A 272,131-nucleotide genomic window follows, 5' to 3' on the forward strand; every position below is an offset into this window, starting at 1 on the left:
GTTTAAAAGTTAAATCATAATTAAAGTATTAGGTGAATGAATATTTAGTTTACATGAAAAGGAATAACAATAATTAAAATTATATTATTAATTTTATTTTATTTAAATAAATTTGAAATTTTAAGAAAAACACATTTATATTTATAATTATTTTTCTTTTAAAAATTAAATTATAATTCAAGTATTAGGAAAATAAATATTTGTTTTTGCATAAAAAAATGAGTAACATATTGATTAAAACTATGCATAAATTCTTAAATTGATTGAAATAATTTTGAATTTCTGTTTTAAAAAAACGTATTTAAGTTTGTATTTTTTTTTCTTTTAAAAACTAAATTGTAATAATTCAAATAAGAGAATAATTTATTTTTGCATAAAAAAATAGGAACACTTTAATTAAAATTATAGATAATTTGTTAATTTAATTTATATAATTTCAAGTTTAAAAATTCATTTATAGTTTTCATTATTTTTCTTTTAAAAATTTAATTATGATTCAAGTATTAGGAAAATAAATATTTATTTTCGTATAAAAATGAGTAACATAGTGATTAAAACTATATGCAATTATTAATTTGATGATTGAAAAAATTTTATTTTTTTAAATATATTTAAATTTGTAATTATTTTTCTTTTAAAAATTAAATAAATTTAGAATTAATTTAATAAATTTAAATTTTTTTTAAAAAATATATTTAAATTTGTAATTATTTTTCTTTTAAAAATTAAATCATAATTTAGATATTAGGAGAATAAACATTTATTTCGGTTTAAAAAATGAAAAAACATTAATTAAAACTATTCGTAAAATTTTAATTTAATTTGAATAATTTCGAAAAAAAAATTAAAGTAATGAAAGAAAGAAAGATTCACAGAGGATCAATCTGTCACTTCCCAAGTTATTGCCTTGACAATCATACCGTTGGGCTGCTTAGAGCGGAGATAAGTTACTACTCAATATATTACACATAAAGTTCCCAACTCGTGTCCTCCCCTTTTGAGTCTTTGGGAATGTAACCTTTCTGTATGTAGAGGACACATCTTTCAAAACTTTATAATAAATCAAGTTACCTTTATTACTTATTCTGCCAAACTTCAACTTCTTTAGGAATTGTAATACTCATTTAGTACTTAAGTAATTTTAGTTAATGTTACTAGTTATTTTTATTATTATTATTTTATTTTCGGAGTGCAACGTTTTTAATCAAAAGATTCAAAAAGTCAGACTTTGCCTACTCAGTTATGTTTCAAGCCTTCATAATTTAAATAATAAGAATTGATTAATGAAACAGGTAAAATTTTGAAAGCAAAATTTCATCTTTGGCGTTTTATTATGTTCCATGTATATCTATTTTAAATAGCTAACAAATTTTCATGAATTTTTATTTTAAGCTATTTTTTAAATTTATATGTTCAGCATTTAACACTTCAAAACATTCCATTTAAAGGAAATGATTTCTAAATGTCCCATGAATTTAACTTGACACAGCACAAAAGAGTAATACAGACATAATTTTATTTTTAATCTCTCAAAATTTCCATTAATAGTAAATTAAGGTTCAGGTACGAACTGATTTTTCTTGTCTAATAGTGTAATCGCATGAATTATTAAAGATTACTTCACAAAAATATGAAACGTATTAAATGAAGAAAAATATGAAATCGCTATTATATTAAACTTTTTTTTTTTTTTTTTTTTTGTTCTCGATGTATAAACTCCTTGTGTGCGCCAACAAGTATACCACAAGCCTTACAGATGTAAGTCAGTACGCAATTGACAGTAGAATAAATTTCAAATATAAGGACGCAGGCACAAATGCAAATAAAGTAGAAAGAAAATGGGGGGGGAGGAAACAAGTAGATACACAAAAAAAAGCAAAAATGAAACAAAATTGCTCACATAGTAACAAAAACATAATGTAGATGATATAAAACAATTGAAGAATCATGATCAAATAATACAAATACAAAATTATATATGCAAATATATTTAGGCAAACACACTGAAGTAAAGTTTACATAATACGGGGGAAAACACTATTAATATATGTACAAAAGGAAATAAAAGATGATTTACTTTCTTACAGATGATTACATCTGTAAGCCTTGTGGTATACTTGTTGGCACACAAGGAGTTTATACATCGAGAAAAAAAAATAGTTTAATATAATAGGGATTTCATATTTTTCTTCATTTAATACGTTTGAGATTTTTGTGAAGTAATCTTTAATAATTCATGCGTTTCAAGAAATTTAGAGGATAATAATAAACTAAACATTACATCGAGTTAATAATTAATTCTTATCAATACTATGATTAACAGAAATGTTATGCTTTTTGTAAGAAATTACAAAATAAAAAATCTCCAAATGCTTTATTTTTATTTGAAAGGGATAGAAAGTACTAATCTTATTGTAGAGGTTGCAATTTTATTGCAATGAAGATGATAAAACATATATAGTTACGGTGTATGGAACTTCTACCAGAGCCTCCGAAAACGAAAAAAGCAAAAACTCTTTCTCGGGGACCCCCTCCCCTCTAGCCATTAACAGATCAGCAAATTAGAACTTTTAAACTATGGGGGGGGGGGGAGAGACAGTAATAGCAATACTGTAAGTCCATTTGATGGAGACCGCTTATACATTTGTTTGAAAAATTAAATATTTGTAGAAATTTTTTAAGAAAAAATTTTCTGCATGCAAATTTTAGATGAAGCAAAATTTACTAATGTATAAAATGATAGCAGAAGCCAGTCTTAGTCAGAAGCTTATTGTTATGGGCTAGGGTCATTAAGACAAAGCTGCGTCGGTAAACGTTTTGTTATCTGTTTGGGGAAGGGCTCTCCTTGTAATCAATGGATACCATTGCAACTACTTGAGAGATTTTTTTCCTGGAAGATGGGTCATTAAGAGCTCTGTGTTGGAAAAGATATCGTGGCTCTTGCATACGATTCATAAAATCATCCATATTTGTTTTTAATCTAAAAATTAGCAAACTTTTAATTCTCTTTCAAAATACACGGCTAAGTATATCAAAGATATGTGCAAGTCAGAATCTCGAGGAATCATTCATTCACAGTCAAAGTATTCCAAACATAATTCAAAACTTAAAATCTGTTATCTTTTTTTAAAAAATCTAAAATGTTGAAATTCTATTCTAAAAAATACAACTGACCCTTACTATTACGGCCATTGACAATTTTAATGGTTTTACGATAATTGGACCATTTCCAGCTAATTAATAGAATATAAACCAATAATAGAATTTAATTCTTAATAAATTTCATATTGAAAGACTATTTAATTGCATCCATGACTTTGGAATTTCCGATAACATAATAATTAATTCATATACACGTAAAATAAGTCTCATGACAAACCTAATATAATTATAAAAATTCATAAAACCTCATACAGTACACTCCCGATTATCCGCGGAATTGGGTGGCGCGGCCGCCGCGGATAACAAAAATCGCGGATAATCCGAAAAAAGCTAAAAACGGGTATTGCAAAACAGAAAACAGTCATTCCAACTTTGAAAAATCGTTTTATGTACAATAAAACGTAAAATAAACAGCAGGAAATGTTTAACTAACGCTTAATATTTTAGTATATCACTCAAAACTAACCTAAAATGAATTTTGTCAATGAAAACAGAAAAGTGCTTTGTACTTACGAGAGGCGTCAAGGATACACAGAAAAATTAATATATATGTACTGTTTTAATACTGTAATATATTATGTAATTACAAAAGCATAACTGTAAAACTACACCTTTTTGAAGAAATCAGTCATTTGTGTTTGCTTCTTGCTTTGGAAGCATTTTCTCTTTGCTTGAAAACAAACAAACAAACAAAAAATACTTAGTGCGACAGGCGCGGATAATCCGCTCCGCGGATAAACCGCCCGCGGATAATCGGGAGTCTACTGTACTTAAAAATCTAGCATTAACGTTTACATTTATGCATGAAAACTTTATATTGTAGCGAAAACTGCTCCTTTCGACCAAGCGCCGCTGGCTCAGTTGGCTGAACGACGCATCTCCTAGCGGAGCGGAAGGCTGCGGGTTCAAATACAAGCGAAGCGAACAGTAAAAAAATTGACTTTTTAATTTCAATTTGCTTTATGTCAAACTTATGTTAGTTATCCAAAGCTATGCAAATTTATGTTAATTATTCTAATATGCTATTTATGTAAATTCCTAATTTTCTGCGAGCCTTCAAATTCTAGAAGGTTCTTGAACTGTATATAAGTAGTTTCCCAATCGGTGATATTGGTATTAAAACTCTTCAGTTGATCTTGTGTGTGTGTGTGTGTGTGTGTGTGTGTGTGTGTGTGTGTGTGTGTGTGTGTGTGTGTGTGTGTGTGTGTGTGTGTGTGTGTGTGTGTGTGTGTGTGTGTGTGTGTGTGTGTGTGTGTGTGTGTGTGTGTGTGTGTGTGTGTGTGTGTGTGTGTGTGTGTGTGTGTGTGTGTGTGTGTGTGTGTGTGTGTGTGTGTGTGTGTGTGTGTGTGTGTGTGTGTGTGTGTGTGTGTGTGTGTGTGTGTGTGTGTGTGTGTGTGTGTGTGTGTGTGTGTGTGTGTGTGTGTGTGTGTGTGTGTGTGTGTGTGTGTGTGTGTGTGTGTGTGTGTGTGTGTGTGTGTGTGTGTGTGTGTGTGTGTGTGTGTGTGTGTGTGTGTGTGTGTGTGTGTGTGTGTGTGTGTGTGTGTGTGTGTGTGTGTGTGTGTGTGTGTGTGTGTGTGTGTGTGTGTGTGTGTGTGTGTGTGTGTGTGTGTGTGTGTGTGTGTGTGTGTGTGTGTGTGTGTGTGTGTGTGTGTGTGTGTGTGTGTGTGTGTGTGTGTGTGTGTGTGTGTGTGTGTGTGTGTGTGTGTGTGTGTGTGTGTGTGTGTGTGTGTGTGTGTGTGTGTGTGTGTGTGTGTGTGTGTGTGTGTGTGTGTGTGTGTGTGTGTGTGTGTGTGTGTGTGTGTGTGTGTGTGTGTGTGTGTGTGTGTGTGTGTGTGTGTGTGTGTGTGTGTGTGTGTGTGTGTGTGTGTGTGTGTGTGTGTGTGTGTGTGTGTGTGTGTGTGTGTGTGTGTGTGTGTGTGTGTGTGTGTGTGTGTGTGTGTGTGTGTGTGTGTGTGTGTGTGTGTGTGTGTGTGTGTGTGTGTGTGTGTGTGTGTGTGTGTGTGTGTGTGTGTGTGTGTGTGTGTGTGTGTGTGTGTGTGTGTGTGTGTGTGTGTGTGTGTGTGTGTGTGCTTACTACATTCACTTCATCTACGTGACAGTTTGGTGGAGGCGCCGGGTACGGCAACGGAAGAGTTACGCCAAAGCCGACGTATTCAAGAACTCGATCCTGAATTCGGTCTCCTACCGGATCCAACTAGACAACTAAGGAAAATGGTTGAAGGAGGAGAAACCGATCAGAAATTCTCAGCTGGGGCCAGTTCTGCTCCGAGCAACATTGCACCAGTTCCAGTTTTGACCTACCAGCTCCTCAGAAGCCCTTGTATTTTCTCTGGAGACAACCAGGAAGACGTTAACCAGTGGCTCAAGGATTTTGATAGAATACAGGTTTCACAATATTGTTAAATGTAGAATTTTTAATATTGTTCTTACAATATTATATAACATCATAAAATTTCCATCTTCTAATGAAAAAGAATTCAATATTTTGGAATAAAATCTCAAATCAAATTATCAAGCAATAGTAATATTTTTGTTCCAGAATTTTACTGTATCAATGCTTTTAAAAATTTCACGCCCTTTTAAATACTATTACATGTTGCACAATATTTTTTATGAGGTTATCGGTATTCCTCCGTATTCACAATATTGTTTATGAACTTCTCAAGTATAATACAATATTGTGGTGCTACTGGACAGTAAATGATCAATTAAGGAAATATTATTTCTGTATCCTTAGGTTCTTATTTGTTATGTACTCTGTATTTAGTATATTCCATATAAAAAGTGATAACTTAAACAACAAGCAAATAATATATCGCTATCTGAGTACAAATTTTAATAACTACTGCATAATTGAATTTAAATCTATAAAAAAAACTTGAAAGGTTGTGATAACACACTGTTCCACAAATCGAGATTTTGAAACTGCATACAACTTCTATCCAGTAAAAGTATAATATCCGTGCTAACTCTAATTACTTATTGCATCTCAAGAATATTATTTTAGCAATTACCTCCTCTTTATAAGTTATTTCAACACCTGAAACATAACTTAACTGTTCATCAAGCTTAAGAAACAATTACTTCTTAAGATCTTTTAAGTTCTAAGTGACCATAATAAAATACCATAAATTTTTGTGCTCGAAATTATTGAATTGAACGAATGAGTCAAGATAAAATATGGTAATAACTGACGAACCAAATAAATTTCTATTAATGAAAGTCGTTATATTTCAGAAATAACGTAGTAGAAATGACTTAAATTGTAGCTATCTAAAATATAGAAGAAATGCTTATTTTTATACGTAAGTGCCTTATTTACAGGGGAAGAAATATCAATTAAGGAAAATTATCCGTCCTTGATTATCTTCATGTATATTTTTTATAAATTCATTGAAAAACAATTCATCTCTCATAAAGCACAACTGATCTGAATTAATCAGTTCAAATTTCATTAAAAAGCATGACAAATTTCGTCAAATAACATACTTATAGATAACATTTAATGCTGTAACTTCTTCCAGAACTGATTCTTATCTGTAGCACAGCCAGCTGTTAAAAGACTGAGTTTTATGATCGATACGCATACGTGATTTTTTGATACTGTTTGCAAAATAGTAGTTCAAAATAAATAAAAGTTCATCATGAACTGCAAGAAATCAGCCAAACTTATTTAACCAAATTATCCCATTACGCACAATAATTCGGAAACGATATTTTTACTGTATTTAATTTTTTTACAGATTTTGTTTTATGTAATTCCTGCTACTTGAATGTTGTACAAAATTGTGTAGACATCGCAGCAATATTTCAGAGTATCTGCTATTTGGGATAAATAGTTCGATTAAAATAAACCAACAAAATGTAAATTATGAAAACAATCACATCAAATTTACACCAGTAATGATATTGAAGAATAATATAAATGTAAAGTCAGTAAAAAGCTTGCAAACTCACCAAAAATGAAATCTTAATATAAACTCTAATATATGGAATATATGGATTTCTTCCTCTGTAAAATAATATGAAGTAACCATTTTGATCAACAATTTCACGGTGTGTCGAAAATTTGAAGTAATGCGGACGAACCTAAACTTTGTTACCATTTACTACCGAATCAAATTCCTAAGCATCAAGCAATCAATCAACATCACATAGTAGTTCTGAAACTGAGTTGAAAAAAAAAAAAAAAAAAAAATTGTTATTTCTCTTTACTACTAGTATGTATAAGCAAGTTGAAATCGTGTAAAAGTATGCTCTCTTTTCTTTTATCGCGAAATTAAATTTTTTGCATGCACTTTATTTATCATAATAAATTTTAAAAAACGCGATTTCTCCTGTATTATTATTGCGTAAGCATTGCTTTTCATTTCTATTATAAACTGATTTTGACAATCTCGAGGAAAATGTGTTTACATATTGAATTGTTTGGAATTGATTTTATCTTTATGCGTCTTAAACGTAATTCCTGTATCAGGACTTTTACTGAATTTTTTTGTGATGAATATTAATTAAATATTCTATAAATGCTTTTATTTTAAAAGACCTCTAATTTATTTCAGGTAGTATATGGTAGATGTTAAAAAAATGAAAAAGTTTTTATCTTTTAACTAATTTATTTTTTGTGTAATACTTTATGGGGTTTATTAAGTTGTGTTTTCTAAATGTAGTTGTAAACATTTGAGCTTTTATAGACATATGTATTTAAGAATGCATTAATGGCATGTGTATTTTATGGGTTAGTTTAGTTTTTAAATATGCTTGGTTTAGTTGGAAAAGGGATCTAATAGATTTTCTGTATTTTCAGCAAATAATATGTGGTGTCTGAAAGTGAAAACAATTAGTTTCCATATCTTCTGCATTTTGTTGATGGGATTTAGTGCTGCTCTTTCTGGTAATGTGTTGGATTCATCATAAAGTTTTGATTTTTTGCTGTTGACTATATCTTAAATTTTTATATTTTAATTCCACTGATAACTCTTTTAATATTCCATGTAACTTATAGAACATACAAAATCTTCTTACTGTAGGACTTCTGGTAAATCCTTATTTGCAAGAAGTCCTGCAGTTTTTGCGATATTAATATAACTGATTTATTTTACTTTATTATCTGTTCTTTTTCAATTTTATTTGTTATCATAAAATTAATAAATGCAGAGTTTTATGTGTTGTATCTCATAAATTTAAAATTTGCCCTCAAGAAATTTTTATTTGATAAAAAATTATATTAAGTTTCATTAAATTTTTGTTGTGTTAAAAATTATATTCTTTGAAGAATATTTATTAATATATAATACACATTCAAATCCTTAACAAAATAGCTTTTTTTAATTTTATATTGATCCATTTTTCATATGGTAAATTAAATATGTAATACAATGTTCATATAGATAGCAGATATGTTAGCGAGTTCTATGTCTTGAGTAATTCATGAATAATTTCACTATGTCATATTGTAGATTTATTGCTTGTAACATTATTATTTCTTTAGAAATAAGGTATAAAGCTGTTTTTGTGTTAAATGGATCACATCTTTTAGATTTTTTTAAAAACATCTATGAATTATTTTTAAGTATATCATTTAATATTTTGAATAATTAAATATTTAAATATATTTGATAAGGCTGAGAATCATTGTAATGGTTAAAAAAATAATTCAATTAATATTGGCAGAGGTAAAATTGCTTACTGAAATTTTGTTAAATATTTTAGAGCAGAACATATTGAATATAATGTGAATTTTCCTTTCTTTTTTAGTTAAAATTGAATTCACTCTGCATCGTTTCAATAATAAATAGATAAAAAAATTTTTTTGAACTATATTACCTCAATGTAAATTATCAGGAAAATAAATTAGCTGCCGGATCGGACATTTTCCTCAGCGATTCTGCCAAAATAATTGTAAATTCATGCAATTTATACCAAAGTCCCATTTTAGTTTAAAAATCAATCAATGATAAATTTAAAAAATCTATATCAGAATTGTTTTATGGTTTGTTTGTTTTTTATTATTATTAGAAGGAACATTTTTAAGTAAAATAATTCATTGAATTCAGCCAAGATTATATGTATAATACTTTCTGAAAAAATGGATGGGGGAATGAATTTCATTCTGTTTTATCTTTATTTATTTAATATGATTGTCTTTTTTAATTTCCTTGGTACTATATCTTTGCTAGTAGTGTTGCTATTAATTTGCTTGATGTCAGATTTTTTTCTTTCTTCTTTCCATTGTATTGGTTTGCTTATATATGCATGTAAATTAATTCTTGGTTAGAAATTTATCCATTTATTCAAAATAATTTTTTCTTATTCCTATGTATTTCATTACTTTCTTTTAAATTATATATGTGTAAAAATTCATGCAATTATACTTTTAAACCCTAAAACTTACTGAGGTTGGAATAAATCTGTGCTATGAAAATATAAATTGTTTTGCATTTGTTGAACTAAGCTAAATACGAATTGTGTAATTCAACCGCATTTACATCAAGTATATGTCCATCTTTTAGTTTTTACAAATTAAGTGATGAATGCTTTAGCTATATTTAAAATTATCAAAAAACTTAAGTAATTAATGTCTTCCTTTTCTGAAATTTTTAACCTAAGTAATATAATAGGTTTTTTTTAGCCGTCATCATATGATTGAATAATATTTTGGTCCTGTATTAGAATTTTAATTTACCTATTAGATTAACATTTCTGCATCTGGAAAATTGTCTTCATTTTAATTGTAAAGATTCTAAAGGAATCTGTGATCATATAGCCTGTTTTTCAAATTAAATGATTCATTTTCATTTAATATTTTTTTGAAAAAGTAATATATTGAAACTTCCACATATTAGAAACCTTTTATTATATTGAACAAAATTTGTTTTCATAAATTATGTAAACCTAATGCAAATATAATTTAAATATAAATTAAATAATAAAAATTAAATAAGAAACAAAGAAGAAGGAAAAAAAAAAAAAAAAAAAAACCTTCAAGGATTCTTACTGCAGTAAAAATTTTCAAAGATTAGAAATCATGTATTAAAAAACAGAAAACTCTTGCTAGTGAGTTTTGTTGTTTTCTGTTCTGCAAACTTCTTTCTGTAATTTGGAGTGATGTTTTTAAATTTAAATTCAGTTTTGACTTTTCTAGTAGGTTTGATCACAACCACCAGTAGACACGGTCAGAATACTTGCACCGCAAAAAGTCATGACACTGCACGGAGTGGTGACACAAGTGAGTGTGAATTTGGAAACCAAGGGGAAGAATTTCAACCTCATCTTGCTTACTGATAAGAAATGAATTCTCCCCTTTGCATATTATTTTTTAACCAGTGGTTAGTCTTGTGTTTGAGGAGATAAGAAGCTGTTTTGTTTTTTGCAAAAAATAATTCGTTTGGAGTTTTCTAAAAATAAGGAATAGAAATGCGTTTAATCTGCTGTGTTCCAAATTGTAATTGAAATCATAAGGATGGCCCATGAGTTAAATGACATACATCGTGATAGATTTTATCCAATGAAAAAAACATTTCTCACTTTAGGAATTTAATATCTCGATAATATCCTTTATTCAGGATTTCAATCCTATGCATTATAAAACATTACATTAATCCTATGCATTATAAAACTGGTATTTATTGTATAACATAACAATAAATACCTCCGAATAAACAAAATAAAAACAAGCTGCACTTATGATTATGTATTGTTTCATGTTGTATATATATTACTGTATTTAAATGAAACACAAAAGGAAGTCAATATTTACGAATAATTTCCTTAACTATAGGTCTGTGAATTACATTTTAAACTAAATGATATTTAAAAAGAAATAGCCTATTTGATTCAAAGTCAGAAAAATGATTAAGTGCCCCTCTTAAATAACCCAGATTAGTCACTAGAGCAATTTCATCTGAGATGCCAAATTTTTCCTCTTACATGTCATCTTCATTATTTCTCAGGGAAAATCCAGAAATAAAAAAGATAAAAGTTATGTACTTTCCAGGAAAGTGCATAACAGAAAGAAAACAAACAAATAAAAAAAAAAATACAATGAGATAAGAGAATTTAAAAATCTTGAAGAACTGAGGCAGTGTATTTCGCTAGTAAATTTGAAAATTTTCTGGAATATTATTCATAAATAAAGTAAAATTTTATTTGTGAATATGGAATTAAGTTCTGGTCCTGAAATTGCATTATCTATCATAATAAATGATTTATTAGAGGTGTCAGCTTTTGCTGGAAAAACAAGCCTCTAATATTTCAAATATTTCTTCTTTGCCAATAAAAGTTAACATCAACAATTTAAATGAAATATTAGAGCATCTGCCAGAAATGAAGACAAATAATTCATTGCTGAATTCAGATATTATTTCCCAGATACCATATTTGAAGAATTTTTGAAATTTCCCAGTCAAAAATATTTAGCAAAAGAGATAATTTCTAATAATTTATTGAATGAAGAACAATGCATGATTATGACAAATCGACACCACTACTAATATTCATAAAATCATTTTTATATACAGTTGATTTTAAATTCAATTTTTTTTTATTCATTTTTTTTTTCTAAATAAATTGTTTTAAATCGAAGGGAGATACACCTACTGAAAAACCTGCATTGTAAATAATGCATAAAAGGTAATACATACCAGGAGCCCCACCCCCTTGGTGATGTGGAAAATGGCTACATTTTAACTATAAATGAATTCTACAATATATGTGTATTGATTGCTATATATAGATTTATATGAAATGATATTAACAAATGAAAAGTAATTTCACCTGACTGTTGTGTGCATACAGACTTAATTTTAAAATAATTGAGTGTAACTTCTCATTGTTACATCATGGAAACCCTCAGAGGCCTTGTCTTTTGGTGGTTGTAATATGTTGCCTAGACAAATATCTTCAAATGTGAAGTGTAAAAGAGTAGTTCAGCTTAATAAAAGGTAGGAAGGTATTTAAAAAAAATTATTTTAATTTGTAAGGCATCAGCAATTTCGGAAAATCATTTATTTGTACATTTTTTAAAATGATTTTCTTTGGTTTTGAGCACAAAAATGATGAAAATTTGCTATATTTACTTCAGTGTTGAGAAATTTCTATTAATGAGGAACCCTCCCCCCCCCCCAGGAATCTTCAAGTTTAAAATATCAAGGTTTTATTCAGAGTTTTCAAGCTATTCATAGAAATAACTAACTGCTGAAGTTACTTGAAAATAGGATCACACAGAGTGAATGCATTATTGACTTCATATTGGAAGCATGCATTTCTGTCTCAATGCTATATTACAAATTTATTGAATTGCTTGAAAGCTCTTTTAACAACAGAAAAACTCATTCTAAGCATACATATATATTCTGTTGTTTAAATGTTATAAGAGTCACACATTTGGTAAAAAAAGGTTAATATTTAATGGAAAATTCTAAGAAAACTCGATAATCTATTTTTCTGATATAGTCTCTGCAAGAAAGATGAAATAATACATCTATAGTCCTTAAATTTTAAGAGTAATAATCATCTCTAGTTTAAATAGTGGATAGTTATTAAGAAACAGAATGATTAGGAATACTTTTACTTGATATTGTAAGATGCACATTCATTTAAATAATAGTGTTTCACTTACTTTATCAAACTGAAAATGAAATAAGATATTTTTGAGAACCTTCTTTAAACTGTTCTATAATATTGATTAAACATGAACCAAAAGTTGCTTATGTTTTTGCTCTCATCACAGAATTTGTAATTGAATTATACATTTATATCTTGCGTACATAATTCCTGAATATCATGTGATTTCAAAACTTTGAGCATTTTGATAATCATTATTGACATTATGTATAATGGATGGCAAAAATAGTTATTTTATATTTTAAGCAGAGTAATTTTGTATAAAAGTTATATATTTTCGACTAGGACAAAGTTGTAAATGCATTTTAGAAGGTTGATAGTGTGAAGAGTTTCACCTTTAGCTGTCCTTTTTGAATTGTTTCACCTTTTGAGTGTCATTATTAACTATTTAAGTCATTGAAATTTCATTTTCTTGAATATATCTCAATTATTAATTTAGCATTGAGCATTCAAATCAATGCCCATAAAGGGGTCTTTTTCCTGATTTGTAACAAAATTTTGCTAGCACAATTAATTTCATATACATAAACATATAATACAATATACCAGGTTGATATTTAAATGATTTTTTTTATCCAACTTTTCAAAATTGAAATATATGGTGGTAGAAGAGTATCTATTAAAAATTTCTAACATCTTAGAGTAATGGCTCTCTATATATCAGTTTCTCCCTCTCTCTCTCTCTCTCTCTCTCTCTCTCTCTATATATATATATATATATATATATATATATATATATATATATATATATATATATAATCAGTTATCCATTTCAATTTTTTATCCATTTTCCATATATTTTTTTTTCTCATTTAATAAGTATTTTAATTCTAAAAAAAAAGCTCTTTTCCAAAAATTCTATTGATATCATTTGAATCTATTTGTTGAATTGATCTTTTGATATTTTTATCTTTTTTTTTTAAGTATTCAATAATTTTAATCTTGTATTTCTTTCTTCAATGAAACAATCTATTTCTTCTTTTTTATAAAATAGACTGAGATTTAAATATCACACTCTGATCCTGGAATTTCTGTTTCAATAGTGATAGTTTATTCAGAGTTCCTAAAGCATGTATTTATTTGCTTTTTATAAGACATCAGTCATTTACTTTTTTCACATGATGTGTTCTTTATTTTAATGTTCAGTTTAATGCTAGCGCTTTTTTTCTTTTTTCATGGGAATACTAAACAATCCAATTTTCAGACATTAACAAGAATAATCACTCTTGCTGAAGTGCCAAGAACAAATTCAATCATTTGCAATAGTGAAAATAGTTTTCCTTCTGTATTTGAAAATCCAAATATTTCTGTCATCAAATTTTTTTTGGAATGAATTTAAAGAAATGTTTTTAATTTCTTGACTACATTAAACATCTGACAATAACACAACCACATCTTAACTTATTTTTTTCCCTGTAAAATTATAACATTTTACTCTGATTTTTTTTTTTTAAATCTTGAATTTGCAAATCAGAAAACAGGTACTCAGAAACCTCTTCAGCACTGAATCAAAGAAGAAATATTAGTAATAAAATTAAATATCCCAAATTTTAATTTGGAATGTAAGGAAGAAAAAGAAATAAGTCCGGGGGGGGGACAACTATACTCTAGATTTAAAGTCCAAAAAATCATTTATTTTCATCCATGAAAATTCCTATTATGCAGAAAAATGCAAATAATATTCACAGGAAGAAAATTGATTATATCAAATTGCTATAAAGTTAAAAAAATATATTTTCATTAAAAATAAAAGTACATTATGTAAAATTTATAAGCAATTAAAAGTAATCTCATGATATAATAAGATGAGGAAGGATATCACATGAACCATGAGTTGGGTATTTTTACCATTTCTTACTGATGAAATAAATTTAATTCAAAACAGCGTGACAGAGTAGAGAATTTTGGAATATGTACGAGTGCAATGCATTGCAAGATTTCTATACATTGCATTTGTGGATCTTCCTTGCGTAACATTTTTAGGGATGCTTTGTCTAAACAAATTTTTTAAAAATATTCATGAATTCTTTTTCATATTTTTGTTTTATGATATTTTTCATAATATTTTTATCATGATATTTTTATTTTAGACATAATTTTAATTTTGGATCTTGAATTAATAATGTAGAATATTGCTGGAAAAAAAATGTTAAATTTTTGATTATTAAAAAATGAATTTGATTAAGATGAAAAAAGATTTGAATTTAGTAACATTTAATAGATGAATTAAAACATAAATTATATATTGTATCATTGTGATTAAATAAAAACATCTTCAAAATTTTAATTATTTTTAAATAGTATCAGACATTATTTCTTTGATTTTTGATCTTGCAAAGGCAAAAGTTGTTCTTATTTTAATGTTGTAGAGGTAAAAAATTATTCATAATTTTTTAATATATTTTTATGAGCTAGTACTATATTTTCCATTTCATCTATGAATTTATTTTATTTGTAATTATTACTGTTTTATATATTTTGCTTATTGAAAATTATATGTTTCATGAAAGATCTGGCAGTACTTCAATATATTTTAAATTTTATGAAAGTGCTACATGGATGCAGTAAGAAATTAAGCACATTTTGGGGGGATTTTAGTTCGACTATTGTAAACTCTTCCCAAATCAGAGTAGTTTCCTATGAAAAATTTTGCAAACTGCAATGTGCTCAATTAATTTGTGGCTGACCATACTACCTTCTGGAGTATCCAAAAACTGGAATTTGTTCTTTGGAGCCATCTGAGGCACTCATATGAACAAAATATCTGAAATTTTGTGTACAAAATAGTTTTCCAAGAAAGGGTTGCAATAGTTCATTATTCAATATTTTTTATATGAAATTTCTTAAATGTAACATTGTCTAGAACCATATACATTTTTTATTGTGTTCTGCATAAAATATTGATAGTATTAACAGTTAAGGTTACTATACTGTTTTGTTATAGTGAACTAATGTGAAGTGACAGTTCATTGTTACCCAAGGAAAATTTTAACATAGTGTAATTGTTGTGAATATAAATGTCTCAAGATAATTTAGCATAATTCTTACTATCTTAGTAATATATTTTCTGTCATTTAATGGGGAAATGTCTCTTTGTGCTGTAGCGTTAAACTATATAGACTTGACATCAATTCAAATGCACATAATCTTTTTCAATTATTGTTGCTAATATCGATTGATTTTAGTGCACTGACCGAAAGCACTTATAATGTTTAAGAGTTTTTTTTATTTACTTCGCTTATTTTTATTGTTCTTGGAGTAAAAGTTAATAATAAGTATTTTCAAATATTTATATGTATAATATACATATACTTGATGCTAACTCGGTGCCACCTGGTATTAAAACCCTTTCATATGTATATTTTTTAATATAAAAACCGTTTTTGTATAAAACATTATAATAAGCAAAATCCTTTATTGTCTGAAATATTTTTAAATTAAAATATCAGTTGAAGTAAATGATTTCAAATCCCCTGAAAGGATTTTCTACACGAGTTATTGATATTTATCATTAGTACTGCAAATTTTTTTCACCAATGCTGAAGTATAAGAAAGGTTTAAAGACAATTAATTAAATAATTGATTTTTTCATCAATAAAAAAAGTACAAAACTAAACTGAATCGATAGCTCTTCTGATAAAATTTAATTTTCTGCTTTCAAAGTTTGCTTTTAGAATTTTACTCATATGCTTTGGCAACAACTATTTTTGTATTCTTATTCGTCACCAGTAAGAAATATTTATTTGCTCATGAAAGATCATTCCAGCTTTCTTTTGAATTTGAGTGGCACACTTGTTATATCTTTTAGTCATTGTTAAATCACTTCATTAAAACAAAGAAAAAAAACATTGCCTGTAATTATGTATTAATATAAAAGAGAAATTCTAAAAAATAGCAGTAGAATATCTCAAAGTCTTAATGGTGCCTACCAAAGGAGTGCTTATATATTTTCTTATTTCAAAATCAACTGCGTTAATTTTTTAAGAAAATTAATGACAGTGGAAAGAAAAATTGTACAGAAATGAAATTAGTACCATTGTACAGGAAATTTTGAATTTTAAGTTGGTGTAAAAATATTTTTCTGGAAATTTTTTTCTCTGAATTCATTGTAGAAGGGCAAAATTTTGGGTCAATTTTTAATGGAATATTTAATTAATTTTTGTACTTTAAAAAGTTGACGGTATTTTTTTTTTTCGTCTTAAATAATGAGTGTTGAATATTTAGTTGAATTTGGCCCAATTGTTTAGAAGGAGATATAAGAAGATGTGTACATATATAGTTACAATGATTTTTATCTATATTAATATATACATTCCCCAAAATATCCTTTCCACAAAATCCTGAAAAGTAGGCACCATTTACTAATATCAGAATATGCAATAAACCATGCAGAATTATATTCAATTTAAACCCTCTATGTCATGCGGAATTATAATATATAGATCTTAAAAAATTGAAATAATGTAACCAGTTATTTGTGATACAGTTATTAAGTTTTCAAACAGTGCAAAAGTAGAGTTTTTTGGTAAAATTTTTCAAATGCAGCTATAATAAAAAGCATGAATTTTGAATTGTTCCTTCATTGTGTAGGTGCTTCTATATGTAGCTACATTCACAAAAGTTTTTAGTGTTTCATAAGTTTAAAGAAACTGTTTTGCTTACTGTGCTTAGTTTTTTGCCTAATGGTTTCATTATTAAGTTTTTAGTGATTCTTTATGGTGATTCCTTTTTTTGGGGGGGGAATTAATAAAAACTCTAAAAGGATATTTAGATATATTTTTCAGATAGACTTTTGATTAGATAAAATTTTAAATTACTTAAATTTATAATATTGTAATAATAAATTTTCCTTTGTTAACCTTCCAGCAATAGACAGTTTTCATAATTTTGCTGTCATCCTTATTTTAAAAATGCCTGAAAATGGGAAAACTCTTGTCTGTGAACTTTCAAATTAAATGATAACAGAAAGTAAGAGGTGATGGAAATATTTCTACTAAATATTTTGAATACTAACCTTGAAAGTTTATGGAGAAGTTTGTATTTTTAAAGGTCAAAATTTTAGGTATTTATGAAAGAAAGTCTTATATGGAATTTCTGATTGAGTGAATATTCAGTCTTTGTAAATCGCAATAACCACAAAAAAAGTCATAATTTCCATCTAACATCTTGCATTTAATTTTATTTTCACTTGATTTTCCCAATAAAAAAATATATTCTATTTTTTTTTTTTTTACTACACTTATAAAATGGTTTTTAAAAGATCTTTATTTATGTTATTTCCTGTTTTTATTGTCTTACATTTTTCATACTTAATGATAACAGAAACCATACTATCTAAAAATTAATATTTCTCAAATTAATTTCTATCTATTGCCACCTTTGTGAAAAATTATTTTAGTCTAATTATTAAAATATTTTGTCATTGAATACTAATAACTGTACAAAATTCCATCCTTACAACATGGAGCATGCGAAGTTAAATAAAGGAGTTTTAAAAAGATATTACTTTAGTTTAAGAAGCTTATCTTATTTCCGATAAAGATTAATTTTTATTTTCTTGGATGCAAAGTGAAAATTTGCTATTGTCAAAAAAATTTAAACTTAAGATGTTGGCGACATTTCCCGTTTCAGATGTCCCCGAGTACAAAAAGCATATTTTTGGAATCATATCTGCCAGTGAACACAATTACTCAAATACCCTGAGCTAAATAGATAAAATTTGGTGGGGGTGAGGTTTGTACTTTTGACCAACTGATGACAAAATTTTGAAATTAGTGTGTGTAATACAAAGATAATCTACAAAATGCTTACAATTAGGTTTTCTTTTTGCCATTTGGAAAAAATGCTTATTGCATTGAATAAAAGTATTTATTTTGTTTCATTACAAAAACAGGGTTGCCACGCCTCTGGGAGAACAGGGAAATCCGGGAAAACATATGAAATTTAAAAATCGTCTAAAAAAGTGGGAAAATGCAGGGGAATTTGAAAATTTTTATAAAAACAGATAATTTTAAGTTTTTTTAGTTATTTTCCCATTAAAAAAAAATACCGATCTCTATAGACTGCAAGAATAAAAGATCGTAGTCATAACTTCCAGAATGAAACAATACCATTCGCGACTGTGTAATGTGGAAACTCGCCCCTTTTCTCTCTCCCCCTTTCTTTTTCTGTATAGATTATACTAGTTTCGATTTAAGAGACAGTTGTTCTTTTTCCAAGAGATTCCCAAATTGCAGCTAATGAGATTTCTGCAACCACGCGAAAGAATAGAATACATTTCTCTGGCGGGATTAGCAAAATTCAATATACGGAAGCAGTGCGGTGGGTTTAGGCTACCATACTTAAGTTTATTTAATGGTCCATGAGTTAATTTAATATGCTTGAGTTTATTATTTGAGAAACTGTGAGCTTATTTAAGGTGGATTAGAGAATATTTTTAAATCAATGAGCTGCTGAAAATCCTTATGCAATACGAATTGAACAGATAAAAAAAAAAATTAATCCTGATTTTGCTGAATGGGTTCGAGAAGTCCCACAAAATCAATTCGTTGTGTACTGCTCGCGTTGTAAGAAGATAATAAACCTGAGTAATATGGGAAAACTTTCCTTGCTTTTTCTACTCCTTAAAACCGTATTCTATTATAATTAACACATGAGTGCTATTTGTTTATTTTCTCATGTCTTACACGTACAGAGAAAACACGGAGAATTTTTTCACAGATTTGAGTGGCAACCCTGTGAAAAGAAAATATTACAAAAATTACTCCATAGATTTTTTTTTGATATTATTAAGAAACGATGTTAGTGTGTGCATAGTACTTTTAGATTAATAAGATTTTTAATGCGAACCCAGGTTTTTCTGTTCTCAACCAAAAAGGAGTTATAGAAGTTTAAATGTGAAATTGTGCTATGCTGTTTATTATTATTATTATTATTATTATTTTACGGCTTTGTTGTTCCTTTGACTACAGAGATAATTTGCTTTTTATTTAAAGGAAATTAGAGATACTTGATCCAAGAGGATTTTCTCAAATTATGAGATAGTTGGTAATTTGCGAGTGCCATTTCTAATTTTTTGGTAATGATAAGTACATAGATATGTTTTGGGAGCCCCTAATACTCCTTTGCAATTAGACATGATTTGAGGCAAAATTGATGGTCAAATATTCCTTTGACCTTTAGAAACTGAAAACCGAAAAGTTGTCACCTCTGAGTGGTGGAACTCCCCACCCTAGTCCCTTCCTAAAGATTCATAAAAATTAAACCCTAAAACCGTTATATCTTGCTTATAAAGCAAGTTACAATTACGAGTTTTCATAAATATAAGTAATTAGTTATTCTATACGATATTACAAGAAATTAAAATTTATATTTGGCATGGTTTTCTTGTAATAATATATTTCACATACAAATACCGGTAAAATATAAAATTCTTTCCATGATGATTTTTTTTTTAATTTAAGTGCGTCAAATAAAGATTTAATTGAATTGTGAAACTTGAAATGTAAAAATATAATTGCTTTTTAAGTATTCGAAATACCATACTGCTTTATGCTTTGCTTTATCAGTAATGTTCTTAAAAATCTATGTGGCTTAGCCTTTTTTTAAAATAATTCTGTGCATTTCATTCTGGACGAAGAAACAGGAAAGAAAGTTTAAAATCTATGTTTTGTAAATAGTAAGTAAACCAGAATCTTCTGTAAATGTAAAATTTGGAAAGCCCTTTTAAATTACGAATTCATAACGTGAAAAAAACGTTTATATTGCATTTCAATATAAATTTTTTTATTTAAAAATCCTGTATTCAACATTTTTTATATAAATATTTTGAATAATGTAATTGTTTTGACTTTATTGTGCAATATCATTTTCTTGTAAGACGCATATTGCTACGGTACTGGAGACTATAATTTTTGCATTGGCAGTTTTGAGGTTTTCGACTGCCGGAGCTACTACCTTGTACTTTGAATCGATCGTAATTGTAATAAAGAATAGTGGAGTTTCTGTATTATGGAAAAATGCACAGCCTAATAATCAATCTTCTAGGGCACGCATATGGAAGAACTATCCGAGAATACAACATTTATTTTAGTTATAATCATAAACAAAATGTATATTTCAAACGTAATTGAATATCTGCCATGCAGTTTTGACGCCAATTCACCGTTATTAATTGAATAAAAAGATCAAGTTGCTGCAAACATGGAAAAAAAGTTTTTCAACAAATTGCTACAAACATGAAAAAAAAAAGTTTTCCAACAAATTGCTACAAACATTGGAAAAAAAGTTTTTCGCCAAATTGCTACAAACATGGAAAAAAGTTTTTCAACAAATTATACTCAAAGAACAAGGGAAACCATTACAACCATGGCTACAGTACTTTAAAATAGTAACTTTGACATTACATCTTATTCAAATAAGAGGTAGAAAAATGCTTCACATGTTTCTTGTAACAGGATATTTACTTTAGCTAAGTCTTCTCAGTTATTCTTCCAAGATATGGGTGTACTTGAAAAGAACAGTTGATTCATTCGTAAATCACACTTTATAGCTTCTTCAAATTTGCCGTATAAGCATGAACTGCGTGGTGATGAAACGCAAATGAAAACCTTAAATGTGTTAGAGGCATCGTACAAGGGAGAAATTTTTACGGTAGCTTTCTGAACACATTGTTGACCGGAAACTTCATATGATTTATTTTGATAACCATACATTGTTAACCGGGAACGTCATATGACGCCTTTTGATAACCATACATTGGCCGAGAACGTCATACGATGTCCTTCGATGACCGAATGTATTTGATCGGCCTTTCGAAAAAATCGCCAATCACACATATTAGTTCTTACAAAAACCCATTCGATCAACTATGTACCAATAGGTGGTATTGTGGCCTATATCTGACATGCTTGTGGGGCAAATAAGAATGCACCTAAATGTTTGTAATTAGTAGCAATACACTTGTTGAATTAAGAAGAGCTTAAAACTTAGTGAAATATACTGCAAGAAATTCAAAGTAATATCGCAACTACTTTTTTTATTGACATGCAAGATCTGTCCTCAATGACATCTGGATTAGTTGCATAAGATGTAACTATTACGAAGCTGTGTCTGTAGAAGTCTTTGCAAAGAAATGTTACTGATATAATGTAAGTTGGCTTTCTCTAGCTAAAAAGAGGTGGCATGGCTAAGATAATACCTTTCTTAATCAATAAAATATTTCGTACAACGCAGCTTTTCTTAGAAATAATGTGTACTGTTTATTCACATGACAATTTACAAGATGACATATTCGAGCTTGCTACAGTACCCATTGCTTTATTTAAGAGTTGTGGCGTTACAAGAAAGTCTAAGAACCGTTTTATGACGTTATTGAGCACAGCTCTAGAACTATTTGGGAGCACTGAGAACTTGCATTTTGTTCTTACTGGCGATGTACTCATTCTTCCAGTAGAATATCCAAAGCAAACGACCACTGATTGTGTTAACAATATTTGTATACATCTTACATCGATAATCCGTAGGAAGATGAAGTAGCAGTTGTTTTTGATGATTGAATCATGCAGCAATCATTCTTAAAATTGGAAAGGAATCGGATGCAGCGTACATCAAGAGAAAAAAAAAATTGGTATTTCCCTACTCTCGTTGATTTATAGGAAACTTTCAGGCAATCCTGCCTATAAGGAGCATTTCATTTTGCAGCTTGCTAGCTACTTGGTTATTACATGTATACAGTAACAGAAAATGCTGATATGTGTACTGTCTGTGTTGCGATAGAAACATATGACAAGAATATGAAGAAGGTTGCGATTGGCAAGGATACTGTTCTATTTTACCTTCTGCTGTTACTCCGGGAGACAGATATTTTCATGCGCAGAAAGACATTTGCCATCAATATTAATTTTTTAAACTCCGAAAGTCGGAAGAATTCTAGTGCTCTGAGCGATTGCCAAAATTTCGTTTCTGTGTTTTCATGGTGTTAGTTCTTATGACACAATTTGAAGATTCTTCTTGAAGGGAAAATAGTAGGCGGTACATTTGTTCGGCCGGAATACCTGTGAGATTTTCAGTAACCAAAATGTTACTTATTATGACATCGAACTAGAAGAATAGGCTTATCATTTCAATGCATAATACTTCGAAGAAAGAAAACTTGAATATAATGAAATATGACTGCTTTAATAAACTGATCTTGACAAACATGAAAAAATCTGTTATTTTTCAAAAAATCAAACTTTTGATTAAACATTTTTTCTGAAACTAATTTAGGTATCCAAAATCGGATGCTTGATTCCATAAAAAAAATTTGGTCACCAAGTAATGGAAATTGAATAAGAAGAAACATTTTAATAAAAACTTAATTTTTAAAGAAAATTTTTAAAATGTTAAATTTTAAATTTCAAAATTGGTAAAATATTTCAAAAATTTAAATTTCTGAACAATTTACATTTAATTACAGCAAAACAAAGCAGATATTATGGAAATTGTAAAAAAAAATTGGAGGGCGGGGCGGTGCCAGGGTGTATAAGTCCCCTTAATGCTAGGAATAGAACACCTGCTAATTTATAATATGAATCACTTACATTAAAAAAAAATAATTTATTCTTTTATATCTCTCTGTGGGTGTGCTGTGATGCTCTTAAATGTTAATACAAGATATAATATTTAAAAATTTGTGTATCAATTTTTTTATTGTGAGTTCTTTTATATTATGGGTCACAACTCCAAAAATATTACAGAATAAAATTGGTGTCATTGATATCTTTTAGACATTTTGAGAGAAAAAAAGACATTCAAATTTAGTTATATAAAATATTTATTTAAATTTTTAAATTTATCATTGATTAGTCCTTTATTTTTATATTTTAAAATTTCGGTTTGCAAAATATTATTCCTTGAAGACATGTGAAGAATTAAGACCCTTGTTAACACTTGCGGGATTAAGACAAGGAAATGCTTTGAAAACAGTGGCGGTCTTCAGTTTAAGTTTTTAGTTGAGAAAACAAACCTGCATTTTGTTGTATCTGCCTAATATAAAGAAATCATCTGTAAAGGAAAAAAAAAAAAAAAAAAAAAAAACAGCTACTTCTTGAACTTGAATTCTTCTAGAAAGAGTGAACGAAAGAAAGGGGGCGGGACCCTTAGTTTTTTCCTGAATTTTTTCCTATCCAGTGCCTCAAGAAGGATTTTTTTATTAGTTATTGAAATTCTAGAACAATGGAGAGAGAATATCATTATATTGGTTAAAGGTGGATTTCAATATTATGTGTAAAATTATATTCGTTAGTGATTAAATTTAAGGTTTGGCACCTAAGCATAAGATGGCCTTGACTTTGTAAATTGCAAGTAATGGCTTAAAAATCAGTAAGATCAGCTTACCTTTGCTTATTTCATGTCCTAATATGTTGTATATCTAAATGCAAGGTGGGCAAAAAGTCCGTAAAAACTTTAAAAATACATAAAATCCTAGAAAATAACCAAAATAAAAAACGGTTTGTAGGTTTAGCATTGACGAGTCACGGGATTTTTTTTTAAGATAAGAAAAAAAATCAAAAAACAGCCGACAAATGGCACTGATACGAATGACTTAGCTGGAAATATGCAAATGAGAACAGGCGATTATAAATACTTGCACTCTTTTTACATTTTCATTACATTTTTACCGTCAGATACCGTAGAGAGAGGCATTTGGCTCTCTCCAAAACTGAACTAGATCCCTAATGGGTCTTGAACATCTTGTGGACAGATAAAGCTCATTTTTCACTCCATAGCGACGTTAGTACACATAACTGTCGCTTCTGAGCGACACGTAAAATCCGCGAATGTACTCTGAGAAACCATTGCATTCCCCCAAAGTCGTTCTGTGTTATTGCTTCACAGGTTCCTTCATCATAGGACCCATTTTCTTTGAAACACAGTGACCAGTAAATGAGTGGAAAACGGTGACAGTAGTTTCTCAGCGTTATTTAACGTTACTGCTCGAAAAGGTTGTTACATGTTTGCGTGAAAAAAGGAAAAAGATACGCCTTCTATTGTTACGTTTATGCAAGATGGAGCAACAAGTCACACTGCTATTCCAGTTAAGGAATTCCTGCTACAGACTTTCGGGGACGAGAGAATCATTAGCGGACTTTGCAAGTTTCCATGGCCTCTTCGGTCTAAAGATCTGACACCAGGAGACTTTTGGCTATGGGGAAATTTAAAATTCCGGGTGTATCGATCCCGTCCATCCAATTTGCTGGAATTGAAAGATGCAATCCCCCGAGAGCTGTCATATATACATACTGCACTCTACTATTGCTGGATTTGTGACATGCCTGCAATATATTATCACCCGTGGCGGTGGTCATGTGGAACAAAGTATGATAAAAGAAAGCTTTAGTACATGATTTGGTAACATTATTTTTGTTATTTGAATGTCTTTTCTTTCACTTATATACGTAACGCCACCTGTCGGATGTTTTTGTTTTTTTTCCCTTAAAAAAAATTCCACGACTTATCGATGCTACACCTGCAAACCGTTTTTTATTTTGCTTAATTGTCCTGGTTTTATAAATTTTTTAAGTTTTTACGGACTTTTTGCCCACTCTGTATATCTGTATTCGTGATGAAATTTATATATTTCTTTCTTTTCATTAAATTACAAGGAAATGCCAAGCCACTTAGAATGTTATTTGAATCATTTATAGCAATTATAAAACTTAGTGTTTATTGTTACATAATTATATCATTTGAATATTTACTAAAATCATACATTTTAAAAAATAGTATAATGAGTCCTGAAGTGAGTAGACATTTTAGCACAATTTTTGTCCTCACACACACTAAGTACAGTTCTTTTACATGATATGAACTAGTAAATTTTTCTTTGTACTAATTTATCAAGAACTGTGAAGTTTCAGAACATTTTTTTTTCTTCTTAATTATTGCATTTTAGAATATTATCATTAAGCATCTTGATAGCTTTTGTAAGTTTTGTTCTCTGTTTATTTATGTGCATTTTTGCAACTTTTATTTATTTATTTATTATTTTTTTTAGACTTGCACCCTGCATGCATAGATTCCAGCTCTACTAGTAATATATATCCTCAATCAACTCCATATGGTAATTTAAGTGCAGGCACATATAAGAAAATAAGTGATGCTGTAACTTTCTCTGACTGTGTGCAAGCATGTTGTGAAGATAATAATTGCAATATAGCTTTTCTTTTCCATGCTGTTTGCTATACAATTCGTTGTCATAGTTACAAGCAATGCAAACCACTTAAGAGAAAAGGAAAGAAATTTCAAAACTCTCTTATGGTGATTGTTCGTATGCCAGGTATGTAATTTACTTCTGCCATTGTTGTACATTTAATACATCACAGTAGTATATTGGTTACACATAGCATTTAAATAAAGTTTTTTTGTGTACATTTTTGTTACCAAATTATAATTGATGGTGTACATTTCACAATGCTTTTATAATACTCAAATTCTAAAATCATTTCCTAGTCATAGTTATTTTATTATTCTAACTTCCTTACTCATACATGCCTAATTTCAGATGTTATGTTAACAGAACTTTATCATGGATATTTTAATTGTTTTAATTTCGAAATACAAATGAATTAAAATTTTAAAACATGAAATTCTTGATTTAAGTGTGTAATACTGAATTCGTCGTAATATTTCATTAATTTTAATTCAGTTTATGAATATATAATTTTGATTTATCACATCTAGAAATGAATACTTGTATTTTTTTTAACTGAAAGAATAATTTGTTAATAATTATCATTATAAAATATGTTTTTAGCATTTTTTGTTTCAATTTCTGTTGTTTCTTTTATTTTTTTAAGAACCTGGAGGTTTTATCACTATATATAAATGGGAAAAAATTGTTTGTCTCAGAAACTGAAATTATTCATAAGGTTTTTTTCCGTAATATGGCATATCTACTTTCTACTAGTTGCCTTTGGCGACCAGCTGGTTCGCCAATCTTAAGGCTCGTTAAAATTTTAATAATTAAATATTTTATGTAATTCTTATTTTAGTAGCTTCTTCGTCAAAATATTTTTAAATTTCAAGTTTTGATAATCTTATAATTCACTCATAATATTATAAAGGCCTTCAGTCATAGCGTAATATGTATCTACCTAATTTTCTGTTATCTCCCGTAGAATATATAATTTAAATTAAAGTGGAAATGATTATTCTACAATTAATATAATAATATTTTTTACTGAAACAAAACATTTTTTTTTTATAATCTGATTACTGAAAACAGAGTCACTGAGCATTTAAACCTTATGGGCACTAAAGAATATCTTCCTTAATTTATTTAATGCCTCAAGAATTTGTCAACAAAATTTTCTCAGATTCATAATGAGCAGATCGATTAGTTAACAATGTTTAATTTTAAATACATCAAACACTAATAAAATAAACAGAATCGTTTAAAATAGGCGGTCGGAAACAGGTTAAAAAAAACTACTTAAAAAACGATGTACTTAAAACTATAAGCATATATAAAAAATATATAACTAACATAAATACAATTTAATTACAAAAGTATACAACTAACCTAAAAATAATTTAAATGAAGTCCGCATCCGTTGAAAATAGTTGTCAACAATCAGAACACATTGCGCATGCGTGGATTTTCAACGCCAGTTATGATAACGCAAATGCGTGAATTTTTCTACGCCAGTTAGGGGAACGCTATGCAGATTAGAAATTTTTAATTTCCATTATTCTGTTTTATTTTAATTCAAAAGTACTTCAGAATGAATCTGAAAGATCGATTAGTTAACAATGTTTAATTTTAAATGCATCAAACATTAAGAAAATAAACAGAATCGTTTGAAATAATCGGTCGAAAAATGTTAAGCCTAACCTCATTAGTGTGGGGAAAAAACAAGCCTTACTCATTTGGCGGTGGGGAAATGAAGATTTTTTTTGGCAGGAAAGTTAGTTTTTAATTAATAATTAAAATTCTCATTAAAAATACAAAAAAAAGTGACCCCAGGTGCACATTCCCGACCTCCAGGTATACATATACCAAACGATCTGGCCTGTAGAACGCCAACACACACACACACACACACACAGTGAGCTTTATTATAAGTATATAGATTGCCAACGAATGCCAGCAAACGATGATTTTTAATGGAATTTTTACAGGAACTTAATTCTGTAATGAATTACAAACCCACCACTGCAGTAAACTTATATTATTAATTTATTTTACATTGTATTGGTTTTATCATCAATTATTTATCTCGGTATTAAATCAGTTCCTTTCACTTTTTATGTAAAAATGCATAATGTGTTAATTACTCACCCATTAAAAATTAATCTCGCAGTCAAAGGCAAGTATTCATTTAAAGCTGTTTAGATTATTGCATTTGTTTTTAGTAACTATAAAGTAAAATATATCTTTTCGATTTCACGTATTATTACTTTTTCTTACAAAAATTATATCCTTGTCATTTTAAGTAATGAAGTAAATTTTAAAAATCTTCGTTGCTATGTCTGAACAGTGTTGATGAAACTAATTGGGAACATGAAATTTGGGAAGTTATTTTTGGGAAATTAGAAGCCGCTTAAATACGGAATTTTCAAAATTTTAATGCAGAATTTAATTAAAAAATAAAAACAGAATTTTAATGCATTTTTACCATAACATCAAAGCAAATTATCGCGAAAAAATTATTTTAACGCCGTTTTAGCTTTTCAAGGATAAAAATTTGAATAAAGGCATTTTTTCTTTTGTTTTAGTAATTTTTGGAAAATTAGTTTTGGACACAATGATTTTTATTATAATGAAATTCAAAACAATGTAATTGCTTTTTCGAATCGTCACTTCGTGCTATTTTACAACTGTTAAAGTCATGATAAATGGAAAAAAAAAAAAAATAGTTTCTTTGCTTTTATTTAAACTTTAAAAATTCTAAAGCAGTTCATTGAATGTGATTCTTCATTTGGTGAGTTTTGATAAATTTTGAAACAAGGCAATTTATTGTCTCGTTCTAAATTAAAAAAATACTTTTAAAAAATGCTACGACATTTTTTGCTTCCGTTATTTGTGGAAACAGTGCATTATACTTTCTAATTATAACAAGTTAGTACAGGAGATTTACACTTTTCATTCCAACTAAGTCGAACCCTATTTGCTGTTACATATATAAAAATCAAATACAAACTATTTGGCCATGCTATGCTTCTGCATCAATGCTGACATTTTCAGAAATGAGTATCCATCTAAATCAACTTGTAGTTTGTTAATTTTAAGAAATATAAAAAAAAAACCTCGGATTTTTATTGTTAATCTTATAAAAGTTGACTTAATTTTTTGTTAAAGACCAAAGAAGAATTGTTTTATTATAGAATCAAATACAGAAACAAATATTAAAATTTAAGGAATGCACATTTGATTTTTTTAATTCAATAAAAACTGTGCATTATTATAAAATAGAAAATATCATATGCTTAAAAAATATGCAGATTTACATATGTGTATATGTATAAAGGTGCTTTATTTTATGTATTTATTTATTATAGTTATTTTGGCTAAGGTGCTTAAAAGTACTTAATTTAGGCAGTAGTTTACTTCTAGCATTACAATAGCAGCAGTACTACCCACCCTGTAAAATTAGTTTTTGAGAGAATAGGAGATGATCCTCTCCTAAGTTGTTAGCTAAAGATATTAAATCTTCTTTCCTAGTCCATTTCAAAAACGACATTTTGGTATTTGTAATTGCGTAAGTACTGAATCAAGAAAAATTTAATTTTAAAAAAATAAAGGGGGAGGGCGCTTGTCGAGCATGTATACTTTCAGAAAGAAGGTGCTATATTAAAAAAATTACAATACTTATTAAAATACCTATTAATAGTAATTATTTAAATGTTTCTCAATTAGTATTGACCACATGATTTAATTAAAATGAAATATATTGCTCTATACAGTGGTACATTAATTTAACACAACACAAATAGTTTCTATTTTAAATAATTAACTTGCTCTTTAAAAAAGAAAAAGCTAAACAAATCAAGTACACCATAAACTTTTTACCCCATTTACTGAAATGAGTTTGCTGCAACAGTAAGTTCAATAGAATACTTCTGAAAAAATGCACCGTATTATTAAAACTTATATTTTTCTTTTAAATATCTGTACTAGCGCGAATACAATACCGTTCAACAAACATTTTGTTTTGCTATATACAGTGTGCACCAATTATTCAATAAATCACTTTCTTTTCAGAAATAGCAATAATAAAACGTTATTTAGCAAGGTGCTTCCGTTTTTGTTTCTAATTGCATTGATGCAAAAAATTATTCAACAAAAACACTTTCGTTTTAACTATTTGCAATAATCATATATTATTCACCGAAATATTTTCGTTTTATTAAATAGCATTGAGATAACCACAAATAATTCAAGCCTTACAAATAATTTTCATTGTATTGAGATGTAAACAAACTTTCACGAGAAAGAGAACAGGATAATATAGAGCTCTTAACTCCAAAACTACTGATTTTTTGTTAGTTTGGTGATTCTACAGATTGCATCAGTGATAATTTGTTTCCCCATCACAATTTATTGTATTTCTTTAATTTACTTCAATACATTTTTTTCCCTTTATTAAAAGAAAAGAAATTTTAAAGAACAAACTGAACTCACGAAGCGTTGCTAAGATACTACTTAATTTTATTAACAAGAATGATATTTAAAAGGAAGAATAGAAAAAATAGTATTCGACATGTTGTGCACATCGTGCAAAACGGACAGATAAAAACTATTAAAAAATTATTAAATATTATTCACCGTCGATCTCGGCAGCCGTTATAGCGGCATAATGCGTTGTGTCCGCGACATTTATATTTGGCGATGCACCCCGAAACTCTTAACTATATTGTAACACTTGGCCTGTATAACAATTTTTTTTTTTTTTAAATTTTACGATCAAGATAATACAAATACTGAATTTAAAGATATTTTTTTTCCAGGTGAAAAGTATGTATTTGGAAGTGATTTTGCTGATGATGATAATGAAAAGTAAGTAAATGAATTGGTTCTTAAACATTGTCCATGAATTTCATAGCATTCACCAAATGTAAAGCACAGAAAAAAACACTATTTGACGGACTTTTTCAAAAATTAGCGAAAGAAAAAAAAATCCATAATTACATTAAACACTTATTTTAAATATTCTGTTTTATTTTTAAAACCAAATAAAAAGAATTTGTGTAAATAGCTGTTAATTTCGTAATGCTGTCATCTTGAATGGATGACTATAATAAGTAGCACTAGTAAACAGTAGTTACTTATGCATGTACAGTTAATTTTTTTATTAAACTGTAAAATATAATTTTTACTAAGCAAATTATTTCTCTATTGCTATACAATTATTTGTTATTGACGGTTTTTGATTTTATTTAAAATATATCCTTTTTGGAGTTATTAATTATTTTTTAAGATGGAACATTAAATACCTTACTTGTGTATTTGCAAAACGGAGGTAAATATGAAAAGAGTTTCTGAAGTAATGAATATATTTTTAATAAATTACTCTAACAATACCTTCAGGTCCATAATCTAAAAAAGATACAAAAAAAGGTGTAAACATGAATTCTCTTTTAATATAAAGAAGACACAGAACAAAAATTAAGGAACTGTAAGTTCCTTACTAAACCACTAAACTGCTGTTTGGAGTAAGAAAAGAATGCATATCTTTTCTAGGAAAACTGCTCTTTGATTTTTGTGGAAATTAATAGGTTGTGTGCTTGGCAACTCCAGTTGTAAGTTTCTCTGTGCTACGCCTGGACATGCGAACATGTGATTTTCGATTGTTCTTATAAAAGCCATCCCACTTTTGAAACATTGTTGTCCAATATTTTGGAATTTTCCTCGGGAGTGGATGACATGCTAAAATTTGTTGGCTAATTATGTCCCATCTCAAGCGACTGGTTTAAAATCAAGGGAAAACTCGGGAAGTAGTCGTCAACACCAGTGGCATTATAATTATAACATATACAAAAGAAAAAAAACCATCAGTCATGAGTTTTTAACAATAATGGTTGGTGGGCTTTTCGTTAAAATTCAAGAATCTAGAATCTGTAATTTAAACTTCAAAAGTAACATTTCTCTGATGTTGGAGTTCATCTTATTTCTTCTTCCAAAGTGCACAATCTAGCAGAATCCGCCTGCTCTCTCTAAATTCATTTCTGAACTGACATGGAATAGATTTACCAAAGAATTTCTATTGAATAAATTCTGAAGATCCATGTCCTAAAATAGATTTGATTAATTGAAAATCAGATTTTATACATTGAAGGTTTACCTTTTCAAAGAACTCTTTAAAGACCATATATAAAAAAATTTTTAAATTAATCTGTAAAAATTACTCTATTGTTTAAATTTTGATTTTAAAAAAATAGTAAAAATGAAGTTACTTTGATGGGTCTCCTAACTTCTAAATATTTCAATAAGGCGTACGATTCAGTTTTTTAATTTATTTTCTTTATTTCTTCGTCATTACTGCATTCAATACTCATTCTTTACTCATTTTTTTAACGCCTTCTTTTACTTTTACTGAATCTGTTACTCCATAAAGTTAAAAATAAACTTTGCTGTTGTCTTCATCTTTTTAAAGTAAACTTAATTTACTTTATTACCATTTTATTCGATTACATCGATATCTAAATCTCATATCCTTAGCAGCTTCAACATATATTGAACTCGGGTTTACCTGAGTGAAATCTAATCCGAGATGCGCTATATGACATTGCCAGCATGAAAGCAGATAGAAAAAGGTTCTAATAGTTAGTTATAAAAAAGTTGAATATACTTATTCTAATAGTTATAAAAAATGTTTTTATTGTGTAAAATCGCGTTTTTTCAGGAAAGACACATATATAGGTAAACTTAAAAAGCAAAACTTTATTTAAATATAAAATGTCATCGAAATCGTTAGAGCCGGTTCCAAGATGCACGAAATGAATTTATATTTATGCAAGAATCGCTCGTTTAAAGTTATAAGATTTTAAGCGGAAGTATTTATTAAAATTTATATAAATGTGTGCAGTAACCTTTTTTTTTTTTCCAACATTATTATGCTAGTAACTGTTTGAAACTAGGTGCTTAATTATATGTGTGATATTTCTTAATTTAAAAGTGTTGTGTTTTTCTTATTTCAAATGTATCTAATCTGTGTCAGGATGAAACTAAATTCTTGATGCAAGTTCAAAATTAATTGGAAAGGCTTTGAACGGCATATTTTATCAACTTGAAAAGTGAAAAAAATTCTCTGAACTTGTAACTTCTACATACGCGCTGTTGCTTTATTTTAGAATAAAATATTTCTTTATTTTACGACTGTTTTCTTGGCTGAAAAGCAAATTATTTTGGACTGGTTACTGAAATTGAAAATCTCTTTGTAAACATCTATCCAACATTCATGTGAATACCATGAGTCTGTGAATATTCATTTCAAACTGACAAAAATATTTTTTTAATAGAATTTCTTGTGTATAGATTAGTTAATACAGGGTAATTGAATTTTATGAGAAAATAAAACCATACATGCATACAGAATGAGTAGCAAATATGAATCACTGCATCATAAGCACTGAGGATTATTTTATGATAGATTGACTGAACCTTTTAAATTGAATAACCAATTAAGCTTTATTTAGAAATAACAAGCATTTGAATTGAAGTTATTCACATTTGTTTTTAAATATTTTCCCCAATACAGTTGCATAGACTGATATCTCTAAATAATTAATATCCAGATTTCCTATGAATGCATATTTGAGATATATATTTTAGTGATTTGTTCTTGTGAGAGCAAATAATTTTTTTGTCTGTGTTTAAAATGCCTGAGATTGTAAATATATGAATATATAAATTACTTTGTTGATTCATTGTAAATGAAAGTTTAAAGAAAATAACCAGCTTCAAGCTTTGCTTGGTTTTCATTTTTAATGCAACCAGATTAATACATTTTTTACCTCAAATATAATAAAATTTTTACCTCAAAAGCAAATGGCTGCTCTAGAAAATTAACTGAAATTGATTGTGATAGATGCTGGATTCATTTAAATAAGACAGGCTTTATTATCTTGTGGAGTACACAAATATGTTTGCGTATACATTATATTGATTTTTCTGTTAAAATCTCTTTCCTAAAATGCAAGAGATAAAGGAAGTTTGTTTTCATCCAACCATATTTTATAGATATGTGAATATCCACATTCACTTAGTAATTATTTTTTACTATCAGATCATTAAAACTTTTAAAAAAGCAATAGATTATTGGCATTTCCCATTCTTTCTTTCTAATAAAGTTAGCTAACCGTTTCTTTCATTTATATAGTGTATATATTTAGCTGATTCTTTATTAGCTACTAACTAAAAATAATTGTTTTCAATCCTTTTGTTTCGATTGCTCAACAATAACCTTAAAGGATTGATTTTGAAGCATGAAACTTGTGCAGTCCCTTTATTATGTTACTCCTAGCATTCTAAAAAGTATTTTTTGGTATTTAAATTATTTATTAATAGTTTAATTGTACAACAATAAGAAGTCTAACGTTGCCACAAATTCAGTAGTTTCAAGAAATTACTAAGCCATTTTTGTTTTACTTTATATTTCTAAATCAAATTAAATTTGAAAGAAAATGGAAATGCATGTTCTAAAATCATTAGCATTATTGAATTGGTGTATGTATATATATATATATATATAATATATATAATATTTCAAATTTTGTCTAAGCATATATTAATGAAAAAAGAGTCACTAAGTTAGCAAATAAAGACTTTGTTACATTGCTTATCTACTGATATTTTATATACTGAATGTGATGTATTTCTGTAAAATAATAATAGTTTCTTTCATTCGACAACATAAAATTGCAATGTTTTTTAGATCGTTATTCCAAGAGGATTATGGCGATTTTGTTGCGGATGATGATCTTAAAGAAACTGGACAGTCGTTACTAGATGCAAGTGCTGCTGAGTTTTTCACACCTCCACCCAAAGCTTGTCTTTATGGAGTCCCGAATGAATGTTTGCAACATGAAGAATGTGTTCCAAAAAACAACCGAGCTCGTAGTGGGATTTGTCATTGTGAAGAAGGTTATGAACGTGATATACAAGGCATTTGTAAAAGAAGACATGCAATTACAAGCTTCTCGGTTTCTCCACCTACTGTTTTAAATCAAGTAATTCTGGTTTTTCTGAGTTATTTGTATATTACTTCTGTACTATCTATAAATAAAAACCAGTCAAACTGAAAAGCACAAAAAGCTACAAAAGATGGCGTTATACTCGCGAGACATTGTATTTATGCCTACCCACCTCTGGGTTGCGATTTTAACAACAGCCAGAGATAAAATTTTACAGCTTTTATTTTGCCAGATGTATTATGTAAAAAAAAAAAAAAAAAAAGAGAGAGAGAGACCCGTTGTCATGAGAATGTGAGGATGTTTTTCCTTTTATATTTGATGGATATAAAGCGTAGTGAGTGAAAAGTGGAGGATTTTTTTTAAAAAAATATTTTCATGTGAGATTTTCAGGTAAAAAGAAGATCATGGTACCGTATTCAACGTGTTTTTCAAAAAAATTAAAGGAGATAGCTGTATAATATTAATTAAAAGCATAATATGGCTCAAATTTTTGTGAAAAAGATAATTTTCATTGACTACAACAATTTATTCTTTCATAACTGACATTTTTATAAAAAGGGGAAGTCAAATTTTCAAATAATTAATTTGAAAATATAATACATGTTATTAAATACTATGAATGTAATCTAAATATGTTGACCGATGATAAAAAAAATTATTTTCTATATATGAAATATAAAGTAAAAAGAGTGATGAATATAAAATTACAAAATGATAAATTTAAAATTATGCATTGTAAAAAACAAAACAATATTGTTGAAGCATAGTATTTTATTTTGTATTTTGACTTGTTTATTTTCTTGTAGTGATATCTTTGATTGTAATTGTTTGTTTGCATTCAGAAGAACAGGAAATAAAAGTTCGAAATAAAAAATACAAAAAATGAATCATAATTTTCAGAAAACCCCATGATCAAATTTTTAATAATTTCGTCATCTAAAAAATAGCGAACCCTTAAGAAATTAAGCAATACTAATTTTAAAATTTCTTAATTCATTAATTTACTGAATTTAATTAATTAATTTAAAATTCCTTAGTATCATATTCAAAATTATTGATCTGGGCATAAAAATAACCTTATATTTTTTTCCATGTGCTGCTATCAACGTGAGTTGTTACTGACTGCAGGAAAGTGTTTCTTTATTGAAAATATGTATTTAAAACCTACATCTATACGTAACTTTTTTGATATTGTTCATGCGCTGAATTCGCATTAATTTTTCGAGATACTATTACAAATTTTTAAGCCTTAATGTTAGGAATCGTTGTACAAATTTACGTAAGTCATTAATTTGTTAAATAATCGTGTGCAATTTATATACCAAAAATATAATGCATTTTTCAAAAAATTTCAGGCTTCTCCTTTGGGAAAAAACCTTACTGAAAAATTACTATCTACAACATCCTCTCCTTTTCATCAACTTGTTGTTTCTGCTGGCGATAATGTTACATTACAGTTACCAGAGAATGAAGTCACGCTTTCAGCATATGCCTTAAAGCAACCTGAAGGTAATGATGGTTTTCAGGACACATTCTGTATGTAGCCTTTGAATGTTTCTTGTTATCGTATACCTTTACATGCAGTTAAAGAAATTTATGTAATTTGCTGCTGAGAAACCGTTAAATAAAATATTATTTTGCATAAAAAATAGAAATATCAAGTTATATTCATATAAACTATAAACTAAAACGATTTTAGACTAGGTACATCCACACAGTACCTTCACCAACTGAACAGTTTAATCGGATTGTTCGCGTCGAGCGAATTCAGTCCGACTAAACTGTTTAGTTGGCTAGGGGAGCGCATATATGCGATTTTTTATTCATTCGAATAATAAGCAGCGGAATGCGCTCGCTACTTACTGTTGCTTTAGTAGATGGAGGATGGATCCAAAAAACTCTTACAACGGTAATGAAAAATTATTTATTAACGGTGCACTGAAAATACAGAATGGAATTAATAGGCTTACTTTCCGATTACTTTTCGTCATAATCGCTAAATATATTCAGGTAGTTATCGAAACGCAGGGCAAACTTGTTCAACCAATTTTAGTAGAAATAATTTCGCTGTCCATTGAACCAGTGTTTCCACAACGCTTTCTGAAGATAGTCTTATTCTATATAAGTTTTCTTTCAATTTCGGAAACAGGAAATAATACACTGGATGCCGCCTCCGAGCTATATGGCGTGGAAGAGGGGGAAACTGAAATTTTACTGCAATCTTTCAGTTTTTACGAACATTATGGGGTCTGGTATTTTCATGCCAGAGAATGACACCCTCACTCAACATGGCAGGGCATTTGTGTGGGATTGCTTCACATAATTTCGTCAAAGTTGCACATTACTGATTGGCTGTAACGGTATGAGTATGCTCTATATTTGATCAAGATAGTACCGCATGCATCCTAGATTATGGTTGCCATTACTTTGCTGGTAGAAGGTGTAACCTTCAGCTTATTTCTCTTTGGTGGCTCAGGGTGTTTCCACTTTATAGTGCCTCTTTTAGTTGTTAGAACTAAATAATTAAACCATGTTTGGTCCCCAGTAACAATGTAATCAATGAAGTGCTGGCTCTCGGAATAGTAACTCTAAAGAAACTTGAGACTGCACATCATTCATGTGATTTTCTGCTCCTCAAATAATGAACAGAGTACACATTAGGCATAAAGTTTGGAGTATTAGCAGCACAATAGAAACAATACGTTGCATAGTATCCTAGCTCAGATCTGGCATTGACGCGTCAATCATTTTGAATCATTTCTTCAACTCTTACACTGTTGATGTCTGTCGTTGAAGGAAATGGATGCAACTCACTGCCCTATTCTGGTTTTTCACATTCTTTCTTCCGGACTGAAAAATGCGATATCTTTTCACTACATTTTGTCTACTCGCTGAAATTTCGCTATAAACAAGTGAATTTTAAATGCGGGCACATTTTTTATCAGAAGAAATAATTGATACTCGTTTTTCCACGCGAAACCACTTTTCTAGACGTCTTGCCATCTCAGTGATTCTGACGCATCTTCGAACTGGCAATCTACACAACCCCTGTCAGACTAGAGCCATCTGTTTCCGTTTTGGGGAAATATATTCGTTCCATAATATTATTTTTAAAATATCACATACTTTTAACAGTACGTTTAACAGTACTTTAACACACACTTTACACATACTTTAATACACACTATACACATACTTTTGAACAGTATTCATCATTATTAATTTTTTATGATACAATTCAATTTTTCTTGAAATTCATTTCCATTTGACACTTTCTTACAAAATCCTTTCAATAATGCGAATGAATGATGAGTTTTCATTTTCAGGGTCAGTTCAGCATATAAACTTTATCTATTTCCTACATTTATTTGTCTGTTTCAGTCAGTTGTCACTCACTTTGAATATACATTCCTTTTTCCTTAGCACTATGGTGAAGCTTTATAAGCCAGATAACAGCTAAGGGACACGAGTAATTACTTTTATCTTGTGGTCTTGTTACTCGGCCACGAACCCAAACGTTACGAGTTCGGTCCTCGCTATTACCAAATCGCTACAACATCCTTGTTTAGTTTGTTAGGTATCGTTTGATACCATTATCTCCGTTGTTCCCAATGCGTTTTGAATTGGATCATCATTGGGCTGAACCATTATGAAATATTAAGGGGAAAAGTATAAAATCTTAAATGAGAAGCTAAAGCAGCGGATAAAAATCTTAAATGAGAAATTAGGAACACAGTGTATAAAAATCACTGCAAAAAGAAATCTTCCATAATATTTGTTTGAAAATAAATTTTTTGTTGGGGAATTTATAAGAAATACATCTATATTCAATAGTCTAGTTTACTTTAAAAGGTTTTATAGCCAATTTAATAAGTTTTTTTTTATATATCATTTTATTGAGGGACTAAAAATCATTGAAGGACTGAAACCTAGTTAATTTCATAAGATTTCAAAATGTTTTCATATACAGTGGATTTTGGCTATTTCAAGCATTTTTAATTTTACTTTTTCTTTGGCCCTTAAATTTTCTATCAACCTAATGTTTAAGGTATCCAAAATAAATCCTAAACATAGACTATAATTCGGAGTCAAAATAGAAAACTGTAAGAAAAAAAAATTTTTAAAAATGCATTTTTCCGTATTTTTTATTTATAAATCCATGTCTTGTATCTTTAGTGAATATCTTTAATGTCTTTAATGCTTTCATATATGTTACTGATGTACTAAGTATTTAATTTATAAATATTTAATTTATAAAACTTCTCACTTTTTTTAAATGAAAGCATTAAATGTGAACTATATTGCTTATTCAACGTTTTAATGTTCAAAGTTCTGAACATGTTTATTACATAACTTAATTTTGGGGGAATTTTTAAAATTATTAAACTTTTCAGTAATAAATATTTTTACTTCCTTCAATAAAATTGCTGATTGTTCATTTATTAATTATGCATTATTTGCTAATTCTGTTAGATGCTATAAATAAATATTTACTGGCTGTTTTTAAGATAAAAGGTGTCGCTCATTTTCGCTGTGCTATTTATTTTCAGATTCAATTTCTTTAAAAAATTCGAATTCTTCGGTAAATCGAACTTTCATTCCATCATTTTCGAAAGAAAGGTGTGTGTGTGTGTGTTTCAAAAGAAATAATTACCTCCACCACTGACAAAGTTTCGTAATTATGTTTCCTTAATTAGAGCCATTTTAAATTTAATTCGGGCTCAAACAAAGCAAAGAATAGGATTTGACGGTCAAATTATCTTTGAACTCATTTACGATCAGCAACAGCATCTGTGTATCTTTACACAGCATTTTAACATATTTCATACTATATTCCTCACAAAGGTTTAACATGTAAGAATAGTAGAACATATGTTATATATTTAAATGTGAGAAAAGCATTTAATTTAAATGTTTATAAATTGATAGTGCAGCTTTGTGCCCATTCCCAAATATAAAATGGCGCAATTCACATTTCAATAATATAAATAAACATATTACAAAAGACATAACCCAAAATGGGAAACTTGCTCAATATTTACTTATTAAACTTACTTATTGTAAAATATAATAAACCAGCTCCTAGTGATAGTAGTTCCTAATAGCTAATCCTGCTTTTTTAATATATCTTATCAAGCCTTTTTTTATTATATGATACAAATATAATTATCTTCATTTGTTACTGTGACTTCCAAATTCATGAGAAATTGCAAACATGTTCTTAACCATTACAATTTTTGATAATTTGGCATATACTGAAACTGGGTGCAATTTTTATCAATATATTCATTTCGTAAAATGCAGCAGCACCTCGAGAAATGTACTGTTGCATTTACGAGGGTGGAACTTTAATAATGGTAACTATTTATTTACATGGGATACAGAAGTGATTCATGTCACGATTCCTTCAATATAGTCGCCAACATTGCGTACAACCTTTTTCCAACGATGTGGAAATCGCAGAACACTTGTAGCAGCGCCTGTTCTGTTGATAGTTCGAATGGACCGGTCTACTGCCGCAAGAATCTCTGGAACAGTTTTGAAGCGAATGCCACGAAGTGGTTCCTTCATCTTTGGAATTACGTCAAAGTTATAAGGACTTACTTAGATCTGGGGAGTATGGTGGATGGTAACGTACTTCCCAGCCCCATCGATCGTGCAAATCATCCACAACTTGCGCTGCATGCGGCCGAGCATTGTCATGCAAAATGATAGGGATGTTCTGCAGAAAGTGTCGCCGTTTTTTTCTCAGAGCTGGTTTGAGATGGTTCTCCAAAAATGAGCAGTAATACTGCGCATTGACGTTCTGCTGTAGGGGAACGGTATACGTTAGGAAGACACCATGAGAGTCGTACGCGAGAATCAGCATAACTTTCACATTGCTGGGGTTCTGAAGAAATTTCGAACTTCGTGGTGACCCATAATGACAACATTCGTTTAATTGGCGTTTCAGTTTTGGCTGGTACGATCTGGCCCAAGTCTCATCCAGCATAATAATACGGCGTAAAAACGCCTCTCCTTCGCGCTTATAGCACTCCAGATGGGTTCGAGCAGCTTTGTATCGTAGCCATTCCTGCATTTTCGTCAAATGATGTGGAACCCATCGTGAAGCAATTTTTCTCTTGCTCAGGTGTTCTTTCAGAATGTGCAGCACAGTCGTAGGCGCAAATCCTGTCTGTCGGGCCAGCTCTCGAATGGTCTGGCATCAATCATTGCCCATTAGTGCGGCAACAGCACGCACTTCTGCTTCGCTGACACTAGGACACCAGGAAGACAATGCATGTCTGCCACATTTTGGCGTCCTTCAATGAAGGCTTTTACCCATCTTGCAACAGTTCTGTAAGTTAAAGCAGATTCCCCGCAAGCCTCTTGAAGCCCTAGATGACATTGTCGTGCTGTACGACATCTGGCGCATTCAATTTTTATCCAACTTCTTTGTTCTTGTTTTGAAAATATCCTGACAACACTTACTTTAGACCGCCAGCTAATACACGGATCACTTCTTCGCGTCACTGCATGTACGTGACGTAGGAAGGACGAGTCTTTTTTCTGAGAAGTAAGGTAGATATATAGCTAACGTGTGGCACACGACATTTTTTGGTTTTGTTGCGTGGTGTTTTTACAGCAGTGTTGCCACTATTAAAGTTCCAACCCTCGTATATTAATGATTTCTGTTCATATTAATATTGCTTTCTTACAAAAACAGATGCATATTCTCCAGATCTATTTTTAAATATTGTATGCAAACTGTAATTACTGCCATGCATTACTGGCAAAAACAATATTTTCTGTCATGAAAAATGTTGATGACTATGATACCAAAATGTTTGTACCTAACAATGCCCGGAACTCAGCTATCCTTGCTGTATGCGCAATAAATCTCGTAATAGAAAAAAAAATTACTAATAAGGGGGAAAAAAATCTCAAAAATTTCTTAGAGAATTTTCCCAAAAAGTTTTTTACGCCCTGAAAAGGTGGCATGTTATATACATCAGGTAGACCAGTGTCTCCTTCCAGAGCCTCCATTTGTGGCAACCTTGCTTTTCCGTGTAAAGCATAAGATTATCTGATTTTTACTTTTTTGATGAAATACGAGTTCTATCATGGAGAGCAATTTCGTTTCTTATGTTGGCAGCCTTTACCCTGTGATTTTCAACTGATGTTCAATGGTATAGCAAGCAGGGTGTTAAAAAATAAGTGAATTTATCTACTTTTCCGAACTGAATGTGATGATTTGGCGAAAGAATATTATTTTTCATTAGTGTCATTTACTCTTGCTAAGCCCACTCATAATGATTAAAGGGGTGAAAATATATTCTTGGGCTATGCCACTGTTAGCGTGCATTAAACATTTCTTTTGAAAATCAGCTGATACAAATGTATCACTAAGAATAAATCATTTGAATTTCACTTTTTATCCTGTTTTATCACTCCTAATGGGATGTCTTGATTTAAAACACATGTTTATTAAATAGTTAATGCCAATCCATTTTAAAAGCGATACTTTAGATGCCTTCTTTTTTAAGACTAAGTTCTAATCATCAAAGAAGACTGAATTGCGTTGCAATCGGAGGAGATTACTTTGAAGCAGATGCAATAAATGGATACCTTTTGTTTTTCTACAATTCCTGGTATTTTTTGGTCACTGTTATATAAAACTGCAAAAGCATAACTTGTTTCTTTATATTTCTACTGACTTAGGCGAAATTTAAAAGATTTTTGATATATTTCTCTTAACAAATCATATCGGGAAACATAATATACATTTCAGGATAGCAAATGATTGGTCAAAAATACAATATGTATTTTGGAAACTTTTAACCCTGATATAGATTTATGTAGATTGCAAAATATGAAATAAAGACTTAGCACTTATGAAGCAAATTGTTCTTCACATTAATATTAGAGCAAATATGAGAATAAATATTAATAAAAAGGAATTTGCTAACTAAATAACGCTATAATACTTTTAAGATAAAAACGTTATAATAATAATAAATAAACTAAAATAAAATTAAAAAAACGTTATAATACTTTTATTTAGTAGCTTGCGGTAAATATGTATTTACTAAATACTAACATTTAATGTAACATTGATAATTTTCAAAAAACGTTCAATATTTTTAAGTCAAAGAGTAGGAAGACAAAGAAATTTGTTTTTGAAAGATGCTTTCAGGTTGATGATAATACATCTGAAGAATAAATAGTTTGTGCATACTTCTTATCTTTTTTCTATGGATTGCACTGATTTACTGTTTGTTTATGGATTTTTGCATTAATTTTGTAAAACTTATTTGAGTGTGAGTGAATCTTTTAATTTTTTATTGCAAATTCCATGGCTGAAAATTTTAAGATGGTGATTGAAAAAAAAATGGGAGGTAGGAGATTGAAACCTTCGTTATAACGATAATGAACCTCATTCAATCACCAATGTTTCATCATGTGAATTTGAAGTATGTCTGAAATTCCTGTCTGATTGGGTTATTATTGAATGACCTAAACTTACCAAAATTCGATATGTTTCTTTAGGTAATTACTGAATTCTTTTTTGTCATTGTTTATTTCAAATCTGAGAATGTAGAAAAGCATTCAAAAAAGAAAGGTAAAATGTTTGTTAAGAGTTAATCAAATCAAAAGCAAAATAAATAAATGAAAATCATTTTATTTATTTTTATTTAAAAGAAAGAATTCATCCAAGCATTCATGAATACAGCTAGCCTTGAAACCTCATTCAATGGTATTTCATAAATTTTTATTTGTTTATTTATTATTATTTTTCTTATTCAAAGGGAAAAGTGAAAATTATAAATATGAATGGACCCTCATATCTCATCCAGAAGGTGATGAAACTGGCACAATGCAAGATCAAAATACAAAGAATCTGAAACTCTCAAAGGTAATTAAATTATAAATTGTGACAAGTACTCTTAACCATATCTGCAACATAGTCCATTAATTGAATTTCACTGATTGCTGTAGGCAACTAGATCTCTCTAAGATTTCGACAATATATTAAAGCGCAAAAATTTTTCTTCCATTTTGTCCGTGTTCTATATGTGTTTGGTTAAATTACTCCAACCTGTTGTGTGCATACCCATTTTAATCAAATAGAAAATGAAAGTGATGGTTATTGTTTCCTGGTACCATCCAATAGATACCCAACCAATATAAAAATCCAGACACCAAGACCAAATCGTATAGAGAAATAGTCATTCCAACGGTTATGGCTAAGTACTTTTTTGTAAATTTGAGTATAAGGGTAAATAATATTGATCTCCCAGGGTAATTTAGATTTTGATACATCTGAATTCTAATAATTCTTGTTAATCTTGAATTGAGAGAACTGTGTGCCGTAAAAGTCCATTAAAAGACAATTCTATTTTACTATCTAAGCATTGAGCTAACGAGCAAGCGATTTTTTTATTACTATTATTATAGTTGATGAGCTAAAAGTGAATGCAATTTTGATTTCATTGAAAAAAATATTATAATTTTGATGCAGAAATTTCATTTTGTATTTGTAGATGAATTTTTTTTCTTCTGTTAGTTAAATTATTGTTCAGTTCTGATTGGCAAGTTGGTACACAGTATGGGTAGAGGACTCCCCATTTGAAGGAAATAAATCATTTCATTCTTGAGCATTCCACCAGTGTGCATATATTTTTGTACTGAATTTTTCGTGAGTAAATCTGACATACAATTCTGAAATATGACTGGTTGCCTAAAAGTCGCTGTAGATGGGCTGGTTTCTTGTGGCGTTGGTTAATATATTTGCAAAAAAAAAAGAAAAAAGGAAGAGGTTTTACATAATTGAAGCTTATTCGAAATTCAATAAGTGAAAATAATGGGTTTTTTTTTTTCTCCTGAGAATTAAATTTTACTTTACATTGGTTTTAGTTAAAAGAGTAGAATAATTTTTTAAATAAAGTTAAGATCATATTGTAGAATAATTAAAGAGAATAAAATAAAGTGATATCGTTCTGAAGATATTAGAAACATCCGAAAAACGTCAAGGAAATTTCTTAAAAAACATTGGAAATGTCAGGGGAAAGTCACGGAAAGAAATGCTGGCCACCCTGTTTAATCATTTGTTTGGAATATTATTACATATTATATCCTTTTAATTGAATTATGTATAGTAACTTAGTTGAATTGTTTTAATGTGTAACGGGCACGAAGAAAGATTGTTTCCTTTCGGAACTTTCAATTATTTAATGAATTTTAGAATTGTATTTGATGTATGAAGAAGAAAATACGAATAAATTTTCTTGACATTGTATCCTGTATTTACCTCTGTCATAATTAATTCCTCTTATTTTTTTTTTCTCCCTGCCTTTTTCTTGGTAATTAGTTGATCCTCCTAAAAAGTCACAAATGATACAATTGATATATTTTCTTCTCAAATGCATGACGACGATCTTCCTCTTGAAATTCTTATTATTTTGAAAAAATGGAATTGATATTATTTTATATATAGAAAATCTCGAGTATGAATTCTTTTTCTCATGGTTCTGTGCTATCATTAGGAATTTCTTGATTTTTGTTCAATCTAATCTTCAATAAATAACTATAAGCTTGCAATCTTTAAATGTCTTTCAGTTTTTCTGTTGTAAAATATGTGTTTTTTGAGTTTTTATTTCATTGAAAGCATTTGAATTTTATCTTGTTCCCTTCCGTACTTTATCTGAACTGTTATTGTTCATTGGGACTTGTTTTTCCATGTGCGAAGTAATTTTATTTTATTTATTAATTTCATTAATTATTTTTAATTATTTATAATTTTATTTATCTAAGACAATATTTCATTAAATTCATGTTCGGGAGATACTTTTAATTATTTTCCTTTAAGGCTGTTACATACTTTTTCCTGATAAGATGCCTGATTTGTTTTTAAAATTTTTTTTTTCTAGTTAAGGGCAGGATTGTACACATTTAAAGTTTCTGTAACATCAGGAAATGCTTTTGGTGAAGCCATGGTTAATGTTACTGTTTTACCTCGTAAGTACCTATGTTTTTGTTTTTACCTTCTAGCTTTATGCACATGATTTTCTATTTTTCATTGTTGTTTCTTGTGTACATTAGTTGCACAATTGATCTTTTCTTCTGATTTTTAATCACCCTAATACGTTATAATCTCATTAAGAGAGAGAGGGTATAATTCTTAGACGTCGATATTTGATCTTTGGCATTTTATTATTGCTGAAAAAGAAGTGACATGATAATAGCTCACTAGTTAACCAGATAATATCTCAATGACCAAAGAAAAAAATCTTAATGTTGATGCATTTTTTGCATTATCCTTTTTCAAAAAAATTGAAATGAGACAGTATGAATTCAGGTGTTTGAATAGCTGTCAAAATCCCTAGACTTTGCTTTATTTTACCATAAGAAATTTGTACCTCAGACCTGCGAGTTTGGAAAAGCGTATTAGGATATTAATTAATTTATACCCTAATTACCTTTATAATTAAATTTAGGTTTATGTGAAGGGTTGGAAGCTTGGTGCAAAGTACCAGAGATATGGCCATATTCTTCTAATTTTGGTTTTCTTTTGATTTACAGAATTTAGAAATTATGTATGTCGAATTTTATCCTACATAAGCTGATTTCGGATTTAGACTGCCACAATCCTGATTTTGGATTTAGTTTCTGTGAAATGTGCTGTGATGTTCTTGTGAAGAATATATTGGAAAGTTACACAATATTTCTCCTGATTTTTGAATGAATTATAAACTTTTTCCACTTAGTCTTGGTTTACTATTCACTAAAATTACCATGGTTCATATTTTGTTAAATGTTTAGTAGGTAGACCATAAGTAATATGTTTAAAAATGCGTATATTTATTGTGATTTTCTTGAAGAATTTTATGTGTAAAAACTACTATACAAATGGAGGTATATGCATTATAAATAGTACATTCTTTTTATTGCTTCTTTTTGTGCGTGTACTGTTTTACTTACTTGTGTCATGTATGAATTAAAGCAGTTTTATCTCTTAACTTATGCTGCATGAACATCTATTGACACTGCCATTTTTCTTGATATTTATCAAAATCTTCTCTGTAGAACTATTACCTCTAAATATGTGTTTTCCTAAACTGTGGGTTGAAAATCAATTAGGATGCTAGAAAACTTGTTTAATTCATTTTTCCTTTTTCGATGTACATATCTGAAAAGCAGTAAAACATATGGATAAAATGTCGTTAAAATCACTAAGTAATAATCGTAAATGAAATTTCTTTTATTCATTATAAATTAGTGCAGCCGATTTCTTATTTATTTTACAGTTAGAAGGTCACTACTTTGTTTTTAATGACAAAATTAATTCTATAAATTGTCAGTCTGAAAAGTGGTTGCAGAAGAGTTTAGGAAGTCCTTTTTAATTCATATATAATTGCATAGTATAATTATTATAGTTAATTTCTTTTTATAAAACTGATTATCTGATGATTATTATCAAATGTTTTATGATGAATATCATTTGTAATCTCTTGGAGGTAGCTAATGTCTTCCTTTCATTGTATTTGCCTCATATAATAAAATTTTTTATATGTTATTGTGGTGATATAATATTTTCTCTGTTTATTTTTTCCACTTTTCGATATGCTTTAATGCAGAAACATGTCTTTTCATTTAGCTGAAAGAGAAAATAAACCTCCTGTTGCTATTATTCAGCCATCGAATGTCACTATAAAACTTCCAAATAAAGATACCGTTCTTGACGGCTCATGTAAGTATGAAAGTGATAAAATTATATTACATAGTAATATGGATCGTGATTTAAAGAAACATGTTCAGCCAAATGTAACCATATTTGATGTATAGACTATTTCGATCATGGTTTATGATTTTCTCTAAAAAAGATATAGTTTGCAATTTTTGCCATGAATTGTAATATTAGGCTGAACATGTGATTGGCCAAGTTATTTAACCAAAAGAGCCATAGAAATCATCATTATTTCCATTAACATTTTTATTTTGATATTTTTGAGACACAGTGGTTGAATGAATTTGCATCGCTTAGTGAGGCATTGCTGCCTACAATCTAACATATTTATACAAAATTGAACTTTATCTCGCATCGAACAATGTGTTCATCAATTTCTACAACATTTTATAGATGAGATGATAATAAACCCTTCGTTTCCTTGCAGTTCCTTTTCTCATTCTTTGTAATTTTTGGTTGCGAGGCCACTTGAAGAGCATGTTTACAGTGAAAATGGTGATAACTTAGTCACCTTTAAAGGATGGCGCAACATTGCAGGTTTTGACCAATAGTACAGAAAGTGTCATTGATCTGTTAATTAAAATTTGTTGCCAAAGTAAGATATGTAATTTAAATTGTGATTTTCATAATTCTTTTGACTGGATGATTAAGCCTACTACGGGATATTCTAGTTTGTGTGAAAGAGGGGTGTTTTTTACATTAATCAATATATAGTGGTCGATCTATGCGAAATTTGGTTGCTTTTGTTCGAACATATTTTTAGAATCGAACTCCAAACATTTTTTTACGGTCACTGTGTACTATTATAATTAAACATAATAGCTATTTATACATTATGTAATTCACTTAGTATATTGAACTGTATCTTATACATACATGTTTGTCATGTTTCTAACATTTACATACTCGTTGCAATATTTCGATTTTTATGTATTTTTTTTCAGTTAGTACTGATGATGATAAAATTGTAAGATATCAGTGGGAAGTTTTAGAAATGCCCATAGGGTATACTGTGAACCTTAATGAAACGCCAACTTTACAGTTGAAAAATTTGATTCCTGGTCTTTATCGTTTTAAGTAAGTTCATTTTCTTATTTTATTGTTTAATTAACCTGTATTGCTCAGTTCATCAAAAGTTGATGTTCAGAAACATGTATGTATGTATAATGTTAGTAAATGGTTTTTGCACTGTAGTGTCTTGAAAGAAATTAGTCATTGATAAAAGGCCATAATCCCATTTGTTGTTAACTTGAGTGATTAAAGAAGAAACTTAAATTTATTTTCGGTATTATTGTTACCGAATCTGAATCGTGATCATTAGAAAGGAATGTGGTGCAAATTCATCTCTAAAAATATGAAGCGAAACGCCGTTTTAACTCTTCAGAAAGGAGGTTTCTCGTTTTCGGGATTGACTTTGGGTCGAAACTGAAGAAAATGTAAGACAGTTAAAGATCGTTATTACATCTCAAGAGTCATGTTAGTTTTTTTTTTTTTTAATTTAAATTTAACTGGGTAGAAAAATTTCTTTTATGAGCATGGTTAAAATGGAATAATTACACACTCACACACAAAAAAAGTTCTTTTTCTAAAAATTTGGTTCACGTTTTAAATGAAATCAAACATGTATCATTTTAATTTAGGCTTTGTCATTTTTCGTATAAAATCATAATCTGGTCACTTAAGATTTTTTGGCATGAAATTTAATCAAAATGTCTTCTGAAGCTGGTTTTTCATTAGTAGGAAGATACTACTGAGAAAATAAACAAATGCTGGATTAAAAAGACAAGATCAGTACCGTGTCTTAAATTGCAGACATCAAAACTTCTCAGCCAATCTCTTTTTGACTAGTCTTCTGTGTTGATGGATGTTGTGTTGAAATGCGCTGCATATTTTGTTGACGACTATTCACCATTATTTTCAGTTCCTTGGTTTTAATTTTTTTTCGAACATTGAAGATTAGAATATGTTGCTTTACGTGCCTAATGCATAATGCACATTTTTACTCCATTTCACACTAACGCAGCATTACTTTCTTTGACATCAGTCCCTGCTTGACTAACATTTGTGATGCTTCTCACTTTTTTATCATAAAATATACTTGATCCATATTGTTCTAATGTAACTTATTATTTAAATGTCCCTATTTCAGTGTTATAGGAAATCCACTTGTCATCAACAGTTATGAAATTTATCAGATGCACTTTTGAAAAATCTCATTGTTAGAATAAATCTTAGACGGAGGTGAGATATTTTAAATCGACATAAGACAGGTGTTTCTTTAGCATCATAATTTCTAAATCGAAAACGTTTGAACAGCTTTGGGCCATTATGAGAATTGCTTCATGTTTCGTAAACAATACCGTTCTTTTAGCATCAAGTTTCACAGTCCTTTTGATCTGACACTTGACAAATGCTGCTGGTTTTTTTCGTTACTCTTTATTCATTTTAAAGAAGCAATAATTTCTCATTAAATAAGAAAAATGAAAACTTAAAAAATTTACCTGTGTACTTGATATTTGTACCTTTCAGATTCTATTTCTTCATTTAAAAATGTTGGGCATAATTTTATAATCGACAGTGTAACTGTTTTGAATTCTGTTTCTTGGAAGTTTTACTGTGAAATCAAGATATGATTGTAATATTTGTTAAATCTGTATTTAGCTGGCATGAACTCGCCAATATTTTTTTTCTTCTTTGATTTAAAGTTTATTCATGTATAATATGAAATAAACTTCTTTAATTTATATAAAGGAACTGTTAGGCTGTAACCACATAGAAAATGAATGTGCTTTTATTAGTTGTTAAAATTTCTGTTGATCAATTAGCTACTTATTTTGCCATGAATCTAAAAAAAAAAAAAAAAAAAAAAAAAAATTACAATCGTTTGAAAACTTTATGCTGTCTTTAATATTGAATTTTTATTTTTCACAGATTGAATGTAACCGATTCCAAAGGGGCTTGGAATTTTACTTTTGCTAATGTGACTGTTCAAAAGGGTAAGCAGGATGAATTTCTATTTTTATAAGTATTTTTAGTAAAATCTAATTCTACAAGAGCGCCTAAATATGAGATTGCATCCAACATAAGTTTATACTTTTGTTTAATCAGTTGAATCAGTTGCAGATTCAATATTCCACATTTATTTTAAATTTCTTGAAGCTTGTCTCTTTCATCTTCTAGTCTGAATAAGAGTGTGATGCAGAATTTCTGATGAAGTTTAACCTTATCATTTCCTATGAACATCATTTCAATTGTCTTATATTAATAGAATTAACAAACCTGATGTGTTAGCTAAACAGTGTGGCAGGCGAAAGAAATTAAATATTTTATTCAAATACATCCGATATAAAAAGTGAACCACTGCATTGTTTTTGCTCTTTTGTTTGATAATGAAAAGGAATAAAAATACTACTTGTAGATTTTCTTTCTAATCAGAAGATTGAGTAAAAAATCTAAAAGCAAAAATTTAGATTCGATTTTTTTAAAAAAATAAGTTATTTCACTTTGAAATAAAAGCTGTGTTGCTGTCTTTCATTTTTGATTCTCATCTTTTAAAGCTCTATTCATTCTATATGATTTTTAAAGTTGGATATTCACGAATTAAAAAGTATATTTCATCATGATTATTATATGATGTCAGAATATATAAAAAGATTGAACATATTTTAATAAAACAAAATCAGTAAATGGTCTTCATTTCATTTATTCTTATCTATACAGTATTGTATTTTTGATCATAACTCCTTAGTTGAATTGTATTTTCTGACCTATTATTTTATCTTCTTATTTGCTATCTTTAATCTTCTCTTCAGCAAAAAATTCATTCCTGTATTCCAAACTAGAGTTGTAAATCTGGAAGGAATCTTTTGTACTTTCTTCAACTCCTGAAACTATCCCTTACCTTACTTGCTATTTTGCTTTTTCCCCCTGTTTGAGTTATGATTGGAGAAGGGTGGCATGCTTGTTGAGGAGGTTAATGAAATAAACTGCTAATAATTTCCTCTATCAAAAAATTTTAAAATATTATATATAAATAATTCTTCAGATCATCACCAAAATTTTAAGGAGCATATCGTCAACACTGCACTGTATAATAACAATGCAATGATAATGTTGTTTCATAAATCAATATACAGGTAGTCTACTGACTGTGGACATCCAACACTTTCTTTAATATCTAATTCCAAACTCTCCTAAATTTTCTTAATGACTGTTAAGTCGGATGAATTTGGTGGTACTGTGAATTCAAATTTATATTCTGTGGGCTAGTCTCAAACACTTCTATTACAATAAGTTGTGCTGTTATTTTCTTGGTAGATAGGTTAGTTCATTTGAATCTTTATACATCAAAGGTCTACTTGTTAGTTCATTTGAATCTTTATACATCAAAGGTCTACTTACGATCAGTGAGAGCTTGCCTATTAGACAGGAGACCTGCAGCACCCCTCGAAATTATTTGTAAAAATTACAATTTTGCTTGTTTATTGCTAATATATTTGAAATCAGCTGGAATATATAGCAATTGTTAGATTAAAGCTTAATTGACAATTCAATCTGTTTATTTAAGTGATCTGGTGCATGAAATTTAAATATATTCCAAAGAAAGTTAATATTTTTTGGTTTCGGAAATCAAATTTCACTCGCAGCTTTCGGCAAGTTGAAACAGATATCGAAATTGATGGTATATTTAGACGAAAGATAAATGTTTTAGTTGCAGATGATGAAACCCTTCTAGTTAATTGGGAGGACTTGTATCGATCTGTAGCTTATAGCTTACTCGAAAATGAGAGATTAATTATGTATTGATTGAGCACCATTTAATAATTTGCAAGTAAATTTGAATAACGCACGAGTAACTATTGAAGTGACTAATAAATCTGAACTTGAAAGAAAAGCAATCAGTTTAATTCGAGCAATGACTGATGATATAAATGATGGCATGGCAATATTTAAATGTGGCTATTTATAAACGGCATTTTGGAAATAGTTAAGAAAAAACTAAAGTTTCTCAATGTTGGGTATCGAAATATTATATTGAAGGAAAATTGATATATTGCTCGATGAGAAACTGTTGAAATATTTGAAAATAATAATTGCTTTGAAATTAATGCGATTGCATAAAATGAGGTTTCAAGAGATCGAATGTCAACTTGTGTCTTATGTTTGTCAAGATTAATATGGTAAACATAAAAGACGCTTTACTATTTGTTAAAGACTAATGCGTTTCACCCTTTTAAATATAAAGATATTAAATCAGATGATACATTAAATTTGATTTCAAACAACTTTAGTTACTTGATATCAAAATATGAATGAAAATAACAAGCGAAAGGCTTCATAAAACGATTGATTACAATGAAAATTTTAAATATCAAACCAATCTAACACCTGGATTTTTTTAAATGGAATATAACAAAAAACGGATTTCAGATTTATGACAAAATTGAGTTTTTTTTCTGATAATGAAATATAATAAAGTATAGAAACATTTAAAATTCTGATACAGAATTGGACTGTTTGCAAAAAGAATTAACATTTGACAAAATTCTAACTAAATTTACAGATTGTGAATGGCCGAGGAAAAGAATTACCAATTTTAAAAATTTATTTTTAAGATTTTGTGCATTTGCTATCTATTCACTGTAACTCATAAACGATTAGAGATATGATAGTATACTGCAGTGTTTTATTTTTCACAAGGCATATTCTATCGTATTTTCGTTTCGCGTATTCAATCAGAACCACGCTACATTTAATATACAATTCAATAAACATTTTGCCTTGTTAAAAAAAAAAAAAAAAAAAAAACGCATTATTTTTTACAGTAAGCCATATTACTATTATTTTAATTTAATACTTATAATTTAAACCATTATTCGTGTCAAAATGCATATTTCTTAGTAGTTCTCAGTTTGGAAGAAATTTATTGAAAAGTACCATACCTCTATATTTAAGTACCGTTACAATTATTCATTTCATCAATATTATTGTGCTATTGATTTCAAACCTCAAATGTAATTATTTAGAAAGTAGAAAATTAATTTACATATTAGTATGTTACAATTTTCATAATGAACAAATTTCAACCTTAAACGAATTGTTACCTTTTCCTCATTTTCATGTAACTTCCTTTCAGCTTCTACCCTATGTTTAGGGGTAGCTTTCTTTCTTTTTATTAATTTCATGTTTGAATTCAAAATCCTCTGATGTACTATTCTATTCATTTACTTTCAAAATTCTTATAAATCTTCAGCTTCGTTGTATTACCAGCTATTTCTGAATTAAAATATTTTCTTTTGTATTATATAACTAAATTAGTGATGGTTTTGTAGAAGTTGTGACATGATGTGTTATGCTTTTTGTGTAATTTTCTCTTTGCTTATCATAAATGTTATTAAGAGTTACATTGAAAATTATTTCTATATGCACCTTAACATTCATTTTGTTCAAATAATTTATTCAATTTATTTAAAATAGTATTTCTTTTTTCCAATTATACGCTTTTTGATAGTTACAATGTTTTTTTTTTTTTTTTTTTTTTTAATGCTTTCAGAAACTGACTACCCACCTACAGCTAATGCAAAATCGGAAGTTGTTATTTATTTGCCACAAAATGAAGTGACTTTAAATGGGAATCTTAGTACAGATGATAAAGGTATAAAAAGTTGGGAATGGAAGAAAAGTCCTGACACAGATAAAGCTGTTGATATGGAAGTAAGAAAAGGTTTTATTGATTCCACTATTTAAAATGTATTTACAGTACTTCAGACTAGAACACTCATAAAAGAGTGGATTTTTAATAGACTGATGGATTTTTTTCAGGCAATTATAAATCTGTTTAAAATTCTGAAAAATGTAGTTTATGTATGGCTTATCTCTACAATTTCAAGATGTATAATGATAGAATTCTTTCAAGAGTAAATGATGTATGAAAAAAAGTCTTAAGCTTTTTTTGCCAATTTTTTTCTTAACTTTAAATATTTTTTTTAATTTTTTAGGGAACAAATGGACCATATTTACATCTTTCTCAGCTTGAAGTAGGTGTTTACAAATTTATCTTGAAAGTGACTGACACGGCTGATCAAACATCTACTACTGAGGTTCATTTGTTCGTTAAACCTGAAAGTAATACTCCACCTGTAGCCAATGCTGGGAAAGATCAAAAAATTACGTTACCACTTCAAGGTCCTGTAATTTTAAATGGCACTGCTAGCAAAGACAATATTAAAATCACCCAGTGGAAATGGGAACAAATCTCGTAGGTTTAATTAATTTCTCTTTTTGTAATTATTGGTCAAACTTTATTTCATTCATATTATATTATTTAAAAATACAATCAAACATTATTTAACTGTTGCTTTATTTTTTTCATCAATATTCTTAATTTTAAGTAAATTATGATAATCTATCACTCCATTTAATATTTTAAACTCTGTGTCCACTGTTATATGGATTTTTGACATCTGGCCAATACACATATGAAAGTCTTATGCTCTTTTATGTGTGTATTGTAGTCTCAGTTATTAAAACGCATTTTTTTTTCTTTCTTTTCGATGTGTAGAATTTTGCCTAGTGGAATATTGTACATCTCAGTGTAAATGTGTGTAGAGAATTATTTGCATATTTACATTTTTTAAAAAGTCATGAATAGCCCAGAGTACAAATTTTTTGTTAAGACACCATGATTACTTCGAGAGATATCAGAAAATTTCTGTTAAGGGATTGTTTCCATATTTAGAAATATAAAATGTAGATATTCTCTAGACGTCGGTTATTGTACTTTTTTGTTACTTTTTGAAAACGTCTGTTAAGTTACAGTCTACGTATTAAAACCGACTTCTAAAATCGGCTACTTCATGCATGACAAAATACTGAATGAAAGCTTCTAGAAGTTTGATTCTTTTCCTCCAAGAAATATGCAAGAATATTGAAAGTTTTGCTTAAATTGCATCTGAGCATTATCGTCATTACCTTGATAGTAGCAAATGGGAAAGATTTGTTGTATGAGCGAAAAAATAAAATTTAATATACTTGTTTATTGTTTAAAAGAAATATTAGTTCTAGTGTTAAAGTTAAATCTTACTTACAGATTAAATGGACAAATTAATTTTTTTTTTTTTTTTTTTTTTTTTTTGCGCTTCATACTTGCTCTATTCTTTATCAATATATATTTTTCCTATCATCATTTGTTTATTACTCATAAATGGACATGAAATGCTGCACCACTTTATTTTACGATCATATAAAAAATTTTGTATTTCATTCATTGGTAAATGTGATTCAGTTTTCTTCCATGTGACTTCAGCAGCTTGGTTTTTTATACAAATACTTTTTGATAGCGAAAATTTCGTTATATGAAGACGCATATACAGGATATATACAGAACGCAAATCGTAGAACATCTAAGTTTTCATTAATTTATTATTTATTACATGTTTTGCTGCTTCTGATATGAAAAGGAATTTGAAAGCAGTGTAATTATAAGAACAGTTATTTATAATTATAGAAATAATTATATATATGTGTGGGAGCGAAGGTGTCCATCCTTCGAAAAAATCATTACGAAACGGTGTCTAGGGTTAAATATAAGTTCTATTATACATATTTACAGCTTTCGGTACATTTTACAACGTAGGCACCTCATCGTGCTGCCACGGTCCACAGCCATTTTCTCCGAAGAGTCCAGCCCCCGCACGCTCTAGTCTCATTCCATCTACTAGCGTTAGGGTTCTCACTGGCGCCGCCTGCGCCATCACGTGGAGACTCACCTGCTTCCACAGCTCGGCCATCCTTCGTGACCACCGGCCTCGGTGGTCCACAGTGACATCACCATGCATGGAATACAAGAATTCTGAAAAAGAGAGGGGGAAAAAACACAAAACAGTACTTTGCCTAATATAAGTTACATACAGTTTTGAATATGCAGTCGACAGATTATGTTTAGGCGTTACTGCCCCATCTCTTCGTGCGATCTGCTGCCGTTGAAGTGAGATTGGGACCCTCATGGTTTCCAACTTTGCTAACATCATAACGATTATGGGGTTTGATAGCTACCACTTCATAGGGACCATAGAATGTGGCTCTCAGTTTGAGACCAGTTCCATACTGTGTCCTCTGAATAGCCAGGTCACCTTTCTTGTATGTATGAGCTTTTTTTCTTTTCTTATTATACACCCTCTTGTTCTCTTCTTGGATCTGCAGGATGTTGTCCTTCGCTTCATCTCAAAGCATTTCACGACGGTTCATGAGGTTATTGGTGTACTCCTCTTCCAGGATTTCGAGGATTCGTTGCTCATCCTTGGTCTTCATTTCCACACCGTCAGCAAATTGAACGTAGAAAATTTTGTGCTTCTTGAAGTCGTAGAGTTCATGGTCTTTAGCACAGCACCTATCCATTTAAACCATTTGATTGGATCTTCAATTGATAGTTTGGAGAGAATAGGGATCAAGGTTTCGGGCGTCCTTTCTATTTATCCATTTCCTCTGGGTATACCTGTTGTAATGCTTAAATGTTCGATTTTCTTTTTTACAATATTCTTCAAATTCACTAGACATAAATGTGGAACCTTTATCCATAATGATCCAAGATGGGTTTCCATAACGTTTGCTGTTGATTTAATTTTTGTATTGTTTCTATAGCTGATATACTTAACCGGGTAAAACCACACAAATTTAGGGAATGCATTTACCACAGTGAAAATATGCTTGTAATTCTTATTAGTGGAAGGTAATGGTCCGATAAAACTTATGATATGTTGCAAGCGGAACATTCTCTTTAGGAATGGGGTTTTAAAACCCTTCTCCTTTTTCCCCTTTTTTTCTGTTTATTAAAATACATTCAACACAATTAGACACTACTTCCTCAACACATTTTCTAATTTTAGGGAAGAAGTAAGTCTCTTTTACTAAATTTTCAGTTTTTCCTATAGCACAATGTCCTAATTCGTGACATTGTTTGACAATTTCTACTTGCATAGCTCTAGGGACTACTAATTTTTCTCTATCCTTTTCAATTTTATAGAGTATGTTATTTTTAAGTGGATAATTTTCCACTTTACCTGATTCAAGGAGTTCCTTAATAGTTTTGATATATTTTAACTGAGCAGCCACAATTTTTGGTGTTACTTCATCTCAATCGAGCATGGTTACTGGGTAACGACTTAATGCATCGACATGACGCATTTGAGTCCCTGAACGATGGACAACTTCATACTCGAATTCCTCAAGAGTAAGAGCCCATCTAGCAATTTTGGGGGGTTATTTCTTTTTTACCCATGGTTTTTTGGAATGCCTAACAGTCTGTGACAATTTTGAGTTTGTTTCCTAATAGATAACTGCGAAATTTTTTTAATGCCTGAATTATTGCTTGGACCTCCAATTCGTAGCTGGAATACTTTTCCTCTTGAACCTCTATTCCTTTTTTGCGGCTCATAAAATGTACAGGATGAAGCTTCCCGTCATCCGTTTCCTGCAATAAAATTGCACCATATCCAAATTTGGATGCATCAGTGTGCAATTCCCTTTTTGCTCCCTGTTTAAAAATATGAAGTACTGGTTTAGTAGAAAGAATGTCCTTGAGGTTTTTAAAGGCTTGTTTTTATTCTTTGCCAAATTTAAAATCACTATTATTGCACAGCAAGTCACTTAAGGGTTTTGCTATACTAGCATAGCCCTGAATGAATTTTCTGAGACAACCTGTAAGCCCCAAGATGATTGTTTGATATTTTTTGGTTCTGGAAATTTTTGTACAGCCTTAGTTTTCTGTGGTGAGGGAGTTATAGTTCCATTGTGAATAACATGGCCTGAAAATTCAACTGTAGTTTTAAGAAACTGACATTTTTTGAAATTGATGTCTAACCCATACTCTGAGTCAGTCTTTAGCCCCTTTGCTAAACGCTGTATGCCTTCAAATTTACTGCTTGATGGGATGATTATGTCATCCATGTATATCATTACTATACCTTCATTAATTAAATCACGGAATACAGTGGAAACAAATCTCTGAAATACACTTGGTCTGTTAGCCAAGCCAAATGGGACTTTTAAAAATTCGCATTGTCTTGTACTTGTGACAAAGGTTGTGTACTTCCTACTGTCCTGATGGACTTCTACATGGAAAAATCCATTTCTTAGGTCTATGGTTGAAAACGGTAGCTATTTGCAATTAATCTAATACATCATCAACAATTGGCAATGGAAAGCGGTCTCTAATCATTATCTTATTAATTAAACGAAAATCCAAGCACACCAGTGTGGATCCGTCTTTTTTCTTATACAGAACTATTTGGGATGAATATTCAGAGTTACTAGTTTGTATCACTTTTTCCTCTAGCCACGCTTTAATCTGTTTATCAACTAAGCTTTTTTTATAAAATCCTAGTTTCCTCGGCCTTGAATAAATTGGGTCGTCTTTCAATAAATTTATTCTCATATTCAAGTTAGTTGTTTTTATTTTATTCGGGGAATAGTTATTTACAAGTTCCTTAATTTTATCCTTAACGCAAGCATCTGTCGTATGCGATAAATCAACATTATTCATATTTTCACTAGAACAATCAAGGTTACACAATAAAAAATCATTTTCATTGAGCAAAAAAGAATCTTTATAAATACTCTTTACACAATGTTTCTCATTTATATTTTGCTCTGAAAATAAATCAGAAAGAATATCTTTTTCTATTTTTTCTTCCGGCGATAAAAAAAGAGTTAGAAAGAATTTCGTTTGGATTCATTTTTTCTTTTTTCATTTCCTGCGTATTGGGAATAATTCCGTCAGAGGAGGATTCATCGCGTTCGTTTAATTTTGTTTTTTCATTCTCTTCGAAAAGATGCTCATAATTCTTTTGCGTTATGATGCAATCGGGTGAAAGTTGATCAGTTACTGCAAACGGAAGTTCCACTATTACTTTGTTTTGTTCCAGCGCGGTTTCGAAATAATTAATTTCTGCATTAACCGTCTGTCTAAAGCAACTTTTCAGTTCGATAAATCGGTCAGGTTGTTTAGGTACGTTTACCAACGATCTTTCTATACAATTAATTCTAGCACCACTGTCAATCAACGTCTTAATCGGTGTTTCATTGATAACAAGATTAGCGAATTCCAAATCTTGAAATTGCTCGCCTTCCGAAAACTTTCTTCTGAGCGCCAATTTTATGTATGGCTAACGATTTCGTAACGTTTTCTCGCTGTCTTACTTCGTTTGATTTAAAGCGTTTATCACAAAACTTTGCAAGTCTGCCCGCAAATGAAACAACCAGATTTTTTTTTTTTTTTTGGGGGAATGCCTAAAGTTAAAATTATGATCTGGTTCACGATAGTTCGGTTTTGACTGACGATTTATTTGCCGATTTTGCCAACTTGCAGAGCCTGAATATGGCACTTTCGTTTCGTGCAACGATTTTTCTTTAGAAGCAAAATATAGGTCGCACTCTTTAGCAAGCTTTTTAATGGCTCAAACCACGAATCTGATTGACGAATAGCAATATGGGCGGCAGTATCTTTATCTAGAGATTCGAATATTTTATCAGAAATAATCAAATCACAAAGCGATTTAAATTCGCTGACATTTCGCAGTTTTTGATAATACTCAAAATTAGATATTATTCTTGTTTAAAATTGAACATGTTTCGTCGGACTTTCGTTTTGCACGTCGGAAAATTTGCAAACACACCTGTGGAGAAAGTTGGGATTCACGCAAAATCAGAGATTTTAATTTCTTATAATCCTGTAACTCTTCGCCAATATACAACAGCGTATTATTGACTTTTTCTTCAAGAATTGCAATCAATATTTCGGATTTCAAATTTTCCGGCACATTTTTTGTTTTAAATGCTCGTTCGAACGATTTGTAAAATAATGCGAAATTCTCTGGCCTTGAAGGAACTGCCAGTGCTAAAGTTTTAACCGATTTTATCAAGCTTTCCAGGTCAGGGAGGCCACTTAGCTCTGATTCCGACCTTCCATTGCTAGTGCTAGCATTTCGCGCGTTTTGAAGTTCCAATTCTGCTTGAATTCTACTAAGTTTAATTTTCTCTAACTCAACTAAATTATTTTCACGCCGTCTTTCTTCGTCAATTTTCTCTTTTCTCTCCTCTATTATAGTATTTAGTAAATCGTTTAGTACTCAGAATCATTTTTATAAGTGCCACAGTTTTCTATTAGCGCTTTAAGTGTTGATATAGTGACAGATTTCGGCACCTCAAGTGTTTAATTCCTGGGCCAAATTAAAAAGATCTTCTTCCTTGGCTTTGTTTAAACTAGCCATGCTTAGAATTGAAAAGTTCCTACCTTTGTATTATCCGCTCAACCCCAACACGAACCTTCTAAACAGGTAATCCAATTTTGGAAGATGATTTTCTTCAAGCGGTGGCCACCCATTGCCGTTTGTTCCAAGTAAATCTTCGGCTTTTTTAAACCCACAAAAATAAATTTTACGCTTTTCTCAGCTCACTGATTACTTTCGGTTTCGATCCAGGCCGAATAATCAAGTTGTAGGAGCGAAAGTGTCCATCCTTCGAAAAAACTCACTACGAAACGGTGTCTAGGGTTAAATATAGGTTCTATTATACATATTTACAACTTTCGGTACATATTGCAGCGTGGGCACCTCATCGTGCTGCCACGGTCCACAGCCATTTTCTCCGAACAGTCCAGCTACCGCACGCTCTAGTCTCATTCCATCTACTAGCGTTAGGGTTCTCACTGGCGCCGCCTGCGCCATCTCGTGGAGACTATCACCTGCTTCCACACACACACACACACACACACACACACACACACATGTAACTAGCCGTTTTTGCCCCTGCTGGCTCATTTGCTCACCAATCCCTATGCTGTCCGATTCTGTACGCGGTGGTCGTCAGTTCCACTTAGCAAGTTTTCAAACTCCAAGTATCCAGTTTAATAATCGAAAATTTATAGTAGAACCTTTTTAGTTGATCAATACAAAGTGAACTGATTTAAATTGGCATTTATCAACCAAATATATTAAATGGAGTAGTAAAATCAATAAAAAAACTATACAAATCGTAATAACGCATCTAAAGATAATTTATGAATAAGTTTATAATAGATATAAGTTTAATTTTTGTATTCGTTTTTAAAAATTTTAAATTTTTTTCAAAAGGTTATAAGAACAATTCTTTAATGTGCTAAAGCAGAATTATTTAACAAAGCATGATAATTCAGGTCAAATAAAAAAATAATAACTGCTACAATTTTTTAGATAAGTCATATAATGTCTTGTATTCTTTGTGAGAATTAAATCTTTTTCGATTTCATTCAAAATTTTATGTAGTTTCTTGTTATAAAATAATTTTGCTTATCAAAAAAAATTCTTGCAAAACTTTATTTGCCAAGAAATTTATTCCTTTCGATATTCATCTAAATAAAAATTTGTAAAAATTATCGAACTCAAAAACAGACATCAATAAATTTAAACATAAATTGTCCTTTTCTTGTTACAAAATATGGAATATATTATCTTTAATTATAAAGAGAAATACTTTGGTCAATATATTTGTAAAATTGAATAGTTACAATCCAACAAAGTACTCATTTGGAAATAATGCTCCTTTTTTTTTTTTTTTTTTAAGTAATTTCTTGTATTCTGTAAGTGTCATTATGTGATCCTATCAGCAAAAAGTCTAGTTTACCACAAGTGCAGAGATATTCTCTACATTCAAAAGTAGCAACTATTAATAAAATATTATGGCAGTGGAAAGCACTCTTTTACATTGATTTCATATTTCTTGCCATGGACGATTTTTTAAAATATATCCTTATGTTACAACGTGAAAAATGATATTTAATTCAAGAAATGCATAATCAGTAACATTTGAATACAATGCTGCCGATATTTTGTAATTTGGATTATGTCCCTATATACATCATTTAAGAAGCAATATAAAACAACGTGATTGAAAAACTACTCGTAGAAATGAGCTAAAATTTTGCATGTCCCCATAAAATGACCTTGTTCTTTGATTAAGGACGAAAATTAAGTGTGCTGCCAATTAAAAAAATTTTAAACTCTAATTTTTATTATTTTTCGCATATTAAAAATTACTTTTTAACGATAAGTATATGCGCAAGATATGTATAATACCTTATATTTTCGTAACAAAAATATTTCAGTTGAATAACCAAATTATTTGTTAAGATATAAATTAAAGTCCAAATTCTTTTGTTAGCTCGTAATTCCGAAACGAATGCATCTAGACTTTGGATGTAGTTTTGAAATTAAGGGAGAAAAATTGGGGGGTGTTATGGGAAACTTTGAAAGTTTTGCTTTTTTTCATTATATAAATAGCCCCTTATGATTTTTTTTTGTTTAAAAATTCATTAATTGATTTCGAATGGTACTTTTTTTATGATAAACGAGACCAAAATTAAGCTGGATGGCTTTTATTTTCTTTCCGCGATTATACATTCTAAAACATGCTGTAGTGCCAGTCTCGTAGTAGACTCCCAAAATTGCATTATTGTTACAGTGTGTTATCTGGGGTCTCGTTCTTGGAAACGGCAATTCTTTTGAAGGATTCAAAGCGCACAGTATTATCATCTGCAGTGGTAAAACATCATTTGATATAGATGAAACGCTTTGCTCCGATTGCAGAATAACAAGCTCACTTTTTAAGTCTAGGGAATGTTTTTAGAAGTATTTATTCTGACAATTATACATAAACATAGCCTCTTCTCAAGTCCATTTTTTTTTTTTTTTTTTTTGAAAATAACTTTGTTTCTTTCCTCCCTGATAGATATTTTCCAGTGTGGTTTATAATCATAAAGATGGAAAATTTAAAATAAAAAAAAATTAAAAAATCATCTGAACCTATCAATTTTCTGACTTGAACATTATTTGACAGTTTTGGAGATATTTGACATGAGAACTCAAATTTCATTTCCATTCACATTTTCGGAATTAGAAAGAATTGTAAAGAAAGAATGGTTTTATTTCATTTTAAGGTTATACATGACTTTATTTCGAGTTTTCGATGATGAGGAACTTTTAACTTTGCAAGGCTTAAATTCTAATTTAGTTTTTAAACTATTTCTTTATTTTCAAAAAACAGCAAGATATTCTTTTTTTTTTTTTTTGCGATGTTTTTATGGGAAACATTTGTCCTTATACGCCGAAATAGTTTTGTAGAATTATAATTAATATCATTCACTCTTTAGCTCATTCTGGTGCAAAGTCTACAACTGATGCCGTAAAGCAGAGTTTAAACTGTACATTATTGAGAAGATGATGAACAGAATTTTGCAAACAGTGCATCCCTTGCCAAAAATCTATGGTCAGCTGTCGTGTTAACTCACCAGCAGGTGATTTTTCTATTACCTTCCGTGTGATTTGGGCATGTACATTTAGATGTTGTAGGTCCTTTACCTCCTTCCATTTTTTTAGGAATTGCATAAATTCGCTGCTGTGTTCACTACGGTGTGATAGACAATTTTCACCGTCGACGACTTAAGGATTCCTTAAAGGGCCATCTGGGCTGAATCGAGTGTTGGACACAACAATTATCAACGTTGTTACTAGGTATCCACACACCATTCTAGGATGATATTGGTGCTAGGTCAGCTGAGCTGGCATATGAATCTAGCTTGTTTTTCTCTGGCAAGTTTCTACAGTTTACTAGTGTTAAAACTGAGCCATCAGAATTTCTAGATCTTCTTCGACAACACTTACGAGACTTGCTGCATCTAACCACTCTTCGGTCGAGATCTCACGTGTCTTGGATATAAGTGGGGGGGGGGGATGGTCAGTGTTCCCGTTGAATCTGCTCTGATTGTATCGCTAGCATTTTTAAATTCAAAGGGAGAAAAAGGTTGTATTTGGTTTTCAGTTAATCAATCGTATGTGCAATGGGTTTTCTTGAACTGCACGAATAATCGTCCCTACTTGCGTTTCTTTTGTTTATTGATTTATTTTCTTTATGATTTTTACGTTTTTAATGATTTTTCGCCCCATTTCCAATGATCATCGAATTTTCATATTGAAAAAATAAGCAAAAAATATCGAATCTCAGTGTGGAAAAAAAATGATGATTATTATTAAAAAACACCGAAAATATGGCTTTAAAAATTTGAATTGGTGTTGCTCTCTGCATCCCTAATGGGGAATCGACTCTGTTCCAAAATTGGATGATGTATTATGTGACGCCCACTTAAGCTGCTTTTCCCATTTTTCTTTGTCTGTGCTTTACCGCCACTATTTTTCCACCAAAAAATATCGTTCTAATTCCCTTTTATGCTGCTGGGATCACATTTCCTTGGTGATAAAAGTAGGTTTTGCCATTTCAGAACCATTGCCATTTACGGAACTTGTCACTGTAAATTAAATGTGAGAGTTAACTATTGTTTTTCATATCATTCTTGAGTACATGCCTTGTATTCAAAATTTTAATCCGTTCCCTAAAACGTTATGCTTGGTGATGGTCATATATAGACAAAGTTTTTCTCAATCACCTCAGTGATTTTTTATTTTAAAAAAATCTGTTACTGTGAATCTTTTTACAAAGAAACATAAAATGTTGCTTGTAAGAGTTCTTGCATTTCCATTTCTTATTTTTATACATATATAAAGCTAAATTATCAAAAATTTTATATTCATTTATAATTTTTATTTTGATATTGTAATTTTTTAAAGTAACTTTAACAATTAATTATAGCAAATACAACTTTTTTTCATGACAAAAGTAATCTTAATTCCCAGTGTTCTTAAATTCTGATGTTCTTCTACAATTTCATATTAAAATTTATTGTGTATTTGATATCAAGAGTTTTGAAAAAGGAGGAATTAATGGGAATGCAAAACCAAAATAAAATAATAAAATGGATTGTATATATTATCACTGGTTTACTCTAGTGTTAAAAAAAATAACAACTTTTCTGACTTTGCTGTAATTTATATTATGCTGAAATTCATATTATGAAGTCACCAAATACTCTGTAAACGACGAAAAAAGTAAAAAAGGACGTCAACGATGCATTGTAGAATGAATCATAAAAAGACGTTTTTGTCATAATTCACAATGGTACAGATCTGTGTCTGGAAGAAGGACATTAAGAAATTGATGTATCTTAGTGAAGGATATAATCTCCTAACTGTGATTGCGTGGGGTCTTTTGTTCATACTTAAATCAATATTATCTAGCTATTCTTGAAGCAAGAGTGCCTATTCCTCAGTGAGCATTTGTGTCGGTTATCTGTTGGCCTCCGGAAGATACGATAGTGCCACCAGACATCTCTTCAGAGCATTCTTAGCATGTTCAATAGGATTTAAATCGCGGGAAAGCGCTGACCAATCCGTATCTTCACTTTCCGGAAGCTCCTGAACAGCAAGAGATTTGTGTGATTATGCGTTATCGTTCTTCAACACTAAGCACCTCGGAGCAGATACAAGTGGAGAGAAAGTAACAACGTACGTGGGGAGGATAACTTCATCACAATAACGATCTTCTGTCCCTGAATCTTTGTCCAAAATATTGAGTTCCATTATGCTCCCTGATACACACTAAAAGCGCCCCAATGATTTCTTTCGCTGATGTCAGTGCAATAAAAACCTGATCGCATCCATCTCCATACTAATTGACGTCGAGAATCGTTTGAGAGACTAAAACAGCTCTCATCATTAAAAAGAATCATCCCTTTGTAGAAAGGTCCAGTCTTTTGAATTCTTTAACCATTATATATAGTCTCGTTGATGGCCTGCTGTCAATAATATGCAGCGTTCCAAAAGATAGGCGATTAGGCCAATTTTTATGCTGTCGTCTGGCCACAGTAAGCAAGAGCATCTGCAATTCAGTTGCCGCATGCTGGTGCGTGCTGAGCTATATTTCCCGTTGTCTGCTGCCGGCTCTCTTTTGGCCATATAGATCATCCACTGATATATTGATCATTTTGGCATATTAATCATCCGTTGTTGGATTTTTTTTTTTTTTTTTTTTTTTTTGGTGTGAGGAGGGGCATTCTTTGCCAACCTTTCTTACAACTGTACCTTGGAACGCTTTCCTTGCGCGAGAAATGCTTTTCTCAATTCCAAACTCTTCAAACTACGACCTCCCTCCAATTTTCCTATCTTTCTACTTCGTGTAAATCCGCCATGTTGATTTCTTTTAGAAATGGAATTTTCCTCTTTAAGTTGCCTTGTACTGCGCGTGCTAACTGCGTCCGTTTTATGTGCCCTCGCAGTTGCTAATTCAGAGTTCTCATTATTTATATATGCATCATCTTTCTGTTGAGTTAAATTTTCATTGCAATGATCATAAGCTACCCTTTTCGACTATTTTATAACTATATGATGAAAAGTACTGAGTAACCATTACCATTTGGCTGTATTTGTTCAACTTAACCTGGCAGAATCAGTGACCGATTTCTGATTCGGCAGTTTGGCAGAAGGAATGCAGGCAGGCCATTTAAAAAAATGTTTTCAACCTAGTTGTCAAATTTAGAATATTTAGTATTGAATTATGTATCTGGACTATAATATGTGCAGGCATTGAATTATTAAAATTGTTAAAGTATAATTAATTTATTATAGTATATAGAAATATTAATTATTCATTAGCTTCTTATGTTACATTCCACTTGATAGGACCTGTGAAATAATAGTTTTTAATTCTTTATTATTTGGAAGTTTATTTCTTTAAAATGTATCATAATTATTAAATACTTTTATTTGTAATTAAACAAATTATTAACTAATAATTGCGCATTTTTCAAAGACATTATTATTTTAATCATTTCTTTCATATTTATATATTTAAAAAATAAAGACATATCTATTCATTAAGTTTCTAAAATAAATTAACATGTTGATTAAATTAAAAATGCGTTGAAATGTGAAATACGTAAATTAACCATTTTATTAGAAATGGAGCCTCATAATTTGTACTGTCTGGGGCCACAAAATCCACCACTGGGCAAAACTAATTATTGTTCACCATTGAGTATTATTGTTTACTATGCATAATTGGGGGATTTAATTGTAATTTTAGTTGTAGTTGAAGATTTATTGAATATATAAAAGCTTAGGAATATTTCTTGAACTTTCTGTTACAAGAGGTAGTATTACTGGCTGCCCAAATTGGGAAATGCTTGAATTTAAAAGAGTTCAATCCATACCAAGCATTTGAGATTTACACATTTAAAGTCCTTAATCTGATCATCAGTTGATCAATTCCGTTAGCAGTTTCAAAATTTATGTTAAGCTGTGCCTATACATTTTTTAAAACATGCGTATACATTCTTTTTAGTGGACCAAAACCAGCAGTTCTTGTGGATGCTAATACTGCAGTGGCTGAAATAACTGGACTAATACCTGGGGTTTATCAGTTTTTACTGACAGTTTATGATGAAAAAAATGCCCATTCATCTGCTACGGTTAATGTTACTGTCATTCAAAGTAAGTATACAAATATATATTTCTTTTACTAATTATTCTGAAACTCTCTCCACATTTTTAAAATTTGTCATGTACAAAAGGTAAAAGCATAAATTTGTAACTTAAAAGAAATTTATAAGATTGGTTAAATATAATGTAAAATTGTGATTGGCACTATCAAATGCTATTGCTATTATTTACCTAGATGATCGAGAAAATGGGAATTACGAGAGATTGGAAAAAATCCGACTAAAGGCAGGAACATTTATTTTAAAGTTATATCCCCTCCCCCTAATTCTTATTGGACTCGACAGTTTACTGTTTTTTCCATAAGTCTGACCATGAAAATCGGTCATTTACCGATGAACAGAAATAAACACTAGCCCCGTTTCTGCGTTTGCGTTTCAGAATTATTGAGAAATTTCAGAAAGATCGAAATTTCAATTATGTAGGATCGTCGCGCCGTATTGAAGAAATTACTTCGATTCTAAAGTACAATTGACTTACATATGTTTTGTTATGTATGAAACCTATTGCCACAAAAATTCCAAAATCAGGGTTATTACGCCACCAAGAAAACGGAAAACACAGAGAATTCAAAAATCGTTTTAAGAAAACCAAGAAAATGCAGGGAAATTTGAAAATTTTCATTCAAATAGGAAAAATACCGGGAATTTTCAATTTCTTAATTCTTTTTTCTCATCCAAAAATGCAGATCTCTATAGATTACAAGAATAAAAGATCGTAGTCATAGCTTCCAAAAACGAAACAATGCCATTCGCGATTGTGTAGTGCGGAAACTCGCCCCTTTTCTTCACCCTTTTTTTCTGCCAGTTTTCATTTGCCAGACATTGCAATTTCGATTTGACAGTTCTTTTTGCAGGACATTCCCGAATTGCAGTAAATGAGCATGCGCGAGACTTCTGCAACTGTGCGAAGGAATAGAATACATTTCTCTGGTGGAAACATTCAATCTCTGGAAGCATCGCGGTGGGGTTTAGTCTACCATACTTGAATTTGTTGATTGGTTTGTTTATTATTTGAGAAACTGTGAGCTTATTTATATTTCGATCCTTTTAATTCAAGAACTAGTTAAAGCTTCATTCTTATGTACGTTAAAACTTTTGTCACATTCACAGTTTTATTCATTCAGTGATATATCGGAAATATTTTCATATATTATCACTGAAAGTGATATAGCTAAAAAATGTAGGTCAGGCGATACAGAAATGTGTGTACCTTATTTGTTACGGATTTTAGTTAGAGTAAAACTATTTTTACATTCTGTTACTAGTGTACTGTGCAAATAAATAAGGGGAAGAAAATGAAGTGAAATCATTCTAAAGATTTTAGATACATTCGAAAAACGTTAGGGAAACATTTTATAAAACTTAAAAATATGAAGGAAAAAGTAAACAAAAAAAATTATGGCTATTATTTCAAAGTATGTAAACCTTTAATTTTTTCGGTTTCTGTAATAGCATGGTAGACATAAAGTATAAATACTGCAATAGTTCATCCATTCTAATATAATCTATCTGTATTTTGCAACATAACTCCAGTGATATATATTTGTTTCCTTTGCAATTATTTATTGGGTTTATGGTATATCTTAATGTTGTATATTTATGAAATCAAAATTGTGATCAGGCTGCTGTTTTTTAATAATGAATCAAATACACCTTTGGATTTTAATAATACAGGAGAGCATATATGATTAGATTATGATACATTTATGATTAGAAAAAAAACTGAAATATTATTTCTAATTGAAATCAGCAATAATGCCCATTATATAGAATGTAAATTCTTGACATGGCTCTATTAAATTTGAAAACCTTTAGAGTTGAGCATATACTTCCAAATGGTAAATGTTCTAAATGATATTTTTAAAAAACTATATATTGTGTTGTTTCAGTCAATAATTGTTAAAAAAAAATTGTAGTTAATTTTTCTTTCTTTTTTTACTATTCCTCAGTCCAGTTAGTTATAGTAAAATATATATGCTGTATTAAAGTTTTAAACAAAAAATCTCATTATTTGAGTTATGAATCTCGTTATTTTAAGTCAATCAATGACCATCTTGAATAAACGCCGCCTGTTAATTGACTCATCTTAATGGCGATTACTATAAAATGCTCGGAAGTCGTTTAAAATTGTATTATCAAAAGCTTCATAACTCTGTCAATTTTAGTTGAAGATATATATATATATATATATATATATATATATATATATATATATATATATATATATATATATATATATATATATTTGATTTGATTTTAGTGTGTAGAGAATATCTTATTCAGTATGACTAGTAGATATAGAGAATGTATAAAAGTTTAGACTTCTTAATTTAATTTGGCAGTTCTATGTTTGGACCATTTAATTTCTGATTCATTCAGTTTATATCGTGAACACTATGCACTCCTCTATCCTCAGCAAATGTGTTCGTCTATCTGTGGTCTATTGTTAGCGGAAAAGTATTTCTGAGTGAATTTGTGCATAGTTTCTGCTGCATAAGAGGCAGAGTTTAGCTGCTGAGAGAATTTAGAATGTGAAACCAGATTTGACTTTGTAGCACACTTAAAATTTTCATTATTAACATCATCTAACTTATTGTCTATAAACCTGTAACTGTTATCAATAATAAATAAGTTAAATTGGAATAAGCTGTAATGATTTGATTTAATATAATTTGTAAAAAATTATTTTAATGGTTATTCTAGTATTTTTGGCTACATACATAATTGTCATTATAAGAACCTGATTCAAAATTGCAATAAAATAATGAACAAAAGCTTATTATTTACCGAATATGCAAAACAGTTGGTTATTAATAGTAATACTATTCAAAGGAAAAGGAGGCAAATTTTCCGTGTCAAAATAAAAAGAAAGACGATGTAAATTGTGATAACATTGCAATTATTTTGAAAGCTAAATGAAATCTACTGCTTTCGGCTTTGTTACAGAATAATCCACCGAAAATAGTGCACATTCAAATATACCATTGCATCGCATTATGGTCATATTAAAATTATCAACTACATTATTTTTCATTTTTCTTAATCATTCAAATTTCCTAAATTTTCCATCTGCTTTTTTTAACTAAGAAGTTATTTTTATCATGGATCATTTTGCACTGTCTTCAAAAATTGCACATCAATTATACGAGTTTAATTTTTCCTTATTTTTATGTTGACTCAAATTAAATTGCTAATATAGTCTCTGTCTCTCCTCTCTCTCTCTCACACACACACACCTTTATTTATAATAATTTTGAAAATCAACACATTTAATTAATTCTATGATTGTAATTAGCATGTTTATGCATAGTTTATTTACTCCATCTTGTAGTGATGCATTGTGTTAATGTCCTGCTTTTGAAGTTAGACGAGTTTATTTTGGGACAGACATTATAATTTTGAGCGGTGAACATATAATGAGTACGGAACGTGAAGTTTGCAACTCCGCTCTCCAAACTTTTACTTCAAACCAACATGAGAACATTACTTTCTGTTATGAAAAGTAAACTTAGACCTTTAGTCAATCTGTTTCGTATTTATATCTTGTATATTAATTTTGTAAACCATCAAATTTTATAAATTATGTAACTGCGATAAGTTATATTACTATTAGTTTATTTAACGGTTCTTTGTTGTATTGCTGTGTGATATTACATTAACATCTCGTTATGTAATTAGGCGAAGGCTACTTTTATGACAGAAATAGCATTTTTGAACGCTTCATAGATGATAAATATATCCTCGCCATTTTTTGCTTTAGTACATTCCAACATAAATTTTATATACTGGGTGGTTATAACTAAACTTCCCCTATAAACAGCGTCATACAACGCAAATGGGTGAACGGATTACAACGAAATTTAATATATAGACCAGAGGTTCCCCAACTTTTTTTTCTCATGGACCACTTTTAAAGTTTTCCTATTTTCGGTAGACTCCCTGTTGCTACATTTCTACTGTATTCCCAAAACTCCTAAAAAATATCACCCTAAATTGGGGGTGTTAAGAAGAAGAAAAAAGTAGCACTCTTTTTTTTGTGTGTTCTATTTATTAAAATAATACTTGTGGTTATACAAAATTATAAACATTTATTATTACAAACAATCAACAATTGACAAAAAAATCAACAATGAACTCTGAAATTTAAATCAACAATAAAAAAATAGTCATACTTTTAATGAGACGGATGTACTTGATGAATTGACAGCAAATTATCAATATTTGGCTTCAGTTTTGTAAAAAGTAATCTCAAATCTCCCCGTTCTGTGATGTTCAATCTGCTCCTTTTTTTTTTTTTTTTGTTAACAGGTTGGTAACGGAACTAAAACTTCTTTCGACAAGATATGACGAGGGAGACGCTATCAAAATTTTCTCGCAATTTCTTTGCAAGTCTCAACATGTGGTGTACACTTGTACTATTATCTATTGTTCTATTCAATTCTGTGTTTGAACTGAGTCTCGAATATTTTTGAGTACCTACCTAGTGAATGATTCTACCTGCCTACGTTGATAGGTAAATCCAAGCCAAAATTTGTGTTCTTTATTATGAAAACCAGAAAATTTTTCTTGGACCCCCACTTCCAACTTGTGAACCCCTGTTTTCTTTTCACGTCTACGTGAACCCCCGTGTAATCTCCTATGGACCCCTGGGGGTCCACCTAGACCACTTTGGGAACCTATGATATAGACTATACACGAGATGCGCTCACGCAATTTCGAAAAAAGATTTTAATTCCAAATTGTCCACCAGAGGGCGCTTTTTCAGGAAAAACATTAAATTTAACACAATAAACTACCAAAACCGAGTACAGAAACCATATTAACAGTTATTGACTAGTTTTTGATCACCTTGTCATCGAACCACATGAAGTAAGGAAAAAATAACAATACGCTGTTTGAGAAAAAAAAAAAAGTTTAGTTTTGAGTAACAAGAACAGATTAGGACGAAATTGTGGAAGAGGAGCAGTTATTAATCCTGTTCAGGACGATCTTAGAAAATGTGCTCCATGTGACCACTCTTACTCATCTGCATCCGGTCACCCGTTTGCGTTGTAGGATGATGATGATATATAGGGGAAGTTTGATTATAACCACCCCGTACATAGCACCTTTATTTGGAACCTCACGAATTTTGACAATTTGTTATAAATTACGTACATGTTTACGAGGATAACGAGCATAAAATTCACTCTTGGTTAATAAAATACTTAGCTCGGCATTTTATTTATTTATTTATTTATTTGAAAATTACTTTAAACAGAATTATTGTGAATTTGAGTTTGTTCCTAACACAGCCATTCAGAGGTTTCTTAGGTCAATTACTATTAACAGATGGTGCTGATTGCTATTCGATCAGAGTAATTTATTTAATATCTTGTTGCCCTGCTTTGCTATATTGAATTAAACTATGCTATATTAATACTAATTGCCATATTTTAGGCATGCGCTTAGGAGGTATTTTTTTTAACGGTTCTCTTGCTCATAAATACAGTGACGATGTCAGATCGCATGCATTTTACGTTGTTTGTAATCGTGTATGGATAATTTAATTTCCCCGTAAATAATCTTTCTTTGACAACTGCAGCAAATTTAGTATTCTTTCGCAAAGAAAATATCAGAATATTTGATAATAAACAGGAAGCCCATCTATTTAAAAAATAAACAATCAAATTTTATTCAAAATTATTATACAGTATCCACTGTACCTGCATTTATTTGTTATATATGTAATAAAAAAGTTTTCCAATTCTGATATTCAGAATGTTTTAAAACCCTCGCCTCTAATTACGAGTAAATAATTGATATTAAAAATTTCGGGTAAACGATACTGTTATCTCGCCGTTTGGAACATATTTGTAAATTTAATATTTCAATGAAGGAGATAAAAAAAAGGGAATTGTTATGAATTGTGTTTAAAGTAGTTTTGAATGCTATATTAAAATTAGAGAAATAGCCGTACTGAAATGAAATTTAAATGACTGAGATTTAATTTTTTTTAATTTTAAGATTATGTAATTATAATTTTTGTAGAATATGTTTTGAAGTTATGGCGAACGTGAAATCATTCTATCTCCATTTCACCCCTTTGGTGGGGGGCGTAACAATTTAATAGCTCAATTAATTCTTTGAGGAGCTAAGGGCATATGTGCCAAATTTTATCCGAGTTCATCGAAGGCTGTGAAATTAGGTAAAATTTAAATAGACAAAAGGGGCGTCCATTTTTTTTTATGTATATTGATTGTAAGAAAGAAAAGCGTGAATAATCTCGGATAAATATAATCCACACTTGTTGAGATTCCGAATTATTATTTTATTTTTCCAGTATCTTTTACTTCGTCCCTGTTTTATAAATTTGTTTTAAACATGTAAAAAATTAAAAAAAAAAAAAAAAAAAAAAGGTTTAAGTATTTAAAAAAAAAAACTATTATATTGTAATTGAACTCAAAAACTTAATATACGTGATATGAAAGTTGTATGAATTCTTGAATAATTTAATGATGTTTGCACATCCAAAGAAATTCCTTGGAAGTTTTAGCATGAAACTAATATTTTTTATTTTTAAAGAATAATGTTATCATGTCTGAATTGATATTTAAAAATGATATTAATAATGAGTTAATGAGAATATTATTTGATTTAAAAAAAATTAATATAAAGTTATGAAGGAAAGCCGGAACTACTATATTTGTTCATCTTTATTATAACGTGTATTCAATTGTGTGTAATCTGCACTGAGCTTCTAATGCATCATTCTTTTCTTTTTCATCTGAAATATAAAAGTTGTATTATTTTTCTTTTCTGCACAATAGAGTTTGACAAAAAGCAGGCTCTTATATCCGATGATTCGAGATTTTAGTCCTATTAACCACTTGAAGTGGCGAAAGATCATGGTATAAACAAATGGATATCAATGCAGGCAATGAGAATAATCAGAATAGTCATTCGTGATGTATTCGCAAACGCTACACATTAAAACAGCATCAAAACATTGAGTACTTTCTTTGCATCATCATGGAATTAGCTGAATATAAACTCATATCACAGTAATTTAACTACTAGATATCAGAATGAAATGACACAAATGTTAAAATTAGCGAAAGTTTTTTTTAAACGAAATTTAAATATAGATATTGCCTAACAAATTAATTGTTAAAAAATATTGCGATGAAGATGGTCACTTTAATTTATGTTTATTGTTATAATCTAATCTGAAATGACTCAATATATGCAATAATGAGAATTACATTTTAATGTGCTGTATTAAAAATCTTCATTTTAAAATGTAATAATATTTGCCTCCATAAACAAATTAATCTGCTAAAATTATCATTTGTCTTGCTAAATATTACATTTATGCCATTGTAATATAAAGGAAGTAGTCTATCGCATTTTGGACTAATTAGTAAATCGAATAGTACGGACGAAGTAGTATTTCGTTTCGAAGCGGCCTTTTAAACAGCGTATTAACTCTTTAACTACAGTTTTTCAATGGACTCATTAAAAATGTGAGTGAGACAGGTATTCTTGTTAGTAGCCAAAGAGTTCATTAGAATGTACATTGCTTATATTTTTGAGATTTTGTCTTGAAATATCAAAAAAAAAAAAAAAATATTTAGCAGCTAAAAACATGGCTTTTAGGGATCTCATTTAGATTTTGATAACATAAATACAAACTTTGTTAGCGATTTTTTATGGGTTTTATAATTTTCCCATATGAGTGCCTTTATAAAAGTCCTGTTTTGAAACAGCACGATCGCAATTTTGAAAGAGACCTCCTTCATTCAAATCGTGGGCCAGGGCAGTGCCCAAGTTGATGTATTCTGCAACCATCCATGAAACATCACCAGAAGGATGTTTCATCTCATCGAATTTTACTTGTATCAGACTCGTGCACATAGCTAACGTTAAAAGGAATCAAATTTTGAATAATCTCTAATTAGTAGTCCAAGATTGCTACATCTCTCCAAAGAAAATGTATTAAAAATTAATATGGAAAACAACTTTTCAACCTATTTTTTTTTTTTCACTTAAAAGTTAGCTATTTGTAAGTGTTCTGTAATGCTAATTATTACCAAGGGTAAGCCTAAATAAAATAAATATGTGCACTGTTCTGCCTTGTTCTCTTGAATAGTTGTGAAAAATTGATTATTATTCAGGAATTGTAATTTGAAAGCGTTTTGGTTTTACTGAAATTTATACATCTATAATTATAAATAAAAAAAGTAGGAAATTATGGAAAGAAGCCAAAATACAGCGAAAAACGCCTGAAAATCTGCTATGTGTGTTCCCAAGTTGTTTGGAGTAATAGATTGAAGACATCACCAATGTCGGCTATTTAAACTTGGACAGCGGACTCCTCGGAGAGAGGACTTTTTTAATTGAACGTTTAAGATTATGACGATATATCACCCAAGGAGAAGAAATCGGCCATCGACCACCGGGGGTCTGGTATGGTTGCTCGTGTTAGGAGGTCGTGTTGAGGATTGCGAAGATAGGATAGACAGGCGAAATGATTTGGAGAAGTGTAAATTGAGACCTTTTTAGCTTCGGCATGAACAAAACGAGAGATGACACGTTCACCTTCTACTGAAATGCTTACAGACGGTGAGAGTCCGAAAATTCAAAGGAAATGAGAAACCGGAACTGACTATTTATGCCAACCAGTCAACTAAAGCCAGAAAACTTTTCTTCAGTGATTTGAGTCACAAAGAAAATATAAATTTTGGTATCTCAGCTACTAGGATCTACTTCATTTGTAAATAATATAACTAATAATATAAATAAATATATCATAAAATATATTGGTAGCCTGAATTCAGATTATTTACATATTTTCTGATAAAGTAAGTAAAATTAGATAAACATTTTTGGATAGTGGTAATAAAAATTATTTTGCTGAATAATGACAAAAAAAAAAAATTAATTTTTGAAGCGGATGCACAAAAATATATTTTAGGTAGTATTAAAATGAGGTCTTTGCAATGATAATAAAAAAATAGAGCAAATAACAAGAAAAATCAGAGCTATATATTTTTGTAGCATTAAACAGACCAATAAAGCATTATCTTTTGACAAGGAATAATTAAAAAATATATGTAGTTTTTGAAAAATATTCAACTTTCCTTTTTACAGATGCGATTTTTATGAAACATTCGGCATATTTTCAAAATATTTGAAGCCGATAAATTAAAAAAAAAAAAAAAAAAAAAAACATATTTTAAACAATAACAGGGAAAAAAGTTTACCCTTTTTTTTTTTCTTTTTTTTTTTTCTCCCCCTGCCTTTTAAGGGATCAATTGGTCGTGTTAAATCATAAGATTATGATAGTTCTTACATTTCTCGAAACAATTTCTGATTTAAATATTGTAATTATTAGCACGTTATACATAATATGTACTGATGTATAACATACATGTGTTCTAAAAAGTCCTGAAACATTAGTCCTTTCAAATACATATGTATATTTAAAGAGATTGACACTTCAAATTTCTAGAGTGAGGATATTTTTTTTGTTTAAATGTGATTTGCTGAACCAAACTACTTGCCATGTTTCTTTTTGAATCTAACTACCATTTGTAGGAAAAGAGGGGGGGGGGAGGAAAACCCTATAATTTAGTTGAAAAAAACAAGGAAAAGCAAAAAAAAAAAAAAAAAACCTTATTTAATCTAAATAAATAAAATACAAAGGCAAAGAAGAGAAAAGGTTAAAACGAACAACTTTTAAGTGTAAATAATTTGCCTTTAATAAATGTTAGTGTTTGCATGATTGGATTCATTTTAATAAAAATTCCCCCATTTAGCTTATAGTAATTCTTCTTTTGTTGAATAATAAATACTATCCATGCAATTTTTGTACCAAAATAATAAATTTTTCGTAATATATATTTTGATGAAAGCTAGTACATTAAATGTATTTTTGAATGGTTTATATATGTATTGGAAATTACCTTAAGTATCCATGAAATAAGTCCTAAGAATAATATTTGAAGATTTCTTGTTTCTGTGTTTTCAGAAATTTCTTGCTGGGAGAATTCAAATAATTATATATTATTTGTTTATTGTGGAATTTTTTTAAAAAAAGAAATCATAAATATTTTCCTTTATTTAAAAATATTAAACTTATACAAAAATAAGTAGATAGCGCGCATCAAATTAAAATCGTTTCATTTTTTAATTATTATTGATAATTTTTTGTTATAAATTATGTTCACTCTTTTTTTAAAAAAATTAATATATACAGAAAATGTACTATCAATGAATTCTCTTTAAATCATTCAGAAATGGAAATTAATAAAAAAATTATGATAGCTGAAAAAATGCATTTTTATTTTTTAAGAAAAACTGCATTTGTTTGTGTCTACGTTTCAAAATACGCCCAGAAGTTGGCTATCTTCAAAAAATCAACAACAACAACAAAAATTGTCAATGTCGTGTGAGAATCAAAAACTGTGGTGGAAGTGTGTACAGACAGGAAATGAAAATATGCAAAAATATCTACAAAGAAATGTCATCCTATTGGCACAAGGTCATGGGGGTCCGTGTCGCATCCTTTTCGCCGTGGAAGAAGTGGTATTTACATTTCTTGTAAAAGAATTCCCCCCCCCCCTTCATTATCTTATGATAGCCGGGAAATGCTACCGGGAATGCCGTGTCAGTTAAGTCAGTTAACAAATTGAAACAAATTGGATCTCACTGATCTACTAACCAATTTGAAATAAATAAATCCTAAAAAAATATTTTGAAATTTAAACAAAAGTTCATTTTTATTAGAATGCATTCGAGATTTTTTTTTTTTTTTTTTTTGAGAACAAAAATAATTAAATAAATAAAAATGTCCTTGTACCATTTTTAAAAAAAACTTTGCTTCTGATATTATTGTTGATCCGTTTTTTTTTTTTTTTTTTTTTTTTTTCCCTTGACGTTTCTATTCATGCAGAATTTCCCCTTCGTTTCGTTTGACTCTTTTCATTTTCATTCAGTTCCTTTCTTTCTTTCTTTATTTATAATTTTTAAAAGTAAGTGAAAAAAATTGGTGAACAAATCTACAATATAAAAAATTTGCATTGCCACATAGATTTTTGGCCTCCTAGGTCTCCATTCACGAGGCTACCATTTCCGCCTATGCGGAAAGTCGCCTCAGCTCTAACGGGTTATGAATAAAAACGTTTCGTAAATTCATCTGTTATATTTGGAATTAATGGAGTTTTATGAACACTTGAGCAATTTTTAATGTTAAAAAGTGTAAACTAATACCGATTCGTCTGTATTTTTGCTGCGACATCCATCACTTCAGAGAAGTCAAACTCTTCAGCCGAATATGTAACGCCGCCTGCTAGAGCTAATTATCCAAACGCCCCCTGTGAACACGATGAAACCGAGTTCTGCTGTCAGCTGAATGCACCGTAACTACTGAGGGAAAACGTACTCTAAAGAGGATAAGTAATAATATGTTAAAGCTGGGTGGGTGTCCGTGAAGTTGTAAAACATTTATCATTGTGTAATAATAATTTGAACCGTGCCAGTTTCGCCAGTCCGAACTATGGCAGGCTCATAAGTGGTGGATAATGGAATAGCACTTGTGAAGACTGTTGTGGAAACCTTCCAAACCAAAACCTTGCATAAGCTTTAGAAATCTTATAAAACTTTTATTTTATATTATATTCTCTATAAACTTAGTTTAAAGTTGTTAATGTTATAATCAGAACTCCCTTCCTCTACTTTATATCTTGTAGGGGATATAATAATGTTAAATCTGCCTTATTCAAAATTTTAAAATCAATTATTCAATTCTTAGTAAAGTAAAGTTCTTAGTACTGCTCGCGATGTTGAGTATATTTGTTGCGCAGCTGCATCGCATGAAGAAGTTTCTTGCGTTCTATTCTTCCCCCACCTATAGTATCGCACATAAATAAATAAAAATGTATAGCAGTTGATTTAAAGTGTGACATGTAATTTTTATAAGAATGATGGTTACATATTATGATATATAAAAAATATAGCTGGAAAAATTAAAACATCAAAAGTAAAGAATGCTACGTATATTCTTAATTTATATTTAAGAAACTATATTATTTAACGAAAATATGAAGAAAGTTGTTCTTGTAGACTTTTTAATATCAAGTTAAACGAGAAAAGAAAAGAAGAAAAAACAAAACAATAAAAAAACTTAATCCGATGTTTTGTTACATATATAATGACTAGTGGCATTTTGAACCTTTGGGGAAAACTGGAAGTGGAGAGGCACCGGAGATTATAGAGTATTTTTGTAAAATTGTCTCTCTAGTAGTGGTCTATCAGTGGGGTAAAAATTACCTTCATGCTAATTTTTTCCCTTACAAAATTTTTATAGACTGAACTGTTATTAATTATCTTTTATTGCAATACATTGAAATCAAAGTTTTTCTAAACTTCATGCATTAAATGGATAAAATTAAATCCTTTTATTTCCTGACTACTCTAGTTTATTACTCTGTGTTGCTATTATTACTATTACTACTATTATTTTATATTTTTGTAGCTGAAAATTTGGCTCCTAGAGCTAATGCTGGTGGTGATAAAACAATATTCTTACCTTGTGACGTGATTGTAATGAATGGAAGCTTATCATCTGACGATGTAGGTATTGTGAAGTACCAATGGACAAGAGATCCTGCATCACTTGCAGCTGGAGTAAGAATTTACTTATAATTTGTTCTTATACATATAATGGAGACAAATTTTATCTTTGTTTGCATCAATTTCTTGAGGCTGATTTTAACTGTTTTAATATTATTAAGTGAATTTAGATATTTTCTCTGTTCATTATTAGGCCTCAGTGGCAATAATGATAAGGACTCGGTTGTGAGACTGGAAGATTCTAAGTTAAAAAACCAATTTCAGTAAAAGGTGTATGTGTATGGGTCTGGTGCATGTTAAATCTGATATTGTGGGCCAAACGTCCTCCTTCTAATATGCTAACGATGCTGCAACAACTAGATCGCATAATTAAAAAAATATATTTTTTGTTTCTCTAACCTGACAATAGTATTCAAATGTTGCAGTTAATCGCGATGCAAGATGCACATCCAATTCATTTGGTAAATGTTCAGCATTTTTGAAATTGCTAAAACATTCTCGAGGTGTCGGTTGAAATTCAACTAGAAATAACTTTTAGTTTTATCTTAATCCGGCAATTCTTCCTCAGTTGCGTTAAAAGATTATTGACTGTAACTCATTGCAAATTAATTAGTATCTCGGCTTGTAAATCTTTAGGAACTTTAGTAGTGAATGCTTTTTTTTTTTTTTTTTTTTTTCTAAGGAAGGAAGTAAAAAAAGCAGATGCAATGCCTCGATTTTCTCAGGAGCAGAAATTGTTTGTTTTTGTAGTTTTTATTAAATTTTCAACACTAGAAGAAACATTTGTTCGTTCAACGGGCAGTGATTTATTTACTTTTAATTTTCTAACTCATTCTCGAGTTGGGGCAATTTCAATTTTTCAATCTCGAAGATTACTCATTAACCGCCTTAGTCTTCCAGTTTTCAACGATCGGTTTGACGACGCCATAGACAAGCTCGTGATTCGTTTTGGACACATGAGAATTTTTAATTAATTTCTGTTTAGCATTTTCTAGGACAGTTTTTCTGAGATCTTCGGCAATTGCTTTTATATCACAATTCTTTAAATTATTTTAAATACTAATTTTTAGAAATAATACAAGCTGAGTTATTATAACAATACCTTTAGAATTTGATCTTCCCTGGCTTCGAGCCCCCATGTTTGTGGGTGTGATGGGCTTTAAATAATCAGATAGTCCTCATTAATAATTTAATTGTTTATTTCTGGATTAACAAGATGACTATGAAGATCCCTGTCGATCTAAAAGGATCATTTTCGCATACACCGTAGTGCATTGGGCATTTGAAAAGAAACTCTTCTGCTCAGGAATTCCTGTTGCAAGTTTTCAATGGATAATCTCTCGAACTCCTGTCCATCACTTCTCGGTTGCCGTCTCGTAACAAACTCCTTTTCATTCTGGCTACCTGCTATCCTCAAAAGAGTATAGAGTACCCTGTCGTGGGGTTAAATTACTACATAATGAGTCGTTTTATTTAGTTCGTGTTATTTTAGCGTGTGATTGAAAAATGTTGAAATGAATTCGAAATTATTCTGAAATGAACCTTTTTGTTGTGGCTGGGAGAGGGACATATTTCCAAATCAGATGGCACCATTGGACAATAATAATTAAGACATTTATTTGCAACAATCAAAAATTTAAATTAAAACATAATAACAAATAATGCTGCTACCAGTAGACGAGAAAGAAGCCGTCATTCCTCATTAATCTTTACATTAAATATTTTCTGCTGGAACCCAACATCATTGCCAATAGAAGATACAAATTTATCAGAATCGCTGGTAATGGAAACTGGCAGAATGGTTGATGATCGGCAAATACAAAACATTGGTTCAGATTCTAGAACCACTACACTGTGGCCTTTTTTCTCATTGATTTTATTAAGAATTTGATTTTACTACAGAGGTTGTTTTAAATGCAGTATTTATAATACACATTAGCAAATATTCTTTTATAGTTTGTAATTCTCAGAAGTGATAAAATTTATTTCAAGTTGATAAAATTTCGTTTAAGTTATAATTTCCATGTAGATAATTTTTAATAACCGGAAATGAAAACAATAATAAAAAAGTGAAAAGAAAACACTATATGAAAATGCTTTTGTAACTTTTAAGATACTCCTGTGTTAATTTTCTAAAATGTACTTACATTTTCTTACTAAAATACTTCTATGTTTCAATACTTCTTTTGTAGTCTATTATTGAAAATTCAGATGAGACTTCTGTATTGAAACTTACTGGTCTTGTGTCAGGACGTTATTTGTTCCGCCTTACTGTGTTTGATCTGCAAGGTGCATCTTCTTCTGACACTGCTTCTTTGATTGTTAAGCCACCCAAAGATATTATTGATCAAATTGAAATTGTGGTTAATGCAGATATAAAAAGCTTCACTCAAGAGCAAGAGGTAAATTACTTAAGCATGATTAATTCTGTTCAATCTAGATTTGTTTAAAATTGTTATTTTCTCTGGTAATAGGCTGTCGTACGTTTATGCTTAATTTATTATGTTTTTATGTTCATTAGGATACTCTGCTAAGACAGCTAGAAATTCTTTTACATGAAGCTGAGCCAGTTAAAGTAAATTTAATGAAGTTAGATTCTGATCGCCATACAAGAAGGCAAGTATTTATTACACTTTTTCTTTTTTTAAATCAGTGTTAGGAACAACTGGAAATCTCTAATTGTACTGAATTTTTAAAATAATACAAAACAAAATTCTTTTGGAACATCATATCAAAAGTTTTGACAAGATCTTAAGTTAATTTTCAAAAGCCATAATGGCTTATGATATTTTCTTACTTTTAGATTAAAAGAACAAGAATTTAGACATGATTTCACCTTAGATAATTCATATATGCGGGCTTGGTACGCATTAAATATGTTGTTAGAAATCAAATATCCACATTTGTAATGTATGGGAACATGGAGAATCTGGTCTGATTCAAATTTGCCTTTTTATTTGAAACAATTCAAAACTGCAAAATTTATGCCGTAAACTACAAAAATGCTTTTAATTGCATTATTAAAATTACAATTACAACAAAATTCAATTAAATTCGTACTACACCTCCAAGTAGATTAAGCAATAAGTTTAATTTACTTGAAATCGCTAAAAATATTTAGTGCAAGGCAAGCATGCCTAACAAATAAAATGTTAAACAAAAAAAGCGTGAAACTACTGTGAACATTTTTAGATTTATTTATTTATTTAAATGCTATGTTGTAAGTGTAACTAAATTCACGTAAGATTTGAATTTTGCACCATTTGTGCGATAAAATGTTGCCAACGAATAAAAATGCATAACAGCTTACAGTTTAGGGTTATTAAAAATGGAACGCCACAGAGAGAATAACGTGTTTTCATTGTTGAGCAATATTTAAAAAAATGTTTTGGCAGCTACAGTTAGCAGTTTTCATTTAAAAAAATGGGCGGGTGTCACAAACCATACAATCCGAGATATTTCTGTATGAGTCATTTCCTGGTCATGTAATTTCCCGTTTTGATTATCAGAATTTGCTGTCCAGAACATGCGATTTAACGCCATTGGAACTTCTTTGTTTTCTTTCCTGATTGGCAATTTTGCATAAATATTGCTCAATTTTGTTAATATGGCGTTTACTCTTCTTCATTTAAGGCATGGGTGGTCGTGGACTTGTTGACATAAACCGTAAGAAAACTCCAAGAAAATGACTCAAACGTCGTTAAATCGTATGTTCCGGCTACCAATTCTGATCGCCAAAACGGAAATTACACGACCAGGAAATAACTCGTGCAGTAGTTGTTTACTTGGGCTATATGGCATGTGGCTCCGATTATATTTTATACGAAAACTGCAAACTGTAGAGCCAAACCTTCATTATTTTTAAAATAATGCTCAACTAAGAAACCAGGTTATTCCTTCGTGTATCATTCCATTTTCAGTAATCCTAAACTGGCAGCTATTACATGGACTTTTTGTTTTTGTTGTTGTGAATACTTGCCGCACAAATGACGCAAAATTCTTGCATGAATTTTGAGGCACCTAATTTTAAGTTATAAAGTTGTATGATTTAAAATCTATTATTCGTAGAAAAAGTTAATTTTCTACACACACTTGCAGTAGTCGGGTGGCATTATTCTATTGTCATCTTATGGTTTTAAATGTTCAGCTTTTTCATTAAAATCGTGAACGAATAAAAATGAAATTTATTTCTTAAACTGTAATGAGTTAAAAGGTTGTAAAACTTATTATTATTTGTTTACTCGTTATTTTAATGCTTTTTTTTTGTTGTTGTTTTCAGGGTAGTTCTAGTATTTACTGTTGAAAGAACTTCAAGTTTGAATGGAGGTCTTATACCTGGTGTAGATGTTCTCTCTCGCCTGAAGAAAAAACTTCGCACTGACAGTTCGTTGTTAGATGTGCAAGTTCTTTCTGTTGATACAGTTGGTATGAACTTTTATTAATCCATAGAGATCTTCCCTGTCCTAATTTTAAAATGTATTGTTATTATTATTTTCTTTTTTATAATTAATACGTTTTTGTGTCTTACAAAGTCAAGCAAATTAATTTTTTTTTCCATTTCTATTTAAGTTTGTCAGAATAAATGCTCTGGACATGGTATTTGTGACCCTTATACAAAACATTGTGTCTGTGAAGCCTTTTGGATGCAAGATATTTTTCGATACAACTTTGGCGATAAAGAGAGCAATTGCGGTAAGTTGCATAATAAGGTTTTACGATTTTGTTTATTTATAGTAAAAAATGCTAATGGTAATTCCACTTAACGCATTTAACATTGGGGAAATTTATGATATTATTTATTTGATTTAGTTTTGGTAGAATTTGATATTGGTAAAAAGCATTGCATTTTCATTTATATATATCGCATTCATGCATACATACTTTCTTTTTAACTTGCGAATAGTTTATAGATAGAAAACTTTTCATTTAAATTATAATAATCTAAGTAACGATGCGATTTGATTTTTAGATGATCGAAATTATTTGTTTGAAATCGCCTAATAAAGTTTTTTCCCCCTAAGTTAGTTCAAAGCAAAAACTGAAAAGTATTTTAAAATTATTCACTGGTAATGTTAAGATTATCTGCGTTTTATTAATATAGTCGTATTATTTGTACTCGCAGAATCCACTCACTTTTATATTGATCATTATATTTTGTTTAACCTTTTGAAAAATTATTTTTGTTTCCATTTTTGTGAGTAATCTATAGGCTACGTTTACATTATCACGCATGAAATGATTAATCTTCCATTTATTGCCTTGTAACTTTCGTGTCAAATACATTAATTACAGATGTAAATTCGCAGAAGAAAAAAATGAGCCACCCAGCAGTGTTCTGCTATCAATCATCGTGTATGAAAATTAAAAATGTTATTTTAAAGCTAATAACGTGTACTAAAAGATGGTATGTCCAAAATGTTTGCAGGGTATTGTCAACATATTTATAACTGTACACACTTTGAAATTTTCTATGACAATTTTTGATGTCATGGGTAGATTTCTCGTGGAAAAATTATCCAAAGTACAAATTTTGATACATATATCATGATTATGTAGGGAGATATTTGACATTTTCTGTTCAAGAGCCATTTCCACATTTAGATGTGTAAGATTTAGATATTCTCTTTACGTCTTTAATAGTATTTTTATGACATTCAAGTCATCTGTAAAGTTACAATCTATATTTTAAAATCAAGTGCTGATTCATGATTGACAAAATATTTGCAGTGAAACTCTCTGGAAGAAGTTTGATTTTTTCCGCAAAGAAATATTTAAGAGCATTGAGAGTTGTCTCTGAACCTGAGTGACGCTGAAAGTATCAAAGTGGAAAATTTTATTGTAGGAATAAAAGAAATGGTATTAAATATGTTTTATTATTTAACTTTTAGGTTGCAAGAACCAAACTCTGAAATATTCCTCTAACTAATGGGCCTCAATGAGAAAAACTCAAAAATGCCTTTCCCTTCTTTTAACTGCGTTTGTTGAAAATGACCCTTTCGATTTCGACCACCCATAACGTTAATAGGTTATCTCTCCCCACCTTTGTAAACAGGTTTCTCTTTTGCGGTTTTGTCTTTGTCAGGGTCTTAGATATGGCTTTGTATCACAGGTTTGTTCCTTTGTTTCACAATGGTTTCATTTTCTCCTTAAATTAATAATTCATTATTTTTGCAGGGGACACAAAATCAAATTAAATATCACGATATTGAATTAATTAAATGAAATTTTCTGCTGTTTAGTTATTTGACTAATTTAACAAGGCATCACCAATTTTATAAACATTTATTTATAAAGATAATACAAACAGAAACTTCCACTGCGATTATTTTGTAATGTGGAATATAATTGATATTTATAAAATGTCAAAATTATTGCTGAAACTATAAATTTTATTTCTTTTAATACTTCAACATTACAGTGTGAACTTCATCTTATTTCTGTATTTCTAACAAATAATTTTTTTTAAACGAGGTACGATTTATATATAATATTTTAAGACTAATTGTTTGTATTTTCTATTTAAAAATACTCGCTTCTTTCCTTGTATATCTCATAGGTTACACTATTTTTTTTTTTTTATTATTCCACAGACTAAAAGCATAGTTGAATATTTAAATATTAAGATACTGTGTACAAAATCGATTTTAGTTTTTATTTAATGTTGTAGTTCGCAACTTTTGTCATATAAATAAATAGCTTTCTCAATATGTTTTTAATACTTCGTATGCACGTTGAATTTTTTATTTTTTTTAATGAAAATTACATTTATTTAAAAATGCATCGCTTCTTTGGAAAATACATTTAGAATTTAGCATACTCGGCAATTGAATTTTTAAAAAAAAAAAACATTTTCTAAAAGTTTTCTAAAATGCAAAAAAAAAAAAAAAAAAGGTGGGGGGCTTTTCAGTAAAGTAAAATTGTATATAGATTATTTATAATTTTTAGGATATTAATTAGGGTATTTTGTCTATAAATTACTCCTTTTCAACATAATATAATAGTTGTGACCATATTAAATTGCTTTGTTTCTGAAAAGCTTTCAGATTTTTTACTAAAAACATCATTATAAAGATTCAACCAGCATTTTCGATACAGTTAAGCATTCACTATTAAAGATTAGTATTAGGATGGGAAAAGTGTTGTCATAAAATTATGGAATGAGTTTAAAAAAAAAAAAAAGCAATTCGATTCCGTCTAAGATAATTCATGAATGAAATTATGCTTACTCATTTCTTACATCGTAAGATTGTTTTAAAAAAAACAATTTAAACTTCTGCTGCATTAGCGCCAACATTGACTTTAAACTTATGCCGGTGGAAATCTCCCGACCCTATGGGGTACCACACAATAGGGAAATGATTTTATGGGGCAAGTAGAGTATTGCTGGAAAGTTTACTCGGGAGAAGGAAATCTTAACTCGTCATTGTTGCAGCAGTTTGCCCGTAAGCAAAAGGTTAAAAGAAATATTAATTTTTATGTTGAAATTAATATCTTACCTATAGAAGAGGCACAAATTCAGTGATATATATATATATACAGGGTGGTCAAAAAAAAACTTCCCCTATATATGAAACCCTAGCGGCCTATCCGCTCAACCAATCGAACCAAAATTTCAGACATGGTTGTTTGAAGGTATGCGCTGGAGATTGTGATGATTCTAAACAACGCAGAACTCACGGTTACGGTTACAGTGAGAGAATTTTGAAATTTTCGAATGGCAACACCCACTTTTTCCTTGCGCAAATTGATCAGCCTATTGAAAAACCACAAATGGCGTAGGAACGATTAGCGTTTGACGAAAATTGCCGCCGTAAAGCATATGCAAAAAAGAGCATTATAAAGGACTACTGACAACACAGAGAGGAAAGAGAAAAAAGTTTTTATTGGAATGGAAAGTTATAATTACAGGTTTTCAACGTGTTCATCTTCGCAGGCGACAACGCATTGCATTCAGGAGATTGTGGACAACAATGCTGAACGTAACATGCAAGGAGGAATTTGCATAACTTCACGTGTTATTGCATCTTGCAATTCTGACTCATCTCGTGGACCAGGCGTGTACACCTTAGATTTCAGATAACCCCAGAACCAGAAATCTATAGGAGTGAGTCGGGGGATCGCGGTGGCCACGAAACTGCAAAGTTACTAGAGATGACTATCACCAAAGTGTTGTTGCAGCACTGGTCCAACACATTGGGCGACGTGTGGAGGAGCCCCATCTTGCAACCATACAATGTCCCTAATGACATTTCGTTGCTGCAATTCAGGAATAACGGAATTCTGCAACTGTGTCAGAATTGCAAGATGCGATAACACGTGAAGTTATGCAGATTCCTCCTTTCATGTTACGTTCGGCATTGTTGTCCACAATCTCCCGAATGCAATGCGTTGTCGCCTGCGAAGATGAACGCGTTCAAAACCTGTAATTATAACTTCCCATTCCAATAAAAACTTTTTTTTTCTCTTTCCTCTCTGTGTTGTCAGTAGTCCTTTATAATGCTCTTCTTTGCATATGCTTTACGGCGGCAATTTTCGTCACACGTTAATCGTTCCAACGCCATTTGTGGTTTTTCAATACACTGATCAATTTCCGCAAGGAAAAAGTGGGTGTTGCCATTCGAAAATTTTAAAATTCTCTCACTGTAACCGTAACCGTTCACTTTTTAAAAATGAATATGATGAAATGACAAAAACATAATTTCATGTCCTAAGTATTTGCAAAGCAATTTATGGTGACTAGTGCCGAAGAAAATCAAATTATGCCTCAGTCACCACTTAATCCGTTACACCACTATAATTTAATTCTAGTTTTAGTATTTCTGCTTCGGAGGTTCACTCCTGTGAAGATCTGCTATATGCATAGAAGTCAAAACCCGTCCTGTGGATGGGTTGTGAAAGTTTGTTGCATTAGATACTGTTAACATCTGCGATCAGTTCAAAGCTTTAAAATCGGCCATGAAATAATTTTCATGTATTTTCTAGATAAGCATTTAATCTTTCTGTTTTGATTAGTTACTGAAAGAGCGGATTTTAATAATAAAAATTCACCATTTTTTTTCCAAATAGTATTTGTGTTATTCTATAAAATGTTTCACAGGGGCGCACTTTCTTTTGATGTGACTGGTTTCACTACCCCGAGATATTCCTGTGTCTGGCATTTTTTCAATGATCTTCCTCTCCATCTGATTTTGGTTTTTGTCTTCCCTTCCCTCTAAGGAGCTATCCCTGAGAAGCTGTTATCGCTCTGTTTGTTTCCCGCCTCTCATGGAGAGCAAATACTCCTACATATTGGCCGTGTTCGGCGACTGTTTAGACGTTCGGTGCATTTTGGATCCTGGTGTATCTATCGGCCGGTATCGGCCAAGCTGGTCTGTCCAAGGGGATCAAGCGAAAGTTGTCAACCTCTGGGGAGGGGCTAACATTAAAGGTGTTCAACGCTCTTGGAAGTGGCCCTTGGCGTGCAAGTCTCGACTAGAACTAAGCTGAATGTAGATCCTGGGTAATCGCAATGTAGATAATTGTCTTCCCTTGTTAGGTCGGTGGTGGGTGGTGCCGTCGGGGACGATACCTTGCCCTTCTAGGGTAGTTTTTTTTTTAAATACACATTCGGATCCGATTGCTAATATTTATTCACTTTCTCAATATGTTCGATTTTTAATCTTCTGACTTAGTTAATCAGTTATCAAAATTTTCACCATTTGTTGTTAAAAAAATTCTTAATTGTTTTAGTCCTAATACTGTAGAAAGATTACTATCTGATGGCTTATTGAAACTTCATCATCTATTCAAATTTCTATTCAAATGTGTCTTTCTATGTGAGCATAGAAATCTACAGATCATCCGCTGAGTGTAACAGTTTATAGAGGTTTTAATTTCTGTCGAAATGTTATCTCAGAAAAGGAACTGCCAGGCCCCTCTGAGACTGAAATCATGAAAGGTCTTTCTTCACCAAATGCCATAGCTGTCCGACTGATAAAGGTCAAAAGACATGAATAATTCCAACTAAGCACATGATTCTTACCTATAACACCACAACACTTAAAATTACCATACATTTCTTTTTCCGTAAAGCCCTATATTCCAAACCCTCTCTGCTGTTTTGCTAGAGATTTGGCCACTCAAAAACTGTCTATCGTGGTAAACTTACATGTTTCAAGTGCTCAACAATCCATCATTCTATTAATGAATGCAATACTAGCCCAAAATGTAGAACATACTGCTGATTCAAAGCTCTGTCAACAATTCAAAATAGAAAAGAAAAAAAGTCAAGAAATGCGAGTAAGAAAAATATCTTCTATAATGAAACTAAAAAATTAATTCCAAACTAGAATTCACAAAATTCTGTTACTTATGCTTAAGCTGTCAAAACTTGTTCTTCCTAAACTACACAATCGGACAATAATATAACTAAAATTCATTGTCCTTCCTGTTATACATGTAAGTCTTTTGCACCTGCTAAACCTCGTAGCAAACTCATGTATCTTCTTCACATTTTTTAGAGAAAACACAATCTTCCAATTTTACAGTTATAGAAGAAGATTATTGTGTAAGTTAGATTTTAAACAGTCAGATAATGCGAAATTAGTGAAATACCGCATAAATGGAAACACGCCAGAGTCAAAAGCTACTAAACGAGCCAGAATTTTTGCAGACAAAATAAATGAAAATATATCCTCACTTACACAATAATCTTTGAAAAATGAGGATTTCTTGAAAGAGTGACAGTGATTCACCATTAATGGTTTACCCTTCTGATGAAGATGTTATTTCCGACATATGTACGAATGATTTAGAAAATCCTCCACCTCTTTCAAACTCTTCGTTAAGTATTTTTTTTTCCCTGCTGCTTATCCCCCCCCCTTCTTTTTTAATCAGTGGTTTCCTTGGTTTTGTGGCATTACCGCAGCAATAAGAAGAAAAAAATTCTATCTCAAAGGTATTATATATAATTACAAATCTGTAACTGGAAACTCATCTCAAAAATGGAAATAACATAAAAATTAAACATTTCAATTGAAAACAATAACAGAGCTTCAAGTGGGATTTTATTGCTTGTGGCAAATAACGCTCTTTATATCCCTTTAAGATTGAACCCACAGTTACAAGCTATTATGCAATTAAAATAATTTATAACTGTTTGCAGTTTATACTTGCATCCGAATCAATCAAAAGACCGAATACAGTTAAATTATTTGAGTTTTCAATTACCTGTACCTTTCTTTTTTCTTGGTGACCTCAGGTGCAGTCCTCAGTGGAGAATCCTAATTCCAATTTCCGTGGTTTGTAAATAGGACAGCATCTTACAGATCACAACATTTGCTTTTTGCATTCCAATCAACCGACCTATTTTCATCAGCTTACAAAAACATTTCATATATTAGATCTTCCTATTTGTTCTCTATCCATTTTGCTTTAACAGTAGAAAGATAACCTACATAACATGTGATCATCACGTATTATTTCTTACCGACAATAGAATCTGGTACCCTACATAATCCTAAGTACTACGCAAGTATATGTTCACTGACACAGATTGAATCAAATTTGCTTCATTAACAAATTTTATCTCTGATGTTATATAATAATATTGATAATCACAAGTTATCCAAATAATTATTGATGCTGCTAATTATTCCAATCCTTTTTCAAAGAGCTTAAAACGGAAACAAAACAATGGAACTTGGTGATACGATGAATGCCAACAAGCACAGGACAGACCGGGAATAAATTCCGCATATGCCCCGTGACTGTAAACTTAATAGCTTATTAAAGAATTATAGTAGAATTTCGGTGAATAGAGCGGCATACCAGAAGAAGATCTTGGAGGAAGTTTATCTCCAGTATAACTTCATCCATAACTAGCCATAAAATGTGCAACAAAGTTAAAAAGGCTTTTGGTACTCGCACATCCAATTACATCTCTGCTCAATTTGTCACTGGCCAAATTATATCATCAATCTTAAAAATTGGTAATGCAATAGCTTCAATCTTTGCAAATGCCTTCATCAGTCTAAAATATAGTCGTAAATTTTTAATTATTTTTCTGACTTCTCTTACAATAGCAATTTTACTTTCCAAGAACTTCAGTTTTAGTTATCCAATGTTAATAAATCATTCCCGACTCTGATAATATAAATTATATCATGCTACAACACCTCACAATAGAATCTCAACATGATTTACTAAATTCGTATAACAAAATTTGGAATTAGCACTATTTTCCGATCTCTTGGCAACAATCCATAATTATACCACTCCTGAAACTTGCCAGAGATCCCACGAACCCTTCAAACTACCGCCCTATCACTTTAATAAGCTTTGTATGCAAAATAATAAATGAAATGATAATTATAGACTTGTTTACTTTTTGGAGATTAACAGCCCTTTTCAAAGTATGTTTCGGAAGGGTCGCTTTAGATAGTAGTCTGTCCTTGGAAACTGATAATAGACTGGTACATATGATTGAAGTATTTTTCGACATAGAGAAAGCCTATGACTGCTGTTGGAGATTTGGCATATTGAAAGACTTACATGATTTTAATTTGCTCCCTCATATAAAATTAAAGAAAAAAATCCTTAAATATTTTAAAGGTTTTATCCCCTACGGCTTGGAGCAGGGGGGGGGGGGGAGATAGACCTTCAATGCTAAATGTGTATTGAGTTACAATTGTTTCCAAACTTCACTATGGTTGCTCTGTTTATGTCTCTGGTAGGCAACATATTCTCAAAGTTGAACGTAATTCATCATACAGTTTTAGATTTTGTTCGGGGGCGTTTAGAATACCTCAGTTAAAAGTCAATTTGTGGAATGTTTTGAACCTTCTCTTTACTTAAAGAGAGGAATGTTATGAATAAACAATTATATTATAATTAAATCAAATGTGCACCACCCTTTCCATAATTTTAAACTTAGTCAATTTCTTAGTCGATTAGAAGAAGCTAGAAAATCCTCGTTTCCAGTATTTTTCTCAATAATTGGTAACACTCTTAACCTTTAATATATACAACCAGCTCTACAACCTATGAATAATTAGTCTCCTTGAAAAATTTCGAATAAGCATATCTTAAATCCTTTTACAAACTTTAAGAAATTTTCAATGGACACAGAGTTCGATATCATATATTTGATTCCATTTACACAGATGGATCTCAATCGGCTGATAAAGTTTCCTTGCAATTGCTTTTCCGAACAAGATAATTTCTTTTAGGCTTCATCTATCCTGTTCCATTTTTACTGCAGAAATCATTATTATCTGGTGTTCTTTGGAGCACATTTCACCGAGCGATAAAAATATTTTCATTATTTTTACAGATTTCCTAAGCATTTTAAATGTTTTTCAATCATCTCATGATCATAGTCATCCTCTTGTTTTTAAGATTTTAGATCTTTTAGAAAAACTGGCTTCTCGGAGTTTTATAATACTTTTTGGTTGGTACCTTCCCTTATTGGAATAACTGGTAATGTGCAGGCTGATGAGACTGCAAAATAATCACACATCTCCACTACAACTGCTATTTAATGAAGTTTGTTAAACTACTGCTTTATTCTAAGTGGCTGGAGCAATGGAACTTGAATATTGGAAACAAACTCCTCACATTCAAGCCTTCTGCACAATGTTGGCCTACTCTAACTAGAAGCTGTTTCTTTTAAATATACTATGCATAGGGTGTACTAGACTTATCACCATTTTCTGTTGCAGGAGTAAGCACCAATCTGCCCACAATGTAATTGTGTTTTATCTCTCTCCCTTATATTGTCAGAACGCTCGAATTTTATTTCCCATCGTTTATAATATTTCAAATCAGCTAAAATATTTATTACCTGAATTATTTGTGAAAACTCTTCATTTTCACCTTTCGAAATTTTGAAATCCATCTGCCTCTCTTTAATTTAAACATTATTCGATATTCATTGAAAAAATTATCATTAGTAACGGTACTATTATAAAATTTCATTTGTACTTTTTTTAGTTTATCTGGCCCAGTATAGTCAATGGAATATATTTGCGACCCCCAACCCCAGCCCCCCTGTTCTATAGAAAGCATTCCATTGCGTGGAAATATCCACGGCAAGTACCCGTGATTGTTCAAACACAGATCTTGCAATTTTCTAAATTAATCTTGCTGTTCCATGTTGAAGCTCCTGTTTCCAGGTTGTTGTCCACTCCTAGAAGCAATGGTCTACCATAAATCTTTTAATATACCAGGAAAGTTTATAAGTTATTTAAAGCAGTTTAATGCGTTTAGTGATTTCCGTTATACTTTAAATCTTATTTTAAATTTTATTTTTGCTAATCTCGTATATTACTGGAAAGGTTATAAAGCGATCCATGATAGAGAGTTTTTACTTACAGCATTTTTACATATTTTGTTTGAAGCTCAATGATGAATTTGAAAGTTTATTTGTTGGATATAATTGCAGAATACTCGTTAACAACTACTAACTGCTACCCAATGGATGTTTTTTTTTCTTTCGGTTATGTGTAATTTTTTATTATTATGTAATTCCTTAATCGCATGTAATTCCTTAATTAGAATAAATGATATTTCTTCAAATGATCGTGGGAACACGCGCACGCAAATTAAGAATAACATCCTCAATGTTAAAAACAACACTAATGTTTCTCCATCTTCTTCCATTATACATTTTTTCTTAACTCTTTTAATTCAAACTTCTTTTAGCTCGTCCAGTAATGAATGAAATACTTTCCCGGCCTGGAAATCTCTTAAACCCATGTAAAGAAAAAACTTTAAAATAATTCCGATGTCTAAAAAGTCGTGGTATTCTATTTTTCTTACCCTATTCTCAGTTATCAGCAGATTAGTGAGACCATTAAACCACAAGAGATTTTTGATCGCCAAAAGTTGATTCCTATTGAGCCATTTGTTAACAGATGGCAGAATAATTAGGAATATTAAAAATAGGCCTATTTTTTTAAAGTTCACATCTGGAAGAATCTTCCTATTGCAATATAATACCTAATCAATGACTGTAAAAGGAAAGAAAACGATTCAGTAATATATGAACGATATTGTCCCTGAATATTTATACATTATAAAATTAGATACTAAGAAAATTGTATGAGACTAAGAAAATTGTATGAGAATGTATATTCTCTTGAATCAAATTATCTTAATACTAATTTTATTTATTTGTAAGTTTTTATCATTTTTCAATTGGTTAGGCTATAGAAATATATTCTCTATAAGTGCACGATATATTTTTTCATGTAAGGAATTGCCTCCATATTTTGATTTACTCGAAACCCATTTTTTGAAATAGCAACACCCGATTTCGAATAAATATCTGAATTATCCTGTTAAAAATAGCTCAAGTACGTATAACATTTTGTAATTCTGAGTAAACAGTTCATGAGTTATAAGCAAGTGAAAATTTAAATTCCTAATATCAAATGAGATTTCGTGTTTTTGTTTTTTGAGCATAGTTCAAGATATAAAAAATATTCGATAACAATTCTTAATTAATATTAAAATGCTCAGTTAGCAAAACTAAAATTACTTATTTTTAAAAAGTGGAAACTATATTTTTAACTAATTTTTAAATTCACAATTTAAGCAGTTTTGAATAGAAACCCATAAAACGTTTATATGAAGATGCCAATCGAAGATGTAAGACCTAAGACATCGCTATTTCAAATTTTATCCATTTAAGTTATATAGCAATAAAAAAACTTTCAAAATAGCATGATTTTCGCGGTGTTTTTTTTTATGGGACATTTCAGCTTTGTAAAAGGATTCTCTGGCAGGAATTAAAAAAAAACTTTTAAAATGAATCAGAAAACAAAACATGTCTTTCACCGTTGCTTTAGACTGAGAGTTTTCTTAAATGCTAAGATAAGGGGAAAAACGGATGCATGGAACAGATTTTCTTCTCTAATTACATTTCAAGTGAAGTTTTATTTCGGACATTCGGGAGCTAATTACAGGGAAAGAAACGATTCTTTAATTAGTGAAAAAATCACAGAAACGAACATCTGTACTAAATACAAAATATATATAATAGCGTGAAATATATGAATAAATAAATAAATTATTGAATTAAATATAAAAGCAACTGCTTGTGCGTTGATAATACAGTGTCACTAGACTTTCACAACATATCATTTTTTAATTAATACACTTTCTGGTAAAAAGATATTGAATATTTAAAATATTCTTAAAAATGTTTCAAAGTATTCACCGCTGAAATGAAAATTTGAGTAAAGGAAAATATTAATATCTGCAATTCCTTGTTCTTGTATATCTGATTGTTTTGAACCGTTTTCTCTAAAATTTTATATCTGGGATTTCTCTATACAAAATCACATAAAAGACGAAAAATTAGGGTTTTAATTGAATAATTTAGAGATTGTGCAAAAATAAAAAAAATGGATAGTTCTTTATGCGAATTTACATATAATTTTTGAAGAGAAGATTCTTTCAAATCGAATGCAGTTTACCTTGAATTTAAGTTTTATAATTTGTTGTCATTCAAAATAAGGAATAAGCAATAACATTAGCGTATAGAAGGGGGAAAAAATATAGATAGAAATGCTGTTGGAATTCACTTTTTTCTCTGATATAGTATTTGTCCGAATTCATGTAATTTTTGAGAAATTAGATTTATTTGTTGCAAAAAAAAAAAAAAAATTAATGTACATAAATAATATAGCCTTTTATGTTTTATAATGTTTCACTCCTGATTTTGTGTAATCCTTAGATATATTTTCTTTAATGTGCGTCTGCAACAATAAACCAGTCATGATCAATTACAAAACTGTTTTTTAATCACTATATACTTGAACTGTTGTTGCATTTAACTGACGTTATACTATCATTTTGAATAATAAAATCAAATTTAGTAAAAAGTTCCTTACTTTAAGGTATAAACAAAATGTGTATGTAACACATTTAGTCAAACTAATCTTTTAAATAAGTTATTCAAATGTGTAAAACTGTGATCTTCTTTTTTACAATACTGATCGCACTAATAGTTCTTTCACTTTTGCCAGAAATAGAATTTTGAATGTTAATTTTTAATAATATTTTCGATGACAACCTTTAAAATGGATTATATGTAATTTTAATAATTTACAATTGTTATTTACTTAATAGTTTTGATGTGAATATAATTGATTTCGTATTCTTTTAGACTGGAGCATTCTGTATGTTATTATTGTGTCATTTACCATTGTGGTGGCATTAGCTGGAGTACTATGGAGTATAGCTTGCTGTTTTTCAAGGTATTGTTACTGATTGAACTGGAACAGAAAATTAGTAGTAGTTTTACTTTTTACGAAACCAACTACAAAAAAGAAATGTTTAAATTTAGAACAATTCTAAATATTGCTTGAATGAAGCTTAATTGATACGCTGCTCTTTGGATTTAACATTTAACACTCGGAAAAGTAATCCGTAAAAGTATTCTCCTAATACAAGGGCTTGTTTATTGTTCCGAAAAATAAATATGTATAATTGTTTTAAGTTGAATTTCCCTGAAAAATAAATAAATAAAACGTCAAAATGTGAATGGTGAGCGAGAGGCACCATCCGAGTGCAAAGGGTTAATTGAATTTGCAGCAGTAGTCTTTATATAATTAACGTAATTCTAAATTGTAAATAATTAACGTAATTTTCTTTTTAAATTATTTCATGCTTATATTAATAAATATCTGGTGGCATAGAATTTGCTCTGTTGCATTTTAATACTCAATTTCAGAAGTAAAGTTTTATCTTAAAAAAATATTGTTATTGGTTGTAGAGCTGCTATGAAGAATCTTGTATGCTGCAATGTAATTATTGTGGCTAAATAGTTTCCTTACAAAATTTATAATAAAATAACATGATGTTGATACTTAGCTTTAAATTAAAAACTTATCTTTCAATAAATAGAATGAATAACAAATCATTAATTTCTTTAAAGACGCCTCAACATGGTTAACAAAGAGATTAATGTTTTGAGAATTAAAATTTGACGCCGGCGTCTATTTTCACTTTTTTCTAATTAAAAAATAACAATAATTTTAGAGTTTTAAATAAAATCATAACTTCAATTTCCTTAACTAAAACAGAATTGCATTTTAACAATTGTGTGTTAATTTTTTAAACTATACACTGCACTATTATCTTGTATGTATAATGACATTCATAACTATTTACTTCATTTTCAATTTTTTAAACGTTTAGTTAGTTTAAATAGTTTTAATAATGCTTTCAGAATGAGATTTAGTAAGCCGAAAAAGCGCCATCGATATACTTTGTTGGATGATTTTAATGAAAGAGAAAGAGAAAGAGAAAAGTTTTTCCCTCATAGTAAGTAAAACATTTATTTGAATATCTCTTTAAATGCATTGACTTATCAACAGGGACGTGGCTGTCATCTTATTTTTTAAGATGGGCGGAGAAAGGGAGATAATAAAAAAAAAAGAAAAGAAAAAAAAACCTTTTGAGTGGAATGTTAAAAAAAAATAAAAAAATATTATGTTTGCCTACCGTATAATCATGCTCGTGTATCGCAAAGTATAATTTCATTTTTGATTAATTTTGTTTTTTTATTGAAAGTTGAAAAATCATATTACATTCAAAGTCTAATACTACATTATACACAGTCATAAAGCTTACAGAGTAATAAGAGAACCATGGTGCAAAAGGCTTGAAAAGTAGTCATTTAAAATAACGTAAGAACAAAAAATTCGTGAATAATTATAAATTAAAACAATTATCTCAGAGCTATATATACCATTTATATTTTCTTTTAAAACAAATTTTGGTCTACAGCTTTACTAAATTTTAATTGGGATTTTTTTTTTTTTTACTAGATTACGAAAGGCATGTCTAACACTTTAGCAAAGAAAAGAGTAACATTAATTTACCGATATGTTCATTAATTATTTGGTTTTGGATGAATAAGAATAATTTGAATAAGGTAAAAAATCATCGTTCAAAAGGCTTCTGAAAATAAAGATGTTAGAATAGTACGAGAAATTATGAAAGTTGTAATTTATAGTAATTTAAATGTTGTCTTTGAAATTTTTAGAAAATTTAAGCATTTTTACTTTCTTGTGTACTAAATATACAAATAGATTGAACTATCACTGACAAAAAAACGGGAATGGAGGGCATTTATATTCAGTGAATACCTTGAGATATTACAAACCCTGATTATAAGTTTGGAAAAACGTGTGTACGATGTCATGCTGAAAACGGAGAACACCTTTTGTTGGATTGTTAGATATTCTCTAAACTTTAGGGATACCTAATATTTCCGTTTTGTTGTATAATTGAAATACAAATTGTTATTTTTCTAAGTGTTTCTTTGGATACAAATCGCATATGATTTGAGTAAACATATTTGTAATTTTGGTTTGTATGCCTTTCCGTTTTGCTAAAACTTATATTTTACTAGAGACTATGAATTTTTGAGCCCGAATGTATTTTATGAAGCTCAAAACTCTCCAGTTGGGGCTATGAAAATAAAAATCTGATCACTCGTCTGTCATGGCCATACCCAAAGTCCACAGTTTTTATGAGAAGGGGAGGAAGGTAGCCATTTATTAGGGAGTATGCAGTAATCTTTCGGGAGATTATTTTCTTAGATTTGTTGAATTTAGATGGCTTTTTAGTTCAAATATGTAAGTAGAATAAGATTCTGCATCGATTATTTTGATTCGTTCGAATAATTATTTCTGTGCTGGAAATGTTAAAAAAATTTAAGGGTTCATACACTGAAAATCTTGTATAAATTTATCCAAACTATTTTAGATATTCTAATTATTCTATTTATTTTATATGAGCGTTTCATCTAGTAAGTATACAGAGAAAATAACTTTTTTAGGAGAGTATCGTTAAGCACAATTCTTAAGCATATAAATTTTTCAGTTCTTTTTCTAACACAATACAGCTCAAAGATTTTATGAATAGCAAAATTTAAGGTACAGTGGAAAAAAAAAAGCTTTGAAATATGGCAGAAATTAAATTTCCAAACACTAAGAATTATTTTCGCTAATTGCTTATAAAACTTCCTACAAACTTCCAGTGAATTAAGAAATTTAAAAATTATTCCCTTAGGATCATTAAGAGGCTCCTCTTACGGATATAATTAAATAATAAAAACAATTCAGAATACAAATGTTTATTTATTCAATGAAATAATCAAAATATACTCGAATTATATGCAATGTTTTGACATTATTTTAATATCAAATTCAAAGAGTTAGAGGAAAATATCGAATTACCGACTAATTTGATTTTAAAACTTTCCAGATCGTAGTATGTTGTTGTAAATTGAATATTTGAGTAGCTTACAGGAGCTGAAAAAGGAGAATATTTTTAAATCTAAGGAGGATAGTATCGGAGACATTTTTGCTTCTTGACGTCAAAAACATTAAATAAGCATTTTCTATTAAAGCGCCTTCCAGGACTGGCTTCCAAGAGCACTGTGCGATCTTTGCTCTTGATTCCAGAATTAACCTTTTCATTGTAACCGTAATTTGCATTGGATTTGTGTTCCTGGTTATTTTTCTTATTATCGCACTGTTTTGTTATTTTCAACAGAAAATCCTTCCGGTTTATTTAAATTCTCATGCATCAGTTTGCGAATTTTTATCTAAAAACTGTAAGTTTAATGACAATATTTGTTTACTAAAAATTGCAAATGACGTATTCCAAAAAAATTTCGGTTGAATTTTTTTCAGTTGGCATACGTTTTCTCGCTAAGATAAAAAATTTTGAGCAATTCCATTTATTTGCCTTTAACATTATAGCCCTTCGCCTTTAACTAATCACATTGGTTATTTTTTCTGATATATGCCAAATTTAAAGAGTCGATGATATTTAGAACAGAAATCTGAACTATTTGCTCGTCTATATGAAAATAATGCATTGTTGAATTTACTATTAAAAAGTTGATTTTGGCGAAATTCAATATCGTGGTAAATTTCACTGTCAATTTTACTTTCTTGTATACAAAGTATAGAGAAAATATTGTAATCGTCAAAAAAAAATTCGAACTCGAGATTTTGATGAATATCCTTGTTGCAGATATCTCCAAGTCCGAAAAACACACTTTATCATTGTCTGCCTGTATCAAAAAACGCTTGGAGTTAGACGGCTGAAATTTTGAATATGGTATAACAACCAAATATGTAGGTTTCTATCAAATGTTGAGCAAAATATTTAACTGAAAATCTGTCTGTCTGTTTTCTAGAACAAGTGGATCTAATGTAAAGAGCTTGACTCATTAAATTTAGTATATAGGTTTAGCAAGTAGAATATAAATTCTTATTAAATTTCAAACTAAATCTATCGAAAGGTTGACCATCTGTCAGTCTGTACTTTCACATGCTTGTTAAAGCAAGGACTTAAATCAGTGAAATTTAGTATTTTATTTTGTAACTACAACTGTAGTTGTATCAAGTTTGGAGTCCATGGGGCGGTAACAGGACACCCAAAATAAATATTTTCGTGATAGATTCAGTAAAAATGCTAGATTCACGACAAACATTTATATTTCATAACTATCATTCATCAGTGCCATACAAGGCATTCGTGACCTTATTCAGGGTCCACAATTTTATGCGGGGGAATGTGGATGAAACCTTTTCTGGAGAGTACATGAGAAAGTTTCGGGAATATCGCCCCCGCTAGTTTTTACAATGTAATCACATTTATCGACGTCCAGAATAAAATATCACCCGAGATTATCCCTTCAAATATTGCCCACTAATGACCAAATTTTTCAGGCTGGGGAAAACAAATTAGGGGGGATCGCACCCCCTTATCCTTCCTTCACCACGTCCCTACTTATTTAAAATTTTCATCACTTTTAGTTTCATCAAACTTTTCCCTTTTGTCATATATAAATATTTGTTGAGATATCAGTTGATTAAAAGATAATTATTTCTAGGTAAGACACAAAAAAATAGCTTAATGATATCGGATTCAGAATCAGATGCTATTTTTGAATCACCTCTGACTGTAAAGACAAATGGTTTGTGCAATGGAAGCAGCAGGGATACTCGTAATATTCATGCATGAAAAATCTGTATGTATTTCGTCTACCAGTAAAGTAAGCACATTTTGCGTATTTTATGCAGTTATGTTTTTAGCATTTTTCCTTTTTGGTATTATGAATTATTTTAATGGTAATCACTTTTTCATAATTAATTAATTTAGCAGCTTGTTGCAACTTGCGTGTGTGCATATGTCAGATAATTTTGTTTCTTTGAAGTAACTGGCGTTATATCGATATATTATACTGCTTTTAGTGATACAATGATTGAGTTCTTATTTATCATCCATTCATAAAGTTAATTCAACCAATGCTATTAATTCGAACTGTGGATTCAGAAAGAATTTCCCCTAATTTCAGAAACTCATAAATTTATTAATACGATTCTATATAAGCATTTTTTTTCTAGGCCTTGTTTTTTATCGAATGTTTTTCTCTTCTGATAACTAAATGAAACATTTTTATATAAATAGATAGTTACCATTTCTTCCCTATAGAAAAATATTAGTTCTATAAAAAATATCATGGGAAACTGTACGAGTAATTTACTATAATCATTGTTCTACTTGCATCTCGTTTTTTGTAAAAGTATTTAGCTATGTAATCATTTCTTGTTCAAAGTAACTACTGAGTGTAACATTTTTTTTTTTTTCTTCCTACCATGTCATTCTTATTACTATTAAAATTCATATTTCAATGAAATTGCAAATTTAGTTAACATTTATCACCTTTATATTCCAAGAATTCTGAGTTTTCATTTAATTAGGAAAATTCTTATGTTTGTTATTAAATTTTATGTGATTATTTTGAAACTGTTGATTACACTTAATCTGTCTTGGTTTTGTTTGTTTGATAAAAGTAACAGGAATCATCTGTTTCAATTTTTCTGTAATAAATAATTTTAATATATGAAGATTATATGTAACAGAATAAAATTATTTGGAAAATAAAAAAATATATATCCTTTTTTAAAAGCTATCTCTACTATGTTTCAGCCAACATTATAAATCCTATTCCAGAGTTTTTTAAAAAAATCAATCTTTTATTAATATATTTTATGTTGCAGTTTATCATGAGTATCATATTTTATTGTGAGTAAAAATATTAAAATAAAAAGTTTTTCGAGATCCCACGTTAATATTTAAGTAAAATAATAGAATGTTAATAATGGAAGAAATATGTATAAATGAAAGATATTGCCGCATTGAAAAAATAAATAATAAAACTTCTACGAAGTAAATACTGCATCTTGTTTCAAAAGTGGTTTAAATTGATTGAAAAATTAAATTTAAAAGTGAAAGGACTAAAATTAAATTTAAGAGTTTGAAAAGAAATAGCAAATAAATAGAAATAAAGGACCAGAAACATTTGTCAACAGCATGCAAAAATTGATCAATAAATTCCAGAAACTACATGCGTTTTCTGCTTTTGATTTGTATATTAATTCTTTATCTTGGAAGCGACATTGTGGGCATTTTTTTATTGTCTTTCTTTTGCCTTTAAAAATAAACAGAATTATTTCCTTAATTTGTGCTTTATTAGCAACAATATTCATGAATTATAATAAAAATGAATTTTGAATGAAAACGGCTTTCTGAATATTTTCTGTTTCAAAATTTTAAAAACTCTAATAAAAGTATTTGTTGTTACTGTTTTAGCGACCTAACTTTTATTGACTGCTGCACTTGGTATTCTTAATTTGAAGTTCAGTAATGTGTAATAATTTATGAAATCCTGGTGTAGACTGAATTGATTGTTTGTTTCCTACACTCGTCTAGGATTAAAAAATTAATTTAAAAATGTCGATGGATACGAAAGAAAAGTAGAATTTTGCCTATTTATTAAATGATATGAATCGTATTCAATTTTTTAAAAATTTATTTGGCATCTCATAATAATTGCAATTTTGTGTAGCATTAAAATCTTGTGTCAGCGTAATTTATTTATTTTCATGTATTGAAATTATGTACAGAATTCTAAATAAGAAAAACTTTATACATTTATTTTCAGTTTTCGATATTAAATTATAGTGGTGAACATCTGAAAATCTTTGTATTTTAATGATTTAATTTTTTTTTTAAAATATATCTGTGTTAAATTTTCTATCAACATTTCTTGATATGGTGCGAAAAATTTCAATTTTTTATTCAAAATATTATTGTTCCCATTAATATCTTTATATAAACAATTGTTTTCCTTTTTCGTTTACAGAAATCACAGAAAATTTGACATAATTGAAATGTGTGTTGCGTCATTTGAACATGTCTGTTGCAGTTCCTCATATTCAAATCTTTGTAAAAATTAGCTAGAGATTTGGATATGAAAACGAAATGTATATTTAATATTTTACAAAATGCATATTTATCTGTGATAACACTTAGGAATATGTGTTATGCATGCTTTTCTTGTTTTAGTTTTCCTTCATTTAATTTCTTTGATATATAAGTACCATGATATCTAAAATTACAGCTTCACTTTCAGATCTTTCTGCTTCTGTTGAGAATAAAACTTGCATCGCAGATTTACAAAGAATTTTTGTATGGGAAATATAAAATGCACTATTATATAATAATTTATGTGCATTTTTAAATTATCTAAATTGATTTCATCGTTAAAAGTAATATTTTACAATTTATGTGAAGTTATTGGAGCACTAAGTTGCAATTTGCTACTTATAGAAATCCTATCTTTTTTATATATATTGAAAATGTATAATGAATATAAATTTTCTTTGTATTTATTTTATTTAACTAATATTTAACTATGATGTAGTGGATCGAGGTCACATTTTCATATATTTAAAAAATAATGACATGTTGTTTTCAAATGAAACTTTAAATGCCCATTGTGTATATATCCAAACTTATTGATTCGTGTAATCGTTCCAAGGTGCACTGATATAAATACTCATTTTTCTGTGAATAAGTTCATATTTTTCTTTATTTATTGGCACGTATAACTATGCATGTCTGCAAGTGCATAATCATTTTGATCATAAGGTAAAGGTTATAGGCAGTTACGTTGTTTGATTTCTTATTCCAGCAAACTCTGAAATATCTTCGTTCTATATTTAACACTCACGCTAACAATCTAACATCACTAATCGAAACATACTAGTTTATACCAATATTCTTGAATGCCTAGGTCCAGAAAAATTACAAAATTTCAGTTTTAAGCAATATTCATGCCATTTTAAAGTATTTCAGATTCTATCGACTTGATTGAAAGGATATAGTTAAACTTTGAATTCTAATGTCTGTACGACTGATTTATTCATATATTCAATGTAATCAGTAATTATGTTTTTTTGTTTAGTTTAGCTTTAAGCTTTCATTTCAAAAAAGGTTTTATTTTAATTACTATGCAAAGATTAATTTCTACAGTATTATTTTTACACGGTTTTTCTTTCATTTCATTTCTTAAAAATTATCCTCTGTCTGGGTTTTTTTTAATTGTGTAGAAATATTTTCCAATAATGAAATTACCGATAAAGAGTTAATTTGATTGTGCACTTTTTTATATTAAATATATTTACTTAAAAAAAATTTGGATTTTTTTAAATATTAAAAATAAAGCATTTGCTTTTTTTTTTTTTTACATTAAAACTCTATTTTCTACTAAAGACTCATTTCTAACCCTTATCTCCGTGTAAATTATAAAAAATTAAAAATTGTTTGCGCAATTTTAATTTTTTTTAATGATTATCCCTTTGAAAAAACAACTTTCGTGTACCAAATATTTTTCTGAAAAAGAAAAAAAAAACATTTAATTACTGATATCGATTTCAATACCGAATACCGGTATTTTGAGCCATTTGTACAATTTTGTGATACCGGTATTCACAAGTTTAAATACCGGTGGGTTTTTTTTTTCGGTATTTATTAGAAATTTTGAAATAAATTGTTTAAAATAATCTTACTGATTCACAAAGTATTAATTAGAATTTTAGTTAGCCATTCTGAAAAATTTGCTTTTCTAGTTGTGCCCAGAAACGGATTAAGTAAAATTTATTAAGTTTAATCCATCTGAGTATTCAGAAGAAAAGAGTTCTTGAGACAAGTAGATTTTGAAGCAGATTTTTATGTATAGGTAAAAACATTTTATTATGAAATAGTACATAAAGTTTTGAATGTAATTCTTCTTTATTATCTTTTAATGTATGTCATTTAGAGAAGATAGAAGGTTATAAGTGACTTTTATAATATTTATGTTTATATCACCTCTTTAAATAGAAAATTGTTATTTGTGAAATAATGTTTCAAAAATTTATATTTTTATGAAATGATTTTTTAACTATTAAAAACAAAGGCAATAAATATCCAAACTTTTAAGGATATTGCTGTCTTTGGTATATCTATATGTATCTTACATACAGATGCATTCTTAAGTTTTATTTATAGTTTTTTACTTCATTGAATATATTTGGTTAATAAATATTTCTTCTACGTTGCCCATCTCATTCATTTTATTATATTTGATCAGAAAAAGTCACATTTAAGTTTTTGATCGGTAAGCTAGTTGCTTGTTACGAATATTGGTTGGAAATTCAGTAAATACTTGTATTTAGGATTTAAAAGTATGAATGAAGAATAAGCGAAAGGAGATGTTGGTAATGACACTATTGAATTCCAAAAACATTTTCTTGCCAATAAAAAAAAGTAGTCAAATAAGGAAATATCTTTAAAAAGACAAATCGCTTGAAAATGCTAATATTTTTAAAACAATAAAAAATATATTGTGAATGCAGTACTTTTATTTTGATTTTTGTTATAAAATCTATCTTGTTTTTAATTAAGTAAAAGAAGTTTATGTAAATAAGTTTGTACAAAAATGTATAACTGAAAACTAACCTGCTCTTATATATTGCTGAAATTGCAGTTAAACTGTAAATTATACCACCATTCTGCATTAGTAGTAATTATTTTTCATATTAAATGTTGTATTTATGGTTCTCTTATCTGATTGGCGAATTATTTCCTCAAATAATTTTATTGTCTTGTTAAAAATGTGATTCACTTTTTTATTAAAATAAAAGTAAAAATATAAGTTTGTTGTCTATAAAAAAAATCTTAAATTTTATGAATTCTTAATTAAATGTTTTGTCAAAAATTTACATTAACAAAGCTTTCGTTTCAGTATGCTTCAGCATTTTTTAAAAACAATTATAATCTCCTATTAAACTGAATTATTCATAGAATTGAATTATGATTACAATATGGTATGCTATGAAGTATTTACAGATATCTATTTATTTGAAATGTTAGAAATTCTCAAAACATTTTCACAAAGGAATTTTTAAATATTGTATTATTTATCAGTAATTCTAATTACAGATAATTTCATACATTTTTAATCAAAATATTAATACTTTCATAATATCAAGTTTTTAGTTTTGCATATAAATAATGCTAAGTTTTTAAAACATAGCTTGTTATAGCTTATTGTCATTGCATTTTGAAGTCGTATAGAAAATTCGCTTATACATTTGATTTCTAAGAATTGTGTGTCGTATTTTTAAATTGTATGTTAAGCATAATGAACATGTTCCATCAACGATTAATGCAGTTTGATATGGTTTCAGTTTTGTATCAAATGTCATCAGTTCTTTTTTAGTGTTTTAAACATAACCATTCCATTTACTTTTACATAACAAGCATTAACAGATGTGTCTTAATTTATCTCATCATTTTGAAATTAAATTATTGAATGTGCATAAATATGTACAAATAGGTAAAATTGCTCATAGAAAATGCATAGAGTTTAAATTGCTAGTGCAAATTTAAACTCTAAAAAGAAAATGTATTAATATTAAGTAGACTAATATATATTCTGTGCACTTGTATAATACTGTATTATTATAAGCCCCTGTGTTTTTTAATCTAGCACAAAATATTTCTCTGTAATCGTTGCTCAAGATGAACTGATATTATATCATTACAATTCTATCTATTGAATGTTGTATGTATTGAGAGATTAACGAATATTTGTTGTATAATGTATAAATTGTTTTAACTTGTTGTTATTTATGTTATCAAAGTGTTTGTTCCATTTGTCTTCTTTCTCAACCGCCGTACAGACTCAAGTCCTGTATATTCTTTTAACTGCTGTACACATTTTTGAAAAGGGAAAACTTAGGTTCATAGTGATGTTTTCTATTCAGTTAATTAAAAAAAATCATTCGTGAAATGTTTTTGAAAAATCTATTCTTTCTCTTTAACTTATAAAGAATAATTGAAATAAAATAGTTTAAATTTAATAAGTTGTTATAAGTACATTAGTATTAGTAGACAGAATGTATATGCCGTTTAAAATTGATGCTAATATTCTTATTTTAGTTTATTGTTCCCATCAATTTTTTCATTCAATAATTTAATTTTTTTTTCTTTATTTTGATTTATTTTCATGACTATTGGAAAATTCTCATTGCAAAGAAGTGAGAGTTTATTATGTCATTTCTCACAAAAAGTAGCCTCTTAATCCGACGTATACAACAGACTCAAAAAATTACTTGATAATATGAAAAATTAATTCAATTTAAAAATAGTGAAATGAATATTTAAAACGGGTGTTTTTTTGGTTATAAAATGATTTGAGAAAAATTTTGTTTGCATTTATTTATTATAATTATTAAAATTCGGGGTGAACAAATAAAATAATTTTCAAAGCACTCAAGATCCGAACTTATCCTGTCCACGTCTTATCACCACATCTGTTTCTTAAAAGTAAGAGTTTCATATTTTAATTTCTGTTATTTAGTATTATATGATTGATAGAGGATTAGATCAAAATTTGTTTGTTTCGTGTGAATTGCAAACCGAGAATTTTAAACGTTTTTTAGATATTCCGATGCTCTCTGCTCTCCCTTCTTAAAATAACATCTGTATTTTATCAGATCAGCTTTTGAAAACTTCATAAGAATATTCTTAATGGTTTAACTATTTTTTTAAAGTAGATGCAATTCTTGTCTAAAGAAAGGAAATTATATTATTTTTTTTAATTTCTACATTTGTCCATTGACTGATAAGATCATTCTGCAAGCTTGTAGGTCTTGAAACTTGGAGTTTGTTAGCTTCTTAACTGTTTTTGTTAAAAAGTTGTCTAAGTGCGAAAAGGGTATTTGCAGGTTTTGTGTTTTCAAATAACTTTTCGCTCTGCACTTTAATATTTTAAATATTATATTTCAAGATTTCTTTATTCCACTTACGTTGATAATTTCATTTCATTAAATAAATACTGTCTAATAAACTCTAATGTTCAAAGGGTTAGAATAATTTGTGAATACTTCAACAGATAAAGGCAAACAGAATGGTTGTATTTTCCTTCTTAATTAAATGTATGATTGATTTGTCTGGATATTTTATGTGCCTGTGATTCTTGAATATAAATATTTTATTTCTTTTCTCATCATATAGAAATTTGGCTTTTTAGTTTTTCAGAATTTTGTGGTTTATATACCTTCTCCACCATCCATTTAAAGAAAATTAAATATCAACTAAAATACTAAGTTTGTCTTTATTTTCATTTTGCACTTTGCTATCAAATCAAAATAATGAAAGAAGTTTGCAGGAATTAGTCAGCTTCATTCCAATTCGTTTTTGTAATGAATATTCATTTATTTAAAATGCTTATTCAAGATAGAAAATGCTTATCACAGCTTTGCTACATGATTTTTTTTATTGTACTAGAAAAAAAATTTTCTTTCTTGGAAAAGTTATATTTTACATATTAAAAAGTAAAAATTCAAATTTACTCTGTTTTAATACTTTTTTTTATTTGGGGAAACTGGGGTGTATTAAATGAAATTCGAATGACAATGAATGCTTGCAATTTTCCTGCAGTAGAAATCCATCAGAAGAAACTGAAAATAATTCATTGCTTTGTTATTGATGCAGTGGCTAAGACCAAACACAAATTTTGGTAGCTAATAAACCTAAATAAAAGGCAAAAAAAAAAAAAACTAGTTTAAAAAGGTTTGTTTACCAGATAGATAATTGTGATATGAATTTTTTGGTTTAAATTATTATAATTATTACATATTTTGTGTATAGTGAAGTTATTAATTTTAGTTTAAAGTATGGAAAAAGATGTCCAAAAAGCTTTCATTTATCTGAAAATATAACTTGATCATTCTAATCATTATGAATTATTATAGAATTGCATATAAAATTTTCGTGCTTTGAAATCCTTTTAGTGCTTGGTCATAACTTGAATAAGGAAGTAAATCTTCAATAAGACGCAGAGTTACTAAGATTTTGCAAATAATCACTGTGAATAAAGTTTTCCCAAAGCAGAAAGGAAAATAGCCGAGGTGAAAATTTCACAGCAGTCGTTCTTTCTTTAACCCTTTAAAGGGCCATTTTTTTCTAGTCATATTATGTTAAAATATTTTTAGGCTTGAAATTAGAATAAGAAAAGGGATTCATTTAACTTATGAGAAATTTAATTTGATTAATTAATTGATTTGGTTAATTAATAATTAAGCGACAAACCAAGACACATAATTTTGTGTGAGATAAAGAACTGAAGCAGTTTCTGTCTTTCTAAAAAAATATGTCAGAACTTATGCTAACCTACATAATTTCATACAAAGATTGATAAATTTGGTGGGAAGCATACTTCCCTCGGCCTTATAAAGGGTTAACTATATTTTAAAATAAATGTATTTTTCTGCAGAAATTGAAAGTTTTATTCTTTGATTCTTGTAATCTTAATCTTTACTAATTATTCCACATTTGTCTTTTCCGTTTGCTTGTACTTGGGAATATTCAAACTTGACTGGTAAATGAATAATGTATTTTTCAAACGAATTTCCATTAAATCATTATGCGAGTTGCAGAACAGATGCTTATTTTAACGCACGAACCTTATCATGAAGGCTGAAATTCGGGGGGGGGGGTAGTTTTTTTATTATAAATTTTGTTTGAATCTACTTTTAAAGTAGCATTAACGTAATTGCTTGAAGTTATAACGTATATAATTATCTGATGTACTAATATCACGAATTTGAATTATTATAGATACCTCCAGATTTTTGTTGTTGTTGTTGTTGTTGTTGTTGTTGGAATTTGTGGCTTATGAAACATTCTTATTCATTTTTTTTCTTTCGAATATATAGATTTTTTTTTTTCAAATGATTTTTTCCCATTTATTTCATATGATGTGCACCATTGTATAATAACTACTCTATAATGCAGAAAAAGAATTCTTATATTTTTTTCAGCGATTATATATACACTATTTTTGTTTTGTCAAATTAATTTTTTTACATTTTTCAAGTGTTTATAAATAAATGAGTTAATAAGAAGTTTAAAGAATGTTATATGTGCATCCTTCCATTTATAACATTAAGTATATACGGAAGCATATAAGTAAATAGTTATTATAAGTAAATAATAGTTAAGCATATAAGTATATTACTTGAAGTGTATGCAAATGTATTAGAATTTGAACATTGTAAATGGATTCCTGTTTTGAAAATACTTAGCTTGCCAACGTTATCTCACTCGTATATCTTCTCACTTTTCCCTTTTTTAAAAAACCTGAGAACGAAATTCGTATGATTTTAATCATACAATTCACTCTGAGAACGATTTTAGTGTCGCCCCATGGCGAAGAATTTCTTTGTTTGGACGATAGAGAAATTTTTTTAAAAGCTTTAAACACTTATATAATTACTGAAACACTTTTTCTTTCTATAATTATTTCTTTATGTAGTTTTCTTCTTTTGTTATAAAAGTATGATGGATTTATCTCATTCTGGCTGTGATTGAGAAACATGGGTTGTGCTGGACTTTTGGATACTAGATTCAAACATATTTATTATTCTTTAAAAAAGAGTATATTTTCACAATTTAATGCAACGCTAAACATTTAATGATTTTAAAGACAAGGTGAGAAGAATCTATTTTTCCCCTGCACATTCTGTGCACTTTTTTGACTTTTGAATTACCATTTAGAATGGCAATTAAAAATTAAATTTGATTGAGAACATTATGAATTTTCATGCTGTCTTAACTACATTAGGAATTCTAAAGTTAAAACAAAATTAATGGCAGATTAACTGTGTTTTTGGTTATATATTATCTTAATAATTTTTCTTATGTTATATTGTACTTTGTCATTTTATTCCTTACTTACTGAAGCGAATGAAATATTTTAGTTCTTTTCTTTTATGTAATTTTGTGGGCTTGGATATCGATTTAGATTGTGTTACTTTCATACTTACTGAAAGTAAACAGTGGCATAAATATGTAGATATGTATGAGTAGAAGCGTTTTCTAAGCTGTTATGAGTCAATGGTCTTACATGGTTGAGTTTTTTAGTCATATTTATTGTTCAGTTCCTGATAATTGGTAGAAATTATAGTTATATGTTTTTGTAAGTATATTCGATAATTATGTATGCCATAATACATTTCATTTCATTTCTTGTATAGTATTTTTTGAATGTTATTTACAAAACAGTGAGCGATTTAGATTTTAGATATTAAATTTTATATCTATATTTTATATCTGAGAACTCCTGAAAGAAGAACTTCAGTATTAAGAATCTACTCAAATGAATTTGTACTGAAGTCATTTTGTTGTATCATATCATTCCATGTTAATGAATTTTTATCTTTTGGTTTCAAAATTGTATTGTTTGATGATGATAATAAAGATATGATTATATATTTTACTCTGACTTTATTTATATGAATAAATATCTCTTTTTTCCATCACTGAATAAAAAAATAAAATTGCATGGCTATGGAAGTTCTGTGCATTTACAGTATAAATAATTGATTTCTGCGTAAGTGTGGGTTTAATTGGAACAACGAGTGGGAATTTGGAAGTTTTCGAAATAATTTCCAAATATTCTGAAAGTAGTTCACATCAATTTTATTTCTCATTCTAGCTTAAATAAAACAATCTAAAAGATGGATGAAATGAAAACAAAAATGACATGCTATCAGGTTAATTATATGATTACATTCCAATCTGACAAAACAATAAACATTTTGGATATTCAAGGAAAACTGTGAGAGATCTGTAAGCTAATATTGGGAATATGGTAAGACGGAGGGTGTCTACGAATAATTTTTGTTGTTTGGCGACCTTCACAATGTCGATAAAGACGAATCCCTCCATAGACTGGCAAAGCGAAGATTGAAATGCCTACTGCCAAAGCTCCAGCACATAATGCTAGAGCTCCAAGAACTGGGGCTGCAATTAGTTTTCCACCTATAAAAAATTATTATTTTCATCTTCACAATAATTTCAAATAGAATGGCGTTTTTTTTTAAAGAATATACATATATATATTTATAATAAGTAATGATAAAAAGGGCAGAATTTTAAACCATCTGTTTGAATTTGTTTTGATGTTTAACGTCAGAGGGTCACAGAATTTCATCGAAGTTCGTTATGTTGCACATTAAATCCGTGATTACATGATTTGATTAAGGATTCAAATTAAGGAAGCAGGCGAAAAATTTTTATTCAGATTTCACCTCAGATTTTTGAGATAAAAAAAAACCTTCAAATTTAAATTCTTTAATTTAGTTATTGACAAAAATAAAACGAAATTTCTAAGGGCTGACGCATTTGAGGAGGTTTCAATTTTCTATTCTTTGATAGTTTTTGCATTAAATAAGTTATTCTGACTCATATCTATATAGAAAAACTGATGCCATTTCAGTCCAAAATTCAACAGCTAAGAAAGTGTCACAAGTACATCTGTACAAATTTTACAAAGCCAAAAAAGTAACTATTGTATTGCACAGAATAAAATACTAGCAATCGAATTCTGAGAATACTTAAAATGTCGGTAATTTCGCACTACATTAGCAGAAAAATTTTATAAACCCTGAAGACCGAATCTCGAAATGAATCCAATCGATTTCAAGATAAAAAGGCTTCGACCAAAGATAAGCGTCATCAAATAGAAATGAAAACGCACTCTCCAGTGAACTTTTAATCGAAACAAAGTAGAAGACATTGATATTTATCGATTATTATCAAACGAGAAAATATCTAGAACAAATATATTTCTTGGACAAATGTTGATTATTTGCTTCTAATCAAATTATAGGATTTTAAAGAATGAAAATGCATTCTAGGCATCCATTCCTTGTGGTATGTATGATCTTCTATGAAAGCTGCTTCAAAAAAAATGAGTTGTTGTCCCAAAGTCGAACGTTATTAGAAAGTCATGCCTCAATATGCCCAGCTTCCCAATTGTTTTTATTATGATTTGCTTCATGTTTATAAAGATGCTTTTTTACTTCCTTCCTGTCGTACTAAAGTTTGCGTGTACTCAAAATTATATTACTTTTAAAAATTTTCAGATCGATTAACTAAATTAAATATTGATTCCATACGCTTTCCAGAACGTGATAATGAATTGGAGAAAAAAATTTATCTCAAGACTCCATAATATTTATAATGAACTAAAATTTAACTAGAAAGCAGATGATTTAATATAAAAAAAATCTTCATGTTAATGCACTAATAAAAGTTTATAAAAATTTTTTTATTAAATTTTATATTTATTGCGTTGTTTTTGTTTATGTAAGTTGAAACTCAATAAAAGGAAAGCAAGCTGATAATTTCAGTGTTCAAACAATGCTTTTAATAGAGAGTTAGAAAACAATAATTACCAAATATTGCGCCCCTGATGACTTTTCTTTGAATTGGTTGGTCAGCTTTGAAGCGATATTTGCAACCAAAGATACTTAGCTTGCTGTAGTGATCTCCAAAGAACTTCAAATATCGAAATCGTTCACCACATTTGTAGCAAAAGTCTGTCTTGCAGCGTGTACAATGCATGTGATCACAACCAGTAGTACGTTCAATATAGATCTAGAAAAAAATTAAACATGAAAAATTTAATGAATTGCAATTCATCTGTTTTTACAGATTGACCACATCTGTTGGATTATGTTTCTTTCTATTCTCGTATATTGTGTTCAATAGGAATTCATTAATTGCTGACACAGTAGTGTATAGGAAATGAGAATATTACTTTCATCCTTTCCTCCTCCTTGGGGAACGGGGATATAATTTTTGAATTCACGCTTAGAGAGAAATGAAACAGTGGACACCCGTTAATTGTAGAGTCATCAACAAAAATAAAGGATACCTCTCTAACTTAGTTATTTACTATCGGATCTTCACAAAATTGATGTTGATGGAAATAACTCGAGAAGACAGCTTTATTTAGATTAGAAAAACTGTTTAAGAGAATTAACAAATTCATGAATATCTTGTAATTTTTCCATTATGGAGATGGGATACTGTAATAACTTAATTGTGACTTTTTCTATGTGTATCAAATTTCGTTTCAAAATTCGCAGTAGTTCTTGAGATATAATACATTTTGTTCGCTTAAAACTCCGCTTGAAAAGACCTAACCCCCTAAGGACCATATATTAATTAAATCATAGATTGCTAAAATAAATAATAATAATAATTTCTTTCGTTTTATCTAACGAAGATTCTAAAAAAAATAACCAAATGTAATTCAGATTGATCTTTAGTACGAACATACATTTTCAAATTCCAACTAATATACGATATTTTTTACTAGAAATTTAAGCATTTCATTACCTTTCAAAACATTTTCGAATCCGCCTCTAAAGTTGATCTCGCCCTATTCATTTCAATAATAGCTGGACATTTTTGTGAATGAAATACATTGGTTCCAAAGTTTTTAAATGAAATTTTACTTCAATGGTAAAAAATGAATTTGCATAATGGCATTTTAAGCCAACGAATTTATTAACCGATATTTAAAGGAAGAAATTTAATTTCAGGAAGAAGGGATTGTTAATCAGATAGGAAACTTATTAAGCTGAGAAGAACTTTTTGTTTATTATAAAGATATTACACTTTGGTTTTAAACAGGATTTTGACATATTTTAATATCAGGATTTTAAATTCCAGAAGTAAAGATTAATTCAAGGAAGAAAATTTAATGATATCTGTTTAAAATAACTGCATGCAGATGCCATTTATGTTGATGAAAGAATTCATTACCGAAACAAATTTTTTCCCTTTATTTCAGCAGAATTCAATTTTTATTTTTCATTTCCTCATATACGAAGTAGATGAGGCAAAGCATTGGAATCTTTTCAAATCGTAATTCATTGAAACTTCATGTTTTAGAACATTTTGCAATTGCACCCGCTTGTCTACGAAACTCAAAAATAAAACGAGTTAGAGAGATGAAATTTAGTGTATGGTCTTTACACCTCAAATGAAATATTATATCAAATTTGTGTTAAATAAAAATAAGGGAAGTTATCATGTCTGACTATCCAACCACGTGCATGCGATGGATGAAATATGGCATAAGGTTTTATCATAAGACTTGATTTGTTTGCAGCTTTGAAGCCTGTTAGCCTATTGATTCTTCCGTGTTTAAACAAGATTGCCATAAGATCGATATATGGAATTTGGTTTATAGTTTCGAAACTAAAACTGGAGTCGTGTGTTAAATTTTTGATTCAATGTACAAAACACTTATTTTTGTTACTATAAAGTATTATTTACCTTTTTAAATATTTTCAGCAACGAAATTCATCTGCGATACAGACACAAAATGTATCTAACCATAAGGAAAGAACAGTAAACAAGCAATAAAGAAAAAAAAAAGGATCAAGTGACCATTCATTTGCATATGCGATATTGCAACTTTTCATTCGAATCCTATTTCAGACATCAATCACCATAGAAAGAAGCGTAAGAATGTAATGAACAGGGTTGTTTCAAATAGGAACTACGATTATATTACAGACTTTTTATAAATATACTTTTGTGTTAAGGCTATATAACTTCCGTCCTTTTTAAATTTTATTTTAGTTATCTTCATGCAACAAGGTCATATGATGAAGACAAGCGATTTTTCGTCTTGTTTGAATGAGAGTGACATTAGTGTTGCTATTGGTCATCCCATATTACCAATTTCACATGAAAGAATAAAGCTCAGCTTTTTAGCAATATAAAACGAGAGATTCAATAATGGATGGTCAAGCTCATGCTAATTCAAATTTAAATAATAATTCATATGGACAGATGGCTGAATTAGTTTCAGGGGGGGGATATAAAAATGAATACATTTGAAAGAAAAGAATAAGTCCACATTAGTGTCACAAGTGAGGATAATTGTCATAAAACCGGCTATTCAATATCGGCTTTAATGGACACCACTTCTATTATCTGTATTTCAAATTTCTAAAATGAAGCTACATATAAATGTGATTCAGTTTAAAGTACAGGCTCTTATTGCTGCGACCGAAAATGTGAAGATATATTTGATTTAAAATAATCTATATGGTAATTTGTGGACTCACTATTTAGATACAATAATTTTATTTCTATGAGTTATACAATCTTAATTTGAATATTTTAAGAAAAATATAAAATCATATTTGAAGCACTGGTAAGATAATATTCCGATCAATAGAATATCTTAAATAATATAATAATATTCTTTTAATTCCTCGATAGAAAAAAATGCTTTATTATAAAAAATAAATTCGTAATTAACTTTAAATGTCATTTATAAACATGGAAGTTTCTTTCATTCTTATTTTAAATCCTTATGCCAAACGAAATCTAAAGTATTCAGACGATAGAACTGGTTCTTACTTTTTTAAAAATTCATAAGTTTACATTACTTGCACAGCTGGTCATTGATCATTAAATCTGAGATACAAAGATAATAAACAGAGGCGGCGGTAGCAGGGGGGCAATTGCTCCCCTGTCGGCAGCCTCTTGCCCCCCCCCCGTCGGCGAGATATTGAGAGTTTCGTCGGCAAAGTCTTCATCACTTCAGGAGAGAGTTGTAGAGAGCTGCGCATTATCGAATATGTTTATTTAAAAAACACCTTAAAATTAATATATCGTAAATAGTCGGAACTATTCAAGTAACAGTTACAGTATTTTGATTATGTTTGGTAAAATAATCGATATAGTGGTAGGTCAATAATATGACGTATTTTGCGGACGTTTTTCGATAGACCGACTAAGAACTGAATACAATGAATATTGAAGACGTTAAGTTCGCAAATTTTCAGACATCTGATTCATATGTCATTCATTCAGCTTATAATTTGTATTACTTTTGGCAATATAACCGATAAAGTAACAAGTGAATAAGATATCGATAGGCTCATTTTGCTGGCAATTTTTGTTCGGCTGAATATGAACTCAATGCGGTGAGTGTCGAAGACGTTAGGTTTCAGATACTTTATTGAAATATTTTTCATTTAGCTTATTATTTGCATTAGTTTTGGCAATATATCCGATAAGTGAATAAGATATCGCATTCTGCCGACAATTTTTGGGTGGCCGTCTCTGAACTGAATGTCATTAATGTCGAAGACTATATCCACAAATTCCCAGACATTTGATTCAAATTTCGTTCATCAAGCTTTTAATTTGCACTACTTCTGGCAATATAACCGACAAGATGACACGTGAATAAGACATAAGACATGTCGCATTTTGCGAAAAAAATTTTGATCGGCCGACTGAGAATTTAGCGCGGTGGTTGTCGACGACGTTAAGTCCAAATTCTCAGTCATCTGATTTAAATGCGATAATGTTCATTCAGTATATAATTTATACTATATTTAGCAGAATAATTAATAAGCTGGCAAGTGAATAAGACATCATATTTTTCCCGACTAATCTTTGTCCTTCAACTAAGATTTTATCATAGATTATGGAAAAAGCACTTCGCTTACTTGCCAGTGGAATTATTAGATAAAGTGATGCTTTTATATTATTAGGAATAGGACGATAGAGTTGTTTTCCGTAATTCATCATTCAAATTCAAGTTCTAAAATCAATTGTTTTCTTATTCATCTAATTGTTACTTCCTTGGTAAAGAATTGTTAAATTCATTTTATTCATTTCACTATGAGAATTATCTGATTAAAATCTAGTTAATGGTTAAACTAAATTTAATAAAACACTCTTTCTTTTGATTCTTTGGTGCATATGCATGCTAAATATAGTTTCTTTCCTGTAGTCAAATTATGTGAATTTATTATAAATCACGGAGCAAATAAATTCTATAATTGTAAATTACGTTTAACAGTAAAATATCTGTTTTTTTTTTGTTGTTGTTTTTTTTGAAATCTAATTTATCAGGCTACAGTTATTACAGTAAAGAAATATTACCGACTGTAATTGACGACAAAAAAAATATATGTGGTATGGTAGCTTTTTAGCTACATTAAAAGAGTTTATTCGAGTATGCGCTAAATTTGTAAAATAAATTACTACCTAATTCTTTAGACTCTGCAGAGTCATTATATTACTATGTAATCGAGGAACGTATCGTTTAAATTTTTTTTTCTTTCAATTGCTTTTCGAGGCAAAAACTATATAATTTCAGATGCTTCTAAATTTTTAAGACTTTTAATAAATCTGCCTTATTGATTAAAATAGTTATTCATAGAATATTTATATATAACACATTAACCGCATGACATTCAAATTTACTTAATTTCTTTATTACATGGCAGATCTTATTCAGGACAATTATTATTATTTTAATCCGTAGAATAATATAAGGATATTTGAGGTAATGATGCATTTTCAGGTGATTTTTGCATTTTAAATTACTTAATACTTAAAAAAATTATTTAAAATTAAAAATTTATTAATTCCATTCGCGAGTCAGACTCGTCATTTATACGAAGGTGTTAAGAAAAACTAATGCATGCAACTGAAGAGATAAAACTCATTTTTTGGAAGGAATATTAGCTTGCAATAATTTTGAATTAAAAAAAGTGCTTAACCATAAGAACGCTTGCCTATAAACGAAGATAGGGGAATTCATATTCAAGATCTAATTGTTTCTTAATAAAATGAATTGGTTTTTTTTAAACCTGAATGTATATTGAAAAATAAATACATGGGAGATTTAATGTTTAAGCAGTCCATTTTTGATATCTTATATAAAATAGTGCATATATTTACAAAATATTTTCTCCGGCCTTCTTAAGAAACAACATCATTGTATCTTTTCCGCATTCTATATTGCTTGTGTCCGAACTATAGTAAATTTTTGTTGAGCACTTATTCTCCTCAGATTTGAAACACCTCTGAATTCCTGCTCGTTGTTGCAATCCTTATTTAAAAAATATTTTAGGTTGGAGACTATGCTAAAATATCAATATTTGATTAAAACATCGAATATTTTTTTAAATTTATTATTCATTTTCAAAAAAGTTTCTTTTATAAAACTTTGTTTTCCAACATTGATTTTATATAGCTTCTGATAAAAAATAATTAGAACATGCGTTTGTTCATTTAATATGAAACGCATGGCGCAATCTGTGTTTCTATCTATATGCTATAATTTAGAATGCAATATAACCACATCTTTTCTAAAATGAAATCTCCAGAATCTCATAGTTTTAGTTTAGTTATATTGTCCCGATTTAAGACAACACTAGTGCTAATTTGGGATGGACCTCGTAATTTTGAACCGCGGTCAGATAACAAGGACGACACCTAAGCTGGCACCACCTCTCTAAGCTTCCACACCACACCAGCGGTTGGGCGTTTGGCCCCTATGGATTTAGCGTGCACCAGGCCCGCTTACACGATTGTTCTTCGGTGGAAGCGAGTCTCTAACCTGAGGACCTCCGGTTCCGAAGCCGAGACCTTGTCACCAGTCTACCGCGGTCCCCTAGAGTCTCATAAAGTAATGAATTCAAATATTGACAATTTTTTGATGGCCAGTAAGAGAAACTAAGAACATTTTTTTTTACAAAAACTTTGTAAAGTTTTAATAATGAAAGAAAGGATCAGCATTTGAATAAAAAAAAAACTAAATAATAGTTGGTTTTCTTTAATTAAATGTAAAATTAATTGCTATGAGGGATTTCGAACTAAATTAGAGATATTATGCTTGCCCCCCTGTCGGATTTGTCTTGCACCCCCGTCGGCAAATCTCTGCTGCCGTCTCTGATAATAAAATATAATGATTCGTTAAAAATCGCCATCCACCAACAAATATTGTTTTTACTAAGAAGTTCTTAATATTCTACATGTTTTATATCAACTGTTTAAATGTATTTATTTTTCATAAAAAAGGAAATTCCAATTCATACAAAAATCATCTGATCTCAAATTATCCAATGGTTATTTTATAACAGTAATTAAAACTCACGTATCAGGACGAATAGGGCGAGAGAAATAATATACAGTGCTTCAAGTAAGCAGCATTGCCGATTGACAGTTGGAACTTTACACTTTTTTGTAAATATTTCAAAAATTATTATAGATATGCACGTAATTTTTAAGATTCCGATGTTTTAATATCCTAGTTTTACTGTCATATAAAAATTTTACTATGTTGCAATTTACTTTGTTTTTATCATAGTCGTGTTTAAAAATTTGTAAAAAAGATAAATTTCTCTAATTTTTAAATTTTTTTATCCGTTTGTGTAGTAAATTTATGATTTTTAAATGAACGAAAAAAAGATTTGAGAAATACAGTTTCTGAGATATCGCTAAAAGTTCATTCATTTAACACTGGAGGCGCCATTTTTTAAAAACTTTATAACTCCCGAAATTTTCATCAGAAGCTTACAAAAAGTCTTTTGGTGGCTGGTTTTTCATGACGAGTAGTCGATTTAGCAAAAAAAGGTATACTTAATGAGAAAATGACGAGATACTAATTAATTATCTACGTTAATTAGATCAATGTCTCTATCAAAACAAGTCTGTTCCCTTGAGCTATTTCCTTCAATACCACCTTTTTGAAGGTGTGATAATAAATAGCAAAGTTACTGAGATTATTTTTGTTCACGATTGTACAACCAGATTGAACATAACAACAATCATTTCTTATAACGGGTAACTCATTTGGAATTTCCTAAAGAATATTATTTACGAATCATCTGTTAAAAAAACATTTCGACATCTGCATTCGTTTAATCGTAATTTTTTCAAAAGTTTATCTGTTCTGAATGAATGTATAAGGGTGGCATATTGGACACAATGGGGGTCTACTCACATTTACAATGTTATTTTATTTTGTAACGATTTAACATTTTCATAAAGTATATGAATTGAAACCAAGCGATGAAACTAGAATTTTTGCAAATGGATAAACTGAAAATAAATAACCAAAGCAAGTATTAATGAGATAAAATTAATATAATCTGTTTCTGTTCATCTTACTTGCCTTCCTCGGGTTTGATTGTATCCGCTATTGCATTCTGTATGTGAGGAGTTTTACATCACGTCATTTATTGAAAGAATGCTAGCCTAAAACCCATTAACAATTATTTTATTACCTGTGGTTTTATAATATTGTTTCACCGAAATTATTAAATCAAGTTTCCAAATCCTTAAAAAATTCTCAAAGCGATATAAAATGCGAAATAGTTTCATTAAATATGACAGAAAAGTATACAATCAAATCTTGAAAATTAAATTTTAGAAATTTTAATTACTATAGAAGTACTTATTAGCGAAGATTATTATTATACTAGATTAGAGAAGTACTTATTTTTTTTAATGTAATACTATGAAAAGAGACTCTTCAACTGAACAGACTACTGAGCATTTCAATAACGAATGAAAGATAAAAATATATTGCATTAGCGATTGTATAGTATATTTTGAATAATTTTATCAGATTAAAGAAAAAATGCTTGTAAATAAAATAGGTATCATTGAAAAACTTTTTTAAATTTTATAATATTGTAAAACTGGCTTTGGGCAATAAAGTACTCCGAAGTTAATGATAGAGAGCGTTTAAATTTTAATTAATTAAAATTTTAAAACTCCTTTCTTTATGAGACCTATTAACCGTGAAGTAACTACTTGCCAAATATAGGAGTAACGGTCTGCCTTGTAGTGCATTTTTAATTATTTTTGTATCACAAATCTAGCAATTTATTATAAACCTTATAAATTTTTTTGTGGTTTTTGAATAAATTTTTGTCAGATGCATAACATAGTTTTATTTTGGAACTATGGCGTTATTTTAAAAAATGTTAATCAAATTGAAAAATAAAACCCAAACTATCTATTAATTACAAAATTTTTAAGAAATAGTTCTTTCTATTAAAGAATAAAAGTTCAAAAACACAGAAGCGTATGATATGTAGTCCACTAAGGAATGGAAATGAAACGAAAATCAATACCGCAACATAACACAATATACACATGAAAATCAAACAAATACCAAATTATTGGGAACAACACGAAACGATGAAAGTTGAAGAGAAAAAAATTCCAAAATATTCCAGTTCATCAAAAGATTTTTGTAACAAAATATCCGTCAGAAGTAAAATATCTCAAACTGGATTTAAAACTTTTTTTACTTCTTCTTCATCATTTTCTACCGATATTGGTTTATTAAAAAAACGAAAATCTTTAATAAAAGAGCAAAAGCAAGCAAACAGTCGACCTCTCACAGAAATCCCTTCAAGACTATATATTAAATTATATCGAAATAAATTTGTAAGAAAAGGATCGTAGATAGTTAAATTATTATTAGCAATATTTATATGATCTTTTATATGCTTGGCAGATAAAAAATGCATCCAGATGCCATTAAATTTTAGACTAATGCATTTTACAAATTCCTTTGATATGAGAACATGGGATTGGAATTTCTGGATAAATGACCCTATATTGGAAAATTCCTTTTAGTCTGTTAGCTTATTCCAGCATGTAGTTGGATCTCAGTCAAACTGACAAGACTTAAAATCCAAAACTTTTACTTTGATATATGCATCGAATACAAATTTGAATTGAATTTCAGAATTTTTTAATGCTTAGATGGATGACATGAGAATTTTTATTCTGATTCCATTCTTACAAGATCCATCCACCGCAGAATTAATTTCTAATAATTCCGCTTAAGGATAATATTTTAATAATAAGGATATTTCATTTTACTTTCGATAATAGATTAGATATGAAGAAATTGATACTAATAGATTTCATGATGTTTAATTGTGTTATATTTAAACCTTTCTTTCTTTCTCTCATGGTTTTGTTTCATTTCTCATTATAATCCATTTGCATTTTTAAAAACATATGATTTTAAAATAAGGAAAATACAATGCAAACATTTTTAATAATACCATTTATACCTAAAGTAGGTAGTATTTAAAAATTATCTTAAACTATCTTAAAATTTTATTTTCAGAAATGTTGGTAAAATAAATTCGATAGTGTTTATTCCAACTTCAAGTTCAGAAAGAATATATAATGTTTATTTAATAGCTTCCTTTTTAAAAGCCATTTTTTTCTGAAGTATAGTGAATTTCAATATGTTCATTTCTATTTTTTTAATTGGATAAATGTTGCCATTTTTTTCAACAATAATGAAGAAAAAATAAATATATGAACATTAAGGATAATTTCCCCCCCATTTCATGCAAAATTGGAATGTTTTTATATTGTTATGCCCAACCCATCTAGGCAAATGTAAAGTCAGAAAGAAATCACTGTTACTTTATTCTTTCATGCTATAAAAAAATAGAAGAAAAAAAAAATATTTGTAAAATAATAAAGAAAAAGGGCATGAAAGCTATATTATATATTTAATATACACTATGAATAATTACATAGTATGTATATATTTTGCCAACAATAAAGTATATTCTTAATAAATATGACAGAAAATAAAAGTTATACATCCGATAAATAACAATATTAGAATTAATAGGCTTCAAATTAATAACTTGTATTAGAAAATAAGTATAGATTTAAAAGCATATATAAATTTATCATTAGTAGAATTTTCCTAAAAGGAATTTCAAGATATTTTGCTTCAGTCCTTATTAGCACAACAAATGGTACAGTATCTTCCAGATGTTTCTCGATATTTTAAATATCGCATAATATCCTAGAGGTATTTTCACAAAATTGTTGAGCATTTTGTGCCAATAGGAATGCGCTCATTTTTAAAATCAAGTAGCACTTAAGCTGGGTGTGCAGCTGGGTGCTTGCACCCTTTTGGAAGTGATTATGTCTGGGTGTTATTTTGGAAGTGATAAATCCTGGCCAATCCTCAGGTTTGCATGTTTTACAGCCATTTTACGATTGCAATTCATTTCCCCAAACCCCTTAAAGTACGGTAGTATAAAATGCAAATTATTATTGCAGTTTATTATTTATTTGTTTGTCCCACATGTTCTGTCATATTTTATGGAGATTAACATTTATTATCTAATTAATATTGTTTACAAAGACGAAAAAGTACTGCATTCCGTAAGAGCATTGGTGGTTACTAAGGTTGAATCCTAACGGCCATTATCGGCCCTGGTGCAACCCTTCCCATAGGAGGCATTTCCCGTTATCGGTAGGGATTGTCACCCCACACCATTTCTGAACCCACCAACCACCATTATTAAAGTTACTCATCACCATATTTGAGGTGTCCTGGGGGGCACAACTCTGAGTATATCAATTCATGTCATATTTCGCAATTTCAAAATTCATAGTTTGCAGTAGAAGGCATTAATTAAGAAAAAATGATTGCTACAAAATCACCGCGGCTCACTAACATAATATTAGCTACTTACCTTGCATTTTGGGCATTTCTGTGCATTCAGCTGTCCGTGAGTACGCCCACGAGCCCAAGTTTTCAGTAGACGATCCCCCTTCCGAAACTGCTTGCAAGATAATGATCCATGCCAAGGGGCATGACAGTTGAAGCACCATTCCAGATGGCAGGATGGGCAAATCACGCTGGAATCAGAAAGTAAAAAAGTTATTATACAGTTTTTAAATAAAGTAATACAATGCATACACTGCCTGTTCTACTTTAATGTATTCAGACAAATAATAAATATAAGCAATTTATTTGCTTTATACTAAATAAATGGCAGTTGTATCAAATTGTGGTAATTTCTATTCAACAAATTTTAAAACATATCCCAAATCAACAAGCTTAAACATACATTCAAACAGATCAATGAGAATTATAATGTACCACATACTCATTTTTAAAAATAATATTTGTATCAGTAATTTTAAATTACACACATCGGTTTCTTTTATGCAATCTATTTATGAATGTTTTATTATGCATTATTTTTAATTAAAAGAAATAAAAAACAGCATCGATACATTAAATAAAACATGTATTATTCGTTAGGTTTCAGTCCTTTTAAATTCAACGAGAAAACATACATTTGTAAATTAAAATGCTTTACTACGATAGAACCACTTGTGTAATAATCGATGATAGTTAAAAACAGAAAAATCAAACATTATATTGCTGATTGAAAAATCAACACGGCACGTTGCGCATTTAGGATACCTTTCTCCAAACAAAAGGTGTTGATGGATGATATGGGTGTGGCCGATTCGAAATGGAATAATTTCGACATTAAACTCTCGTATTGGGAGAACAAGTCACAAAGTAATGCCAGATCCTGAGCAATTGAAGATGGCTGAGAGTTTCAAGAGTTCTTTTACTAGCTGTACAGATTAAAATTTTATGTCCAAGAAAATTAATATCTCTATTTCTGATAAGAAAATTCCCAATAAGTTGAGCCATTAAAACGGAGTACCAAACGTGCAATTTATAACTTCAAGTATCTTCAGCAACGACCAACTTTGCACAAAATTATTTTTTTAAACCAAATAATATTTATGGAATCTGAAAAAATACTACTTTTAAAGCAATTTTTGTAGATTAGATTTACCTGACATTTAAAAAATATTTTTTAAACTAGCAGCACTTCATAATAATACCAGTAAAAATTTATTGATGAAAATTTTCACAACAACGATAATTTAAAATATACAAACTGAAAATTCGTTTTCCAGTATTATAAAACTTTTTAATTGGCGGCACGTCTAAGTAACAATAAAATTCGAATGTACCGTGTTCTCAATTTCAAAATATAAAAATGCGACTTAAATAACTTTTCAACATTATATTTCTTTCAATTTTAAAACCTTATACTACACACTGAAAGCAGCAAAATTTCTTCAAAATAAAATAACACTGTTTCAGTTTTTTTTTATGTAACATTTTTAATTCAATAGCTTTCAGAAACATAAATTTAAAAAATCTATAAATCGAATGAAGCTCTGTAAAAGTTCTTTCGAAACACATTTTTTGTTTATCACTGTTGGTGAATGAAATTTACTTCAGAAAATGACTTAGATTCAAAGCACACAATTTTCTTAATGAGTTATAGTTTATTTTTTTAGATACCAAAAAAATATACTTCAGATCTGTAAATATATCAATTGATCACGAATTATTGTTTTGAAAAAGATAAAGTGATCATCTTTATAAATCTAGCGGGTCACATTCTTCTTTTTTTATATAAATTCTTATCACTTTTTTGAAGAAAATAATTCATATTCTTTAATTCACTAAATGTTTTCTCGATTACTTATCAAGGACTTTTTCCTTGCATTTGAAGAAAACATCGTAATTAGGAAGATATATATATTTTTTATAGAAGAACACTCGTTGGAAATGCAGCACAACAAATTCTTATAAAGTGCTTAGAGAACTTGGCTTCGTTTCGGGTGTGGCTTGAAGAAGAAATCGGTAATAAAATTACCTAGAGTCTAAAAATCTCATTATTCTGAAGTAAACAGGAAAAACTAAAATATTTGGGTGGAAGAAATCTTTTTGAAAGTAAGTCAGTATCATTTCTATATATATATATATATATATATATATATATATATATATATATATATGCATGCGTGTATGTATGAATTTTCAATTTTACAATGTTCTTAAAATTAATTATCTTTTGATCGAATGCAAACTTCACTTTAAGTGTTGATTTGCACGTTTTTTTATTTCTCACTGTCAGAGTGCACAAGCGCCGAAACCATAATGCTATCTCTATTAAATCTCCCTCTAACACTATATTGGCCACGGTGGCCTGGTGGTAAGGTTTCGGATTTGAGACCCGACTTCACCAAAGAACCACCGTGTAAGCAGGTCTGGTGCATGTTAAATCCGTCGGGGCCAAAGGTCCTCCCGCTGGGAGTGAAAGTTTAGAGAGGGGGATGCCAGCTCAGGTGTCGTCCTCGTTATTTGACTGCGGTTGAAAATGACAAGGTTCGTACAAAAATAGCCCTAGTGTTTCTTTGAAACGGGACGTTAATACAACTAAACTAAACTCAAACACTATATAGGTTCTGAATGCTTTCCTATGGTCTTTATTTTTTTTTCCAGCATTCTGTCTCCTTATTCAGACTGAGACACTATCTTGTTATGGATTTAACAAAAAGTTTTAAACAAATCTTTAACATTTTTCGTTTGGTTTGGTTATATTAACGTCCCGTTTGAAGCAACACTAGGGTTATTTTGGGACGGACCTCGTAATTTTGAACCACGGTCAGATGACGAGGACGACACCTGACCTGGCACCCCCCTCTCCACACCACACCAACGGGAGGACATTTGGTCATGACGGATTTAACGTGCAACAGACCCCCTTACACGACGGTTCTTCGGTGGAATCGGGTCACGAACCTGAAACCCTCCGGTTCCGAAGCCGAGACCTTACCACCAGGCCACCGCGGCCCTTTTAACGTGCAACAGACCCCCTTACACGACGGTTCTTCGGTGGAATCGGGTCACGAACCTGAAACCCTCCGGTTCCGAAGCCGAGACCTTACCACCAGGCCACTGCGGCCCTTAACATTTTTCGTAAACATCATGAAAGAATAAAGCAAAGTCTGATAAAATACACCGTCTGCTTTCTTTCATGAAAAAAAAATGTATAATATGCAGAATGTGCCGCATTTGAGAAGGAAGACGGATGTTTTTGAAAACTGGAAAATCATCGCAAACTTTAGTAATTATAGTTGCGTAACAAAATCTGCTTTCGACTTAAACAGATCCTAAAATATATTTTTTTTATGTTGATCATTTTAAGGATTTAAATACATGGGTTTCGTATATTCTAGGAAAAATTGAAAGAATACCCTGTTTCACTACGTTTTGTTCGAATAAGCAATCAAAGTTTACTTTGACGGAAGGGGAAAACTTGGGATAATCATAATGGATGCTAAATGAAGTGATTAAAGCAATAAAATTTTAGCCATACAGTTATTTCGAATTAAAGTTCCTGTTTATTGGCCTGTGATCAGATTACTAAGATGCAATTTTCTTTACTCCCTCAAAAATAGGAAGCGTGCAGCAGACTGTCAGGAATCTTTAAGATATATTTTATAGTGTTATAAACAAGATCTCTATACAAAAAAAAAAAAAAAAAAAAAAAAAATGGCTTAAAATTATTCCAAAATGGAGGTTAAAGTTACTGGGTAATTGGTAGTCTTTACGTAGAGTTGCAATATTTCCTCTGATCATGTAATTGAACGAAATATAAATCTTTATGCATAATTTTAATGGTCCCTTAAAATCTCAAGATGATGGATTCAGTCTCGAAATAAGAAAATTCAAAATTTCATAATTCAGCAAGTTTAGTCGTAGAAAAGTTGAACTTTTTTTTTTTTAAATATTTGCATAGAAAAAATATTTTGTTGAATTTGATTAAAAGTACTTTGGAGTATATAAGAATTTAGATTTCGTAGTTTATTCAGCGATACATTTATTGATTCAAACAATAAAAAATATTTTACCATTTAAAATACTTTTTCAATAGGAAATAATATATGCCATTTCACACTGTTTAGAAATTAGTCTATGATTAGAATGGATATTATGTGTATAAGAAAACCTACGAATATTTTCCTATTTAAATTAGCGAAGAAATTTAAAGGCCCACCAAAAAAATTAAATTTTCAAAATTTTACATTCTTTAAATATCTAAAATGAACTATTTTCCTTTTAGAAAACTTAAATATGGAATTAAGTATTGACAATTAAATAAAATTTTTAATTTACTTTAGGAAAATATAAAATTGAATAAATAATTTTTAGAGTCTAAAATTAGGATTCTAAGAAATGACAATAATGAATAAATAATTTTATTTTCTTGTAATTTTATATAATTGTCAAGAATTGCAACATATGACAATATATTCGCTTTAAAAATAGACAATATGATGAATCAAACAACAATTAATTAGAAATTCGTATTATTGTTTTTTTTTATGTAACAACTAAAAGTTTTTGAAGAATTGTTTTCTTTTTTATAGGATTTCCAATACATTCCAATTTTTGAAATATAATGCCAGAAATAAGCATACATGTTGTTTGTAAGTTCGATCATAACTTGCAAAGATTAGTAAGCCATGGGAAAAGACGCGGAAAGAGTCATGAAAATGTTGATTCTGAAGCAATTCTGATTAATTGGAAAGCAATTGAATCTGTGAGGGCTAAAGGGGCAAAGGTACTTTCAATGAGAAAAATCTTGTAAAATACGTAACTTTAACTTTGCAGTATTAATTGAAACACCAGGGAATTACCTTTTGAAAAAGAAGAGCTCTGTTTAGAAGAGTATATAAGCAAAGTAGTTAAGATGAACTATGGATGGATGAAGACTTGAGGAGTTTTTCTAATAAATTCAAAGTGGCCAATTATAAAATTCGGCCTGCCAAAAGAAACAAAAAAAGAAAAAAAAACCAAGCTGTAGGAGAATAATTGAAGTTATTTATGACAGAGTACGTTGCTAAAATTATCCATTATAAAGGTAGAAAAATGTCTAAACAAACATGATTCAACGTTAAAACAATTTTTGAAGTAAGTGCCGTACTATAAGTACTGATAGCCATATGATCCAAGGCACAATCCAAGACACAAAAGATAGGATTGGTTTAAGATGCTCATATTCCTTCTCACATATGCTTTGTGACCCTAGGCTAGGGCTTATTTTTCAGCCATGTTTAGTCAGAAGTTCTTTTACGAACGAAGCAAACTTTTAAGCTCCTCATTTAAATGATTTTCATTCCAAATTTGTATTGTTTGGTTTTCCCAATTAATTAGTCTTCGAACTTTGGAATCTACTCCAAAGGCAAGAAAAAACTTTTTTCTTTTCTTGAACAGCTTTAAGATGGATTGATACAGAGAACAATGATGCACTTCTTCTAAGTGCATCAATATATACCATCCACATAGATTCATTATGATTTTTCCTCTTTACTAGGTTATAATATATATATATATATATATATATATATATATATATATATATATATATATATATATATATATTGTTATAAGCAGAAGGCAGGTTTGAAGACAGTGAAAAGACTTTTGATTTCGTGACGTCGTTTTATTTCATTTTGAAGAAGCAGGCATATGTACAAGCGATGAGCACACAGAACGACACAGAAAGGAATGAGGAAAAAGCTCTTGGACATTTTATCCTTGGTCTTATATAACCTGAGAAATTGTTAAGGAAAATATTTCTTCATAGAGCTAATATATAATGAGATTTCGATAGGAATTTTCGTTACACGCGCAGACAAGGTAGGGAGAACACAGGGAGGTTTTAAAAAAGAATTTGTCTCGTCAGCGGTATTTTGTCCCTTCACGCGGAGTGTGGGAAAGTTAGGCTTTTAGCCGATTCAGCAATTTTACAAAGCTTTCTTGAATTAATTTCGTAGATACAGTGGAATTGGATCAAAAAATAAGAGAATATTTTAGAATGAAGTTACTATGGGCTAAATTAAGATAAAATCTTGGAAATTAATTAAATTGAACTTAAGAGTTTAAAATATCATTACACACACACACACACACACACACACACATATATATATATGCTCAGAAGAGCATATTCCATATTTTTTTGTTAGAAAACAAACAAGAAATTTCGATGGAAGAATTTTGATATGCTGCATATATAGCTGTTGTGTTATAACATTTACTTTAACTGTTGAGAACCCCACATAAGGAGGAAAAACAGATGTAGCACGTTCTACATGTGGTAACGAGATTCTACGAACATTTCACACAGATCCGGCAAAGTAGTGTTGGACACTTCATCTCTTTAAAACATCATTTCAACAAAAAATTTACATCATACCAGCATTTCTGAATTTCTTTTGCCACAGTTCTGAGTTCAGAGAAGAAGAAAAGAAGAAAGAAGCGGGGAAAATCGATTTGTACCGAGATCCTGGGAAAACAAAGGATGGAAGAGGAACGGGGAAAAAAATACTGAAAAGAAGAAAGAAAAGCAGCTGGGGGCTAAAAACATAAAGTAAATTAGAAATGTGCTATAATGGTCAGAACCGCCTCTTAAACAAATCAATAAAAACAATAAGAAAAAGAGATATCTTGCAACTAGACACAAATCCAATGAGTTCGAGTGAATTCAAGACTATTTGTCACCTGGTTCCACCAAATTTTAATCCTTCCAATGACGACGATTCTTTTAATGAGATTTTGCTATCTCTTGAGTTAATGCCGATGACCACAGATAATAACTTTCTTTTAGTAAAATCCATAACAAAATAAAAGAAAGAAGAAGAAGAGCGTTAAATATTTTGTCTGAAAATCATTTCCATTTACGATGAAGGAGATAATTTCCTTTCTTATTTCAAAAAAGTCATTTGGCTTATTTGCATTTCCAAAAGTGAGCGACAAGATATCAGTTCATATTTCGGACATTTTGCTGAGGTTTTCAATCCAACAGTAATCAAAAGAACCAGCGGAATGGCCCTCTTTTCAGTTTTAAAGTTGTATTTTAGTTCTACAAAGTTGTGTATTGTTGTTTTATCTTTTCAACAACAATTTGGCAGAATAATTCTGACTATTTCTTTCACGTTGCTATGACTGTTTTCTAGTTTATTGTGCGATTATTATGTTCCTAAAGCTTTATACTGAAAAAAATATAAATTCTAGAAGTTTAGTCGTGTGTTCAGTCATGTATGGGTTTCGGGAGTTTTATTTATTATAGCCGCCTTTGGCGACCAGCCGGTTCGCCAATCTTAATGCTCGTTAAAATTTTAATGATTAAATATTTTATGTAATTCCTACTTTAATAGCTTCTTCATTAAATATTTTAAAACTTCAAATTTTGATAGTCATATAATTCACTCATAATATTATAAAGGCCTTCAGTCATAACTTAATATGTATCTCTAATTTTCTGTGAGCTCCTGTAAAATCTATGCTTTAAATTAAAGTGGAAATGATTAATCTGCAATTAATATAAAAATATTTTTTACTGAAACAAAGCATTTTTTTTTTATAATACGTTTACTGAAAACAGAGTCAATGAGCATTTAAACCTTATGGGCACTAAAGAATATCTTTCTTGATTTATGTAATATCTCAAGAATTTCTCAACAAAATTTTCTCAGATTCATCATGAGCAGATCGATTAATTAATAATGTTTAATTTTAAATGCATCAAACTCTAAGAAAATAAACAGAATCGTTTAAAAAATCGGTCGAAAACAGGTTTAAAAAAAGCTACTTAAAAAAAACGATGTACTTAAAACTATAAGCATATACAAAAAATATACAACTAAAATAAATGCAATTTAATTACAAAAGCATACAACTAACGTAAAAATAATTTAAATCAATTCCACATCCGTTGGAAATAGGTGTCAACAATCAGAACACAATGCGCATGCGTGAATTTTCAACGCCAGTTATTGTAATGCAAATGTGTAAATTTTTCTACGCCGGTTGGGGTAACGCTATGTAGATTAGAAATTTTTAATGTCCTTTATTCTGTTTTATTTTAATTCAAAAGTACTTCAGAATGAATCTGAAAGATCGATTAATTAACAATATTTAATTTTAAATGCATCAAACATTAAGAAAATAAGCAGAATCGTTTGAAATAATCGGTCGAAAAAGGTTAAGCCTAACCTCATTAGCGTGGGAAAAAACCTGAAGCCTTGCTCATTTGACGGTGGGGAAATGAAGATTTTTGGGGGGGGGTAGTTTTTAATTAATTATTCAAATTCTAATTAAAAATTCAAAAAAGGGACCCCAGGTGCGCATTCCCGACTTCCAAATTATACATATACCAAATTTGGTAGCTGTAGTTCAAACGGTCTGGCCTGTAGAGTGCCAACACACACTCACACATTGAGCTTTATTATTAATATAGATTTATATAATATTTTTAAAGATTTATTCTTTCATCTTTCTAGTCTCGATTAAAATCATGGATTTTTATTAGAGTAAAAATTTGCTCTTTTGCTTAAAATTAAATTTATGATGTGGAATATAAAAATTATTGACAACGTAAATTTTGTTTTCATTCCACGCTTATTTTTCATGAACATTTTGGATAATAACGTGAAAGAATCAATGTGGTTCAAGAGAGAAAAAATATCCCTTTAATACTGGGCAAATTGAGACAAATTAATTCTTTAGGGGAGATGTGATAAGTATTTTATTATATAGGATTTTAATCCAATTGGATGGCGACACGCTGAATAAGCTTGAAGTCATAACGCTTTAACTTTTTCGTCCCCAGCACTCACTCACTAAACATACGTTGAAAAGCGGAGACGATGTTCGTTGAACGTGGTGATTGAGGATTTAAATTTTATTATAAAAAACAAACGGTCAATTCTTTTTGTTCATGTTAATTTTTGTTCTCGTCCTAAATATTATGTATGCTTCTTAATTTTTAATTAAAATAATCAAATGATTAAAATTTTTGTTCATTAGTGATTTTGAGTAGTTTCATACTAAAACCCACATTTATGTACAAAATTCCCTGAAATCTTATACTAGCTTAAGAAATGTATAAACATAATGCATTAATTTTGATTAATAACGTTGATACAATCACTTTTTCGCTTTCCGAAAACATTGTATCAATGTACCCATATTCCCTATAGCTAAAATAAAAATAAAAATGGTAAGTTTTGGATCGTATAATAGAAAAAGTGATACGAAGTACACCAATTTCGCCAACATTAAAGGTCATTAATAAATAAAACTAAAAGCAAGATTACAGTTGTTCGTAATTCTAGAAGTACTTTTAAATTTAATGGAAACAGCTATGTTTCATATAAATAAATAATATAATTTTCTGAGGCTATGAAACTTAAAAAAAAAAAAAAATCAGCAGTTCTGATAACAATAATGAGGGTGCGATGGATGAACTGGTGGATCGACAATAACGATATGAACTTTCTTGTGAGGTTCCACATCCGAGATATCTGTAATAAGATTTTTTGCATGATTTTCTGCGCCCAAATTGCTTTTATGGCAATATGTATGTAATGATTTATCGCTGGCAAGCTAAGCATTGCATGCACATGATTATTTTATTGTTACCCACATCGGGTACGAAAATGGGAAGTGTAAGCAAAACATTTCCTGAATTGGTGTTGTAAATGATGATGATGGAATGCATCTTCTTGAAAGGGTCAAACATATGTAGCTCTAGTAATTGGATGTATTTTGCTGCTTGTGGACATTCAGATGACGGATTTGATTGTCCAAACCTTAACAGATTTTGTTCTTTCCACCTTTTTATTTTATTTATATAAAGGTAATATAAAAGGTATCGTTATTAAAAATCAAAAACTCCGTGTGAATTGAATTTGATACGGAAAGTTGGATCCCAAATATTTTAAAAATAAGAACCTCTATACTTAATTAACCCAAGACCTATAAATTTTGATTAAATATCCACTTTGCAATCAATTCCTGTGCGCCTTTATCCACATAAGTTATATATATACAGGGTATCCCCCCAAAGGAAAATTTTTTATTTCCTTAAAAATTGTATCTAGATATATACTTTCAGTTACAAAATTTCATTTAAAAAGGTGTGCAATTTTATGAACATATTTTGGTTTCTGTGGATATTAGTAAAAATTAAAAAAAAAAAAAAAAGATTAAATTTTTATACATCCCCCATAATGTAAAACTATCTGTTAGTAAAACGTTTCTCTAGCATTCACCTATGCACACAAAAAGTTTCACATTTCTATCTACAAAATTTGCAGAGATACGCTTATTTAAAAATTTAGATAGAATAATCATGAATTTAGACGAAAACATTTATTTTAGAAATGCAAATTTAATCAATTCAGAAAAACTGTCATATGCAGATCAATTCCTGTGGCTTCAAAAAAATTTGCTATTCACGTTTAATGTTGTTCACTTTGGTTGACAGATACAACTTCACCGTTAAAAAGAAGGGAAGAGAAACATTGAGAAATTGATCAGTTAAAATTCCTCAGAGAAATAGTGAAATTCCGAGCAAGGTAATAAAATTATTTGCAGTACGCTTTCTAAAATAATGACATATCTGAGTAACAAAGAATGTTTGAATATACTGAGAATGTATGCTGTATGCAATCGTAATGCCAGCCTAGTTGTAAAAAAATACAAACGCAATTTCTCGAATTTTCGGCATGTTTTTTAACAGAAAGAGTAAGTGATTAACGACTACAAACTACAGGATCCTTACTTTTCCGGAAAGAAAAGGGAGGAGGATGCGTTTTACATGTAATGTAGGATTTGACGTTTTACTTATTTTTGAAGTTATCTTAATTCTAATGTACGAATACTCAGTCTAGAACTCAAAATTCCAAAACTGACAGAGTAAAGAATATTCCAACTTAATAACTAACATCCCGACAGTATTCGTTGAATCCCTGGACGATTCCATGGATTCAGTCGGCGTTTAGAATTTTACAATTGAGCCCTAGTTTAGGTAAAACTAAATTTTTATTTCCTGAGAAATGCAATTTGGACAGACGAATGTTGATTTAATAGAAATAAAAAATTAATCCTCAGGACTCTCCCTTTTGGTATGGTTAAGATCCATTCTTCGTACAAGAGGTTCATCATTAGTGGCAATTTTCTATAAATGTGCAGTGTGACATTTTTACCTTTTTGTATAAAAGTTTGATGAATCATGACCGATATATTTATTTATGTTTGTTTGAACTAACGGATGAACTGGCTTCGGCCGTCGCTGTAGATTTCTATAGATCGTTGTCGATGAATTCAAAAATCATGTCTTTAAGTCAAAAAAGAAAAATTTGATCGCATATGTATACGTATTATTAAAAGAATACAGTTTTTTAAAGGTATTGAAGCTGTTTATTTTGAACACTGTTTTAAATACTTCAATTAATGCATTATCTGAAAATGTTCAAAAATCAATGAAAGTTAATAAATGTATTATTATTTTCTGATTAGGCCTTTTTAATTACCTTTCGTAACACGTGTATTATCTCTGAAAATTACAGCAAAAATCTCGCTCAAACACCGGTCAGAGATATGGAAAAAATGGTCTAAGTCAATAAATTTACTTCTTAATATCACCACAAATTTTACAGATAGAAGTATGAAACTTTGTATCATTATAGAGGAGTGGAAGAAAAGCATTTTACTCAGCGAGACTTTTTCGCTATGGGGGTCATGTAAAAATTTTGTTTTTCTTTTTATCTTCCTCTGCAGAGGCTAAATATTTTCATTCATTTGGGTAACTCATTCCATGGAACTTTGCAAGTGGGAGCATATGCTTAATTTCAATAGTTAATTGAAATAAATGGTTGTTCCCCTTTTTTGTGACACTGCATTGATATCTTTTTATCTCTTAACGCATTGACAAAATGTAAAACTTCTATAGAATTCCATATTTGAAAACACAGTATTTTTCGGCGATAAAACTTTCTAGTTTTCATGTATTCAGATTTCTTTTAACTAGGAAAAAACGGCAAAACTTCAATCGATTTTTAACGGAAGTAGAGACAAAAAAGAAATAAATTAAGGGCAGTCTCAAAAAAAAAAAAAAAAAAAAGCAATCACGCGTATAATTTCCTCAAACACTATTTGGTTTTATATCATAAAAGATGACAGACAGAAAGAATGAAGAAAAAGATGTCACTCTTTGTTTTAATTTAATAGGACACGTTGAGATAAGCGGATTTAAAGACAACTTCTCCTTTCATTCGCATACTTCATTTGAGTTTATGAATCTCGGAGTAGCTTCGCTTTTCGAGTTTGAAAAATTGTGCCGATGTCGAAAGTTTGTTAAATTGCTAATATAAAATTTGGTATGATTAAATTTTTCTGACAAGCTTTGAAAGCTGTGAATTCTAACTGCAAATTATTGAAAGACATAAATTAGATTCGGGAAAAAATGCGCAACATAGAGAATTTTTTTTTTTTTTTTGAAATTATATTTAACCAAAAAAATAAACTAAATTTTGACATATTATCGCGATAATTTCCATAAATAATATAAAAAATCTAAAAATAATTTGTGCGCTCTTTTAAAATTCAAAAACTTTTTTTTCTATGATGCAAATTTAGTTGTCGACAAGTTTTTATTTCTGATTTCAATACTTTTTTTAAAATTATCATATAAAATTGGTAACAAGACTTTTCGATGTTGTGCTGGAATTCAAACCACTTTCATTTATTCAATTATATCAAAGCGTGCTTTTTTAACTTTTTGAAAGCTTGGGAATGAAAATTTTGCTTAGTTTACATATTTCATGACAATATCGTAATTTCTTATTTCATCATTTTTGGGAAATGGAGGAATCGGTGAACAAATCCTTTAAGGCCGCGTTTCCCGACCTTTATTCCCTCCCATATGTTTTCCTCATTCTTAATTTTTGAGTATCCCTTACTGTCCTAACCCCCCACAGATACTTCCTCAAGTAAAGAAGAAAATTAAAGTATTAAGGATCATGTTAAGGATTTAGATTAGCTTAAGAGTCAAACGATTTGAATTTAATAATATTTGTTGGATGTTTGTTTTTTTATTTTGCCTTTTTGATCAATATAGTTTCCCTATCAAATAATAACAATATTGAAATAATTTTGAATTGATTTATAACAATTTCCATTTGAATAGTGGTAATCGATTATTCAAATGGAAGGCAATTTCAATATAATGTTTCTTATTTTATGAAGATTAATTTTATAAAATTAGATTCAAATAAAAATAGATGTGTCAACTTTATTGTGATATTTATTATTTATACAGACATAATACCGGTGGATTCTTTTCACGAGCTGTATGTTTGTGAAAGATATGAAATATTTCATTGCTTTAGCATATAGTTTTTGGTACTCTTCTTTCATTTCCATTCAGTTAGCTTTGGGATTTTCACTTTTCACACAAACTTCAAAAAATAAAGCCCTTTTCATTCGAATCCATTTTATCTTATGTTTTCTGACTTTACCAACATAACTTCTGTGTATCCCAAGATGAGAACTTCTACTCTAAGATATCAGAAAATATGTTAAGTATATATATTAAGCTGAATGCCTAGAGTTACTTCACTTTCATTCTTGTGATTGAATCTAACTAACATGCTGCTGTACATAAAATGCACCACACCATTTTATTGTTAAAATCAACTGCATAGTTTTCATGAGAGATAAAAAATTGTGGAGCTGAAAATGCCCAATGAGATGTTAGGTAAAGTGGACAACTATGTTATGCGCTTAAGAGATGCCACTTAGAGATACTATGTACATAATGGTGCTTCTGAAATAGTGCCACTTCAATGCCTATCACAGTTTCAAGTAAAAAAACTATTTTACTAAGGTAACCATTTATATCAAATAATGCAAAAGCTATTGGATTGAAATGGAACATCATGAATATTCCGGGTGAGCTAGCGACAAAATTATTTGAATCAGAATTAGCTCAAAATGTTGGTTTCGGTTATTTTTCTTTCTTATGTCTCTTAAAAAAGATTTTTGAGAAGCTTGAGAAACTGGCTGATAAATCTTCAAAGATGCGAATGAAGTCACTTAATTATTGTTCACTCCATTAGAAAAGGTTCGAATGACTTCATTAGAAAAAGGTATGCGTTAATGAGTTCATAGAAGTTGAAACAAGATTCATCGATTTATTGATAAAAAATAAATGAATTATTAAATATAAATTAATTTGAATTTTGAAGCTGTACTTTCAGAGAATCATTATTTCCCAAAAGAATATCATTTTCTTCAGTGGACCAAGAGAATCTTTATCAGTCAATGAAGAGTTATGACAGAATGATGGATGCGAATCGTAGTTCGAAGCGAAGAGTACTTCACGATTTGCCTAAAATCCATAGGAAGAGCGCAAAGGAATGGTACGGTTAATATTTCACAACATCCGAACCAATCGATTCATTTATGAAGCCAGGCGATATTTCAGAAAATTATATTCGTTACAAATGGTAAAGGAGGCGAAATAAATCTTCACAAATGAAAAGAAGGCTTTTACTTTGAGGCAAGAAATTGAAAAAAATTGGATGAAAAATTTGTTTAGAAAGATGACATGTTTAATGAGTACAGCGCCGATGTGTACAAATAAATTTAAATCTTTCGACTGTTTCATTTCGTGCGACATTCGTATGCTACTTCATTTTTATTGTATTATTGGCGGTTTCTGGTCCAAAAATATAAATATTACTTAAATAAGCTTTGAAAGGAATTTTTGCATGATTTTGCATATTAGATAAGAGAGTTTTATTTTAATAATGAACAGAAAGGATTTCCTGCAATTTCTCTTCGCACCAAAAAACTCGCCTCTCAGTTTTTGTCAGAAAAATTCAGTCGTTATCCTAAAATTGAAAAACAGATGAGGATACGGAATAGTTTCCAAATGATGCGAACCTAAGAAATCACAGACATTTATAAACTTTTGAAATTGAGGAATTAATATTATCTAATATATAAAAATGAATTTTTGTTTGATCATATTTTATGCGCGGCTGTACTGTTCATCCGCTTGCGATAAATAATTATCAACTGCCTCACCTTGCGCGAAGGTTATAGGCACATTACTATTATTAGAATTTATTTTGAACACAATTAAATTTACAAACTAATTGTTTCATGCGTTTACATTATTCAACATCATTTTAAAATTGACAAAAAAAAGGAAATAAACGGCAAACGGCACATGTCATTCGGAGTTAATCGCCCATATATCAAACAAAATAAAATTATCATCGATGTCAACCAATGACAAAGAAATGAAATTCAAAATATTTAGTCCAAGCGCTAATTTCTTTATTTTCGTTAAAGAAAAGTAATCAAAGTCGTCAGAAAAGTATACAAGATATTGTCATTCAGCATGCACAATATTTTGATTGCGGCGAACCGCACATACTATTCAGAGTTTATCTCACACATGCAGTTTTTATTATCGATGCCGATCAAGGTAAGTTATATACAAAAGAAATTTTCTAATACAAGCAGCATCTTTCTATTTATTCAGTGAATTGACAAACGATATTTCGGTTATAAAAGCCTATATCGTGTCAATTGCTTCGTCAAAAAATATGCCTCCCGAACGTTCGTCACTTAGTAGATCTACCAGCGCAGCACGTAGAAATAAGCAAATTCGAGTTTCTTAAACAAAGCAATGAAGTAGATCGTTTACGAATTCAAAGTCATGTGTTTCAGAATATGAAGATCAACATGCGGCAAAATATTCTTAACGGAAAGTCGAATGGAGAAGACGTGCTCATTCCATGCATTCCCATTATTCCCACTGATATGCCTTTTGATTTCAAACGACTGCAGTTCTTTATTCGACTTGCATTCTCGATGGCCAACAACAAGGTTCAAGGTCAATCACTTCAAGAGTACGGTCTGAACCTAAAGAATCCATGTTTTCCACATGGTCAATTGTATTTTGGATGCTTACGAGTCGGACAGTCAAGAAATTTATTTGTTTTTGCTGAAGACGGAAAAACAAAAAATATTGTCTACCCTAAAGCACTTGAATAATAAAGTAAAAAAAGATAGAGTAAATATTATTTATACTTCTCCTTTACATTTCAATTTATATTTCAATAAATTTCAATGAATGTATTCATTGTAGATAAAAAAATAAATATCATTCTTTCTATCATTCTTAATTAAATAAGATATCTATCTCAAACTTCAAACGATATTTCCAAAATTATTTCTTCTGCGGCAGCAACGGGCCTGGTACCAGCTAATACACATTATTAAAATCCCTGGGTTTGGATGACTCATAATTAGTTTTCTTAAAATTAATTTTGATCTTTTTTTCTTTTATTTATTTCAAAGATAGTTTGGAAGAATAGTGACTACTTAAATTAATACACATAATCGAAATGGTCTATTTATGAATGAATTGAAGCGACTAGTTTTAATAATTCAGGAAATTTAACTAAATTAATTAAAATATTTTTTGGGGTTCATTGTAACTCCTTCGTTCTTGTAAATAAATTGAAGTGAAAAAATGGTACTTTCCTGTAGTTATGGACAGATCAATAGAGTCAAGAAACCATCTTAAGAAAGTAAACAATCAACAGAGTCAAGGCATGACTGCATTTCGCTTTTATCCCGCACTGAGTCGCAAAGATTATTTTCAATTGCATTTTTTGTTTGCTTTTATCGTGAAATATTTCATGACTAAGGAAATACTAGGAATGCGTGCTCATTCCTTTCCATTTACGAAAGACAGCTGAATAAATACCGCAGCCTCTTTTCTTGTTTTTTGTTCTTTCCTGAACTCTTCAGCTCATGACTTTCAATAGCGATAGTTGTTTCATTTAATTAGCGGAGGCAAGCATTTTTGTACATGTAAGTGAGGTAAATTCTTCAAAATATAATACCTTTTGTTTTAAAATATATCTCTTTAACTAGCATTTCTACTATTTTTCTTGTGTTTATTTCACTCTCTTAGAATTAAAAAAATTGCGATTTACAAATAATTTTTTAAAAATTCATTTGTTTCTTTTAAGCAATCAATTCTTCTTTTACTTTTATATATAGTTAGCACTTTTAGAATAACATCAATTGACTTTGAAGTCTGCCAACTACAATTCACCCTTCTCTTTTATACTATCATAATGCAAAAAAAAATGTCCACAGAACGTTACCCATTAAAACGGCCCAGGAAAATTTTCCAAACTAAAATTTATTTATAAATATATAATAACAATTTCCCCATCCTTTTAAACAGAATGAAGAGTTTTCCTTTGACAGCGAATCCTAGGGAGAGTAAATTACAACCTCCTCAGTAAGCATTTCTCCTCCCTTCCCGGGCCGCGGTGGCCTGATGGCAAGGTATCGGCTTCAGAAATGGAGGGTTTCCAGTTCGAGACCCAATTCCGTCGTGTAAGAAGGTCTGGTGCACTTTGAATCCGTCGGGGCCAAACGTCTTCCCGCTGGTGTGGTGTAGAAGTTTGGAGAGGCGGTGCCAGCTCAAGTGTCATTCTTGTTATTTTACCGCGGTACAAAATGACGAGGTCGGTCCCAAAATAACCCTAGTGTTGCTTTGAAACGGGACGTTAATATAACTAAACTCCTCCATTCCCCCTCACTGAAACTTACAAATAATAATGTAAATAGTAATAATAATGTGTAGCATAGAGAGTGTTTGTTATGGTTAAATGCTAGTTTCATGTTTGAAAAATACAAAAAAATTGATATTTTTATTGAAGCTCTAAGCCCGGGGGAAAATGGCCTCTAAATTATACAAAAGCGAAATTGCAAGTATTACACAAAAATTCCTAAAAGCTCCTTGTTTAGAAGAATATAAAGCTCCTTGTTTAGAATGGTATAGAAGTTGTAGAATTTGTTCATAAACTAGCTTCCTCTAGTGGTTTGCAGAGAATACTGATTGCGTTTGTCAGTCAAATATCTTATGCACAGCTTAAATTTCATTTACATTTTAAATATTTATTAATAATAGGCATCAAAAATGTGTTATTTTAGTAGATTGACATTTCATTTTATATATAAACCATACAAATGCAATCATGGCATCACAGTGCTATAAAAAATCCTGCTCATCTACCTTCTAACTTTCGCTTTCTTGTTCCTGATGTAAATCACACAGACATTAAATAGAATTCTTCTTCCTTAACTTTCAGAGAATCCCATGATTAAATATTTGATGATCAATTTGAAGACGATTCAGTTCAACTATTGTAAAATATATGTATATATTTAAAATGCACTGCCAAAATTCAGAAAAGCTAATTCCACTATTATATTGATATCATTAAAAACAATTCTTTGAATTTGAAATGGTGCAAAAATCACTAATCAGTGTGCAATAACATTCTGGAGTGATATCACAGCTAAAATGTCGCTTAATTTATAACTAGTTAAGAGTTTCAAAAAATCTCTCCAGGATAAAAATTCTCACCTCCCAAAGTTTATTGGTGACAAATTTGATAGCTCTAGGCAAAAGAGTCTATTCTGTATAGTGCCAACACACACAGAGAGAGACACATTCTCTTTTATTATTTAAAGAGATAACCGCTTATGGCGACCATTTGATTTGCTTGATTTTACGTGGTTACTGGTAGATAAAAATTTGTATTAAATATTTTGTGCTACTTGCTTCTAATTGCTTCCTGATCCAGATATTTTATAACTTCAAATTTGGATATACATACAACTCATACTATTTTAGAAGCCTTACACCGTTCTGCTCATGCATTTTCCTAATTTTCTGTTTATACCTTTATACATCCAATTATATCATGGAAAGGATCAGCAGTGTTAATAGTTAATAGTATTTACAGCAAAATTTAAAAAAAATTTATACAAAGCATGCCTTAAATCAAAAAATTTAATGAGTGCAAAAAATTAACCAAATTTCATATTTTAATCACTGACGATAGAAAGAAAGGATGAAATATTACAGCAATAATCCAATTCATAGTTATTCATAGAATATTCATATATATGTAACATATTAATCCCTTGAGATACGAATTTACTTAACTTCCTAATTAGATAGCAGATCTTATTTGGGACAATTATAATTATTTTAATCCATAGAGTAATAAAAGGCATTTCAGGTAATGATGCGTTTTCAAATTATTTCATCATTTTAAATTACTTAATACTTTCACTTAATTGCAGATTCAAAATTAAAAATTTAGTAATTCGATGTGCAAGTCAGACTCGTCGTTGTATATGAAGGGGTTAAGAAAAACCAATGCGTGTAACTGAGGGGATAAAACTCATTTTTTGGGAGGAATATTAATTTCCAATAGCTTCGGGGGAAAATAGTACTTAACCATAAGAAATCGTGCCTAAAAATGAAGATAGGCGAGTTCATATTCAAGATCTAATTTTTCTTAATAAAATGCATTGGTTTTTTTTTAAATCCTAAATATACATTGAATAATAAATGCATGAAGAATCTGATGTTTAAGTAGTTCATTTTTCATGAGGATATTTTTCATATCTTACATAAAAATATTGTTTGTACATATATTTACAAAATATTTTCTCCAACCTTCTTAAAAACAACATCACTGTATCCTTTCCGCATTCTATACTATTCGTATCAGAACAATTGTAAATTTTTGTTGAGCACGCACACTTATACTTAATACATCGTACGGATTTGAAATACATTTAAAAACCTGCTAGTCTTATTTAAAAATTATTTTAGGAGAGAGAGGACTGCGCTAAAAAATCGATTTTTGGCGAAGGCATTGAATATTTTTTTTTATTTATTATTCTGATTTCTAAAAAGTTTATTTCATAAAACTTTTTGAATTTAGTTCCAGCATTCATTTTATATAGCTTCTGATATAAAATTATAAGAACATGCATTTGTTCATTTAGCATGACACATCATTCTGGTGCAATCTGTGTTTCTATCTATATACTACAATCTAGAATGAAATATAACCATTTTTTAACCATGAATAAAAAAAAAGCTAAATAATACTTAATTTTGAAGCCAAATTGGAGAAATTGCGCTTGCCCCCCCCCGTCGGCAAATCTCTGCCGCCGCCTCACTACACTTATTGCATTATTTTGTATGATGAGGAAAAAGAAAATGAATTTATAATATGAACAATAATATGAATTTATAATATGAACAATAATATGAATTTATAATATGAACAATAATATGAATTTATAATATGAACAACAATGGAGCAGAACATTAATAGAACGATTCAGAGGAGTAAATGGGACGATTTGTCTGGGTTGATAAAAATCTTTTCCTTTTAGAAGGATAATAATTTTTCTTCATATTGCCTTCATGTGTTGAAAGTAAGTCTGTTTTTATCAGCAACAAGTGGTCTATTGTGCGCGCTTAGAAAATGATTGCATGGGGCGTGGGGGGTACCAACTTATGTGACCGATATTTGATCTATTACAGATTCATTGTTAAGACTAAAAAATGGTCAGTGAGAATGTTTAATTATTTTATAAATCTTGCTATATGCAACTTCTGGATTCGATACGTCAAATTCTAAAAACCGAAATTAAAAAAAATAAATGTAACGATTAGGATATCGCATGGCATTTGCCTTGGTTCCCCAAATTACGGAGGAAACGAAACCAGCAAATATAATAGGAAATTTGTGCGCTTGAGAAATGATGAAAATATGTATCAGAGAAGTACAAAGTCGTTTTGAATCAACCAACGAAAAAAGTGCGACAAAATGGAGTAGGGCATTTGTGATGATTTATGGATGACAAAGATGCTTCCAAAAACCGATTACCAGGATTTATCTTGTCTATACTGCTACGTTCAGTGGTGGCGGGGTAGTCGACTGTACATAAGAACAAGAACCAGGATGTAACTCAAAGAACAAATTAGCTTGCATAAAATGCAATACGAATTTTTGCGCATTAAAGAATAATTGCTTCGGAAAATACCATTCTAGATAAAAAAAAAAAAAGAAAAAGAAAGGGAAAAATGTATATTTTTAATAGTAAATCTTTCAGGATTATTTTTTTGTAAATCCTTGCTAATAACAAATAAAAGGGTCACTATTGCATTTAGTATGTTAGTATTTAAATCAGTTAAAATTAATTTTCGGTCATTTGGAAATTTTCCGATGCTCTACTCCGTTAAGATCTCGTATCAACAAATTCTAAATTTCTACCGCCTTAAATTACTATCCCCCCCCTAAACTATCAGTTTCAGGAAATATTTTTTTCTGTGATCTGCGATGTCACAGTGTATATGTTAAATCCATGGATAGTTTTTTTACTCTATTATTTTTAGCTTCGCGTCTGATGAGGTTATAAAATATTTAATTATTTTAAACAATATGAATAATTACAATAAACCTCTATTATTATTATTATTTTGTAAGTAAACATACCAACAAAAGTATATGATTCGAACTCTTATTGGGTCATGTTTTATTGCTCCTGACTGCAAATTAAAAAACAAATTGCTGCAATAAATTATAGCAATAGTATGTGTTTTGATACTTTTTCGATGAGCAGTTGAAAGCTATGTAAAAGGAAATGAGAAATCATTTTCTGATTCTAACGTTTTGGTTATAGTGAAAATGCCTGCAATTGTATCTCCGCAAGTATTGATCCTGCCTCTCTTAAGATTTTACGTTTTAGAAAAATCGTAATTAACTTCATCAATAGAGTAATAGTATGCATTTCAGAAATATAATTTTAGAAGCGCTATCAAACAACAATACGTGACGTTCAAGAACTTTCAGTCAATAAATAATGAACTTTCCATCAGTATCATAAATAATTTAACTTATGCCACACCCAAAAGACTTTATTTTTAACAGGAAAGATTATATTCTAAATTATCTAGTAAAGTTCGGAAAGAGTTAAGCTGTGTAGTGATTTGTTACTCACACACACAAAAAAATTGCTTTGTAATAGAGGAGAAACTTAAGATTGTTGAAAAATGGATTTTCCATGTGGCTTTCCATGATTGAAAAACTGTTTCACACATTTCGATCTTGCAATATAAACTTAATTCAATTATAATGACATCGACATTGAAATACGAGAAAATATTTCAAGGAAACATGAACAATATATAAGCAGTTTTTATACCCAGTAAATTAGAAATTGAAAAAGAAATCTACAGAAATAGGCACTTATTTTGCAAGTCTGTCAGTTTTTACATTAAGAATGCAAGCTATTAAAAATGGTTTCAATCATTTTTTCAAAAGAAAATCATTTTCAATTTATTAAATTTTTTTGAAATATTCCCATTTATTTGGTATTTGGATCCGGTGCAAGGAGTTCAAAAGAAATTTTGAGTTGTGACGCTTAACAACTGATGGAAGGGAGATATCAACAATGTTGAAAACAAATCCTACTTGATATTAGAAGAAAAAAAATTTTTACTGTTTTTATTTATTTATTTATTTGGCATTGTTTTTCCATCCATTAATTTTATTATTTTATCAATTTAAATTTTCAGCAGTAATAATAATAATTAAAAACATTCTAAAATATGCGAAAATTAGAATTTTATTAATATGCTGAAACGATTGGCATCTATTTACCAAATGAAACATTCAATAAATTACTTATACTTCCAGATTTAACGAAATGAATGCATGAGAAAGTGGCCTATTTCTCAAAACATAATTTTTATGCAACACGCATTTAAAAAAGCAAGGTACTCAAGTTACGCATTTCGGCTCCTCATAGAATGATACATAAGGCTAGAAGCCGCAAATTAAACCAGGCTTCGTTTTTCACATTATATTTTCTTGAAAGAGACAGAAGGAATATTCAATGGAAGAAAACATGAACTAATAACGCCTTCTGATGTTTACTGTGTTCTTAGGACAGGAATCGATCAATCGATTCCCTGCTCTCCTCCTTCACTGTTTGCAAGACCATTACATCACAAATGCTTCGCTTCCTGTTTGCTCCAAGCAAATGCATATCGGAAACTATCTGTCCACAGAAAACCATCGTAAATTGTGCGTGTAAATGTCCTAGTACTTTATGCTGGAGCTATATTTATGAATGACCGGTGCTTCCGGTATTGACTTAACGAAAATGAGGTCGCCTGCGAATGACTCCGGAGATATAAACGGCCATAAGTGAGAGTTGTTCTTGTTTTGACAGAGATAGCAGGGCCTGATCATCCATTTTAAGTATATACATTCTTTATAGTATTTCTCTCGCAATTCAATTTATTCTGGAAAAATATTCTAGCATGGGGATATTTGGTGGAGGAGAAAAAAATATAAAGCAAGCGTTTAAAATTTCATAAAAAAATTTTAACAGAGGAATTCAAGTATGCCATTCGAATTCGATCCATTATAGGTGCATATAAACCACCATAAGCCTGTTTTTGTTTTGAGATGGTGGTACAAATTCTTTGCAACTTTTTATTTTCAATACAATGTTTCAAAAAGGATAAGAAAGACCGTTGACGAAAAAAATATATATAGTCCTCAGTAGAGCATAATCCTCACGCTATAAATGGTGTATTTCAATCTCATTTTATGAGAAAAATCAATTACTACAAGATTTAAGCATTTATCAATATCAGAAATCAAGATTTTTTTCTAAATATTGTTGTTTTTTGGAAGAAAATTATTTTAACTGGATTTCAATAACGGGATCGGTCGTAACTCTTTTTGTAGTTACTATCTAAATGCTATTTTATTTTTAGTAAAAATTAGTTTAGTTTCAGTTTAGTTATTTAAACCTTTTCTCAGCTTCAGACGAAATTACTACCTTGTTTGCCAATAGAAAAATATTCCAATAGGCATTTACGTATTTGAAGTTTCATTTTAATTATTTGTATTATTTTTATTTACTTTTTTCATTTCAAATTTTTACACAAAAATACTTCATATCAGATGATTTTTAGTTAGAATCACAACTAATCAGACAATGATTATGCAACATTGAATTTATTTCTTTTCTGTATGGATTTTATGATTCAGTCTAATTGTAGCAGCTTACTGGTACCCCTGGAGTTATAATCTTACTTCATAGCAAACATTGAAGAAGAATAAAATATCAGCATTAAACACCTCTAATAATTTTTAGAAAATATGTTAATTTGATGAAACAGACAAGCCGCTTCTTCTCAATAAAATAGATTTCTAGACTTTTTCCCCCTCGAAAATCTCTTTATTTGACATTGTAAAATATTGTAGTTAATCGATGTGATAATAGTTGCTCTTTAAATCTAGAATATAATTTTAATGAATTAATTCTGTTGTCTAGCCAGATTCTTCCTGATCGACACAAAAGGGATTGAACAATATACACAGAAAAATAGAAATAACCTTGATAAAGAATGCATAGTACTTGAATTACAAGTACTATGCATAATATTAGATTATTTTTCATAATTATATCTTTTCAGTGTGTAAGAGAGAACGAATCAATTCTAATGATAGCAGTTAACTGAAAAGTTTATTACGTATAGAAAGCACAAAAATATCTTTCATGATTTAACGCTCATTAATAATGATGACACATATGAAAATTATTATCCAAACTGTTTAAATATCAATAAACAGTAAATTTGAAAGCCGTTTTTTGGAGGGATCTTTCTCCGATTACTAAATATTCAATTATCCATGATTATAAAAAATGACATAATAATAAAATAGAATCGTGCATAAAATTCAACTTGTTCGTAAACACTACACTCTTAATATTTCTATGCATGAAGAATTACATTAAAATTATCTTTTGCTAATGAAATATCTTTGCTGATAATATTTCAAAAAGTTATACCTTTTAAATTTTTATACAACTTCCCTAAATAAAATGGATCAATTAAAAACATTTTCTTTCTTCTACTGTTACATCATTTTAGAAAATCACATATTATATATATCTTTAAAATTGATTGAGTTATGCTTAATTGAAATCATTGAGTCCATACTTTAAAATAGAAATAGGGGCTTATGCAGAACTTAAAACAGAGGCGACAGGAAAAAGTCTTGCGAATTCTGCCAAGGGATTCACAATGTATTTATAATTTTTGGCATTTTCAAATTGAGGTGCACCATTTAAAAAAAATACATGTTTACAATTGAGCAGAAAATTATGACAAAATTTCTTAGCCGAGTTCTGAATTGATAGGTGAATGAATTAAGAATGAATTGATAGGCGAATTTTTCTTCCAAATAATAATAATATAGAAACAATTCATGCTCACGCAAAATATGAAAATGCACGACCGACCATTCAAATGGCGAATCTAATGCGAACCTAGCAAAATTTCTTTCTCGATGAGAATAAAAAAGATATTTTTTTTAAATTAAAATAGTTGCTCCTTTTTTCTTTGTGTTTTCTCTTTTAATAATTTAACTTTGTATGAATACAAGAATTCTAATCAAGTTTTCTGGATATTTTTTTAGCTGTCAAAGTTTCCTCACATAAATTTTATGTTTATATTGTCATCACTTATCTAGTGCACTTTATTAGAAAAAAATTTAATTAAAAATGTGTTGAACTAGTTTTAGGTAATAATTTATGTCATTAGTTTTGTTAAAATTTTTAACAAACTACTTTATAACTTAATTAATAACTATGTATTTCAGTGTGTTATCATTATTAGGGTTAAGCCTAGCAAAGTACACTGCAGTCTAGTGTGGGTTTAAAAATTTATCTTTGAAATTATAAAGTCCGTGTTAACTCAGTTAAACATGTAAATGTTTTTTAATGGAAATTGGTTTTCTCACTCACATTATACTCATTTTTATACTCAAAAATGTTACCCACAATGCAAAGCGTGGGTTGTTACAGATAGAAACGCCCGAGCTAAAAGAAGTAGACGCATTTATTAAGTGCACAAACATTTGTCATGCGATTGGGATGTTCTAAGAGTTAACTCCATTTAGTTTCATTTCGATTATTTACTCCCAAAATAATCTTTTTAAAAAGAAAGACAAATTGCATACGGTTTTTTTTTTAATTTACTAATTCATATCTTTAAAATTCCATTAAAGCAAGCACACCATTTATTTTTAATATGCGGAAATTTATATTTTAGAACTCTCGTTGAGTATATGCGTGATCCTTCGGATCCACGACAGAGGGGTCAAACAATAAATATTGAAATTTGACGGCACTCAGTATTCAGGGAAAGAATTGAAATACTCGATAGTTGGTTCTTTGAAATTAACAGAGTATAAAGCCATACAAATACGAATATTTATTTCTCCTCTCTCTCTCTCTCTTTGCAAGTAGCAAACCGCTAAAAGAAATTGTCTGTTTCTTTGTGGTGCACAACTCGAATGAAAAATTTCTTAATCCAGTCATTTCTAACGACACTTGAAAAATAGGTTTAACAAGTTTTAAGTTACTCTATAACTGATCTAAAAATTTCCATTGTAGATTTATATACTGTTTTTCAATGGGATAAGAAAACTATATAAGTCATTTTTTATGCCTTTTTTAGAATTTGATCCATTTTAACGATGCAGTTTCTTTTATAATGATCTAGTTTTATGAAGAACAAAAATTTCCGGATTCTTAAATTTTGTCTAAAGGGATCATACAAAAATTAAATTGATAAAAGGATTATTCATCAACATGACCTAATTCCATACTTTATTTTTTATTTCTACTTATTATTATTTATTTTTATTATTAACACATTTTCTCTTAAATGTGCTAATTTATCTCCAATAAATAAAAATTAAAACCACTTCTCAGCCTTTTTGAACATCCTGTATATTACATTTAAAACTTTTGTTATATATATGTTATTTTAAGGAAACTTTTAGAATTCGAAATATTTCCATCATTTTGGATTATTTATAATACATCATTAAAAAAAATGACTGCAGACAATTAAGAAGTCTTAACTGTTACTTTCTCTAGAATAAGTAATTACGGGCAACAGTTTTTTTTTTTATGCAAGAAATCTCTCTTATCAAGATTACACAAGATTAAAATGCTATTCTAGCTTCTGAAATAAAAAAAAAATTGAAAAGAATAAGGAAATCCTCTAAGAGTTATCTTTTTTGAAATCATTTGTGGCAAACAACGTCAGAATTGTTTTCAATATTCTGATAATAAATTATATTGCTTTCGAAATGATGTCAGATATTTTTTGTTAAGGTTCATAAATTTTAGAAATCTAAAGGAATTTACTTCCATGAATGGCTCAAAATGTTTTCATATATTCAATACAAATTAACAGCTTTTTCGAAATATCTGAAAAGTTTTCATTTGCATATTTATGAAAAAATAAATTTGAAAATAAATTAAACTTTACTTTTATAATATCCGACATTTTAGAACAGGACCATCAGGAGTGATAAGATGCTAAAGAACAACGCATAAATTTAATGTACTTTCTGATGGTCAATCAAAATGGTGTCATAATTTTTTTTTCTGGCTGACAACATCTCTTTGGCGTGTCTGAAAAATATTAATAAAATAAATATCGTGTTACTCACCTGAAATATTGTATTTGCATTGGAATCCATTTGTATTCGGTGATCATGTTAGACACCAAACACGGCGAAATGATAAAAAATATTTAGACACCAGATGGTAAACATACATATAATTTTCTTTTAATCTCTTGTTGGTTCGTTCCAGAGACTTCGAAAAATATTTTTAAACTAAATTCGATGAATTTTGAAGTTACAAAAGGTAAATTTCTATGGTAAAAATAATTCTTAGACTTGGAAATAAGCTCCATCCGTTGCATTTTTTGAAATAAATAGAATTGATATTTTGATTTTCCTTTGGAAACAACACATGAAGAAGGGAAACACGGATAAAAACTCATTAGCTTGTTATGTAACTTCAAAATGATTTTTTGAAGCAGAGGCGACATCCCTTCGATTTCCAGAAAATTGAATGAAGGCGGGAAATCGTTTCTGTGCCGTCTTCCACGAAAAGCGAAATTAAACTGACATTATTTCTTTACATAAGAAGCCCACTCTGCTGACGAAGAAGTTTATTAACCCTTAAAAGGTATCCTGAGCAAAAAAATTATTCCATGTAAATTGTTTTTCTAATATTATTAAAAAACCGAATTAGTGGTAGCACTGATTTTTCCTGTAATCGTTATTGGCGCCAATACTGTTACTGTTATCATAAAAAAAGTTCATTTTTGTTATGTATTTTCACCCATGATAAATTAATTTTTTTAAAAATTAATTTGGGGAGATTCAATATGCTATTAAGTACTGTAATTATAATTTAGTAAGACAATTATAAGCTAAGAAATAAAGAAATAATTATTTTAGAAGTGTTTTTAGTTTATTTATTTATTTTATTGCCATGAAGTTAATTTTATAATATGCTTCAAAAGAAAAATTTGCTAGAAACGGACGATTTTATTGATTATGAGGACGCTATAAACGATAATGATGGAGACAATGTGATAATGTGGAGAACGTTTATGTAAACTTAATTCGGAGAAAGTGCTGAAAATTTAATAATGAGGAAATGACTACTGAATGCAGTCGGCATATCTCGAACATTCCTGCATTTTTCAATGCTGATAATAGTATCAAAAACATCACCAGGTAAGAATACCAATTAGAATTAGAATTTTCTCTCATAGAAGCATTACTTAAAAAACGATTAAAACTACCGAATTTGCTGTCTAATCTTGGCAAAATAATATTAGAAAATACTTCAAGAATAGGTTGAGCAACAACGCTAATATCACCGTGCAAACCTAAGCAAGAAAGATGTTATATATGTACAAGGAGCAAAGATAAAAAATATATTGTGAGAAGTAGAGTATGTACCTACTTCACTTGTAAAAGGCTCCGTAATATTACTTGCGATAGATGTTAAATTATATTTTATAATTTTTATGAAATATACAATTCTTATAATACATCTGTTCTCATTTACATATCTTTATTAAACTTATAAAATAAAATTTATTTACTGGGATCAAATTATGCCCATGATACCATTAAAGCGTTTTTTTTAGATGATACATTTTAGAGGGTTAAAAGCCATCGAATAATTAAATAATCTACATCAAAGTTTTATTTATAAGAAGGTTGATTCATAACTAAGTTTAAAATCATCTACAATAAGGATTGAAATCCAAAATTGAAATTGTCTGGAGGAAAAGAAATTAATTTTAAGTAATTATCTGAATCATCCAGATTATGCAGAGAAAAAAAACTAAGCCTATTAGCACGAATACAGGTTTTTATGACTCATCATTTATATTTTACTTGCATATTAAAAGACTGTTTTTAGCAACAAATGCAATATTTAAATGTACACAAGTATTTAGTGTAATGTAAAATTAATAAGCAATTAGAGACAATAGAAACGTTATGTAGTGTTTGCTCTTTAGGCTCTAGAAGTGCTAAAAAGATGCACTTCTGATCAAAGTTAACTTACTTGATTCATAAGAGTCATTTCTTCGTGCTACGAGATATTAAGCCGCTTTTCCAAGTTTTCTCGTGTGTTAGTTGACTCGCAGATCACTACAGATATAAAATAAAATAAATCAGAATTTCATCATGATAATTGTGATTGTATGAATGTTCATACAAACAAGTCGATGCTTGAATGAATATTCTGTGGAATAGAATTGCGAAAAGCATCATTTCCAAAAGACAGAAGATTATTCTTTAGTTATTTCATGAGGTGGTTCATTTTTTCAGCACGGATTAGTTACAACACAGAAAACAAAACTTGCTTTGATCATTTTAAAGCATCTGACGTCGCTCTTTATTAACAACGCTGGAGGAATATTACAGAATTCTTCACATTGTATATTTAAAGTTGCATTTCAAGTATGCTTTGAGACATCAAACTGTTTGAAAAATACATTTAATATGTATGATTTTAATGACTTAATGAGAAAGAGGTGGCTGAGAGGAAAGAAAAGCTCATAGCAGATGAGGAAAAAGAAAATAATTGAATCAAAGGAAGAGATTATTAAATGACGTTGAGACAAACAAGAGGATAGATTATATCATAAGTAGCTTATAATATCTTTCAAGCGTGGTTTATTTCCTTTAAACACTTATACATTCCTTTAAACACACAACAATATTTATTTTTTTGGTTCAGTTTTTAAGCTACATAAAGTAGAAAATACATTTTTAAACTTTAAATACTATACATTCTTCATTATATGATTTAAAATTTAACAAGAGTATTAATTATATTTTTAAAATTTATATTTTGATGTAAGTGGTTCAAGAAATGAACTACCACATTTGAAAGAATTACATCCAGCATATTAAACTAATCTTCAATCATCCACTTAAATACGGAGCTTGCATAAATATTTTGAAACTAAGAAGCAATTACTTCGAAGCTCAATTAGCAATGAAACAGCAATATACATTTTGGAAGGAAAATGTATTTATTTCACCTAATTGTAGGTGTCATTACTTAAATAAATAAGTAATACGCTTTCTAACCAAGCAGCATGTAATTAAATGATTAGCATAAACTGAATTGAAAAAAAGTTCAAATTGCAGTTACTTTACTTTAACGTGAATTATTATTCTTCGCATCAATTTTTGTCAAATTTTAATTACTGTATTCATATTCTGTGTGTCTTTTTTCATCATTTCAAAAATAAAATTTTAATTTTGCCCAAACTATAGAAAGACAATTTGTACATTAAACCATTACAATATAAAACAAAAATTCTGCAAGTGACATTTACAGAGTAATCCGTAGTTAATGGGCGTTTTCGTTTTACAACAGGTAAGTAGTAAAGTGTTAGTTTCTCTGGTGTGTAGTTCAAGCCTCCTTCGAAGTTTGAGCATCCTCTTGCTGTCATGACTCGCTTTTGTAACATTCAATCCTAGTTTTCAGATTGAGGATCAAAATAGATCTCACAATAAAGAAACAGACAATTAAGTAGTGGTATTGACTGCATTAGGGTTTGACGGTTTTTCAAACCCGGTTTTAAAAAACCGGTTTTTTAAGTAAATTTGTCACATTCGAAAACCGGTTTATAAAGTAAGAAAACCGGTTTTCCGAAACGCCTGGATATTCCAATTTTTCAAAAAAAAAAAAAAAAAAATTATTGGTGGGAAATGATTTATCTAGCAGCTGGGTGCTTAAAGCGATGAGATGCGAATTTATTATCAAGTGTAGGTATATTTGAATTTCTGTTAAATGAACTAAAAAAAATGAACATTGAAATAAGTTTCAAATTATTATATGCTTTAGAAGAACGAATTCAAGAAAGTAGAATTAGCGACTCTTTTGCTGTATTCGCACACTTCTAGTTCAGCGGAGAAATCTAGTGTACTTTCTTTAGTTTCAAAAACCGAAATTATTAAGTTATCTGGAAAGATATTCTCTAGATTATTTCCAAATTCTTATGTGGAAACCGATTCTGATGAAGAGCAAATCTTAGAAACTATTCGTCAGAGTAATGCTTTTTTAAAAGAAGCCATGGAAAAAACAATTCATAAGTTTCTTGAAGACCCTGAAGAATAACTTTCAAATCCAAAGACACTGAAAGCTGAATTTTCATTATTTGAGGCAATGAATAAAAGAACAAAAATCTTAAATTTGTTATTTGATGCCATGGAAACTATAAAACCGAGCTCAGTAGTTAATGAACGAGTATTTTCAATTTCAGGCAATATTGTGTCCAAAATTAGACTTAGCTTTAAAATTTAGTCACCGTCTGTCGACATTTTATGTTTTTTAAAATCCTATTTTCTTAGGAGAAATTAAAATTAGTGAAAACAATACAAATATTATTCAAAATTTTTGTTTAAGTTTTCGTTATTTTGTGTAAATAATATGTATAAGTAATCTTTAATTTCATTGAATTTGATATTGATTTCGTTTTTTATTATTTTATATAATTTAGAGAAAATATTTTTCCATATTCTATTTTTTTTTTTTTTTTTTTTTTTTTTGACAAAAATTCGAAAATCGGCTAAAACCGGTTTTTTTGGAATTATGGAATTCGAAAATCGGTTTTTCAAAAAGTCGGTTTTTGTATAAACCCTAGACTGCACTGTGCGAGATTTTAGAGTTTAGCATTGTGGAGAATCCATATGGTGGTAAAATTTAAATAATAAAAACCTGAAATAAGTAATTTTTTTTTATCTCCCTCTACATAAACTTACTTGAGATACAGAATCAGATCTTGTTGGACTTAAAAAATACTTCTAACCAACTACTTTAGGATAAAACATTTACCTTTAAAGTACAAAGCATGTGCTGTGTTTGCTCCGCCGATTGCTAATGGCTTAAATTATATCTATTCATTAGTGAATCATATCTAAGTTATTTTATTTTATTTGTACTGCAGTTAAAAATTCATTAATCAATCATCTGAGTAATAAGATGATAATGGAGAGTAGCATTTATCACCTACGGGCTGTGGTCAATCACAATAGCAAGCAATAAAAATTAATTTTAAACTTGAGCGAATTATATTAAAGGCTTTTATTCATTTAAAAAGTTTGACGATCAAGACTAGCTAAATACCAGCATATTCGACTGAAATCACCAAATAGACTTTTCTTAAAAATCTATTCATTTTTAACATCTATATATATGTAAAATATTAATGAAGTTGTCACAGTAACTTATTGTTGCTATTACTTATTGCCAAATAGCAACAATCAAATGCAAACAAACGCCGGGAGCGAACGTTTCAGTCAGTTTCATTGAACGTTTTTAGAGCTACATTTAATTTAACACTTCTCTTTGCTAATGAGTGGAGTGACAAAATATTATAAGGAATGCTGGAAGATAGCTCGTCGAAAACTCATTTCAGTCAAAGGAACGGTGTAAAAGAAATAAGCTTTAATCCACTGTGAAAATAGATTTTAATACATTGTCTGTCGCGTGCTCACCAGTGGTTCACATCTCTATCTAATTGTACCACGCCATCTATCTAATTAGATAGATTGCTGTTGTTTCTAATGGAACTTGTCCTAGACAAGCACACTGACTTTAAGAAGTCATTCGTGGATTAAGCCAAGGGTACGTCTCTTGTTTTTTCAGTAGCGCCATCTAGGGCCAAGAGAACGACTTAGCTACACACACGTCACAACCCTTTTTACAAGGCAGACTTCATTCATGCATTTCATTCACTCAATCACAGATCTTAATTTAGACCTGAATTAGAGAACGATCACCCCTGATCCAATACTCCCAGTGGTATTACTCTCGACATGGAGGACTGCGTGACCACGACAAATTTATAAGCGCGTCAGCCACCACACACGCGGAGAGTCTTCGGCCGGCGGGGGTCGAACTCGCAATCTATGGGACGCGAATCCAACGTCCTACCAACCAGGCTATCCCGGCTCAATTAAATAGATGGTTCAAATATTAGGCGGGAGTTGAGGCAGTGGATATAGATAATGCCTATAACTATCTTTCAAAACTATTATCCCTTAAAAATAATTTTTGCATTATCTTAAAACTCAAAAAATTACCCATTTATTCATATCAGCTTCATTTCCGTATAATTTCTTTCTTCTTTTCCATAAATTTTTAAAATTTAATAAACTATCTGTAGCAATATTTTTAATGTTATGATGAAATTGAATCGCACCCATCAAAACATTCAATCTCGAGTTTTTGACACCTTTAAAATTAAGATAGAAAGAATTGCTTTCTTAATCAACGCAAGAAGGATTTTCACTTCCTCTTTTATATTGCAGTATATAGACATTTTAATTTGCATGTATAATAATTTATAGTAGACTGCTTTCATTTAAATTCCTGTTTTCAGTCTTATTAAATAACAAGGTAATTTTTTTAATTCATTCCATGCATGCATTAAAAATATATACTATCAAATTAATTCGCTTGAATGATTAATTTCTTAGATTAACATCATGATTGCACAAATGATACACTATCACACTTGAAACACTGCTCAACACATTTTATTGCCAATGATAATCTAGTAATAATAAGGTAATACCGAATCTGGCATTGATTTTATGAAACTTGTTCTACTTTTTGAGGTGAAGTAAAAGTTATATTTCAATATCAATATGTACAGAGCACTCAGATCACAATGAAACTGTCACAAATGCAAATTAATAATAATAAAATTAAATCCATGCGATTAATAATATTAATCATTAAGAGTAATCAATACATAAATAAAAAGATAAATCAATACAGAAAGCTGCGTCAAATATATAATAATGGATAAAATTTAAAACAATATCAACGAATGAAATAAATACATTTCAGCGGATAAAAATAGATAAATGATAATAGCGTATTATAACAGTAGTGACATGTTAAAAATAATATGATGGTGTTACATGTAATACAATTCAATGAAAACTAAAGTAATTTGGTCCCATTCATTCATGAAAAAGAACTTTTTAAGATTTCTTTTTATGTGCAATGGAAGTTTCACGTTGGATTCTCCAGTAAAAATCTGCCATTATAGTGAATGCCTCACTTGCCTTGATATTTTCGTTCCTTTATTTTGATGTTCTGCTTCACCATTAAAGTGACCCAGATTATCTGGAATTATGTCCATGCAGATATTGCAATTTTATTCTTTTATTAGAACACATTTTCAAAACTTTTAACATTATTTTGAATCAGCTCTTCTTAGTTCTCTCCAAAAAAAAAAAAAAAAAAAAAACTCTCACTAACAGAGAGGAAACATGACCAAGCAGAAGACTCAGCATCAATTTTTTAATCTGAACGAGTTTATGAATTTGAAAACCATCAAAAATCCTTATTTGCAGCTTTTCGTTGTTCGTTTCAGGAGATATTTTAGAACTGTGTGGGATGCAATTTCCATCTTTAATGAGCATTCTAAACAATTATTTTATTACTCAAGTAGTAATGAAGTAGATTAGTAATAGGAGTAGTAGATTAGAAAAAGTAATATTCGCAGCACCTACAATCAACATTCCTCTTAAAGGCCGTTTACTTTTCTGTAATGTTCTCCGTATGCCCTATTATCCTGTGAGCAAATGAAACAGGGTATACCGGCTTTGTTGTTCTAGTAGGAAGTTAATCATCTGTAGAACAACACAAACGAATAAATAAACTACTAATATTCCTGAAAACAGAGCTTCTGCAAGATCATTTTATTCCTTGAGTTTTATTGAATGAGCAGTTGATCGTGATTACGATAGCATGCATTTCAAACTTCTAGTCTAACTATCTATAAAAAGATTCTTATTCGTATTCCATTCCCTAGCACAAAATAAAAGGTGAACATTTTATTATTAAAAATAAAAAGGGGAAAAAAAACTCTTTTTATCATGACTTAAGTGCAGAGAATTTTCTCTCTTCTATTTTTAAGCTGTTTCTTCAACATCTTTTTTTTTTAATTACAGCCAGTCACCCCGTAATCACAGAACTAAACTGTATAAACAGGGATTATTGTGACTAGCTGTTATGCTCATTAACTATCCAAATTTTTGCATAAGAAAACAAGGCCAACAAAAATTCAAAGAATTGTTTTTTCAATATCTGACTGAATAATATTTCCTCCTTTTGATTTTAAATACTAAACATTTTGAACCTTGCTTAAGCAGAACAAGTTCTTGTATCAAATCATAAAAAAACTACTGTAGTGTTGACAGTCAATTTCATATTTACTTCCGTTATTAAATTCAAAGCTCTGTTCATTTTAATCTGATGAAGGAATATCAGTTAATGACGTGAAAATTGGTGTAGGAATATCCTTATTGTGAGGTTAGGCCGTCTTGCTGATGATATAACAGAGTATACCCATTTACTTTTCTTGTAACGATTAAAGCCTGACCTATTCACAAGACAAAAATAACAGTCAGCATGGCGTTAATAGGTTCTCTCCACACCATTGCAGATTCCCCGTTTGTCGCCTTTCTTTCTGTAGTAAACTCTCTACCCAGTTTTTAGGAATTTAATGTGGAGCCCGAGGATTTTCTTGGTCGCAAAGTTTCACAAAAATGTTAATATTTAAAATTCTTTGACGCATGGTGGTATCATAGTGAAACCAATTATATCTAAATGCTAAAAATTTTATCTAAAAGTGCGGTGGTTGCTGATCGAAACTAATGGCTCTAAAATAATATTCTAACTTTTATAAATGCCGGTAAATGTCTGCAAACTAGTTAATATCCCTCTTATGTACAAAAAAATACGTCGTTTCTAATGCTTTTTCTCAATACCTTCAATTTATTGAAGGTAGAAGGTAGGCAGTAGGTAGGCTGCAGAAAACAAGTAAATTCAAAATGCACTCATAAATGTTTTGTATGAAAGCTGTCTACAACATGCACACTTTTTTCAGATCAAATCGCGAAAGAAAAGTTCTTCATACTTAACATCTTTTTAGGTGGTTTCAGACATCTTTTTAGGTGGTTTCAGACATCTTTTTATGTGGTTTCAGAGACATATCACCGTGCACCTACGACATAAGAATCTCTATTCCTTGAAACGCGTTAGCGAAACGGATCTGTTTTCCTTTTCCTGACTCTCTTAGTCAAGTGGCTGATAATGTATGGGGTTTTGTCATGTGTTTTGTGGGTGAGAAATTTATTTACATTTGAGTAACGTTTATACGAATAGGATGGTTGAAATTTTTTTTCTTTTCAGTTGCTTTCTTCTCGTATTAGTAAGCAGCCATATTCTGGGGATGGGAAATATTTTTCTAATATAGTATCATTTTCTTAATTCTTAAACGGTTCATTTAAATATTATATTTCTTTATAATTTGAATATAGTTTTGATTATATTTAAAGTCTAAATGTTACGTAAAGAACTTGCTATTGCTAGCTTTATTTAAGGATTACTTGTAATTAAAATTGTTTATTTTTCTTTTATAATTTTTTTTCACGTTGTAAGATTATATAAGTAGTTTTCATTGATAATATTGTATGTTTTAGTATTTCGATAAAGAATTAATGGTTATGTTACAAAACGAATTAAAAAGTATTAATTATTCATAAGAAGAATATGTCGTAAGTGCGTGGTGGTATTCCAGCGAACCCCCCTTCCCCTCGTGCTGCAGTCCACTTAAAGTTTGAAAATAAATTATTATTAATAAAATAACAACATTATCAGAAATTCTTTCGAAATAAAGTTATGTTGGATAATGTTCAGTTTTTATAAATAGTAGCCAAGCCCTGCATTTAAAATAAGTTAATAAATATATACAGATGTAAAGACTGATTAGATCAGCTTGATCACTAAAAGAGCTTTCAGATAACCCGGAATTAGTAAATACACATACAGAGAATTTCTTTAATCTATAGCCTTGACCAGTTTTCGAGAAGATACTTCTTAATGAAAATCTTGTATAGATCTGACTCAGATTGCTATGCACAATTAACCTTGAAATCCTATTTGAAGGAAAAGACATTTATGATGCGCTTCAGGATAATGAATCGGATCACTGAAGAGTGAAGAAACGATCACCATTCATTCTTGTTAGTATTATAAATGCTAAACATGAAGCTATTGTTTGACAACTCATTGTTCAAATGGTGAGGAATCTGTTTACAAAAAATAAACCGCTTGGAACAATAAAGATACGGAAATAATAAATTAGGCTTTTTATCATATTATGAAATAAAAAATTCACGCAGAAATGGAAATTTTTGTTCAAAATGGCAGAATTCTAATAATAAAGTTTTCAAGAAAAGGGAGATGAAAGGCAGTGTTTTCGCTGACAACCCCTCAACTTCTGCTTGCTATAGGAAGAAACAACTACTTTACCTTTTCTTACAAAAGGGTAAAAAAAAATTATTTTATAAACGTTTCGAAAAGGGTCAATCAAAAAATCGTAGAAATTCTTATTATTTGATAAATTAAAAGCTATCGAAAATCTTGGAAATTTTTAATATTTAATAAATAAAAAGCAATCGAAAAATCTTAGAAATTTTTAATATTTGATAAATTAAAAGGTATAAAAAAATCACAGAGAAAGCTTATTGGTCGAGCGTTAAGTATTAAGGCATCTTGTGATAATACGGCCAGTTGACGATTTCAATATCAGTTTTAACTTTTACCAAAATATATATATATATATATATATATATATATATATATATATATATATATATATATATATAGAATGGATACATCATGCCACCGAGCTGCACTTGTTTCAATAATCTTTCCTATGGATGAGGAAATCTGCGATTGCTTTTTTCTAGAAGTTCTCGGAAGTTAACTCATTTTTCTTGTATTACTGAACTCAATAAATGTACCATTGAATAGGATTCTTAATTCCTTTCAATAATAATTCAGGAATTTTCTCAACACATTAAAGATTCACAGTCCCTGCATGAGTCACAAGTGATTTTATAAACTCAGCTGCAGAGAAAAAAGGCCACTTGTAGCTGTAATACTTGTATGCAAGCGTAGATTATAGACTAGGTGCATTAGGGAGGCGTGAGGGATCCTGATGAAATTATTATACATATAGCATTAGATTATTTCCATCAAGGCCCGGTGCATGCATTTGATTTTTGTCAAACGAATAATTCATGACAAAATTCCGAAATGGACTCTGATAAGTAATTAGGGACAGAAATTGAATGTGTAAACTGACCGGCATAAATACTTATCCGATTGAGTTCAAACATCTGTGTAAAGCCCCGTTCCGACGACCTGTGCGTTGGAGACAGGCACATTTTGCCTTCTTTCCTCTCTCTTGTGGTTTTCCGGAGTTCTTTGATGTCTGTACATTTTACCGACAATTTGAGGGAAGCTCCCGATCTACGTCCACAGGCGGGAGTGATCATACAATGGGCCAGTTGGCAGATTTACAACCATATCCATAAAAGCCACAGGCCGTCGGAAAACGGCTTAAGATGCTAAAAAAATGGTCGCCTTATCCCACAGTTAAACGCATTACGGGAAACACACAATCCAACTGGCAATGTAATAAAATTACTGTATCAATGTTGAGATATTAATCGCTTCTATAATATTTTGTCACGATAACTTATCCGATAAAAATTGAGATTAAACCGATATAAAAATCCTTTTGAAATAGTAGTTCAAATGACAAATTCATTTTTCCAGGCTTGAGAAAGAAACACTCATTATACAAAAAACAACAATATATACGAAGTGATATATCATTTCAGTGCCGGCGTCCTGGCCTAGAGGTAGCGCGTTTTCCTCGCGATCTGGGCGTACCGGGTTTGAGTCCTGGTTTGGGCATGGTTGTTCTTCTCTCTGTGTTCTATCTGTGAGATGTGTGAAAGAGCCCCCCTGTAAAAAAGAGTTGTGCAAGAGTGTGTGTGAGTGTCATCTTTATATGAGCTAGAAGTCAGAATTCTGCCCTCGGGTGTTCAGGGTTCTTTACCCTCAGAAGCCCTTTCCACGGTAACGCGGACGCGACATCATCATCATATCTTTTCAGTAGACACGGATTTTATTCTCCTATATTCCTTTGGCTACTTTGGAAGATGAAATCCATCATTCCCAACTTTCTTATGCTTCCTCGTCGTTCAATGCCATTTCAGAATACCTACCAGCTTTGTAAATAGTTTTATTGTCATAATCAGGGTGTTAAAGTACATCCTTGAACAAAGGAAATCACGTTAAAGCTGTAAAAAGTTTGTTTCTCACTTGAACTGTAAACACATTTGGGAGTCATTATTTATTATTCGGACTGCAGGAAAACGAAAAAATAAGCCTTGATAGTATTTTGGTTTGATTTCATAAGAAAGCGCGTGATGCTCCTTTCAAAACCGTTGAGAACTTTAGCCAGTAAGATAATTTTTACTTAATATATAGTTATAGTGTTGGATAATATTTGGCAGCAAATATACAATTACTTAAGTTTATTTACGGAGAAGTACACGAAAAAGATCTATTGATAACGAGGAAAATTTGTCATCCACTCGAGACTAATACTTTTACGGTTATTTGTAATAACTTAATTGCAGAGCGTTTTACACGAAACAGTCAGTATGAACACAATTAAAAACGTTTCTGATACTAATTGATCTGTACAAGAAAAGAATACTTATCTTGAAAAAATTAAAATCTGTGCAAGAAAATGATGCAGATATTTCAGTATTTAAAAGACAAATTACGGGATTTCATGAGCCCAAGATGATAAAAAAAAGTTAATAAAACTGAAAAGGACTATCATCCATATCCCTCTATTTTTCCAGAACATTTTTTGAAACCGCCTATTTTCAGCAAAGAAATAATTTTCTTTCTTGAAAAGAATAAAAACTACTATAGAATTTCAATGTCGGAAGGCAGATTAAAGAGCATAACATTTTTATTCTTGGAAAAAAATGAAATACTGGATTATTATAATTAAATTTGCATTTTCGAAAGGCCGTACAAAATGAATCACTGGTCAGAATGACCTGATATTTCATCCAAATATACGTAAAGCATCGTTAATTTGTTTTAAAAAGGAAAGAAAGTTCAAATATGGATCCATAGATGGAGCCTTACTCTTCATAAAATGCCAATTAAAAGGCGTGACATGTTGTTGTGGCACTCTTTGTACAAAGCCCATCCACCACGACAAGGTGGTGCCACAGCGTATAGGAAAAAAATAAGTTTTTAACAGTCCCTAAAACTGTAGAAAAAGCAAACATGAAATCGGTTTTTATGTGTCCTACGCCAAATACCGAAGAAAAAGTTTAATAAAAAACGAGGAATCGATTTTTAATTGCCCTTTAGGTAAAAACCGTAAAAAAAGCAAAAACTGTGCAAACCATCAAGAAAAATAAGTCAATGACAGTATGTAGTCCACCATTTCCACCTACGAGTTTTGCATTTTCAATAGCAAGTTCCACAACAGATCGGAGTGTTTCATTGGTGATATTGTAAATGTGCTGTGTAATGCGTACTTTCAATTCTTTTAAGTTCGCAATCGGATTCCCGTACCCAGCATCTTTTAGGTAACCCCACTACCAGAAGTCACACATGTTCAATCAGGTGATCGCGGTGACCAAGCTATCTTGAAATGGCGACTGATATTCGGTCATTTTCAAAATGCAGATTCTACAGCTGATTCATTAATGTCGGAATGTGCGGAAGCGCAATATCTTGCACAAAATTTGTGCTATTCCCTCATCCGCGCTGTTGCAGTGTTGGAATGAACTGGTTACGCAAAAGAGATTCATAACGTGTTCCATTGACTGTATAAGTTACAAGATCCAAAGGACCAATCACTTCGAAAAAGAAACGGTCAAAGATAAATGTTTCTTTAAACCCGCATCACACAATGGCCATTTAGAATGAAGAAGTAATGGTTGCATTTGAAACAGATTCACTCTTGTCCATATTCTGTATTTTATAACATTGATAGAACATTGGAGATGGGCTTCGTCTGTTCACAAAAGGATACACTTCCATTCCAGCAAGAAATTGCAGAGTGAAAGCTTCTTGTTTCGGTAGGTCAGCAGGGAGCAGGTCCTGAACTTGCTTAATTTTGAATAGATAGCATTTCAGGATGCTTCGTAAAATTTTACGAACAGAAATTCGGGAAATTACCAGTGCACTAGCCAATCGCAAAGCACTGCTTTATGCTTCCTGTAACGCTGTAAAGTCGAAGCAACTACATTCCTCCCTCTACTCCATCTCGAGTCAAATGAATCAATCTCTTCAAATGTATCAATAATCTTCTTCAAACCGAATGCAGTCATCGGATCAGAGCCGTTTTGAAACCCTTTAATGTCCAGAATTTATTCAATGCAATTGCAACATAGTCACTATTCTTGTAAAAAGGCTTTACAGGTAGAACCCGACTTTTAAATGATAGCGTTACGATTACCTTCCCAGATGTAGAATAGCAAAAACTGGATGTTTCCTGAATTTTTATCACAATTGTAACGTGCGGTGCACGTGTCACATCTTTTAATTAGCCTCTTAAAATTATCATATCTTTTAAAGCAATCTTTTTTTTTTTTTTTTTGCATTTTATGATGAATACAGTACCATCTATCGGTCAACTTTTTATAATTTTTTTCCCCGAAACAAAGTCACATTGGTTCACGTATACTCGGATGATATATCATGTCATTCTAATCAGTGGATCTTTCTTAACAGCCATTTAAAAGTACAATTTTAACTATCATCACTCTGTACATTGACACTGATACATCTAAAATAATTAAAGAATTTTCTAGAAAGAAATACTGGAAAAAATTAATTTTGATTTATATTTTTTTTATTGTTAATTTACGAACTGTTGTTATTGTTTTCTTACGAAGCACTGCGCTTAAATTTTGTAAAATTTTTGCTCCACTTTTAGCAAATATAAAATATTTCAAAAGCCTGAAAAGTAATTTTTATTGATTAGAATTAATATATTACTTTCGGTTTTCTAGTTATATTCAAGCTTCGTGCTATTTACTAGTAATAACATATTTCACAATTCATGCGTTTTTATTTAAATCAAGTTCATGTTCTATTCAAATAGTTAGAATTTTTAATGGTGATAATTTAGATATTCCAAAATAATTTATTGATTGATAAATCAAAGGTTTGCAACACTTGATTGAGGATTGAAGCCCTTCTCCTTCCGTCTGAGGAGGATTGAGGTCCAAAACTTTTTTTAAATTATGAAATAATCAGAAAAAATATGAAAATAATTTGAATTTAGTATCAATGTATTGTTTACATGAAAGTGCTTTATGGAATAATTTTTTGAAACGCATTTTTGTTCGTGCTTCTTGAAATGATAGCAGAGGAACAGATCTAATAAACTGCGATCCTTCATGATAAAAACGCAGAAAAGGAATTGAATATAACATTGCTTTCTTTTTTGTCATATTTCAGATTTATGACTCGCTGAATATTGAGCAGAATGTAATATTTATTGATTCGGTACGCTCATCTAAAGTAGTTTTTTTGCTGGTAAAAAATGAAATACTTTTTATATCCCATAAGTCGTGAAGCTATATCGATAATACTTAACATTAATATTTATATACACAAGTTGCAAATGTAATGCAAATTTATAATTATTGAATCTATGTACGCAAAAAAGTGTCACTAATTAGCTAATTAATAATCAAACAATAGATCAATTAAAAATCGCAATTATTAATAATAGAAATCTAGTCACCATAATTAAAAGACTGCGAAATTGTCTTATTTTAAAACATCACTACTGACAAAATCGAAATTGGCAAATATATATGTGCAGAAGTGTCTTTTAGTGCATTAGCTCGAAGAATTTGAACGCCAGAGCAGGGTGAGTTAAACTGTTTCCCCGGCAGCTAAACCTTCCTTTACCAAGAGACTCTTATTTCTTCAAAATTTAAGTTTCCTTTGTTTAAATTCTTATTTTGCACTATCTCATTACGTTTTTTGAGGATGACAAAATTATTTTAGGAATGTTATTTAACTTTTATTTAAAATATTCTTCATAAAAATAATGAAGTCTTTTACCATTGTTATTTCTGCTTAGTTAGAATAAAACTCGGGAGAAATCGATCTATTGAGAAACATAAGAAAGTGGTTAGATTTCCCACATTTTTCCTTCAAAAAGGAGTGTTCTGCTCAATTTTTTAAATTGAGAGGGAAAACTCAGAGTTGAAATCAAAACTTTTCATTTTTAAATAAAGAGGAGAGAGAGTAGTAAGAATGAAATATTCGAGCTCGAATAACATTACTCTCGAATGCTCATTTTTAATATTCATTTTCATCAGCCCTTTTGAAAGAGATGATTTAAATGTTTTATATGTTTCATTTAATAGTCATTATAATAGAGTCATTTTTTTATATTCTAAGCTATATCATTAGTCTTGAGAAGGAAGAGGATGCAAAATATTCGAATTTAACAATGATGATAGCCATAATATAGTAATTAAAAATAATAAACAGGTAGAATAGCATCTAGTTCTTATTTTTTATTTCGGTGCACAATTCTAAGCTTATTACACTAGGTTCGAATCCATACAATTCAAAAATCTATAAATATATAGTTGAGGTTTTGTGTGCAAGCTATAACCACACCCGCAAAAAACATTGCAGTGAACATTAAATGTTTGCCGTGTATATATATTTCATCATCTTGGACTACACATATATTTCTGAAATGTTATATATAAAAAAGGATTCCCATGAGCAACGTGTCTACGCATATTAATAAAAAGAAAAGAATACTGAGCGATGTATTGATAATCCATCCTGAATAATAACATTTACTGTGTTTTCTCAAGTTTTTCATTTAAAATTGAACAATGACTAATCTTTGCTTAACAAAATATATTTTAAAACAATTAACAAATAAAAGAATATTATGAAAGGTTTTTTTAATGGAAGAAACAGAAAAAATAACAGTTTTGAATACTGATTTATTATTTTTAGTTGCATCCAAAAAAATATAAGTTTTTAGACACTAAGAAAAATAAATAAGAAATAAAAAGCTTTATTATTATTACCTTTAACTCTAAAAGCAATTAAAACTAGGCTACCTGCTTCTTGTTCATTTAACTGTTAAATTTTCAATCATTTTACAAATAAAACAAATTAAAATATACAGATATATCAAAATTTTAATTTTACCATTCATTATTTTAATTTCTGTTCCTAACTGACATTTTATAGAAAACAAAAAAAATCTTGTTAACAATTTATACCAAATGCACTGGAAGTTATAAAATTTGAATTTGAATGTATCGCTAATATCGGAAATCCAACGTTTATAACTTCTTATTAATTAGAAGAAAAAAATACTACAGTTAATTTGTTTCTAGTATAAAAGTTTAAATATGTTATATATTAGTTATGTCCTTCAACTGCATACAATTCAATTATCTTAGTTCCTATAAGAATGGAAATTGAAAACAAAGCCCAAAATTTGGTCTATTACAATCAAGATATTGAATTAAATTCAGTTTACATCTTTCTAACTTTTAAAGGTATTTGTTAAGGCAAGTTTGAAATAACTTACTAAGCAACAGCTACTTATTCTACTTGCAAAAGTAATGAGAACAACCCGAATCAATTACTGAGTAAAAAAGAACGCCGTAATTATTTGAAAGCTTGATGTTGAAAAACAAACACTAAAAATATAAAAAAACAGATTTCAATAATTTGATTTTTAAATTAATAAATCATACAGTTATTGTGTGTGTTCAAGTAGAAAGAATATAAATTATCCAGGTTTCTTTTACATAGGCTTTCTCATCCTGTGCTATGCCAATGAAGGAATGACATAATCAAAGTTTAAACAAATAGCCACAATTATATAAAAATAGGAAATCAATCTGGATTATATTGCTTCAGAATTCCACATGTGATATTTTAGCTCATGATTAACTCGACATAACAGCTTCCTAATTACTGTATAAACTAAAATTTAAATACATCTTTTTGATACTCCAAAAGAAATAATTTAATATAAAAAATATTTATCAATAATGAAAAAAATTTTACCTCGCCATAGCTTTAGCATTAACTTCTTCTTAAAAAAACTTTGTTTGAATTTTAATTAAAGTCAATTCAAGAATTTCTCATCTTTAGGTGACCACCAAAGATACAGAGCAATTAAGTCAAAAGTTCGAATATTCTATGCAAATTACAGTACTCTAAACCCTCTGTACAACGCATTAGATTTTTAGTATGACATTTAAACACTTAAACCTTACTATTATCTTCAATTTTATAAATACAATTAATTAGCTCAATATCAATTAATATTAATAGCAAACTTAATACGAGCTGTAAAACAGAAATGCCTCAGTTGCTTTATGTAATTCCTGAATAGTCATGAATTCTGGTAACAAATAGACACATTTATATTATGTTACGGCAAAGAAAATTTTTGTCAAACTGCTTAAAATTGCTTTTGGAAAACAAAATCAAAATATCCAAATGGAGAACTAGTTGAAGCGAGGGCGAGGAAGGATCAAACAGGACAGTCAGAGAGAGACTTCAGGGACTAAATAGGCCGTGGTACACGCAATAGGATTCTCAAATGGAGGACGATTAATATTTCGCTTCACAGAATACACAGCAGCTCAGACTACATATAATAGGCTGGAGCAAGTGAGTTATTCCCGTAAAATAAACAAAGCCAGGAAGACACGCAACAGTAGTAAAGGCACAATCCTGCTGTAATGCAAGATTTTTGATCGATCATAGCAGGAAGCTAGTTTTAATAAGGCTAATAACATGTATTAACATACGAAGATCGTTTCATCACTTCTTCTAATGAAAATAGAATTCGCTTCGATCCAGGTTCCAGATACAGTCCATTTCTATTTCCAAATTTTCTATTTCCAAATCTGTTTATTATTATTATTATTATCCGAAATGTTTAAACAACAAACATCTTAGAAATAATGAATAATCTGCTCCTAAAAATTGTGCAAGAGCTTATGAAAATTTAAATTTCACTAACCTAGCTAAGTTTAGGCACTCATTGTTCAAATAAAAGAAATGAAAAGATGATTGGGACAGGATGTCAGGAGATTACTTGGAAAAAAATTCTGTTTTTAACGAATCATAGCTTATCATTTAAAAACTCTCTCTCTCTCAAGATGCAGGTGTCCAAAGGGTCAGGTTTCAAACTGTAACGATGAGAAAGAATTCCAAATTCAATCTTAAATTGCAGAGCTACAAAATAAAGAGCAACCTCACACAATGATTTCCCATAAACGGGAGTTTTTAACGGAAACAGAAAAAATCGTTGAGACACTACGATAGCAAAACTGACCAATTTTCGGACACTAAGAATTCATAAGTTATAAAGAGAAGAGTATTACAAACGCACAACTGTGCGTAGGATATGAGAGAAACAAATTTCTTTCTTATTTTCAGGTCTCAACAACAATATTAATTTTTTCTTTTAAACGATTAGAAAACAATATTCATAAACAGACCTCAAAAGTGACAGAGTTTTGAATAAATACTTATCTAAGTGTAAATTTAACTCAAAGAAAAAGCACAAAATAAGGACTAAACAATGAAAATTTAATAAAATCAGTTTTTGTCAAATAAAAATCAATTTTAATTTGTCAACGCAACAAAAGATAGGTATGAAAATAAGAATGAAATTTATGTAATGGCACCACATAGCTGTTATTATTTAAATCAACACACATGAAAATTTAGCTTCCGTTTGAGTGATTTCAAGCCGCGAAGATCTATTTCTACTGAAATCTCGAAATGTTGAAACATATGAGATAATCAACCTCTTAACAAGTATCATAAAATATTATAGCATAAAGATATAATATTAATTTTAGAAATATAAAATTACATTTTTATCGTTTAAAATTACATTTTTTTTATCCTTTAGAGTTCAGATGTTTTTGAGACCCACTATAGGTATGAACAATTTTTAAGAGAACTGATTCTTTTAAAGTTATATATTTTGTTTCGGAAAAAAATATTATAATTCATTTCAAAAATATTCTGTTGTGTGTTAACTGCCATAACAATTCATGCGCCTGAAGGATTTCTTTTTCCTATTTCTGGTTGGGCAGAATTAGAAAGCAAAGTGTGCGTTACTATGGAAAGTAACAAACACAAAACAATTCAGGCGGGTTTCTTATAATTAATATGATTTGGAATCAATCGATAGCAAATAAATTTCTCAACATAAAATTCAGAATTCCAGAAAAATGTATTAAATAAAATATCAAATAAACCTAAAAAAAAACCCAATTAGCGACTCTTTCAAAAGCTGATACTTGAATCACTCTCCTTGATTTAAGCAAAAAAATGTCAAAAAAGTGCATTCTCACAATAATGTCATAATTTTTTCTGGTATAACCTATGGTATATTCTATGTAACCAGAATTCAAACTACATTTTTTCCCAATAACAAACACTTCCTGGTTTTGCAATTTTTGGCTATTGTGTACATAACAAAAATTATAGGGACTTATAAAGGAACTATTAATCGTAAACGGAATCATATTTGATATTTATTATAAAGAATCTTTAAGATAAAAATATTATATTATATTGTTACAAATGGAACTATCATTATTCGCTATTACAGTAACTGGGAATCTTAATTAAAAACGCCGTTTTTTGATATGAAATATTTCAAACTAATAATTATTTTATTAGTATATGACTGTACAGATTTGAAGATTTTCATTGATAATATCAGATTAAAAATTTGGCATAATATCTGAATGAAAATACGTGATAAATGGAATTGTTAACTGTTCGACAACCATTTTATTATTTTCTCACAGACTCTGATGCGACAAGGTCGAAGCAAATTTTCATGAGTATTCTCTGATTTCATTGGAAGTGTAGTTTCTGTAGTGGCCACTGAAGCACGTATGTAAACGTTATGAGATAGGAAAAGGTCATTGCAACCATTTATGAATGTATGAGATCACATCCCGTATATCCATGTATCCTTTTTTTTATTGCTATGTTGTACTGAATGACAATAAAACATTTCAAAAATGAATCGATAAAATCTTTAAAACAACAAAGAAAAAAGAAAAGAAAACCCACTGAGAATCTGTCGTTATTGCCTGGAATGTTTGCAACTTTTTGTCTGAAATATCTTGGAGTTAGGTGACGAACTTTTGATCTAAAGGGTAGGAGCAATGATGCATAGAACCGGTAGATAAGCGCATGCGAAGAACTAGAGCACGGATTCGGAAATCACGTAATCCGTGATTTAACGATAAAAAAGGGAGAAGAAAAAATAAATCAAAAGAAAACGAGGCAATCAAGTTTCACTGCAGACACTTTTTTCAAAACTTGTATCAATGATTCAAAAGTATGGATCCAGTAAAGATATTTTAAGGTTCAATTGTTTGCTTTTGAAAAAATATTGTTTTCCTTTATGTTTAATTCGCGTGGGTGAATTTCATTTAATTAAGATGAAAGTAATAAGAAGAAAAAAAAAGATTCTAACTGAATGCATATTTAATACTTTCCATAGAACTGTTTTAATTTCATTAATTTCTTCATTCATAAAAACAAAAATTAAGTTCTCGCAGTGCCCCATTATTTTTTGGAACATTTTGTGTATCTAGACGTTAAAGATGTTAGAAATAAGTATCCTTGCACAAATACCGGCTGTCAGATATTAAAATGATCCGCATTCAAACAGTGAAAACTATAAATATTGAGCAAATAAAATTTCGTTGAGGAACAAATAAGAGATTTCATTCTGTGAGAGAAACGAAAAGATTTCAAACATAAAACAAAAAGCTGAGAAAATATACATAAATCAGCCCCACCCTCTCTTCTCAGATCGACAGGAAATCCACTGCCTGAAAGGAGTTAGACGGATGTGAACTTAAACTCAAGACGATGAATTTTCATACTTCTATAAATACACAGAGCCTGAAATTCCTCAATTCCATATTTGGTTAGGTCGTTTATTTTAAGATGGTAAAACTTATTTGATCAAAAAAAGTCCAAATATGTAACCAATCAAAGAAAGGCTGAGTGAAATGTATGAATAAAGTCAGACAGGGACAAAATTTTAAAATAAAAAGGATGAAGCTTAACCCATTGTATTGAATTGAACATAAATCTCAAAAAACTTTTTTCAAACCTAACCCTAAACGGTATCCATTGTACAAATTCCTTTTTTTAATTATCGTTGAATATTAATATTCTCCTATATTTTGTTTCAGCCACAGTTTTTATGATTTTATTTGTATCTTCATATAATTTTTAAATTTTCATATAACCTTCATTTGCCTTAATATCTATTGAATCAATCAATTTCCCCCACTTTCATTTAAGTAATAAAACATACAAGAATCAATCGGACTTTTATACGGTTTATCTAATTTTCATTTAAACAGTGACTCTAAGTCAATTAAGCATGAGGATGAATATTCACTGAATTAGAATATTACAGATCTCCTAAAAATCTTCCTTTTCAGATTTTTAGAAAAGTAAATAGTTCATAGAAGTAATAAGTTCATAGAAAAGTAAAATAAATCAATGTTTTAAAAAACTAGAATTTTCCTTAGTTTGTTAATGGAATCTGTAATTTTAAGACTACTCAGTTTTAGTATGGTATCTAAGCTTTATTAAAATTCTTTTATATATCCATTTGGGTGAAATTAAATATTTTCACAGAATGGGTGCTAATAAAATGTAAAGCAAATGATTTTTTTATAACCGATATCGAATTATCTAAGTAATATTTTGCATTAAATCTTTTTCAATAATTATATTATTAAGACTAATGAATTCATAATTAGATTTATGAATACACCTACATAAACATGAATTATCATTCCAAAGGATTCCAATCAATTTTGCAGCAAGACAGAATTTGTTTTCAAAAAAAAAACATTAAGTTTACTTTTCATAATTCAAGTCCATCCGTTTGATTTCAAGTGTTCTTTAACAACTTCCTGCTTAATTTACAAAAGATTCAAATTAATACATATAGTGAACAACATTTATTCATACAAAAACTTAATGGCACAAAAATCATATATAGTAATCAAAAGCTCTGAGAACCAAACCAAAGATATATAACCTATCTTTGAATTCTGGATTTTGTATTTGTATAAATTGCAGAAGTTCCAGAAAGACACATTTATTTGAAACTGTACCAGAATATCAATATAAGTTATCAAATAAAAAATTATCTCAAACCTGAACTCAAATTCTTTTTCCAAAAAAATAGAAAAACCAGCTTCAAATCTCTAAATTTCTAGAAAAATCTATACAAAATCTTAATAAAAAGGTCAAATCTATATTTAACTCTTCTTAATCTCTTTCCACTCACAATAATTGTGTTTCCGCAATGATTTGGAGGCCAGTCCTTTTCTTTCTATTAAAAAAAAATATTTAAGCAGTGACCGAGTTCATCCATATGAAGAATCTACAAACCGGACCTGTAACTTTTAAAAAATCTGTTTCTCCTTCCAATGCTAGAGATGCGTGGAGGATCTGGTTTGTGATACTACACGAAATTCGTTGGTAAAAGGACGGTCATTCGGTCATTCAAGTGAATAGAAGGAAACAGAGCGTGGTATAAGATTTTTGGAATAGGTAATTAAAAGTTCATCTCGTGGAAAATTGTTATTAAACAGATAAGAAGAATTCGCTTATTGTTGTTTGCTTGAAATTAATATCAAATCTATATAACCAACGCTATTTAATACAACAAGATTTATATTTACAAATCAAATGTGACGAATCCTGCTTCTGGTTGATTCCTGCAGGAAAATGAAAACAGACATTCATTCAGTGAGGGATCCTAATATTATTTATATTTTCTTTATACTATAAGAAGGTAAGTGATTTCAAACACCCCCCCTAGAACGCAAATGGCATAGTAGTTCAATGCGCCACACTTTAATAAAATGTATTAAGACATAACAATAACGCATAAAAGTTCTGTCTAAAAAATTCAGGGTAGATTTAATAATTTATCTTCAAAAAACTCCTAATTCGGCTTTATAAGAAGCTCGAATGAAGGCGAAGGGAGAAGGGTAGGAATAATATTCTGTAAATTATTAAATAGGATATTATTCTGCATAAAATTTAACATTAGAAAATCAAGCTTATTTGTTTGTTTTTTTATAAAAACTTGTACCCGCTATTCTGTTATTTGAAAAAAAAAATTACTGATTAAATTAAGAAGGAGAAATTGTTATATTATGCAGATTACAATCAGATTCAACAATCTTTTCATCATTTGGCGTTCAAATTTCAAAAAATTTTCACAAGCCAAATTTTTTTTATACATTTGTGACTTGGTAAATTTTAACACTTTTCTGAATTATCTTCTTAATAAAAAAAATCTTCAAATATTTCAAAAATTGTTTCAGAATGCGCATAAAACAATGATACTCATAGCCAAACATCCATCGGTTAGTATGGCGCAGAAGGTGATGCGAGGGTGAGAGATGCAGGCTTAGTTGTCGTCCTCTTTAATTGATCTCGGTTCAGAATGACGAGGTCTGCTCAAAATAAATTTTGATCTGCTTCAAAACAGGATGTTAGTATAATTAAATTTAATTTTTTTACAAGGAAAAAATATTCGTAAAAATTCCACAGTAAATTTGTAAAACTTTCTCTCATAATAATCAAAAGAAGAAAAATTATGCAAAGGAAGTATAAATTAAATCACTTCCTAATTGCATCTTAAAGAATTTTAAGAGCTAAGCACTGTGATTAAGAATCTCTAGCACTTATTCAAATTCAAGAGTCAAAATCATTTCACTTTTACTGAAACTTTTCATTGTAAAAGCATCAAATTTATCTCAAATATTTTATACATTTTTTTAATTTATTTATTACTTTTATTTTGTACTGGAACTTTATTTTCTGGTAGAAAAAATATGTCTGAGTTTCAAATTGAAAACAATATTGTTCCTTGAAATGTAAGAAACATAACAAATACAATAATACTAAATTTAAAATTGAATTTTAATTAACCATCTCTCACCATTTCGGATGCGTTCATTATTCTTACAATTAGAAAAATGAAAATTCTAAGCTGACATTTTGCACAATAATCATTAATGGTTTGGCAAACATTTATTTTTATTTACATATTGATTTCACTGACTGTTTGATAGACCACTTTTATATTTAATATAAATTTATTTCATGTAGGAAAAATATTTTTAAAAAGAATTTTTTGATATTAATTACATTTAATACAGAGAAAAAAGGTTTTCCATACATCTATTTACTGTAACATTATAGATCAAGCATTAAATGCCCATCTGCTGTAATCTGATTATAAGTTAAAACCGTATCGTTTATTATCAGTCTTAGCAATGATTTGAGAAATATTAATACGCATTTTACACTGTTGCTTTAGATCAGGGAACTCCAAAACTTTTAAACATCGCGACCCACTTTTTAGAAACTGAATCTATAGCACTCCACCTGAATCCCGGCGCAATGAATTTTTTTCAGAAATCAACGGTACATTTTCTTTCTGAAAGAGGTTCTATGAACCAGAAATAAAATTTTGTAAAGAAAAATTATTCATGAAATTATAATAAAATTTATTCTATTTAATAAGAAATGTTTTATTATTCTTTACGCAGATGATGACGAACCACTTCGAAATGATTGCATGTGGACGCTAAAAATGTGGACGCAAAAAGGAACTTCTGAATAGGTGGGGGAGGTCTCAGGAAGCGGAACGTTAAGCAAAGCCGCAGAAGGTATTTAATAGGTGCAGAGTATATAGGTGGTTATTTTATTTCTTAGCATTCGACACGAGTAGCGTATTGCATATTCCCCGGTTTTTTGTCGTTATGTTGCTATCAAGTATTGACCCCATACCAAATTTTTCGTAAACTATTGAAAGATGCCCATACAATTCAGGTGCGATCTAGCAAAAATTGGCTAACGACCAACAGTTTGGAAACCCTATTTTAGGTAATACAATAAGAAAAGGATTTATGATCTAATATTCAGTGTCGAACTATTTACAATCGCTATTTAAATGAAATTACAGATAGCTATTAGATAATTGTATAGATTTGAACACTTTTGAAACAACCTTAATCGCTACTTGTATATAATAGTATTAACAACATAATATAATTCAATGCTATGACAGTATAATATATTTAAATCAGCCCATTATAACTAAGTGCATGAATTTGTTTAAAAAATGACACATGGTTTCAACTATGGCGGCACCACGAATAAGTCAATAAGTAGTATTAAGCGGGTTCTCGCTGCTCCTGGGAGTATATTAACTATGTGAGGTTAAGTTACTTCCACTTAGACGTGCTGGAAGGTTGGAACAATAAGACTTCACTACTTAAAAATTCCAAATATTATGTCATTCTGAAGATGATATGCGTTCAGTTATTAAATAGTTTTCAAACAAGAAAAAAAATCAATAAAGTTCTTTTTTAAACGGCTATTACAAACAAATTTAATTTCTAGTTAAACAAAATTTTAGAATGCCATGAATAAAACGGTGCAAAAATGCGATTTCAATAAATCAATACAAATGTAATGGAGTATTCTTTAGTAATGAATCAGTATTATAGTTAACAGTATTAAAGAATCAGAATCCCAGGACAAAAATGAGCATTCATCAACATTTCCATATATCAATTCTTTCACCACAAACCTATACTCAGTTTTCATTTGGCTTGCTAAAATTAACATCTTTGAGTAGATAATAATTGGTATTTCAACTTTTAGAGCTTTTAAATGAAACCATTCTTCACATTTTTTGATTTGTCAAAATCTTAACTACGATTCGCTCTCCTATACATATGAAACAGGAACATCCTTTGAATCCCCGATCACTTAGAGCTACTTACTTTAGTATTTATAATGAGGCATTCTATCCTGAGGGTTAACCATTTATTTCTCTTTTCAAATGGCAAATGATTTTTATGGATATTATTTACAGAGAAGTAGTATAAATTAAAAAAAAAAACATGAACGATATCGATTCATTTAAATATATTGCTTTTAATTAATAAAAATATCAATCATGAACTAATATTAAGTAATAATTCAGAAATAGTTCTTCCTTATTTATCAAGAAGAACCCCAATTTTGTTCAGACTCAATGAATAAATAAAATTTAACTCTCTTCAACCCCATTTTATTCAAATCTCAATTCAATTTTCATTATAACCCGAATTTCTCTGAAAGTATAGTTCGATCATTTTGAATAATTCATTCAAAGCAAACTTGTTACATTTAACAAAAAAAAATCGTTTCATGTTTCTATCCTTGGTATAACGAAATGAACTGATTTTGTTCGAGACTCATACGAAGCGAAACGCTGGTTGGAAAATAAAGATGGCTAGAATCCTGGCATTTGTCCGAAAATTTCGAGGTGTTTCAAGGAAGCTCGAGGTCAATCGATTTATCCCGGTATTCACCGATAGAGCTTTTCAGAATCTCGGAGCTAAGTAGAAAATTCGACAGACTTTGCTTCCAAACCAAATTCATTGATTATTAAAAAGAGTAAAATCAATAGTTGACACTCCCGTGTATCTTTCCTAGAATGCTTATTTTTAATATTATATTGTTTATGTTTATTTCGAATACTAATAGAATTAAAGTTAGGAAGGGCAATTGGAAACAGGGAGTCATTGTGAATGTTGACTTCAGTACACATCGGTGAAGGCTTAACTACTTATTTCGAAGAAATTCGGTTTTCGCTCTTTTTTTGAAGACGGTTTCAACAAAGTAAACAAACTTTACAAAATAATAGTAATAATAAAGGAAAGGTGTTTTTTGTCTTCCTCTAGGGTGCCTTAAAATAACACGGCTCGTTAAGGCTTCAGGGGTGCATGCCGTAGTCACTATTACCAATCACTCTAACTGATCGTGTATTGTTTATTTCATATTTTCATTGTATAATTTTGATGCTCAAATACTAAAACGTTCTTTATAAAATAACTTATTTTAACTATTTTTTTAAATTAAAATGCAGTGCCCCTTGACGAGCTTCATTTGTTCCTGAATTTTACTGGTAATGATAAATACTAGTTAAGTAAAACAATTATTTTCCATAAGATCAATGCGAAGTACAAAAATACCTTCCATTCAGAAGAAAATGTTCAAACAGATTTATAATAACATAACTTATTATTTATAATTCATGATTTTTTACAGGAAAGTTGTCCAAAATCATTTGTTTTTGTCTACGCTTCAAAATTTGACAAAAATAAAACTCGGCGTTATCGTTCAATAAATCTAAAGCCCGCATACTTATTGCCTTATTAGGGTGACTCTTCTCAATACACGATTCAGCAGTTTCCCAATCTCGTAATGAGCATCTTCTTTGTTTCACCTTGATGTTGATGCTATACTGACACAGCCCCCCCCCCTTCTCCTGACAAATATATCCTCCTAAACTTCTTATTGTGATACAGAAGGGCAGCTCCTAGTTATGCTTGTATTTGTACTTGCGTTGCACTTTATCCTTCTAAGTGGCCGATCATTTTCGATGCACAGCTTTAAGGTTTGAAAAACTACCTTTTGCTGATAAGTCATTTAACTTTGCTATACTTAGTAAAATTCTGAATCTTTGAAAAACTTCATCCCGAGAATTTTAAGAAAACATACATATAAACATGAAATATCGTCCTTTTTATTTTTTATTTCAGCATCAGAATACTTTTTCATTGATTTTAAATATAGCTCAGATCTTTATTCTACACACTCTTGTAGCAACAACTTCATATCATATAGACGACAGTTTCAGAGCTCCTAACGAGCAATTTCAGAACGACTTGGATGTCTGCGCGAACTAGTCAAAGTATAGTAATAGCGCTACTACATACGATATTTTAAACCCTCATCTGTTCAGTTAGATATATGCATTCTCTACTTTCATTTCATAGATTTTTGACATCCAACTAAACAGCAGGATGTCGAAAAATCGTATACAAACTCTTGGTTTAAATTGAATTGCTAGTTCATTTTCACTTTTAAGTGCCTTTTATGTCTTGGATATTTCCTTCGTATGCCTCAAAAAATTAAATTATTTCTGATTTTATAAATGTTTATTTCCTGATTCCCCCCACCACAAATTTGGAGGTATAATGACAATGAATTACTCCACACTGAAGGCATTAAATGGTTATAAAGCTTATACGAGATATTCTGTGAAACAGAATATATTTTTATAGAAAAATAGTAAAAAAAGCAGTATTTTATGGTAGCTGGGAACGCTGGTAGCGATAAAAGAAATTCTGAGGTAATGAACAGTAATTTCCTATCTTTTCAAATATATTATCCTCAAACCATTTCATTATTGTGATCAGCAGTCAAAAGAGGCATTACGAATTATTTCATAATCTCTGAGGTAATTGGGGATATGCTGGGAGTGATTATGAGAATCATTGTAATTGTGATTGGTTATTTAATAAATTTATTTGGAAGAAAAGGTTTTGTTTATTGAGCCCTCCTGAATATAATTATACATTAACATAAATTATAGGCATTCACAGTGATAAAAATTCATTTTCATCTCCAAACGTATCGAATCATTTGAAACGAAAAAAATCTTTTATTTACACCAAAATAAGCATAAATATAAAAAAATAGCATTTTTTTTAAAAAAAATTTCATATAAAAAGAAACAATCACTTGAAAGTACAGACAGCAATTTCATTGAGTGTAATCTTCATTTATATTTTTGACTGTTTTTTGCTAGTTTTACATTATTTTTTTTGTTTATGATTAGGTGAAATTGCAAAGGAGATAAAAATAATTTGCTGAAGAGCATTACAATTTTCTTTGTTGCTTAAATTAGTTCTACATAGCTCGAAACAAAACATTTATAAATTTACAGAGATGAATATAATAAAGGAAGGAAAAACAATTACAAAACATAATTTTTAATTTAAATTAACATATTAGAGACAGCAATTGTTTGATTAACTTTCTTTACAACAAACTGTTATTCAAGTGAGAAAAGTAATAATATGCATATAATCTTTTATATCAATAATTGAATCACACCGAATTAACTGAATAAAGGTGATGATGTAAATTTGATCAGTGAAAGGTTCACTTTTACGTTCTATGTGCCGTCATTAAAATTTATGTATTTTAAACATGATACATATTTCAATGTTTAACAAATCTCAGAGGAGAAAATAAGTTTAAGGATATAAATTTTCTGCCCCGTGATTTGATTAGGATCCGCAGTCAAACCCATTCTAACAGTTTTATTAAAAACAGAATCAAAATTGATGTATTTTCTTACAACATTTCCCTAAAAAGAATGAAAAATCAAGAGCTATTACAATAAAAATATTCATTTTAATTTCTTTGTATTAAAATTATCTAAAGTATCGCAATGCATACAATAGCGAAATTACATTTTGGTGTAATTTCTTTGATAAAAATTCAAGAAACGTTCTTTTTCTCGTTTCTTGATACACGCATTTAGCAAATTTTATTTAAAATGATGTGTATTTATATGGTTGCTATTGCAACAAAGACGCTTCAGTTATTACGTGTTGTTCTGTTACTACAAAAAAAAATTATTATCAGAACTTTGAAATATATTTTATTATATTATTAATTTTATATATTATTCTTCCCCAAAACTTTTGAATTCTTAAAATATTTTCAATTGCACTGAGGTTGTCTGAAATAGTGCGTATAACAAGATATACTAATATAATACCCAAATCTTATTTGAAAGTACAATTATCATAATAATGCATAATGTAAGTAATTTATCACATTTGAAAGCTTGATAGTAAATCAGATTCGTTCATACGTCGTTTTGATTTTGACCTTTTTATAAGTTCGCCCATGACCTAATCACTAAAGAAGTTTCATTGTATATCATCAAGAATTACGTTTTTTTTTTTAAATTGTAGCGATTTTATTTATAAATATAAAGTTTGATTCGTGTTATCTAAATAATTATGTCGTAAATACGAGAATACTTTCATCATAAACTAATAGCATCTATTCATTTACAACTGATGCATAAAAACGAAGCGGCGTCCATCAAGACAATGAGCAAGTACTCTAAATAATGGAATTCTCAGCAGCAACTAGCAACCAATCAATACTTATCACCTCTAAGGCCATGTTTAATTGGATGGAGATGTTATGACGTCCTAAATTGATTAAATGTATAATGCACAAGTAATTTGCGAAAGAGAAGATCGCTGTTTGAATTGATTTATCTTGAGCTTATTTAGCAACAGTGTTTCTTCTTTTCTGCTAGAATGGAACATGTGTTTATAGTTAATACTAGTATCAGTGGCAGAGAAATGATTGTCATTCTTCAAATTAAAAAGAAAATCCTAAATTCTGTTAAGTGCTCTTCATTCCGTATTTTTACAGCAGCCGCGCCCATATAAAAATTTAATGAGGGGAATGTTTGATTTTTTTGCACTGTTTTCGTTAAAATCTTCCTTCATTGCACTTTAACTGTTGCTCTCATATAGAAATTAAATGAACTGTTCATTTGTATTTCAACTTAATTAACAACGGCACTTTAATTTATGACCAGCAATTTAGAATTATTATTCGTAACTTAAATCTCCTTAGAATACCTACTTCGAAGTCAGGATAATGACAAATTCTTATTATATTAATATGGACATCTCAGCTTTGCATCCTTTAAATCCTACTATTTTTAACATCTGAATAAAAGTACTGGAGAAAGTTAAATCTGCATCATAGAATAAAGCAGCTTCTTTTACTTTTTCAAAAGAGCTGTTAATTGTGGTTTGCCTCGTTATTATCCAAAATATCCGAAAGAAGATTTCTGTGGCAAAATTGCTTCTTCAAAAGAAATTGAACTTTCAAAAATGACCCACTGAATAAAGTTCTTTGCATACAAAATACTGCTTTAGAATTATCCAAGGATTCTTAATATTCCTATAAAGTGTTCGATGCAGTATGATAGCTTTAATGAACATCCCAACTGAAGAAACCCGTTAACCCATTACAGAAACAGTCAATGAAATTGGACAAGACTTATTTGGGAAAGAAGTTAAGCGACTTACTAGACGCACAAACAGCTTCACTATACCCTCTGACAAAGTTCTCATTATAAGATATGGTACTTCTCTCTCTACTCACATCCGCATTTGGTATACTAACCAAAAAAATACGTTTATTTATTTAAAAAAATGTGTTACCAGGCGTTCAACCATTCCATCAGAGAGCTTACCATATCTTAGAGGTCAGAACTTCACTCTCTTAGACGAAGTAAATGCTCTGAACATAACGACTGAGTTATGTACTTTTTTTTTTTATTAATTCTTTGGGTAGCTACAAATAGAATCATATGACATCAGATCCTAACTACCCTTACAGATTGGAAGAGATCAAGTTTTTGAATTTCAAATTTCAAGTGCATTAACCACTTATCTTTTAATGAAGCCCAAAGATAATATAGGTCTAACAGCAATGGTTCCAGTCATATAGAACAACATTTCTAAAGACGGTATTTCAATTATGCTTAACATTCGCCTTATCTAACAAATACACGATTACTTCTTTTATCAATAACTAGATGATAATATGTCTGAGAGAAAATTCTTTTTTGCTATCTTCCTAGTTTGTTTCGGAAAAATTTTATTGTGTTTTTGTTTGTGTCTGCTTTAAATTGTGTTTATTTTGTTCTATTACTAAGCTATATTATTTACTAATGAAAAATATATACTGGCGTATCTGACGGACACAGTGCTATCAAATTTGTTTGAAAAACCCATATATACCCGTTTATATAATCTAACCATATTCGATTGCTGCATTCGTTACGAAAAAAACTGGACAATCATTTGTTTCAAACTGTTTAAGGACAAAGAAAATTCAAAACAAACTTATAAAACTCAGGTGGAAAAAAAAACAGTAATCAAGATTTTTAGTTCAAAAATGATAAGTATACTTTTTAAAAGAGACTAGAGGCAAAATTTTAAATGTGGATTTCAAATTTTTCATCCGTTTCGAATTTACATTTTTTCTAAAAGCTGGTCCAGTTAAAATGCCGCAGGTAGGAAAAAAAGATTCTTTAAATTTCAATTCTTAAATAAAAATTTCTCTCATCTCTTTTCTTATTTCATACCCCTTTTTAAATATTTCTGGATTCAAAAGGCAAAACAACTTATGCGTCAAATAAAAATGGATCGCACCTTCTATTTAAATAATCGCGATTTCTGAAGGCTTCAAAAAAACAAAGAACGGAAACGAGGAAAAAAAATTCTATCCGTGTTGTGTCTTCGTAGCTTCTGACCGAAATACTATATGGCTTTAAATTTTGGTTTACCTGTAAAAAGTTTAGTTGTCATTATAAACAACTCTGATTCCTCCAAATTATTCTTTATGAAAATTCAAATTTATTTGCTACATTTCTTGTGCAGTTTTTGACTAAAGTAAAATGATGTTTCACCCTTAATAGCAAAGAAAATGTGCTTCAGTAGAATCAAGCTGCATCATCATATGTCCCATACTAATTGACCTTTTTTTATTTTTCCATCATTAGAAACTTCCGGGAAACTATTTAATTTAAATCTATACTTATAATAAAGCTCAATGTGTGTGTGTGTGTGTGTGTGTGTGTGTGTGTTGGCGCTCTACAGGCCAGACCATTCAACCTACAGCTACCAAATTTGGCACGTGTATACCTTGGAGGCCCGGAATGTGCACCTGGGGGTTATTTTTTCGAATTTTTAATTAGAATTTTATTTATTTAAAAAATAAGCGAAATTTTGGCGTGTTTCTGCTATAACTTCCGAAAATATTAAAATATTACCGCACAAAAAAGATTTTTACATGAAGTTAAAGATCAAAAATTTATCTTTTAAATGATATCAATGTTTTAACCTTAAAATTAAATTTCTATTTTTAATTAATTTTTAAATGAATATTTTAACTCTATTTTTCAACAATTTTTCTCATACAAAATAAAAATAAAATTTAAGCTGCACGAGCATGTTTCGCATTCATGGGAAAAAATTAGCTTTTTTCAAAGTGTTGCCATCACATTGATTAAAGCTCCAACTAAAAATAAATTAAATCTTTTTGGAAATGAAATCTGCAAAAATATAATTTTCGGCACGTGTCTGTAGGAAATGAAACAAATATGAAATATTATTTTTTTTTTAAAAATAAATTCAAGAAAAATTATTTTATGATCTTTACACTCTCTATATTATTAATCCAATAAATCAGTTTTATTTTAAGGCAAGTTTTGTTTAATATGAACAGGATATCCATTCAAATCAGGGCCACACAGCTAATTTGTAAACCTTTAGTAAGACACAGATCTGTTAAAATGGTCTAAATGGAAAATGATTATATTTTGTGTAACTTGATTCAATAAATGCTCTAATAAATAACGAATTTTTGATTTTACATAAAGCTTCTGCTGTGGAAATCACGATTAACAAATGTTCTTGAAACACTAATATTTTAAATAAAAAGAGTTAATTTCCAATCAACTAAATCAATCACTTAAACTAAATCAATCAAATTTATGAAAATTTGAATATCACTATTCAACAAAAAAAGGATAATTTTAGATTTTCCATCGATCGTTTCAAAGAAAATACGCCAATCAGCGCGCAGGTTTCTCAAGATTAATTGGCCTAAGATTATGAAAATGTTGAGTTTTTCTAAATTTTTAACATTCAAAACTTCATAAATAAGTCTCAGTTGATTGTTGAAAATAGAAACATTCATTCATTTATTTAAAATTTGGTGTGTCCAGAATATTTCTCAGAATATGATACCTTACTGCATTAAATTTAGACTTCATATCTTTTGAAATATATTTATAGGCCGGAACAAAATATTTTTATTGATTTCATTTCAATCCTTTTGAAAGCAAAACTAAAAACTGAATTTTATGCTGAATCTGAGAAATTTTTGTTGAATTATTGTTTGAGATATTACATAAATTATGAAAAATATTTTGTAGTTCACATAAGACTTAAATACCGAGCGATTCTGTTTGCAATACTCATATTCAATAATAATAATAATAATTAACAATAAAAATGATAAATAAAATAAAAAGCTTGGTTTCATTAAAAAATATCTTTATACTAATTGCAATTTCAGCATTTCCACTTTAAATTAAAGTTGAAGTTTTACCGGAAATGACAACAAATTAGCAAAATATATATAGTAAATTGAACGAAACGATCTAAACAACAGTATAAGTTTGGTATGACTATCAAAATTTGAAGATTAAAAATGTTTTGTTTGAGAATCTATTAAGAGACCAGTTACTTAAAATATTTAATTGAAAATTGTAGCGAGCGGTAATACTGGCGAACCGGCTGGTCGCCAAAGGCGGCTAGTTAATAAATAAAAAGATAATTCTACCATATATAGCTTATCTCTGGTTCTTTTGACTACCATCCAAAGATGTAAGCGACTAATAATAAAAATTCAGATGAAATAAGATGCATTTAACATATTTTCACTAACTTTGAATTTAATGCATAGCAATAGAATTTGTCGCTGCTTTATGTGCATCATTTCGGCGCAACCAAAAGAGAAATTATCTAAATTATTCATAAAATAACCACATAATTTGAGATCCTTCACAGAGCAACGAATCGCTTACATCTTTATCGATTTCAAATAACTTTTGAAAATTTTAAAAACTTATTCATATAATGATTTATTTTTGAACTGAAGTAGAAAATATTTAATAAATTTAATATTTAATAAATTTTAGACAAATATGTAAATCTAACTGATGAATTTTAATTGAAAATATAAGCTCAAAATTTGAATATTTTCCCCTTCTCTTTGTATCTAAACATAAATACGCAACCGTGGTTGAAAAAGAAATTCCTCTTTAAAAATTAACTGTGAATCCCCAAGCTGTATTGCAAGAGGAAAACACATTTTCATACGCTCTCCATTCGAAAGAGTGCAATCAAAGCACGCATGAAATTTGCTGTCAGTATGCTACATTGCTGGATTATTTGACATCATATCATTCAGAAAATTTTTTCGATTATGTTATAATGCACGTATATTTTCATATTATTTATGCGTTAATAAATTTTTATTTTCAAAAGACGCGATTTCAACTAAATAGTTTTGCAAAAATTGTTTCATAGTTAATTTTAAAGCTTCTAAGTAGAGAGTTTCACTAGTAACATTTGAAAAAATGCAGCGAAAAGTCCCGTTTAGGAACATTTCGTTTAGTTATATTAACATACAGTTTTAAAGCAACGCTAGGACTAATTTGGGACGGACCTCGTCATTTTGAACCGCGGTCAGATGACGAAGACGGCACCTAAAATGATATCCCACTCTCCGAACTTCCACACCAGCGGGAGGACGTTTGGCCCCAATAGATTTAATGCGCACCAGACCCACTTACACGACTTATCTTCGGTGGAATCGGGTCTCAAAACTGAAGCCCTCCGGTTCCGAAGCTAAGACCTTACCACCAAACCACCGCGGCCTTCTTGTTTATGCAAATCCTAAACAAAAAAAAAGATATAGATAATTCAATCAAATCTTTAACAAGGACAATTAATTGTTTATTTCGTTTTCAATGAAATTTAATGGTTTTGATTCTTTGTCATTCAGGCTGACGAATATGAAATTGAACCTTAAATATTTTATAACTAAAAAAAATTTCAGAAAATTAATTTTTAGCCGATAATATTAATAAAAATTCTATTCCAAGAAAGACATAGAGCGTTAAATTGCATCAGCATTAAAATGATTCATGCATTTAAAGCAGATGTTATTATATATGCGTAACAGTAAACTGAGTTTTTTCAGAAAAAAAAATTAAATTCTAGAGGATGATTTACCGCAGGAAATCAATTGATAAGAAGATGCAGGCTTTGAAAGTAGGAATTTCCATTTCATTCAGCCGGAAGAATGATAAAAAAAATAATAATAATAACAACGGAATCGTTTGATTCTATGTCCTCGACCGAAAATTCAAGGATATAGATTCAACCATCTCTATTAATATTATAAATATCTTTAAATTTAATTAATTAAACGAAAGTATTTTATTCAATGTATTGCGATCCAATTTAATAAATACAGTGTGATTCTGCAACTGAGAAATAGAGTATATCATATAATATAAACAATTATGTGTAAGATACTCCATAAACTTTAGCTACAGTAGTGCTGGAAAAAAAGAAAATTATATGGATGTGGAAAATAAGTAAAAAATAATGTCATGATATCAAAATGTCATCATCCTAGACTATGAAAGCCATTATGACAAAATAAATAGACTAATTCAGATGTCATGATTCGTTTGTACAGTAAAAACTGTATAAACGAACGTTACATTAACGTCTTTAACCTCTAATATAAGTAAAAGAATTGAATAAATATGAGAAAATTGAATTTTGAAAATTTGCTTTACTAGTAATGTTTCTTTATGAATCCTTTTCTCTTCAAAACTAGAGTTTTTATTCTCAATGTCTGTATTCAGCACAAACCCAACACTTCTCGGGAAGTTTAAACGTATTGTTGGAGAACAACAACAACAAAAGAAACAGATAAAGAATTTTTAAAAAAATACTTGAAAAGAATATACAACTTATTGACTAATGTCGCAAACAGGATAACATAATGGATTTTTTTCTAAGAAAGTAATTTATAATTTACTATCCTATATTATAAAAAAAGAAAGGGGATTGTCCTAAGGACTTTTAATCCTTTTTTGTTTCGACTGCAAGTTCTAACAGACATCTAAATATTAATTTGTAATATAAAAGCATATTTTGAACATGGGTAAGGCGCAGATGAATGTAGAATGATTAATGTATGAAAAGGCTACTTGTGAACATAAAATCTGTATGTTCCAACATGCAATATGCCAATAATATTCGAATATATTCAAATAATATTTATAGAAATAAAATACAAATAGATATTTGAGTCGAATATTCTAAAGATTGTATAATATTCAAACCTACTGCAAACGGTATTCAGAATAATTTTATATAAATAATATTCAAAATAAAAATTTGCTATATTAATCTTCTTTACATTTCTCTTCAAAATTTCATAATTTTTGAAATTTTCATAAATTTCAGCGCTTTTAAATCTCCGTAAATTAAACAAAATGTGAACCAAAATTTGTTATTTTTATTAATCGTCTCAAAATATAGCTTCTTACAGTCGTATAGTGCGTAAATTTGAAATTATTCAAGTAAATCCAAGATTTGGAATTAGAAATATGCAAATTAATGAATATCGGTAAAATGTCATTCTTTCTTTCATCAGAAAACTTCCTTTTCATTATTTTTAATAGTTCTGTATTATTTAATAAATACAAGGACTAAATTTTCTTGTCAGGTTAGATGTCGTATATCAAATCATGACAATTAACTAAGATCCAAGCGATTTTAACTGACAGTGATGTTTTATCCTGATAATGCAATTAAGAGATCAGACTAACATAATTTAAAACCTAAATTTGTTTTCTGCCTAATCCTTGAAACTTGGAAGCATTTCGAATATATTTGCTCACGTTATCTTAAAATTGAGATTTTCCTCGCTATGCAGATCCCATGTTTTTCCACTTGTCAACAGTTCTTTATGTAATTCCGCAAATATATGATAATGTCGCCAAAATTTGCTGACGAATTTTAGTGTCATTTTCATATTGCATTCAATTAAACTTATTAGTTTAGACTGAAATCTGATTAGCTTGCTCAACAGTGTCCATTATCGATGTCTTTTCTAGACAAAACGGTGGGAAGATATGAACGACATGCACATGTCATGAAACGTTTATTCAAAGCATTTGTTCGTTTTTACCTTATTTTCTTAGCTCGAACAGTTTCAAGGTAATTGTTTTAACAACAGCAAGGAAATATTTATGAAAAAATGCTTCTATGATATACTACATATCAGATATTGAAACGACTTGATGCCTGATTTCGAGAAAGAAAGAATTCTAAAATTTTTATTTACAGGCGTTTAGTGCAATTTAGAAGTTCGAGAAAAATACTTGAGCAATGTTTCATATTAATCAATTATAGACTGAAAACAATTAATTCTGGATGTTTATTCGCCAGATTCTTTCCGTTTCATTCAAGTAAGTAATAATGACTGGATTAATTTTCATTCTGGAAAGGTTCCATCATTTTTGAAATTAATGTCCTCGATTATCAAATTCTATTCATTTAAAGTAGACTTCTTTTATAGTAATTATTTTACCATTTTCTGTTTAAAGAAGATTTCTTTTAGAGTAATTAATTAACCACTTTCGTTGTTACTTTTACTTTTGAGAAGAAACGGACATTCGTAAAATAGTTTTCTCCCATATAAAAAGTCGAGAATTACAACTCCACTCTAGACTAGGATACTTAGTGTTCGATTCTATAGTATCGTATATAGATTTCAAAACTCTAAATACTTGTGAAGGATAAAATAGTTTTTGCATTTAATTACTATTGCGTTGTAAGATAGCATCCCACTTCATGTTACCTCGTGAAAATTTACGGATTAACAACAATTTAAATGAATAGTATATTAAATAGAACTTAATTGTACTTATTATTAAAAATTAGAACAATATTGTATATTATTCTATTGTATTATGTATTTAAATTGTATATTATTAAAAAATAGAACAAAGTATTTTGATAATTTGAACTTAAATGCGATTTTTTTTTATCCTAACCATATCAAGCATCTTTTAATTTATTCTCACGATTTATACACTTTCAGGCTTCAGTTACATTACACATTCAATCTTTCACTAAAGAAGTCAAATTTGTGCTAGACTGTTGGATTATTTAGTGGGAATAAATGATTGTCTTAATATTTGCTACATTTCAATAAGTTCTACAGACGAATTTCGTTCATTATAAAAATTTATTAATCTGTAAAATATGAAGGGCATTTAAGGTAATTTGGAACAGTGACTACAGTACATACCAGTGAAACTTTAGTGAACTGTGAAACTGAAATTTTTAAGAACATGTTTAAGGAAGACGAACAAAACTTTGCTACTTTTTTTAGTGCTATTTTGTAATGATAGCTTACATTAGTTGCAATTGTCTTCAAAAAAAGTAAAAACCATATTTACATTATATTATTTATTCCTTGCATCAGTTATCTGCAAGGTAAGTTGCTTCTTGGATCTGAAGGATATAAGTTTACGACTATGATTCGATATTCTCTTTTGGACTTTCTGCTGAGAACCAGTATAGTGTTCTTAGTTATCACTGACAGTTTTAATTAGAAAAAGATTTTTAATGTAAAAAAACTTATATTTTTTATGCATTTTGAATAATTTATTATATGACAGAAACTGATATTAAGTCTCGGAACACAATAATGCCCTATACTGCCAATAATGTTTCTTATTTTATGCCAAACTAAAAAATGATATTTTTAAAGAATCCACCATGTATTCTACATAGATGACATTTTTCACGTGTGAAAGCTAGTAATTAATAATGATCTGACACTGATTGACGTTGAGTGTAGAAGAAAATTGACTTCAAGGAAGGGGGAAAATAAAGATGATAGAGAACTGTAAACATGATGATTTTGAACCTTTTCAATAAGAAACGGAGGTTATGTGGATGGAGAAATAAATATGCAAGTAAATTATATTAAAGGTATCAGAATGAATGACCATCATTTGCTCGTCAGCGGTAATGACGGAGTTGTAGGCGAGCAGATAAATGTGTTAGGTTTAAAGAGCGCCAATTGGATGAAATCAAAATTTGCTTTGGTATTTAATGATAGTTTAAGATTGCTGCGAATTAAATAAATTCTTTCTACCAGATCCTATCGCAGAGTAACTTTTTTCAGCCAAAGTAAATGTTAGAATAAAATTATTTGAATTAGAGATTGAACGTATTGCTTAAAACAAGACCTCTATTTTCCACAATTAAATTGAACTACAAGTCCCTATTCATTTAAAAATATGTTACTAAATCTTATATATATTTATATATATTCGTGTTTCACAATTTTTACCAATTTCTATTTTTATAAAAATTGATTTCTCGACTTGTCCCGACAAAATTGAGAAAAGAATGATTATAAATTACTCTAAATTGAAAATATTAAATAATTTATATGCGATATTTCGTGAAATAGAACATATTTTTAATCAAACATGGAAATGGATGGTAAAATAAATTTTGAGGCAAGAAAGTTTTATCACTTCAAATATATTCTCTTCTAATTAGTCCATTATTGTTATCTGAAGTCAAAATTGGTGTTCCCAATTAGTATTCTCTTAGATAATTGGGAACGAACCGGGGTAATTATTAACGTCACTATAAGTGAGACTGGTTAATAAATTAGTTTAGAACGCCTGACATTATTTAATGAGCCTTTTAGAATATATTATGCGCTCACATAAATTATAGACTTATTTACCTTTTCATAAGAACGTTTTAAATAGAAAAAAATTTTAAAGTGTGCAAAATTTCCCGAGCTAACTTTAGTCCAATATACAACTGTTAAAAATGAAACAAACAAAATCAAACAAATGAAAACAACATGACATGTTAAAAAATGAAATTATCAACTTGTCGTTTATGGATTTCCCAATCTCGCCTAGGTCATATCAGTTCATTCAGGTTTTCCCTTTCTATTCCTTTAATAATCATAGGATTTAGCTTCCGTTTTTTATTTACTCTTAGCATTGTTGCACTCTGTTTCTACTGCTGATTATTAGTGCTTATACTTTAGATATCCACTTTCTACTGTAGTTTGGTTTCCTTTTAAATAAGCTCATTTGAACTTACAGTAACATAGAATTTCTGTACAGGTGTTAATACATTCAGAATTAGAATTTACATTAAAAATGTGTCCTTTGTTAACACATTAATTTTTAATCAAAAACGAAGACGACTTATTGCATGCGTTTTATTTTCTTATTATCCTATTATAGCAGATATCTAAATTCCACAGCTAATAATTAATAATTTTTAATAAAAAACGAAGACTTATTGCATGCGTTTCATTTTCATGTTAACCTATTACAGCAGATCTCTTGATAGCAGCTATCTAAATCCAACAACTAACATTTAGATCAACATGATGGCAAAATAAAAATACATAAATTTATGTACTTTGTCCAAAACTAAGTTAAAGGAAATGATCAAAGCGAATTGTTTATATATTTCCACAAACTAAAGATCTCTTTAAAATGTAATCTCACATTTGATGCATATGTCTTTAAATGATTACATATCATCAGTCATTCAATAAATAAAAATTCCATTAAGCTTTCATCTCATAAGATTAATAATCCAATTATGGCATAGTAGAGGTAAGAAAGGCTCGAGGTACGATATGATTTTCTCGCCCCCAGCCGCTATCATTGGCTCTGCTAGTGTAAATTTCGCACGGAGTATGGTATTATGTTTACGCCCTTCCATTACATTTTTCTTTCAAATGGGACATATGCGCACTAATGTTTTATCTCACCTTAAGGAGCATTCATTACTTATTTTGCTCTTAATATTATTTAAATCCACTATCCATATTATCGAAAGATGTTATTAAAAGAATACAAAATGCAAATTATGAAATTTAAGCTTTGAAAGTATGTGAGATAACAAGCATTTTCATGTCTCATTTTAAATGCATTTCAATAAATAGTAACTTAAAAAAACTAATTTAATAACACAAACTCGCGTCTTTACCTTCTAATTGCAATATAAATAAAACACATATTCATCTAACCAACTAAAAAACCTTTAAACATCTAAGAAGGAGAAAGCAAGTATAGGATTGGACACCAAACGTTTGACACAGGAAATAGAAATTTGTTTGGTGGAGCATTCGGTTATCTGACTGTTGGTTCGAACTGAGAATCGAAATTTCTGTAACATATGTTTAAAAAAATACAAATGGGGGCTCAGTTTCACCATATACCCAGTTCCCGCGACTTATGTTAAAGAATTTGACTGAAGAACGTTTTGTCTAAGCTTTCGAGATCTTTTATTTATTTATACCACGTAGCAGGTAATTAATCACGCAAGGATAAATTAATGGAATATTTTGAACAAGATGTCATTCTCAATTAATTCTGATTACTAACGCTGGAGAATTTGGATGACAAATTCTAAATTAGTGTTGACAGGAATGAAAAAATTCCGTTAATCCTTAGTTATCCCAGTTAAGGATAGATCGAAAAATATTTCTCATCATCCAAAATAGGAACTCGATTTAAAAATTATCGCTTTTACTGTTATTGGTATGAATGAAGTTATTTTTTTTCTTTCTTTCTTAACACGTTGACTGCAGCATTATGCGCCTGTGCTTTATAAATTATATGCAATTGTATCAAACCATCTATCTTATTAGATGTCCCCTTCCCTACTATAATTAAGAGATAGCAAAGAAGGGGTCATCTATTTAAATAGATGTCCCGAATATCAGGCATGAATCGTGGCAGCGAACGCTTTAAAATATTATTCTAATTTCTTAGATTAATTGATAGGCCAATAGATAAAAACAGAAAATGTCAGGAAGTTATAAAAACCATTGAGTATAACAAAAAGTTGGAATATATTTAATGTATAGATAAACTTAATTCCAACCAGATGCAAAGAAGGAATGAGTAGCAATTCATTCAGAGAAAGGTTCATTTTATTGAAATTACGGCTTTTACCATGAGGAAGTATTCAGAGGTCGGTGACATGATCTTCATCAGTAATTAGACCCAAATGGAATTTTCATTGAAAGGCTTCTCAAGGTTAGCTTTCATTTTGATGAGAAACTAAAAGGAGTTTTTTTTTTCTGCTTTTGAAAGAAGCACATTTTTTTTTAGGTTACATTTTGATACATAAAGACATATGACGTGTTGGTTAAGATATTAGGAATACGAAAGAGAACTGAATCAGGTTTGAAAAGTCAGTTGCCTTCTTAACACCTCCCAGTTCACAAGGTCAACGACTTTAGTATCACAAATTAATCTTTAAAAATTATTAATCACTTTCAGTAATGATAATCAGCAAATGCCATTAAATCGCTATTTTATAATAAATTCGGTTATAAGAAAATTGTCAAAAAGTACCTAATTAATTTTATTGTTTAAAATGTAAAGAGAATAAAGCATCATATTTTTTATTTTCTCAGAAAATGGACGCAAAATAAGAACTCAAAGAAATATAAGTATCTTATATACCATCGCATTCAGGATTTATTACAAGAAAATATCGCACGGTATTTTATGAGGAAATTCAATTTATGACAGCTGCTATTCAATTGTGTAACAAGGATAAGTGGAACAAAATTTCCTTATCCGCATTCTAAAGTGAAATAAATGTGCTATAATTTTATATTGAGGGTATTCCTCGTTGACAAATCCCTGTTACAAAATGTTAACTATAATTATATTAAACGAATATTATATATAATCAAATCATTTCGTCGTCCGAAAGATAATCTGTTCTTTTAAAGGGGAACAACTCTAAAGAAATAACAATTGCTTTTTCCGATAATAGATCATAGAATTAAAGTGAAGTACCAGTACTTATAAGAAGGAAAAACATATTTCGAAGTCGGATTTAGAAATTTTATTCCATCTCTTAAACCAGTATCTCTTTACTTTTACTCGATATCAATCAAATTGAAGTAGAATTGCAACAGCAAAGAATGAACACTTTCTCTTCTCCAGAGTGAGACGCGACTGCGGTACACATAACTTTTTTATATATAAAAATTTCACTTTTTATTAAGCATCTCAACCAAATATAACCGATCGAAACAAAAGGAATCCATGCGCTGTCTTTGCGATCGAGTTATATAAAATCGACTTTACCTTCAGTACTGTTAGTTTGATGAACTAACAGTACTGGCAGACCAACATATTTACATACTTCGCAGTCACACAATAAAGTTGACACCTTCGAATCAATATGATCATTTGGTTTTGTTTAGTTATATTAACTACCCATTTTAAAGCAACATTAGGGCTATTTTGGGATGGACCTCGTACTTTAGAACCGCTATCAGATGACGAGAATGACACCTGAGCTGACACCCTCTCTCCAAACTTCTACACCACACCAGCGGGAGGACGTTTGGCCTCGACGTATTTAACGTGCACCTCAATATGTTCAGATTTCACTAGTGAAGCAAGAAAGAGTGGCTATAATACGAGTTTTTTCAATATTCAATATTCAATATTATTTTTGACTCCATCAAGATATAATCAACTAAACCTTCAATTATTTTGAACTTGTACCTTTCAGGTTAGAAAATGGGCTTTTAACTTTGATGAACGTTTTCTATATTTAATCATATCTTATAGACGGATGTTTAAGAAAATATACATATAAATGCGAATTATACGCTTTAGAATTGAACGGCAAAAGCCGTTTCCAGACTTCTTATGGTTAAAAAGTGACATAAAAGCTCTAATGTTTTGTTCCCATGACGCCCCCAAGACTGACAGCCGGTACATCCATATCCTCTTGCTCTTTTCAGATTGCTACGCCACTGGCATCTTTATTTCTTCTAACTTCCAGCTTTATCTCACACGATGACAGCAACAGCAAAAAAAGAGTTACAAAAATCGCTGTTCGTAGGAAACTAGAGACAGGGTATCCCCAAACGCTCAACAGGTTTCAAGTTCAACGTCAAAGCAGATTTTAGAGGAGTATTCACAAATTTTCTATCGAATTCCATTCAAAACTGAGAAGAAGCCAAAAGCAGATTTTGTGGTAGATTAAATGCATTGAATTGTAGGAATTTTTTTTTATTAATGCTGTTTGACTCAGGCTTGCAACTCATCATAAAGGGAAAACAATTTTGATAAAATTCTTAGTCAAAGAATTTGGCAAATTATTCATCTTTTGCATTTCCAAATGAGAAAACAATTTCGCTTTAAGTGATTAGATATATTTCCAGTTCAGAGGGCGATTTCAAAAGAACTGATAGCGGTCCAGTTTCGATAAGTTCCTATCAAACAAGAAATACAAAGCTCAAAACTTACAGTACTGATGTGAAAAAAAGAATTTGAAATTTTAGAAATATTGTTGAAAAACATATTCAGAACTCAGTTATAAGACAGTCAAAAAGCTATCAAACTATCAAATTAAATAAAATCCTATGTTCAAATAAAAGAAGAAAAAATTATAAAATATTTAAATAAATAATGAAAAATTTTTATAAAATTAACTTCAGCCAGATCTGTCACATTATTTTGAAAAATAACAGCCATCTGAAATTTGATATTATACTTACTTTAAAAATAAAAGAAACCGATAAACTTTAGCTAAAATTCAGATTTGAAAGCCACAAATTGTTTTAAAAGTAAAAAAGATTTCTATTGTCGAATAGTCTAATTTTCCGAATGAACACAGACGGGAAATAGCATGCTTTTTTGCTCTGAAAAGCTAGTTGAGGAAAGAATATGGTAACTGAAATTATTGTGAAAGTGGAATTTGTTAAGCATTATTAGTTGCACTTAAATTTCCATTATATAATGTTTATTTAGTGAGTATAAAGCTGTTTTATCTTTAGTTTCTCCACTTGAGAGTGTTAGGTGTAAAGTTTTTTATTACCGTATAAAAATAGTCCACGTTATTATATAAATATATAATAACACATTTAAACGTATTAATGTTCTTTTAAACTTTTTTTAAATAAAAAATATCTTTATTTCGTAATGCTACAGCTGAAGTGCAGAAAATAATCCAAATGAATAACAAAATAAAATTATTTTTATAGTATTTATTTGATAGTCCGATATGTAAGAAAACTAAATAGAAAAAACGAAGAGTCAAAGCATTCACTATAATATTAGTACATCTTTCATCGTCAGAAATCAGTAGTTTTATTCGCTTCATTTATTTTTCCTTGTCTGCGAATATCAGTGATATTAAATATAAAACATAGCTGCCAGTGGCGGTTATTTTCAAAACTTGAAAAAATCTTAATCAAAATAACACTGGATAAAATATCATAAGTCGTTCCTCTACATGTATTTGCTATGTTGTTCTTTTTATTGTTATGTTTTTTTTTCATTCTTTTAAACTGATAAGGCTATAAAAAACTGAAAAATGTTGCTTTTGTATTTTAGTTTATTTAAATAGTGAATCAATCCATAAGACGCTTTTGAAAGATGGTGAAATTAGCTGACATAGTTATGAAAAAGAAAATTACTTTTTTTTTTCTTACACTACACATAATTCTTTCATTCGTTCGCCCTTGCACTAGAAATAAAAAGTGCTGAGATCTTTAGTAATATTTATGACCCACTAAAATGCCCCAATGCGCATCTTATAAAATTAAAATTACTTTTCTTCTCAAAATAGAAAACTAACAAACATGTTGACTTTTTTTTTTTTTTTGGCCAGAGAGAAAAGGTTTTGTCTTTTTTTAATAAATATACTTAAAATATAATTTTTTTTTACTATTACTAATACATAATGAAGCAATGACCTACTGAGTTCACATTCAGTAGAAAGAGTTTCGACTAACTCAGAGAAGAAGGATATGTCTGAGTTTTTAACTAGCATCGTTAAATGAGGCTCGAGTGTAAAATAATCGCATAACTCGGGAAGAATATGAAGACTCTTCTGGACCTCAAAAAATACATCTTCTGAGTCTTCGTCAACCATTTATACTCCAAACAAATAGTTTTTTCCTTTGGTCATGGGTATTTCACAGTTGAAATGTATTTTCAGAACTAGAAACAACACAGTGAAACTAAACTACGGAAGAATCATTCGAAAATTTTGATTTTCATTTAACCAAAAGCAGATTGTTAAATGCAGTAAAATGTGGTAATGGCAGCTTTTTACAAATTAACCGCAGTTGAAACTGTTCTGTTTTAGAATCTGGTAAAAATCAAAAAATTGTGCGGGTTTTTTTTTTTCTCCTGTTGAACATATTTTTTCATTATTTTCACATTCTTTAATAAATCTGAATAAACAAGGAAGAGGATTTCTAAATCAACATCTCTCTCTTCACAACCTGATTTTCACATTCTGACAGTAAAAATTTGAATTCCGGTTAGTAGATAATTTGAGTCTTCAAAAATTCATCATCTTTCGTAGTTTATTGATTTTCTGGGAGGTCATAACATTTACGCTTTTTCTAACAATTACCTTGGTAGATCTAATTTAAACATTTTCGATATAATAATACCATTGATGACAACCAATTAAAAATACCGATCCGATTCTAATAATTCCTAAGAAATCGGTGTTGTTTTGTTTTAGTTCCTTCTCATTTGAATTAGATTTGTCAAAGTACGTTAATTTAATCCGAAATATGTGATCATTAGATGATGAATAAACACGAATATATTTCACGAAAGTATAATCTAAGTGGCCCGATTATCTAAACAAAAAAATTCTAGGGATTGGGACAGGGGAAATGGGAATTGGAATATAATGCCGACTGTTTCAGCAAATCCACGATTTCTTGTTATTTTATCATTCATATTAGCAATATATTGTTCTGTAAGCAAATTAATGATATTCAAAGGAATAGCATAGCAGCTCTTAACTGACATTTACTAAGCTAGGGAAGATCGTAACTGTAAAAAGACACGATCAAAAGTATTGGGTCAATTTCGGATAGACACTTTTTTTTTTTTTTTTTCGAATTTTTTATGAAAGGCTGGACTTTGAACTTCGATCGTGTAAAGGACATCCTGATCTCAAAATTTTAGAGTGAAGAGAGGATTTAAGGGGAAAACTTGAAATTTATAAAGAGAAAAATGATTTACGTTTATCCGGTTCTCAGAAAGTTGACAATGATTCGCAACTTTAATCATTGGTTTCTGTTTCCTGTGCTCAAAATTTACATGCCTTTTTTGTAAAAATAACTCGTGTATTCGGAAAAATATAAAAAAAATTTTAAATCTCAAATTTTTCCATGCGTATTTTTCTTTGAACATACAAAGTTTTCAATCAAATTATGAAAAATCTACAGAATTTCCGAGAATATAATAATGAAGAATTATACTAAAATTCAAAGAGAATGCTTTCAATATTCGAGAAAATGTTAGCATTTGTAGTAAACAATTTTTAACTGCATGTGTGAGAATTATAACTTATTTTTTCTTTAAAAATGTCGAAGCCAGATACATTGCAAAACTTTTATGAAAAATCCAGTGAAATATAATATCAGTAAAATTAAGAAAGATATCGGTGTTGCAACAACTGATTTTTAACTATACTCTGATAGAGACTAAATGATTAGATATTTTCCAGAAAAATTTTTGGATTGTATAAAGGCTATATATTGGTTAAATACCCCTGCACACTTAAAAATAAGTATATAAATTGCAGCAAAATTAGGTATTATGGATGATAATAAATCTTATTATATTATTCACATTATTTGCACAAATATTTCTATCATAATACTAGGTAACTAGATATACACTATATAATTAAAATTATCTGGATATTTTCATGTTTTTATCCTACAAATGCATCGGTTATTAAGTGAGGTGGGAAATTCTACATAACTCTCCAATATCTTCAAGTATTCTATGTAAATCCGTTAGTGTTTGGAATGATTCTGCAGAAATTTCACGCCATTCTGGTGAAAGAAAATCGGTAATCTATTTCACTCATACGCGGCGTTTTCGCCTAAATTGAATTCTCCTCAAAAGAGTTCTATCGAGTTGAGATTCGGACTCAGAGTAGAGTAATTTTTTTTTTTTTTCACATACAAGTCAGCAAACCACATCTGATATCTTATGCGCAGAAGCACGATCACGTTAAAACAAGAATTGATTTACTGCCATTTCAATTATGCATTTTATTAGCATATTTCTATTTTTTTAAAAGCAATATGATTATTCCAAATTCAAGTTTAAAAACAATAATTTATAAAAACCTACTCCTCATTAAATTTTGTTTAAAAGCAACTTTAGTGCCATTTGTTTAGGCATTCAACTGTGAATATATCTGGCTACGAAAGTGTTAAAGAAAAAATATGCGTAGTTAATAATTATTTCCTCGAATTCTCAAAGTATTTGCTTGGAATTTTAATACGATGCTTATCTAGAGCATATTCGCATATTCTGTTTGTATAATTTGGTTGAAAACTCTGCATGGTATAAAATATTTTAGAGAATTTTTCAGAGTATTTTATACTCTGAAAAATGCTTTCTGCCTTTCTTACAGTAAGCGCCTTTTTTTGTATAGCAGGCACGAAGCCTTTTCTTCATCATCTTCACTGGCTTCGTCCAGCCTTTCTGAAGAAATCCGAAACAAAATGAATCATATTATACGTATAGAAAAAATCTAGAAGGTAAATTCTTCAAAAACCGATTTGTTTAAAAAATAAAAATATTTTTTCTGAAATAATTATTTATAAATAAAAAACGAAACAACTTGGAACAACTTTCAACTCTGAACGACGAGACAAAATCTGCTCTCTTGGATAAAACGTATTTTCACTCACAACAGGAATTCTACAGGTCCAGTATGTAAACCTAAACCTATTGAAAAATGCACTGGGCTAGCCTATTTCAAGCCTCTTGCTAGGACATGAATGGCCATTTATAGAAGTTGATCTGTCCTGTGACAAGACTCACCTTCATCAAGAATTTATTGACCTTTAAATATTTGATAAATGAAAAGAATCAACCCAAAACAATTTAATACAATGTATAAGTAATTTTTCATTTAATTGATTTTATTTAAGATTAAAATACACTATTTCAAAAAAAATATGTTCCCTTAAATATGCAGTCACTGCTTAAAACAGATTAAACTTGTTTCAAAAATTCAAAAGTGCAATTCTGAATCTACACGCCATTACTGTGAAAGAAATGAAGAAAGCTTTTAAATTGAAAAAGATGTTTTTGCAATGACAGAAACCGTTATGAGTACTTTTTTGGAAGCATATTCATATTTCTGACAGACATTTAAAAATAATTATTGATTAAATACCTATCGATTTTTAAAAGTAAATACAAAATACAGTAAATTCAAAAATATATGTTATAATAAAATAAATTAGATAAATAATGTTGAATGTAAGTATCCAACCAGTACAATATCTAAAATGTTTGAGCGCGCTCATTTCTGAAATCTTCACAGGCCACAGTTTACTCACAAAAATTATGAAAAATGTACTAACAAGTTAGGGAGAATGAAAAGATTGATTTTAAAGTGTGGCGGTAATAAATAATTTTGGCGGGTTTTAAATAATAACAATATTTACCGTGAGCAAGAATTATATAAAAAGATTGTAAATAGTATGCAACGATGCAGATTAATAATAGCAAATAAGTTTAACTTTCATGATTAAAAATAATTTTTTTCAATTGTAAATAAGATTAAGTGCATTGGCGAAATATTTTTCACCGTGATTCAATATTAAAGAGCGAGAGAAAAGGTAATAGTGCTTATCAAGTCAAACATCCAGAATTGGGCAATATTGTATGCCATGTTTAGAAATCAATTAATCCTAGTTATGTAGTAAGAATTTAAAAACAATTCATTACCTTCAAATTATGATTCTTCCAAAGCATTTATTAATTTAAAAAAAAAAAGCTTTAAATTACGATTGCTGATTGAGCGTAAAATAATACTTATGCGTTTGAGTAATCAATGAAAGGCGGAAGTTTTCTATTCAACACATTACCTTAGAAAAATTACGTTGTTATTTATTCTATAATCATTTTTTTTTCTTTGAAAGATAATTGTGCGGCAATTCAATTGCAACATCATTATAAAGGTCAGAACTGAATAAAATGTTTTTGTTTTATTCGGAAATTGCAGTAAATTATTTACTAATAAAATTAACTTAATAGCAGTGATCAAATGGTATTTTTCAATATTTTTAAAATAAAACTAAAAGTTTTTACTCTTACTGACAAAATTCATATAATACCAGAATTGAATTATTTCTTTATTCATATGATATCTGACGTATTTTGAGAAAAAATGGATCAAAATTTATTCATTTATAAGTTCATTTCATAAGGTATCGAGCTTTTAAAAATACATAAAAATTTTACACCATCAGTCTTATTACAATTTAGTAAATGTCAAAAATTTTTCACTTACCTTGGAAACTTATTATCTTTCTTTTGCTTTGGTTTTTTTACCAGCTTTGTAAGGTGACTACAACGAGGACAGGTTTTGGTGTTGGCATCTTGATTTGCCAAAACTAATAGCTTGTGAAACTTTTCCTTATCGGGTAATTTTAAACGAGCTGAAATTTCATCTCTGTGCACGTAAGCATTGCATGCATTATTGCAACATTCTATCTTCACTTGTCCATCCTTCACTTTTGAAGAGAAATAACTTTGCAAACAATTCGAGCATGCAGGATACCGACAACAAGCTCGGCGATATAGCCATTGAGAATCAAAGCAAATTCCACATTCTTCAAATTCCCAATCTCCGACTGGATAATGTGGGGATGGTTCTTGTGGAATAATATCATCCGGTAACAAATCCAGTACATCTTGCAGTCCATGTGGATGCTCCCATTCCATTACCTCATGGTTGTCCAACAACCTCTCAAGGACAAGCCTCATTTCAGACAACTCTCTGACAATCATGTCATCTGGAGAACTATAATCAGATGAACTGTAGGTACGGCGTGGCTCAGTTCTGACCTTAGTCGTTTGGAAATAATTTTCAAAGGTGTAATCATCTGGATCTTCTTCGGGCCAAGAGGTCATTGTAGATGGACCAGCATCTGAGGAAGTGGAGGCGTTCTTCTGATGTTGTATCCCAACCCTGGCGCCAAAATTATCGCCTTCTTCACTATTTATACTCCAGGTATCAGATGATTCCTGCTGAACGTATTCTTCAGGATCTGACTGAGGATGATATCTGCCTAACTGAGGTGGCACAGGACCAGCTGAAACCACGAAACAATCTAACAAAAAATGAATATGATCCATTGACATAGGACCGTCGAGAGGTATGAGCCAGTTCTTCAAGCATGAATATTTAAAACGGTATGACCTGCGTCTAACTGGACGATTATTTTTCATATAAAGAGAATTATTTGTTGCAGGCAACTGCACAGGCCAGCTTTTAATATAATTCGCCGAAGCTTCCGATGTTAGAATTTTAACATTAATATCTTTTTCCTTTTCATCTTTCACACGTTCTATAACTTCAGCAGACTCCATGATTTCAATTTTGGGAATTTTTATTTGAATAATCCAAAAATCTCATGGAAGCAAATTGAGATAAACAGATCGATCACTAACGCTCGTATTCGCAAACCGATCATTAGAGCAGTAAAGCATGATTTAAAGGAGCTACATACCCGAGTGAACTTCTGGTAAATAAATATTTACTATGAGAATGCGGACATGCAAGAGCCAAAGCTCGCAGGTGTAAAAAAAGATGCCTAGCGAATAACGGGAATATCGCGATCATTCATCAGTATCTATAACTTGTATCAATCGAAGTTCATGATGAAAGAAATATCAACATCTGTCTTACCCGCAACCTGACGTAAACATTGCTGTGACAGTTCTGTTTCTCGGAGGAGAAGTATTATTTCCTTCCTATCTGGAGCCCTCGGAACAGGTTTCCCCTTGAGCAGCTAGGGTTGCTTTTGACAGAGCAGAATCTCGCCAAGTTGTCACGCCAAGGCGATTCTAAAGCAGAAGCGTTCGAGTGTTTGGTCAGAACAGATACACCTAAACGAACTTTTTTTACCTTGTTAAGTTACCTACGAAATGACGCGTCAATCTATGTACATTAAGCGCTGAATTAGTAAAGCTTGCCTTTTTTATATTTTTGGCTATGAAAATGTTGCAATAAAATCAAAATGAAACGCTAAAAAAATTATTGGTGATTTTTCGTCTTTCTCGGTCAGATTATTCAGAGGAATTAGGTCGGGATGATTATTTTTCATACTTCGAAGTGAAGATTAAAATGATCACATTTAATGCAGGTCTGTCAAGAAAAATTTTGTCCATAGATTTAAAAAAAAAAAACAGTTCTGTTCAAATTGGATACATTTGATTATCTACTAAAGTAAATTATAAAATTAATCTTAATGTTTTTATTTAATGAAGAATAGAAGCGAAAAATGTTTGTAAAATCCCTTTTTTTAATTCAATACATTGTTTTTTAATGTAAAAAGAAACTAAGTTACAAATAATTGAACTTGGAACTGAAAATAATATTCAACTAAGAATATTCCTATAAACGATTGATTATATATTTTTGTGAAAATGTCAGTGTAGATTCCAATTTCAATTTACTTTATATAAAGCTAGTTTAGCCATAATTACTTAAATAATTTTGTTATATTATTTTAAGAAAATAAATATGTTTTGTGGCAGGTTACGATAGACCTAGCTTTACTTAGTTCCCTAAAACTAAAACTTTTTTCCCTCCTTTTCTTTCACGATTCGTTAGAACCACTTCGATTATTTCATTGTAAGTTAATACGTAAAATAAAGAAAAACGGCCTGTGATGATATATTTAGAGTTACATCTTTCTTTTATAGAATTCTAAGTCGTGTAGTTTGTAGATACCCCCCCCCCTTTTTTTTTAGCATCAACTAGGTGAAGTCCATCAAAGCGAAGAGCAAAATACTTTCAAAACTGGAAAACAGACTTTACGTAGTTCTTCGGCCATCACATCTTTGTTGTATAGAATGAGAATGAAACTGCCATTGTTGCATAGAAACGTTTCGTAAAAAAAAAAGTGGCCTTGTGTCTTCTGTTAAATCGGAGTCAAACACAGTAGCCACGGTAAAAGAAACTATTGAACAAATGAAAGTAATTCATAAAAATTGAATGCATTTCTCAAGATCTCATATTAATTGCATGTGATTAAGAGGGAATGAGTATACAATGTTTGCTAACATTTTATAAAACAATTTTTTTTCTTCTTAAAAACAATCAGACACAATTTTTTTGTATTTGAAAAAGTCCATCGACTTTTTTTTTAATCCTTCTCGCCATTTTAATATTTAAATTTTACAAACAAAACCCATGTAAGACACCCCTCTGACGCCTCTCGCTTAATTTATTTTTCATGAAAATACAGTCGTTCCGTTCTTCACTCATTAATAAAAAAATTGCTAATAATACTCTGGGCATTTTACGCTGATTTGTTACCACTGGCTGATAATTATGAAAATATTCAAAACAAAAATTCAGAATTAAGGAAGGAGGAAATATTTCACTTTTATGACGATCAGTACGAAATTTTTGTCGGAATGAAATGAATTGAGATTAACATAAATGACCCGAATTGAGCAATCATTCAAGTATATCTGATTATACAATATTATGAAGAAGATTATTTCTTAGAAGATTATTTTTAACGAAAATAAAGTCTTCCTATTAGTATTTATTTGAACATTCAGAAACTCTTCTTTTCCACAAAAGGAAAGCAAAGTAAATTTTATTGCTTTTCATTTGCGTTGCAAGTTCTTTTTTTTTTTTTTTTTTTTTAAATCTTAATAACAATGAATCTTTTTCAGAGTATGGATATTTTTTACGAAACGGATCATTCATTCTTCCGCCTTTAAATGTGAATGCAGTTCATTTTGCGATATTGATATTTCTAATTTAGTTCAGTTCATTGGATTAACACTTACTTTGAAGATATATAACAGTTTATTAAAGAATAAATCTTATAATTTTTTTCTCAAACTTAAATGGCAACCCTAGGATATCCTTCATAATTTTCGTTAAAAAGTGAGATAAAGAATTTCAAACTGTTTGATTATCTATTAAATAGGAATAAAATATTCTATAAAATTTCGAATATGCCAAGACCTCGTTTAAAGCTGCCTTTACTCGCACTGCTCAGCAACAACCGTAATTTTCGTTTAATGGAGCGTTTTCGTCAAAGAATGGAAGCGATTGATTTATATTTCAAAAATATATCTTGACATTTTATTTCTTGTTTATATGTTAGTTCCATAACTGTCGTCTCACAATAATTTTTTTATGTTGAAAATTTATGGCATTCCCTTTTAAGAATTATGTTTAAACTAAGCTGTTTTTTTTCTTCTTTACAAACAAAGGAAAATATTTGCTACTACTTTATTAGTTATATAATGTGTTTGAATAACCATATTTTGCGCTTAAATCACCCGAGACAAAATTTCATTTCAATGCATGAAATGCTCTTTCAAGGGTTCATCTTCAATGTCTTTATTCGGAAAGCTTTTTTACAAAGAGACAACATTTAAATGCCTAGAAAGAATGTGAAGTAAAAGGGAAAGGTGGGCAAATTTCTTTTTGAATTACAACTGAAAGAAATCCCAATGCTGATTTCTCTATTGATTTTTTATAAATAAATGTTTCTTCAGCTCATTGGATAATAATAAGTCATAAAATTTAAGGAAGCAAAATTTATCAAGTTCTTCACGCTTTTGGTTAACTACATCTTTTTAAATGTTTTTGTATTCAACAGTTATGAGTCTAATACAGAATTAGAAATCATTGGTTTCAGTGAGAAGTTTAAGAAGAAAATATCCATAGTAATTTGTAAATAAAATTAAATCAAAATATTACAAATGAAAACAATAGCTTTTTATAAATGTTATAGGGGAAAGTTAGACCCCCCCCAAAAAAAAAGATGAAATGTTTACTTTGAAATTGTAAATGCTAATGGTTTTAGATGAACAAATTGTAAACCCAGCGATTTATTTATTTATTTGAGAAATTATTTAATAAGCATTCTATTGATCGAAAAGTATCTCTTTTCTGCCGTTGAATTCAATTATATTGGAAGATTATTTTGCTATTCATGAAGTAACAAAAATAGATTATCATATTTTATTTCCTGGTAACAAAACTTTTCATTCGAATTGTTTATAATAAATGCCTGTCTTAATGAAAAAAAACCTTAATATTCATAAAATTAATTAAAAGTAAATTTTGTTAGCATCTAAGTTCCAGGTAGCATTTTATTTTGAACAAATAAGAGTAAAATTACTATTTGAATTTTGAAGTATCTCGAGAATAAGATGTTTATGAAAAATTAAAAGACTAAATAGATAGCGAATGTAAAACTACTTCTATCGAAATCTTTCTGTTTTTCATTAGCTCTTGATAAATTGTATAAAACATATTTTGTAAGAGAGTAATACGTACTCTCAAACACTCTGCACTTTTAATGTGCATAATAAATAATTTTATTAGAGTTAGATCAAGAATTAGATATGGTATGTTAGGTAAAAACATGATAAGTCAGAAATTAGAATTATTTTATCATTTAACTAGGATTTACTTACTTTAATATTCGAACCGTATTCATTGCATGAGAACAATGAATGCAGCAATTACACGTGCTGGGTCATTATTCATGTAATGGCCCAGTAGAAGATTTACCACAATATTCATTGCAATGTAATATGATCGGCTGTTTTGAAAATGAGTTGCCAATACTATGAAGCCGATTTCAAAGATGTATGAAGCAGGCTTAAGAAAATCCGTATGACGAAAGGTATCGTTAAGGTCATGAAGAAAGGTGAATAAAAATGTAAATAAATAAAGACTAGCTATGTAACCAATCAGAAAAAAAATCTTCTTCATTCATATTTAATTGATTCCTAGATTCTTAGACTTCCTGGTGGTAAAGTCTCGACTTCGAAACCGGAGGGTTTCATGTTCGAGACCCGATTCCACCTAAAAAACGTCGTGTAAGCGCGCCTGGTGCACTCTAAATCCGTCGGGGCCAAATGTCCTCCCGCTGGTGTGGTGTGGAAGTTTGGAGAAGTGCGGGTGCCAGTTCAGGTCCTTGTCATCTGACCACGGTTCAAAATGACTAGGTCCGTTCCAAAATAGTCCTAATGTTGCCTTAAAACGGGACGTTAATATAACTAAACTAAACTATCTTAGAATTCAAGAGAATTTGTATTTTTCCTGCTGAACATTAACGATGTAAATAGATTTTCGTATTTTTTAACATTGATTTTCGTATTTGCATTTTCATTCGTTTTGAAATATTTTACCTAAATATTGAATTTTTGAATTTTGATGTAACATCAATTCATTCTAATTTAAAAATATATCTAATATCAAACAGTTTCGTATATAGTTATACTACGGATTCAAGCTGCAAACCATGTCCAAAATAGAATGCATCATCTTACAAAGTAGCATTAAAAGCTCTTCCAACAGAGCTTTTTTTTTTTTTTTTTTTTTTTTTGATACTGTCATTTGAAGATGAAATAATCCCTAAATAATTATTACTTGGTGAAATATTCCGGTAATATGGCAATCAGGTACAGTTCTAAAACATAATGTAAATATATAAATGAGTGAATTTAATTTAATCTATTTAACTAGCCTAAAACTGGCTTCGAGTTCATTCAGTAATGTCCATCAGTTGATTAAAAGATAGTAAGACCAAAACGAAAGAAATGCCATCAAACTAGCAGGGCTTTTTTTTTTTTTTTTTTTGGAAATGCATTAACAAAGGTTAGATATAATTATTAAATTTCTGAAATTTTTACTTTTGAAATTTGAAAAAATCTTTTTTGTAGTTAAAATACTTACTAAATATTTATGGTATAATTTAGAAATTTGTCTTTAACTGGTATGTTTTCTGTGGAATAGACTGTTTAAACATCCAGCTCCAACGGGAAAAGGTCAAGATAATTTTCAAAAATAAGTGCACGTTTAGATAAACTATTACATTTTTTAAAATTTTATAAAAATGCTAGACTAAAGGCTGAAAGTATTCTAAATGTTACAAAATATTTAAAAAATTATTTTGGTATAATAACAATATTTCTCTTTAAGATATTTTTAAAGAAATTAATAAATTTTCAAAGGACTAGTTTTAAATTTGCGATTATCCTCCCACTGGCGTGGTGTGGAAGTTTGGATAGGGGGTGCCAACTCAGGTGTCGTTCTCGTCATCTGACTGCGGTTTAAAATGACGAGATCTGTCCCAAAATAGCCCTAGAGTTGCTTTGAAACGGGACGCTAATATAACTAAACTAAATTTGCGATTAACGGTTCTAAAGTGCATTTATATCGATATTCCTTACTAATAACACATAATAATGCAAATTTTATAGGTATCATTATCTCAATTTAATTTCGTTATTTAATTATAATTGTTGTAAGATACCATGAAATTATAACAGAATTAATTGAATGAAGATGCAGCTATTTGCAATTTCAATTGTTCCTATTCTATAGTCTTACCATACAATAATGTTTATTATTTCAGTTATTAGAATTTCAACATTAATGTATATCTAACATTAATAACTATCGAAATTAGCGCGTAAATTCAAAATTAATGTAGAATTGTATTTATTTAAAATTATGTAATTTTAACATATATGATGGAATTTCACTAATTCGAAGACACTATAAGAAAATTCGATTTAAGATAAACCAAGTCTAGAAATGACTGCAACAAAAGACAACGAAAATTTTAAAACCGAAATTGCAGAAAAACTTATTTCGAATATTTAAGAGATTTAATAAATAATACATTAAAAATGAATTACGAAGCAATAATAAATAAAGTGGTAATAATTACAATAAAAAATAGTAACTTCATAATTAAAAATTTTAATGAACAAACAATATAAGACATTTTGAATATAGTAATTGAACAGTTAACTTTCTGTGCAGATGTGAAGACTTTATTTTTAAAAAAAACTTTCAGAAATTAAACGAAATGTTTGGAATTTTTAGTTTCAACTTCATTTGAAATAAATTCGAAATGTATTGATTAATTCGACCTTTTCGAATAAAAAAAGATCCACTGCATTATTCGACATCTATTATGAAAGAAAACTTTAGATCAGATGAACACAATTTTTTTTTATTATTGCAGCCATTTCTTAACTTGTTAAATTGCCTTTTAATAAACTTATTATTTTGCTCTTTCATTAGGAGATAATTTTTTTAAAGTCATCTTAAATTTTTTCAATAACCGTTTTAAATGTATAACTAAACAGGGGACGCATTTAAAACTGCATTATTCAATAATCTTTCGCAAATGTTTACAAAACTCAGAAGGAAACTAAACACAATCCCTGAAATGTATCTAGCCAGAGCATTGTCATAATGTTTTATGACGTCTACAGCTACATTCCGTGACTGCTTTTCGTGATTGCAATGAAACAATCTCCAACAATCTGTGAGTCTGAGTAGATTTTTATTATCGATTGCTGGTTGTCACTAACGTAGAGTTCAGTGCGAGAGCATGGCCCTTCATTTCATTTTTTAGCAAGCATAGGTCAAATATTCATTAGAATATTTAGATAAAATTGGTTTCTTTCAAAAATTAGTAAATGAGGAATGCGTTTACAGATTGTAATACAAGCTCGAAATAACTATGAAATTAACTACTCGAAATACGACTACTGTTGCATTGATTATTGTTTCATGCATCTCACTGAACATACATTCTTTGTAAATTTTGAAATTCATTTTGACTTTAGACTATCCGAATGTTACTTACAATTATTTTTTATTATCCGTTAAGTTCCAAAATTGCCTCTGTAATATTTAGCAGCATTAAAATTTTTCTACTTTCTCAATTTAATTTTAGAAATACCTTTTTCTCTTCCCATCAAATTTCATTAATAATATATTTGCAATATCCTTGATTTTTTTTAAAAAATTGTTTAATAAATTTATTTTTTGTGTTGAATAGTGAAATTTCTGAAAATTTGAGTTCCGAAGCCACTGGGATTGCATAAATCACTTTTAATATTAGGAAAAATCTGTTATTTCAAGAATTTGTCGGATCTAAAGAAGCGAAATTTACATTTCAAATATTTATCTAAAACTTATAAAATGAATAAAGTGTTTTTTCCATTTTCTCATTGTGCGCAATTGAGATCGCAATAAGATTGTTAATACAAATGAATTGAGGAGAAATTTTCCAGTGTGAAAGAGTTCGATAGCAGTACTAAGTGAGTGATGCAATTATTCAAGATTAGTAAGCAAGTGATTTGCAAGCTTTCCTTTCTTCCATTTAAACTGCGACAGCTATAGGCGCATGTATGCGTCCATCAGTTTAGTCTCCAAAGATCGCTACAGCCAGTGTCACACCGCTCAAGCGAAGCACTTCAGCTTAGCAGTCAGAGGGTTAAATAACTGTATAGTTTAAATACCATATTCTATGAAAATATAATCATAAACCTTTTTAAAAATGACAAACTGCCATTAAAAAATATTTAATTTGACTGAAAATTACAATGCTTTTCAATAATATATCACACTTCTAGAAAGCGAAAAAATTGCTGTGGATGGATTCTTTTATTAAATTTTATAACAAAAACACATAATTCCTCTTTATACATTTCTATTATCATTTTTGAAACCAACATTGTCAAACATTGATTGAAATTCGTAAACTGATATTGAAAAAGAATTTAAAAACAAATCTACACCTTCTATCCACTCAAGACTATAAGGCTAATTGTTTTGATTTCAAAAAAAATTAATCCTACAGTTTTTCCGTATATTCCAACATTAAGATTTTAGAATTTTCAATTTCTATCGAAACCTAAATATTTTCAAAATGCAGGTTGCAGACAATGTTTCCTTGCAGCTAATACGATAAGCGTATGACAAAATTCTTCATTCCTGTTTCTTTTGAAAGAAATCGCATTTTCTTCAATCACAGCTTCATGGAAAATAACGCCTTATATCCGTTTTGACGTCACCAAATATATGCAAGACATATTTTCTTGTAGTCACGGATTCATTTATTCCAGATAATATTGCTTTACTTAAAAAAAAAATGTCTTCTCACTACTTCTGGTTCAAGAGGCTATGTTCAGTCACACTCTTATTTATTATTTATTGAACTTGAACCAAAGATTATAATAATTGAATGTCATTCTAATATAGATGAAAACAAATTGTAATTTTGTACTAAAATTCTCAATTTAGTTTAGAATCCATTTAATATTTAAATAAACGCATTCTGAGATTTAAAACCATTATTAGAAAGAAGGAAATTTTTCATAAATTTAAAATTAAGTTTTGAACTTCGATAAACTTTGAAATTCCAGTATTTCTAACAGAAAAATGCACTCAAGAGAGAAACATACATTAAACAAATGAAATCATTCAATATTAAGTAGTTCTGGCGTGTGCAATTTCTCTTTTCTTTTGAATTTTTAATTTAAAGGCTTTATAGTAGGTTGCAATTTTCTTTTATAATAAATTAAAATAATAACGGATAATGATAGATAAATATTATTGTAAATGAAATTTAGAAAGTATTCTGATTTAAAAACAGAAGTTGAACTCATCTATTTCAGATTTTAGCAGTTCTTCGCTTAGAAGAGAAAGAGGATCATGGAAAACAACAACTTATATATATGCGCTTCAATTATGTTAATGTTACGAGAACTTTCTCTCTTTGTATAAACATTTTTTTTCTTACATTCTGTTTGTAAATTGAATGAAAGTGCTTCATCCATATTTTGTATCGACTCGAAAACAATTTCATTCAAGTGGTTCTTAGTTCCGAAAGTGAATGAAATTGGCAACTAGATAACTACATTATCGACTAAATCTTCGGAATATTAAGCTAAATTTAAAAGCTAATAATAGATATTCATTCAATCTTTGAATGTTTAAAAGAATTGTAGTGATAGACAGCGGATTAATTATAATTTAGTAAATAACAAAGAAAATATCAGAGATAAAAACGACCAGAAATGGTTTCACTTACAAGGAAAAAGTCGTACAAATGCAAATCTGTAAAAATTTTGTTTATGTTTCGCAAATATTTTAACGTTATCAGCATAAACCTTGTATTATTTCATGTTAAGTTCGCAAATCATCAACTGGTTACCCACAAAGTAATATCGTATATTTATTAATATTCAACGAACAATAAGTCTTGTTTCTTCTGCTTTTTCTTCCTAGAGTGTTACTTAAAACTTTGGGGTGAAACGTAACTACGAATAAAATGTTTTTTTTTTTTTTTTTTTTTTCATTTCTTGCTTTCAGATTCACAATTTCGAATACAGAATTTGATGAAGCGCTAACTATTTTAATTCGTAAACGAAAGCTTGTCTACTTGCTCTTTTTAACTTCATATATTCTTATAGTATTTAAAATTGCCATATTTTGGTCTGATTTTTATTGATGCTCTAAAAAGCTGATTTCTGACAAACAGTGTTCAAAATAAACTTTTATTCACGAAGTTTTTTTTAACTTAAAACTATAAAAAGGAAAGAAAATCATGAAAATTTGAACTGTTACTAGTAAATGTTTTCACTGTAATGTAGTACAGCTCAATCATGTGAAGTTGTAGATTTTCGATTATCAAGAAGGCAAATGTAATATTTGAGCATCGGAGAAATCTAAAATTAAATCTCGTTTTTAGAACTATAAATTTAATACAGAAAACAAATCTTGGATATTCAAAGGGATATTTAGTAAGCTATAGGTCATTCGAAATAAAGCGAAAATCATGATCCTTCGTATCATGACTTTATTACCATGACCCATTATTACTATACTGTCGACGTTTTTGTGGAAAATGCCACATGGAAACGCCATTGGAAAACGCCACACTCCTTAATTCTTTTCCTTATGATAGTATCTTAAATGGTCTCACGCGCCTGTTTCGTTTTATTAAGTGAACCATACTTATTGTTAGAATGAAAACAATCGTCTGCAATGTTAAGCCTTTTTATTTATCATTTCATGCTCCCGTTTGTATCGAAATATAGCTGTCGATTCACTTTTCTTTACAAAAGTTTTTTCTGCGGTGTATTTCTGCTATACATGATGCAACATTCGGCCCGGTAACAAAAAATATAATATTTCAAAATATACTTAAACATACAATTAGCTAAATAAAATTTACTAATAAACAAAATATTCTAATCAACTATAATATACAACTATATTACAATTCTCTTTAATTTACGTCTCCTTTATTGGTAAGAGACATATTTTTGAGACTGAATGTGTGCACAAGCCAGTGGCAGTTTTAAATTTAACCACTCTGACTTTACCACCATTTCCATTGATTACTTCTAAAAATCTTACCATTGACCATTTGTATTGAGACAAGCCATTCTCCTTTAATAGCCTTAAACATCCAACAGAAATATTATCTCTTTGAAATTGCCATTTATTTCTTTGTTATAAATGAGTAAGATAGTCGTTTTATCTATACTTCCAAATAAAATCTATACACTTGGTTGTATATTGCTACCCAGTGAATCCATTATCTGAAATGTCTCAAATTGAGGGTCTTAGGTATTGCACTGAGAGGGCGACCAATTAGAAACTGTCCAGGAGTTGAGTCCAATGAGTGAATTAAGTCTACTTTTCATTTGTATCACTATTGTTTGGAATTCTTGAAGAGTTATTTGGCTATTAGCTAGATTTCTGTGCAATGGTGTTTAAATGATTACACTTTTGCCACCCACAAACCCCCAATATTAGAAGAGCGATGCTGGATAAATTTCCACTGCGTTGCTTCTGGTGCAAAATAATTCGCTAACATCTCATTTGAGTTACAAATTATTTTCTAAAATGAATTCATTTGGAAGCTGCTCTTTTAAATTTAGATGTGTTACTGAACATTAGTGTTGAAATGCGACCTTTGATAGTGCATAGCTTCTTCAGAGCTGCCATAAAGTCGTTAAATATGAACCGTCTCTAAATAAATAACTTTAGCAAACAAACGTATAAAAATTGCTTCATAAACTTTTTTAAAAATTCCATTTCCGCAAAAAATGTATCCCGGAGTTTGAAAAAGTTCACTTGAAATCAGCCTCTCTGATAGTAGATTTTCCATTATTTAATCAACCCGGATAGATCTTGGTTTAAAACATACAATACAATCGCATACAGTTTTCTGTTCAATACCTTTGCCGTTATTGGACCAATACTGCATTCTAATTTGATGTATTAAACCTTAAAAGCTCACATTTTTATGTACAGTCCTGGAAAAAAAAAGAGCCACTCAGCTTTTTACTGACATTATTCAACGAACAATCAGAAGAAATGTGTCTTTCCAAAGGATTGGAAGTACTTTTAAAGATTATTTAATTATTTGTATATCGCAAGCCATTTGTAAATTGAAACAAGAGAAAATTTCAAAATTTCCAATGACAACACCCATTTTACTTATCAAATTTCAAAACTATTTCAGAATTTCTTCCTGGAAATCATATTTTATTAGTCTATATCTATTCATTTCGAAATTAAAAGGTCAAAATTTTGTAAGTTCATAATGTTTAATTTTTCACTTATATTCACATCTTGAAAATAATACAGATACAGACCTAAACATGGATCTTATTAACTAGCAGTCTACAACATTAACAAAACTATTTCTCATAACTAGCTAAACAAGAGTTAGAACTGACCGTTGAAGTAAAGACTAGCGATATAAAATAGTTGAAAATTCCTTCGCACTCAGAAGTAGTAGATATAACTGTGAAATAGATTACAGAAGTTTTTAAGCACAATTGGGAATCAAGCAGTGAAACGTATTCTCAAACCAAGATTACTGACAAAGACAAATCAAGACAAAAATTACCTTCTAAAGTATGAAACGGAACATCATTCCACATCTGAACAGTCTTGGAATAAATATAAAAATGACTTTACTTTCTATATGGATAAATGAACAATATTTTTGAATATTAAATAATATTTGTAAACTTTTTTGTAGTAAAATTCTTTTTAATTTAAAATTTGATTTAGTTAGATTTCTCTTACTCCAAAAATAAGTTTATTCCCATAAAATAAAAAATAAGATGGCACACATGTCAAGAACACATGCCAATTTTGAAATAGTTTCTATTTGTATGGTGAACAAGAAATTTTCATAAAAGATAGACTAGAAACAAATGAAATCTTCATCAGTAGGGCTTTATTTGTGAAAAATCATTAATTTTAGTACTCATCTGATATGCCTAAATTTTACAGGACGCAGATATAACTTTTCTTTATTGTTAATTAACATTCTAAGCATTATATTTTTGCACTTGAAAACAAAAATATTCTTTATATTAATGTTTTTTATGTTGAAGATCTACGTTTATCACACACACACAAATCAAACTTTAGGCCCACGTGGGGAGACAAAAGTATTTTTCAATTTGAATATAACTGTTTTTAGTAAATATGTGACCATAGTGATATCTTTTTTAATCAAATTCATTTTTTTTTATTTTAAAAAAATGAATGTTTTTCGTGATATATTCATCGGTACATTCAAATAGGCTTTAAATGTACTGTCTATGAATGTTTTGTGCTTAATGTGATGATGATGTAACTTTTACTGAGAATATAACTATTTTATCTGAGCTATTGCTTGAAAATTCGGGGGAATCCGTTTCAGTATGGAATTTGTCAAGAATTTTTGGTTTCAGATTGAAGGGGGGGGGGGGGTCCAGTATATTCATCGCTTCAGTTTTGTATTTTCTTGAATTATTTTTTTTCTTTCGAAATAGCTTTAATGGATAGGGAGTTACTAATGAGTGACTCCCATTATTTCCGGTATTCAGTCCTTTAAATAACTTTCTTTAGAACTTCTTTAATATATATATATTTTGTGAAAGAAAATCCACGAATATAGCAAATTTGGTCAATCGTATTTTCATGTCTGTTGAAACCAACAATTTTGTATAATGTGCAAGAAGAATTTTTAAGGTGCGTTTCTGTATTTCCGACGAAGGAAAACAAATTTAGCAAATATTAGAGTGAAGTTATTTTTTAATCGATGGTCTTCAAATTGTCAATTACAATGTTTTTAATAATGCTTCACTTTTTGGCAAGATGAGGTTGTTATTTCGTAAGATTGTTTAGCACATGGTTTCATTGATTAGTTTTTTGCATTAGTTTTCATTTATTATCTGAGTAACATCTTTATATTTGTTACCATGCACATCTGAACATTTAAACAAATAAAATATTACGATGATATTTCAAGTTTGGTCAACTCATTCTTATTTATCAAAAGCTAATAATCGTTACCTGAAATGTATTTGTATATATTAATGTAGCGCTATTTAAATATTACTTTAAACAGATATTGATTTAAATTTATTTTACTTTAAACAGGTATTTTTTAGCCAGTTTTGGCCATAAAACAGTGAAACACTTTTTATTTCTTATGTTATCAGTTCTCTTTTGTTACTAAAGAAGAAACTTAATAAGAAAAGGCAAAACAGAAAAATTTCAATTTTGTAATTTTCTCAATAATTTATTTATTAAATAAAAAAGTATAAAAATAATTCGCCACTTTATTTATAGTATTTTTCAAGCTGGAAGCATATAATTATTTTTAACGATTTAGAAATAACTAACCAATCCGTGGTGAGATTAAGCACTTTGTGTATATATTATAAACATATTAAAAGGCGTGTGCAACATGACAGGTGCGATAATGACGAATTTAAAACAGAATCATCAAAATTAAAGAAAATGTTCAAAGGGTTTACTGTTTGAAGAGAGACATGCATCTCATGTTAATATTCATACAAATAGATTAATGTGCTTTATATCTTTTTTTTTTAAATATGTGCTGTATATGCTTTCTGGTGTACCTTGCAAATGGATTAGTGTGCTTTATATCTTATATATTTTAAATCTGTGCTGTATGTGTCTTCTGGTATATCTTGTTCGTTTACATAATTCCCTGAAAATAAATCCCACATTTGCGTTTTCGGTTTCATATTCTGTTACAAAACTGATTTGTTTCTGTGTATCTGCTCTGTCTTTAAAATTTGGGAACGACCTTTCAAGACACCTTATGTATATGTCAATGTTGTAACGATGGATGGATATCTCAGGAACTATTTTTCATGAAGCATTCACCATTGCAATAAGTAACATTCCTATGCTTAATAAATGAGTGTCAATTTCCACTGAATGGTTTTATTCAAAAAATTTTAATTTAATTATTGCTCTCCTGTGTTATTCGAAATTTTGCATTTGCCCTCAGCTTCTCTTTCTGCTTTCCTTGATTTTCTGACTTAATGATCTTCAATAAAAATATATCGGTAGAAAAATGATTTTGAATCGTTCCAAGAGGGATTTAAATTCTTTCACATTTATTCATTTTAACAGGCCAAGTTAAAAAGCTCTTAAATTTCTGGGCAGTTAATATGTATTTACTTTCTATAAATTTATATTTCCATTTTTTATAACAATTTTAAAATATCTACCTGTTCGCAGATATTTATTTATAATTAGTTACAAAAATTAGATTTTCTACTAGAAGGACGGTTATTCTCGAGAATGGATATAATTGTTTAAGTAAGCATTTTGATGAGAATGTTCATAATTTATATTTTGTATTTTTTTTAAATGACAAAATAAATTGAATCCATGAAATTCCCACAGAACAAAGAATATTAATATTCATGTTATACTTTCTTAGCGGGAAGACAGTAACTATTTCAGATACAAAACAATTTAAACAGTTTCTGAAATAAAAAAAATAGTCATAACACCATTGCTCCATATTCAAATCTCCTTGATTGAAACAGTTCATCTAAGGGAAAAAATATTCACTTTGCGTTACTTTTCTAATTACTTTGCTAAATTTCAATAAAAAGTTTGTTAGCCCATTTTTAAATTTTTCACTGAGATAAATACTTGGAATTCTTTCAGTGCCGACATTTAAAGCAAATTTGGATTCTAAAATACATTTTTATTGGTTATGAGTTTTAATGGCAGCAAATCCAATATGAGCATGTGGCCTTATAATTATTTATCACATGAGATGTATTACCGAATTTCGTTAAAATCTAAATAAACGAAAAATTGATAGATAAGGATAGTTAAAAGTTGAATTATAATTGTGAAGAATTTTTGTGGCCTATATAGATGTTGTGTTGTGCATTTGAATCGGGGTTTACAAGTTCATTTCTAAACCTTTAGATATAGCCGTATGCCTTGCTTTTGTAAGATGCTTTAAAAGACAAAGAATTAAGAATATGCTTTAAAAGACAAAGAATAATTTGTTTGAATCAACAAATTATGTTTTAAAATTTTTAAATCGAAGCCTTTATGCAGTCCTCCGGTTCTATTAATCAAAATGCTCTTGAAACACTAATGTTTTAAACAAAAAATAGTTCCATTCTTCTATCGCCAAATTGACCAAGTTATGACCACAAAATATGAAGACATTTTAGGTGGTCACCTGGATGACAATTTGCAAGTCAACCGACTCCATTTCCTCAATGCAGTTTTGGATAGGTCTAAAAGAATCAATTTCAAAACTTCATAACTCAGGCGGTTTACAAATCAGAAAAGTGGAGCTTTCTTGTTTGAAATTTTAATATCAAATTTTTTTATTAAATATGATTGATAAAACCAAAAAACGATATTAAAATTAAAATTTCGATTTTTTTTTTTATAAATACATTTGTTGACTGAAACAACGTCATATGTATTTCTTTCTATCATTTAAAGCAATTCTCAAATTTAAACTACATGCCTAAGTAGTGCCTAAAGTGCCAGTTATGGCGCAATTTTTTTTATCACAATTTACCCTGGCTGACTGGATCACTCCCCCCTCCATCTTCTCTTCTCTCCCCAACCAAAGAATTGATTATTCTTATCTTTCTTTTCAATCTCCAGAAAAGGCTGAGTATTTCGAGGAACTTAGATTTATTTTGGCATAGTAACAAGTAATAGTAACATAGTAACATAACAACATAATAACAATTCTCAAGGTGTAATAAATGTTTTGAATAATTACATTTTATTCATTTTTCTTTCTTGTGGCCACGTGCAGTTTTAATCCGTTTTATATTAAGATTTTATTGTATGCAGAATTTTGAAAAGTGCTCTAATTGAAATTTATATTATTGCTATTAAAATCAGAAAAAAATGACAGGTTCCGCTTAATTAGATTCTTTTCACTCTCAGGGTTTTAAGTTTAAAAGAAAATAAAACGACTGTCACGAAAGCTAAAAATGAAAGTAACCTTGTAAATGAAAAAAAATCCAAGATTCTAATATTGATTTTCTAATTAAACTGGTGATAATCAGAATAACGTAGTGAATAATTCAGAGGAAATTTTACCACATCTGATTGTAAATAAACTATTTAACCCTTGTTATCTCTTGCGTCAGAATACTCTCTTGTTTTTGCAAAAGACCAATGTTTTGTTTTCAAACCTCCATAATCATTTTTTTTCAAACCTTCACAAATAAACATTTTCATACCATTTATTTCACAACTAATCGTTATTATAACGGTGTTCCTCTACAGTTGAATAGGGCCATTGGAAATTTTAAGAATGTAAAGAAAACTTTTTAAAGAAAAGCCTCACTTTTCTCCGGAATGCGTTTAATTGATTTCTGAGTTTCCTACCTTTTCGTTCTGGTGCCTGGGGCATCTCTTTGTCCCATTCTCGTAACCGAGCTGGTCAGATGTCAAAGATTGAGTCTCAACGGTTGACAAGCGCATTCAATTCAGTCCTATTCAAAATTTAGAAAAAGCTTGAAACCCACCAGGAATTAAAAGAATTCCAAAGCTTCAATTTCTTTAACGCCTGAAGGACTAAGAACAGAAAGCAGTCTCCTTTCACGGATGAACGCCTCGCTATTATGTTGTCCTTATGTAATCGGCAGTTCAATCAGTTACCCCTAAAATCTATACAGGTAGATATTAGAAAGATTTTTTTGATATGCTGAACTTCAAAATCTCTAAAACTTAAACATACTTTTTTTTTAATGAAAATATATAATACTTTAGGATTTGCACAATATTTACGTTATTTTCTTTATGGGTGCTCTATTTCTTGCCTTAATATCACCCTACAAGCAAAATTTCAGAAATTTTCATGAATCCCCAAATTCTGGGATGTTGGTAAGGTCTGGAATTCTAGCTATATCTAAAATATAGTAATCACTGTAGTAGCAATAGATATAATTCAAGGTATCAGGGCAACATGAGTTCTATAATTAAGCAAATGATGACAGCAAATATTATTTAATTAAACGGTTCTGAATTAAATATATAATTTTAAAAAACAGCTCCGTCGTAAGTAAACAAAGGTTCAGATTTTCATTTGCTGCTTACAATCAGTGATTTACCTAAAAATGAGATCTGGCGTAAATACCAAGATTATGTTGTTGTTTTTTTAATATGAAAATTTTTAATCAGTTTTTCACTCCCTTCCTTATGCACTGGTGTTCTAAAATTCTGTACAATTTTTGGTTGTTCATCATGAGAAAAAAATATTTTAATAATTTTAAAGCCCTTAATTACCATTTAACATATTAATTTAGCTTAAACTAATATCAAAAACGCGGTGTCATTTGGATATTATTTTGAGAAGACTCATTTTTAGATTCTATAATGCTTTTGACCTTGAATTATAAAATGCATTAAAAACTAAAGAGCAAACAATAATAAAAATAAGAATTCGGAAATAATATTTTTTATTGAAAATCAAGCAGTATTAAAAAGAAATAAAACACAATGTACTCATTAAAAGTATCATTTATTATCCTGAAAGGAATTTGGAAATTTTACTTGTGGATTTTTATTTTGAATTCTACATTCCAATTAATCCCGCAGGTGTTCTATGGGATTAAGATCCGAATTCCAAGCAGGCCAGTCTAATTCTTAGGCAAAATCTGGTTTTGGAGAATGCCCTGTGAATTTGATTTTACTGTATAAAGTTTAAAGTTCAGTAGAGAAAGCATAATAGTTTGGGTTGCTTTTCATAGCTCGGACTTAGTCCCCAGGTTCCTATAAGGAAACAATTCAGATATCAACCCACATAGTCATTTTGGACAATTCCATGATGCTTACTTTATGTCAACAGTTCGGGAAGGGTTCATTTTTGATTTAACATGATCGTGCTCTTGATCACAAAGCACGAGCTTGTAATCAAGCAGAATTTGTTTGCTCATAAGAATGCTGAAGAATTAGATTGGTCTGATCAGAGTCTGGACATCTATCTCATAGAAAACCTGTGGAATGAATTGTAACGTTGAATTTGCATATGGCATAAAGGTCCCACATTAGTAATAGAGCTTACCTGCTTTTTTTTCCCTCCTGAAATATTCTAAAAATTAATGGATAACTCTTCTCATAGAGTAGCAACTGCTGTTGCAGAAGAAGGTGACTTTTCCCTTCATATTAGTAAGTGACACGTCCGAATCTTTCCATCATATTGTAAATGAAATTACATAATGTTAGATAGAAGTCTAATGTTAAGCAAATAATAATGAATAACAATAAATTTTTTTTATCATTTGTATAGTCCTAATTTACTGCAGTTTCTATTATGTGTTATAATATATATGACTTATAAATATGACGAAGTATTTAGTATATTTTAACTTTGTATAGAATTCAATATAATATTCAAACATTCAAGTTTAAAGAACATTAATTTGTGGAAAACCCCTTGTAGTTTAACTTCTTTTCGAGGGCAATTGTAATTCAGATCACTGCAGCATCGATATCTTCTGAATCTTAATGGTATTTGACCGGAATTTTAATGTATCTATCTTGAAAATTCTAGTAGGAAAAATTTACTATTTCCGGGCATGGGCAATTAAAATTCATTTACTAAAAACACACATATTTCCTCAAATATTTATAGAATTCACTTCTAATTTCAGTATAATTCTTTGAAAATAAATACACTGCCATGTTTTGCGTTAATTCCGCAGAATTTTATTTTATAAGAAAAAAACTAGCTGCAAAAGTTTTAGATTTTTTAAAAAATTCTTTATATTATCCTGAACATGTATGCGATATTTACAAGAATGTATTTCCCAGAGCAAATGAAAACAATGTCAAAATTAGATAATTATTTAGAGTTTAGTAGCGCAAGAGCTAGATATGGTTATGCTGAAGTAGACAAAATACACTAATAGAGATAAAAATGTCCATGTTACAACGATGTAATAATATTGTTACGGATTTCCCTCTATCACTATCAATCCGTCGGGTTCGTTTACTTGTGTGTATTTAGTGGTTGTGTATGGTATGAAGATAACACAACACAATGATCAGTCCTTTCAGTAGACGAACACACAACACGTTTTTTGACACTACGACTTACAGGACAGCACAAAGACGACAACTATATACAGCATAGAGAAGACAATTATCTTCAGCCGGGACGTGCACACAGCAGCACACAACAAGACTCTACTGCAGACAGCAGCGCACAACTTAATTCGGCACTAGCTTGACTCCGTCGCTGCTCTGCTAATCTCTGGAAGACCCGTTGTTTGGCGTCGATTCCGACTACCCCCTGGCAGCTGCAGACTGCCTCATTTTTATAGGTCTCAGGAGGCGGGGCTAGAAGCCTCTCAATTAATCAAGAACTTTCGAGAAGGTATCTCGGTTCCTAATGGACGGATCGGGAAAATTCTCGATGTTTCGGGTATAATCTATTTTGGCGTCAAAGTCGCCAAATGGTCGCCAAGTTTGTCGCCAAGCTCTGGAACCTCCGACGTGACACCCGGACTCCGTCCAATGCAGATGACTGTAAAATAGTCTTTCTGATGATGGAACCAACTATGCTAGGAAGCAGCATAACAGATTCGTAACAATATGATAAAAAGATCACACAAAAACGAATAACTACACTAAAACTATTATCATCAAAGTATGAAACTTAAGAGTCCCATAAAGGAATTCTTTCCAACAATGTTAAGAGTTTACAAATCAATGAAAATTGAAAACAAATGAATAAAATAAATCCGGAAACATGCACTTATATATAAAAAGACGAGAAAAGTCATTGCAATCTTTTTAATCAGTGTTTTTTTAAAAATATTTTTACTTTCTCGAGTACGAAAAGTGCGAAGAGGAAATATGGTAGTAGTCAAAACATTCGATCCCGAAATTTTGACAAATCTCCACGTTTCAGAACTCTCTGAGTTTGAAAAAATACATTTCAGAAATTATGTCTGTCTATCGCTCTGTCAATTTGTATGTAAACATTAGTCAAAAATGCATTGAGTAAGATGGATGAAATTTGGTAGAGGTTTTTGCACTTTATTTGAAGATTTCTATCAAACTTTGAATAAAATCCATGCCGAGAAAGTCTGGCTGTCCAAGTGCAAGTGAACGCAATAACTATAAAACTTAAAGAGCTAGATTATAAAATTTGGTAAACAGGTTTAGCATCTAAAGTGTATATTTTTATCAAATTTTGAACCAAATCTATCGAATGCCTGACCGTCTGTCAGTCTGTACTTTCAAATGCATGTCAATGAAATAACTTAAAATCAGAATGAGTAAAATAGATGAAATGTAATGAGTAATCTTTTAATTAAAATTTAATTCTGTGCCAAATTTTGGTTTCAGTCAACTGGAAAAACGGCTTTAAAAATACACATTCGATTTTCTTTTATTTTTGCATTAACCGCGAACCAGTGATTAATCGCTAAAAGTCGCACAGTAGATTCATACCAAAGATTGTTATTTCGTAACTATTGTTCGTCAGTGCCTGGAAACTAATGTACAAGTATCAGTTTTTTTCCACTATACTACAAAGTAGACAACTCTGATGAGTGGAATTTTAATAATAAAAAATCTGAGCGCTTGTCTTGTCCAAGGTCCATAATTTTATTCGCAGAGAAAGGGGGAAGAGTGCTTTTATTAGAGAGAACGTTTTGGGGAGACCACTTCCGTTGGTGCATATAGAAAGGGGCTGAATGGCTTATTATAAAAAGTTTTAAAATAACATAAAACATAATAAAATGGAGGGTGTTTTTTTTTTGTTGTTGTTGTTTGTTTGTTTGTTTCCAAAGCTTTGTTAGAAAGCAATTTTTTCTGTATTGCTGGAACTATCAGATTGTTGATGTATGAGAACAAGTGTTATTTCATCAGTTTTTTCATTGGTGCTGTATTGAATTATTTACTGTATAATCGATTCAAATGCATGAGTCTCAAATGCCTTATCGATTCACTTCATGTATCAGATTGTGTAAGAATTCGAAATAAATGGAGGGTGAACATTTCCGTTGGTCTGGACAAACTATGTATTTCAGTCCTGAGAACGATAATTTGAAACATTGTTGGAATTTCAGTAGGCTGCCCTAGGCGGGAGGTATCAGTTAATTTTTGGCTTCTAGCAGAAATGTTGAAGATTTGAAAATCAGAATGAAATGGAAACAAATCAGTGAATATCTTATTGCTTCGCTCTGAAAGCTAGAAAAAAAACTTGAAGAAGAATTTATGAACATACATTTACTGAGAAATGAGGAACATACATTTCAGGAGAAATGAGACTTTTCTGAACATAGAAAAGCAAGTTTAGATTAGGAAAAAAATTGTGATCTAAATTTTTTTCCTATTTTACTCGCTTATCATAGATAGCGCTTCAGATAATTTTAGAGATAGAACTTGCAATTCATTCGAATTGTGTTTTTTCCTGAAAAAAAAATGTTTAATAGCAGTTTATTGTCTTCAGTTTTTGAGCTGTATATCCAAATCAGGCACTCAAGTGTGCGTCCAGATATATTTGTAGAAAAGGGCGTGGTAGGAGGGTGAAAATTTTTACCCTACAAAGCATAGTATAGCCATTTGGATACACATATTCTTTCTTGTACAGCAGCTCTAATAAATGTTTCCGAACGACAACTTTATTCAGCAAATGTGGGTAAAAGCTGGATTCCGGTCGTTAGTCCTTAAATTCTCCAATAGTGCCAATAGCAGTTCTATTTTGAGCTGTAGACATGCAATTTAGAATTAGAGAATGCCATACTAATAAAATGATAAAATTAAAAAAATCCTTTCTTTCCTAAAAGACCTGTTGTTTTTTACATTTTTGGTGCATTTTATTTTCTTTGATTTCATAGTTAATTACATAGTGGGCGAAGTTCATTAATAGCCGTTTGGCAACCCCATGTAGATACAAACAAAAACATATCGCTTAGATAACTTGATTGGAAGGTATAAAATAATTATTAGAAGTAAAAAGGGATATTTTTGTATCGTTTTTCATTTAGTTGATCTTGCTGTCCTAAATGCTTGGTTATTGTCTAAGCGTGTAAAGTAGCAATTTTATAATTTAGACTCAATTTATCTGACTTCTTGTGCTCATGGTCCAACTCGATCAACAAAACGAGGTCGTCCCTCAAATGGAGAGGAGAAAGAGCCGACATCAAAAAAGGAAAAATCTGTTTCTGCAAGAAACCCATCAGTAACTGTTTGGTCTGACAAAATTGACAATAGGCCGGAGCATATTGAGAACAAACAGCGTTGTAAATTGTCGTCTTGCAAAGGTTTTACTAGAATCACATGCACCAAATGTAATGTTTCTCTATGCTTGAATAAGAACAATTGTTTTAAAAATTATCCCTTAAAATAGATTTCAAAAAGCGCAGGTTCTTTAATTTCTATGTAAAGCTGCATTATCTAAAGTACTGCTTTGATTTATGTAACAATAAAATTGTCTGTTATGATTTAAACTTCAAAGCTATTTTTCATTCTAAACTAACTATTTAAATTGTATTAAAAAGATTATGTTGATATTATACTTAAATCTTATATTACATTTTGATGGTTTTAACATATCTTATTGTACAACATGAAATTATAAATATATAAAAGTAATATAAATCTATGCTATAAAAGTTCATGAAAAAGTGAAAAAATATTTACACAACATTTGAAAAGTTAATTAATAGGAATAAAACAGGTGTTGCTGCATGGTGTAGCCAACTGGCAGAGTTTAATTTTTTGTTTAAAAAAAATCTAGTCAAGCACATAGTTTAGTTTTTTTAAGTAATTTTTAATTGATGTACACTATTAAAGAAAGGAAATATGCAGGATGTTGCCGAATTCGACCGACAAATTCAGAGGGGTGATAACATTCATCAAGAGGATAATGAATCACCGTAGAACATGGGGTCCCAAACGACGTTTAGTAGGTGAAAATCACAAAAATATAGAGAGTCGGAGAACTGTTGGAAACTGTAAAAAATTAATAAAAAAATAACAAATGGTGTTTCAACTATGATTTTTTTTAAGTGAAAACACATTCTTAATTTTTTTTTTTTTTTTTTTTTTTTCATACTGGTAACATGCGGATTTGATAATCTAGGGGGTCGTAAACTACTGAAAACGAAAAAGTAGTTTAGAATCAATATTTGCAAAAAAATTAAAACTTGAAGAAAATTAAAGCTTGAAATTGTAAGGAATTTTATATTCTACAATTTTATATAAATGTGAGAACTAGGAAGTTTTAAAGATATTCAAGAAAAACTAAAATGGGAACCAGAAAACATCGCTTAACATCAGTACCGATGTTCGCAGAGAGCGTTGTCAAATTCGAAAGATAAATTCAGAGCAAGGATAATAGGTATTAAGTAGATGAAAAGTTACCAGAAAACATAAGGTCGCATGTAACGTTTATTCAGTGAAAATCGCAAATCAGGTGGAGTTCGCACGTTGGATGCTTGATGCGAAACAGGAAGATGCACACTTTTCTGCTAGAGTTTTACTGTCAGATGAAGTCTGCTGTACGAGATAAGGTGTCTTCAACAAGGAAAAAATCCAAACTGATTGAGGAATTATTTTATTTATTTATTTTTATACTCATAGCATAGGCCATTGAATGTTCTACTTGAAGGATTTATGATGCTGAATAACGATCTTCAGAATACTAAGTTACCTATCGAAACATGGACCAGCAATGTGTGAAATCTTCTTTCATTTAGTTTAGAAATTTTTTTTCTAAATCGAAGGACGCTTCTTGACCTGGCCATTAATTTGAGTCAAAATTGTTTTAATGTTACTAAGATCCACCAACTATGAAACTTCTATGTTATTAAAATTATTTTATATGTGTAATCACAAAAAATAGAATTGGCAGTTTATTCTAGAAATGAAGAATGTCACTTTTTCGGGAAGAATATATAATATTAATTTTTAAAAGTACTGCAGTTTATTTCTAGAAAACTATCGAGCTTTTCTCGGAGATCATTTCTAATTGCAATTTCAGCTATATTCCTAGAATTAAGAATATAAAAAATTCAGTATCAGAGCAAAAAAGATGGTCTTGCTTCATCTTCTAAATATATGACCTGTATAATTATTATAGTTTCAAAAGCAGAAATAAGATTGAAAAAATGCATTCATAAGGGTAATTAATAATAAAATTGCATTTCATATACAAAATGGTCATAAAATAAAGTGAATTCAGTTGTAAAATTTTTCTTCTGCTAAATGTAAACAAATTTGATTTATATATCATAGGGTTTCAATTTATGCGAAAAAAAAGGTCCAATTTTTGTCATCAACTGTATCGCTAACTCATATACAGCTATATATCCCTCACATGCAATTTGCAAAGTGGACCAGCCAAAATAATTACAAAAATCATCATTAAAAATTTTATTTTAATATCGGTGGTACATGTGGTTCAAAAAGTATGCACTGCTTACATTTAGGTACAATCCATCAAAAAAGTACCCGGACATTCATAGTTCGTAATCTGTAAAGACTTAATTCAGGGAAAACATATGGTGTAATTTGGAAGTATGTCCTCTTTAAACATGTGCAAAATGCATTCATATAAGGGACCATCTACATATTTACATTCGTATAAGCTTCAGATTTTCCGATTTTAGGCTTTTTGAATCATACCGAATAATGAGAAATTCAAGATACAAAATTCAGTCAAATCGGCTCAAAATAACCGGAGATATACTAGATAAAAAAAGATTTAGGGGTTTTTCAAAATGTACGAACGTATCAAATAGATCACTCTGTTACAAAGGGTATCCAGAAACTTAGTTCCGCTTTTCAATTTTTGCCGCGGATTCGCTGCGTTCGTGATTTAACGCATGCGCGTCCACTTAACGGTCTCACGAACAATTAATGGAAATCATTTCTATATCCCTGAATATAGCATCGGCTGCATATTAAAGGTTTATACTGCTAAAAAGAATCAAATTTCCCGCCACATACTAGTTATGTTCTGTCATCCGCTTTCTTAATGCTAAAAACACAAAACCAATTGATATTTACAGACAAATTTGTGAAGTTCTACAGATGAAACGCGATGAGTGATTTGATGATAAAGAGGTGTGTGCGAAGTTTTATTGAAAGGCTCGAAAATGTTCATGATGATGAAAGAACTGAGCTTGGGATTCTGATTGATGATGGTTTGCTTACAGAAGATGAAGAGAAGATTAAGGGAAGACGAAGATTCACCACTACGATACTGTCAATGAATTTTCCTCAAATTTCTCATTCACTTCATCATCGCAGACAGCATCTACAATGAAATCATACCCTGTAAGATGAATGCTTTAACAATAGCGACTATTATGTTGAAAACATAATACAAACATTATTGTCAAACAGATTTTAATACGTAATCTAGAAAATCAGACCTTAAGATGTGCGAGACACCAAATGGAAACAATTTCTGTCAACATATTTTTAAATTTAAATTTTTAAGAATTTAAGGACTAAGAATTCAGTAAAAGTCAGTGACAGTGATCTTCCCTTGTCTATGTCTCTTATGTATTGTATGCTGACATAATATGGCCCATTTTATGCTTCGCAATATAATGAGGAAAACCGAGTATGCATTTTGTGTGTCTTCTGATTAAAATGATATTCATATAATTTTAATACCACGATCATTTACCGAACTCATTTATTTATTTTGTTTTGTCTTTAAGTTATACCTGTCACATACTCACAAATAAACGCTCCCAGACAGAACAACTCTCAGATGGATTTGCATCAAAATATAACATAAATCTACAATTGCAATAATAAAAATTCATATATTAATATTATTCTTTCTAATCATTTGTGTTTTCGCAGGCAGAAGAAAAGTCAAACTTCCTGTGGACGAATTTCGCCCAAAATTCAATAGAAATCTTCAGATTTGATGATATGACCACATATTAATTTTATTTGATTTGCTCGTCGTGTTCAGGCAGGCAGAGATAATTCCAGAAAAGAGTTTTTAGAACTTGGAATGGTCAAAAACGTGAAGATTGATCAAACGCTTGATGTCGAACTTTTTGGACATAACGTTCTTCCTTTGCAGATTTCTTATGCAGGAAAATAAAAAAAGTAGCTCTCCTAAATTATTTAACTTAATCTTACATCCTCTGATAATAGCGCATGTGCCACGTGACCTAATTGCTCCACCTTAATAACGCCACTTAAATGTCTCGAGAGTAGATTGCAGTCCAGTGTGAGGTCTAATTAGGAGCAACATATCCAGTCGAGTAATAACCGGTAATTTTTGCATTTTTCGTCTGAAAAATTTTAAATCAAAATTTTTCTTTCGCAGGGATCTCATTTATGACACTATGAATATCTCAAAAATTTCTGATAATTCTTTCAAAAATTTCTTCTTTGCATCTTTTATGGGATAGGCGAAAGGTGTACTTCAGCAATCTGGGCAAAGGCCAGTACCTGAGGGAATCTAAATCGGGGAAAAAAAATCAATAAAAAAAAGGTTTTTTTTTTTTTTTTTTGCTTTAATCTCTTTCCTAAAGAAAGAACATGATTAACTTTTCTCGTCTGGCGAGATGGAAAAAAGGAAAATGGAATGTTTTTCAGTGTTTCTGAGATTTCTCGAAAACCACATATTCAATCCTAAAAATGGTTGGCATTGAAGCTTTAGAATATAAAAATCCATGTAAAATTAATACCAAGGTTCTATATTTTTCTGAAGAAATATGAGTGTTAACACGTATTAGAGTTACTACGATTTACAAATTTTCAAATATATATATGTAGGAAGTGATATTGGCTGTAAACTTGTTCCAGGGATGGTGATTAATTGAAGTATTTAATTAGTTCCGATTGTAAGAGATGGCAACGCCAATCATGTCATGTGATGAATGTGTCGTCAGAGCGCCAGGTAGATGCCTAAAAGAATATCCCTCGATTCTTCCGGCAGCGATGGACGAGTAAGGTCTGACACTGTTTACGTGCTCCCTTTACGAACCCTTTGCAGGCTTAGCCATGTTTGGGTCCCCATCTCAGGTGAACCCTGCTCCTAATTAAATCTTATTCCATAAGTTTAAATAGTGAAAATATTGAAATGTTACATTATATGTAGTCTTGATAAATTAATTGTTTGTTAATTCGGATATTCTTTCTCTATTTGAAAATTATTTTTTATCCCTAGACGCCGCATACACTATATTATCCTGTTTGGCATGTTGGCTCTTCAAAAACTGAGTGATTTACTAAATCACTGAAATTTGGTTTGTCATAATCGTTTCTTATTATATTGACTATTATATAATATATATAATAATATATAATGCTATATATAATATTTTATATTTATAATAACAATTGTAATAATAATATAATAATAATTTGAATATTATTTCCGGGGCAGCGTGTCCGGCTTTTCATTCTTATATCCTTTGGGTATTCATGAAAAATAGCAATAGTGGCACTTTGACTGAAATATTCTTTTTGTATGTAAGAATGCATTTCTATAGAACTGCTGAAAGAAATCTAACCAATTATTTCCAAATTGTACTATTCATGAGAAATCCATCATGTATAATGCAAGCTGCAACATGTAATGAATTTTGTCAATTATTGGAATAAATAAGTCGCAAAAAAATTAAGAACTTTTTCCTGTGTCACATTCATTAAAGAATGATAATGGAAAATGTTCTAATTCACACACAGAATAATTCGACAACTCAATATCTGATTTCGTCAAGAAAGCGAAGTGCAGAAAAGCACTTCCGGATTCATGGAAGTATCTCTATTGCTAATTTTCACTTTGGATTGAGTCCTCGAAGATTAGTTCAGTTAGATTAACGTCCCGCTTTAACCCTTTCTAGGGCCGTGGGAAGTATGCTTCCCACCAAATTTATCGATCTTTGTATGAAATTATGTCGGTTGGTATAAGTTCTGATAAATTTTTTTAGAAAAACAGAAACTTAGATGCTTCAGTTCTTTAGCTTACACAAAATATTGTGTCTTGATTTCTTACTTAATTATCAATTAACCAAATTAATTAATTAATCGAATTAAATTTATCTAATAAGCTAAATGAATCCCTTTTCTTATTCTAATTTCAAGCCTAAAAATATTTAAACATAATATGACTAGAAAAAAATGGCCCTTTAAAGGGTTAAAGCAACACTAGAGCTATTTTTGGGCGGATTTCGTAATTTTGAACTGCGGTCAGAGGACAAAGGCGACACCTGAGCTGGAACTTCCCTCTCCAAGCTTCCACACCAAAACAGCGGGAGAGCATTGGGCCCCGACGGATTTAGCGTGCACCAGAGCCGCGTACACGACGGTTCTTCGGTGAAATATGGGCTAGAACCTGCGGTTCGCCCGTTCCGAAGCCCAGTTTTTACTATCAGGCCAGCGCGGTTCCATTGAGTCCTTGGAACTACGACAACAGCTTGGCTTTTAACATTTCTCTTGTACGTACTGGTTTATTTTGGGCATATTTAATAGGCAATAATAATATCTCGTGAATACAGAATTTCACGTCCCATACTCCTTTTATTCTTAGAAAAACATTAACTAATTTAATGAATATGTCTAATTCTGGTTGAGTACAATAATGTTAATATTGCGTGTAAAAGCCTCGTAGAACTTATTTTGGTATGGACTGTGTTTTGATAACGATTTGTTTAGTGATCGATTGCTCAAACTATCTATACGGATGCATATCAAAATTAAAGTCATTAAAGACAGAAACTTCTGTTTAGTATCGATTTCTGTATTTCAATGCTCCTAGATTGAAGTTTTAAACCGCCTCTTTACTTGCAATGCCGTTTCAGAAAACTCTTTGGAAACGGCACTCTGTCAGCATTCTGTTAAATACTGATGATGAAGCAATCATTTTAAAATGAATCTATAATTAAAATAAGGGATCTAATTAATAATTATCATAGTTTTTTTTCCATAAAGTTGAAATTTATATTTACTTTCAAAATTTTTAGAATATAAGAAATTATCACCATTTTAAATAATATGTACTTTTTATAAAAAGTCTGTTCTTCTTTCATTATTTAATGACTCCTGTCTGTCTGTATTTTTCAGTGAGTTTGCAAAAAAATTCATTGTATTATTTACTTTGCCTTATTTAAAAGTCCTAGAGTATGAAAAAAGGTATAGAGCTCGTCTATCGCAAAATTTTTATTTGGATAGCTTTATTTGCTAATTTTATTTAGAAAAAAGTTCGTTTAGAGATATGGTAAGATATTGGCTCTCCTTTGGTCATCACAACTAGTCGTATAAGGCGCGGATAGCATTTGGAGGATGCTTATCAACGAGTACTATAACATGTTGGTCTTTTTTTTTTCTTTTTTTTTTTTGCCTGGCTATGATTTTGATAATTAAAAGAATTCTTTTTCCTTTGTTTCTACAAATAATTGCCTTTAATCGTCTTTTAAAAATTGCGATATGAAGACATTGTTTTTATTCGGATAGCATTATTTTTGGATACTATATTTTAAGAAAAACATTATTTATTTGTAGTGCACAATTTATCCAATTCAATTTTTTTTCCATAAAAGAAATTGAGATTTAACAACCAAATATCTGTGTGGGTTTTAATTTAGAATATTTTCAAGTGTGAAGGATGAGAGGGAAATTAAAAAAGAATTATTTCAAAAATGCCTGAAAATGGATTCATTTAAAGAGAGAGAGAATAAAATAGTCAGTTTTACAAACTTAACTTATAAACTGATTTGTTTCAATTTCACCTCGCTAATATATGAGCTGCAATGAATGCATTGTCAAAAATGCATTTTATTTTTCTTTTTGTTTTAGCTGTCAGCCTTTTTTACTTTTTAAATATTATAATCAGGTTTAAACTTCTAGACTAAGGATTTTGAATCCCTGCTGTGACATAGCAAAAGTAAATGTCACACGGGGCTTCATATTGTTTTTTCATCCCCTTATTATATTTTATTTTAAAAAGTGAGAGGTACGCTCTAATTTTTTTTTTAAATCCAGGGCTCTGCCCGGAGCATCCATATTCTTCTTGCTCCCCGATCGCTGCGCCACTAAATCTCCGACAGCTGCAAAATTTCTCGGAAACCAATTAAAAGAAAATAAGTTGAGCCTCCATCTCCTGCGAAAAATGAAAAAATCCCAAAAAATAATAATAAATTTCATAATCTAAACCATCACAGATGCGATATTGAATTTGATAATACCTACAAATACTATTTCGATTCGTAAAGTATAGCATTTAAAAATAATGTTCTATTCTTACAGTTCTAGAAAAAAATCGCTTCCATTTTAATGATCCATACTTCTTTTTCTAGCAAATTTATATAAATAAAGAGCTTTCTTATTACCCCTAACTTAAATCGGTTCTGTTTAAATTTCGTGAAATAATGTAGTATATAACAAAAATGACATATTCTAGTAAATATCAATTTCTGAAAAGAAATAATTTCGCAAGAACAATAATCCGCCTTTCAAGTCAATCATTTGCCTTTTAATCAGTTGTATTTAAAGAATCTTATTGTAAACAAAGACAATTAAACCAATTATTTTCATTTCTCTCTGCTTTTACGATCAATAGCGCTCCGAAAATGCATTTATTTTTTAATATCTGCACCAAATTCTGCTTTGCGCATTAACTTACGCATGATGAAGAAACGATTACTTTTGGCGACTTAGTCTTAGTTTGGCGAGGAAGCGTGTCAGTGTCAATCGTTTTGTGCAGTGATTTGCTACAAATCATAAGATTACCATTTTCAATAGAAAATATCGTTATCAGATAAAATATGGTTAGGAATAGAATTCTTTTTCTTTCACTCTTGATTTTTAAATAATTTAAATTATTTTGATATCCACCGTTTCAATGTTCAGTCATTATTTCTATTTTTCGAGAAAATAATTAATTTAATGCACCTTTGATACAATATCCATCGGAACTATTTAGCAATACATTTAACAATAATTTTCATTAAAAATATATATCGTGATTCTATTTTGACATCTTTACTCCTCACAATCATAGTTTTTGCAAATGGACTATAAATTATGGAAGATGAGCTTAGAAGATAATTCTTTTGTATGGTTGTGTTTCCAATGTTTACTTTTTAAAAATAGTTCATTTCACTTTGAAATCAAATGTTGAACATCTTTTGCTTTAAAACAAAATGTGCTGTGTTTAGCTACTGCGCTGTATCCCCCTGCTTTGCATTAATCATCTTTGTTTGATGTGTCAGTGCCATCTATCGATCATTTTTTAATCATTTTAATCGGAAAAAATCCAAAGGCTCTGAGAACATATTCCCGAAAAGACAGAAGAATTTTTCGAGCATTATTTTTTTATTATGGTTTTTTGGAGTTTACACGAATTAATGGCGCATCCTGAAAATATATGCCATGCATTCGTTCTAATCTAAGTATTATTTTACTTTATTTTGCCCATTCAATTTATGGTACATTTTACTAATTTTTTGTGCGATACATATGGCATTCTACATATCCTATTTTAGCTATTCATCACTAAAAATTAATATTTTTCTATACTGAAACACATTATTTACTTATATGAAGGAGACTTATGCTATCATTTTTAATCTCTCTTTTGGAATGGCTCGAAGTTGGTTGAGTGTTCATAGAATTTTAAAGTTTGAATTATGATGTAATATCCTTATATAGCTATGTAGTCTCTATCGTGACCCTCGGGAGATAAAGCCTGCTGGTTACTGGAATGAGTCAGCACTAAGGTGGAACGAAAAAATCAATTTTGGACTTTTAATTTGTAATAGCGCGAAAAAGTTGTCTTTTGGTGTAGATAAAATAAATTATCAATATGAAAAATATTAGAGTAGGTCTTGAGGTGCCGCAAAGACTTAAGTTTAGCTTCATAAAATTGAAATGTTTGTTATATTTTAAAGCTTTTTTACGAAATAATCACCTTTTGATTTTTAATTTGTAATAGAGCTGAAAAGTTACCTTTTGGTATAGATAAGATAAATAAAAATTATGAAAAAATATTAGAATACATCTTGAGGTGCCTCAAGGACGTTAAAGTTTCATAAAAACACACTTTTTCACACTTTTTAAGGATTTTTGCGTGAATCGATTATGAAATAAAAAGCTGTAAATAAGCGTTGTCATATGAATAAAAGTATAAAAACAATTTTACTATTGCACTGGCATGGCACTGAGTCGTCGCCGGAGTGGTTGTTATAGAAGTAAGGCGCAGATTTGTCTGCGTGTGGTGACAAGCTCAGAGCTGGTTTCAAACCAGTAGCTTTGCCGAGTTCAGTTGAATTGGCGTCTCAGCTCCGCCTATTGTGTAACTGATTTGCTATTTTGTGCCCTTGTGTGCTTTTCTGTGAGCAAAAATTGCTCAGTCTAAATTAGTGAATACAAGACAAATATCGGAGTATTCTACGTTTAGGAAATTTATTGTTTTGCTTGAAATTGAACTCACTACATACGAATCTAGTGCTACTGTTATATTAGACATAACCTCAAAATTACTTCAGAGAAGAATCCTTTTGTAAGCGAAATATGTATCACTTTAGTTCCCATAATAGAACAAATATGGTCAAGAGTTTCTATTCTCGTTGTTTCTAGCAAAAGAATTTCACAAAATAATAAAAGAATACAGGAATTTATTAAAGTCTAAAAGCAGAAAATGTTCATATAAGTTTGATTCCAACCTCACAGAATTTAGTGAAGAAACTAGACTTTTATTTGATATTGCTGACTTGTATAAAAAAAAAAAAAGTGCCAATTATGGAATAAAAGGTTCTAAACGATCAACTCTCTAACAAGAAAATGGTTATAGGTAATATTGATGTAGCTACAACACATGCGCTTTGAGGAAGAAAGAAGCAAGGAAGCGTAAAGAACTACAGAGAATAGTCAAGTTTAGTCAAGAATGGACAAAAAATACTAATGCATCAGAAACGATTACTGGCTACAATGACAACGCTGAAAAACAAGAGTGTTCTATAGAAAAACAGGCAAACCAACTATACATTAAATAGACAAGAAAAGACAAAACTACCAGGTCCCTGTGTGGTTTGATATTAAGTTAATATTAAGTTACCTTTCATGTACTTATGGTTCCAAACATCTTTTTAACCTTATCTCATATTCACGCTATCTCTCTGACGACCTCAAGAACGTTATACATCAGATTATTCAAAAAATTGAGTACTTTGCTGCTTTAGAAAATATCATTTTGTCCATTCTAAGTAATGAACGTAAAATTGAAAGAGAACTTCGTTTACGACGCGCTTTAAAATCAAGAACAGAAAGTAAAGACAGAGTCAGGAAGCTTAAAGTTCCAAAGATAAACTTCGATGCAAAGGATTACATCGACATGATTTCATGACTTGAAAAGGACGTAACTGAGCCCCCCTTGGAACATGTTTCCAGTGACTCTCTCAAAGAATCTGAAGATGAACCACATAGCATCGTTTATAAACTTTCCGATGCTTCCTTGTCACATGCAAGCAGTGGAAAGAGCTATGAAACTGGTGGTCGAATCGGCTCAAAATGTCTGTGGTTCAATCACAAGAGAAAAATACATAAGAGCAAAAACTTACAAGTATGTGAATATGCCAAAATTTAATTTAAAAAAAACAGTTTAATGTGGCAGTGAAGTAGAAACAAACATTTCGCTGCTGTAACAGTTGCAATCATTAAGGATACAGAAATAAGAAACGCAAAATTTGACATAATTTTTTTTATTATTATTATACTTTGTAATTAATAATTTTTTCCAATTGTAATGCTTATATATGTATTTAAAATCATCTTTTGTAACATTATATGAACGAAAAAAAATTCATAAAAATAATTTATGAAAGGGTTTTTTTTTTTTTTTAATTACAAAATTTAAACTCTTTGCGGCACCTCGAGATATTGTTGTATTGCAACCAGAAATTTTTAAAATTCTTTTTGAATCTGAAAAGGCAGCTTTTCCGCACTATTACCAAACTAAAATCGAAAAAAAATAAAAAATAAAAAAAATAAGGCCATTTTCGTTTTACCCTAGTTGTTATGGCGGTAGGCCTAATTCTGACGGTATGCCAGCAAATAATAAATTCGTCGATAGTGAACTATTCGAGAATAATGGACTTAATCCATCTTAATTATAAAAATAAATGTATAACTATTAAAGCACATAATAAAGGATCAACAATTACAAGGAAAGTAAAAGCACGTCTACTCAGTATGAGTAGGACTGGTAAAGTGAAGTATTTGCTAACAGAATATAAGGGGCGACACTATACATTGAAACAGGAAGTGACACATGGTACAAACACTAGTCATCACTTGTAATCTGACGCTCGGAAAAGGACGGAATTTATCATAACGCGTAATTTGCGATGTATATGCTTTCTCGACGATTTTCATTAATTCTCTTAATTATCAAATAATTGCATACATACTAATTAAAAAATACTTTGTATAAAATAAAATTGAGATTTAAATTAATTACAATCGTGGTCTGAGTATTTTCGATATTAAACATCATAATTTCGTGACAACTTTCGTTATTAAAAACACATTCTCCGAATTATTAAATAGTTGCATAATAATTGCAAATTTATGAATTATTTAACATTTGTTTGTGTAAAATAGATGTTTTCAATAAATTTTCTTTGAAATGGAAATTTTAGTTCTCAAAGGTTCTATTTTTTAAAAAAGGAAGCTAAGTATTTATATATAGAAAGTAAAAATTGCTGTAAACAAGTCAAAAAATTTGCTTAGTGCAATAATGAGATTATTCATTCACTTTTTCTGTGTTATATAAATAATGGATTTGAAATTTCCTTTTAAAATATTTACTAGAAATGTTTGTTTGTTAAAAAAAAAAAAATAGCAAATCTATGAATTGTATTTGTATAAAGGAATTATATATTTTATCTTTTAAGTTAATAATATGAATGAATTAAGAAATTATAAAATATGAAACAAATGAAGTCACAGACAGATTAATAAACAATTATTTATTTCGATATAATAAATAGCAAGAAAAAAACAATACAATAATTCAGAACAGTACCTATACAAAATAGAAATACCACTTAAAATGCAATTAATAAACAATATTTATTTATATGTACTATATAAAAAAAATTAATTATTTAGAACACATACATACAAAATAGAAATATCACCTCAAATGTGATTTCTAACAAAAAAAAAATGACGACTAAAATTGTGATATTTTTAAGATGCACAGTTTATAATTTTATTAATCTTTAACAGTATAAATACATTTAATTTTACAGTTACATTCAATTAGATTTTTAAAAATAATTTTCACTTTATTCCTAAAAAAAAAAAAAAAAAAAAATTCTTTTATACTTCTGTAATAACAGGTACTTTCTCCCTTTCCAATTGATAAATTTTCTTGCTTGATTCTCTTTTATCAGTGGAAGAATTTTTAGAAAAAGTTCCGATTTTCTTTTATTCTTAGAAGCAGTTATATTAGATTTACTTTTCACTTTATAATAATTCCTGAATAATTAATTAATGATCAAATTTCGTTGAATAGGAACTTCAATAAATTTATTTTGATATTTTTCACTAATTAATTTTTGAACAACTATATACGTATGGATTACAGTATTTAAAACTATTTCATTGGGATATAATAAGCCACCCTTATCTTTTACATCTATTAGTTTAAATTTAAGAGGAAGGAAATTTGCATCTGTTATTAATTTTTGGAGACAATGTAAACACTTCGTTTTTTTAAAGCAGCACGAGAACAGTAACCAGCTAAATATGCTATTATGGGCAAAGTATCTTCTATTTTATCTATATCAGATTCTTCGACAAATATATCACAGAAAATTAAATTTATAGGTTCTTTTCCATCATCATTACTCCCATCTTTGTCATCAAATATATTAACAGTTATGGCGCACTTATTATGAGAGACAAGTTTTAATTCATGGGATAATCTTAGTTTGCTTTCAGTCTCATAAATCTGTCTAACAGAAATGTGATATTGGTCTGCAGCCATACTTCTATACTGCCCAGATCTAGATTCCAGTTGATCTGTTTGAATTTTACCCAAGAAAATATTTTTTAATGTCTTGCTACAATTATAAGCTATTTCGATGAACTTTAAATTCGAAAACATTTTTAAACAACTGCTTAAAAATCACGGTTATTTTCATGCTTTATTTTAAAAATAAAAAAAAATCTGTATCAGCTCTACTTACATTTAAATCAACAAACAATTTACATCACTTTTATTAACTAATGTAAGTACATTTTACATTAACAAAATAGTGAAGCTAGGACTGAAACTAAAATTAACGCATCTTAAATAAATTTTAATTAATCAGAATGACATATAAATTTTTACAAATATTAAGACTGTAACTAACACAAATTATAATATTTTATACTTAAAAATAATTCAAACAATTTCAAAACATTAAAACATATTAGTTATCAATGCTAATGTCTGCAAACCTTAGAATTCTTTGTAATGTTAAAATTTTTTCTTGGATTTGCAAGCAACCATTTCTCTCTTAAAGTCTCATCAATGGGATATCCAAAAACAGCAATTTTTTTTCCTTCATCATAATTTCTTCGGGAAGCCGAAACTGAGCATTTATATGACATCTTTTTTTTTTTAAAAAAGAAAAGGTAAAGTTTATTTATTAACACTTAAATGATTTAATTAAAACAAAAGTTCAAATAAAATAAATTAATATGTTTACAGATACTCATAGTGATATTAATTTATATTATAGCTTTAAAAATAAAATTCGCTGTAATGATTGAAAATACTTAAATAAAAGTTTATAGTCGATAGTCTAAAAAATTGATTTGATTTTTGATATAAAGAAATAGATAATTTGTGTAAATAGATTGCAGTTGTGTTTTCTTATTTCATTAAGTTCATTCTTATTCAACATCACATCATTGGGAGGACAAATAATATTGAAAAACTAAATCACAATTATAATTTGTTGTTAAAACAGAACATGAAGAAAAGATTCTCTACTCATATAATGTTGAACTTATAATATTATTTGTATCATTAAGATGCAAAAAACATTAACAGTTCAGAATATATTGTAGTATTTAAATTTAAGAAATAGGAGAACACACGAAGGAATTAAGCATTTATTAGTTTGCGTTCTTTTAAAAGAAGCAAGTATGCTTAACATTATCAGATTCATTCATACTTTAAGCTTGAATAAATTTGCATCAAAAACTTGCTTTTGCATATCATCTATTTCAATACAACGTTACCAAGAAAAATATAGAAATTGAAAAAAATGAAGGCTTACACACACCAGTTATCGTTCGTTCCACTCAGAAAACGTGCAGAGTGACGATTGTCAACAGGCTTCTCGATCGCCTAAAAGTGATGACTTATGCAGGAGCGAGTGATAGAGCCAGCAGGTCTTATCTCCCAAGGGTCACGATGTATGTGAGTGAGAGTTTGTTGCTGTTCGATTGTTTGAACGGTTTAATGGCACAAGAGACATGTTTGGCTTTGATGTGCCAGCAAATGGTAAAACTGCAGTGCAGACTCTAAAAATATAATTATTAAAATATAAAAGCAAAGACAAATAATATATAAACGCATGCAATTTGGCAATGCAAATAATAGATGGGCAATTTTGTAAAATGTTAATATTCTCAAGAAAAAAAGAACTGATGCAAAAAAGGCGAAACAATGAATCAATGTAAAAAAGTTCTACATGGACAGAAGTTAAAAAGCAATAAATACAAGAATAAAAACGAATGGCTTTAAAAAAGTTTAAAATATTTGGGTAATATTTTTCGCCCACTGGAACTTGTGAGGCTATGGAGTGTTTTCTACAGAGGACTATCTACTTTTGATAGCCTCTTGATCCTTTTTTCCGCGCTAATGATAAGCCGCTACAGGAGACCCCCACCAGCGACAGCGAGATTTTAAGAGTACCGACGATTGAACCGAACACGCCGTCCGGAGCGGGTGACAGTCTCTGATCAGGTAATCTCTCTGGCATCTCTGCTGATGTACTTTGCTGAGCCGGGGACTCTGACGCTGGATGTCGAGTGCTGTCGCAATCGTGAAAAACATAGGCAGGTTTCACTCGGTCGATGTTCACTGTGAGTCCTTTCCCATGTTTGTCGATTGTGAAGATTTTCTCGGTCCTATGGAGAACCCGAAAGCGACTCTCATAAGGAGTTGAAGGCTTTTCCTGAGTGCATCCGTCCGGAGGAACATATGCGTGCACGACCCAAGATCCTTGCTTACAAACACTGTCTGCGGACCGTATAGCTGTGGTTTAGGAGGCAATAGTCGCTGCATTACCTCTCTCAGTTTCCCCACAGAGGTAGATGGATCGGGACTGTCCACTGTCGGACTTAAAAATTCCCCTGGAAGTCTAATGGGGGCCCCATATAACATCTCTGCAGTTGTCGCTTACAGATCCTTCTTCTATGTTGCTCTGAATCCCAAGAGGATTGTCGGCAATGCTAAGGACCATTGCATTTTTCTATGTGACATGATGGCTGCTTTTAGCTGCCGGTAGAATTTTTCGACTTGTCCATTCGCAGCTGGATGATATGGTGATGTGCGCTGCCGAGAAGTACCCAGGAACTTGGTTACGGCTTGAAAAAGGGCAGACTCAAATTGTGTACCTTGGTCCGTTGTTAATCTGAGTGGTGGTCCAAATCTGGCTATCCATCCCGAATAAAAAGTTGTTGCTATCGTGTGAACCGATATATCCACCAAAGGGAATGCCTCAGGCCATTTAGAAAAACGATCGACGCAGGTAAGGCAATGTCTAAAGCTTTCAGAAGAGGGAAGAGGCCCCACTATATCAATGTGAACATGCTCAAACCTAGCACTAGAAGGTACAAAACCACCATGTTTGCTTCTTGTATGTCGTGACACTTTTGCTTGTTGACACTGTAAGCATGTACGAGCCCACAGCGTCACGTCGGCTCTCATGGAAGGCCAAACATATCTTTCACTGATCATCTTTACCGATGCGCGTATACCTGGATGTGACAGTTATGTAAGCTAGCATAATGTAAATATCTAAAAATCTCACGCCTAAAATTCACTGGTACAAATGGGCGGATACGACCAAAGGACACATCACAATGCAAGGTTACTGGAGGCTCACCTACAGAAATAGGTTGCAACACCAATGAAGTTGCTTTTGAATACAGAATCTCTCGCAACTCTGGATCCGTCTGTTGCTCCTCCGCCATCTTTTGGAAATCAGTTGCAGTTGGCATTTCAATTGTAGAGATGTTTATCCTTGAAAGCGCATCTGCAACCATATTGTCAGCTCCTTTTAAGTGACGGACGTCAGTTGTGAATTGGTCAATGAAATCTAGCTGCCTCAGCTGTTGAAATGAGCATTTGTCTTCTTTTTGCCGAAAGGCAAACATCAACGGTTTGTGGTCGATAAATAGGATGAAATTTCGACCTTCCACCATGTGACGAAAATATTTAATGGTCATGTAGGCTGCTAGAAGCTCTCTATTGTACGCGCTGTATTTCCGTTGGGCAGGAGAAAGTGACTTGGAATAAAATGCAAGGGGTTGCCAGCCAGTACTAACCTTCTGTTGGAGAGCAGCAACCACGGCATTGCCTGAGGCATCCACTACTATAGAAAACTTGACATTAGCAGAAGGTAGAACAAAACCGTAGCCTGCGCCAAGTCCTGTTTACACCATTCAAATGCACTTCTAGCTTTCTCCGTCCAGAGGATGGGTGTTTTGTCATTCTTCTTGGTTCCCTTTAAGAAGGCATTCAGAACCGCCTGTGTTCTAGCTGCCTGTGGCATGAAACGCCAATAGAAATTAATGAGTGCCAGGAATTTCCGGAGCTCTTTCACCGTACTTGGTTCAGGGAATTCCGTCATAGCTGATACCTTTTCTAGGAGTGGGATAATGCCATCAGGCGTAACAATGTGGCCCAGAAATTTCACGGATGATTTCCCCAGGACACACTTGGAACCATTTAGCCGCACGCCGTACTCCTCTAAGCGCCGGAATACTTTCTGCAGGTGCTCAAAATGCTGGCTGTTGCTGCCTGATGCGACCAGGACGTCGTCGAAATATGGCATACAAAAGTCCATACCACTCAAGACGTGGTTAATGAATCTTTGGAACGTGGCAGCAGCGTTGGAAAGTCCAAACGGCATGTACAAAAATTCAAGAAGTCCAAAGAGCATAGCAACGGCTGTCTTTGGAACGTCCTCTTCTTGCACTGGAATCTGATGATAGGCCTCTGCAAGGTCCAGAGTTGAAAAAATCTTCTTCCCTTCGAGCACCTGCAAGCAGTCTTGGATATGTGGCACTGGATAGAGATCTGTAATTGTCACACTATTCGGCTTCCTGAAATCTCCACACGGATGCCAGTCTCCATTGCTTTTGGGAACCATGTGAAGAGGTGAGGCCCAGCAGCTTTTCGAAGGCCTACAAACCCTTGTTGTCACCAGAAATTCAAACTCCTGCTTCGCATCTCTTAGCTTGTCAGGGAGGAGTCTTCGCTGTCTTGAGAATACTGGGGGTCCCGTAGTTTGAATGCAGTGCTTGACATCGTGTTTAGCCTGGTGCATCGAACTAGCTTTAGTAAGTGAAGGAAACTCAGACAGCAGTTGATGGAACTCTGTATCTCCCTTGATTGTTTTGATGCTGGCACTCTGACCACTCTTCACTATTCCTCGTGACTGAAGTTTTGTAAGAGGGTCGATTAAGCATCCTTGGCGAACGTCGACTAACAGTTCAAAGTGGCGAAGAAAATCTGCCCCAATAATTGGTTGTGAAACTGCTGCAATTACAAAAGGCCAATGGAAAGTTCTACGCAGGCCTAAATCTAACTTGAGGAGAAGCTGACCAAAGGTAGGTATTTCAGTGACATTTACTGCAAAAAGTTGAAGTTTCGCCTTTTCAGAGCGTTGTTTGGACGATGAAGGTGGAATAACTGATATATCTGCACCTGTATCAATCAGGAAGTTTGAATATGTCGATCTATCAAACAGGTACAAACGGTGAATTTCAATTGAACCGTCACCCGATGGTCCGAGTGACGGCCGTTTTAGTTTTCCCCCGAGAAAGAGCAAGGTGGTCGGCGCTGCTGAGCTCTCCGCTTGAAACGCTAATGATACCAGCAGTGGGAAGGATTTCCCTCTTCTCTGTTAGCCTCTCTCTGGCGAAATCGTCTACCAGATTCTCGGGATCGGGACCTAGAACGGGCCTCTAGACGAGATAGGCGGGATGAAATCTCCATCAGCGTGGCTTTCATGGATGCTTCCTCTGATGACACAGCCTGGATCGAAATAGTATCTGTTACTGCTGCCATGATGTAGGGATGGAGAATATTTTACGAGCGGTTATTACATAACCCAGTGATTCTCAACCTGTGGGGAGCGCCCCCCTAGGGGGGCGCGAGCACACTAGAAGGGGGGGGCGCTAGAATATCCAAGAGAAAATATTATTTAAAAAAATTGATTAACTGATTGAAAGGAAAGCACACATACACATAGAAAGCAAAATACATTTTGACATATTTAATAACTTATTAAAGTAAAAGAACTTACTAAATCAAAACTTACTTAATTAAAACATACTAAATTAAAAACAAATTTAGTAATTATTAATGACTTTCTTGGACCTGTCTTGCAAAGTTTTTCGAAGGAAGGCTTAATATTAGAAATAGCCACTCTCAGTTCTGTTTATATATTTAGCCGAGATCTATATTTTGTCTTCAAAGAAACCACAGCAGAAAATCCAGTTTCACAAAGGTAAGATGTTGAAAATGGTAATAGAATGCGAAATGCCCTTGTGTTTAGTGCAGAAATATCATCCTCTACTCCTGTCCAAAATTCAAATAGTGATTTATTATTTTATTACTAAATTGCCTTTTAGTTCCGCCACTTGTCGTGAAGTCTATAAATTTTTCTTCCTCATCAATTGAGAGTCTTTCGGGAGTTTTATGAAATGGATCCCTAACCCACTCGTACCTTTCTATCAGTTTGTCGTCAGCATGGCTAAATGATTTTCAGTGGTTAGAAAAACTACTTTTACATGTTCTTCTTCAGCCTTGTAAGTTTTAGTACAATCATCCACATTTGCAAACATTGTTAGATTTCTTTGCTTTAAATTTCTGCTCTACAATTCCATTTTTCTACAAAAAGTATTAACTTTATCACTCGTATCCAACATATGCGCATTTGCTTCGTGGAGTAGAAAATTCAAATTATTTAATTTCTCAAATATGTCGACGAAGTAGCTCAATTTCATCACAAATAAACCATCCCGAAAATTTTCGGCCTCCAGTCTGTTTTCTTCTTCTATGAAAATGGCGAATTCTTTTCTTAATTCATAAACACGTTGCAAAAATTTCTCACATGACAACCATTCTGCCTGGCAATAAAATAGTAACGCTGAATGTACTGAACCCATGTCTTTACAAAGTGCCGAAAAGATTCTCAATTTCAAGGGTCTCATTTTTAGATAATTTACTACGATTACAACCGTAGTTAACACAATATTCAGACCAGGACTCATTTCTTTCGAAGACAAAGCTTCTCTGTGGATCATGCAATGTGTCCAGACGCACTGAGGCGATTTTTGTTTTACAAGTGCTTGTATAGCTTGGAATCTTCTGGACATTGAACGAGCACTATCGGTACATATTCCGACGCAATTTTTCCATTCTATGTTTGCCTCGTTCATGAAATCATTTAAAATAACAAATAATGCAAGCGCTGTTGTTTTGAGTTGCAGAAATGTAGTTTTGTTTACTATTAGTTTTCAGAAATTATTTATTATCATTATTTAAATCATATTTAAATCATTATTTAAATAATTATTTTACAGAAATGTAGTTATACTACTGAGATATCACAAAATCTAACATAGGCAATTAAATGAGCATCTTTATTATTATCTAATGCTTCATCAAGCTGTAATGAAAACAATTTGTCACGCAACTTCGATAAAAGCTGACAGAGCACATCTTCAGCTATATCACCAATTCGACGAGCAACAGTATCATGCAATTGTTTTGAAAAATGATCTCTAAACGTAGTTTCTACAATCTCAATTGCTGCTAGCAAAATAAGCTCTTCAACAATGGTGTGAGGTATTTTTACATCTGGCTATTTTATATGAAACTTTGTAAGATGCAATTAAAGCTGTTTTATTCACAGACAAAGTTTCTTTAAAAAATGATTTTTGCTTTTTATATGATTTTAATTTTAATTCGAAGAATTCTCTGGGTTTGTTGACGTACTCAATATGAAGCGTTTCCAAATGTCGTTTAAGTTTATTAGGTTTCATTTTGTCTGCGGCCAACATTTTTGAGCAAATGATACTAGGGATGACGAATATTTTCAGAGCGGTTATTACGTAACCAATATCAAAAAGTCACAAATACAAGTGATCAATACTTTTCAAAGAGGGGTGTCATTCAAATCCTTCATACGATCTTACTGATGATATTTCGATTACAGGTTTTGGATCACGATAGAAACTAACAATCGATACGATATCACTGAAATTTGCAGGAGCGGTGACGATACGATCTGTCCAATGGAAGCTCTCGAAAGAAATCTGTGATTGGATTGAAAAGTGAACGGACCGGTTATTGGAATTATCGTATCGTATCATTGAATTGCATATCACTGAAATTTATCGGAGCGGTGATTTCACCGGAAAGTGCGAGGCTTCACTGAAAAGTGCGAAGTCACTGCTCCACTTTACGGGAGTGACCGCTATTCGTATTTGATGATGCACTATTCCATACAGATCATTTTTAATTGCTCGTGACATGATTGACTTTGATTACATGTACTCTGTTTACTGCTGGTGCCATCTATTGGTAGAATATAAGAATAAAGTAAACATTTTAAAGAAATGACATATATTTTTAACTCATCTTTTCCAGAAAATGGTTCACTCTAATAAATAAATTAAATAAATAGTTTTGAGAAAAAAATAAAATTTAAGAAGCAAGCTGAAACAGATAAATTAATTCAATCACACGTTAATTAAATTAGTAAATTAAGTATTAATTACAATTAATAAATTTTATATTTAATATTAAGTAATAATTTTTAATTAATAATATGATTGAAATAACAGATATTTGGAACGCATATTTAAAAATAACAATAGCAATATTATTTGTTATTCAAAAAATCGTGGATTATGCATCTCTAAATGATACACCGGGGCCTTTCTTCTTCATTTACTTCAGTACTGGTATATCCAAAATTTAAGTATTAAGTGTACTTGCTGATGCCTGATTGTAGTCTAATGTTCACTCACTTCCGCTTAAAAATTTATCCATGAGTCTGCATAAATCTGCTGCCGTGAATATTTAATATTGTGAATTGCAATGAACACGAAAACATATATAACATACACATTCACGATAAACTCGATAGCGATAGAAGGATCGACTCAAATGAGACTGGCTGGAATTGAAACTTGCGTTATCGAACATTTTCTTTATTCATATGAGAAAATATTTGCACTGTGCATGCTAGAGGCGGCGTTGGTCGTGTGGATTCCCTTACACAAACATTACTTATATTTTTTCTCTTTTGTTTAGTAATGTTTCTGTTTTATTTCTTTTATTATTTATTATTCGAAAAAAATTTATTCCCAGTTTCTAAATTTAGCTCACCTTGTCTAAGTTAACTTTCATTAACGAATTTTTCTACTTCCATATTCTTTTAACGTTATTCCCCCGTTTGGCTTTCATTTCAATCATAATATTTAAATTTTCCCCGCTTTCATTCGTTTCATCTGTTAACCGCCCGCATGGCAAAATGCAAATGTGGTTTCTCGCCAACGTTGACTCACTTTTACTCTTGTTTTGGCAATTAGTTAAAAATAATTTAAAAACAGAATCCAAAATATTCAATATACTTTATTGTTGTATACATTTTATTGCAAGCGGGTGTGGGGGACGCGATGAAAATTATGATTGAAAACTGGGCCGCGAATACTGAAAGGTTGAGAAACGCTGACATAACCAATATCAAAAAGTCACAAATACCAGTGATCAATACTTTTCAAAGATGGGTGTGATTCAAATCCTTGATACGAACTTACTGGTGATATTTCGATTACAGGTCTTGGATCACGATATTAAGTAACAATCGATACGATCTGCGAATGGGTTGAAAAGTTAACGAATCGGTTATTCTTGGAATTATCGTATCATTGAATTGCATATCACTGAAATTTATCGGAGTGGTGATTTCACTGGAAAGTGTGAAGTCACCGCTCCACTTCATAGGAGTGACCTTGACTCGATATTCGCCTTTGACGATGCACTATTCCATAAAGATCATTTTAAATTGATTGTGACATGACTGCATATATTCTGTTTACTGCTGGCGCCATCTATTGGTAGAATATAGAACTAAAGTAAACCTTTTTTTAAAAATGACATATATTTTTAATTCAAATTTTTCAGAAAATGGTTTACTCCAATAAAGATATTAAATAAATAGTTTTGAAAAAAAATCAAATTTAAGAAGTAAGCTGAAATAGATAAATTAATTCAATCACACGTTACTTAAATTAGTAAATCAGGTATTAAGTACAATGAATAAATTTCAGATTTAATACTAATTAATAATTTTTTATAAATAATATGATTCAAATAACAGATATTTGGAACAAATATTTAAAAATAACAATAGCAAAATTATTTTTTATTCAAAAAAATCGTGGATTATGCATTTCTACCATGATGGCGTCGGCCATCTCCGCTAATCTCTCCAATTTGTCGTTGGTGATAGTCAAGATCTGTTGCACGTGGGTAGGCAGCCGTTGAAGAAACAAGAACTTCAATACCTCTTCGCTGATCTTATTGCCGGCCTTATTCCTCATTTCTACCAACAATCGGGAAGGTTTTCTATCCCCGAACTGCATCCCAGAAATAAGGTCCTTTAACTTTTGCTCCTCACTTTGCACGTACTGAGAACCCAATCTCCTTCGCAGTGCTTCGTAGGGTATTTCTGCCGGCTGATCTTGCATAATGTCGCCGACGACTTCCAATTTTTCCGGTAGCAAAACCGACACAATATGGTGAAATTTCATACTTTCAGTCGTCACACCGGCGAGAATTAATTGACTCTTCATTTGCTTCAACCATAGTTCCGGATTAGCATGACAAAATGGAGGGGCTTTGACGGCGACACGTGCTATATTTCCGCTTGCTTCGTTCTGCATCATTAATCACGATAAGTAATAAAAATAACGTGGAATATTGTACGAGCACAGTTCAAAGATATCGCAACATGAAGCTTTAGTCTCTTTTCTGTTAAAATCTTTCCGATGGTTATGGATTTTCACAAGAATCATATGGTTTGTTCAAGTCTAAAGGTCACCTATATCGGAATGCAGGAAGTCGCTCATCTCTCGCTTTCCACAGATCAAGTGAAGGGTCGAAGGTCGTGTTCTTCCCCTTATCTCCGCTGGAACCGGTTTCTCTTCTTCTCGCCACGTTGCATTTTTTCCGGGCTAGTGGTGAGCCGCTACAGACTATTAAGCATTTAAATTTTCAACAGTTTCTTTTGAAAAGAAATCCTTTATAGACAATTCAACATAGAGCATATGAACCTATGGAAGAAAGAAGAGGAAGGTTGTGACTAGTGGTGGGTTCTGGCAACGAGGATTTAGGAATAGGGAATATTGGTAAAATAGGACGAGTTAAAAAACGATGTTTATAGTAATTAGCTAATCTATGCTCTTCAAATTCGCTACAATTTTTTGTAACTCTGTGTACTAGTACTAGAAATTGCTCTTATAAATAATGATATGTCTGATCTCGTAAATATGAGATCAGACATTGAAATATTAAAACTGTCCATAATTTTAAGTAAAGTAAATATTTACTCTGACCCTGTTCTCTTGAAATATAAGGATTGATAGTGCAGAAAAGAATGAAATATAATTTATGAATTGTATTTAAAAGCTACTTGATATGTTTATGATGGTTGTGCTGGTAGATATGTTTGTGAATTGTGTGTGCTGAAATTCACTAAACGATCATATTGCTCCTGTTTTATCGTTTTTATATAATTTCTTGAATCGAAATTTGTGGGAAATGAGCAGTTGAAAAAAATTCTGAAGATTTTCAAGTTAGAAAAGGGAAGCTTTTTTTTTTTTTTTTTTTTTTTTTTTTAGCGGAAAGATGCCCAAAAGTTTTAGACAGGCTAAAGACTTTTGGGGGGAAGAGGGAGTGGAGGAACTATTGTCCGAGTACCAAGTAGAGATATGACATATCCAAGCTGGCTATCTGAGCTAAAAAAAACTGAGAATAAAAGTTTTTCTTGCTATTTTTAAAGTTCTTTAATTGGGATGGTGTGCAGTAGATCACCTTCCTTTTGTGTATTTTTATACTTCTATATCTTTTTTAAAATCTTTTTTTTGGTAGTTGTATTTTCTCACTCCAATCACGGAAGGCGGAGCAAGAAGCAAGCATAAAATGATCACTATCGTTGGATAGCTAAGGATGATCCTATACTGTAATTGAAAAATGTCAAATATGGAATTGATTACTCCTTAAGAAATCATTTCAACTCGCTTCACTTACATAGACCAAATTCCTCGTGTTCTCATCGTTCTTATTCGAGCACTGATAACGTACACTCCCTAAAATATTGGAATGAAGATCATTGTTAGATTAATAATTAAAAGAAACCCATCTTAGTCCCTAGAAAGGAAATATCGCTGACCAAATTTGACTACTTTCTGATGAAAAAGAAAATGAAAAATTTCTTTGGAATTGCATTGACCTTTTTCTAAACTTAATAGGTTTCCCAATGGAAATACTCTCATATTGCAGAAAATCGTCTGATAAAAGTTCAGCTATGATACTTGAAATGTCTCTTCATAAAAAAAGTGTTAAGGAAAATAAGTATCTTTCCTCGGAAGTTTATAGTACATAAATTCCTTAAAATGGCATAATACCATGATCTATCAAAGGCTTTGTTCATGTCGGAGAAAATGGTAAAAAAGTGTTTCTTTTTCACAAAATACTCTCTAACGAATATTTCTACCATTAGAACATGGTTAACTGTACCACATTCATATCTAAATCTTGGAGCTAAAACTTGAACAAAAAATTTTATATTCTCCAAACAGTACACTAAATGATAGCTAACCACTCTCTTCATAAGTTTACATTGGTTACACGGTATAACGATTGCCCTATAACTAGGAAGTATCTGTGAATCCTTAACAGACGTAGAAATTAGAATAACCATTGCTTTCAGTCATCTAACCAAGAAATATTTTTCCACCCTAATTCTATTTAAAAGTGTTAAAATAATCTATGTATATTTTCACTCGAATTCTTTATCATATTACATTGAATCTTATCAGGCCTAGGTAATGTTCGGTGGAATTTGATTAAAGCTACTTTTACCTCATATAAAGTGAAAAAGCTGTTATATATTTCTGTTTTTGACAATCGAAGTTTCTATAATTTTGTTTCCTCGCTTCTTTTGAAATTCTTGTGTGTAGGATTCTTCAATTGATACTTTTGCAAAAGACTCATTTAATGCATTGTAATACATTTAATTTCCTGTATATTTTGCGCATTTGTTAGTCAGGATAGACACAAAATGTCTTATGTAAGCTTTTTTTAATATTTTGTGAACTTTTTTCCTTATTAAATTAGATCGTATATTTTTCTGAATCGAAAGTTACGTTTGATATCTAATCTTTCTGAATGTTTATCTTACGTTTGATATATGATCTTATAACGTTATTCTCTAATTTTGGTGTTTTATTTTATCAGCTACATTTTAGTTTGTTTAAAAGACATATAGTTGTCAGTTGTTGGACAGCGATGGAAGTATCCACAGGTTTTATTTTGGTTTGTATTAGTTTCCGCATATATTTCATTCCATAAGAGCTTCCAATGTTTCAGAAATTTGACATCTGTTTATCAGCAGTTGTTTGTATGTGTTGTTTTATGGCTTCAGTAGTTGCATCAATGTCGTTTATTTCTATCATATTTGGATTAAGTTCTCGATAAAAGTTAAAGAGTTAGTTGGCTTTGTCGAAGTACAAGTCTACGCGAAATTCGGGAAGAACTGTCAAAATATATCAGTTTGTTGGGAAAGTAAAAGATTTTCATTCGCTGAAGAATTGCCATCTGGTAAAAATTGATGAAAAGCAAATTGTTAGGTCCGGTGTATGAAATTTTCTATTTATACTATGAAAGTCTTATTGATAAAATTATGATACGAAATAAGATTTTTTTCCCCAATTTGGAGGTTTTGTGAATTTGTATCAGTACTTCCTCCAAAGACAGCTGTGGTCATTCATATCTCTCAAAAGAATAAAAGAAGTCTAAAGTTTGCCTAAAATATTATCCAGAATTCATTCTAAAATATTATTTGGTTAGAATGTATCTATATGGTAGATAATGCAACAAGCATATTATTATGAATTTGAATGTCGGCTGTTTGGAACAAAATATTTAAAGGCGCGTGTTTAAATAGGAAACTCTACAAAAACATGAAGACATTCCTATCAATTGCATGTGAATCATGAAGGTTGTCAATCCGGATTATAATTATTCATTTTTATGGCAATGCTAGGAAAAAATTAGGTCTTCTGCAAATTTATACATATGGGCTGATATTTATTTATCACAGCTTTTATGTCATCAATATAGATTCTCAGATGACGGTGGTTTCATGACAGGAGATTACTGACCTTCTTTAAATAGTCAATATTTTAATAACTTCTCTTAGACGTCAGTAAACAAGGCATCATCATTATTATCCTTGAACATGTTTACTCTAATTCCAGGTTCCGGCTCTGAAATTGGCAATGTTTTTGTATAGTAGTCTCTAACTGTTCAGACCGTTGGTATTTATAAATTGGCAAATGAAACTAAAGAACCAGAAGTTGCGATGTAATTCTGACATAGAAAAAGGTAGAATTTCATTGCAGAGTAGATTGTATTGATGAATGTAGTGAGACTAAATTGCTGAAAACAACAATAAGAAAGTAAATTGTTCTACTTTCAGAAGGAGCACTGAATTGCTTAAGACATGTATTACGTTCCATTTCTGAATCTGATCCTTGGGGGGGGGGGAGGCAAGATTCATGAATCTACAGAAAAAAAAATTCCCTAGTTTGAGATCTTGACAGGTTGCGAGTTGGCCACAAAGTACTTCACACTAGTTTTTGAAATAAAGGAACTAATAAATTTCTATAATAATACTGCGCAGCTCTCAAATCGTATTAACACTGTCTGTGATGTGTAAATCAATGTAAAAATTAAATCAATGCAACTTAATCTTAAAGAATAATTAATAAATGAATTACTAAAAAAAATACGGAAATCATATGAGATGGTTCTCAGATTAGAGATGCATAATCCACGATTTTTTGAATAACAAATAATATTGCTATTGTTATTTTTAAATATGCGTTCCAAATATCTGTTATTTCAATCATATTATTAATTAAAAATTATTCTAATTATTAAATATAAAATTTATTAACTGTAATTAATACTTAATTTACTAATTTAAGTAATGTGTGATTGAATTAATTTATCTGTTTCAGCTTACTTCTTAAATTTTATTTTTTTTCCCAAAGCTATTTATTTAATTTATTTATTAGAGTGAACCATTTTCTGGAAAAGATGAGTTAAAAATATATGTTATTTCTTTAAAATGTTTACTTTAGTCCTATATTCTACAAATAGATGGCGCCAGCAGTAAACAGAATACATGTAATCAAAGTCAATCATGTCACAAGCAATTAAAAATGATCTGTATGGAATAGTGCATCATCAAATACGAATATCGGTCACTCCCGTAAAGTGGAGCGGTGACTTCGCACTTTCCGGTGAAATCACCGCTCCGATAAATTTCAGTGATATGCAATTCAATGATACGATACGATAATTCCAATAACCGGTCCGTTCACTTTTCAATCCAATCACAGATTTCTTTCCAGAGCTTCCATTGGACAGATCGTATCGATTGTTACTTTCCAGTGAAGTCACCGCTCCGGCAAAATCAGTGATATCGTATCGATTGTTACTTTCCAGTGAAGTCACCGCTCCTGCAAAATCAGTGATATCGTATCGATTGTTACTTTCTATCGTGATCCAAAACCTGTAATTGAAATATCACCAGTAAGATCGTATCAAGGATTTGAATCACACCCCTCTTTGAAAAGTTTTGATCACTTGTATTTGTGACTTTTTAATATTGGTTACGTAATAACCGCTCTAAAAGCATTCGTCATCCCTATGTCAGATGCAATTGGAAGAGTAAATTTAAAATAATATTAATAAATGAAATAAGTAAAACAAAATTCAACACATAAAAATTAATCAAATAAATCTTTTTGTAGTTGTTGTATTTTTTATTATTCCAGCGTAACGTTGAGACCTGCTTGCGTTCTCCCGACGCAAGCAGGACGTGGTTTGCGATGCAATATGCCATTGCAATTTTTGTTACTCTTGATACCTAGTAACACTCCCTTGAGTTTGTTGATCCGTTAACAGATTACCTTGTATTTTGTAATATGATATACTGCCTCTTGTGAACGACTAGGATAACTTTACTTTTTAAATTATTTCGATTGCGAAAAAAAAGCGTTTTTCTTAAAAAATTAATAACTTTTTTATTATACTTATGTATTTCAAAATGCCTTTAACATTTGTAATATTTTTACAGTATTGAAAATCGAATACAAATTTCAATATTATCAGATGCCTATTTCACTATGTTAGCAAGCACATATCGTTCAGAGTCGATAAACGTAGAATTTATAAGACCGATTTCACTATATTGTATGATTTGATATATTCAGCGTCAAAAAATAATACCTTATGTCAAGCGATATCTTGAGTTAAAATTAATATTGTTACTCACTTTATATATATATATATCCAATATAACAATATTTTTGTAGTATATTATATTCCTGTGCTTAATAGTATATTATATTCCTGTGCTTAATCGTATATTATATTCCCGTGCTACTGGGGGACTTGCTCATTTCTCATCCATTGTTAAACTTATATGAAAATGTACAAGATTTGAATGCCTTAACACCGGAATTTTTGCATGATCTAAAAGCAAGAATACCTGAAATTAACAGAATAGATAAATAACAGATATAAATTAAAAAAAATACAAGTATCCTTCTTCAAAGAATACACGAAGACATTTAAGTTAGAATGCCTAGGAAAATTAAGACAGAGTGTATAGATAAAGAATAAATTAACAATTGATGTTGTTAAGAATTTGTGATATTGCTTCCCGCCGAAGTTAGTTACATGGTAAGGAAGACAGTTTCATAGATAACTCTGATGAATGCTGAATGCATGTCTAGTTAATGACCTCCGGCCTTTGTGAGAAATATAGCAACTATTTGACGACTATGCCAACAAAATCGGAAATTCCAGAAACTACAAGAATATTGGCAAATTCTCTCTATTACGTCTTGAATTATGTTGTTTGTTCTGGATGCTGCTATGCTCTATCTAGAAAATTATATATAGTATATAAAAAAAACGAGAAATGGAACCGAAGAATCAGTATCGAGTCAGTCGTGGGGAGAGAGTCAGTTAAGTTAGCTCTAGGGATGACGAATATTTTACGAGTGGTTATTACGTAACCGATATCATAAAGTCACAAATACCAGTGATCAATACTTTTCAAAGAGGGGTGTGATTCAAATCCTTGATACGATCTTACTGGTGATATTTCGATTACAGGTTTTGGATCACGATAGAAAGTAACAATCGATACGATATCACTGAAATTTATCGGAGCGGTGACTTCACCGGAAAGTAATAATCGATACGATTTGTCCAATGGAAGCTCTCGAACAAAACAGAAAAAGATAAATCTGTGAATGGATTGATTCTCGACTTGGTATCCGAATGGATAGGACGTGTGTGGAAGCTGCTCCGTCATCGGCGGAGCAGGAGCTGCTTACGGGTGTTAAGCCGAGTAAAGACAGAAGACGAAGGAGGAGAGGAGCGGATTCCCGGACTAGCCCTTGTCAGGGCCAAAGCGGAACGGAGCAATCCGGCTCATCATGCTCTTCCTCTGAGGAGGAAATGGAGATCCACGAAGAGAGGAGTGATGCGGATCCACAGGAAAAGAAAGAGAAAAGTCTACCGCCAGCTATGGAGAATTCCCCGAGGCCAGTCTCACCCTCATCGGTGCAGGTGTCAGAAGAGTTCATCTTCACGCATCATGTGGATATAATCCAAGCGATTACCACCAGGAATACGATGGGAAGCTGGGCGCAGGCCCTAAGATGCCATAAGGAAGATTCAGAGGAGTCCAAACAAATGCGGGCTGAAGTTGCCAGGGTGAGTGGCATTCTAAATACCTTGTTACTAAAATTAGGAATCCCCCTCTTTAAGCTCCCTCCTAGTATTAAGGAGGTAAACAAAATCTGCGAGAAATTCAGAGAGGCTAATGCAACCTCTGAAAATAAAAATTCTAAAACTAAATTGGATAAAGAAATAGCCAATGATAAAAAATTAAATATGAACCAAACCCCAAAAAGGAAAATTGACCTTGTTAAGATTAATCAAAAGGAACTAAAAGTAAACAAAAAGAGAACCGCTGACGAGGATGGATTCATTGCTCCCGCAGCCCACCTCGTCAGGAAAGTTAAAAACTTAAAATTAAATGAAAATAGTGAAATTAAAATTAATAAACAACCAGAAGGCATCGAAGAGGTTGCATTAGACGAGGTCGATGCTGAGCAGGCACCTGCACAACCAAAACGGAGAAGAGTCCCGCCCTTCTTCGTTACTCCTAAAGCAGACTTTAAAGTCATGCTCAACATATGTAGATTAGAGGCCCCTTCTTTAAAGTCCAGCATGAGTAGCAAGTTTTTAAAATTAACAGTAGATACAGATGAGGAGCACCGACGCCTCTCTAGACTTCTCGAAGCTCAGGGTGCTGAGTTTAAGACCTTCATGTTAAGAACTGACAGGCCCATAAAGGTCGTTATTCGAGGTCTTCCCTCCTGCACACCTATTGAGGAAATTAAAGAGGATTTAGAAAGAGAAGGCTTTACAGTTGTCAGTATTACTCAACTGTCAAAATTTCAAACCAAATCTCCGATGCCGTTGTTTTATGCGCAAATCGCAAACGGCCCTCTGTCAGAAACGGTGTACACTCTGACTGAAATGTTTGGCACCAAAATTTCAGTGGAGCGTTACAGAGGTAGAAAGGGGCCCTCTCAATGCTGGCGGTGTCAGGGATTTTTTCACAGTTCCGAAGCATGCAAGCTTCCTGTGAAATGCGTTAAATGTGCAGGACCTCATCGAGCTAAAGATTGTCCTTTAGCCTTTGAGGATAAACTAAAATGTGCTAACTGTGCAGGTGACCATGCGGCGAACTGGCGCCAGTGTCCACGATTCCCTAAATCAGGTGGACGAAATCCCGCCACCAGTAATTTCCTTAAAAACCACCCTACCAATCGATCCATCTGGGATCCCCCCAGGACGCATCGACCTCTAAAAAATTACAGAAAAGTCGATGAAAAAGTGTCGTTCTCAAATATATTAACAAACCAAGAAGATTTTCCCTCTTTAGATGTATCAGTGGAGCGAGAACCCGCTTCCCCAGTTGTCGTAGAGCCTATTCAAAAACAGTCGGTCCCAGCGGATGCAAATAAATCCAAAATTTTTACCGACATCTTTTCTGGCCTAGCTACTGTAATGAGAGAAGAATGGTGTGAACCACCTCTTCTACTCGAAGCCTTTAGAAAGGCATTACCAGCAATTCGTGCTGCATCCCACGGTGCTGATATGGCGTATTTTCTCTTCCAAGAGTACGTCAAACTTAGTTGCGGTCCCCAAAAATAAAATTCAATCGTTACAACTCAGTAAACTTGCATAATCTTAAGGTCTGCACTTGGAACGCAAATAGCTTGCGTAACAAGATCGCTGAAGTTAGAGACTTTGTTCTAGAGCAAAATCTTGATGTGTTGTTGGTACAAGAGACCCAACTCCCACCGGAGTGCACACCCCTAATCGCTAATTACCGGATTTATAAAACAAATAGATCCGGAGATAGTATTAATCGTCAGCGCATATACGGAGGCACCTGTATTTATGTGAAATCAATAATTGAACATCACGTCATCCCCACTCCCGTTTTAGAGAGGATGGACGCGACAATTATTGAGGTTAAGTTAGGAAATCTCCCCCCTCTCAAAATTGTGTCAGCATACGTACGATCTGGGAGTTCGTACAGATTCCCTCTGGAGGATTTGAAAAAACTTTTAAATTTAGGCCCTAACGTCATCATTGCGGGCGATATGAACGCAGGTCATATCGCTTGGAACAACTATAAATCAACTAGATATGGTATGCAGTTGTATAATTATCTTGCAACGCAGGACGGAATCAATGTTTTGGCGCCCCACTCTCCAACCCACATTAATCAAGTTAGCTCTAATGATTCCGTCATAGATTTCGCAATATTAAAGCGAATTCCTTTCCACTCTCAAATTAGAGTGCTAAATTGTCTAGAATCAGATCATCTTCCAGTAGTTTTGACTTTTAATACTGGAACCTTTTCTCTAAATTCACCAGCACAATTCTCCACCAACTGGGAGAACTTTCGGCATATTTTAAATTCAAAACCCCTTCCTCCCTTCAAAATTGATAGCAATGATGACGCCGAATTTGCAGTTGGAAGTCTAGGAAAAATTCTCACGGAGGCGCTCGCAGAAGCCTCAAAACCAAAATTTAACAAACCTCCAGAAAAGCTTCCTTTCGAAATCCAAACCAAAATTAAACTGCGAAATTACCTGCGAAGAATTTGGCAACGTTCTCGCGATCCTCAAGTGAGAACGGAACTTTGCAGAATCCAGGATGAGATCAAAGGGTTAAAAGTAGGTCACTTCGAGCAACTGCGAGCGAGTCAATTAGAAGACCTTGACACACGCGGCCTCTGGCGCCGCTCCTCCTTCCTTAGAAAACCATTCTCCCCGATCCCCCCCCTAAGAGGGGGGACGGGGGAACTCGCACTTGCTCCCATTGAGAAGGCGGAAACTTTGGTAGATAGCCTACAGGACCAGTTCGCCCCCCACGCGGACGCGTGGCTGGCGAACCCCCCACTGACTCAATTCGTCACAGATCAGCTGGAGAGCTTCTTATCGCAACAACACGTAAACGACCTTCACCCCGTTCGGCCCACGGAAATCATGGAATTCATGAATAACCTCAAGCCGAATAAATCGCCAGGATTGGATTTAATTACAAATCGCATGATTAAAAACCTCCCTTTTAGATTTATTTTATATTTAACTTTTTTAATAAATAAATTAATGGAACTTTGTTATTTCCCCGATTGCTGGAAAACAGCTGTGGTGGTCCCTATTCCAAAACCAAACTCTGATTTGACTTTACCTCAAAATTTCCGTCCCATCTCGCTACTTAGTAGCTTGAGCAAAGTGTACGAATCTGTGCTTCTCAAACGCCTGAATCAAGTTCTCAGCGACAATAATATTTTAATTTCCGAGCAATTCGGATTTCGTAAAAATCTGTCGACGAATCACCAGCTAATTCGTGTTACAGAATTGATTCACAGTGGCTTTGTGAAGTCCCAAACCACAGGTGCACTTTTTCTGGACGTAGCCAAAGCCTTTGATAAAATTTGGCACGAAGGGCTTTTATTCAAGTGCATGCGACTTGGATTTTCGGCGCAATTTGTCAAAATTTTACGCTCGTACCTACTGTCTCGTAATTTTCGGGTACGAGTTAATGATGTAATTTCTTCCCCCAGACCAATCCGAAGCGGTTGTGCGCAAGGAAGTTTACTCTCTCCAACTCTTTTTAACATTTATGTTAACGATCTACCTAGAGCTAGCAATTGTCACTTAGCAATTTTTGCAGACGATACCGCCATTCTTACACAGCATAGAGATCCAAACATAGTCATAACAAACATCCAACAGTACATGACCATTTTGCAGTGCTGGCTCATCGGCTGGAAAATAAAAGTCAACCCAAGTAAATGCGCGTGCCTCCTATTTACTAAAAAAGTGAATATGCCTGACCTAGCCCCAATCCAAATATTCGGCCAACCCGTCCCCTTTGTAAATGAATACAAATACTTAGGGTTAGTTTTAGACGCAAAATTAAGCTTTAATAGTCATATTAAAGCAGCCCTCTCCAAAGCTACCAAAATGAGTTGTAAACTCAACAGCTTAATTGCTCCATGGAGCCAGCTATCGATTAGGCTCAAGCTTCTGCTCTACAAAGCCATTTTAAGACCAATACTGATGTACGGCTCCCAAATATGGGGGGCGACATCAGCCACTAACATCAAGAGGTTGCAAGTTTTTCAAAACAGACAACTGAGGAAAATAGTTAACGCACCCTGGTACGTCAGAGGAAAAATAATACATAACGACCTCAAAATTGAACCTGTTTCGGAATTTATTAAAAGAACGTCAATTAAGTTCTTTGAAAAATTACCCCAGATTCGCAACGAGTTACTAAATCTACCTGCATACGATCCTGCTTTACCCAGCTCTAGGAAAAGACCTAGAGCTGCAATTGATAATGTTTACATTAATTTCCCAGCCGTAAAAAAGCTGAGGACATCGTAACTCTGTTGCCAATTTGGTGGCTTAAAATTCTCAAAATTATTACTGTTTAGGCCCTAGATAGCTACGATGTGCTACACGCGTGAAAATTTTCTGTAATTTTTATTCAGCCCAGTTATGATCAGTCCCCCATAGAAAAAAAAGGCACGTGCAACGTAACTCCATTAAAATTATCTATTTACCCCATAAATAATCTTTTTTATTATTTAATTAATTAAATTAGATCAAATATTGAAAAATATGTATAAATTAAATTAATTACCAAATTTCATGACGTTAGAGCTTTACTGCGCTCGTCTAAACTAGTTCAATTAAATTTAACTTTCCCTAAACTAACAAATTAAAGTATCTATTCCAAATTATGATGTGGAGGTGCTCGTGACCACTTTGTCACATCGCGGAACTCCGAAACATCACGACGTTGCCGTGTGTGAATGGATTGAAAAGTGAACGGACCGGTTATTGAAATTATCGTATCATTGAATTGCATATCACTGAAATTTATCGGAGTGATGACTTCACTGGAAAGTGTGAAGTCGCCGCTCCACTTCATGAGAGTAACCTTGTCTTTCCGATATTCGCATTTGATGATGCACTATTCCATATAAATCCTTTTAATTGGTTGTGACTTGACTTTGCATACATTCCGTTTACTGCTGTCGCCATCTATTGGTAGAATATAGAACTAATCTAAACAATTTAAAGAAATAACATATATATTTAATACAAATTTTTCAGAAAATGGTTTACTCCAATAAAGAAATTAAATAAATAGTTTTGAAAAAAAAATCAAATTTAAGAAGTAAGCTGAAATAGATAAATTAATTCAATCAGACGTTACTTAAATTAGTAAATTAAGTATTTACTACAATTAATAAATTTTATATTTAATATTAAGAAATAATTTTTAATTAATAATATGATTGAAATAACAGATATGTGGAACAAATATTTACAAATAACAATAGCAAAATTATTTGTTATTCAAAAAATCTTGGTTTATGCATCTCTAGTTAGCTCAAGCAATCATTTCGTTTCGTCTTTCTATACGCTCTCTACTTTTATGGTTGTTTATGATGGATTTGCTGCGTGTGTGCTGATTTTTTATGGCAAATATTGCTTTGTATTTGTCTTCACTTTACCACTGTGAATTCGTGTTTTCGTGAATAATAAAGCGTCTTTATCAGTTATTGAGTACTTTTTTTACCTGCAATCCACTGACGTATTTCAAAAATTTTCCATAACATGATGTTATAGTGATCTTACAATCTGATGATGAAACACATCACTATTAATTTCTTGCTATGTGTTGTCGTCTATCTGTAAGTCTTTTGTCGAAGTTATTAATGTGCAATATTCTTATTAAACATATCGTGAATTGTTTAACATCCATTAGAATCATTTAATGAGTCGCCCTAATTTAGCTTCTTATTGTCAACTGTGAAATTAAAAAGGCTAGTCAAATTACCCAAAGCAGCTTTCTGATGCTGGAACCTGTAACATAAAGATTGTATTAATGTAGTTCCGTATCCGGTTGACATCTCGGGAACTTACCACTGGCAACTTGCGAATTCTCAAATTGTATAGACTAACTCTATAGTAAAGGATACCAACAGGCTCTGATTGGTCGATTTCTTTCGCACAGACTTTTCTAAGCTGTAGCTGCTGCAACCCTATGTGTTGTTTAGTTTCGGCGTACTTTTTTGTCTGCTCTTTTTCAAAATGGAGAAATTAAATCATCCAGAGAAATACAAGTATAAAATAATTGAGATTGATGAGATAACTATTTTTCATATTTCTGATCTTAATAAATAAAGAATTAGCACATGTAACAGTTTTTCTGTGAAGTATTATTAAAATAAACTTGAAAATCAAGCTTTTATTTTACGGAAAATGGTAGGCCAATTTTTTAATTCAATTTTCATGTTAAAATTATTACCATAAAATATCTATATGCAAATATACTATATTTAGTAAGATATTTGGATGACATTAGAACATTAACTAAATCTATTATTATTGAATTAATTCTTAATTCTAATTCACATTAGAATTAAGAAAACATTTTAAAAAATTTCAGATCTGACACTAAATGGACTTGAATTTAAAAGCTTAATAGACCAGTTACACCCAATGAGGGGTTAAGAACTGAATTAAAATATTGAATTTTTATAACATTAATAAATTTGTGATCTTCAAACATATCTTAAATATTTTTTAAATAAAAAATAAAGACTTTAGATTAGCTTATTATTATTTAAAACTTTACTTCATAGCTTTATAAATAATTATTATAATAATGGAATTAACACTTATTGCTCTCATTATTGATGATTATATAAAAACTATTTTTACAGGTATCAAAACATATGAAAGAAAGTAAAAATACTGGATGCCCTGCAGTTCTTAAAATTACTATTTAAAGGTAAGTTTTAATTATTTAAATTTGATTAATAATAATACCAAATAATATATAAAATAATACATGAATAATAATATATAATCAAATATATGAAACATATTATGGAGAAACATATTGCAAATACTTGATGTATAGTTGTCAGCACTAGCTTTTGAACTTTGTTATAAAAAAATCATATTTTTATCATGTCTTAAAATGTATGAACAACATTTCCATAGTTTGGCTTTTTGAGAATTGCCTAGAGATAAGGATTGCCCTCTAATTTCTGTCTTTTTTTTTAAGTTTCAAACTTTTATGTACTTCCGTTACAGCACACTTCAATAGTTTCATAATCCAGTATTATCTAATATTTCATATCTTAAATATAAAATGAAATTTCTAACTACAAAGAGATTCTTAATTATTTTAATAACTTACAAATAAAGATTATTTTTATTTTATAATACTGAATTTAAACATAAAACATTTTAGATTTGTCATGTAATGTATATATTATGTACATGAAAAATATTTATATTTTCATAACTTTTAACTAAATTAATATATGACAGGTAACTAGTATATATTGTGGCATACATGACTGGCTATCCTATTCTATAGTTATTGTGATTTAAGCTTCTAATATAAAACATCAAGAATAAACTAATGAATTCAGTTTTAAGATCAAAACCCTATGCTCCATAGAAATAAAATTGAATTTATTATATCTTTTTATCATGAGTTGTCAGAAGATCGAGATCAGAAATTTTTATTTAGTGTGATTGTTAATTTTATTTGAAACTTATATACTTATAAAACTAATTTAAACCAAAGAAAAAAAAACAGGTTATATTTTTCTTCATATGTGTTAATATCTAATATCTGTTTTGTTTACTTATTTATTTTCCAATATCAATAATTATTTCTTATATTTCCAATAATAATTTTTTTATCTCTAATATTATTATGAATTATCATATTTTGAAAAGCTTAAATTTTCTTTGTTTTTATTTTTGACTTTCAATATATCCATGATAAAATATTCAAATTGTTTTAATTATAGGTATTTTTCACTGCCAAAACACAAAGAATCACTCCCAGAAGTTATAGAGTTTCCTGCATTATGTGAGCTTCTGTATTCTCATAATCATTTGCTTGATAGTGCTGCTGTTAAAAAGTTCAGACCATTATCAAACCTAATGTGAAAACGTCTAATAGAGTTGTTTGAATTAGGACATATAGCAGCTTCTGCAAAACAGATGTTGCAAATGGAATTAGAGCTTCAGAGTGATGAAGATTATGAAGAAGCATGAATGGACAGTTCTAAGCTACCCTCATAATCTGTCATAAATCACTTGCTAAATAATGAATTTATGAAAATCTATCAATCACAAAAAAAAAAAAAAAAAAAAGCAATATCCTTAGAGAAATTGAAAAATATATTTTCTCTTACAGTCAACAGCTATTAGTAAAGCTGCTTTTTCAAAAGAAAAGAACAATTTGGTGACTGCTATAATGACTCCAATAATGAAGTAAAGTATAGATTTACTTTGCAATGTCCAAGAATTGATAATGGTTTATGCATCTAGCCATATGGACAGATTAAATCACGATGTTTACTTTTTATTTCTTCATGTGTAGCTGGTGGAATACCTATTGGGTGCATCATCACAACTACAGAAGAAACTAATGTTTTTCATGAAGGAGTGAAACATCTTTGTGAGTGTTTCCCTGAGAAATGTTGTTTATTGCAAAATGGGTCACTGATTGTAATGACAAGTGATGATCTTAAAGAAAGAAAAGTTCTGAGTGAAATATGGCCTAATTCCACTTACTTACTCTGTCAGTTTCATGTGCTGAAAGCAGTGTGGTGATGGCTTATGAACAGTGAACACAAAATTCTAAAAGTGCACTGTCAAGAACTATATTTTTCTTTTAAAGCAATGATGTATGCAGAAACTGAAATGCAGCTGAAAGAGTTGCTTCAAAATATGTGGGAGAATAGCATGGTCAGGAAATAGGACAAGTTCATCATATATTTGTGTAAGGTTCTCCAAGAAGCAATTATGGTTCACTTGTCATAGAAAAATGCTTTTAACCAGGAGAAACAATACAACAAACTATGTTGAAAGTTTGTTTAAAGTTTTAAAAGAGACCATACTTGGACAAGTGAAAGTGTGCCGACGCTTTATAAGCCAGATAACAGCTACAAGACATGAGAAATTTCTTTTGTCTTGTGGTCATGTTACTCGGCTACGAACCATAAGGTTGCGAGTTTGATCCTCGCCTAATGTCAATAGTAACAAAAGCGTTTAGCTTAGTTCAATTATTAGACTTCATCGTCACAAAGTTTCAAAAGTATCTATATTGTAGATATTTAGTTTTGTGCATTCTTCCAAATAACTCGTAAAGTTTTTGTCTGATGATAAAGGGACTCAGAACATCAGATCACTAAATAAGTGCAGTACTTATTTTGAAATTGACCACTATTTTGTTGATTTGGAAAGTTTTATTTGTACTTGTTTGTGATATGAATGGAAAGCTTTGCAAGCATTTAAGTGCTATGATTCTGAAGCAAAATAAACAATCAACATTTGTTTATTCACTAGAAAGTAGGAAATTAATGTATGAAGTGGCTACTGGGAAAAAATTGGATCCAAATAGTACTCTCTTCCTACCTTTAAGTTTTAACCCATCCCACAATCAAGTTTTTCCTTTTTCTCAATCTAATGATGCTCTACAACCACAATTTTCTTCTACAGCACTTCCACATTCTTCTAATGATATACTTTTGCAATTTGATAATAATACACTTCCACATTCTTCAAATGACACACTCACTTTCACCTACAGATATTGACAAATTTTCACAGTCTTGCAATGATAAAAACGTGGTTCTACAAACTATTAACACTATTTCACAACCCATTGCAGCTAAATATCAAAACTCAGATATGAAGCAGATAATGATGATTATTTACAAAAATTTGATGGTATAAATAATTGGATTAAATCCGGATACAAAATAAGTCCCGATGTTTTTAAGCCAGCAATAAAAAAATGGTGAAGAATGTAAACAAGTTTGGAAAAACAGAAACTGGATTGATGTCCTGCCTTGCATAACTTTGGAAGGTACTTTTTTAAACTTATTTTTGTAGGCTTGTTAAATTTACATTAGAAAATTTGCAAGATAAAAAATAAGATTTAATGTGTGACAATTTAATGTTTATATTATATTGTAGCAAAGTTTTTTATTTTTAAAGACTAAACTTTTTAAAATCCAGTTTTGAAGTCTGCTTAGCTTTAGATTTCTTAATTGTTTGATGCTTTTCTTTTAATTTTTATTGCTGCAAAAATTGAAATTGAAAGAGTGATAAATTTACTACAATATACATTCAGTTCAAGAATCTAAAAATATGTTGTTAAAATTTTAGCTAAACAGTTTATGGGTCTCTATTAATTTTATTTTAATGTTTTCTTAAGTATAGTTAATGCTATATGTCCAGGGTTAACACTAACAACTTATCATTTTTTAGACCACACTTAAAGAGTTTAGTGGAAGAAAGTGTCAAATGGCAGTTTGAAAACTTATAAATTCATCTTTTATAATATGGTAGGATCTATTCTATAGACAATTTAATAAGGTAGTTTCAATATGAAAAGAGGTTTTGTAAGTTGCTTTCTTGTATTTTTGTATTTTTATACATTCTAAAGCTATATTTCTTTAATTCATTAAAATGTTATATAGGACTTTCTTCCACTAAACTCTTCAGTTCTATGATGAAAGTTGGGAGAAATGTACTTAGATTTCTTCTTATGTTTTTCCCTCCTTTTAGAAATCTTAACTACTCAAGCAGAGTTTTGAAATGCAGTAGAAGGAGAGGCAATCAAATACCTGTCCAACCTACAGCAATTGCAAGAACAAATTCAATTTATTGTGGTAGGAAAAGTCAAGTTGGTGGAGCATTACCACCTGCCCTAAAAGAACATGTATATGGAATTTTCTCTGAGTTACCTAAAAAAACATCCAAAAACAAAGCATAGTTTGACACATTATGTTGAAAAGAATGTATCTCTTCCAAGTTAATTTATACGTATTTTATTACTTTCATGCTTCAAAAATATGTTTGTTAGTTGTAATTTTTTTTATGCATGCTATAAAAATGTATTAGAGCATTTTAACAGGATTTGAATGGTATTAAAATAATTAGTATTAATATGGTATAAAATTGAATACTGTTATGGTATTAAACAGTACTTATTTCATGAAACTCTTGTATGTTAAATATTTTTCAATTTATTTTATATATAGATATACTAAAAATTAAAGAAGTTGACAAAAGTATTTACCAGTTGCTTTGTTGTGTATCGAAACATTTTCAGAAGATGAATAAAATATACCCTTAAAGCCAAAGAGTCCTGAATTTTTTATTGATGTTATATGTATTCATATATATCAAACACAAAATCAAACTTGAGCTGTTATTTGATGGGATTTGAAGTTATTCTTTACATGTACATTCTAAAACTTACTCCTGTGCATTGAAGTCATTCTTCCCCTGCACTTTTTTTTCTTAGTTTTTATTATTATCTGCAACACTCTTCAAAATTCTTGAATAAATTGTTGTCAAAGGAGATGGTCTTAAGCAGTGTATAGAAAAACCAACCAAACAAAAAAGAGTAATTTATGATTTTTTTATCATAAAATATAAAAGTTGAAAAA

General features: G+C 30.2%; 3 protein-coding genes across 5 annotated transcripts; 1 reads left to right on the plus strand and 2 right to left on the minus strand.

The window, feature by feature from the left end:
• Positions 1-7,299: 7,299 nt before the first annotated feature.
• Positions 7,300-107,704, plus strand: LOC129960131 (dyslexia-associated protein KIAA0319-like protein). 3 transcript variants are annotated; one of them, XM_056073288.1, is made up of 23 exons: positions 7,300-7,413; positions 7,970-8,056; positions 25,826-26,107; positions 30,781-30,829; positions 34,707-35,001; positions 36,321-36,474; positions 43,755-43,861; positions 45,876-45,963; positions 47,603-47,695; positions 48,637-48,769; positions 50,624-50,688; positions 54,246-54,406; positions 54,691-54,950; positions 67,952-68,100; positions 80,626-80,777; positions 82,916-83,125; positions 83,245-83,339; positions 85,003-85,148; positions 85,293-85,415; positions 97,876-97,966; positions 98,941-99,035; positions 102,628-102,789; positions 104,944-107,704. In XM_056073288.1, the coding sequence occupies exons 2-22, from the start codon at positions 7,978-7,980 to the stop codon at positions 102,756-102,758; spliced, it is 2,958 nt and encodes a 985-aa protein (XP_055929263.1). In that variant the 5' UTR covers positions 7,300-7,413; positions 7,970-7,977; the 3' UTR covers positions 102,759-102,789; positions 104,944-107,704. The 3 variants fall into 3 exon arrangements, with proteins under 3 accessions (XP_055929263.1, XP_055929262.1, XP_055929264.1); XM_056073287.1 differs by having other exon boundaries at positions 7,350-7,514; XM_056073289.1 differs by lacking the exon at positions 7,300-7,413 and adding an exon at positions 7,706-7,724.
• A 5,901-nt stretch (positions 107,705-113,605) lies between these two features.
• Positions 113,606-207,053, minus strand: LOC129960948 (E3 ubiquitin-protein ligase ARIH2-like). The gene is made up of 4 exons (XM_056074710.1): positions 205,578-207,053; positions 126,287-126,452; positions 115,373-115,574; positions 113,606-113,954 (listed from the first exon to the last, which is right to left on the minus strand). Exons 1-4 carry the CDS (start codon positions 206,657-206,659, stop codon positions 113,740-113,742), a joined length of 1,665 nt encoding a protein of 554 aa, XP_055930685.1. The 5' UTR covers positions 206,660-207,053; the 3' UTR covers positions 113,606-113,739.
• Positions 207,054-253,088: 46,035 nt separating this feature from the next.
• Positions 253,089-253,604, minus strand: LOC129960366 (uncharacterized). The gene has a single exon (XM_056073773.1). The coding sequence runs from the start codon at positions 253,602-253,604 to the stop codon at positions 253,089-253,091; it is 516 nt and encodes a 171-aa protein (XP_055929748.1).
• Positions 253,605-272,131: the final 18,527 nt, after the last annotated feature.

Source organism: Argiope bruennichi, chromosome X2 (genome assembly GCF_947563725.1).
Source record: "Argiope bruennichi chromosome X2, qqArgBrue1.1, whole genome shotgun sequence".
Lineage (NCBI taxonomy): Eukaryota > Metazoa > Arthropoda > Arachnida > Araneae > Araneidae > Argiope > Argiope bruennichi.

Excerpts from the sequence above, each read along its gene's own strand:
- LOC129960366 (XM_056073773.1), bottom strand. The coding sequence starts at position 253,604 with ATGCAGAACGAAGCAAGCGGAAATATAGCACGTGTCGCCGTCAAAGCC.
- LOC129960948 (XM_056074710.1), bottom strand. The coding sequence starts at position 206,659 with ATGGAGTCTGCTGAAGTTATAGAACGTGTGAAAGATGAAAAGGAAAAA. Across the intron at positions 115,575-126,286 it reads AGAAATGCCCAAAATGCAAG|ATCTATATTGAACGTACTAC; the intron begins GTAAGTAGCTAA and ends ATTTTTTTCTAG. Across the intron at positions 113,955-115,372 it reads CATCAGGGGCGCAATATTTG|GTGGAAAACTAATTGCAGCC; the intron begins GTAATTATTGTT and ends AATTTTTTATAG.
- LOC129960131 (XM_056073288.1), top strand. The coding sequence starts at position 7,978 with ATGTGGTGTCTGAAAGTGAAAACAATTAGTTTCCATATCTTCTGCATT. Across the intron at positions 85,149-85,292 it reads TCTTTCTGTTGATACAGTTG|TTTGTCAGAATAAATGCTCT; the intron begins GTATGAACTTTT and ends TTTCTATTTAAG. Across the intron at positions 99,036-102,627 it reads AGAAAAGTTTTTCCCTCATA|GTAAGACACAAAAAAATAGC; the intron begins GTAAGTAAAACA and ends AATTATTTCTAG.